General features: G+C 53.6%; 2 protein-coding genes across 3 annotated transcripts; one reads left to right on the forward strand and one right to left on the reverse strand.

The window, feature by feature from the left end:
• Nucleotides 1-3980: 3980 nt before the first annotated feature.
• On the reverse strand, nt 3981-24680 carry LOC122904251 (translation initiation factor IF-2-like). The gene is made up of 5 exons (XM_044244869.1): nt 24609-24680; nt 20862-21053; nt 13888-14094; nt 13091-13353; nt 3981-4329 (listed from the first exon to the last, which is right to left on the reverse strand). Exons 1-5 carry the CDS (start codon nt 24678-24680, stop codon nt 3981-3983), a joined length of 1083 nt encoding a protein of 360 aa, XP_044100804.1.
• On the forward strand, nt 13383-130490 carry GRM4 (glutamate metabotropic receptor 4). Of its 2 annotated transcripts, none has more exons than XM_044255109.1 (11): nt 13383-13420; nt 24385-25280; nt 67257-67473; nt 94238-94373; nt 96888-97042; nt 99166-99306; nt 112295-112495; nt 112698-112834; nt 115905-116840; nt 123291-123537; nt 129641-130490. In XM_044255109.1, the coding sequence occupies exons 2-11, from the start codon at nt 24762-24764 to the stop codon at nt 129688-129690; spliced, it is 2739 nt and encodes a 912-aa protein (XP_044111044.1). In that variant the 5' UTR covers nt 13383-13420; nt 24385-24761; the 3' UTR covers nt 129691-130490. The 2 variants fall into 2 exon arrangements, with proteins under 2 accessions (XP_044111044.1, XP_044111037.1); XM_044255102.1 differs by lacking the exon at nt 13383-13420 and adding an exon at nt 13994-14055.
• The last annotated feature ends 151581 nt before the right edge of the window (nt 130491-282071 follow it).

Consider the following 282071-nt stretch of genomic DNA (forward strand, 5'->3'; position numbering starts at 1 on the left):
CTTTTCTCCCAGTAAAGGTACCTTTTCCTCTTTTTCTGGGTGTTATTAAGATTTACCCCACTGATGGCCATTCCAGGTCAACATTTCTAAGTCTGTAATATGTCCCTTTAATATGCAGGTTATGTTGTGTACTTCTAGAAAGTTCCTTGTTTTGGGGGTGGAGGAGTTCTGCTTTTGTTTGATATGAGTTCTTTTCAGTTGTTTCATTTTCTTTGGGCACTCCCGTGCTTATATTTTCCTTGTGTATCTTCTGCCATGTCTTTCTTTCTGATACCCTACCTTTTTTTTTTTTTAACTTTGTTACTGATTTTTTTTTTTTTAAAGGTTCATCTGTTTATTTCAGAGGGGAAAGGGGTGGAGGGAGAGGGAGGATCCCAAGCAGACTCTGTGCTGAGCATGGGGGCCCCATGTGGGACTCGACCCCAGGACCCTGAGATCATGATCTGAGCCGAAATCAGAAGTCAGATGCTTAACTGACTGAGCCACCCAGGTGCCCCTAATTTGTTATTGATTTTATTTTTGTTTTCTTGGATCTTTTCATTCCTTCTTTGATATGAATGCCTCTTATTATATTCTCTGTTGAATTTAATTTCTCTTGAGTACCTTTCAATTTAATCGCTACTTCTGAGAAGACTTTAACTTTTTCATTTCTGCCTTTTTCAATTTCTTTCCTGATTTTTGTTAACTCTTATTTTGGCTTCTAATTTTTTGGCTCCTTTCTGCTGGATGCTCCCAAATTTCTGATTTAAAGTGTTTTCATCTCTGCAAGTGTTGTTTAAGAATGTAGTCCAGGTTGGAATATTGGGTCAGAGTTGTCCTCTGCCTGGTGGTGTTTTTCTGGAGAACTTTTCATCAGCTGAAAGATTTGTCTTAAAAAAAAAAAAAAACAAAACAAAAAACAAAAACCAGAACCATAGGAAGGGGCACCTGGCTGGCTTAGTTGGTGGAGTGTGTGACTCTTGATCTTGGGCTCGTGAGTTCGAGCCCCATGTTGGGTGTAGAGATTACTAAAATAAATAAAGAAAGAAACTTAAAAAAAATTATTGAATTGTAGTTGACAATGTTCCATCAACGTCAGGTGCACAAGAGTGATCTGACAATTCTCCACATTCCTCAGCGCTCACCGTGGTAAGTTAGCCGCCATCTGTCACCATCCAACGTTACTACAACATCACGGGCTAAATTCCCAATGCTGTACTTTTCATCTCCGTGACTGATCCGTTTTTTAACTAGAAGTTTCATCTGAGATGTTTTGATTCTCATTTCCTGTTTTTCTCTTTGAGTTGGACTGGTAGGGATGTGTCTGCTTTTTTTCTGTTCACGCTGAGGTATCTTCTCTTTTCTTTGACCAACAATTATTGGCATGAGCAGACCGGGTGAGAGGTTTGGGTGACCTACTTCATTGGTGGCTCAGTCAGTTAAGTGTCTGCATTTGGCTTAGTCATGATCTCAGGGTCCTGGGATGGAGCCAGAGGCGGGCTCTCTGCTCAGAGAGGAGTTTGCTTCTCCTCTGCCCCTCTCCCTGTTTGCTCTTTCTCTGAAATAAATAAATAAAATCTTAAAAAAAAAAAAAAAAGAACACTCTCTGCTGTTGGAAGAGTGAGGTGGCATTTTGAACAAAGAGATGACAACTTTTGGAGAGGGAGGATTGATGTGTTTCCATAAACTTACTCCCTTACTTGGTGCCCACAGCTCACTCCCTTCCCTCTGTCCACCAGCAAGCCTCCCAGGGCCACCTTCCCTTCCCCAGTCGCTTCTGTCACCCAGAACCAGTGCCTTTTCAACAGAGCCACTCCTGCACATTCAAAAAACACCTTCCTTCTTTTCTTTCTCTCTCTCTCTCTTTTTAAAAAGATTTTATTTTTAAGTAATCTCCACATCCAATGTGGGGCTTGGACTCACGACCCTGAGATCAAGAGTCGCACGCTCCTCCGCTCCTCTGACTGAGCCAGCCAGGCACCCGCCAAACACCTTCCTTTCAATTCTGCCAGAAGCCGGTGCTCTGATCCACTGGGCGTCAGACCTCTTCGCAGCATTTCCGCACCGGGGCAGGGCTTGCTCGCTCTCAGGATCATTTCATTTGTGTCCCCATCCAGGCTCTTGCTGCCCTCACTTCTTTTGCACAGACTCTCCACCTGACCTTCTCTACTCTGTGGGGTCCAGACCTTGTTCTGCTGCTTTCAGAGGTTTGTTTCTCTACGTAGCTGTAGACTGAAGTTCCTGGCACTCCGTTCCTGGTTATGCTGAAGGCAGGGGGGCAAGGGTGCCTTTATTACTTTCTTTCCTTCTGTGTGGTTTTGGGAGGATTTGGGTATTGGCTGCTGTCATTATCCTAAAGGGAACCTGACACCCAGCTCAGTGAACTGGCCTTGACCACTGGTAAGTTACAGATGAGTAACTCAGGACAGTTCCTGTTAGTTTACTTATGTTTAATTTGGCAGAGTTATCTTGTTTGCAACCAAAGAATCCTAGCTGTAACGTTGTTGTTTCTGGCCACCCTAGATGGACCTGGGTGGTAGGGAGAAATAGATGAGAGCTGGAGAGAGAGGTGGAGGAGTTTTGGAGTCCTGATTTTAAGCCATCCTGAGGTCCAGGGTGCATTTCTGGGAACCGGGCCGCTCCACAATTCTGTGTATTTATCAAAACATTTACTGAAGTAAAACACATTGTTGCAGGGTGAACACACCCCTGCCGTTAGCATCCAGATGAAGGACAGCACATACGAGTCATCCGGAAGCCCCTCATGTCCCTTTTGTCACTACCTCCCTCTGACTTCTCTCGCTATAGGTTATTTGTCCTGTTTTTATACTTAGTATGAATGAAATCACCAGAATGACACAGTATGTGTACTTGGGTCTGGCTTCTTTTTGCTCAATATTGTGACAGTGGGTTTCACCCACGCCACTGAGTAGATTTGGGATCTATTTTGGGGATTTATCCAGTGCCCTGGGAACCACTCCCTTTGTCCAACGAGCATAGCTGTGACCTTGAGTCCTTGAACTCCCCCACCCCCAGCCTGAAACACACACACACACACACACACACCTCTCATCTCACACACCCACAAGTCCCTTGTCATTTGTGCTTCCAAATTTGGAAACAACTCTTTTCCTGGAGTGCCCACCTGCCCCTGCTCTCCATCCTGTCCCCTCAGAATGCAGTCCTGGGGCCCTGGGAGGACATGGCTGCATTATTAGTACAAATATTATATGAATAACTGCGTGTTGGCGACAACTTCTTTCAGTTGTGTGGAGTGGGAGTCTGCACAGGCAAGGGAGTGTGGAGAGGGGAGTGGGGCTCCATCCCAGGTCTCTGTTAAGCTCTTCAGGATGGGGACCACCCCCATATGCCTCTTGGGACCATAGCAAAGATGACAGGGGCTACTCCATGACAGGACTTGCCAATGCTGTGACTGCGCTGCCTAACGCTGAAGTAGGGGGCAGGTCTGGAAGCCTCGGCCCTCCCGCAGGGGCTGATTTGATTGGTTTGGGAGGCTCCTGGACAGGGAGAGTTTAAAAGCTCCCCAGGTGACTCTAGTGGACAGTAAGCTTGCCAGCCACAGGCTTGGTGCATAATGGGAGCGCAGTCAATGCTGACTTTGGAGGGAGAGAGAGGCAACACTGGTTTGGAAGGCTGGGGTGTGCAACTTCCCGTGGCTGGCGCCCCCCCTTACTCCCCTTACCTGTCTCCTCATTGCATTCCTCCCCCCACCCCCTTACTCTGCCTTCGGCCCGCCCACCTAGGAACCCTGGACATCCTTCACCTGCTGCCTTCCGCCCCGGGTCAGCCCCGGGTCAGCCCCGGGTCAGCCCCGGGTCAGCCCTCTGGACTTGGTGGGGCATCAGAAAAGGCCCCCTCCCTCCCTGCCGTCAGAACAGGTGAGCTGGGCAGCACACGAATCCGAGGGGGCGGTGGCCCAGCTGGGAAGGAGCCTTGAAATAGACCCCTTGCCGCCCCCGCTGCCTCGTCCGGGAATCTGCTCAGGTGAAAAACAGGCCTTTCAATCCGGGCGTCTCCCCGGGCGTCGGAGGGAGGAGGCGCCGAGCCCTCCGCGCCGCGTGGGTCCGGGCCTGGGTCCAGCTCCCGATCCGCGCAGACCCTCCCCGGGCCGGGCCAGCGCTGCAGTGAGGACGCTTGGCCACCGGGCGGCGCTGCTGGTCCGCGCTAGGGCGCTCTCGCGGCTGCTGGAGCACCCGCCGGCTGGTGGGGCTCTTCACGCCGATCTGGAGCTCCCTGAGATGTGGTCTTCCTGAAATGCTGGGGGGCGGGGAGTGGGGCTGAATGGGCCCTTCCCGAGCTGGCTGGAACACAGGTCGGGGCTTTAGTCTCCTGCAAGAACGGACAGAGAGAGAGAAGCGGGGCCACCATCCCTGCTCTCCTGGTTCTTCTTTTGTCCCCCGTTCCCACCTGCTTCCTGATTCTGAACTTTAGGATGGGGGGATGTCAGGACCATCTCTAATCTGTGTGTCCCGCGCACCCGTCTACTCAGGTACCCGGGGTAACTCCCAGGCTGTAAATCCCTGGGCACAGGACCTGGGGTGGGGGGACAGATGATCCTTCTCTTTGGGGGGAGCAGACCACTGGATGGCAAGCTCGAGAATTCTCTAGAAGGGGTGTTATTTAAGTTGGGCCTTGAAGGTCGGGGAGGGGGTCTCTGGACGCAGAAGAGAAAGTGATCTATCCATGCAGGTGAGACAGAGGAAGGCCATCGTCTCACTTGGGCTGCAGGGTGCAGGGGAGGGAGGAAAGGGAGAGGACATGTGCCGGGAGCTCCACCGTCTCAGGCCAGTCATCAGATCAGCCCCTCCTTATCAGTGAGGAAACTGAGGCTGGAGTGGTCAAGGAACCTGCTGTGGCCCCACAGTGACACAGTGAGTGTCATGGCCAGGGGCTGATACAGGTGTATGAGGCTCAGATGGAGAAAGAACCTGGCCTTGGACCAGAGAGCTCATGAACCGGCCACACCAGGCTGGGGTCAGCCTGCCTCAGCTCACAGTCCTGCACCCCCTAATGCTGGCCTGCCAAAAACATAGGGGGTCTTTCTTGGCCCTGGCTTCTACTTTTGTGCCCCCGAGTTCCCCCTGCCTCTTCTTTTCCCCACTCATACTCTGTTCTTGGGAGTGGGCCTGCCATCAGCCATGACCTCTGCATTGTTGAGCGGGGTGTGTGGGGGGGAATCCTTTGCCCCTGGAGGGGTGAGTCGAGCTCTGCCAGCAGGGAAACACTTGGTGGGGCCAAGCCAGGGCCTCAGGGTGCCCACTCCTCCTGTGACCCCCAGGGGCTGGGGGCCAGAGACGCCTTGGGTCCAGAGGAGAGAAGCGCAGACCTGGGGCTCTGCAGAGTTGGGCCAGAGACAGAGGTCAGACTGAACGCAGTGAAGCTGGTGTGTCCCGCTGGCCCGGTGGCTCCCCCTTCCTGGGCCTCTGTCGCTCATCTGTATCCCAAAGGGGCGGTATAGGCCCCTGAGGTGGTGAAGGCTGGGGAGGCCCAGGTGTGGGGATGTCAGGGTGGGGCATGTGCATGGGCAGGGAGGGCTGGGGAGCCCCGTGGCCCAGCTCACTCCCAACCTCGCAGCTCTCCCACCTTGCTCCTGCTCATCCCTGAGTCTTCAGTGGTGGAGGGTCCCGTACCCCACTCCAGCTGGTTGGAGTTCTATTAATATTTCAGTTTGATGAATTAAAGATTCTTTCCACCCTCCCTCTGATGTCCCAGGAGGGAATTAAAAGCGCATCTGATCCAATCAAACGCCATTAAAATGCAGCCCACGAGGGGAGGAGCTGGTGGTTGTGGACTTTGCTTTTCCCAGCACTGCTTTGTCCTCTTTGTGGGGGGGGGGTCGTCTGCACGATGGGTTGGTCTTTGTGAGGGGGTACAAGAGGCGAGAGAAAACTGGATTGGAGGAGAAGGGCAAAGGGTATTTGCAGGAATGCGGAAGCCTTGGCGGGCAATCAGATCCCCAGTGTGGCTCAGGTTCCCAGGATAACTGAGGCTGTGGGTGAGGAGGGGCCCTGCAGCAGGAACCCCAGACCCATGACCTGATCACGACCGCCGCCTATAGGATGTTGGATGCGTTCCGGGTTGGCTCTGCCTCCCTGGCTCTTGCGGGCTGTGCTAAAGAAGACCTTGGCAATGAGGACAAGAGCCTTGGAGAGAGCATGAAGGTGGTTCTGAGAGGTCCTGGGGGTCATTTCCGGCTTCTCTCCCATCAGCTGTCTGGATCCCCCTTTAGAGGGAGCCAATGCTGGGGCTTCCTTCCAGCACTTCTGGGAGGTTCCTAAGGCTGGACTGTGTTGGGGGGGGCTCGGGGGGAGCGGGGTGTATGTGTGTGTGTGTGTGTTTGTGTGTGTGTGTGTGTGTGTGTGTGTGTGTTGCATGGCGGGGATTGACAAAAAGGCTCGGTGGCAATTTCCAGCCCAGCTGTCAATTGGTCAGCCAGGCTGGGTGGCCTTTGCCTACTCCCAAGGGCCTGGGGCCCATTTGGAGGACAGTCTAAGACTCTAATCACAGAGCCCCTTGTACTTGAAAAGCCTTTCTTCTCTTCTTTCCTTCCATCCCCAAATTGGCCGGAGCCCCAGTGGCGGCAGGATCCACATTTGACAGGCAGAACACTGAGACCCCAAGACAGGGAGTGGCATGGGACGTCATTAGAACGGTGGTGCGGGGCCTGTGTGCAGCTGGGCAGTCCACGATTGCATGATTGCAATAGGGGAGAATTGAGCAGGGGGGTGATACCCTGGTTCCAAGCACCGCAGGTGGGGCACGGGCAAGCAAAGACATTCCCTTTCCAGCTGGGGCCTGTCCCCCTCCACATGGCCAGTGGACCGCATCCCCTTCTGTGCCTGCCACCTGGCTGCTACCCCTGGGGCCCAGAGCCCTGCCACTCAGCCTATGGAGCAGGCTGGACACGAGGGCCTGGGAGGACGGGAGGGGTTTTTAAATGTTAATTGTATTTTGACATCCTGGCTTGTGACATCCATCCTAATGACATTTGGCTCGCAGCTGACAGCCCCCGGACATGTGGAGAGAGAGAGATGATAAGTAGTTTTAAATTGCAGTGTGGCAAAGAGGCTGGAGAATCCTGTCTTAAGGAAAAAAGAGAGAGGGAGAGGAACGGGAGAGGGGAGGAGGAGGAGGAGGTGAAAGTGGAATTCAGAGAGGAAAAAGAGGAAGCCTCATTCTCTTTATGGGGGGGGTGTTCAGCCATTCATTTGTTCAACAAGTGAACATGTATTGGGCACCTACTGCATACCCTATACCGTCTCAGAGTGGAGGATCAGAAGTTGGGCTGTGCGCCCCACTGCCCCTTTCTGGTTCCCAGCTCTTGTTAATTTCTTCTTCTCTGTCAAGGTCTAAGGGACATTCTTCTGTGACCTCTCTTCCCCGCCACCCTTGAGCTTTAGGCAGCGCAGATGCTTCTCCTGCTTTTCCTTTCTCCTCTTCCCTCCCTCTTCAGCCCAAAAGGTGGGGGAGATGGAGGTGGAGGAAGGGAAGGGGAAGCTTCATCTTTGAGGCCAGGCAGACGGAAGTAGCTAAAATTGACCTTGGACCATTTCTCTCCCTTCCTCTGCCCCACCCACAGCTCTTCCCCCTGCCTACCCATTTGGGGAACTTCCCCTCCTTCCCAGCTGCCTTCAGCTGGAAGGGACAGAGACCCCCAGCTCAGCGTTTAACCTTCTGTTCTCTACCCCCATTCTCGTGGGGTACCCCTGCAGCCTGAGTTAAGCTCTGTCTAGCAAGCTGGTGCTGAAAGTCCCTTAAATCCCCACATACCTCATCTGGCTTCTGTCTCTGGTCCCATGCACTTGGGTTTAGCAGAGCTGTGTTCAGAATCTGCTCTTTTTTTGCTCTGTCCAGTCCCTTCTTTGCCTTTGCAAGGGCAGGTGGGAGTGTGTAGTTGTGACCGTGCTGTGTAACCTGGAAAGTTCCCCAATGGGATGATTCCAGGGACACAGACCCTAATCAGAAACCGTTGGGTCTAGATCTTTTTGGAATTTAGAAAGAAAACATGGCACAAATATTAGATATCATATAACACCCCAGGAGGCCGTGGAGCAGTATCCCCAAAACAAATATGCTGGCTCCTCTTCCTGCAGGGAAACAGAATATCTCCCGCCGAGGGAGCCAGACAGTGGCAATGACTTGCTCCCACATCCGGTTTTGCAGCCAAATGAGTTTATGGGAGACTTAGGGACAGACTTGTGGTTTTCAGAGCCTTCTGGAGTTTGGAATTGTAGGAAGGGGATTGCAGGTTTAGCCAGCTCAAGACTCTGGAGCTCATCGGAGTGCTCCTGGAGGTTGGACCCACACTGGCCTAAGGGAAGAGAGGACCCCTTGGGTCCCTCTTCCGCTTACCCTCAGGGGTATCAGGAGGGGAGTCATTCACACCTTGTCCTGGCCTGTCCCACAACCTGGGCTGGGGGAATTTCAGAGGACCCATGCTCTTGAGATTCAGTATCTCTGTGGGTCAAAGCGGAGGGGCTGGTGTGATCCTGGGAAGCAGGGAAGAAATGACTGAGCCCAGGATGCTTAACCCCAGGGTCCCTGCCTCTGACCCCAGCTCTTCTCCACTCTTCCCTGTTTGCAGAGTGACTTATGTCCCTCTAGAGAGCCTGCAGTCACTGTTGTCCCTTGCAGTCGGCTCTTCATCCTGGGAATGTCCTGCCTAGGGGCAGTTATTGTTAAAACAACCTCCCCCCTTCAGAGGCATTTTTGTGTAATGGCCTGGTTTAGAGGAAACCAAAACTGAAGCCCTTCGGACAAGGAGGTTGAGTCAACTGGACACGGGGACCATCTATTAGGTGTCCTGGGCCTGCCAGGCTCTCCCCTGGCCTCTGCACCTTAAAGTTCACTTTGGTTTATTTCTTTTTCTTTTTTTTTTTTTTAAAGATTTTATTTATTTATTTGACAGACAGAGATCACAAGTAGGCAGAGAGGCAGGCAGAGATAGAGGAAGGGAAGCAGGCTCCCTGCTGAGCAGAGAGCCCGATGCAGGGCTTGATCCCAGGACCCTGAGATCATGACCTGAGGGGAAGGCAGAGGCTTTAACCCACTGAGCCACCCAGGCACCCCATTTTGGTTTATTTCAACAGATTCTAAACTTGAGGGTTTTCAAAGGCAATTGCCCTCTTCTACTAGGCTTCTTTCGAAATGGAAAAGTCAGAGGAGCAACTTGATGGGTTTCAGGTGTCAGCCCAGTGGGTGGGAAAGGGCAGAGAAGCTGTTTCTGGCACAGGGGAGGTCAGAATAAGAGCCAAAAGGAAGACTCTACTGCGGCATGAGGGAGTTGGGTCAGACTTCAGGAAGAACTTCCAGGTCACAAAGATAGGAAGCACACGTGTATTATTTTTTTAAAAAAGATTTTATTTATTTATTTGACACAGAGAGATCACAAGTAGGAAGAGAGGCAGGCAGAGAGAGGGGGGGGGGGGAAGCAGGCTTCCTGCCCAGCAGAGAGCCCGATGTGGGGCTCGATCCCAGGACCCTGAGATCATGACCTGAGCAGAAGACAGAGGTTTAACCCACTGAGCCACCCAGGTGCTCCACACAGGTGTATTATTATTTGTATTATTATTTTCTTTAGGACTATCTGCCTCTTTCTCTCCTTCCCGCCAAACCCCTAACCTGAGATGGTGTCTCTTTTTCTCTGGGTAACCTGTACACATGGGATTGGGGGATTAGAATGACACCATGCTTACTCTCCTGATGTGAATCAGGCCAGCCTTTTTAAAGGTTTCAGAATGAGACCCAACCCTGAACCCCAGTATTCTTAGGGAACCCTCAGCCTAGCGTCTCATCTCACTGATAAGGAAACCAAGGCTCAGAGAGGCTGGGCAACTTACCCCAGGTCACACAGGCTTAGCACCAAGGACCTAGCCTCTTGCTTCTAGCCCTGGGCTCTCTCTGCCCACCTCAGCGCCCCCCAATCCCCATCAGGGTACAGCTTGCTCAATGGGAATTCAGGCCCTTGAGCCACCTGGCCCCAGGCCAGGATCCTTGTTCCCTGGCCCCTTGAGGTCCCTTCCGATCCCTCTTCCCCTGCAGAGGTGGTTCTGTAGCTCTGTAGCTCCCTTGTTTCCACCTGATGCCGCCAGCTCCCCCAGGTCGGGGCACACTAACTGAAGTTCCTTGAGGTGTATGTGTGTCTGGTTCTGAGGGTCTCTGTGTGCATGTGCCTATCCGTGTGTGTCTGTGTGTTTGTGTGTTTCTGTGTCTGTCTGCATGACAAATCAGCCCAAGTTAGCAGGAGGGAGAAGGAGGGTGTCCCAGCCGGACCAAACTAGAGCTCACCGGAGAGAGTGGGCAGCTGAGCACTCCGGTGGAGAGGGGGTGGGGGGACACCTGGAGTGGCCCAGGATGGCAGCCCGGAAGAATGAGGCTTCAGGCTGGGCACCTTCAAACTGGACGAGTCCACAAACCCAGCCATCTGCCAGCCAACAGTGTTTCTTTTTTTAACCCCTGAAAAATATAGCCTGCCCAGCCTTCTGCGACACAGCTGGTGGGGGGCGGGGGGCCGGATAATTATGGCCAGAGTGAAAGCAACACCGAGGGGCAGGGGGTGGGAAGAATGGCTGCATTAGCTGGGCTTCTCCATAAACCATGGCCCATTTATTTACAGATTAATTGATTAATTAACTAATTTTTTAATTAACTCGATACAAGGATATTGAGGAGTATATCCTTTGTTAAAAATGGGGCTCCCACTTATTGGCACCTAGATACAGGACTGGGCTGTCCGCACACATTATTTCATTCATACCCAGGTGCTCGCCCTTATGGTAACCTTCCATGAATTAGACGAAGGACCCCGTTTTGGCCAGACACAGCCTCAAGGTAAGACGAGCCGCTCGCCAGCCCCCAGGCAGAATGAGTTAAAGCCTCCTGTCATTCTCTAGATGGGTGGCATCTTGCATCCCAGCCCTGCCCTCGGAAGTCAGCATCGTGGTCCTTGTCCTCCGGGTGGGAAACGGAGGAACCCTGGGCCGGAGGACCTGGGCAGCCTGTGCCTAGGGACCAGGCCTCTCTGGGAATGACTCCAGTGTCCCAAAAGCCCAGAGTAGGTGTGCTTCTGGCTTGGCAGACCCCTGGATGGCAGAGCTTTCGTGGCCTTAACTTCAGTCTCTATAAAATGCGCCAGGTTGAGGCGTGCGTGGCCGTGGGGTGCACGGCTCAAGGGTAGGACTGTGTCCAGTCATTTGTGGATTTCCAGGGCTGGGAATGTAGCAGGATCCCAGCCAGTGCTGGTTGCATTAAGAAAAGGCATGAATGAATGCATGCTCTAGATCCTTCTATCAGAGACTTCAGGCTGACTGGGTAAATGAGACGTGCATTTGGGACCATTACGTGTGTCGGCAAAGAGAACTCAGGCTTTGCCAACATTTATTCTTTCACCAAACATTCACTGAGCTCATACCATGGGCCAGGCAGGGTGCCGGGCACTGGAAGAACCTTGGTGAACAAGTTGCGGTTCTAGCCTGGCACTCTGGAATTCTGGAGGAGGGGGGTGTCTGAGGGGTTCTTCGGGAAGGGGCAGGGGTGTGGGATGAGGGGCATGGAGCCAGAGAGGGCAGGCTGGTAGGGGGAGGGTCATTCCTGCTATCCTCAGACTCCCCAGACTTTCCCTTGACCAAAAGGGTGTTGTCTGTGGAAATTAGGGGTTGGGCTGTAAGAGGGGCTGAGTCCCCCCAAGTGGAGGCACATTTGAGAGCGGGGTGCCCCCTGCAGATCAGCCAGGAGGACTGAGGTGCTGATGGGGAGGAGGTCACTGCTGGCCACTCTCCCCCAGCTCCCTGGCACTGTGCTGAGCACCCTCCCTGGGACAAGGACAGTCACACGTCACAGCTCTAATTGAAGCCGCTTCTGCAGTCTGGGACGAGATGCTCTTGCAATCCTAAGAGGGCTGCATGGCTCCCTCCTTCTCTTCTTCCCCTGCCTGCCTCTGAGGCAGGCCCTCTCCTGGGATTTTTCACAGCAACCCCCCACCCCCGCCCGCCTCGGATTGCTGGGGCTCCGGCTTCTCCCTGACTGAGGGATTCTTTCCTTGGCTTGTGTTAGCCTGTCGCCAGGCCACCTGTTACACTTTGCAAACCAGTGCTGGAGAGAGACCAGCGGGCTGCGGACCATGGGCTGGGGGAATCCCCTAGCTTAGTGGGGTTCTGGGGAGGAGGGGGCCTCAGCGGAAAGAAGCCCTCCTGACAGGCTGGGAGACTAGGGGTAAGTGGATTTGCCTCACTGGGCCTCAGTTTCCCCCCGCGTGATAGGTGCGTGATAGGCTCGAACCAGGAGCGGTGGGGCGTGCAAATGAACACGCCACATGGGGGCACACGCAATGTGCATGCGGATGTGTGAGGAGAGGCCCTGCGGGTGGGGGTTCTAGTGACGCACAGGGGTGGGGAGGAGCGCAACCCCTTTGCATCGCAGTGCTTTGCTGTACTTCCCAGGGTGTGTGTTTGAGACTGTGTTCCCTGACCCTCGACCTTTGGAGTTGGGAGGGCTCCCTACACGTCCTCGGGTCGCCAAGTTGATTCCCGCCTGAGGGGGGGGCGGGGCAAGGAAGGGGGCTTCCAGGAGAGGGCGCCGGTGGGGCGTGGTGGGAGGGGGACAGACTGCGGGCCGGGTGTGGCGGGGTGGAGGGGCGCTTTGGGAGCTCCGGCCTTCCGGCGGTGGAGGTGCAGGGTCGGGAGGGGGGCTCCCAGGTGCTCTCTCTTTAAAAGGCCAGCGGAAGCGCCGCGCGCTTGGCCCGCACTCGCCGCGCAAACTTGCCGGGGCTGGGTTCACGCCTTCCCGAGTGCGGCAGCGGCAGTGGGCGCCGGGGCTGAGCGGCTGCGGTCCCCTCGCCCCCTCGTGCTCCCGGGCGCTCCCGCCCCCTCCCGCAGCCTCCCCTCTCCGCGTCTTCCTCGCTCCCCCTGTCTCTCGCTCGCTCTCCAGCGCGCTCTCTCGCTCGCTCTCATTTTTTCCTGCTGCTGCTGCTGCTGCCGCGGCGCCGCCGGGCGCCCGGATCTCGGCCGGCTGCGCTCGCCGCTCGGCTCCCGCTCCACTCCCTTCCCCGCCCGGAGCCCCCGGCTGGACCCCGCTGCCCGGAGCCGCGTCGCACGCTCCCTTCGGCTCGGACGCCGGGCTCGGCGGGGCCGGAGCAGGGCTGGCTAGCTGGCTCGCTGTTGCCGGAGCAGCGGCAGAACGCCGCGCGCTTGGAGGCGGCTCCGGCCGGGCAGCAGCCAGCTCATCCCCGCTGCGTCCCGGACTCCGGGCGGCTCCGCGCCCGGCTCGGTCCGCAGCGTCAGCGCCGTCCGCCGCGGCCCGGGCTCGGGGCAGCGCTAGCAGCCAGCTTCCGCCGCCGCCGCCGCCGCCGCCGCCTCTCTGCGCCCCCGGGGCAGGCGGGAGCGCAACCGACCCCTCGCCGTGGCACAGACCTCGCCGGCGCGCGGTGAGTTGTAGCCCGCCGGGAACCCGCGGAGGGGACTGTGCCCTCCGGCCTCTGGGGCGCGGGCTGCGGCGGGGACATCGGGGCTCGGGGAGGTGGCCTCTGACTGGCTCCCGCGCTCAGGGTTGCCGGGAGGAGGGCTGGCGGATCCGAGCCCTCGGGGCTGGAGGGCGCGGAACCGAGGCTGGAAGGTCTCCCTTCGGGGCTGGGGCAGTGTCTCCGAATGCCCCCGAGGGAAGGAATGGGGCAGCGGCTTTTTTTCCCCCTTTTTTTCGGGCCTGGGGAAAAGTGTCTCTGTTTAGGAGGGTTACGTTAGGTTCTGCCGGATGGGGGGGGGTCGCGCCAGCTCTCAGGTGTGGATGGCGGCATTCGCGCGCCCCCTTTGCGCAGGGGTAGGGCAGGCGGGGGCACGCGGCGTTATTTGCACCCCTTCCCCGCCGTCTCCCGGCGGGAGGGCTGGCAGTGCCAGCCTCGCGCTCCTCGGCTCCTTTCCCTTGCACCGCGTCCCGCTCCTCCGGCCGCCCCAGCGCCACCTTCGCCACCGGCCGGCCCGGCAGCTGCTCGCTCGCGGCCGCGGCGGATTGGGACTGCGTTCTAGGGTCTGGGGTCTCCCCGCGGCTCCGGGACTTCAGGGTCAGGTACTCCTGGGATACTCGGCACCGACCCTCTCTGGGACCCTGGTAAACCCGAGTCTCTACGAAGACGCCGGGCGGGTAGCCAGGCCGTGTGTGTGTGTGTGTGTGTGTGTGTGCGCGCGCGCGCGTGCGTTTGTGTGTGTGTGTTTGTGTGTGTATGTGTCTATTGGGGGGTCCCCTCCGGGGTCGGGTTTCCCCGGCGCCCAGGAACTGGCTGCGCCCCCTCCCCGCGCGGGGGCGGGGCTGCGAGGTGGAGGCCCGGCCTGAGAGCGGCGCCCCCGCACCGGGGCTGTCTGAGGCTGTTTGTCTGAAATGGGGCAGCGGCAGCGGCGGCAGGGAGTCCTGAGGCCCAACGTACGAGCGCCCCCTGCCCCCAGGCCACGAGTGACACCCCCTCCTTCAGATTTAAGGTCCTTTTTGGAGGAGGCTCCCGGTTTCCGTACCCCTCTCGTCACCATACCTGCCCCTGGGTGTGGGGAGAGCTGCTTTTTGGGACTGAGCTGGGCTTGGCGAGTGGGGTGCCCGAATCCACGTGTTTGTTGGAGCGGTGGTTAGTCTGTCTGACCCTCTGTCGTCTGTTGAAAGCTCTTGGTGATGGGAGAGGGAGTACTCTGTGTGTGTGTGTGTGTTTGTGTATGTGTATGTGTGTTGCCCTCATAGTCTCCATTCTGGGGTGAGAGTGGGGGCCCAGGGCAGCCAGGGCGGCTAGCGGTCTCAGTCTTATACTGGGCATCCCCTTCCCACAGCCTGCTGCGCTTCACTCCCCCAGGGTGCATGCTGGCTCTGCCCCACTTTCCCCCCTGAGATCCACAGGGGATGTGGGGTTTCTGGCCTGGGGTCTGAGTGCTGAGCTCTGGCTGGGAGAACTTCCACCAAAAGGTGAGGACCCACGGGGAGCCTTTCCTGATGATCTTTCCTGAGGTGGCAGGGAGGATTCCCACAGAGGTGTCTGGGGGCTCCAGAGGTGGTCGCCTCCCCTGGGCAGGCTTTGGGGGACAGTGGTGAGGGCCTCTGAGGTGGACGTGTCTACAGTGGAGACTGGGGGTCAGAGCCCTTGTGCCTTCCCCAGGGCCCCGCAGAGGACCACTTGGAGGACCTCTTTAGGCTTTAGTCAGAGTCCTGTCCTTGGTGTGGGGTGGTGGGGTCTTTGGGGTTGGTACCCCTGAACCTCTGCTTAGCCTTGGATGGGCGTGCCTGCCCACTTCTTCTCCCCCGCTGTCTTCATCTTCCTCCAACTTCTGTCTGTAAGCCATAAACTTTCCCCCACCTGTCACCACTTTCAACCTCTCAGAGACAAAAATACCAGAAAGTTGTACCCCCTTGAGGTTCTAGTTACTGCAAGGGCTACCTTTCCCCGGGACACCTACATTTAAGAGAGGCCCAGAGAGGGAGATGGCAATGCTGACCTACTGGTTGTGCGTCTCAGGAGAGAGATGTATGGGATGGGGGGCAGAGGGGAACAGGCAGCTGGCACAGAGAACGGGTCCTGAGCAGGCAGAGGGGGAGAAGGGGAGGCGGGGAGGCGGGAGCATGTCAGGAGTTGAGCGGCTTCCTCGGCCTCAGTGGCCTAGCGTAGGCCGCTCCTGTCTTTCCTCATCCCTCCTCCCCCACCCTGCGTCGGGGCGGCTTCATTCTGTTGGAGGCGTGACGTCCCCAGGAGGAGCGCCTCGCAGAGCACAGCAGCAGACAGGCAGCCTGAGGTAGGTGAGAGCACCAGGAGAGCAAGTGAGCCAGAGAACGAGGGAGTGAGCATCTTGCTGGCGGGAAGAGTGGGGGGGGGGTGGCCCAGGCGAGAAAGCTCTGAGGGGGGTCCCCAGCCCAGCTTCCTCGATGCTCAGCCACACCGGAACCCACCCTGCTGCTGGGGGTCAGCTGGCAGGAAAAGACGGGACTAGGACCCACGGGTTTCTGTGCTTTATAATTACAGCCAATAGACACATCTTCTCCCCTAGAAAAGCGCTCAGAACTGGCAGCCCCTAATTACCACCCACCCCAAGACATCTGTCCACCCTGCTGTCCTCCTCTGCTCGGCCGAGAACCTAACTTTGCAGTGGGCAGGCCCCACTGGCAGCCTGGGCAGCTGGGCCCCGCTGGCTGCAGGCTGGAAGGTTATCTCTCTTCTGCAGAGTGGAAGCCTTTGCCGCCCTGGAGAAGGCGTGGGGGGAGCTGGCATGGGGACTCGGGCCCTTGCTCAATGGGGCTGCCAGGCGAGCTGGCAGCTGGCTAGGCTGACCTGAGACAGGAGACCCAGGGGCTTGCTTCCCTTGAGGGGCAGCCCGGCCTGGAGTCAAGGACACTAACCTTCTGTGGCTCCCACCCAGCCTGGTGCCGGCTCCTGGAAAGACCAAGGAGGGCTTGTTTTCATGTCAACTCTGCCCAAGTTAGCAGGGGACTATCAAAAATTAATTTAGAGATTTCACTGCCTTTGGCCCTTGTAGAGTGCAGGCTGCCTTTTCTCAGCTCCTGGGAACTCCTTCTTTCCTGGCTGTCTACCATCTCTGGCCTCTCTCTGGCCTCTCACTCTGCCTCTCTACCAGGGTGCCCCTGCTGCCTCCCGGCCCAACTCCAGGCTCACAGCTTTGCAAGCCAGACAAGCTTCCTTAAGACACCCTCCCCCCATACCCCTTTCCCTGGCCCCACACATAAGAAGGAGACAGATCAGCAGAACTTGCTGGGTTCAGCCCTGCCTGCCCCGCCTCCTAGCCCAAGGGCCTAAGAGAGCCTCTTCAGCCTCTCCGTTGTTTCTCTTGGCTCCTCGGAAAGATGAGCACCGCAAGGGTAGTAAAAATCACCCCTTAAATTAAAGCTGATGATTCCCGTCGAAATGTTTTATTATTAACCTCACCATTTGGCGATCTCGTGGCAGCAGCGAGGCGTAAATATATGTGTACACACGTATATTAAATAAATTGGGGAATGCAGCATGTAATGACATTATCTGGACCCCATTCAATTAAGGTAGATATTATCTGCTTTAATGGGGAAGTGCCGGCCCACAATGCCAGCCCATGCCGTTTTGGGCTGAGCCACGCTGACTAGCTGGTGTGGCGTTTCATGAAGCCTGCTTGTTTTGGACAAAGCTCTGGCTCTCCATTGGCTGTGATGCGGGGAGTCCCAGGAGAGCTGGGCCAGGTGCGGGTCCCAAGCTGGGTCCTGCCCTGTCCCCTACCCTTAGTCCTCCCCCCCCCATTCCCACCCCACAGGGGGACAGGAACTAGCCCTCACACCTGTTTCCTGATGGGGGCTGTGGCTTCTAGTAAAAACACTGTCATTGCTGTGGCTCACATATATATATATATTTTTAAGATTTTATTTATTTATTTGACAGAGAGAGATTACAAGCAGGCAGAGAGGCAAGCAGAGAGAAAGGGGAAGCAGGTTCCCTGTTGAGCAGAGAGCCCGATGTGGGGCTTGATCCCAGGACCCTGAGACCATGACCTGAGCCAAAGGCAGAGGCTTAACCCACTGAGCCACCCAGGTGCCCCTGTGGCTCACATCCTTACCAGGGATTTTAAAATTCTTTTTTTTAAAAGAATTTATTTATTTATTTACTACAGAGAGAGAGAGAGAGAGAGAGAGAGAGAGAGAGTGTGTGAGAGAGAGCAGGGTTAGAGGGAGAGGGAGAAGCAGACTCTGCTGGGCCGGGAGCCTGACCTGGGACTTGATCCCAGGACTCTGGGATCATGACCTGAGCCTAAGGCAGACGGTTAACTGACAAAGCCACCCAGGCGCCCCAGGTATTTTAGATCTTTGGAAACAAGACTGGGGACTTGACCTGGATTCTTAGGTTTTCAGTGAGTGATTACTTCTCAGGTGTCACTGTGCCTTCTCCCTGCCTGGCTTCAGTGTGGCCTAGGGATGGGAGTGTCACCCACAGCCAGAGTCATGTTTGTGGCTGTGCCAGACAGTGGAGTCTGGCCTTTGACATGCTGGGCTAGTCTGGGCCCTAGCCTTCCAAGGCAGTGCCGGATTTGTGGAAGCTCTGATTTGAGGAAGGGGGGACAGGAAGAAGGAGGAGAGAGGAAGAAACCACATTAGCCCGGAAGCCCACAATAGCACCAGCTGCAAACAAAGATACTTGGCCACTTGGATTGTGCCAGAACACTGGGGAGGGTGGCGGTAGGTGGGGGTGGGGCGAGTTGGGGCAGGAAGGAGAGGCCCTGGGGTCTGCATGGGAGTGGGGGCTGGTAGGTGGAGGAGATTTGGGCTCTGGCTTTTGGGGAGGGGGAGGATCAGTGTTGGGCCTTTCGTGGGCTGAACTTGCAGGGGTGGGGAGTGCCCAGAACTGATGAGATGGGCTTGCTTTGCCCTCCAGTGTCTGTGAGCTGCTGTGGCCTTAGCAGGTGGCGGCTCTTGGAGTTTGTCATGAATCCTTGCCTGTCACTGTGCTCCAAGCCCTCCAGTGGGCCCCCGTTTCTCCAGCCACAGAGGTCTTGTTAGATCTTGTACTTGATGCCCTCTCTGACCTCTCCTATTTCTCACCCTTCCCACAGCCCTCCAGGTGCACTGGCTTCCTTGCTGGTCCTAGAACAATGAATGCTTAGCACAGCTCAGGGACTTTGCACTTGTTTCCCTCTCCCTGGGACACTTCTCCCCAGGAAAGGCTCACACCTTTTCTGTGTTTTGTTGTTCCTTCTATGCCACCTCCTCAGAGAAGCCATCCCTATCTTTTTCTGAAAAAGCACCAGGGTCTTGACCTCTCTTCTTCCCCGCCTTAGGTTTCTTCCTAACCCCTTGATTCCCCAAAGCGCCGCACATCTTTGTGTGGTCGGTTTATTGCCTGTCCTGTGCCACCTCCCAGATTGACCCCACAGGGCAGGAGCTGGTGTCCACTGCTCCTAACTTCTAGTTTCCCAGTGCCCAGAGCAGAGCCGGCACACAGCGGGTGCTCACCACACATTCCAATGACCCAGGTCAATAACCAGATTGCCGTGGCAGATGAGATTGTATTCTCATCTGACCACACAGCGGGGTTGTAAGAATTTGGTGCCGGGTCCAAGACCTACTCTGCGGATGGGGAATGCTGCTGCAGATTCTGCTCTGGGATCCCCCTTGGCCGCCGGCTGACTCTGGGCACGGACCTGCCCATGTCTTGTGTTTATTGAGAATTTTCTGTGTTCTGAGCCTTGGGCTAGGCACAGGGGATACAGAGATGAGAGTGGTCCATGCAGGCCCTTAAAAATCTTCCAGGCTCATCCTTGCCAAATAGCAACAGAGAGAGAGAGAGACATGCATGTGTGAGGAGGAAACAGGAACTGGGATAATCCAGGCAGGCTTCTTGGAGGAGGAAGAGTCCAGTGGCTACCTGAAGGGTGAGAGTCACAGGGAGGAGGCTATAGGGAATCATGGAGTGGGGAAAGCACAGCGATGGATCTGAAGTTTTCTTTTTAGTTTCTGTGGGCATTAAGCTGAGGAATGATATCCTCATCTCTCCTCTCCTCTGGCCATTTCCTTCCGTCCATGTACATGGCAGTGTCCACCTCATGCCCAGCACAGAACCAGTCACTTTGGAATCGGGCCCTTGCTGTTCCGGGGAATGGGAAAGAGATGACTTGAGAAGCGAGATCTGGGATTTCTGCCCTTGGGAGGGTTCCTGATGCAGGCTGGAGAGCTGGAGCTGTTTGGAGCTGGGAAGAGAAGGGGGTATGGAGCCCAGACCCCCACTGTGGCTTCTTCCTGCTTTTCAGACCTGGCCTGGCTAGCCTGGGGAGTGCCTCAGGCCTGGAACTGGGCTGCTGTTCCTGTTACATTAATGCCCTGAGAGAGAGGGTGGGAAGAGCTTAGAATCCTTCATAACATCACATCATTCATTCACGTCCACAGTTCCTGGCACTGTGCCAGGCTGGGAAGCAGACAGCAGGTGGAATACGACAAGATCCCCCAACTTGGGCTGCTGGGGTTTGAGGGAACTAATGCCCGCCCCCATGGACTTGGAGTCACACGGGTGGAGATCAAACTATGGGCCTTTTTGATGGTGGAGCAAGGTAGGGTGCTGCTCCCTGGGTCTACCCCTGTCCATCTGGGAGGAGACTGTCCAGCAGAGCACACCAGTGTGGGGTCCCACAGGAGAGCAGGGGCCGCAGAGGTGGCATGCAGGCCCGTGTCTCAGGTCCCCGTGGGCTCCTGTGGGCACAGGAGACCTCCAGTTCTCTCTCGATATTCCCATTGGGGAGCGAAGCTGCCAGCCCCGCTTGGGGAAGTGTGAGATGTGGGCGATGAGGCATCCGAACAGCTCGGGAGATTCCAAACAGACTCCACTCATCCATCCGTGATGCCTAGCTTTTCTGAGCACCAGGGCTGGGCCACGAGAGAGGCAAAGGTGAAGAGGGAGGATTCAAGTGGAAAAGTTGAGGGGAGGGAGGAGGCCTGACTCAAGAGAGGCAGCGGCTGGGGTGGGGGGAGTTCTGGGAGGTGGGGCGGGTGGAAGAGCCCAGAACTTGAGAGGCTGAGAGCAGGAGCCAGCAGCTCTGCCAGCAGCCCCCAGCCCCAGCCCCCATCCCAGGGAGTGGAGAGCAGGGTCATTCCCTCTGACTCTGGCCTTGACTTTGGGCTTGGGGAGAATTCTCTTTCCTTAGCTTTGGGAGAATCAAAAGCAGCTTAGTGGAAAATAAGTCAGACCTTAGGAAATCACAGTGGCTCTCTGTGGATCGGGTTGTTGTTTTATGGTTGGTTTGTGGTTCCTCCTGGCCCGGGCCCTGGTTGTGGAGGGAAGGGTTTAGGTTAGATGTAAGGAAGCACAGGATCCAGCTCCTTAGGGCTTGGAAGGGGTCACTGAAGCTGGTTGGGGGAGTTCCTCCCTGCGGGCCTACAGATATCAGAGACGCCCTCAGATAGTGTGGTGCCTGGGCTGTGGGGGGAGGATAGATGACAGCCATCGCCTTCTCACACCCCCTTTCACTGAAGAGGATGTTCTGAGAAATGCTGTTGTATGTGGAGATGACCACGTGCTCCTCCCTCTTCTCCTTGTCCTGCCCTGCTTGTCTGGAGCCAAAGATCTGGCCCTGGGTAGAGGGGAGGGGAAATATCGGGGTTGAGGAGAGAGGTGGGGATGGAGCGGGAAAGGACAGAATGAGAGACCCCCTGGAGGTGGGTGGCAGGCACCTGTTTAGACCCCCTGCCTTCCCGGTGACTTCATCTGGGGAGGGATATGTCCCCCTCTGCCAACCCCCCCGAACGTCTGAGGTGTCTGAGGTTGGAGGGCTGTCTGAGAACTCCGTCCCCCTTCCCTAAGATGGAGCTGGCCCTGTGGCATCTGGAAGCACGGCCTCCGCTCTCCCTGCCCCACCCCCAGCCTCTGCTCTTGGTGGCTCCTTTCAGTCCCAGTATTTTTACTTTTCCCTTGTTCCTGCTACAGGATCAAAGGAAGGAGGGGAGGCTAAAAGAGGCGGTGGTTTGCCCAAGCTCTTTGGAGATGGTCAGCAAAGGCAGGCCTGGCAGGACTGAGGGATGGAGTGGGGCCCAGGGCTGCTGGGGTGGGGAAGCCTGTGAGTCGGCTCTGCAGTCTGGCGCTGGGCCTGGGGCCTTGGGGTCTTGATTCTAATTCTGCAAGTGTTTGCTTTTCTTCTTACTGAGGCCTCCTTACTCTGTGTAGCCTCTGCCTCTCTCCATTGTGTGTGTGTGTGTGTGTGTGTGTGTGTGTAGGGTACATGTGTCTTGTATAGTAGGTGTAGGATATGTGTGTGCATATGGGCATATGGTGTGTGTGGTGTGTATATGTGTCTGAATGGTGTGTGGTCTGTGTGTGGTCTGTGTGTATGGGCGTCTGTGTGTGTGTGTGTGTGTGTGTGTGTGTGTGTGTGGTGTGTACCCGTGCCTCCATGCGCAGGTTGCTTGGCCTGGGGAGGGGCTCAAGTTTCTAGGAGAAGCCAGTTTCGAGCCCTTGCGAAGAGTCTGGAAGCCCGGGAGGACGGACTGTCAGAAGCGGCTGTCAGTCTCCCAGCCTGCCTCTGCCCTGCTGTGGCCTCAGCACACGGCCTGTCGTGATGCCGACCATCCCACCAGTTTTAATCCAGGCCACCCAAGCCTGGACCTGCAGGGGACTCGAGGAGGCCTCTGGGCTGGCGCGGTGGGGCGTGGGGGCTGTGGGGGGGGGTCTGTGCGGTGCTGTGTGCCTGGGGCGGAGGTCACTGTGTGAGTGTGGGCTCATCTGTGCGGGAGGGATGACACCAGCCAGCTCCTGACAATGTAAACCAAGCACTTAGTCTGGGGCCCAGCACAGCACACAGCCTGCCTTGTCCTTGCTCCACGGGCCCTCCAGCCTTTGGACAGGACAGCACTGCATTGTGCAGGCTGACCCACCCATGGTACTCCTTTCCTCCCCTCTGATAGCTGAGAATGTCCCCCTGCAGGGGCAGTATGCCCCCCAGACTGCCTCCTCCTCCAGCCCTTCTGTCTCAGAGATTTGGGACCCAAAGCCTCTCCAGGGGATGGCAGGGCGGGTGCAGAACTGAGGGAGTTGTCTGAGGCCCCTCCTGTCTGAATTATGGGGCCCTGGCATCATTGGCGAGTCCCCCAGAGCCCCTCACTCCCTACAGCCCCTGGGGGAAGCGATCTGATAAGCTCATGCACAGGGAGGTGGGGTTGGAGATGATGGTTCCATCTAGGGGTCTCGCCCCCTCCCAGCATCTTAAAGGCTCTTACTCTCAGTCTTCTCCCTAGCCCTTCCGCCAGTGCTGGGTCACTGGTTCCCGGCTTCATGAGCTAACGTGGTATTAGGAAGCTTTCCTGCAGGCTGCCTCAGGTCTCTCCCCGAGTCTTGCCCCATCTTGACTTGCTCTGTGCCTTTGGGAGGGATATGGGAGGGTTCCGGACTTCTGGTTCCCCTGCAAAATGGGCTGCAGGGAAATTAGTAGCTGTGTTCTTGGCCTCTGAGAAGCTAACAGGTGAGGGAGCATTTTGATGAGGGGTCAGATGTGAGGTGAGGTTTGAGAAGGTGTTTGCCAGAGGAGCCCGGGAGTTGAGGCCTAGACTCGGGTGCTGTACCCTCTTCCCTCTCCTTTCCCCAGAACTGCAGTAGTCAGGGCCTCTGGGGGGCGGATTACAAGTTGGGCCCAGCAGCTCCGAGACCCCTGCTTGGCTGGATGCAGGGACCACATCTCTAGGAACCCCACCCCCCAATCTAAACGCAAACCTTTCTTTTAAATAGCTTGGGAAACTGAGGCATAGAATGTGCACATGACTTGCTGGTCTTCCTTTGACAAGCCCATTGGGATGGGAGCCTGGGAGTTAGCGCCCCAACCAGTCCCTGACTCAGCTTCTAGCTTTTCTCCTTGTGGCCTCCTAAGTTGAGGGGAGGGAGGTTGCTGGCTTTGAGCGGGAGGCTGGGGCAAGGGAAGGAACCCCAGGGGAAATTAGCCCAAATTAGCAGTGAGAATGAGGAAGAGCTGGTGTTCTCTCCTCTACCCTTGCAGATAAATATTTAATCATAACAACAATAATAATGACAATGATCCTAATAATGTACAGTAGCTTGGGCTGTAACCTGAGCCCCACTCTCAGAGGGAGGAAGTCAGGGAGAGAGGAGGAGCAGTGGAGAAATTGAGAGATAAATACTTTGAGAAAGATGGTGGGGAGGGAGGCTAAGCAAATGAAAAGGAGGCTTGTCTTCTTGGGCTTGGAGCCCCCTGGGGTTACCCTCCTCACCCTGGGGTGGCTGGGCAGCTGGGGTGGAAATGTGAAATTTGCATTACCTGATTGAGGAGGAGGATTCTGAACCCGGACAGCCCCAGCTGGTACCTGGTCTTCAGAGTGAGCAGATGCCAGCCTGGTTTCTTATGTGCAGGCTTTCTTTATCCCTGGGTCCCCAAGGAACCTAAGAATCTCTGGTCCCAGAGCTGGCAGCTGGGGAACTGGGTTCTGCATGATGTTTTGCTTCTCACTACCTGTGTGGCTTGGGCAAAATGCTCCCCTGCTCTGGGCCTCAGTTTCCTCATCTCTAAAATGGGGTCGGATACTGTGGAACTGGTTTCTTGCTACTCCGTCATGTGGTGAGAAGTGTTGAGGAAGGTGAGGAAGACCCCTCTTCCTCCCAAGTCAGTTCCAGGCTGATCCTGGGGCGTGTGCTATCTGATGCCCGGGTTTCTGATGGCAGTGGGTACAGACCTTGTGAAATCTTCAAACATGACCTAATTTCTGCCTCAGGCTCTCCCACTTGAACCAAAGTTGAGCAGCAGCTGGGAGAAAACCAAGTTCAGATTTGTGGAGCCTGTAGCCATAACCTCCGGCATCTCCTTCTCTCAGGCTCCTGATGAGAGATCAGAATAGCTAATGTCTTCTTTGGGCTTCTGTTTGATTCTCTCTCTCTCTTTTTCTCTCTCTCTCTTTCCCTTCTAGGGTTGGTAGGAGGAGAGCATTGGAGCTATTTTCTCCTTGATGCCAAGATATGTCAAACTAGGAGCATTCTCTTTTTACACTCATCCGTCAAGAACAGGCCTGCAGGACGTGGGGACCAAGACTAGAGCTTTGCTGCTCCCTGGCCACTCCTGGCTGCCTGGGGGCATGGCCCGTGTCGGCAACTGAGCACTGCCTGAGTGGCAAGGAGCACCAGCATGGGTTACCTGGTTGGCCGCCCTCAGCACCCCCGCTGCTAAAGCTGCCCCGGAGAGACTTGTGGGGGCTGCCCCACCCATGCTGCCCCAGGCTGTGGGCCCAGGGGCCTGCCAAGGCTAGGAGTGGGGCCTGCCGTTCATGGGTCTCTAGGGATTTCCGAGATGCCTGGGAAGACAGGCTGGGGCTGGTGGTGGGCCCGGCTGCCTCTTTGCCTGCTCCTTAGCCTTTATGGCCCCTGGGTGCCTTCCTCCCTGGGGAAGCCCAAGGGCCACCCCCACATGAATTCCATCCGCATAGATGGGGACATCACACTGGGAGGCCTGTTCCCGGTACATGGCCGGGGCTCGGAGGGCAAGGCCTGCGGGGAACTTAAGAAGGAGAAAGGCATCCACCGACTGGAGGCCATGCTCTTTGCCCTGGATCGCATCAACAATGACCCGGACCTGCTGCCCAACATCACGCTGGGCGCCCGCATTCTGGACACCTGCTCGAGGGACACCCATGCCCTCGAGCAGTCACTGACCTTTGTGCAGGCGCTCATCGAGAAGGATGGCACGGAGGTCCGCTGTGGCAGTGGCGGCCCACCCATCATCACCAAACCTGAACGTGTGGTGGGCGTCATTGGTGCTTCCGGGAGCTCGGTCTCCATCATGGTGGCCAACATCCTTCGCCTCTTCAAGGTTAGTGCCTGGCTGGTTGGCCCCAGAGCTGGTTTTCCACTGACAGCCCAAGTCCTCCACACCCAGGGTGCGGGACCTGGCTAATTTCTTTCTCCTTTTTCCTCCTGGACTCTGAGGAAAAGAGTTACTGATTTTTTTCCTCCTTTGGGAGCAGTATCTGAGAATCTGTGGTCAGAGCTTAGGTTCAGCCACATGAAGGTGTTGGGGAGGGACCCAGTTCTATGGTGCTGACCGTGGTGCTGAAACGCTGCCTGGGCCACCTTGATCAACTCAGCTCCTCTGTGGGGAATTCTGAACCAAGAGAGGAAAAGGAAGTGCTGGTGAACAACAGAAGGGAGGAGGAGATAGGTGGACAGACATATAAAAAGAGACAGACAGATGGATATGTGGAAAGACGGGTAGACAGAAAGGGAAACAGGGTCAAAGAGATAGATAGGCCGAATGGAAATACAAATGTTGGAGATTGCCAGAGACATAAAGCAAGACTTTTGTTTTGATGTTGTTTTCAAATAATTGCGATTCCCAAGAAAGATATGTTTTTCTTCTAGTAGTTGAGAAAGCCCAGTGTGGCCCTCCCACTCCATCCCAAGATTATAGTTATAAAATGTGTCTTGATTTCTTGGAGGGAGCATTGGGCTATGGCACCTGCAGAGGATGGACGAGGACAGGGAAAGGGCCTGGCAGGGACAGGCAGTCTCTGGTTCTCTTCTTGCTCCCCGCACGGAGCCAAGCTTCCCTTGCTCATTTCCTTCCTTCTGCCCTTCTTTCTTGCACACCTTTCTCCCTTTCCTTCTGGAATCCTTCCCTGCCCCCTTCCTGCTACCTCCCTTCCTCTCTTCCTGGGGCAAGAGCTGCTGATTTGCAATTCAATTGGAGCCAAGTGCTTCGCTAAGCTGCTAAAACAACCGAAAGCTACCGGGTAGAGAGAAAAACATTACAAGCATTTTACCAATAATTATGAGCCGCTCTTCTCTTGGAGCCTGCCTTGTTTGCTCTGTGTGTTTGTGTGTGCATGTGCTCGTGTGCGTGTGTGTGTTTAAGGGGTGGGAGGGGGATGAGGGGGAGAGAGAGAGAGAGAGAGAGGAGGAGAATATGCTGGAGGAGGAGGAAGGAATGCACTGAGGGAGCCGCTGCGTCCCTCCTTCACCCTGGTGTCTGGTTCTCAACCTCTGGAGATGTCCCCTTCCCTCCTCAGAGGCTCAGTGGGCTGTCTGAGGCCATTCTGAGTGGGAAGTATTACGGCTGGAACTCTCCCACCTGCAGCCTTTCTGGAGCCTGTTTGTCCAGTCCCATGATATGCAGTATTTGGTGGGCATTTCTAGGGGCCTTGGTAGAAGCAGAGATGAATGGTGTAGAAGGCTGCCATGTTGTGCAGGGGGGTGGAGGTGGATGGGAAAGAAAGGGGGCTAGAGTTGTCCTGTCACCGTGTGGGGTGGGGATTGGGACTTTGCAGGGGGGGGGCAGTCATGTGCCCTGTGGTCCTCACTTATGTGCCTTCTTCCTGGAGTGTAGGTTTTATGTGATGATCCAGATGGAAACACTATTTTAATTTTCAGGCAAATGGATGCAATATGAAGAATGCCAAATTAAGACAAAATAGAAAGCTTGAAGGAAACCTTGCCCTTGCCGTAGACAATTGGAACAACCCCTAGGGGGGCTGGGCTGCCAGAGGTCATTCCTCCTAGCCTGTTTGGGAATAGGTAGCCTGGTCCCGTTCTCCCACCTGCCCTGATTTGGACCGAGGAGTAGAGACCCAGAAGGGAGGAGGAAGCAGGGCTCAGCTGCCCTGGCCAGGGCCTGGCGGTGGCCTGGGCTAGCTGAGTCATTCATTGCTCCAGCCCGCCTGTCCCAGGTCTGAGAGGAGAGGCCACCTGGGGCCATCAGCAGAGGCGATGAGCCCCAGACTCCTTGTCAGCCTGTTTGGGTGGGGCCTAGACCCCAACCTTGGAGAAGGCCAAGACTCCAGGTAGGGCTGCTGCAGTTTCCTTAGTGGAGCTTTTTATGAAACCCTTTTGGTGACTCTGGGTGTTTCAGAAGACAGCCTGATGGGGTCCTCATGGCTGTGGTCTCAGTGAGTGCCCCCCTGCCATCATCTCCCAGGGGAGAGGCAGTGCCCACTTCATAGGGAGGTGGGGAGGCTCAGAGGAGTGGAGAGGTGTTGTGACACGGGGTAGAGGCTCCTAGCAGGGTATCTGTGAGTGTTAGGGCATGAAGCATGTTCTTGGAAACATGGATATTTTGGGATGAGGCATCCAGTGACACCACATGGGACTAGAGTTGTCCTGTCACCTGTGAGAAGTCACAGTGTGACCTCTGTGCTAGTACCTCTCTGGCTGGGGAAAGGTCTCTGGGGGGTGAGGGTGTCTCACCAGCCTAGGGGTCCCCAGACGTTCCTTTTTCTCTGTGCATGTGGTCACCTAGGAACATGGCCGAGTCCTTGGTTTCATCTGTGCCTATTTGGACTGCAGAGAATTGAGTGGGTTGGGACCGAGGGTCAAGAGTCTGCACGGAAAGCCAGATGGGCCTGGGACGTTGAGGCCTGGGGAGGAGAGAAGGGATGGGGGGCGGGGGGACATGCTGGAGAGGGAGGGGCCGGGCAGGGGAGTTGGGGAGAGAGAGCCAGAGGGAGGCAGTCATCTGTGGTACGTATTCCCTGGGTTCCTTTTAACAGCATTTAAGTTCCAGGCTGGCGACAAGACGGCTTTTCAATCATTAAACTGATAGAAATGAGAGGCTGGGTGAGAAACTTGAAAGCCATTTATAGAGGCAAAAATGTTGAACTTTGGTGGGAGGGGTTGGGAGCTGGGGCCCCTGGCTGGAGAGTGTGAGCCAGGGGTGCTCCAGCTGGGGTAGCTGCTGGGTCAGGTGTCTCCTTCAAAGGGGACCGCTGCAGCCCCAGCCCGGCTCTGCCACGGCCAGTGAGTGGGGCCTGCGGACAACTTCCCCCAGAGGCTCTGATTATGGCTCCCCTTCCTCCAAGAGGTCAGCTTCCTGGGCGCGGTTCTGAGAGGAGCTCTGGGCTTGGGGCCACTAGACGAAATTTCCTCCAGGGCGAAAGCTAACAGGGTGCTGTTGGGGTCAGGGTATGAGCAAGACACAAAACTAGCAGCACTGGGAGGGGCCAGCTCCCCACCATGCCAATGTGGGATCTGAGAGCCCTGATTAAGTGACAGGGCAGGGCTGGAAGTCTGGTCCCCAGCTCCCAGGTCTGACTCCTTCTGGAAGGCCTGTCCAGTAAACTGGATTGGAAGTGAGACCCAGGCATTCATGGGGACCAGAAGCCCTGACTCTGGGAAGTTGTGAGTCTGACTTGACAGCTTCTACCCCTTACTTCCTGTTCCTGTTCTCTTCCTTCATCCTTATTTTGGCTCTCTCTTCCCAGGATGGGGAATATTCATGGGTGGAAAGAATACCTTTTAGAAGAGATCCTAAAGGCCAAGGCTGTGATGGGTGCAATGCTATGTTGGGACAGCCCAGGTTCTGTCTGGGTTTAAATCTTCTCTCCACCAGAGTTCCCTCACTTCCGTTCACCCTATAGGTCATTTACACCATAGTGTGAATGAACCAATAAGATCTTTTCCTGAGAGCAGCCTTTGTTGGGGGGAGAAAGAGTATATCAAGTGCCTTGGAAGGAAGCAGTTTTCAAATTTCAGACTTGTAAGAGCTAGAACAATCCAGAAATCACTGCATTGAGTCCCTCATTCTCTTGCAACAGACAGAAAAGCTGAGACTTGAAGAAAGGGGGGTGTCTATCCAGCATGGTGGTTAAGAATCTGGATGCTGGGACCAGATAGTCTTTGCCACCTCGGCTTATGGTTTCTCCTGATTGTGCCTCTGTTTCCTCATGTGTAAAATGGGGATGGGAATGGTCTCGTAGGCCAGGGGAGAGAATTAAGAGTTAATGTCCACAGCGGGAACTAGCACCGTGCCTGGCACACAGTCAGCCCGCAGGAAATGTTACTGCACAGCTTGTCGCCGGGCCTGAGATCAGCATGAGACACTCCACTGATGTGGAAGAGGCTGGAGCGGGTGGGCAGTGACAGACGGTGACCTTTGAGACTGATCCTGGAGCGGCCCCACCATCTGCTGGGCCTCTCGTGTCCTCCTGCAGACCGAGCAGCCAACCTAACTTTTAGATACGGAGCTATGTCTTGCTGTCACACAGTGGGGCATGGGAGGAAGGGCAGTGGAGGGAGGGCAGGAGCAGGCAGGCAGGAGAAGGGGGCGGAGGGGACACCAGTGAGAGGGGGGGAAGGGGGAGGGTGGAGATGAGCAGGTGCCCCAGTTTCCTAGAGGAGTGGCCCGGCCAGGGGTGCTGGTGAGCCATGTTACCCCTTCCGTGCATCCCGCCCCCACCAGCCTGGTGATGCTCTTGACCCATGTGGAGCTGTGAGAGCTATAAAGGTTTGTGGCTTGCTTTTGGAAAAAGCAGCCTTTCTGGTGCTTGGCTCGTTCTGCTCCTCAGTGCCTGGCCCAGGACTCCGGGGGAAACTTTGTGGCTTAGATAACACGAGATATTCTGTTGAGGATGTGGCTTTGGGTCTTTGAAGTGTTTTCACTGCACAACCAGGAGGAACTTTCGAAAGAGTCCCTCCCACAGCTAGGCCCTCCCACAGCTAGCCCCTCTCCCTTGAAGACCCCTTCCTCCTTCCAGCTCCCAGGCCAAAAAACTTGGCGACAGTTTTGACCACCCTTTTTCTACTGTCAACAAACCTTACAGGCTTTTTTTTCAGAATGTGCCCTGGATGTGGCACCCCTCACCCTTTCCACCCCTGGGGCCTCTCCCCCAGACCATTGCAGGAAACTTCTCTTCTTCTTCCTGCTTCCAAACAGGCCTTTCCACAGCCAAACCTTTGCCCAGAGGTCACAGCGATCTTTCTAAAAGCTGGATTAATTCTACTCACCTTTATTTAAACCTTTCATTGCTTTTAGCTTAAAATGCAAACTTCCACACCTCTGCCTGTCTCAGAGGCTCTGTGCTACCTGGCACCCCAACCACATCTTTTGTCTCTCCTGGATGTACTCTACACACTCATACGGTTTTCCTTATCTTCCTTGATGACACTGTTTTCCCCACTGCAGGGCGTTTGCACCTGCTGTTCCGTCTATATGGAATCTCCCTTGACTTGATGAGGCTAGATCCTTTTCATCCAACCTAAGCTTAAATGGACTCCCTTCCAAGAAGCCTCCACCTCTCCCAATTATTCTATCTTGTTTGCCCATTTTCCCCTTTATGGCACTCATCACAGTTTGTACTTCTGTCTGTATTTCCTCGTTTTCCTCTTTGCTGTTGGCTTCCCACTTCTAGACTAGGAGTTAGCAAACTACAGCTCAAGAGCCAAATCTGGCCCACCACCCGTTTTTGTGTGACCCATAAGCTAAGAATAGCCTTGGTATTTGAAGTAGTTGAAGAAAAAAAATCAAAAGAATCATATGTCACGACACAGGAATATCACGTGGGATTCAAATTTCAATACCCATAAATAAAGTTTTGTAGGTATACACCAGGCCCATGTTTAGGTATTATCTAGGGCTACTCTTTTTTTTTCTTTAAAGATTTTATTTATTTTTAAAAATATTTAATTTATTTATTTGACAGACAGAGATCACAAGTAGACAGAGGAGTAGGCAGAGAGAGAGAAGGGGAAGTAGGCTCCCTGATGAGCAGAGAGTCTGTTGTGGGGCTTGATCCCAGGACCCTGGGATCATGACCTGAGCCAAAGGCAGAGGCTTTAACGAACTGAGCCATCCAGGTGCCCCTATTTATTTTATTTTTTAAAGATTTTATTTATTTATTTGACAGAGAGAGACACAGTGAGAGTGAGTGCACAAGCAGGGGGAGGGGGAGAGGGAGAAGCAGGCTCCTCGCTGAGCAGGGAGCCGGATGCGGGGATCGACCCCAGAAACCCGGGATCATGACCTGAGCTGAAGGCAGGCAGGTGCCCAACTGACTGAGCCACCCAGGCGCCCCAGAAATTTTACCTTTTTTTTTTTTTTTAAAGATTTTATTTATTTATTTGACAGAGAGAGATCACAAGTAGGCAGAGAGAGAGAGAGAGGAGGAAGCAGGCTCCCTGCTGAGCAGAGAGCCCGATGCAGGACTTGATCCCAGGACCCTGAGATCATGACCTGAGCCGAAGGCAGCGGCTTAACCCACTGAGCCACCCAGGCACCCCCAGAAATTTTACTTTTTAAGTGAACTCTACTTTTAAGTAACCTTAACGTGGGGCTGGAACTCACAGCCCCGAGATCGAGAGTCATGTGTTCTACCAACGTGGAGCTGACACCTGGGAACTGAGTCAGTGAGGCCGAGGACAGCAGCCGACACCGCTAGATTTTCAGCAGCACCCACAGCGCCCCTGGTTGGTGCCAAGCCCATAGCAGGCTTTCGGGAATCTCAGCCAAATGAAGTCATGGAGAGTGAGGCATCTCCTGTCCCCATGTCCCCCCCAAACTCTGGAACATCAGCAGGGTCGCCATGGTTTGCAGAGTCCTGTGTAAGTCCCTGGTTGTGGGGATGTGTGCAGCCTGGCCAGTCTTACCGTTGGGTCAAGCCGGTGCCCACCAGTGCCCACCTGCACCCCCAACTTTGGTGACCCCAGAGCCCCTTGGGTGTATTTCCACCTCCCTAACAGCTCCAGCTCCTCCCCCACCTACAGAATTCCTAAAGCTTTGTTCCCTGCTGGAGGGTATGTAACCCCGTGCCACTTGCGGCTGTTGTTAGAGATTTGTCCCAACAGAGCTTCCTCAATAAATATTTGGGGGTGAAGGAGGGACCCTCCCAAGGAGGGGTGTGAGTTGGAGTCATCACAACTTTTCCATAACCCATATCCTGTGCCAGGGCTCATCTTGATCCTCATAGTAACCCTGAGGTACAGCTGTTATCCCCGTTGTTCAGATGGAGAACTGAGAGGCTCAGAGAAGCTAAGCAACTTGCCCCAGGTCACACAGCTGGAATACGAATCCAGGCTGTTTGGCCCTGAATTGAGCCATGTTGCCAGCTTGCACTCCTATCTCTTGGCGTTCTGATAGACTTGGGTTTGAGACCTGGCCTGATACTCACTGTGCGGCCTTTCTGAGACTCCATTTACTCACGCCAGACTGGGATTCACTTGGCAGAGGTGCTGATGTGTACAAAGACAGGAGTAGGGGCTTAGGGGACGCTGGTGTTCTGATGGATGTTTGTGCCTGTGGGGTGCTGGGCCCCTGGAGGGCTGGGGAAGGAGTGGAGAGGTGTGGGCAGGGGTCTTGCTGAGCGTGACAGTCAGGGCCTGTTGTCCTCAGGTGGGGAGCACACAGCCCTTGCTTTTACCACCTCCCTCTTGCCCCCAAGCACTGGGTGTCCCTCTGTGGGGAGAGGCCGGGAAGGGAGACCTCAAGACGTAAGGGTCAGGCTGGAGTCTGCACAGAGAGTGGAGGCCGGTGCAGCGGGGGACACGTGGCACCGGGAAGAAGCTGCAGCCCCGTTATATCCCCCCAACCCCCAACTACTCCTCTGCCTGTTTTCTCTGTGCCCTCAGAGCTCTGTCCAAGCCACCTGGACGTTGTGGTGGTAGAGGGGTAGCCCCGGCGTACAGTCAGATACCGGAGAGACAGAGGTGGCCGAAGGCTGGTGGGTAGGGTTGCTGGGGGAGAGGCTGTGTGGCTTTAGTGGTTCTCAAGCCCCGCTGTTTATCACAGTTAGCAAATTTGATTCCTCAGCCCCCAGGGGGTTGATGAGACCTGAAGGCCCATCCTGTGTATGTGCACCTGCTCGGGGCTCGGCTGGCCATCAGATCAGGTGCTCTGAGCTGGCCGAGTATTCCCCCACTCACCTGGCTTCCCCAGGGGGCACCCCACTCACCCTGCAGTCCTCTCCAGCCTGCTGCCTCCCAGGTGCCCTCCACCCCCCACTCCGGGGCTTGCAGACTGGCTCTGAATACGGGAGGTTTGGGGGTGGAAGAGTCGGCTCTGGCGACTAGACTGGCAAAGAGGCACCTTATTGTGAAACTAAAAGGAGGGAATGGGGCCTCTGGGGTGACTTCCTAGAAATGCTCGAGGGAGGGAGGCTTGGTGGGCTCCTGGAGTCAAGGTAGGAGCTGACGGGGCCCCTGGGTGAGGTGTGGGGCTTTGCAGAGGGGCTGAGGTGGGACTGAACCTGGGGAGACTCAAGTTCACGACTGCTAGCATCTGGCTCTTTCTCCTGCCTGGACCTTGGCTTTTTCATCTGTAAAAATTAATTCACTCACTCTCATTCAAGAAAACTGAGAAAACTCTCAGTTTTCTCCATCTGGCCAGACACTGGAATCACCTGGGGAGTTTTAAAAAAAATCCTAGGACCTGCACCCCATCCCTGGAATTCAGACAATTGGTCTGAGATGGGGCTTCGGGTCCCCAGGTGATACCCACGCAGCCCAGGTGAAGAATTACCACTCCAAGCATCTTTATAAAGCTGGACACAAAATAGTGGGCTTCTGTGTTTGAGCGGGAAGGCAGGCAGTGAACAGGTAAAACATATAAATATCTCGTGGGGAGAGGCAGTTCCTTGCAGAACGAAGTCACTAGAGAGGTGAGGGAGAGGGGGGCTAATTTAGATGGGGTGGTTGAGGGTGGCTTTCCTGAAGAGGGGACGTTTGTGCATAAGCTCAAATAGAGTAAGGGGGAATTGCTCTGTGGATATCTGGAGGAAGAGTGTTCTAGGTAGAAGGAATAGCAAGTACAAAGGCCCTGGGGCAGGACTTTCCCTGGTTATTGTTCTAGGAACTCAAGAGAGAGGACCAAGACAGCCCTGGGAACAGGGAGAGGGTGACCAAGGGGATTCCAAAACCCACATCCTGATCCTTATTACTGCAAAACGTGTTGTGGGAGGGGGGTCAGCAGGAATCTGATGACCTTGGGCAATCACTGGGTCTCTTAGGACCTCAGTTTCCCTACCTGTAAAATAGGCAAGTGGTCGCTGCATGGTACTGTAGAGCCACAGAATCGATGGGGAAGGACCTATCAGGGTGGAGCCTGCTGACTTCCTCCCACCCATGTCCCCACTGTCCCTTTTCCATCCCACCCCCTACCCAGGCCTGAGGAAGGAGAGCTGGAGACAGGAGCAAGGCAGGGCCAGCCAGAAAGGGAGCCCCAGGAGGCAGTAGGGTGCAGTGGTGAAGGCATGGGCTCTGGGGCCAGATGGTCTGGTTTCAAACCCCTGCTCTGCCATTTATCACCTGGGGGCACCACTCTGTGCCTCAGTTTCCTTGTCTGCGAAGTGCCAGAAACCCACATCACGGGGCACTGGGAAGATGGCATGAATGCATGGCAAGTGCTTGGGGTAGCACGGAACGGGTAGACTGTAGGTGGCAGCTGCATGCCTGGTTGTGGCTGGCAGCCTGGAGCGCTCCCTGGCCTTGGAGGCAGCCACACCATAGGTAGGTCAGATCTTGGCCCCAGGTCACTCCACCTCTCTGGACCTGGCTCATCTCATCTGTGAAATGGGCAGAATTGCATGTAACTTCAGGGCCAGGATGTGGGGTAATGCAGTGAGGAGCTGGTGCTGTGGTGGGGGCTCAGTAGGGCTCAGGAGTGTTCGTCCTCATTTACTGACAGAGCTTCCAAGAGGGGGTTGGCGGCAGGGCATGGTCTGAGCCATGTAGGCTGGGGAGCTGGGCTCTGCCGAGGGGCGGATTGCTGGCTTCTGGCAGGGGTTTCAAAAAGGGGTTGCTGTTTCAAAAAGGGCAAACTGGTGAGTGTACCTGAGTGTCCGCAGTGAGACGGTCCTGGGGCTCTTCTGACCCTCACTGTGAGGTGGGGGGTGCTGGGGTGATCTTTGACTTCCCACTCCAGGGAGGGCTGTGGGTCCTCTTACCACTGAGGCCTCCCATTGGTCAGGGACATGCGTTCTGGGTCTGGTTCTGCTGCCAACTCACTGTGTGACCTTGGGTGGAATGAGGGCATTGAATCAGGCGGGCTGACTCCACTCCTCTCCTGCAGAAGGAGCGCTGAGCTTCCTCCCCTGTGGTTGGGTCACCACCAGATTGTCACGGCCCCCGTGGCCTTTCTGGTTGTCTCTCCAGGGTACTCCCTCCACCCTGCCTGTTCTCTGAGCCTGTGCTGTGCTTCCCAAAACCTGCCTCGGGGATTTTCCTGGGTGTGAGCTCCTCCTGGAATCCCCTTTCCATGTTTGATGGGCAGAGTCAGACTCCTTCAAACTCTGACTCAAATCTAAGACTTTCCTGAGCCTTCAAGGGCGAAGGTGATCCTGGGGCCCATGGGGTCCTTTGTGTGGCTCTTGTGGGTCTCCCTGAAGTCTGTGGGCTTGTCAAGGGCAGGATCGGGCTGGACCCTTCATGGTCTTCCCCTTCCCCCCAGTGCCAGGCCCTGTGTGTCAGCCTTGGGACCGGGCGTGGAACCAGTGAGGGAGCTGCACCTGAAGCAGGGGTGGGGCCCACGCTGTCTAAGGGGTTACACTCTTCGTACCTCCCCCTGCCGAACCCTGAATGAGCTGTGTGCTTTTTCGGTTTCCTCCCAATTTATTAAACTAGCACTTTTATGACCCAGACATGCTGGAAATGAGAAGAAGGCAAATTCTGCTTCATATTCCAATTGACCTTTACGCTTGCCACTTGGCTCAGGGGCCCCTGGCTGGGGTGAGGTGATGAGATGCAGGCTCCAGCCTCTGGGCTCTGGGGCTGCGGGGGAGCGTGGTCCCCTGGAGCTGTGCTGGGAGCAGGGAAGCGGGACCATCCCAGGTCCCCAGCCCCTGCCTCATTCTGTGGGATTCTGTGGCTTTCTCTGCTTCCCTCTCCTACTCTCCCCACATCGCTCTCCTTCCTGGCCCCTATGCCTTCTCTGGCTCTGCCTGGGCCTCTCTCTGTATCATGTGGGGGCCTCATCCATGGTTAAGGCCAAGAGGTAGGAGTGGCCCCCAAGCTCACCTGGCCCTGGACAGTGTGCCCTAGCCTCACGGCCATTCTGGCCGCCTGCCTGCCTCACCCCTTTTTTATGGCTATCAGGGTCTCAGGACTGAGCGCACCCTGGTGGGCACCCGACCCCTCCAGGCCCCCCTTCCTGACTCAGATTGTCTCCCCACCTCAACATAGCTCCAGAAATTTGCCCTTGATTGAAAATGGGGCCTGGCTGTGGGCAGCTGCTGCTCTGGGCTCTGCTCTCCTTGTCTGTAGGGTGACTGTGGGCCGGCTCTGTACATGGCCCCGGGGTGGTGGGAAGGTCGAGTAGTTGCAGGGATGTGATGCTGTTTCAAAAACGGCAAATTGTGGGACACTGGGTGGCTCAGTTGGTTAAGTGTCTGCCTTCAGCTCCGGTCCTGGGATCGAACCCTGCATCAGGCTCCCTGCTCGGTGGGGAGTCTGCTTCTCCCTCTCCCTCTCTCTCTTTGCCCCTCACCCCTGTTCGTTCTCTCTCTCTCTCTCTCTCTCTCTCAAATGAATAAAATCTTAAAAAAAAAAAAAAAAGAAAAGCCAAAAAACAAAAGAGGCAAATCTTGGCTTTGCCACTCCTGGCTTGGGACCTTGGGCAGGTCCCGTAACCTCTCTGAGCCCATTTCCAGATCTTTAAAATGGGGAGGACAGTTGTGAGCTTGAAATGAGATAAGGCAAAGTGACTAGCACAGTGTCTAGTGTGCAGTAGGCGCTCGGGAAACAGTGACTGTGGGGAAGTGTGCTCATGCATGAGAGGGAGGCTGGATTCTTCTCCCTGTCCCTCATCTTTCATTCCTGCCACTGCTCTCCCACCCCCCCCTCGCCCCGCCACTGTGTCCTCCCCAGGCTTTAGTTTTTCCTGGGGTCCACTGAGAGGTGTCCCTGGATGATGCAAGAGGCAGGATGTGAAGGTGCAGTGAAGGTGGGACCAGGCCCTCTGCCTGCTCTCCAGCCATCCCTAGGGGCCTAGGAGGAATTTAAAACTCCTTATGACTGAAATACACTGGAGGAGCCCGCTGAGCCCCACCCCCACGCTGGGCAGGAGCATCGAGGGGCCCTAATGGTCCTCTGGTGTCTCTGGCCAGGGCTGCGGGGTAGAGAGACAGCACTTACCTCATTCTCCAATATCTCTCCACCCCCCCCCCCAGGGGGCTGTGGTTTCTCCGATAGGCCCTGCAGCATTAACCTCGGTCAGGGTCAGAATGGTGGGTGTTTGTGTTCAATGTAGCTGCCTCCTGCCCTCTGATTTCAAGTCCTGAGAACTGTCAGGAGATCAGCTTGGGGCAACACCGCCGCCCCACTCCTCCCTCCGCACCAGAGCAGCACGGAGAGGGGAAGGCTGGACCTTTAGGAAGGAATTTGGGTGGAAGGCACTCCTCCCCCCACTTAGGGGAGACGCTTGAGGGTGAGGACTGGGCCCCGCCCCGCCCCCCCCCCCCCCGTGGGTGTGAGGGGCGTGGCTTCCAGGATCAGGCCTGTTCTGAGAGGAGGTGGGGGAAGTGAAGTGCACCGCAGGTTTCACAAAGGAGCCTTTTATCTCCCATGAGTGGCATCTCCCACGTGGGCCTGAGAGGAAAGAGGTTGCCTCTCTCACGAGGCTTCATGAATTGTATTACCCCCAAATTTCAAGCATATGGAGAATTATAGAGCCTAATAAATTTCCCTGTGTCTACCACCTGGCTTGGGCAAATGATGTTTTGCCCTAATAGCATCAACACTGCCCTGTCCTGCATGGATTATTTCTCATTTATTTATTTATTATTTTTTAAGATTTTATTTATTTGTCAGAGAGCGCAAGGAGGAGGAGCGGCCTGCAGAGGGAGAAGCAGGCTCCCCTCCGAGCAAGGAGCCTGATGCTGGGGCTCCGTCCTAGGAACCTGGGATCATGACCTGAGCCCAAGGTGGGCAGGTGCTTAGCCTACTGAACACCCCATGTGCCCCCTGTGTGGATTGTTTCTAAGTCTTTTAGTGACTGTGCACTTAAAGTAGTTTTGTTTTGCATATTTGACACCCTCTGAAAATGGGATCGTCTTGTATGTCCTGTGGCTTGCTGTGTTTGCGCGGTATCATGTTGCTCCTTAGTGGCCTGGTTCCTTCTCTTGGCCATGTAGTTCCATGCTGCAACAGTGCCCCGTGCATTTACTTGTTCATCTGCTGTGGTCATGTGGTAAGTTCCCTGATGATCTTCCTGGTTTCAGCCATGGTGCCGCACCACTGTCCTTGCCAGCGTGACTTTGTGCTCTTGGGAGAGTTTCTTGTGGGTCACACCCAGGAGCGGAATTGCAGACTCTCAGGGGAATGCGCCTCCTGAACTTTCCCAGAGGCTGCCAGGCGGGCCGCTGTCTACATTGTATGCAAGGGTGCTGGTTTCCAAACCTGCCTCCCCATTGGAACCTCCTGGGGCTTGTTAAAACACAAGTTTTCACTAGATGCCTGGGTCTACATTGCCTTGCTAAGGGGACTCTCAGGGTGGGAAGACCTATTTCACCAAGCTCCTGGGGGCTTTGTGGACCTGCATTTGGAGGTGTCTCGCTTGGGTCTCCCCCTTACTCGCTGTGCAACTTTGGGTGAGTTGCTGGAACTCTTTGAGCCTGGGTGGTCTCCTTTATAGAATGGGGTAATGATAAATGGTGGGGACTCAGTCAGGGTTTGCCCTTGTCTCTGCTGGGGTCAGCTTGATGCTTTTGAGGACTGTGATGTGCCTAGGGTTGCCACAGCCTGACTAGGCCCTTGTGTCCTCCAGGGAAGGGTCATACCTTCTTGATTCCGTCTGTGAAGTCAGGCTTGGATTCACTGTTTCACTCAACAAACATGCAGAGCAGGCTTTAAAAACCTGGCATATGGGTCAAGGCCTCTGACTTCAGGAGTCAGGTGATCAGTGATTTCATGACAGTGAGATGAGGGCTTTCAGGAGGTAAATGAGGTGCCCTTCACCAGCCTGGTAGGACATGTCAGGGAAGGCTTCCTGGAGGAGGACAGGATGGCCAGGATACAGTGAGCTGGGTGGGGGGTGTGCTGGCCAGCAGGGGAAGGCCTTCCAGGCAGAGGGACCCAGGAGCCCGAAGGCCTGGTGTGAGAGAGAGAGCCTGGTGCTTGTGTGGGGGTTGGCTGCCTCGCTTCGGGCACCACCGAGTCTTGGGGTGACACTGTAGAGCCCTGGGCCTGACACAGGTGCCGACCTCCTGGCCGTGGTTGCTCCTGACTGAGGCCTCAGGCTGCAGCTGGAAGGGGGTTTATGGGAAGGCTGAAGTGTGAGGAAATGTTAAGTGCCTTCTAAGTACTTTGATTATTTTAAATTGCTTAAGTGGTTTCTAAGATGGTCCTAAGTATCCTGGGGACACAGACACAAAATCAATTAGGAAAGTACAACAAGCCTCAGTAAAGGGAGAATAGCCCCCTCCCCTGCCTGCCCTCCCTCATGCCACCTAGGCCGGGCCAGTCAGCCTGGACCAGGACCCCTCCTCTCACCTCCAGCATCAGGCCAGGGAGCCCCCAGCCTCTGTGCTGGGCCCTCCTGGCCTTGAGTCCTGGCTTCTCAAGCATTTTGAGAAGTGGGGAGGGGCAGGAGGGGGAGGAAGGGGTGTGTGGAAGGGAAGAGGTGGGAAGCAGACAGAGGGTTTGTATGTGGAGGGGGTCTCCTTTAAAGATGCTTCTCTTTCTCCTGAATGTGCCCTTTATCCAGGGGCTCTGGAGCCTATAATATTAGAGTAATATTATTATTATTATTTTTAAAGATTTTATTTATTTATTTGACAGAGACACAGTGAGAGAGGGAATACAAGCAGGTGAGCAGCAGAGGACGAGGGAGAAGCAGGCTTCCTGCCAAGCAGGGAGCCAGATGCGGGGTTCGAGCCCAGGACCCTGGGATCATGACCTGAGCTGAAGGCAGACACTGGCCACCCAGCGCCCCTAGAGTATTGTTTTTGAAGCACATAATACATTCCCATGGGCATTTAAAGGTACCAAAGGACGAACCCCAGCCCCACCACGGAGGCAGCCACTGCTTCCTTCCAAAGAGGGCTTGGGTCTGGACTCAGGGCTGTTGTGTTGCACAGTGGGGGACACCATTTACAAGTGTATCAGGGGAATGCGTGTGCACCTACGTTCTCCCCCGTTTTCACACGACCGCAGCACCTGCTTGGTGAACTTGGGGATTGTTTAGCGGCGAGTAAGGAGCTTGTCCTCTGCACGGCCACACAGTCCTTCCTACTTCTGCTCTCGTGAGGGACACGAGGTAGTTCCCGGCCTTGCTTGTCTGGGAACAGAGCAGGCACCGCTGCCTTTGGGTGTATTGACCCCTTTGCACGTCTGTGTAGAGTGAATTCCTACAGAGCGCTGGGTCCAAGGGCCAGTATAGTTGTAATCTCTTGGCCTCCCGCCAGCCAGGGAAGAGGCCTGGACTCCCTTGTCTGGGCTGGGTCTCCACCACCAGGAAGAGGCCCTGAGGCTGATGCTGAACTTGGCCTCTGTAAGGCCTTGTGTAATAGATCATGGGGCGCAGGGATCCCAGTCCTTAGCTCAGGAACTGTCCAGAGGAGTGAGTGGGTCCCCCGTAACAGTGAATGTGTGTGTGCTTAGGGGGTGGGGAGAGGGCCTGCTCCAGGTCTCTGTGCAGGAGCAGGAGGCCCTGGGCCCCTGGGCCTCCATCCCACACATGCTCTGGGAAGGTGCTAAGAACTGGTTGGGGGTGGGGGTGACCATCTCTGGCCTGGCTCCACTCTCTGCCCACCCATTGCCCTACCCCCCATCATTCAGGTGCGGTGACTCCTAGCAAAACCGCTTTCGTGCCCATACTCTGCTGCATTTGGACTCCACGGCTGCCGTGTGTATCCCTGTAACAGGTGCAGCTTGGAGGGGTGGTGACTTCTTGGGTCCCGCAGTGGCTCAGGGCTGGAGATCGGCTCGGCTGGTCCTTTGCTTCGCTGGTTCCTCAAGGAGAGCTCCTAGCCCAGGCCCGCTGTTCTTCTCATCTCTCCATCTACACCTTGGTTTAGATGCTTCTCTCTGCTGGGAGGGCCCGCCTTCTGTTCTAACCAGCCTTGGGCCCTTGACAAAATCACTCAGACTCTCTGGGCTCCCATCTGCACAGTGCATCCAGACCCAGTTTCACTGAAGAACTTCCTGAGGGTGGCGAGGCAGGAGCTATCCCCCCTTCTTCCTGGAGGGCCTCAAAACTCTCCTTTCCAGGGAGCTTGAAACAGTTCTTGATTTCTATGTAAATTTTCCAGGTAATACTTCCTCTGAAGCATCAAGGAATCTGCTGTCTTCTTTCTCCCACCCCAAGGTACACAGTGAGATGCAAGGAAAGCCTTGTCACCTGGAGCACATTGTACATATTTATTATATTAATTTTGCATAATTCACCAAACTCTCTTTGAAAGAGATGTGGCTTCCCTTACTGAAAACCCTCTTTATTCTTCCCCATTCTTCATCTAGCTTCAAACCTCCTCCTCCCCTGGGACCCTTCCCGCCCACACCAGTCCTCACCTGGATGGGCTCCAACTCCCCTTAGTCCCTGCTGGCCCCTGGGGTTTCCTTCCCTGTAGGCTTCCTGCTGAGAGAGACCCTGAGGTTAGGGACTGTGTCACCAAATCCTTCTGTGGGTCCTCACAGAAGCTAGAGGGATGAGTCGAAAAATCTATTTTTTAAAGATTTTATCTTATGTGTTATATCTTATGTATTTGACACAGAGAGAGAAAGAGTGAGTACACAAGCGGGGGGAGCGACAGGCAGAGGGAGAAGCAGACTCCCCGTGGAGCAGAAAGCCTGATATGGGACTCCATTCCAGGACTCTGGGATTATGTATGACCTGAGCCCAAGGCAATTGCTTAACAGACCAAGCCACCCAGATGTCCCAAGTTGAAAAATATTTATTTTTTAAAGATTTTATTTATTTATTTGACAGAAAGAGAGCATAAGCAGGCAGAGAGGCAGGCAGAGTGAGAGGGAGAGGCAGGCTCCCCGCCGAGCAGAGAGCCTGATGTGGGGCTCCATCCCAGGATCCTGAGATCATGACCTGAGCTGAAGGAAGGGGCTTAACTCACTGAGCCATCCAGGTGCCCCTCGAGTTGAAAAATAATTTTAACAGAATGATGTCAATGTGAAAAAAGAAAATTTCTGTTCCTAAAAGAAATCAGACACAGAGCTGGCCGGAACTGTGACAGGTCCTTGCTTTGACAATGAAATTTTCCCTATTTCTTGATTGATCAGGCAAGCGGGTTTTGCTCCAGTTTGTACAGTGGTCTTTGGCAATGTTGAAGGATGAAGTGGCTTCTTCCTTAGCTTTGGTTGGGTTTCCAGTTTAATTAAAAATACATACGTCTTCTGGACCACTTGAGATTTAGCACACGACTATGACCCACGATTTTGGGAACTTTCAGGCACCTACTGTTGGCAGCTTCCAAGCATTTCTCAGAAACTGTGTGTAGGGCCTTGGGTCCCGGAGGAAAATGGGAACCAGGGAGACAGGAGTCACTTGCGACCACTGACAGTGTGCGATCTTTCACACTTCTGGGTCATTCCACATGACCGATGGGCCTACGAAGTGGTCAGGACAGCTGTCCTACCCAACACGAAAAAACTGAGGCCCCTGTGTTGGGGGGGGCCTAGCTAGTCAGAATCAGAGCTGGGCTTAGGACCGTGGTCCTGCATTCCCAGCCCCACGCTTGCCCCCTGCACACTCCTGAATGTCATGGGCAGGTCCTCTGAGGCCACCCGCTCTTAGTGCAGGAGCTGCACGGAGGCAGCTGGTGCTGAAAGAGGTTTGTGGGTTGACATTGTGTCAGTCTTCCCTCGTCCCCTTGGAGCACAGGACAGCCAGCCCCAGGTCCCTATGTGTGATTGTGACCCAATGGCCCCTGAGTCCTTCCTGTTGGTGCTGTTCTAAAAGCCAACACGTCCATTGCAGATTTGGAAGAAAACAGCAGAGCATAAAGGAGCAAATGAAAATTGCCCACTCATCCCCCCATCCAGAGTGACAAACTTGAAACGTTTGTGTGTTTCCTTCTAGCCTTTCTTGTGTATAATTTATGAAGTCACGACCATAACATCTCTGTGGTTCTGTTGTCGGCTCTTGTCCACCCGACTACAGCTGGGAACATTTCCCACTATCCTTAAGTAGTCTTTGAAACATGGTGTGTAATGGCTACGTAATGCCCCATCGGGGGATCCTATCATGTTTTATGTGCCACGTCTCATTGGTGGCTGGCGGGGCGTTGGGTTCCGGGCTGCTCCCCGGGCCATGTCTGTGCTTTTCCAGTGGGCTCTCTCTCCATGAGGCGATGGGACTGTGAAGGCTTGGGTGCTGGGTGGTGGGAAGCAGGAGGTGGGAGGGTCCTACCTAATTGGACCAGTTATCCTGGGAGAGACAGGTGCTCAAGGTGAGCTCCCTGAGAGGGCGGATGGGAAGGCGGACACGGCAGGTGGAGCGTGGGAGGAGAGCCAGGTGTCCTCAGTGTTGCCGTGGGCGTGGGACAGGGAGGCCCGGAGAAACATCCTCAGCTCAACTACAGGCATGGGGCTGAGAGGTTGTGGCTCCCACTTTATTTCTGCTCAGGATGAAAGGTCCCCAAAGCCCCAGAAATGAAGCTCAGTGCTTCCAATCCAGAGTGATGGTTGAGGAGCAGGTGGGCAGGGGGCCAGGTTGGCAGGGAGGGGAAATGACCTCACGGTTTGCGTGGACAGGTGGGACGCGTGACAGGCGATGCCTGAAGAAGGAGGTAGAGGCCTCTGAGGGCCCAGATTGGCTTTGCCTCCTCGGCCCATCCGGCCACCCTCCACCCCAGTCCTTCCTCAGGCCCCTGGGAATTCTGCTCCGGTTCCCCCGAATTGCTCCCTAAACCTCCCAAGGTCCGATCTGCTGGCTTCTGCTTCTGCTGTTCCCTTGGTCCCTAAGAATGCTCTGGCCACTTTGTCTTTCTTCTAAATTAAAAAAAAATGAAGTCTAACTTATATGTAAGAAAGTACCACCTGATGGGCTTTTATAAATGCATATACCTGCATGAACATCAAGGCAGAGAACATCTTCAGATGTTCCTAGAATGTTCCCTCGAGCCTCTCCTAGTCAATAGCCTTCCTTCCCCAAGGCTAATCACTAGCCCGACTTCTAACAGCATAAATTATTTGCATCTGGCTTTGAGCTTCGTAGAAACAGAATCACACAGTAAGTCTTTACTCACATTGTCTGGGAGATTCTTCCGTGTGGTTGGTGTTCTTCTTTGCTCCGTACTATCCCATGGTGTGAATGTTTGCCTCATTTTTAATTTTTTTTACCCATTCTGCTTCTGCTGGACGTCTGGGCTGAATCCAGTGATTGGCTATTATGAATAAAGCTACTCTGCTATTTGTATGCATGTGTTTTAGTGGACATAAGCACTCATTTCCCACACATGTATGAACGTGCACACACACAGAATTGCTACATGAATTATGAGCTTAAGAAGACACTGCCCAGAGGCCCCTGGGTGGCTCAATCAGTTAAGCATCTGCCCTCAACTCAGGTTATGATCCCAGGGTCCTGGGATCGAGTCCTGCATCGGACTTCCTGCTTAGTGGGGCACCAGCTTCTTCCTCTCCCTTTCCCTGCTCATGCTCTCTCTCTCTCATTCTTTCTCAAATAAATAAAATCTTAAAAAAAAAAAAAAAAAAAGAAGGCACCGCCATACATTTCCCTGAAAGGATTATGCCTTCTTGCCACTTTTTTTTTTTTTTTTTTTGCTTTGGAAATTCCACCTGTACTTCAAGGCCCATCTGAAATGCTGTAACCTTGATCTCCCATCACCTTGATGGATGGCAAAACTAGTCATTTGGATGTCAGCTCTACAAGTCAGGGCCATCTCTGTCTTCCTCAGCACTCTCCCTCCTGGTCGGGAATGTAGTAGGTGCTTACTAACACCAGCGGTTGAATTTATGTACCTGGCCCCGAGTCAGAGCTTCACAAAGGTTACCGAATGTAAGTGACCAGCTGGGAGCTCCTACAGGTGAGGACATGGGCTTGTCCAGGAAACGGCGGAGGCCTGTAGCAGCGCCTGTCCCCGAAGCCTGCGCTCATTCCACTGTTCTTGGCGGCATGTGTTTGCAATTTCTTGCTCTTTTTCAGCTCGCCCACTTTGATTTCACTCGGCCTCATATTCCAGTCCGGGGGTTGTTGAATTAAATCTCGTGGGTGACCTAGTTAGCTTGTGACCCAGCCAGCTCCTGAAGGAGTTGCCAGCTTCTTCGTCGGGTGTCTGTGCTCCAGAATCGGGGATTTTCAGGTTGGGGTATGGGTGGTAAGGCTGCGGAAACCCACTCTTAGGAAATGAAAGCCCTCAGCTAGCATGGCCCACATTTGTACCTCACTTTAGCTTTTCCAAGTCCCTCCATTGATTGTCACACTCCCTGGGCATCACAGCCTGGGCATCGTCATTTGCATTTTCCGAATGAGGAAGGCAGAGCCCAGGGAGGTGGTGTGATGTGCCCAGAGTTCTTCGTGGGGGGTGGAGAAGAGGTGGGGGTGCGCCTTGAACTCCTGCCTTCCAGCCACGGGCTACAAAGGGTTTCAGAGAGTGCTGGGGTTGGTAGAAGAGCAGAGTAAGGCTCAAACTCAGCCCGGCTTGTCCCAGGGCTGCTTTGGGAAGCTGGGAAGGCTCTTTTAGGTCACTGATTTACTAAATGGTTTTTCTGAGCGCTGAAGGTTTTGCCACGTGTCTCAGGGACAGCCCGTGGGTTAAGTTCGGCGCCCCTGCCGAGGGGGCACTGTCCGCGGTCCTGAAACAGGACTTGGCTGTGGGGAGGCAAGGTAGGGCAGCCCTGTTGGTCTTGGGGGTGCTTACAGCTTCCCAGGGGTTGCTATCCTGCCAGTTTTGGTGGGAGCTGGGCATGTGGCCGGGCAGACGGTGCGGGTGCCTTGATATTTTAATTGAAGCCTGGAGACAACGGTTGCTCTCTCTACTGCGCTAACAATGTATGAGATAAATAATTCAGCAGTGGCTGTGTTGTGCCTGCTGTCCTCACCCATGGGGGTGGCCACATTTGTGCTCATACACGCAGGCTGCCGGGTGAGCCAGGAGCTGCTATTATGGGCTGTGCCAGAGGCAGTGCATTGCCATTTTCACGGGGCCCTGGCCACCTCTCAGCCTTGGTGAATCGGTTTTCTCCCAGGCATCCCCCAAGGAGAGGTTAGTGGAATGTGGGGCCAGATGCTCCCATGTGCTGCAATTAAGTGGCACTTAAAGGTCCGTTTGTCCTCAGACCAGCCTGAAATGCCAGCAAACTGGAGGAAAGGCCCCTCTTAATGGGCACTCTCCCTGGACTGCCTTTGAACGGGTTCCATTTGATTCAGCAAATATTTATGGAGTTCCAAGTTTGTACAAGATACCGGAGCAGGTGGTAGGGATGGGAGAGATTGCCAGAGTGAATAAATCTGGGTCCTTCCTGGATGGGGAGGGGTGACATCCATGTGATTTGTCATAGCTCAAGTTGGGGTGTGGGAGGGCTGTGGTGGAGGGGCAGGTGAGATCCTATGAGGCCTCAGAGGAGGTGGAAGTTGCTTCTGACAGAGTGTGCATGGGGTGGGGGGACTGCCTGGAGGAGGTGGTTAGTGTCCTGCAGGTAGAGAGGGAGTCATAACAGTGTTCTGAAGGGCAGGGGGTAGCTGGAACTTCAGGTATGTCTGGTTGGATGCAGTAAGGTTTCTGGCATTGGGGTGTGGGAGTTGGGTGGTGGGTAAGTGGAGAGGGGGGCTGGGGTAGATTGGGGACTTAGGCCTATAGAACAGTACCCTGGTCAGATTTGGGGGTTAGAAATATTCCTTTGGATGTGGAGTGGAGGGTTGGTTGGAGGCTGAGGCCTGAGTCTGAGAGAGGGCTCGGGAGGCCAGTGGAAGAGTTCCGACTAGAGGTGATGGAGGCCTGAATGGGGGCCTTGGGCCTTCATTCTTTCATTCATTCACCAGTCATGCTAGGGGTTCAGTTAGGAATACCTCGGTGAAGGAAAACACATACATACAGTCCTTGCCCACATGGAGCTTACCTTCTAGAGGGGAAGAAAAATAGTAAACAAGATAAGCAATAATTCAGGTGCTGACAAGCACTGTGGGGGAACATTGCATAGGGTCAGGGGTTTTGAGAGAGATGAGGAGGGGAAAGGGTCTTTTACTTTATTTTATTTTATATTTTTGAAGATTTATTTGTTTGGCAGAGAGTGAGTCAGTGAGAGAGGGAACACAAGCAGCGGGGAGAAGCAGGCTTCCCGCTGAGTATGGAGCCTGACGTGGGACTCGATCCCAGGACCCTGGGATCATGACCTAAGCTGAAGGCACACTTAATGACTGAGACATCCAGACACCCTGGAAGGGCTCTTTTAAACAGGGTGCTCAGGGCAGGGTGTTTGAATATAGACCAGGGCAAGTAAGGAAGGGGGGAGGTGGCTGGATGGTGTTTGGGTGGAGGGCACAGCCAGTGCAAGGGCTCGGAGGCAGGAACACTTATTTATCTGAGGAACAACCAGCACGCTGTCCAGACAGGAGGGAAAGGGGTTGGCAGGGGTGGATCCCCAAGAACTTCTGGGTCCCAGGACAGAGTTAGGCTATCCCCTCCCGTTGTTGTGGGCGGCCTTTGGAGGATTTGAAGCCTAGAGTGATGGGATCAGATAAATGCTTTAAAAGGTGCTCACTGGCTGTCCTGTGTAGACTGGATTTGCTGCATTGTCAGGGGCAGCTGACAGGGAGGAGTTTCTTGGTAATGACTCTTCAACCTTCTCCATCCCTCTCTCTTCCATTTTTGCCTCCCCTCTTTCCTCTCCTCTCCTCCACCCAGGGGGGCAGTCAACCTCCAGTCCTCCACAGAAAGCCCCCCTCCCGAGAGGCTTCCCAGGGGCCTGAGGATTCTGAAGAACCCCGCCCTGTGCCCCGCCCAGCCCCCCTGGTCCCCGGGCACACCCCCCGCCCCCACCCACCCGGGCCTTGCCCCACCAACCTCTCTGAGCCCCAGCGTTCCCCACTCCCCCCAAAGTGAGCATCAGTGACAAATACCTCCCTCCCCTGGTTGATGTGAGGTTTAAATGGGAGAAAGTATGTGAAAGCTCTAAATGGCAGGCAATTACTCTTACAATTTTCAAAGCCAGAGGGAAACCGAAGAGAGTTGTGGTGGTGGTGGGGACCCTGAGAGTAATTATTTAGGGACCTGTGACTCTAAGAGGTGGCCCAGCAGAAGCAGAAGTGGATTTAAAGTCTGCGAGGAAGAGAAATTCTGGGAGGCAGTTGCCCCACAAGCCACCAGAGGAAGTCGGGGGGTATGGGGCCTCGTTCTTGGTCTGAGGTAACGTGCTATGACCTGTGTGCTTGGTGCCCTGAGCTGGGGAGACTGAGTCCTGTCCTCGCGGAAAGTCCTTCCTCATCCTTTGTGCTCTGCACCCCTTCACCGCCTTCCTACCAAGAGGTTGGGACCAGAAGGGTGTTTCCAGCTGGAACTGTAGGCATCAGAGTGTTCTCATTGTGTGTGTTTGGCGGGGAGGTGTTTGCTTATGCCCAACGCCATCCACACCCAGGCCCTTCTCTTCCCTGTAGGAAAGCTGGTGAGTCCTGCACCCGACCATAGGAAACTCCCTTTGTCCCATCTCCGGAGGGTAGTTGAGTTAACTGCCATTCATATTTTTGGCAGAGAGCTGGCAGTGAGACCTAAACTGGGAGTGTGCTAATTGAGGGGCTTCTTCTAGGGAAACCCCTGTGATTGGCATTCGGGAATCACGGCTCAGCCGTGGTCTTCCCGGAGGTGGCGGCGGCCTGGCTTATAGAGCTGTAAGCAGGAGACACCACCTCCCTGGGGCGGGAGAGAGGACCAAAAGAAAAGGCCTGTTTAATTTAATTCCATGTTTTATTGCTCGTTGGATAAATAACCTTCATTAAGATGGAGGGTGGGGGATGGACAGGGAGAAGTTTGATTAATTTCGAGCTGGTTTCTCGTTTGTTAATTTTCTCCCAGTTCAGCAGGATTATTAAAACAAATTACAGACACTGCTCTTTCCTCCCTAGGCTGGAGCGGGGCTTGGCTCACAGGGAGTGTTCCTGCCCCCTGCTTTCCACTATGGCTATTTGGGTGTGACTTAGGGCGAGGGAGGAAGCCTCCCACCTGCAGGGTCTCTGGGCAGGGCCCTATTTCTTGATGGGGTTACCCTGTCCCTATAGCCTCCTGGAAGATCTGGACAGCCAGGAAAAGGAGCATGGGGTGGGGGAGGCTTGCCAGCACATCTTCCTCCCAGCAGTGCTGGTGAACTGGGCAGCTGGTGTTTGGGGCAGGGGGCAGGCCTGCCAACCCCAGCCTCCACTCCTGGGTGTCCACAGGAGCAGGCCCAGAGGGAAAGCAGAGCAGGTGAGGACACAGTCTCTGGGCTGCCCCAAGCTGGTGTCCTCTGTCCTCCTCCACCAGTCCCTCTGTCCTCCTCCACCCTGAGAGCCCATGGCCACTGCCGGTCTGGCCCTTTCCGGGCCCATCATCTCTTGCCCACCTTGAACTCTGCTTCTGCGGGGCTGGATCTCCCACTGTCCCATCCTGCTACCTGCTGGGTGTGAATGGGGGATAGCATGTAGGCACTTTTCCTCCTCACTCGTGGGCAGTTAGGAATTACAGCTGCTTGATGGGCACCTGGGCCAGGCAGTGACTTTTGGGGGGTTATGAATGCTCTATTCTGTTCCCCAGATATACTGTGAATGATGATGTTACCTGTTTTGACTGTTCCAGAGTGGGGGGTGTGTGTGTTTGCACGCACACACATGAGTGAGCCTTTCTGAGATATCTGTGTGACACGTGCATGTGTGCTAGTCCTTCGATTTGGGTGGACTGACTCTGAGTCTGTGGGTCCTGGCAGGGCTGTGTTCTAGCATGTCTGTCTGTCTGTGTGTTTCCTTCTTGCTGTCCCCTGTCACCATCAGCTGATGCTCTGGAGCTGTCCGCCTGGCCGTGGCAGTCCCCCAGGGGGACCAGGGAGAAACCCGTCTCTCCTTGGTTCTTTGCAGCCCATGGGGCACAGGGTTCCCTTGGAGAGGGGGCATTTCCTGTGGGCTCCACATCTCCAGCCCTTCCTGGAGGGCCTTCCCACTGTCCTCCTTATCTCCAGGTGGGCGCCTGAGGGACAGGTCTGGTGAAGGACAGATGGCCCTTGCAGCCAGGGCCAGGGAGGGGTGAAACGCCATCTTGATCTCCAGTGCCTGGGGGCTTTGGCCCCTATGCTCTCGGGCTGTCGGGGCTGCCAGTCCTGTGAAGCAGAGTCAAAGGACTGAGCTAGACACTTACTCATAGAGACACATGATATATAAAGTTAGGGTGAGGTGGGCCATTGGTAAGGGGACAGGGTGTGGGGTGGGGCTGCTTGAGATGAGCTATTCAGCGACAGTGTCTCTGGCAGGTGTCCCTTGATCCGAGGTGAGGATGGAGTGGAAGAGAATGCTTTGCGTCTATGTGGGGAAGAGCCAGCTAGGCAGAGGGCTCTGCAAGTGCAAAGGCCCTGAGGCCAGAGACGCGCGGATGCTCAGGGGCCATTTCAGGAGGGAAGTGAGGGGTTGGTCAGAGCTTGAGGTCAGCAAGACAGCAGGACCCACAGAGAGCTTGGGATTTCCTTCTAAGCGCGGGGGGTTGGGGGGGGTGGGTGTTGGGCTGGGGAGGGTGTTGGGGCAGAGAGGGATGTGGCCTGACTCATGTTTTAAGTGGTGGTCCTGCCTGGGGGTGTCCCCTCTGTGTCCCCTGCATGTCCATGTGGGCCCACGTGTGAACCTAGACCCACAAATGGAGGAGAACAGGCCAGATGCCCAAGCAGGGCTGCAGATGGCGGTGTAAATACAGTAGAGTCGAAGAGCCCTGGGGGGGCCTTCCAGCTGGGGGCACAGGCTGGGTCTCTGTGGCTCCAGAGAGCCCCATAAAACACATGAAAGTGACAGAGAGGCAGATTTCAATTCAGAGTCCCCAAAAGCCTGGCAGGTATTGGAGCTGGGGTGGGCTTCCTTGTGAAGTGGTGAGCTGCCTGTCCTAGGAGGTGAGTAAGCCCAGGTCCTTGTCAAGGGCACTGTAGCAGGGCAGTTGCACTGTCCTCATCTAAGAGTCTAGGGTTAAAGGCTCTCTCTTCCAGGTAACATGGGTGGGTTCAAAAGAATTCACTTTGATCCCAGTGATGGGGATTCTGGCCCCTGTAGGAGGTGTTGGGAAATGCTTGGGGGACTTGAGCCGAGCTTTATGCTCTTCTGAATTTACCCTGTAGAGGCCTGCTGTCTGCTGGCATGAAGGGAGGGCCAGTGTTCCCAGCTACGAGGGTGCCCAGACCCTTCTCCAGGCTCTGCTACCCGAGGCTGCCCTCAGTGGGACCTGTGGAGGCCTGGGTTAATGCGCAGAACTTTGTCTACGCCGGTAGGGGCCTGAGTGGATGAGACAGGGTGGAAGGGGCCAAGATCCAGTCAGGGGTTCCCTCCAGAGAGTGGTGTCAGCTCAGATTACCAGTTGCTGGAAACTGGACACATTGGGCTGGGACAGGCAGAGCCTGTGGGCATCTCCAACCTGTCCCCTCATTGTCTGGACAGGACCCAGATGCGCTGGTGGTTCCTGCCATGGGCTCTGTCTGATGGGCCTGGGTTTTAATCAGTAGCTGAGCCATTGAGGGAGGACGACTTCTCTCCCTGTCCCCAAGTTTTGCCTACAAAATGCAGATAGTAACATCTCCATGGAAGGGTTTTGTTACAAGTAAATTAAATGAGGTAATGGTAGAAAACACTGTCTGGGGCCAGACCCCTGGAGGTGACCTCAGGATGTACCAGAGACAGAGGAGAGGGGAAGGGGCCGGTACAGGTGTCTTAAAGAGTGGGTTTGCTCAGCGGGGGGCCAGGGCCCATGCCACTGGGGACTGCTGGGATCGGGCGTAGAGCAGGTCCTTGGTACTGGGCAGGGACGGTGCTCTGCCCCACCATGTCCGAATATCTGGTCCATTGTGGGCAGGTGGAATGTGGTCGCTGAACTGGATGGAACATCTGGAGGTTTCTGGAGAAAGTAGAGAGAAGTAGAAGGGTCTGGGGACCGATCCACCGCCATGCATACCTGGCATCCTTCCGGAGATGCTGAGGCCTTCCAGGCTGGAGGCTGGATCTCTGGGCTGAGTCGGAGGAGGCAGCCACAGCCGTTAGGATGGTTCCAGAGGGGGATTCAATCTAATCCTTATTTCGGTGGTGGTGATGGGGGTGCAGTACAGCCCAGCTGCAAAGGGGTCAAGTCCCTGCGTGGCCAGATGCCAGATGCCTATATCTTTGGGCAAGTAGTTTGGCTTCCCTGGGCCTCGGTTCCCTCACCCGTGAAATGGGTGAATGCCGGTACTCTGCCTGGGGCAGGATTCTGAAGAGGAGTAAATAAATTAATGCTGCGAGCTGAGTCTGGCATACGGGAAGCACCGCTGTAGTTGTTACAACCCTTAGATGAGAATGCTGGAGCCCTGGATGGGGGAGGGTCTAGTTCCAGGCCACGCGGTGAGTCGGTGACAGCCTGGAATTCAGGTTCTTTCCATCGTGGCAAGCTCGCGGAGCTGTAGAGGGGGATGGCAGTGGAGGTGAGAGGCAGGGCTGGTCTTTTCCTGCTCTGGGCCTACTCTCTGACTGCCTCCTCACCCTGCCTGTCTTGGGGCAGCTGGAGAACCTCTAGGCGCCTATTTATCTTGAAGGAACGGGCTTGGCTCAGAGGAGAAGCCAGCATCTGGAGAACATGTTTGCCTGTCTTCTGACTCCAGGCCTTTCTTTTAGTTTTGGTGATCTTGGAGTTTAGCGAAGGGCTCACAAAATGGGAGTGTCACAAAGAGAGGTTTCGAAGCTGGAGGGCTTTTGGGAGGGCATACTTCTATCCATCTCCACAGATACTCCCTGGCCCTCTGCCCTCCTTTCTTACCTGGACTAGTGCAGGGGCACTCCTGCTGCTCTCCTCTGTCCCCATCTCCTTCCCACATCTGTTTTCTGTACAGATGCATGTCATGCTCTCTTCTTCCATCCTCTTTGTGTTCTTGCTTTTCCTTGAAACTGCCAAGGGCTCTTGGCCACAGGGCCTTTGCACTCACTATCTTTTCTGTCCAGGATGCTCCTCCCTTCCCTCTTCACCTGGGTATTGCTTATCCATCCGCCAGGTGTCAGTTTACTGTCTATCCTCAGGAAGCCTCCTTGGGTGCCCTGACCAGATCAGGCTCTTACTCCAGGTTCTCACAGGCCCCTTGTCTCTCTTTTTTTTTTTTTTTTTAAGAATTTATTTATTTGCCAGAGAGTGAGAGAAGGAGAGAGAGCACAAGTGGGGGGAGCAGCAGAGGGAGAGGGGGAAGCAGGCTCCCTGCCGAGCAGGGAGCCCGATGCGGGACTTGATCCCAGGATCCTGAGATCATGACCTGAGCCGAAGGCAGAGGCTTAACCCACTGAGCCACCCAGGTGCCCCAGCCCCTTGTCTCTTCTTCCCAGCATATCTCAGAGGCTGTGATTATGTCTGTGTTGGTGTGCGTATCTGGTTAGAGATCTTTTCTCCCACTGGACTCAGCCCCATGAGGACAGATATTTGCTTTTGCCCACCCTGGCGTGCCTGGTGCTTATCATGGTGCTGGACACATAGTGAGTACTCAGTAAACATATTTTGAATGAATGCATGATGGGGTGGGAAGTCCATATCCCTTCTACCTTTGCCAGGGGTCAGAAGCCCTTGTTTTGCAGGCTGATATGGGACTTCCCTCCCTGAGGAGGGACCCCTCGGGTGGGACACCACCAGGAGTATGCCACATGTGGGTCCCTTCCTGATGGTGCTGAAGAAAATTGGTGGTTCAGGGAGAGGGGCTGCTGGTGCCTGGACAGTGGTGGGGGCAGCTGGGGAGCAGAGAAGCCCTGGGAGGGTTGGTGACGCCCCCTACAGTCTGGGCGCTCAGCAGCCTTCTCACCCTGGGACCCCGCTGGATGCAGTGCTGAGTCAGAGGGGAGGCAGCAGAGAGCTGAGCTAGGCTGGCCAGCCACTGGCAGCCCACCCTGTGATCTTGGCTAAATTGTTGCCACTTGGACTCTCTACTCCTGGATTTCATCATTTGGACCAGGCCAATTTTGCAATTTTTTTTTTTTTTTGCAAATTCTTTCTCTAGAAGCAGATACATGTCACCAACAGAATCAGGTCGAGAAACTCATTTATGAGAATCAGGTAAAAGTGGACTGCTTCTTTAGTCATCTGCTCATTCGTCAAACATTCGTATTTACTTGCAGAATCTGCAGAATAAGGGCTTGGGTGCTAGGCACTATCCTTAGTCCTGGGGCTATTGCAGTGAGCAAGGTAGATAATAACTCCCGTCCCCGTGGGATTGACATTCTAGTGGGGAGGTAAATGATCAAGAGGACACATGAATGGAATGTATAGTATCAACAGGCAGTTACGAGGGCACAGCCAGTGCCAAGGTCCTGAGGCAGGTTCCCCCCTGGTGTGTTGGGAAGGACATCATGAGGCCCCTCAGTGGCTGGAACAGAGCAAGTGAGGGAAAGAGGGGTGGGGGCAGGAGGCTAAGGGGTGGCTCGCATAGGGCCTGGTGAACTCTGGCTGAGATGGGAGCCTCTTGAAGAGAGGAGGGACATGACCTAAATTGGGTTTTACATGGGCCCCAGCTGGGGAAGGGGCAGTGGGATGGGATGGGTGTATGGGAGGTGGGGGACCAGTGAGAGGATGGTGGGATAGTCCTGGCCAGAAATGCTGGAGCTGTGCCCCAGGGTGATAGTGGCAGCGTGGCTGAGCCGTGCTTGGATTCTGGTTTTATTTTCAATGTAGAGCTACCAATATTCACTGATAGGTCAGGTTTGGGTCGTGAGAGAAAGAGGAACAAGGACATGTCTGATCCCGTAGAGTGAGCAGCAGTTACCTGGCTAGGAAGGACTTTGGGAGGGTCTGGGTGTCCCAGTAGATGGCCAAGGGGAGCAGGCAGTGGGTGGGAGCCTGGAGTTTGGGGGTAGGTCGTCAGGCTATAGGTGGCCTGGGAGTGAGTGAGTCTGGAGATGACTGAGTCCTGGGGTTGCCAGCACTCCGGACCAGCCAAGGAGGCTGAGGAGGTGCTGTCTTAGAGGAAAGAGGGCACCAGGGCAGCAAGCAGGTGGCAGGGGATGGGCAGGCAAGTGGAGGGACTACAGGTCAGATGTTGCTGGGGGGTCAAGTGCCATGAGGACTGGTTGGAGGGATCAGACCAAGAGCCCCCAAACCACTGCTTGACACCCTGGCTGGGGTATCACCTGGCCTTGCCTGCTTTGTGGCAGGTCCCTTTTGCTCTGGTCTTGGCTCCCCTCCCCCACCCAGGGCTCAGGCGCCCTCCCCCTCTTCCCCTTCCCTGAGGGAGCCTCAGAGCTCCAGTGAGGCTTCCCCTCCCCCTCCAGCCTGGCTCAGGCCCAGGCTGTGATATAAATTACACGGAGTGACGGTGATGTGACTTTTATCGGCTCATGTGTTCAATAATGTTAATACATCCCATTATATCATATTATATTAATACAGAGCTGTATATTACACACGGCGCTGCACATTAACTGGCGGGAGCGCTGGGGCAGCCGCTCTGGTTAATTTCCTCTCCGCCCGGCCGCGCCCCCTCCTCTGGTGCTCAGCATGCAAGAGCCCAGCAGCAGGGGCGTAGGGCACAGGCATAGTTCCGGACCTCTCAGGGGCTCCCCATTTGCTGAGCTTGTCCCAGCCTTGCCTGCACTTCCAAGGGCTTACAGTTGTGGGCAGATGTCACTACCAGGTCGTGGAGGCCCCTCCCTCTGTCCTGACCTTGTAAGTCCAGCCGGCAGGGGTCATTAACCACGCCCTCTCTTGAACAGGTGTGGAAACTGAGGCTCAGAGAGGTGAAGGCGAAGCAGTGTGCAAGGGGATGTGCTGGGGAGAGACCTGGGGCACGGATTCTTTTGACTCCCCATCCTGGCTACCCCCTCCCCCACAGCGTAAGGATGGTGTGGACAAAGGGCAGCAGCCGGCCATGAAAGCAGAGGGCATGGGAGGTGTGGTGAAGGGCTGTGTGCGAGCACCAGGGGCTGGAGTCAAGATAGCCGTGGGTTCAGGTCCTGCTTTGCCACTTGCTCTAATTTTATATTCGTGTTTGTCTGGGCCTCCCTTTTCCCTTCTGAAAAACGAAGGTAATCAATAGCGTTCGCTTCATGGGGTTATCGTGTGAGGATTAAATGAGATAATTCCTGTGAAGTGCTCCGCACGGACTAGGTACTCATTAAGGCACAGCTACCACAAACACCTGAGCATCCTCTTACCTGCTGCCCCTCCCTCCATGTCCAGCGCCTGCTCAGCAATGCGCGTTGGCCCCCTGGGGTGCTGCGACCACTCTGGGCTGGTCCTGAGCCCTCACCCCTCAGGAACTCATGTGTGGCTAGGTCCCTGGCTTGTGGGCAGTGTTGTGGCACAGAGAAAGCCCAGCTTTGGCATCAGATGGGCCTGGGTGACTCCGGGTCTGCTCCCCAGCCCCCTGAGCCTCCTGTAAATGGGGCTGAGGCTTCCTGTCTTGGGGCTGTGGTGAGAATCAACAAAGGGAGAGTCCGTATCAGCTAACTGCACCCAATGTACTTGCAAGACGTGTCATCATGACTCCTAGCGTCTTGGACAGCTGCTCCCTTTCTAAGATTTAACATGTGTCCTCCCTTATGAGCCTCAAAGTAAGGCTTAACAGAGCCCAGACTCACACTGCTGTGGCCGTTTGACAGATGAGAAGATGGAGGCCTGCAGGGAAGGCGACTGGGGGTGGGCGGATGGTGTGGCAGCCTGTTTCCTCGCCTCTGATAACTTGGGCTTTGAGCCCTTCTTAGGAAAATGGGTGCAGGCGCTGAGGCCCCAGGGGCTCCACCAGACTCCTGGCCTTTCCTCTCTAGGCCTCTGGGCTCCTCCATTCCCTGGCCTCCTCCAATGTGTATTACTCTTGACAAGGTGAGGGAATTAGCATGTAAAACCTGCAAAAGTGAATGTAATTTATTGATCTACATTTTGCTTATGAAATAGGACAAGTGCTGATTTGAGGATCGTATTTGCTCTGGCCCTTGTGCCGCCCGCTCCTTGCCCCCCACCCCCACCTCCTCCAGCCCTTGCTCTTATCTGCGGTAATTCCTCCAAGCCTGCCTCTGAACGGCTCCTTTGTCAGCCCGCCCAGGCCCTCCACTCAGGGCCCTCTGTTCTTCACCAGCCTCAGTGCTTTATCGGGACCCCATTTTTTCCTGGGCTCCTGAGAAAGCATATGATGTTTAAAAGGGTGAGACAAGGGACTGAATAAAGCACTTTCTGGGGAAATGTTTGTTCAAAGGCCTGTTGCCTGCCTCTCTCTGGTTCTCTCCTGGAAAACATAATTCAGAACAGTCCTGGAAATTAATCCAAGTGTCTGCGTGCTCTCCCGATAAGAGGCCAGGTGGGCCCCAGGGATGGGGAGACAGAGGTGGGTGTGGGCCAGCCCCACGTGATTGCCTTCTAGGGTGCTGCTGGGAAATCGGGGGAGTCCAGAGGGGTGGGGACAGGGCTCAGCAGGCCCCAGGAGGTGAGGGACACCCTGGCTGAGTCCTGGGGAGGGAGGAAGGAGACCTCCGAGAATCATCTGTGTGTGCCAGGCACCATCTTGGTTGGGGGGCACTTACGCTGGCAAAGGTAACATTTGAGCAGTCATCTCTGGAAGGGAAGGATGTGAGGGAGCGAGCCTCATTGCGTCTGCTGGAAGATCATTAGGGCCGAGGGAACAGCCAGCACAGATGCCCCGAGGCAGGGCTCAGAAAGGAGATGGCTATAACTGGGGGCCCCCTCAACGTGAGCAACGCCAGAATGGGAGTGGCTGGAGATGAGGTCAGAGGTAATGTGTTGGAAATGCTTTGTTAAAAGGCCAAGTGCTATTGATAATTTTGACAGACTGCCCTGAGCTGAGCTATAAGGGCCGTTTTATTAGCACCTGGCAGGGGCTCCAGTAGGGAGGCTGCTATGTGAATTTTGCATGAAGAGGGGAGCTCTGTTATTTCTTCTGTCTCCTGCTCACCTTCAACACCCCAGTCCTTCTTGCTGCAAGGTGGTATGTGTTCTCACCAGGCTGTTTCCCCCATTATGATTCCAGGAGGGAAGAGGCCACTTGTGACTGTGGGGCCGTGTCACCCCATGTGGGGTGGGAGATGGTTAATGGTCCTGGCGAGGGGCCCAGTCCTGGCCAGGGGGATCCCCAGTTACTGTGGAGCTGCCCACACATGCCCGGCTCTGCCTGGGCCCTCAGGAAAGGAAGCCGGGGTCAGGAGCCCACTTTCTGGCAGCCTTGGGTGGAGTTGGTGATCCTAATTAAAAGCTTGGATCCGAAAGGCTTGATGATGGAATTTCTAATTAAATCAATTTCATCTCGTCTGGGAGACAGAGGTTTGCATATGATAACCATGAAATTAATAATTATGTTTAGAAATTAGTTGTTGCTCAAAGCAGAGCCATTTACACAACCCTCTGGGGCCCCTGGCCCCCACCCCTGCCTGATCCTTTGTGTTGGAGACAGATGGGCCACTTCAGCCCAGCCTGTGACAGCCAGGAGTGATTGGGGAGCTGAGTGCTCTGAGGAAGTAGGGCTGGCCCTTGGATTCTGTGTGTGCGCATGGCTGGGCATGTGTGTGTGTGTGTGCGTGCACATTTATGTGTGGGCCTACTTTTGCAAGGTGGAGGCTGGGCTACCTTGACAGTAACCTGCGCTCTGGAGGATGTCCCCCTGGGTTCAAATCCTGCCTCGGCCACTTGCTAGCCGTGTAACCTTGGACAAGTTCCTAACCTTTCTGCACCTCAGTTTTGGGAAAATGGGAATAATAAGAGGGTCTGGTTTATATAGTTATTGTGAGATCAAAGGGGCGAAGGCATTTGTAACCACTTAGGACAGTTGCTCGTATGTAGTAAGCACCCAATAAATGCTAGTTTTCTTTTCTTTCTTTCTTTCTTTCTTTCTTTTTTTAAAAAAATCTTATTTATTTGAGAGAGAGAGAGAGCATGAGTGGGGCAAGGGGCAGAGCCACAGGGAGAAGCAGTCTCTCTGCTGAGCAGGGAGCCCAATGCGGGGCTCGATCCCAGGACCCCAGGATCATGACCTGAGCTGAAGGCAGACGCTTAACCAACTGAGCCACCCAGGTGCTCTTGAATGCCATTTTGCTAGTTTTCATGGTGATGATGACTGTATGCTTGTGTGTGTGTGTGTGTGAGTGTGAGTGAATGTAATTAATTTCAGCCCAAATCAGTGTGTGCTGAATGTGAACCCAGCATCTCCAGGCTAGTGAGGTAGAGATAAGGAAGACTTGTTTCCGGGCGTCCTGTAGCCGGAGCATGAGGCTTCTGTTGCTCTGTTAGCATCGGTGAGGCTGTGCTGGGAACAAACCTCCTTCACGTCTCTGGGCTTCAAATACATTTAGTAGATACTCATCGCCTCACACCTCTGTGTGGCTCGGCCGAGGGCTCTGCTCTTTCCCTCTGCAGGGCCCCGGGCTGGTCTGGAATGTTGCTGGTCTTGGTGGCTGAGGGAATGTGTACCCTGTAGGGTCTTACGACTGCAGGGAAATGCTAAGGCTCCCTAGGAATGGCATTTTCTGTTCCGGCCTTGTTAGCCAGAACGTGTCACATGGCCACAGCCAACCACAAGGGTCCGGGAGTTGAAGTTCACCGCGGTGCCGGCAGTTCTAAGGACAACGTTAATGTGTGTGTATTTATTTATCCCTCCCACTAGAATGTCTGTTCCATGAAGGCAGGGATTTGTCTCTGCGTGTTCTCCCCTGGGGCCGCAGAGTGTGCGAGGGCTGTGTAAACCAGTATCGAGTGGGCAAATGAATAAATGAACGGATCCCTGGAGTTTCTGAGGAGTGTGGGTGGGCCGGGAGAGTGTGGGAGGGGAAGGCTGGTGGCCCCAGGGGCAGCCGGGGTGCAGGGACTGCAGGGCCTTGTGGACAAATTTTGCTGTCTTTTAAGATAGCCTTTGGCTCCTGGGAAAGTCTGATGTCCCCTTCTCATTCGCAGTGAGGAAATGTGGCAGGTCACAGTGTGAGAGGAAGGAGGTCTTCAGGCCTGGGGGTGGCAAAGCTAAGGGAAGCTGAGTGCCCCAGGTGCCGAGATGGAGACAGAGACTGGAGACCATGAGCATGGCCCCCAGCAGGGGCTGAGTGACTGACTGGACACCTGGGGCTGGGAGTCGGTGGCAGGTCTGTGTCTGCAGAGCAGGGTAATGAGATCTGATTAATGAGGGTGACATGAATTCCCAGAGGATCTGTGGGGAAGTGGCCGGTGGCCCCCAGTATGGAGGCCCTTAGTATGCGTGTGGGGAACGGCCCCCGGCTTGTGGGCTGAGAGGAAGCCCTGGGCCAGGCCTATCTAGGTCTATCCTAGTCCTCCCAAAGACCACCCAGACGCCAGGTCAGCCCCATGCCCAGGGTGCCCCTCCCCACTGCCCTGACTTCCCAGGCCTTGGAAGTCTGCTTCTCTGTTCTTTGGGGGGGGCATCTCCGTGGGGTATGTGTGTGTGAGGCTTTGTGGCTGTTCTGAGCAGTAGGGTCACTCTTCTACTTTTAAACCCTAGGGTCCTTGTCCGAGGTGGGCTTGGTCAGGGCTGAGGGTGAGGGGGCTATCCACACCCCTCCATGTGCTGGTCCACACCCCCATTTAAGTTTCCCCACACCCCTCAGGCATATCCCTAGTCTCTCACTGTGAAGGCCCTGCCCAGCTGCTTCGATGCTCCCCCTTGACCATTGTCCCCCTCTTTGCACCTCTTCAGCCTGTCCAAGCCCTCGTCCCACACTGCCAGCCTTTTCTGTCCCTACAGCTCCCCTGGAAAGTCAGTCCCCAGTGAATCTCTTGTTGCCCCAGACCTGGCATGTCAGCCTGGAGGCATGTCCGAGGACCCCCTTTTCTAGCCCCAACCACGCTAGTTCTCGTTGGTGACCCCGTAAGACTGTGGGCCCAGCTCTGAGAGAGACACACTCTTCCCCTGCCCCTCCCGAGGCCCTGTAGAGGGAGAAAGGGGTGGCCGGTGGCGTCTCCCGCTCCTCTGGGCACTGTGTGTCTGCCGCAGAAGCTCCATGGGAGATGGTGCTTGGCTCCGGTGGGTGAGGGGGGCTGGGGCTGGGGCTGGGGGACTGTGTCCCTCAGCCCTGACCGTGCAGGCCAGGCCTTTGCAAGCTGGCGTTCCCTCCTCTCACTGGCTCTCTGAACTCCAGTTCCTGCTCGTGCAGCTTTCATGTACCTAAAAGCCTGGCTGCCTTTCATCTGGGGGGAAGAGAGTGGATGCTGAAAGCTGGGCAGTCGAAGCCTTGAGCAGCTGGGATCAGAAGGGCGAGGAGCAGGAAGCCAGCTCAGGGTCTGCCTGGCCGGGTGCAGGGTCTCCCCGCTTCCCTGGTGAGTGGGGCCACAGCCAGCCAGGTGGGGGTCCCAAAGTCTGCGTGGGCCTTGGCTGGGGCTGGTGGCCGGAGGTGGTGGTGGGTCCGGCTTCAATCTGCGGCCTCCTGGCCTGGCTGGCAGGTGGAGCAGAAGGATCAGAGTCAGCTGGGAGGGTGGGCAGGGTCCCAGGCCCCATTCAGGGATGGTGAACAGAGAGGCAGAGTAGTTCAGTCTCTGCCTTGTTTCTGGTATCTCCTGGCTGTGATACTCAGAGGGCACTTTTCATCTCTTTGAGCCTCCGTTTTCTCATCTGCAAAATGGGCACAATGGTCCTAGCCTTGCCTCCCTCTCTCCTGTCAATAGCTAGTGTTTGCTGCGGGCCCACGTGTTTCAAACACTGCATGTACATGCTAGTGCAGTCTTCTCTTATTTATGTGGGAAGAAATTGAGGCCCAGAGTGGCTGCTTGCTTGCCTAAGGTGACAAGGCTGGGTCACTGCAGAACCCCAGGTAGGCTGGCTGCAGGGTGCGCTGGGAGCTTCTGTGCTGTGCAAAGCATTAGGGAAGAGAACAGAAGGGAAGGTGCTTTTCAACACTAGAGCTTATAGCAGGAGGGTTGGTGTTACTGTGGGGGTGGCCTTGGGGTGCCCATGGTGATGGTCACGGACACCCAGCTTTGTGTCTTGGGTTGCTGTGGACCTTGTGGAGGTCAAGGTAGAGATTTGATCCCTGGCTGTTCTAAACAGCCTTGAATGAAATACTGGCTTTTGGGGAACTGGGCCCTGTGTGGCTCTGGGGTGCTGGGCAAGGTGCCTCACTGCCAGCTTGCTTCTCCTCTGCTGGGTGGTGCGGGACATGGAGCAGCCCCTCTTGGCAGGGGGGCGGGGCACTTGATTCTGCTAGTCTGGGAGCCAGTGAGCCAGAGCCTGAGCTGGGGACATCCTGGGGCCCACCAGTGTTGCCATACTTAGTGGGAGATGTGGGGCTGCTGGCCAGGCCTGGGTCAGCCTGAGAACAGATTCAGGTTCTAAACACACATGTGTGCACCTGGACACACAGGCATGTAACATTTACACACGCACACATATATGCGTGGGTCTTTGCATGGGCTGTTCCCTCTGCCTGAAATGTCCTCCCTCAAATACCCACATGGCTCCCTCCTTCATTGGCTTGAGGTCTTGACTCAGATGTAGCCTGGTCAGAGAGACATCCCCTGGGCCCCTCTAATGGTCTCCTGCTCTGTTCTTGCTTTTTCTCCTGGACCCTTCTTCCCATCTAACAGCTCGGGATCACCTTTCCACGGCCTGCCTCTGTAGAGATTGGGAGCCCCACGAGGACAGAGTGTCCCCCTGTCCATCGCCAGCTCTCAGAACTACGCCTGGCAGGCTGTCGGTACTCCGTGACTTACCGGTAGGAGGAGTAAATGAATGAATGGGCCGGGCGCTCACGCGCTGAGAGCGTGTGCTCCCACACGTGCCGCACACACGCGCCGCGCACACACACAGATGCACTTGGCATTCATCTTCATTGCTGCTCAAGCCCGGAAGCAGCTTTTGTCTTTTCCCACGTGGCATGGACCTCCTTGTCACTCCAGAAGCCTGAAAGGGAGAGAGGGGGAGATAGAGGGAGAGAGAGGGAGAGCGTGAGAGCGCATGGTGGGGAGGGAGAGTGCGCACGGGGGTGGGGAGAGATTTCCTCACTTCCTCCCTCTCCCCTACTTCTGTCACTTGGGTGAAGTTCTGCTGGGTGCCAGCTCCAGACACTGTGTCTCACTCTGGGATGCCCCTTCTGGGGATGCAGTGGGTGTTTCTTTGCGTCCCCACAAGTGGCCTTGCCCAGCACAATTGGGGCACCTCAGAATGCCTGCTGACTTGGCAGAGAGGCCAGACTTCGTCATACCAGGATAACATGCCTTGTGCCCCTGGAGCAGCCCCACTTGGTGCTGTGGAAGGTCTGAGCAGACTCTCTGGAGCTCAGGGAGGGCTGCCTGGAGGAGGTGACATGGGCTCTGTGGGCAGAGGAAGCCAGGCAGCTGGACTGAGGAGAGTAGGCCAGCTGTGGTTGGTCAGGTGCCGCTGGAATCTGGGTTCTGGCTGATGCTGCGTGGGCATTGGCATGGGTGTGGCTGTCCCCTCCTCTGTCACGCGGCTGTCGTCAGAGGAGAGGACTTCTCTGAGGAGAATGTTAATCAAGCACCCCTCCGGCTCCAGCTGGGTTGCAAAGAGATTGCTGAGGAGACCTCAGAGGCCCGTGGGGTCGCTTGTCCCAGTCTCCCTGTCCAGGGCATCCCAGGGTGGGCCCTGTCTCCCCCTACCCCTGCAGGCCTGGGTGGGGCCAGGAGGGAGGAGGGCCTTGAAGGGCCTGCTGGGCCAGCATTCCAGAAGGAGGCGCCCCATCCCTGGGAGCACGCTGGGAGAGAGCCTGCGGAGGGGCTGAGAGGTTGGGGACAGAGGGCTAAGGGAGGTGTGGCAGGAGGGATTATAACTCACCTGTGAGCTAACCTTTCAAGGGCTTACTCACTGCCAGCAGTTCATGAAAATTCCCTCATACGAGCCTCACAACTGTATGAGACAGGGATTGTGATTATTCCCATTTTGCAGCTGAGAAAACTGAGGTCTAGAGAGGAGAAGTAACTTGCTGGAGACTTCCCAGCTGATGGGTGGCTGAGCCGGGGTTTGAACCTGAGCAGTTAAGCTTCCAAATCACTGCTCCAGAAACAACCATTCTGGGAAGCTCGGAGGGCCCGAAGCTGAGAAGGAGCCTGCGAGGGGCCCAGGAAGGTGGGGCTGGGAGGGGATGCCGGCTTTAGGAGGTTGTCTCCTCCCTCTCTGCCACCTCAGGGCTGGGTCCCTGCATCAGGGTCTCGGGAATTATTGGGGGTAGAGCAAGGGGCCCTCCTGGGCTCCTGAAAGCCAAGGCGGGGGCACCCCTGCAGACTGACCTGCTTACCCTGCAGGAACCCCATGCTTGGCCCTCCCACCCTTTGTGGGAATGGGGGTAGGCAGTGGGGCGGGGGCCTGGGTCCTAATATCTGGACATCTGTGTGTCCGTGTGCCGTCCCAGTCCATGTTGAGTGCCTGAACTGGAGGAGAGGTGGGCGGTGGCTTGGAGGGAAGAATGAAGGGTGATGAGTGAGAAGTCTCCTGCGCCCTGAGACTTCCCTGGGCTTCCTGTCCCTTCTGTTGGACGCAGTCCCTTTTGACTCCAGCACCGTATTGGGAGAAAACATCAGAAGTAGGAGACAAGCTTTTTCTAATTAGGAAAAGTGCGGGTCCCCAGGCATGAGATGAGTGCTCCTTGCTGAAGACCAGACACAGAGGGCAGCCGACAATCCCGACCTGCTGGGAAGGCAGGCTGGAAGGGCCGGTCCTGGCCCTGCCCTCTCTACCACCTGCTCTCTCTCCACCTCCAAATCCAGCCTTTTCTGTTCAGAGGCACGCCCCGGGGGTGCTGTCAATTTTGTTTTGTTTTATTGTTCAAGATGTGTTAAATCGGGACCTTTTAGGCGTATGCGAAACAAAGGGGGTGGTGAGCCCCCAAGTACGCGGGACTCAGACTGTCCGCTCCTGGCCATCTTCATTTCCTCTGTGCCCTCCTGCTGTGATGCATTTGAAGCGAACCCCAGACCTCATGATAGCACCACCCCACTCCGTGTTTCAGTACCGATCCAAAGCAGCAGGTCTCCACTGGGCATGGTTCTGCACCCTGCGGGGTCCTTGGCAATGTCTGGAGACATTTTTGGTTGTCGTGACTGGGGGAGGAGTGTGCTCTTGGCATCTAGTGGGTAGGGGAATGGGGTGCTGCTAAGTGTCCTTCAGTGCCCAGAACAGAATCAGACCCCCAAAGCGTTAATAGTGCCCAGGCAGAGAGATGTTGCTCTGAATGACAGACCCGTAAACACCAACCAACCCCTACAATCCTGATACCCCTTGGCAGACCCTGGAAATAGCGATTCTCCTGAAATTAACCCAAAGCTGTTCTAGAGCGCGCTGTGTTCATGCTCAGTGCTCTCCACGGCAGAGGGCTGGCTGGTTTTGGGGGGCCATTGACGCAGGTAGGAGGGGGGATGGAAGCAGGTGCTCGGGAAGACTATAGTGTGATTTATTTCCTGAGCAGGTGGTATGTTTGCCTGATTCTGCATGCAAGAACACACAAAGGGTGTCAGGGGACGCGTCTCCCTGTTCCTGCCTCCTAGCCACCTGGTTCCCTTTCCAGAGGCTGTTCCGTTTCAGAGCTGGGGGAAGCCCGTCCCGCCCCCTCCCACAATGGACTTTGTTCCTGCTATGGGTCTTGGAGAACTGTCTAGAGCCAGGCATGGAAACCTCCAGGATCTTTTTCGCGGCTGAATAGTATTCCTTGAGGGACTGTGCTTTCTTTTACTGGATTATTTCCAAAAGTTTGCTCTTACAGACAGCGCCACGGTGGTTATATGCCGACCACGAGAGTTACAATGAGAGAGTTTGGGGGTTCCCTGCAGTTGCTCAGCCAATCTGGACAAGCCATCATCTGTTTTCCCCCATCCTTCCCTTTCTCCTGAGTAAGTTCAGTGAGGGGAAGCAGTGAGGGGCCTACTGGGGCCCACCTTAGGAGGCATCATGGGGGGACCAAGCTCATGGGCATCCTTGGTGGAAGGTGGACCCTTGCTGTCCCTGGGAATGGGGCCAGGTGGGCAACCACTTGTTCAGGGTGCACCCCAAATCCTGTTGCCCCCTCAAACATTTCCCACCCTCAGTGGTCACAGGCTGGCCAGGAGGTTTTTGTCCTTCGGTTGGATGTTGGCCACAGGAAGAAGGACAGCTTAAGGGCTCTGCATCTCATTTTTGCATGGAGAGGGCACAGGGGACGTCTGTGGGGGCACAAAGGTGCTCCGTGGCTGGGAGAGCCAGGCCTGGGGGACAGAGGGCCTGGAGTCTGCCATGGAGGCCTGTCTGGACCTTGGGTCCCAGGCTCAGGACAGAGGGACTTCCCAGAGGCCCTGCCTGCTCTGTCCTCCTGTGATTTCATCCTCTGGGTGGCCAGGGCCATGGGATAATGGCGGGGACCTGGTCTCCTGAGCTGGGCAGGACGATGGAACGGTGGGGACAGGGTCTGCTAGGTGGTGACATGAGGGGCTCCCTGGGAGAGGGTGATGGGCCCGAATGACCTCTCAGTGCCCCTCTTGACACCCTCATCCCCACCCCAGCCCTGGGATAAATTAGGTTGTCCACCTAGGGATTTTCCCTTGCTGGGATCTTCTAGCTCTTTGTGTGAATGGAGGCACCCAGAGGCTCTGGGGTGTGTGTGTGTGTGTGTGTGTGTGTGTTTTGGGGACCACCAGCCACAGGATCCAGGTGAGGCTGGTTGGAATATTTTTCTGAAAGAGGAGGGCTTGAGGGCTGATGCGTCAGTCACTTCTCATCCTGATGCCAGTCTTACTCTGGGTGGGGAGGACATGGGGAGGCTGGGCGGTGGGGGGAGCTGAGAGGAGGTGGGAGGCCTTGGGACTCTGAGCTGCAGCCAGGGGAGGGCCACCTAGCCAGGTGCTTACACTCTCTGGGCCTCAGTTTCTTCCCCTGTCAGGTGGGCTAGGACCCACCCAGCCCACACCCCAGGGTCTCCCCTAGGATAAGAAGGGCTGGGGCAGTCCCGAGGCTGTGGGGATGGGAAGGAGATTGGTGCGCAGTGGTGTGGTGTTGGCTGAGCACGGTGCGGGTACCAGCCGCCCCCATCAGAGGCCCCTCTCGCCCCCAGATCCCCCAGATCAGCTACGCCTCCACAGCCCCCGACCTGAGTGACAACAGCCGCTACGACTTCTTCTCCCGCGTGGTGCCCTCGGACACGTACCAGGCCCAGGCCATGGTGGACATCGTCCGTGCCCTCAAGTGGAACTACGTGTCCACGCTGGCCTCGGAGGGCAGCTATGGCGAGAGCGGCGTGGAGGCCTTCATCCAGAAGTCCCGGGAGGATGGTGAGTCATGCTTGGGAATGGGGGATGGCAGGGCACAGTGGCCCAATGCTGCCTGAGAGGTCCTCTGCGTCCTGCCATGGGCTCTATCTGCCCTGGGCCATTCCCCTCATGGACCTCCGCCTGTCTCCTGGGCCCTGGGGAGCCATCTGCAGTCTTACCAGCTGGCTAGGGAACCCCTAGGGCTAGGGCATTGGATGAGGGATTATTGATTTTCCTGGCGTGGGATCCAGCGGAAAGGCTGCTGTTCTTAGGCAGAGGGAGGATGGGATGGGCAGAGGTGGCCTTGTTTAGGGAGGGTCTCAGGGACCCAGGAGATGGGGGCTCAGCCAGCAGGTTCTTGGAGCCAGGGTTGTATGAGGGGTGGAGCTGTGTGGCGGGAGTGAGAGACTGGGGCGGGCTGGGCTGTACTGGGGCGGGCTGGGCTGTGCTCGTTCCTTGTGGCATCGGGGAATCGGTGTCGGTGCATGGGATGCGAGAAGCTGGGACACAGGCTCTTGCCACAGACTACCTTTCCCCCTTAAGCTCCCTGCATTCCCTTAATTGTTCTCAAAATCTCCAGGGATAAAGCTTTTAGATAACAGCAAGCAAGAGGCTGGCAAAACGTGGGTTAAACCTTTGGGCATCCTGAAGCCTGGCCCCCTGAGAGGGTCAGTCCTGTGGCCTGTCTATGCTGAGGAGGGCAGCCTGCAGGGGACCCTGGCCGTGGGCGTCCAGTGCAGCCCACGGCCAGCCCAGTCAGGCCCTGGGTCTGGGGCTCTACCTGGGTCCGGTTGCACCTTGCCAAGCAGGCCAGTTCCTTGAGGGTGGAGTGTTGAGTGGGGGGAAGCAGATAGCCTCTTCCCCTCCTGACAGGCCCAACTCCTGGCAGAGGGGCCCAGGCCTCTCCCAAGGCTCAGTCTCTAAAGAGCTCACTGTGGCGCCCTCGACCTTGGAGGACGGCATCTGTATATTTATACCCGCAGAACCCCGGGACTTTAATTGCTTTTCCTAAGGACCACAGAGCATCCAGAGCCTGGCGTTGGTAACACCCTGTGGGCATAATCCTGCTATAAATCTCAGATAAGCCCCTTTAATTGTAGAGCTAGAGCAGCTCAGGGCCAGCACCCTGGTGGAGAGGACGGAAGTGGGGCGGCGCTGACCAGTGGCTGGGCTCCAGGCTACTCCCCATGTCGGCAGCTGGCCAGGCAGAGGGGAGTGTGGGCTGGATGGGCCCCACTCCCGCCTCCAGGCAGGTGGGCCGCGCTGCAGCTTCCTGGGGTCCCCTGGCGGTGTCAGACCCCCAGGGACGCAGCCACCTCCTGCTGGCTGCCCACGTGTCTTTTACTGCTTTGCTCTGACAGGACATGGGGACCTCTTTCTGGGCTGGCCCCACCCACCCTGCCCGGCTGGTACCCATCCTCCATGGCTGGCATCCTTTCCCAAACAAGTCCACTGCCTTTCGGTTGCAGGTGCAATCTTTACGGGATTTGTGGACAAAGGTGCTAAAGGGAGGGACAGAAATTCTAGAATTGTAGTGTTCAGTGGTATTCAGTCCCAGGCACAAGGGACCTAGAAGCCCCTCCCAGTGCTTATGTAGCTCTCCCTAGGTGCCTCGTACCGACTGAGCGCATGTTTGACACTTGTTGTCCTGGGTAACCCTCCCTACCCAGTGAGGTAGACTTCCCCGCTTTACAGGGGAAGAAGCTGAGGCACTGAAAGGCCAATAATAACCAGCCCCAGGTCATATAAGTAAAGAGGTAGAGAAGGGATTTGAACCCAGGCTGTCTGGCTTTAGGACTAGGAGTCATAACAGCCTTTATAGTCATCAGTCCATCTTCTGCCCCCATTTCCCACAGATGGGGGCATGACAGACAGACAGACAGACACACATAGCCTGAAGGGACACCTGCTGGTGTGTTAAGAGCAGGAGAGGTATGGGATTGAGGTGAGGTTTGGTCTTGCATTTTTAAAAATTTTTATTTGTTATAGAGAGGGCGGGGCACAAGTTGGGGGAGGAGCAGAGGCAGAGGAAGAGGGAGAAGAAGGCTCCCCACTGAGCAGGTTGCCTGACACGGGGCTCGATCCCAGGACCCTAGGATCATGACCTGAGCTGAAGGCAGATGCTTAGCCACCTGATCACCCAGGCATCCCTAGGTACTGATTTTGGCCAAAACCCAGACTATTGTTTGAATTTTCTACAAGCATCTAGAAGGTATTTGGTGGGCAGAAAATATATCGTCTACTCAAGACTTTCATAAAAAGGAATTCTAGAAAAAGAAAACTAGCTTTGCTGCCAGGGCCCGTGGCTCAGGGACACCCTTGGCCTGGCACCGGTGTCCCTCCCAGTGCCCCCTCCCTGCTGCGCCCCATCCCATTGCCCAGGGCCTAACCTCCCATGTCTTTAGAACCTCCTCCTGGCTCCCCTCCCAGCCCTAAGACCCTGTCTGGGCCTGCCCTCGTGTAAGGGTCACTAGGTCTCTCTACCCCACCTGCTAAATGAAATTTGATTTGGAGGAACGTCTTTACGTGGGTGAAAAGAAAAGGAGAGAGAAAGCAGTGCTCCAGCTGGCCAAATTGAAATCAGAATTGAGCGGCCTGTAGAAAGAGGCTGCTGTACCTTGTAGCCTAATCCCTGTGAAAGATTAAAGATGTCTTTGGCTGTATATGGTATTGATTCGTCCTCTGAAGTATAAATCATCTGTGAGTTGCCCAGAGGAGTGCCAGGCAGTGGAGTGGAGGGGAAGACGTGCTTGCCAGACTGAGGATGTACATCAGAGCCGAGGGGAGAGCTTGGCCAGCAAGTCCTGGGTGCCTGCCTGCTCGGTAGGCTTGGGGTCCTGCAGGGGAGCACCATTGCATCCATTTTATGGATGAAGAAACTGAGGCCAGAGACAGTAGGTGATTTCCCCAAGGGCATATAAGCAGGATATGGAGGACCTCTGTCCTCTGGGTGGGGAGCTCTTGCCTAGCACCCAGTATGGGTTGGGCCATTGGCACAGGGCTTAAAGGAAGCCCCGGCCCCGCATTTCCCAGTCCCCATCAGTGCCATGCTCTCCCACCCTAATCATTCAGTCATGTGGCTCATTCCCCAGGCCGTCCTGTGGTCCTTGACTGAGCCCTCCCTGTGCCAGGCACCCTCCCTGCGCTATTGTGAATCCTAGAGACAACGCTATAGGTCCGGTGTGTCTGTTCCCATTTCACAGAGGGGAACACTGAGGCTTCAGGGGGTGAGGTGGCTTGCCCATGTTCACACAGCGAGGTGTTGCGGCAGAACTTGGAGCCAGGCTCTGTCTCCCCACCACCCAAATCATAGAGGTGGCAGCGTGTGGTTAACAGCCGCTTCTGGAAGACAGATCTGGGCTCTGGCTCAGCGGCCTCTTGGCTATGAGAGCCTGGGACAGTCACTCCGTTGCTCAGGTTTGGTTTGCTCACCGGTGAAATGAGGATAAACCTGGTTGCTGCCAGAACAGAACGTGCTTCTGGCCAACGGCTGTGGGAGCTCAGGAATACACACCAGAGGGTTCTTATCAGGGATCGGGGTGCACGGGTTCCAGCTCTCCCCGTCCCCTTCGCCTGGCCACTCCTAGGAAGTCCCTGGGGAGAGCTGAAGATCAGGCTGGGTGCTAATGGAAGCTGTAGGTCACATTCAGGGACTAGGCTAGGGACAAAGCCTCAGGAGTCCAGGGCCAGCCTGGTTCTCACAGGACACTTGGTCCTGCGGCATCAGGGCTGTGAGGTGAGCTCCAAAGGCAGTGAGTGCAGGACCCGCGTGGGGGTGGGGGTGCACGTATGTGATTTTCTGGACACATGACCGGCAGGCCTGCCTGGGTAGTAGCGTCTGTGGACAGGCCTGTGTGCGCATGTGTGCTCGCGTGAGGCGTCTGGTGCCTTTCCCCGTCTTTGAGTGCCAGGACTCCCTCCTCCTTGCCAGGCAGCTGGGATTAGGCATGCAGAGCAGGCCCTGCCTGGGCTCGGGAGATAATGTGAGTGAGTCACCCCAGGAGGGAGGAACAGGCCTGAGGGGGTGGTACCCATGTGGCCCTGTCCTCAGTGCCTCCCTCCACCATCATGGGCCCCTCAGGGTTGGGGTCTGGGGTATATAAACTTCTACACCCCCACAGCCTTTCTCTGCCCCTGGGGCCCCACGTGAGCCTCAGTTTACTTCCCATAGTGCTCCATTTTATGGATAAGGAAAACAGGCTCAGGGAAGTTAAGGGATCTGCTGAAGGTCAAACAAAAGTGCTGAGTAGCAGCCCGGGCCTCCTGTGTGGGTGAGGGAAGAATGGACGATATTAGTAGGTAATACTGACGGAGTCCTTCCATGGACCAGCTCTTGTTTTATGTACCTCATACATGTTAACTCATTTAGCCTTCAAGACAGCCCCATTCTACGGATGGCAATACTGAGGATCAGAGAGGTGAGGCAACTCCCCTGAGGTCACACAGCTGGAAAAGAGCAAGAGTAGAATTTGAATCCAGTAGATGGTTCCTTTACCTCTGGTGCATGTGACAGGAAGGACACAGGCCAGCTCCTGGCAGGCGCCTCTCCAGGGGGTCACCTGGGGGTTTTGGTTCTGGTCCTCTTTGGTGAGTGATTCCATTACCCTGGGCATATCTTGGCCTGTGCTGCTAGGGTGGGAACAAGATGGCCTGCCCTGCGTGGTGACAGGGCAGGAAGGGGCGGGGGTGGATGGGTCAGGTCTGTTCCTTGGAGGACATCCTGTCCCTTGCACAGTGAGAAGTTCCAGAGCCTCATCTCCCCGCTGTGTCCCCGTGTCCCCTATTGATATTCCGGAGACACTGGTGAGTCAAGCTGTTGCTGGTCTGACCTCCAGCTCCAGCTCCCAGGGCGGAGCGTCAGACCTGCATTTAGATGGCTCCTGTCAGCAAGGGCGGCGACTAGCGGGGCTGTCTCAAGGCTGGGGTGCTTCCTCATCCCACTGCTGTGACATCTTTGGACTCATCTTCTCTGGGTGTAAAGGGGGCACTCACTTCCTGGAGGCTCCAAGGGGATGGGAGAAGAGCTTGGCCAGCTGGAAAGATTTGTGGCCCCGGGGCTGGAAGTGTTCGCACTGCTCGTGTAGCTGGGAAACCAGAAAGGACAGGTTTGCCCCAGCGTGCCCTCAGGATCCAGAGACCCCTTACAGGTGGACAGAATGCCTGCTTTCCTTCCCGCTGCCCTTGGCCTTTTCTCCTCCTTCTCCCCTCCATTTCTCTACCTGCCTCCTCACTGCTCCTCTAACACTCTGGGCATCAGCCTACCTTTGAGCCTTTGCACTGGCTGGTCCCTCGGCCTGGAATTGTCTTTCCCTGAATATCTATGTAGCCTACATGCTCAGTACATTCAAGTGTCTTCCCCGCTGTCCCTGCTGTCTTCAGAGGCCTTTGCGGGACCACAGTATTGAAGACAGCCCCTCCTCTGGCCTGTTACTCTCCTTTCCCTGTTGCTGGCTCTGTCTTTCTTGTAGCACTTGACAAGTAAATTCAGATTTGTTTATGGTGCATGAGGGCAGAGGGTTTTTTGCTCATTTTGCTCTCAGCTGCGTCACTAACACTGGCTCATAGTAGCTGCCTAGTAAACGTCTGGGGAATGGCTGACCGATAACAAAACCCAGCTCCTGGCTACTTACTTCTTTCACCCTTCTCCCAGGGGGCCTGAGGTTGTTCTCCCTGCCTGCAGAAGGGCAGACTGAGGCTGACAGAGCAGAAGCACCTGGGGTTAGGTCAGGTGGACCTGGGATCCTGGCTTCCTCCCGCACTGAGCTCCCTGGCTGGCCCTGGCCTTCTCCTGACTCTCTGAGGACAGAATTCTTTCCTGGAGGCGGAAGCAGGGATATGAGAGCTCAAGGCCGCTCTGCAGCTGCGTCAGGCTGAGATGCAGGGCTCCGCTTCCTCTCATTTCTTGCTGCAGTGCCCAGTGCCTGTCTTGGGGTTCTTCACCCTGAGGGGCTGCTGGCCCCGGAGGCCAGGAAGGGGAAGCGGCTCAGCCTTCCAGACCTGCTTGAGTGTCCCAGCCTGCCCGGGCTACACAGCCTCCGTGTAGGCAGCCCTGTGTGAGGAGAGGAGAGACACCAGGGGGCACCGCCGGCTCTCGGTGGGTGGGGGTCGGGGAGCGGTAAAAACCATCAGAACCCACGCCCTGCCCTGCATGCAGCGAGGGCTCTTGGAGTTTGCCTGAGTAAGTGAATGGAGGGATGTAATGATGCATCTGTTAAAGTAAGAGCTAGGCTATAGGGCTGCACGGGGCCTGGTGCAGTGAGACAGGCTTAGACAAGTGAAGAGGAAGGGAAGGGCATGCCAGCTGGGGGAACAGCAGGAACAAGAGGCTGGAGATAGGAGTGAGTCAGGCAGATAGGCCACTGCTGAGGGGCCTGGCCTGGTCCTAGTGGTCACAGAACAGGAACCAATGTGAGATGGAGCTGAGCAGAGTTTTTTCAAGCCAATCTTGTATTTAAAATTTTTTTTTGGCAGCTGGGGTCATGTCTGCTGAGCTGAGGGAGTGTTTTAGCACATACTGTCTCCATCTGCTGTGTCCCATTTGCTCAGGGCCCTGTGGGGGGGTCCTTTTGCCCTTTAGGCTCAGGCCAAGGCCCTGCCTCCCTACAGTCTTCCCTCATCTGCTCTCTCCCGGGCAGAGATGCTTACCTGGAGGGAGGCTGATGGTCCCCAGGGCTCACCACATGGGAAGCCTCAAGTTCCCCCACCCCAGTGCCTACTGAACTTTCCCTGGGCTTTTTCCATAAGGCTCTGGGCACCCCCCCCCCCCCGGGGCTGGGGAAGGACAGGGCTCGCTTTTTCTCTGTGCTTTTCACCCCCCGTTGCACACAGCGGGGCCTTAATAGATGTTTGTACAATGAACACGTGAGCCAACGGATGACCAGCCCTGTGTCCTTGGGTTCGTCACTGCCCTTCTGGGGCCTCCTTCTTACCTCTGTTAACAGGTGCAGGAGGGTCAGCTCAGCTCCAGCGTCTAGCTCTGCTCCCTACGGGTGGCGTCCCCACAGTCTATGGCCCTGGGCTCCAGGCATTTTTCTCTGTAAGGAAAGGCTTTCTGATAAGTGCTGGAAAAGAAGACAACGCTCAGGACCTAAAAGAATGGGTGTCAAACAGGGATGCTTCCAAGTTTGGTCTTTGAGTTCAGGGATGACTGGGGCCAATTGCAGAGGGACAGAGGCTGGAGCATGCAATCTTCTCGCTCCCAATCAGATGGAATGGGGTTGGCCCCAAGAGACCAGGGACCTGGAAGCAGGGAGGGGTCCTGCCACTGGCTTTAGCTTGGTGTGTATGAGCTTGTAGTATCTTCTCATGGGGAGACCTGTGGACTCTCTCCTCGCTGCTTCCTGGAGTCACAGCACTGGGACCGGCAGCCAGGGCCCAGGATGCCCTAACCACTGGCCATGCATCCTCCAAGGATGCAGAGGGTAAGTGGACCCTGTCTTGCAGCCGGTCACCATCATTATAGTTTAGCAACCAGGCCGCCCTGAACTTGAGACGCGTCCTGTCTTCCACCCCATTGGTCTGCCGCCCTTCACTCTACTGTAGGTAGAAATTAAGTGGACCTGGCGTGGGCACCCCCTGCCGAGCCACGAGGCCTACCACGCGCCAGCTGGGTCTCCTGGCCGGCGCTTGGAGATTGGCAAGATGCTGGCATCAATGTGACTGCTTGGTGATTGCCAGGTCAATCTTCATACTGACGTGAAGATGAACCCTGAGCTTGCCCGGCCCGCCTTGGGGACTTGGCCTGTCCACTCTGATTTCTCTGCCATTCTGGCCTTTGGCAGGGTGCTGACACCTCTTGATTCTGCGTATCCCCTGGGTTGGGTGTCAGTGGGTCACTTTTCCTACTCTCTCTGGTGTGCCTTTGATGTGCCCACCCTGGCCTATCACGGCGGGGGGCTACGCTCCGTTCTGGGTTTGCCTCCTAGCTAGACGGGAAAGAAGACATTAGCCACCTAGCCCTTGTTGCCCTGAATTTGCATGCCTGCCCTCTTGGACAGGAAGCAGCATTTGCTCTCGCCAGCTTCCTTTGTGGAACACGTTTGAAGATTTCTTTGAGGTTTTTAAAAAAAAAAACAAAAACAAACCCTTCCCTTTGTTGGTGGCAGCCCCATTGTGGCTTTGACCTTCCGGACCCTGTCCTCTGGACGCCACGGTAGGGCGGAGTGGTTGAGAGCCCAGAGGCTGGCTCTGCCCACCAGGAGTTGTACTGTGGTGAGCGGTCCCTTAAGGGTCTCTGGGCTTCAGTTTCCCCCTGGTGAAAGGGGGATATTGATAGTACCTGCCTTTTTGGTTGCCGGGAACGTGAAGTAAGTGAATCAGTGTAAGGCCTTCTGCATAGTCTGGGCCCTGCACAAAACACCAGGCTGCCAAAGGTGTCAGTTGTCGCCATGACTAATCAGAATGGGGGGGGTGGGGGGGCCAGTCTAGTGCTGCCTCTGTCTCTGGGTGGTTGTGTAACCCTGGGCTGTTCACTTTCCCTTGTGGAGTGTCAGCTTGATGACCCACATGAAGGTGATGGGTTGGGGACCTCTGAGGTCCTTCAGTGTGCATCGCTTCTTCGCTCACCTCTCTTGGCTTTTTTTTTTTTTTTTTGGAGATTTCGTTTATTTATTTGAGAGAGAGAGAGAGCCAGGTGAGGGGCAGAGAAGCATGGAGCCCAACATGGGGCTCGATCCCAGGAACCAGGGGATCACGATCTGAACTGAAGGCAGATGCCCAACTGACTGCGGCACCAAGGTGCACCTCCCTTGGCTTTCCTATCTGTCCTCGCCACGTGGAAGTCCAGGTATCATAGGCCTCCAGCTTCCGGTGTGTCTCTTGTTTCTGGGCCCTGACAGGGGCCCACAGAGGAGCCCTGTGCACACTAACCTGATCCATTCTGAGCTCTTTCCCTTTGTTAAAGAGTGAAGCTGTGAAGGCCAGCGACCTTCCCCTGCTCGGATTTGGGAGTTTACCTCCAGGGACCCTTTTCACCTGTTGGCTGACTGTTCGACTTCAGCCTGCTTTCCTATTTGAGGTGGGGTTCCCTGGATCCCCACTCTGAGCTCCTTGGAGATGTAGCTGAAGCATGCCCCGTGCTATTCTTTCCCAGCAGCTGGGGAAGGACCCTGGGGGCTCACTGCTTGCTTTCCTCACCGCCCTGAGACTTCTTGCTTCAGGACCATTTGGGGCTGCTGAGTGTCCTGGGTGAGGTCTCAGACTCACCCTCTACTCCTGTGTAACCTCAGGCAAGCCCCTATCCTTTCCTGAGCCTCCAGATCTTCATCAGTAAGACTGGGAAGGGGCTGGGTGCCTTCTTCAATGGGCTTGTGCACGTGAACACACTGAGGGACACTTGTAGCCATTTTTGCTTGTTATTCTGGGTCCTCCAGCCCTCTTCCTAGAGTCTTTGAGCCCGGACAAGCTCTGACTCCAGCACTGGCCCCTCAGCAGGACTGGCCTGGGTGAAGATGCCTAAATCACTTTTTTTTTTTTTAAAGATTTTGTTTATTTGTCAGAGAGCAAGAGAAAGCACAAGCAGGGGGAGCAGCAGGCAGAGGGAGAAGCAGGCTCCCTATTGAGCAAGGAACCCAATGAGGGACTTGATTCCAGGGCCCCAGGATCATGACCTGGACTGAAGGCAGATGCTTAACAGACTGAGCCACCCAGGTGTCCCTCTTCTTGTGTTTTAATATACATATTTCTTGGGGACATCTCATTAACTGTCCTCACAGAAGCTGCCAGGCCCTAGCCCCAGTGTCAGCCCCTACACAGCCACTCTGAGAAATGTCCCCCCCCCTTTTAAATAGAGATGAGTGTGGCTCAGACTGCAGGCTCACTTTGGCCCCCCACTGCTTGTCAGTGGCAGAGCTGGGATTGGTGCTTAGGTTTGTGTGACTCTGGAGCTCGAGAGAGAAAAGGTGGGGCCTTCTTTCAATGAAATATTTGTTTCCTTTCTCCCTGGCTTTCTCCAGGGAAACACTGGAGAAGAGCTGTGGGGAGAGACCTAGGAGGACTTCCCCCAACAAAAGCCAGGGGTTCTGCTCAGAGAAGGAGGGGGTGGAGGGGCTCCTTTGATGGGGAGTGTATGTGGGGGGGTGGGAGGGGGATGGGTCAGGAGTCACCAAGTCATGGTGGCTGTGTATGAGCCTGTGAGAGGTCCTGTCTAACAGGCCCCAGAGATAGGGAGGGACACATCCCTTTGCAGTCACTTATTCTGGGCTGGTTCCCCTCATGTTCCTGGGGTTTTCAAGGACTCAGAAAGTTGGATTCCAGGCCTCTAAATCACGTAGAGCCAACTCTGTGGGATGTTGCTGGTGAGGAGGAGAGTAGGGCATTTCTTCCCCTCTTCAGTTCCTTCATCCCTCACTTCTGAATGATAATTCATTCATTTACTGGATAAATATTTATTGAGCACCTATTGTGTGTGTGCCAGGACACTAGGCTTATGGCAGTGAACCAAACAGAAGAAGATCCCTGGCCTTGTAAGCTCCCATTTGGGGAGAGGGCCGGAGGAACTTACAGCAAACAAGTAAATGCATCATTATATAATACAGTTTCAGATAGGAGCTGATGGCATGCTATGGAGAAGAATAAAACACCATAGGTGGGCAGAGAGGACTAGGTAGGGGAGATAATCTCATATAAGGTCAGGGAAGGCCTTTCTGCAGAGATGACATTTGGGCAGAGCCCCAAATGCAGTAAGAGAGTGAGCTTTGTGATCTCCAGGAAGAGTGCCTCAGGCAGAGGAACCAGCAAGTGCAAAGGCCCTGAGGTAGGGAGACTGCTGGCATTTGGGGAAGAACCAAGAGGCAGGAGCAGAGTGAATGAGGTAGAGGGAAGTAGAAGAAGAGAGACAGATCATGTGGGGCCTTGTGGACCACTGAGAGGACCTTAGCTTTTGTTCTGAATGAGACGGGAACTATTGGAGGGTTGTGAGCTGGGAGGAATGTTAACAGACTTGGGTTTATTATAATCTCTCTGGCTGTTGTGTAGGGAATAGACTGGGGGAGGGGTGGGGCAGCTGAGGCAGGAATGCCAGTGAGGAGGCCAGTCCTCCTCCACTGGTGAGAAGTGCTGATGGATTAGACGGGGGTGGGGGTGATGAGAAGGGACAGATTTTGGGTGTATTTTGAAGCTCAAGCCTGAAGGACTCGCTCTTAGATTGTGTGTGGAACGGAGGTGGCCCATGTGCTCTTGCGTTTCAGCACCATGGACAGCAGAGAAAGCCCAGGTGGACTCTGGTCCCAACAAACTCCCGTTTCTTGGCCAGTCTGTGGCTGCTGAGCAAAGCCTCATCTATAAAATGCAGGTTCCTTTCCCTCGATTCTGTTATCAAATTTTTTTGCCAAGTATATTTCTGGGCGCTGCTGGGAATTCTCTTTGGGATAAGGCAGGTCTGAATGCAATTACAGTTGATCCTTGCACAGCACAGGGGCTAGGGGTGCCAACACTGCATGGTCGAAAAGCTGCATCTGAGTTTTGACTCCTTGAAAACTTAACTATCAGTAGCCTCCTGGTGACCAGAAGCGTTACTGGTAACCAACAGTGGATTAACACGTATTTGTCTATTATGTGTATATACCGTGCTATTCCAATAAAGCAAGCTGGAAAAGAGAAAATGTTATTCAGAAAAATCATAAGAAGAAGAAAATGTAAATACAGTACTGTGTCATATCGAGAAAAATCCACAGGCGAGTGGACCTGCACTTGTTCAGAGGGCCAACTGTGTATGGCTGGAAGAAGAGGTTTGGACACCTTTGTCTCCAAAAATTTCTGCATCTGCTAAACAGTGGTTTTGGGGAGGGAGTGCTTCCTTGAGGAGGGGGTGATGGAAGGGGAGTTAAAGAAAAGGTGGGCCTGTCTCAGAGGAGCTGGAGGGTGTTCTGGGTGGGAGAACTTCATGAGTGGTGTGTCTTTTGATGACATTTTCCTCCTGAGAGTGACGACAGGTAGGCTTCCTGGGAGTGCAGCAGGCCTATGTGGGTTGGGGGAGCTGGCTCCGTGGTAGAGAGTGCTGCCCCCCAGGACTGCCATAGACTTACTGTGTGTCTTTAGGCCACTGTTCCTCTTTGGCTCTCAGTTTATCCATCTGTAAAATGGGGATAATTGCAGTCCCTACTTTGCTGGTTATTGTAAGAATGACAAAATCAAGTAATTAGCCATTAGAAAGGCCAAGAAAGGGCCTGAGGGGGGCTGGCATTGAGGCCTGAGACCCCAGTGGTGAGCACTTGACCTCTTCCTGATTGGGGTTCTCCCCCCTCCTACTGTGAGTGTCCTCCCCTTTCTCCCCGGCTTGCATGGTACCTTCTATCCATGTCCCGTTTTGCTGTAGACAGAATGATCATATGGATATTCTATGCAAATTCTCATTTTTAATGAGCCAGAAGGAAAGCTAACGACCATTTTACAGATATCTTGGGACCCAAGGGAGGCCTTGGGATTGGGGAGGAAGCAAGACAAAGTGACAAGCAAGAGGAGAGGGGAGGGAGGGAGGAGAATGAAGATGGAGAGGGACAGTTCGGGCTGCCGAGGGGGCAACTTGTCAGTCACCCCAGAAAGTGGGAGAAAGATGGAAAGGTGGAGGAGGGGGGAAGATGGGCTGGAGACAGGGAAGGTGGAGGCAGCCAGGATGAGGCTCTGGCATTTCTGGGCCTTGGTTTCTTTATCTGTAAAATGGTCACCTAAGTTGTGGGCTGATTGGGAGGAATTAATGAGAGAAAGTATGAGCTCTGCATGAACACGAGAGGCTGTGGACTAATGGGGTACTGTGTGTATGTCTGTGTGAGAGAGAGAGAGAGAGAGAGATTGAGAATGAGAGAAAAGACAGGATGGGGTGGGGGAGGACAGAAGAGGAAAACAGAGGGACAGGAGTTGGAGATGAATCCAAGCAACTTTCTGGACAGTAGAACAACTTTTTAAAAAAATAGATTTTATTTATTTATTCGACAGAAAGAGAGAGAGAACAGCAGGGGGAGAAGCAGGCAGAGGGAGAGGGAGAAGCAGGCAGAGGGAAAGGGAGAAGCAGGCTTTCCACTGAGCAGAGAGGCTGATGGGGGGCTCCATCCCACGACCCTGGGATCATGACCTGAGTCGAAGGCAGGTGCTTCACCTACTGAGCCACCCAGGCACCTGTAGACCAACTCTTAATAAATTAATTAGTTCATTCCTCAGCATTTGTTGTCTGCTTCGCAAATGACTACCAGGTCCATTAGGGCAGGATTCTGAATTATTCTATTACTACCTGTACCCATAGTGTCTAGGTCAGTGCCTGGTGCTTATGACTTACGTTGCTGCTCATTCAGTGAATGCTCTGAGCCCCGCAGCGGCCATCCCCCCTAATTTTCATTCACTGTGTTAGGTTCAGTGATTGAGATGTTGGGATTGCTATGGGTGCCCAATGGAGAAGGAGCCTGGGGAGGCCCACGAAGGCTTCCTGGAGGAGTGGGCCATGTACTGAATCCTCAAGAATGGACAGGTGCTGACTTGAGGAAGGAGGGGTCTGGGAAGGGGAATTCGGCACAAAGACGGAGAGGAGAGTCTGAGCAAAGGCAGGAAGATAGGGGTACCAAGTGTATCCGAAACTGTAGGAGCTGTTGGAGATGTGGAGAGATGTGTGACGAGGTGGGACTGGGGTGAGGAATTTGGACTTTGCCTTGAGGGAGGGGAGAGCCGCTGAGGCAGGGGAGTAGTGGAACGGGACTGGAGTTTTGGTGGAAAGGCCAAGGGCCACGCTGGGCAGGCTGAGTTTTGTGCAGAGGTGTGGGGCTCTGGTCTGGTAAGATGGTGTTGACAGGAATTGGGGTGTGCAGTGGGTTGTGGCTGAGGGATGAGGCTGGACCTGCCCAGGAGTACCAAGCCAGCCTGGAGAGGGGCCCAGGCAGTGTGGGTGTGTGGACTGCCTTAGGCTGATCATGGTCCCTCTCTGGGTACTGGTTTCAATAAAAAAGGAGCACTCCCTCCCTCAACTCTGCTCTGTGGGGTGAGGGTTGGCTGAGCATCTGTCCCCCAGCTCCCCTGCTCCTGGATGCCCTCCTGAGACCCACTCAAGGCTGTTCCCTGGATCTAGACCTGGAGCCCCTGTCTGGGTCCCTGTCTTTCTGCTCCAAGCTATGGTCTTACAGTGTTGGGAGAGCCCGGGACAGTTTTTTGGGGTGAGGTGGACACTGCAGCTCAGGGCCCACATCGGGGATCTCAGCCCCAGACCTTTATCCATCAGCCTCTACTAACCTGAGTCCTGGGCCGCCCAGCACCTCAAGAAAGCCTCTCATGGCATGCTGGGTCAGGCTGGTGCCCGCTGGTGTCCTTACTGCTGTCCTTCCGCCGTCCTTTACCAAAGCCAGTTAATGAAGCACGTGCACATCTGCTGTCTGGGTCCTCCCTCCCAGGCGTGGCTCAGCGGCCCCATTTTCTGGCTGAGGAAGCTGAGGCCCGGTGGGGCGATGGGATTGCTGGGATAGGTCAATGCCAGAGCTGGACCCAGGCCCCCCCACGTTCGCTGCATGACCTCCTGTTCTGCCACGCCTCCTGCTGGCCTGGCCTGAAGTGGAGGGGGCGAGGATGGGTGTGGGAGAGGGTCCGGGAGGACTTCATTACCCAGTGCCTGTTTGTGGCAGGTGAGGGGGGGCGGTGCCGAGCCCGCCGCCGGCAGGGAGACATGCTTGGCCTGCCTGGGTAATTACATCTCAACATTTCATTTTGCTTGTCAGTTTCCACTTCCTGGGGATGTGGGCTCCTAAATATTTTATCCCGGCCTGCAGCCGTCCGTTCCTCCCCCGCCAAACCGCAGGCCCGGCAGCAGGCCCCTGGCTCCGGCCCCTCCCTGCCCAGCTGAGACTCCGTCCCTGCACTGGTGGTGGAGCTGGCCAGAGGTCATCTTCTTCACACCCCTGCCCCACGCAGGGGTCCCTGCCACCAGCCCCTCGCTGGCTTCTCTTCTCAAGGCGTCTGGTGTGAGGAGGCCAGGCACACAATATTGTGGGAAATGAGGCTCTGTTCAACCAATGCAGATTAGTGCCTACTATGTGCTTGGCACTCTGCTGGAAATGGGGAAGTTAGACAGGAGAGACGCAGTCTCCCCTTAAAGGGGCTTAGGGACTGATGGGGGAAACTGACAATAATATCACAGTAGCAAACACTTACTGAGTGCGTATGCACCTGGCAGTGTTCAGAGAACCTTAACCTGCACCCACATATTCTTCAACTGTAGTATAGGGAGATGAGACCCAGAGAGGTGAGTAACTAGTCCAAGGTCACCCAGCTAAGACATGGTGGAGGTGGGAGGCCTTCTGCCCTGAAGCAGGGCAGTTATGGAAGGGGCCCAGCCTAGGCAGAGGAGCCTAAGTGGGCGTGATGAGTTCTGGCTGGGGCAGAGATCTGGCATGTTTCCAGGGGCAAGAGGAGGAGGGAAGGGTATTTCTGGCAGAGGGACTGAGGGTGGGAACATCCTAGCTGACTTGGAGAAAGAGGTCCTGATGCGGTAGAGTGTGGAGTTTGAGGCCAAGGAAGCAGGGGCGTCCCTGGAGCTGGTGGTCTTGTTCTGTGATGGGCTGCTCCGCAGAGGACTCAGAGCTAACACCCCGTCATCCTGGGTCCGGCTGACCCCTGACTTTCTATGTGAGCCTTGGGCAGACTCTTCCCACTCTGAGTCAAATCTGAGAGGTAAGTAGGATTCCCTCAATCAAAGGATGCCAGTTCTGCCCACTGAGAGTCCGGGGAAAGGTGCGGGCTGGGGTGGGGGGGTGGGGGTGCTGGGTCGGGGCAGGGGGTCTCCTGGGGGGCGGGGAGTGCGTTGGGTAGGGGTAGGTAGGAAACAGTCTCTTGCCACCACCTGCCTCCAAACCTCTTTGCTTCCTTTTCTATTTTTTTTCCTGCCGTTCTCGCTTCAAAGGTGTTTTGCCTAAATGGGTTTGTGTTAAGATATTAGGTCGATCACTCAGCAAATTTCCCTCTGCTCAGAGCTGAGCGCCATGAATAATGCAGCTCCGAAGAAGGCTGCCACTGCCCAATGGCCTCCTGGGGAGGGGACAGCAGCGCTCAGTTCAGAGGCACTGCTGAGTCCCCCCAAACCTGCACCCTCCCCCTCCCCCAGATATCCCCTGGGGGTGGACCTTCCATCCTCACAACAGCCCTGTGCATCAGGGGCTGGGGGGTAACGCCATCCCGTGTTACAGACGCAGAAATGGCAGAAACGGACATTTGGAGAGGTTGGGCAAAGGAGCTTTTATCACGAAGCAAGTAAGTGGTTGAAGTGGGACATGGGCCCCGCTGTGCCCCAGCTCTCTGATGCTTGTGTCCCCTGCACCCCCAGAGCCGGCCCTGTTCTCCACAGGGGCACGGCTGGGTGGGAGTGGAGGCAGAGGGAGAGGGTTTCAGCAGGAAGACAGGACTTCCCTCGGCCGAGGGGTCACTGAAGCAGCTTGGTAAATGGTTGTTGGATGATGGGGGTGCTGGACCCCGTTGTCAGTCACTAACCCACCCCCCCATGGCACTCCCTAGCCAGGCCTCACTCTGAACCATAGCAAAGGGAAGGCATGATTCGTGCCCAGGTGTGGTCCAGCCGGCCTGGCAGCTTCGAGGAGGCGCGGACACAACAGCTTGCGTGCCGGTGTGCCCAGCTCTGTGGCTGTGTGACTCTGGGGGGCCGGGTGCCGTGAGTGGTCCTGTGAGGCCGTGCAGTTGCTGTGGGAGCTTGTGTGGCTGTACGGGATTGTGCAAGTGGGACTGTATGTGGCCAGGTGTGGGTCCTGGTGGCCGTGAGGCTGCACGTGGCTGTCATCAGGTTGTGTGAGATTGTGATATGGGATGTGAGAGTGTTTGTGTTGTTGCGTGCACACACGTGCACGCGCGCGTGCGTGTGTGTGTGTGTTGGGAGGGCGCGGCTGGGAGCAGTGGGAGGTGCTGAGACTCTTTAGGAAGGGAAATTGCGTGTTCTGCCCTTCTGCCCGGGAGAGTCCCTGGGCCTCCCTGCTTTGACCCTGGCTTCCGCCCAGCACCCTGTCTCTGGGGACAGTTCCTGGGTTAGCACAGTGACCTTGGTCCCTAGAACGTACCTCACCGGGGCACTGGGTCCTGGCCTGGGCCGAGCGAAGAGGTCTCTATCTTCCCGACTCCTGCCCTCCTGCGTGAGCAGCTCCTGCCCCCGCTGGCCTCACCTGTTCCGCAGAGGCTCCAGGAGGCAGACCCAGGCCTTCACAGACTCCACCACTCTTGACCCTCCCTCCAACTCCACCACACGCGGCTTCTTTAAGTCCTTTTCCATTTTGTGGTTGGAAAGTCTGATGCTCAGAGAGGTTAAGTGACTTGTCCAAAGTCACACAGTGAGTGAGCCGTGGAGCCAGCATGCTCTGGGTCAAGGCGGAGGGGTGGAGGGAGCTGAACGCGGGTGCGGTATTCATGTTTTGCACACACCTTCCGTGGAATTTGATAGGGAAGCATCTGCAGGTGGGAAACCAGGGGACTGTCTTCTCCTCATTGTCCCTTGGTACCTGGGTCTTCCTGGTCTTCCTGGGTCTTCCAGCCACCTCTCCCACAGTGGGCTTACTACCTCTGTGGGGCTGGAGTCAGCGGGGAGGGTGAATATTCTAGTTTCGGTTCTTCTCTGTTGGCCCTGGCAACTTTAGAGGACCTGCCAGTTTGCATGGCTGTTTGTTTGTTTGTTTGTTTGACACAGAGAGAGAGAGTGAGAGATCACAAGCAGGCAGGCAGAGAGTGAGGGGGAAGTAGGTTCTCCGCTGAGCAGAGAGCCCAATGCGGGGCTCAATCCCAGGACCCTGAGATCATGAACAGAGCTGAAGGCAGAGGCTCAACTCTTTGAGCATCCCAGGCACCCCTGCATGGCTGTTTTACACTTGTCTTCACTTCTTCTTCTTGGTTTTTCTAAAAATAAACTCTGTCCCCAATGTGGGACTTGAACTCACCACCCCAAGATCAAGAGTCGCGTGCTTTACCGACCAAGTCCGCACCGGGCGCCCCTTCCCTTGTTCTTTTGCACATGTATTTCCAAAGTGCTCAGAGCAAGGAATTTGCATCTAGGTGGAGAAGTAGAATCTCAAGGCAGGGTGGGACCGAGAGATGTCCGGGTGGTGTGGTGTCCACCCCACGCGTGTGCAGAGCTCACGAGTCCTGTAAGGGCAGGTATGGTGAGTGGATTAGCTTTGTAGCCCAGAGCCTGGCATGAAATTGGTGCCAGGTGCAAAGTGGGTGCCCATTGCATGTGTGTACAGAGGTCTGAGCCCTCAGCATGACCAAGCGATGGCTCTGAGGGGAGGTCACAGAAGGTTGCAGGACTCAGGGAGTTCCTGGAAGAGGTAGAAGGGTTTGAGCCTTTGCAGGTATCCCCCTTGGACTCCCACTGAGTCTCTGCCTCTAGCCCCGAGTTAGCAGCTCCAACCCCTTCCATCCTCACCAGGTGGGTACTCAGTGGCTCGTTCATGCAGCAAGGATGAATCAGGGCTCGTTGTTCGAGCAGGTGCGGCATGAGTGCTGGGCCCCCTGAGGGTCTGAGCAGAGATGCAGACACTAAGGAGATAACCAAGGCCCAGGGAGGGAAGGCAGCATCAGGCGGGTCCCTTCTGGCTGGGGGAGCAGCCTCTGCAAAGGCCCGTGGAGGGGGCAGACGTGGTCAGATGGCACGTTCTCATAGGGACCTGGGGAAGGCTGGATGTTGCAAATGTGGGAGGAGTCCCTGTTCCTGTCCCTTTCTCTCTCTCTCTCTCTCACACACACACTGAACCACGGAAGGTTGCAGGCAGGGAGCTGTGTGTCAGATGGAGGTTGGAGTGGAGACTGGATAGTGGGGAGTAGGTCTGGGAGCAGGAGCAGAAAGGGACAGTGGCCGTGAACCAGGCCCGAGCTGCTGCCTTTCCCCCACTCTCCCTACTCCCAGGCCTTGAGCTTCCTGTGGAGCCCCAGACCCAGCTGGAACCAGAGCTGGTTGGAGTCTGGGCCCGCTCTCACTCTGTCTCCCCCCAAGCCTTTCTTACCTGACAAAAGCCACGGGTCAGGGGCATTCTCTCAGAGCCTGGCCTTGTCTCCCCACCCCAAAGCCCCCTCCAGCCATAGCTCTGCTGCCTGAAAACAAAAGTGGTATTGGGTTAGTTCCTGCCCCTCTGAGCAGGTCCCTTTCCTGAGAACGGATTTGGGAAGAGGGCCTGGCTTTTGGATCAGGAAGGAAGGCAGGGAGGAAAGGAGGGCAGGGCCGCGCGTGTGCGTGCGTGCGTGTGTGCGTGTGTGTGTCCCCATATGGTCCAGGGGAACTCCCAGCCTTCCCCTCACCTCCCTCTCTGCTGGGAACCTGTGGGAGCCTGGGGGCCCCCCTTGGTTCATCTAACTCTCCTCAGCTTTCTCTCCGTGTTGCAATTTGCTGTCTTCACATTTTGCCATAATGTAGATTTTTCCACTTGATTTCCCAGGATTTATCTTTTGTTTCCCCCCTTTTTAAATTTAAAAGGACAAAAAAAAAAGAAAAAAGAAAAGAAAAAAAGAAGGCAAAGAGAAAAAGAAAGAGGAGAGGAGCCCTCTGTGCTAGGAGCCTGTATGTATGTGCTTGGCTGCCCGTGGCTGCTGGCCTGTGCTGTGATGGGGACAGGGCTTCCCGAGTGACCTGTGCACTTCTGCCACAGGGAAATTCCTCCTTCCTGGTCTGGAGCCCAGCACCCGGGTTGCAGAGTGCGCTCCTAGGGCCCTGGGTGCTGGAAAGAAACCTGGTGGATGTAGGAACTCCTGGGGAGCCATGGACCCGGCGCTCTATTCTGGCCGCTGTGCCCCCACCCCCACCCCGCCCCGCCTGTGTGCTGACTGCTTAGCTCCTTCCTCAGGGCCCGGCGAGGGTACATTTCCTGGTGCATGAGAGAATGAGGATAGGACTGGGAGACAGATGCCCAAGACTGGAGGGTGAGATCCCTGGGGAGGAACCAGAGAGCCCAGGTCCTTTGACTGTCCCCTGCGTGACAGTGGGCATGGCTGAAAGCCAGCTGCTCTGGTGGGAGGCCTTCTCTCCCTGCCTGTCCTGGCTGCCAGGGTGGGCACAGCCCATAAGTGGAGGTGCTGCGAAGGCCGGGGGTCTGGGGCTTGCTTGGAGGGGGGGTGGCAGGATGGTGGGGAGGGCTTATTTAGACAGGTGGAGTGGGGAGAGCCATCTGGTGGGGGACAGGGAGGTGTGGGGAGGAGGAAGAGGCTGAGTGCAGGTGCATATGTGCAAACCCGAGTCCAGGGGCTTAGGGAGACCCTTCAAGGGGAAGGGGTTGGCAGACCGACTCCCTTTGGGGGTCCCTTCATGCCTGTCGGTTTCCACATCCCCATCCTCAGACAGGCTCCCCCGATGATTCCGGCTCATGGAGGGAGCCAGGCACACACCCTCCCGGCCAGCAGAGGACAGAAAAACGAGGTCATTTCAGCCGTGGGCGTGCACTTGAGGGTGGGACTTAGAGGTCCAAAGTGTTTTCAATTCCTGGCTCTTGGGCAAGGCGGCTGCTCCTGGGGAAAAGCCTCTTAGGCTGCTCCTCAGAGCCCTGCGTCCAAAGCTGCCTCTGCCTCTCAAGCTGCAGGCCTGGCCTGAGCCTGCGTGTCCTCTAGGACACAAGGGGTGGAACAAGCGGCTACAGCCCCCTTCTCCCGCCCTCATGTCACCCTGCTGCTTTCCTCCTCTGTCCTGCCTCCAGTAGGTTGTCTGGGGGTAGGGGTCTGGCCTCCTCACAGTTTGATCTTAGCATCTGGAACTTTCCAGGCACCTAACGAGCTCAGTAAACCTCTGTTGACTCCATGAAGGGAAATTGCACGTAGGCAGGGTGTGTTGGTGGGTGTGGGGAAGCACAGAGAAGCAGGCAGTGGGCCCGGCACCTGAGGGGCCATTCCCTGCTACTGTATGCGCCTGCTGTCCAGGAGGCTGCCCCCTTGCCTTCCTCCTCTGGCGGATCGCTCTCTTTTCTGGCCTTGCCTTTCCCAACAGCGCATAATTTCCAAGGCATCTGATTGTGCCAGGAACTGAGCAGGGCACGTCTCAAATGAACGCATGCCCGAGTGAATGAATGTGCAAATGTACAGACCTGGCCTCGCCCTTGGGGTGTGCAGTTGGAGGCAGACACAGGAGCACCGGCTAGACCTGGAGAACACCGGGAAAGGTCATCAGACCGCAAATGGAAAGGGCTCAGAGACCACAAAATACAACAGGAAACCAGGATCAAGTTTTGCTAGTGGAGTCTATATGTCACATTCAAGTCAAGGCAGGGGCCTGAGGGGAAGATAGGATTTCAGGAGCCAGAAGGATGGCGGGCACCCCACTCCCTCCCACTCCAGCGCACTGTGGAGTACTCAGTGGAGGCCACTGGGCTGAGAGCGGCTGAAGGGCTCCATTTCACAGACGGAAAAGGAGACTGGGGTGTGTCCATGTGTGTTCTCCATCAGGCAGCACACATGAAGACTAGAACACCATCACTGCTGCTTCTGTCTGAAAGTTTTGTCTGGTTTGGGTTCTGGGGTCCATGTTTACTAAGCATTCACATTTTGCTGTATTTGCTTCTGATTATTATTTGAAGAAGTATAATGTGGATTGTCTGGAAGCCAAGCTCCATGCTGCCCTTCATGGAGGGCATGGAGCTCCTCCATGGAGCCCTTCTCGGTCTGGTCCTTTTGCTTCCTTCCCTTGAGGCAACCGCGACTGAAGGTGGTTCAGAGGATTCCTTTCTTGGACTTGCTTAGTCATTCAGCGTGCATTTATTGAGTACTGACTGTATGCCAGGCATTGTTCTAGGCACTGGGGAAGTTGCAGTGAGTGTGACAGAAGCTCCTGCTTTCGCATAGCTTTTGCTCCTAAAGATGTGTGTCTTCGTGTATGCTGAGTCTTATCACATGTGGTCTTTGATTTCCTTATAAATGGGCCAGATCACATGGCGATTTGCCTTTTCGATCAACGTCCAGTCCTCCAGATGTTATTGTGCCAATACATGAGAGCTGTTTTCTTTCCATTGTACAAACACCACAGTATATCCGTTCTTCTGCTGTACAATATTTAGATACTTCCCGCATGTTTGCTGTTTCAGACAGCGCTGCAGGGCCTGTCTGCGTGGGGCTCCTGGGTCCCAGTGTGCGTTCCTGTGGGAGGAATGCTGAACGGGATGTGCTGGCACACCCCACTTTGGTAGATGTTACCGTGTGGTCTCCAAAGTGTTCAGTGGCTGCTCCCCCCTGACTTGTCCAGCTTTCTGGGAGCAGTTGCAGGGCCTTAAGGGACGGACCGAGAAGGGTCTGTTTTGACCAATGGGAGGGGAAGGTGTGGAGAGAGGGCGGGGCTCTGGGTCTCCTCCGCTGGGGGTGGCCTGGATACCCACTGCAGGGCTGGGGGATGGAGAGGGAAGGGAGGTGGGGCCCAGGGAGGTGAAAGGACCGTCCCAGCATTCCGTGCTGGTTTAGTCAGGGTGGCTCTGCTGATGCAGTGACAAAAGCAGGCGGGAAGCCACAGAGGGCTGGCCAGGATTTGAAACCTCAGCAGGAGGTGGGCTCTGCACCCCGGCGGTTGCGTGCCCCTGGACAGAGTGCTGCTCCTCTCTGGCCTCCTTCTCCTCACTCTCTGCCCAGCTTAGGCCCAGAGGTCTCTGAGGTCCCTACGCCTCCATGTGCTCAGATGGGCTTGGCAAGGGGTTGTGGCTTCGTGCCCATGGCCCTGCGAGTGGACACAGTGACTGGTGGACAGCAGAGCTGTCGTACGTAGCTGGCAGCTGGGTGCTCACTGGGCAGGGCTGGGAGGCTGGAATGTGGAGTGAGGGGCTTGCTAAGGGGGGCTTTGGGGGAACCCTAGTCTCTTCCATGCCCCCGGCCTTCTTAAGATCCTGTGCCTGGAGTCTGGGAGAGGTAGAATGTTCGAGCTTCTGAGCAGAGATAGGGAGGGGGCTCGTTTCTTGTTGCTTGGGTTTAATTTAATTCTGTTAATTGTCTGTATGGACTCAGGGGTTCATATTTTATCCAAAGAGAGAGGCCAGGGGGCAGGCAAAAGGAGTAAGGGTGTGGAGAAGGGCGCTTGCCATGGTACAGAGATTTGAAGAAGGAATCCCAGGGGAGCGTTAGCGGGAACTGGGGTAGGCGGCATGGTGATGGTCAGGGATCTGCATTTGGGGGGACGGCAGACAAGAGGGCTGGGGCTTGGCGTGTGCTTGGGGTCTTTTGGGGGGGGGAAGGGCTGCAGGAAGTCGGGGTCTGCAGGGGCCCTGTGACCCAGGCCTTTTCTTTCTCTGCCTGAGAGAGGGTCTGGACACAGAGACTGCAGTCCCGCTTACAGGCTGTGTGACTTCTGTGAGCCTCAGCGCTCGTCTGTAAGATGGGGCTATTAGCAGCTGCCCCGGGGGGGGGGTGTGAGGACTCCCTGGGTCCCTCTGGGGCTCCTCCGGTCTTCTCCCGCTCCAGCGAGGGGCCAGGAGGGCAGCTGAAGGAGATGTTGTACCACTCAGGGCTGGGAGCTCGTGTCATGCTGGCAGAGCCCCTGGTGAGCCAGCTGCTTACTTCCAGTTCTGGGGTCCCTGGAGCAGCCAGGCTGACATCTGGGCCGCACAGGGACCCTAATAGAACTTTGGTTTCTCACCTCAGGGTGGTGACACCAGTGGGCACTTCCTCCAGAGCAGGCCCAGACGTGTCCCTGTATACGGGCTGCAGGTGTTCCTCTGACCTTGGCCCCCAACCCTTTCCCCGTGTGGCCTGAGCTGTGGGGGTGGTTGCGGGAGCCAGGTGGCCTGTGTTTAAACCTCCACCCTACCCCTTGGCTGTCTGTGTGACCTTGGGAAGCCCCTTAACCTCTCTGTGCCTCAGTTTCTTCATCTAGAAATTAGAGATGTGCTGATGACGCCCCAGTAGAACAAAGCCATGTAAAATTTGCAGAGTAAGTTTCAACACACATTAGACGCTTCCTGAATATTCGCTGGTATTTTCGATCTCTGCAGAAATCCCCAAACTCCTCTCCCGTTGCCTCCCTCTCTTGCAGTTGTAAGGGTGTCCTGCTCAGACCATACTCCTGTCTGAAGTACCTTGAGGCTCACTCACATTCTAGATGATGGTGCTGGGGTCATTTAGTTCTTCTTCCCCCAGAGGAACGAAGCGGGCAAGATCTGCCCTGGGCTGGGGGCGCTGGGGTGGCTTAGTCATTAAGCATCTGCCTTTGGCTCGGGTCATGATCCCAGGGTCCTGGGATCAAGCCCTGCATCGGGCTCCCTACTCAGTGGGAAGCCTGTTTCTCCCTCTCCCACTCCCCCTGCTTGTGTTCCCTCTCTTGGTGTGTCTTTTTCTCTCTCTCTCTCTGTCAAATAAATAATTAAAATCTTAAAAAAAAAAAAAAAAAAGATCTGCTCTGGGCTGTCAGGTGGGACCATCCCGCAGATCCTCCTGGGGGGGCATGGCCCAGAAAGAACACTTAATCTGCAAGTTTCTGCCCTTTTGAGGACACTTGACTCCCATTCCCTGCTTCCCTCCTTTCTACCCCTGCTTCCCTCCTGTCCTGGAGCCAGGTGGCTTGCCCTCACCCCCTGTCCAGCCGCCTCCCCTTGTCCATCTGTCTCTCCAGATGGGGGGAAATGTCACAATTGGCCCACTTTCTAACTGGAAAGGAACCATATGGAGGGTTTAGCCAGGAGCTGAATGTCTGCCCAGCCGCCATTAGAGCAAGGCCAGCGCTGTGGGAAGCGGATTGTTTCCCCTTGGCTTTCTCTGTGGGACCCCAGTCTGGAGAGGCCAGTCCTGCGAAGGATCCTCCCTCCTTCTCTCTCTTCCCTTGGTCTTCTCTAGGGCTTGGGACTTCTTTGGTGCCTTAGGAGAGAGCCAAGGAGCTTGGTCAACCTGCAAAAGGCAGAAAGTAAGGGAGGTGGGTTCTGGTCAGGGGCCGGGCCAGAGGGCCACGGATGCTTAGCCGGCTGTGGAGAACCAAGGGGTCTGCTTCCTGGGGACAGGGCTATGAGTGTGTGTGTGTGTGTCATGTCGCCCTAGGCGTCGCAGGTCCTGGCAGAGAACAACCTCCCTTCTAGGGGGTGTATCTTGTTTCTCCCCAGAATGACCTCCATCTGGCTGCATATGCCTCTGCCCTCAGACTCTGCTCAGGGTCACCGCCTTTGGGCAGCCTTCCTTGGTTGCCCCCTCCCTGCCCAAGGGTAGAGGCTCCTTCTTGAGTGAGGCTGGGTGTTAGCATTTCTCCTGGTGGGGCCGGGGGAAGGTGTGGACCCCCCCACTGACGCACATGGAGTCTGTATAGGGGCATCAGGTGACCCCAGCATGGGCGGAGGCCATCCGGAGGCCCAGGGGCAGCAGCCAGGTATCCAACCGAGGTAGATGGTTTTAGGCATTGCTTGGTTCCTATTTGGGGTGGAGCTGGGCGGAGACCCTTGCGAAGGCCCAGAGGAGATGGACAGTCTTAGATAAAGGATCGGCTTCATTAAGAGTAATCCCCCATGCTTTTCTATCAGCTGAGTCCTGACTGCCACCTGGGGCACTGGGGTTCTTAATACTGGGAGGCTCCCTGCTCTGTGTCACAGTAGGGACAGGGGACTGTGTGGTTTTGGTCAAGCTCCTTCTCCTCTCTAGTGTCCTCATCTATCCAAGGCTGTTGATAACAGCAACAGTGGCCCCCAAGTGCTTTCGGACCAGGAAGTCAGGTGGCATTTCAGCGCACGGATGACACCTGTCTCCCGCCAGCAGTGGACACATGCCTAAAGCTGGGAACTGGCTGGGTGAAGTCTGAGGTGCTCCCAGGGTTTCTGTGAGCCGCACAGTCTGGGTGTGAATCTGGCCCTCAAGGTACTGACTCTGTGTTCTGGATGCTTCTGCAGGCATGGGGGCTGGGCTTCTCATGGGGGAATGAGCTCAAGAGATAGGCCCCTGGCCCCGCCTCCAGGAGCCAGCCAGGTGGCAGTGGGCCAGAGGAGGAGAGACAGGAAGGTTTTCCAAGACCCCCTGATCCCTTCAGAGCTCCTTGGGTCACTTTGCTTGAAGCAGCTTGTTAGAATGGCTTTCCTGGGAGTTCTTGAACTGGGACAGGGAGGATAGGCATCAGGGCACCCTGTGGGAGCTGGGGAGCCTACGAACTGAAGAGCTAGGAAAGGAGAGCCTGGGATGCCCCAGAGGGATGGGCCTGAGATGGACAGGTGTAAGTCAGTGGCAGTGCTCAGAGCTCTTGTCCAGGGGCCTATTGATGACCACATGACCTGGGGATAAGAGCCCTGGGAAGTACGTGTGGTTGTGGGTGGATGGCGTACTGATAGCCCAGGGTGGGCAACTTGCTCTCTTCTCAGATTTACTCTTCGAAAAAAACCTTAGTTTCAATGAAAATAACCACCATTTACTAAGTACTCGCTGTGTGTCTGATATTCTTGTGTTTGTGAGCAGTAACTCACTTAGCTTTGTAACGATCCTGTGAAGTAAGTAGGATTGTCTTCACTTTATAGATGATGTACATAAGGCACAGAAAGGTTCAGTAACTGCCCTGAGGTCACACAGCAGTAAGTAGCAGAACTGAGATTTAAACCCAGGCTATCTAGCTCCTAAACACGATGCTATATCGCCTCTTGTTAGAGCCTCTGTTTTATATGTGGGAGGACTGAGGCACAGAGAACTGAAGTGACATGCCCAGGGTCATCCATCTGGTGAGAGGTGGAATCCAAAGTTGTCTGACCGCATAGCCTGTGCCTGGAGATCTGGACCTGGGATATAGGAGTCCGGCTGCAGGGCTGGGGGCAGCCTTTGGCTTTCGTCTCCTGGAGGGGAGCGCGTGTGGGAGGGCGTGGAGTGAAGTGGGGAGAGACTCCGGCCACTCTGGGGCTGAGTGACACCCTTCCCACAGGGGGCGTGTGCATCGCGCAGTCAGTGAAGATACCCCGGGAGCCCAAGCCTGGGGAGTTCGATAAGATCGTCCGGCGCCTCCTGGAGACCTCGAACGCCAGGGCGGTCATCATCTTTGCCAATGAGGATGACATCAGGTGAGAGTGGATTGCAGCTGGCTGGGGGTTGGGAGTTGGTCATGGGGAGAGTCAGTGGTCCTGCTGGAGACCTTCCTAGCGAGCCTGGCCCCACCGCAGGCTCCAGAGAGGTGGGGTGCAACATTCCTCAGGCTGGGGCACAGGCAGCTGCTGATGGGCCCCCCTTCCCCTGCCTCCCTGTTCCCTGCATCCATTCTGCCAACTGCTAAGGCCCTGGGTTTTTAGCCAAAGCACCTAGGTTCTAATCCTGCTCTCCTTCCTCCTCGCTGTGTGACCTGAGGCAAGTGTCTCAACCTCTCTGTGCTTCTTTTCTGCTTTAAAAAAAAGGGCGGAGGGAGCTAGAGATGCCGACCTGATAATGTTATTTGAGATCTGAACACAGGAAGCAGAGTCTGGCACACAGCAGGGGCCCGGGGCCTGCGGATCCCCTGTCCGCCCCTGCCTCCAGTCTTTGGCAAAGCTTAGAGTAGTGGAAAGAGGCCTGGGCTGTGGGTCTAGTCCTGGCCTGGGTACATGCTCACGGGGGGTGGCATCGTCCCCTCCCTGGGCTTCAGTCTCTGCCTCTGCACAGGAAATGGATGGACTTCTGGGTGCCAGGACCGTGCAGTGCCAATCCTGCCCTCTCCGCATGTCTGCTTCTGTCCCCCAGACAGAAGTTTGGGTGCACTGAAAAGCCCCATCTTAACCCACTTATCTTCCTCCTCCTTTTCTCCTGCTGCTACCTCTCAGGCTGATGTCAGGGCCAAGATGGGGGCAGGCCTCTGTGATTGCCCTGTTCAAGGGGGAGAGAAACACCAGCTCTGAGCTCCGGGAGCCTCAGTCTGGAGGGAGACACAGCCCTGCCCTCAGGGAGCCCCCATCTGAGGGGGGAGACACAGCCCTGCCTCACGGTACCCCAGTCTGAGGGGGGAGACAGGAGGCACAGCCTTGCCCTCAGGGAGCTCCAGTCTGAGTAGAGGAGACACAGCCCCTGCACTTGCAGAGTAAGACAGTAGAGTCCTCCCCAGACCTCCTCCCTCAGCTGGCTGGCCTGAGGTGTCCTAGCCTGCTGTGCCCACAGGCCTCCCCTGCCCTCCAGCCCAGCCAAAGCTGCCTGTCTGCCCCTGCCTCCATGTGCCTCCCTCCCTGTCGCTAACCAGTGTCCATCCGGGTCCCATTCTTTCCAGCACTTTCCCCACTTGGTAAAGACCCCATCCTGGGCCCGAGCTGCAGCAAAACAGATTTCCCGAGAGACATTGCCAGGTCCCTGCCCAGAGGTGCGCCCTGTTCCAGGCCTCCTGCTTAGCTCAGATGGACCCAAATGCTGGGAGGGGAGGATGAAGGCACTGGGCCCTGCATCCTAGACAAGAGGCACCTAGGGAAGGGACTGACTCCAGAGGGAACTGGCAGCAGGAAGTTGAGGGGGGAGCAGAGGCATTTCTGGAAATCCACATGCATTTTCAGAAGCAAACAGAAGTAAAAATAAACCCAGGTGACTTTGCAGGGAGGGAGGCCTGGGAGCTCTGGTCATGTCTGGCTGGCCAGATGCAAGTGGGTATTGATAGCGCTGTGGGCATGGCTTCTGGGAACAGCCCCACCCCCAGATTCTGGTGGGTGAGGGGCAGCTGCAATAGGTTTGGGGGTCCAGGACCGTGGAGAGTCAGGAGCTGTTGGAGGGGGGAAGGCGTGGGCTCTGGGGCCTGGAAACCTATTTCTCCCTGCCATCCCCAAGCTGTCCTGGGCTCAGCAGCCGCTCCTAAGCTCTGGTGGCCATGTCCCAGTTTCTAGTATCACAGCCTCTTGCTTGCTCTGTGATCCTGAGCAAGGTGCTCGCCTCCTCTGTGTTCCACTCTCCCCACCCCACTATGGGAGAGGCTGGGTTGGGGGAATTTTGCACAGTCCTGGTTTTCTTCTCCCTGAGTGTCTCCTTTGGCCACTGCCCTGTGCTGGGCTCTAGAGTCCCCGACCTGATGACAGCCGCTGTCACAGTAGGACAGTGGAGGGGGTGAGCACCTGCCTCGCGCCCTTTCATCCATCCAGGAGGGTATGGGAAGCAGTTCTTCAGAGGCCCTAGACTTTTGGCACAGAAAGAGGTGGGGCAGAGAGGGCTCTGCCGGCAGGGAGTGGCGAGTGCAGAGGGGGAACCCTGTGGGTAGGTGTGTGCGCTCGTGCACACATATAAATGTGAGAAGGAGATGAGATGTGGCTGTGGAATCAGGACTAGGGGCATGAACCTGAGGACACAGACAGGGCAGGTGTCGTCCCGGGGCCTGAGTCAGCTCAGGGGTGTGCATGCACCTAGGGAAACAGGGACGGTCTTTGCAAGGACAGCTGTGGCCCTGGGGGTAGGATCGAGTGGGGGTGGGAGCACCTTGGACCTAGAGGCAAGCATGGGGCAGGGGGACCATGGGCTATTCAGGGGACATGTGTGTGCCGGGGGGGGGGTCAGTCAAGAGCCCCTTCGAGCAGGGGTCCCTGGGGGGGACAGTTGCAGGGGCAGACACGGCTGGGCTGGGCTGGTGTGTGTTCCCACAGGCGTGTGCTGGAGGCGGCGCGGAAGGCCAACCAGACAGGCCACTTCTTCTGGATGGGCTCCGACAGCTGGGGCTCCAAGAGCGCCCCCGTGCTGCACCTGGAGGAGGTGGCCGAGGGCGCTGTCACTATCCTCCCCAAGAGGATGTCAGTGCGAGGTAGGCCCCGCGGCCCCGGACTGCACCCCGACCTCACTCTCGCCTGCCCCCACTGTTGGTGTGCTCCCCAGCTTTTCCTTATTACTGTCCCCCCACTCCATTCCTTACCCACTCCTCATCTTCCCACATTCTGTCTTTCCTCTTCCTTGGCCCACACCCTCTTTGTGCTCATGCTCGAGGCTGGATGGACTTTCTAGCTACATTCGACCCAGCAGGATTCAAACCCAGATTCAGGAGCTTTCTTCTCCCTTCTCAGATATTTTTGGGTGCGGGAGATGGGTGGTCCGTACGGGAAGCTTCTTTATCAAGGTCCTTCCATCATCCCCACACCCCACCATCCCTTCTCCCATCTGCAACAGAGAGCCAAGGCCTTCACTCTGCCTGGGGCATGTCCTCTGTCAGAAGGGCCTGGGAGCCACCAGCTGGAGACAAGAAGGTGCTGTGCTGTAGGGGCACATTCTCCCTGCAGGCCTTGCCCGGGTCTGGCCGGACCTCGGTGGCGGTGGTGTCAGCGTTGGGTCTGTCTTGTCCAGCATCCCTTCCTCTTGGGACAGAACCCACAGTCACCCGGGACAGGAATGGTCTGCTCTGGCTGAAACCTCACTGTGAGTGAGGCGTGAAGTTCCCATTAGTGGCCCAGTTTGGCAGGGACCTCACTGTCCTCACCACGGGGGAGGCAGGCTCCCAGGGCCTTCTCCCCTTCTCCTGCTTCGTTAAATAGAAGTCAGTATGGATGTTGCTGGGAAGGCCTGCAGACATCTGTCGCTATAGAACTTTCCAAGAGACCAAGGGCCGAGCATGGGGGGCACCTGCTGAAGGTCACAAGGCACTGTATTCTCTCTACCCTGAGGCAGAGGGCGCTGAAGTTCCCACATTACCCTTCTCAGCCTCGAGCCACAGTAGGCACTAAACAGTAGTGACTGTGGCTACTGGGAGACATCTGATTTAGTCTTTCCTGTGACCCCACAAGACACTTTTTTCCACATTTAGTAAATGAATGCATTAAGGCTCAGAGAATCAAAGCAACATAGAGTGGCTATTAAGCGGCAGAGCTGGGATTGAAACCCAGAACCTGTCTGACAAGTCCCTTTTCTCTCTGAGATATTGGAGAAAACTTTGAACCATGGTTCTCATCCAGGGGGTGATGTGACCCGCAAAGGACATCTGGCAAAGTCTGGAGACATTTTTGGTTGTCCCACCTAGGGAGTGAGGCTACTCTACGTCCTGCTCCCTACAATTCGTCATGATCTGGCCCTAAGTGTCAGTAGTGTCAAGGCTGGGAAAGCCCACCCTTGCCCAGTCCCTCACCAATGTCAGCATTCTCCTACAGCTCTGACAGTCGCTTGACTTGAACCCTGCCCTAGTGTGGACCCTACTGAACTTTCAGGCCTCCTGGCCCACCCCTGGCAACTCGGTCAACGATGCAACGGTACTGGGAACATCATCCGTGCAGGAGGGGCACTGAGGGGAGAGAGTACCGCTCTTCACTCACCAGCCCACCCGCTGTGGGGTGGGTTTTTTCCTGGGCTTAGTGCAGAGGCGGTGAGTTCCCTTTGGAACATCTGGAGGAGGAAGTCGTGTCTGCCAGTGATGGGGGTGTTCTGGACTCAAAGACAGAAGATCCAGGCCCTGGTCTTGCTGTATGACTTGGGTCATCCCCTGCCTTCTCTTGTCCTGTCTCCTCTTTCGAACCAGAGATCGTGGGTGCTCCCAGCTTAGGTCAGCCCTCCCACCTGCCTCTCTGCTCTAATCTCAGGACCCCCAGATGGTTGCTTCGCAAAAAGGTCCCCTGTTAGCATTTGGTTGGTTAGAAGGTGAAGTGAGAAGCACCCTCAACCACACTCCTCTTTTCCATAGACAGCGGTTGTAAGATTACACATGCTCCCCCTGGGACTTAGAACAGCTCTTTTCATTTTGAATGAAATGAAATGCACCACGTTTTGTTTTTTTCCGGCTGGGCCTTGGATCAGAGGCTCTGCTCTTCCATTCCTCCCTCCCTCTGCCTGGGCCATCTCTAAAGCTGGGGTGCAGTTGGTGGGGTGGAGGGATGGAAGCGGGAAGGGCTGGGGACAGGAGGGGAATGGGTGCGCAAGGCCCTGACTGACCTCCTGGTTCCCTGCCAGGCTTCGACCGCTACTTCTCCAGCCGCACGCTGGACAACAACCGGCGCAACATCTGGTTTGCCGAGTTCTGGGAGGACAACTTCCATTGCAAGCTGAGCCGCCACGCACTCAAGAAGGGCAGTCACGTCAAGAAGTGCACCAGTGAGCACGCGCGGGGCGGGGCCAGGATGGGCCCTGGGCTAGGGGCGTGGGCCTACCGCCTGAGCGGGGCGGGGAGGTGGGCTGGCGCCCGGGCGCGGCGCGGTGCTGGGGGCCCAAGGGGTGGGGTCTGAGGGGGCAGGGGCGGGGCCTTTCGGTCCGCAGGGCGGGGGTGGGAGGGCTTAGAATCTTAGAAACCCTGGTGCTCTCAGCAGTCTGTGAGTGCTGCTGGGGGGAAAGTGGTTCTTTCCGGCCTGTGGTCCCCTTGGGGTTCATCTGAAATGTCCCTAGTAAGAGTCCACAGAAATGACCCCGTGGGGGAGCCTTGATACTCGCTGGTCTGAGCATTTTGGAGAAATCATCTCTAACCCCTCCGGGTTTCCTGTCATTCAGCAAACACCAGTCTGACTCCCAGGGTGGGCCCTGCCCTGTACTAAGCACTGTGGATATGGCACTGAATGAGAGAGTCAAAAATCTCTTGGAATTTTCATTCTAATAGGAAAATGTTTAAGCAAGATAAATAAGTAAGCTATAGAGTATGTCAGAAAGCAAATGCACAGTAGAAACAACTAAAACAAACAGATGGCTTTCACGTAAAGGTAGCATTTGAGCCAAGTCCTTAAAAGGATAGGGAATGGGTCACAGGAGGATGGGACAATGGGTCCATTCTACAGATTGGAAAACAGAGGCTCAGGTAGGTAAAGGCACCTGGGTTCCCGTAGAGGGAAGGTGGTAGAGCCTGATTTGAACCTAGGTCTGAGCTCCAGGCCCTCAGTCTCCTGGGGCAGCCATCACAGTGTGTCCACATTTAGACACATTCAGATGTGGGTCCCTCTGTACTCTTAGTCTGAGCAGCTCTGCCACAGGACCTTGCTTCTGACTTTGAGGGAGCTCTGGGTACTTTCAACATGAGTGGTACCTGGTGAACTCCCTCCTGTATCCTCCTGGACTGATCGGTGTAGCTTGGGCGGAGGGCCAGATGAGCAAGCGACCACTGCAAGGGTGCAGGGACGCGCTGCATGGAATCTTAGGGAGCAGGGAGATCCCCAGGGCGGGGAGGAGGAAGGTGGATGACAGTTGGTGGGCGGGTGGGGAGGATGCTGCCCTCTGGTGGCCAGGGCCCTATGGGACTCAGGAATATTGGCCATTTAGGACCATGGGTATCCCTCCTCCCCTCCCCAGGGCCCAGCGGGCATGCTCATGTGTGGGTGTACTGTACGTGGTAGTGTATGTGTGCACACACGGGTGTATGGGACTATGTGTACATGGGTCAATACGTCTAAGGGAGAAGGGGTATGTGTGTGTTTGTCTGATGTGGGGGCTTATGTTTCTGGGCAAGATAATAACCGTAAATACCACTATTTGTTGTACATCTGCTGTGATTCAGACACTTTAAAGACATTATCTCATTTCCCTCTTACAAAAGCCGTAGGGGTTTTTGTGATCCCCATGTTTTAGAGCAGGATATGGAGAGTCAGAGAGACCAAGGTTCTTGCCAAAGGCTGCACAGCAAATGCCTTCATCAGGCAGTAATCACAGCAGGGTTTTAAGAAGTGCAAACATGACAGCCTTTGTGGGTAGGGTGATCATGCATCTTGGTGACTCCTTTTCTCCTGGCATAATTTTAGAAAATATCTCTTTTATTATTAGTTTTTAAGGTTTATTTATTTTAATTAATTGATTAAGGTTTTATTTCTTTACTTGACACTGAGAGAGGGAACACAAAACAGGGCAAGTGGGAAAGGGAGAAGCAGGCTCCCTGCTGAGCAAGGAGCCCAGTGTGGGGCTCGATCCCAGGACCCCAGGATCATGACTTGAGCCCAAGGTGGATGCTTAACGACTGAGCCACCCAATGCCCCAGATTTATTTACTTTATTTTATTTTATTTTTTCAGATTTATTTATTTTAGAGAGAAAGAGCATGAGTGGGAGGGACAGAGGGAGAGGGAGAGAGGATCTCAAGTGGATTCCGCATTGAGCATGGAGCCACCCAATGCCCCAGATTTATTTACTTTATTTTATTTTGTTTTTTCAGATTTATTTATTTTAGAGAGAAAGAGCATGAGTGGGAGGGACAGAGGGAGAGGGAGAGAGGATCTCAAGTGGATTCCGCATTGAGCATGGAGCCACCCAATGCCCCAGATTTATTTACTTTATTTTATTTTATTTTTTCAGATTCATTTATTTTAGAGAGAAAGAGCATGAGTGGGAGGGACAGAGGGAGAGGGAGAGAGGATCTCAAGTGGATTCCGCATTGAGCATGGAGCCTGATGCGAGATTCAGTCTCACAACCCTGAGATCATGACCTATGCCAAAACCAAGAATCGGACCCTTAACCAAATGCGCCACCCAGGTGTCCCTAAAAACATCCCTTTTATTCTTAAAAGGATCCCACTTTGGTGGGATGGAAAATTGTATGTTCACCCTGATTATAGGTCACGAGACCTGACTTAAAGATGGGGATAGGGGAGCCTGGAACTGGGGTCAGGATGTGTAGCCGGGGCCTCCTGTGTCCAGCCTGCCAAGGGCGAGGGGATTTCTGGAGTGACCTCTTGGCCTGGGAAGGGGAGGAGGAGGGAGGGCCTTTGTCAGCCCCTGTAGGCTGTACCCAGACTCCTAGTCCTCGGGTCAGGATCAGCAAAGATCTCCCATCTGGTTGGTGAGGCGGGGAGAGGGGCGCCTGTCTGCAGCCCTAAGGGAGGACGTTTGGGCTGTCCAAGCCCGTGGAGGAAGGAGGGTGAGAGCACAATTCAGAAGAGTGTAGAGCTTCACTGGGAGTCTATGACCAGCTCTATGCCCTCTCTGGCCTCTGTGTTCTTATCTGAGAAATGGGATTGGGTGAGCCAGCCCAGAGGGTGTCTTGGGTTGGAAATGAGAAGGTATGGAGGCACTTTGTAAACTGGAAAATGGTGGCTCTCAGGCCTGGCCATGCATTAGAATCACCTGGAAGCTTTGAAAATATAGTAGCCCTCTACCTTCAGATCCATTCAGTCAGAACCTCAGGAGTGGGGTCTGGGCTGTGGGTTTCGTGAAAGCTCCCTAGGTGATTTAGGGCTGGGAAGTCCCCAAGCCTGGTTCGCAGTGAATCTCCCAGGGAATTTTTTTAGAGCTACTGATGCCTGACCCCAGACGTCCTCAGTGAGTGGGTCCTGGGTGCAAGTTAGGCATTGGGATTTTTTTCCAAAGTGCCCCAGGCCATTCTCCTGTGCAACAAAGTGTGGGAGTCCCTGGGTCAAAGGGAGAGGCAGTGATAGGAGGGAAGATGGCATGCACCCCAGGCAGGGGGGAAGGCATGAGCAAATCAGCAGAAGCTGGAATGAGGAGGGGGTGGGTATGCATCACACGGAGGGGTAGAAGGACAGCGCCTTACAGCTGGCCTTGATACTTCTTTGTATCTGAAGCACCAGCTGAGGCTGGTTAGAGTCCTGGAGTGGCCCCCAAGTCAGGAGCGGCGAGCCCATCCGTCTCAGGGTAACTGGAACCTGGGACCTGGGAACCACCCTAGGTGAGGGCGAGGCAGCTCTGGCTTCCCATGGCCCTGCCTGGGTTTGAACCTAGATGCTCCCTTGGGAGAATGTCTTAGGCCGGGAGGGCTGGGGTGACCCCCATGGAGGGCTGGCTCTGCACTGGGTGCCTGGTGGGCGGCAGAGGAAGGACTTACCGCCGGAACTGGATCCAACTCTATCCTCCCTGCTGTGTGACCTTGGCTGAGTCATTTAACCTCTCTCTGAGTCTCCAAGAAGACAGGGAGGTTGCTGTCCATCTCAGTGGGTTGCCGCAAGGGTTGGAGACGAAGCAAAGGCATGAGGAGGCTGGCTAAAAGACCACATGCACGATCGGTGCTGGTAAAACTGTGGTTGATACGGAGAGAGAGTGGGAGCAATGGCACTCCCAGGTCTGTTGGTACCAGGGCCCTCTGTCAGCTGTAGGATCCCCGGTGAGAGAGGACTGCTCGTATAGCTTGTCACAGGGACAGCACCCAGTCTACGGAAGAGGCTCCTGAGGCCGTCCGAGAACATCACAGCCCTAAAGAATTGGCAGAACTGGCTTCATACCCCAGCAGCCTTGCCCTAGCGCCAGTACCTTGCCCAGTCTCCCCCGTTTCCTGCCCTCTGCCTCCTCCAGACCCCCTCGCTCTTGCCCCCAGCCAGCCCAGGCACGCTCTGTGGTCTCCTCCTATTCCTACTGTGTCTCCAGAGGCTGCCTTCCCACTCACTTCTTCCCGGATACCTGCCTGTTGACTGACCCTGGTGGCCTTACCTTGGCCCCCTCTGGTACCCTTGATGCCAGTGGATGCCGTGGTTGGCCTCTGCCTGTTTCCATCCCTCAGCTGCTCCTGGAGGGCGCTTGGCTGGGCAGAGAGCTGCCATGACTGCAGAGAGTCTCAGAAGAGTGGCAGAGGCTGGCAGCTGGAGATGGGGCTGGTGTGTCCCAAAGTGGTAAGAGAGAGAGGGTATCACATGTTCTTTCTCAAACGTACAGCTAGGAGGGTCCTGCAGACCTGTATGACCTCAGCAGGGCATGTTACCTCTCTAGGCCTCAGTTTTCTCATCTGTGAAATGGGAGTCCTGTTACCCAGGCCCATCCTCCCAGAGCCCCATCCCCAGCAGAGCTGCCATGCTCACCTTTTCCCAAAGAAGGAATCGGACATGATCTGTGGGAAGCACCTGCAGATTGCCCTGGGACTGCCCCACACCTGAGCCAGGGAGGGTCCACCGAGTTGGGGGGGGGGGATCTTTGCAGCCGTCAAGCCCAGGGGAGGGCTGCACCTCCCTTCCTCTCAGTCCCCCGGGTCCCCCCCTGGGAACACTTGGAGAGGATTTGCGAATGAAAGCCATAAACAAGGCAGATACAGCATCCATCTTTTTGACAACACTGCCAGCCAGGTGATGGCTGAGTGGAGGAAGGCCCGGTTTATGAGGAAACAGGAGAAATTTACTGCTTGCTGTTCTCAGGGGTTGGGAACTCCAGCAGGGAGGGTGACTGCATGGCAGCTGGGGACCTGTGGGGAGACCCCTGTCTCCCGGTCTGCTCCAGTAGCCACAACACCACCACCAGAAATAATCACAGCTAATAGTTATACAGAATTTGTCACTTGTCAAGCCCTGTTCTAGTGCTTGGCATTTAACCTTCACAGCAACCTATTTTGCAGATGGGGAAATTGAGGTCCAGAGGGGCTAAAGGCTTGCCCAAGGTCATAAGATCACAAGTAACAGAGCTGGGATTTGAAACTGGGCCATCTAGCTCCAGAAATGTCCTGTCTCAGAGCAGCTGATGTCCTAACCCCGGGGCCCTCCTGGCTATTCCAACCTGACTTTGAAGGTTCTGCTGATCTACACATTCCCAAAAGGACCCGAGAAAGCATCCTTCCCCGGGGAAAGCCAGGGGGAACCAACATTTGGAACTGCCCGTTATCTGTGGTGGGTGCCACCCGTTAGAGGAACTCACCTTTATTCAAACCATGAGCCACAGGGTGGCTGGAGGGATCCCGGGTCCGCCATCTCTGTGCTGCTTCTCCCTTGTTCTAGCAGCTTTCACTAAGAGGCTGATTATGTGCTCTGTGCTGGGCTCTGTGAGGGCGACCGACCTGCCTGGGCAGCTCCTGCTGCCGCTGGGAGACAGTTTATCTCTCTAGACAAGGAGGTGAGTGGTGGGCTAGATCTGGCGGTCAGTGCCTCGGGTCTCCAGGGAGGGCCCAACCATGAAACCAGAGAGAGCAGGAGCCCCTTGGAAGGAAATGGAAAGTTCTGGGAGACTAGGGAATTTGCACTTTTGAATCGGGAGGTCAGAGGTTTTCACTGAGAAGGTGATGCTGGAGCAAAGACCCGAAGCTAGTAAGACAACCAGGCATGTGGAGGCCTGGGGACGAGCATGCCAGGCAGAGGGCTCAGCCTATGCAAAGGTCTGGAGGTAGGCTCACACCTGGCAGGTCGGGGGAGCAGTGAGGAGGCCTGTGTGGTTGAAGCAGAGTGGGTAACAGGAAGGAGATGAGGTCGGAGAGGCAGGTCAGGCCAGCCAATGCTGGGGGGGCTTTGCAGGCAATTTGTAGGGATTTAGTCCTTTTTCAACAAATGAGACAGAGCCGTTGCAGGGTTTGAAAGAGGATTGATGTGATCCGATTTATGTTCTAAGAGGTTCACTCTGTCCGCTGCCTGGAGAGGAGGTAGGGTTGAGGGCAGAATGGGAGACCGGGTTCAGAGGCCGGTGCTCTGGTCCCGGTGGGAGGTGAGGGGTCTGGAGCAGGTGGTGGCCTTGGACGTGAGAAGGGGTCAGGTTCTTTGCCAGTTTTGCCAAGTGGCCATGGAGTTGGCCGAAGGATCTGAGTGAAGAGAAAGGGGACTGACGGTAAGTCAGGGATGGCTGCATGGTTCTTGACTATGCATGAGACATGTGGGAGAAGGCTGGGCCGGGGAGGAGAGTCAGGAGCTCGGTTCAGGCACGAGATGTCTTTCTGATATGGGAGGGGGAGCTGGTGTTAGCTGGGGGGCCTGGCTGGCTTTGGGATTTGGGGAGTTGCCAGCATATGGGTGGGGCTGGTTGGGAACCCCAAGGGAGGGAATCGATTTGGGGTCTCAGGACTGAGTCATGGACACTGAGAGGTCAAAGAAGTTGAGGAGAGGAGCCAGTAGGGAGGCAGGAGGGAAACCAGCACTCAGGCCCATCACCTGCTGTCAGGCTGGAGGGTAGGGGCAGGGGGAGCAAGTGAGATGGGAGGAAGAATGGGTGAGGGGATTTGGCAGCCTGGAGACTCCTTGGAGAGATGGGCACAAAACTCTGGAGTTGGTCAGGAAAACAAGGGAGAAATTGATGATGGATGAGTAGGGACAGTGATTTCGAGAAGTTCCATTGTACACAGAGAAAGAAAAAGCGGGATGCTAGTTGGGGGCAGAGGGCGTCAAGAGAGGGTTTTTGTTTATTTAAGTGGGGGAAATGAAGACATATTTCCCTGTTGAGGGAAAAGATGCTGAAAGGGGAAGGAGCATGGCTAGGGGACTGGCTGGGCTGGTCAGTGGCCATCCAGAAGTGATCTTTGCTAATTTCAGAGACACAAACTTCTCTGCTGCTATGAGCATTTGCAATCAGAATTCACAGTCATAGAGGGACTTCAGCTTCCCATGTCTGTATTTTCACCCGGGGGTCATGTTCTTGAGGGTCTCTAGGGGCCTGCAGGTGGTTCAAGGTTGAGTCGTGGGCTGTGCTAGCACAGAGCCAGAGGGAATCCCTGAGAGTCAGGAGCCCCTCCCCCTGCTGAGCCAGTCCCCTTCCCTCCTCCCAGCTCAGGCGGTGGTGGTGGGGGGGGAGTGGGGGGGGTGTCCCACCCCTCCCCTGGCCCCTCCCCCTCTGCCCCAACCAGTCATCCCTGGAGACACCTGAGCTGGCTCCGAGTTCCCTGGACACGAGTGGGTGGAGAGCTGAGGCTGGGTTTGGGGGCTTGGGAGTTTGGGGAAACATAGAGGGGGCCAGGAGTTAGAGCTGCCTCAGACTGGAAAGCAGGTGTCTTGATGGAAGGGAGGGCCCCGCAGAAACAACGAAAGAATGTGAACCTAGGAAAGAGAGAGCCAACCGTGTGATCTGGGGACATGATGGGCAGAACAGGGGAGTGTGGAGCCTAACCCCAGGAGCAAAACTCCCAGGACTCTCAGAAAAACCTCTGGGTTTCAGGGAGGTGACTGGGAGAATGGCTCAACCATGGGTGAGTCAGGAAAGAGGGAGAAGGGCCTGGAAGCACAGTGTGGCAGCTTTGTCCGCCCCCCCATCTGTATATGGGCGGGCAGGCTGACCTGGGCCCCTGTCTGAGTGGGGTGGGTACTCTGTGCTCATCTCATCTTGAAGTGGGGGGAGCCCGCATGAACCAGGCTGTATGCAGGTTGGAGGGGGAGGCCTGGGATGGGGGATCTTTCCCAGTGAAGGGGTACCTGCGAGGAGAGGAAACGGATTAATGTACTTAAGGTGTGATGTTATATGTGTTCTGCCTCTTCCTCCTTAATCCTCCCAGAGGCCCCCGCAAGGTCAGTATCGTTACCCTGAATTTATATCGGAGGAACCGACATTGTATTTGACCTGGGTCATCTAGCTAGTCCATGGCGGAGCCAGGAGCCAGGCCCAGCTGTGTTGGCTGGACTTCAGCTCCTGTGGGGGGAGGAGGGGATCTTTTATGCTACTCCCTGGAAGTTTGCCCGAGGGCTGAAAACTGGTGTGCACGTTTGCATATTTGTACATGAACGCAGGCTTCTGCGTGCAGCTGTGTGTGGTGTGTTCGCGCACCTGGGCTGGATTGCACCTGTGGGCCTCTACCTGTGAACAGAGACCGCTGGCACCCCCTGGTCCCCTCAGTGCTCACCAGCCCCATCTTTGTTAATAGAGTCAGTGCCCCTGGGAGCAGAACTTGGCTTAACATTGAGGGGGGGCCCTAGTGTTTGTTCCCTCTGATGGGCAACCACGAGGCATCCTCCACATCGTCTCCTAGAGGGCTCCAGTGGGATCGAGCCCCACTGATGCATCCGTTATCATCTACCAGAGGAAACACCTGTGGGCCTCTCAGCCCGATCATGGGTGAATCTGGAGGACAGGATGCTTGGATGCATGCCGAACTGGGCGAGCAGCCGTGTCTGTGTCACTTGTGTTTATATGTGTTTAGACATGAGTGTGAGTATGGCCGTGTGTCTCAGTGCCTGCCGGGTTGTGGGTAGCCACCTTGGACGTGTAGCTTTGGAAATGCGTGCACGTGTGCGTAATTGATTTTGTCTTCTTTTATGCGAGGAAGCCTCTTCAAGAACCGTGCGTGCGTGCGCTGGTGCGTGCCTGTGACCGCAAGGGCTCAGGAGGGTTGCGGTTGGGCGGGGTGAGTTGTGGCAAGGTGATGGGGGAGACAAGAGGAACTCTGATTATTTCAACCTTGAAAACTCATTTCAATTACAATTTACAACCTGCAGACAAAGGCTGCAGTCACCGTAGTAACCCGTAGCTGCGGGGTTTGGATGGAGAAAATCCTCTCCCGATGGTTTCTCCGGCTGGCTGTCACCCGTGGCAGAGCCAAACGCATCTCCGGCTCACGGTACCCCGGGACACAATTAGGACATCTTCAAACTGTTGCTGCTGTCATTGCCACCATGTGTCTGGGATTTATCTCCTCCAGTAGCGCTCAGAAATGTGCGTCCTGCTTCCTCCCAGAACTGCTTGGGCCTGGAGCTCCTGCCCACCCAGGAGGGGATTTTCTGACCCCCCCCCACCACCACCACTTTCTTTCCATGACCAGCGCCTGCTCTGGCTCTGCAGACAGGGATCCTGAACTTCTGATTAGGCCTGGGCCCCAGAGAAGAGGGAGGAGGCAGACCAGGGGCTGGTTGGAGGAAGAAGAAGGGGAGGGACGACCCGGGGTGGGATGGTGTGGGGTGGTAGAAATGGTTAAGGAGCCAGAGAGATCCAGGTTCAAATCCCAGCTCTGCCACTTCCCAGTCAGGCCCATCCCCGGTGTGCATGAGCACATGCTGGGTGACAGGGTTCCTGTGGGATTCTGGGTACATCACTTGACCACTCGCAAACCTCAGTTACCTCCTCTGTGAGGGGGCCAGTTCAGCTGACCTCCCCAAGCTCCAGGGAAGAGAAATTCCAGGCATATGAAGGCTCTTGGTCTGGGGTCATTTGCTGAGGAGTCCAGAGTGTGTGGAGAGAGCCGTGCGGGTTATGGGCACAGCTTCGAACATTCGGGATGGAGCATCTCGTCTTTGTTTAACTTGTATTTATGATTCCTGCTCTCCAAAGGGAAGGGCCCTTGGGGGTTGAGGGGTGTCTGTGGAGGGCATGCTCGAGGCCTGGTGTCCCCTTGTTAAATAAAGGTGCTTTGCAGGTCACCTCACGGTGCATTTTCTCATCCATAATTGGGGCCGGACTCAAGACAAAAGTCAAGGATGTGCAAAAAAAAAAAAAAAAAGTCAAGGATGTGAAAGTGTGTCGAGAAGTCTCTAGAAGTCCATGGCTAGCATTGTGACAGCTCTGGGGTAGGGATTCTGGAGGGGCAGCCCTGATGGGATGACAGGACCCCAGAGCCCCTCTCGTGAGAGCGTCCCCCTGCAGAGGTGGATTCTCCAGGGTAAGGCTCATCCTCACTCTGGCCTCGGGGCAGACGGCTTGTGAACCCCTCCCTTGGTCCTGGACTAGAGTGGCCCAGAATGGCTACTTCAGTGGGACCCACTGAGGGAGGACCCATGAAGGAGGAGAGAGGAGAGGCTGAGAGCAGCTCAGGTGGGGAGGTGTAATCAGATCCCATCAGCCAGGGTATCCCTTGGCTTTGGGAGGGAACTCTCTGCTTTCTGCAGTGGCCACAGCCTCCCCTCCGTCCTGGTTAATAATTCAGTCTCTGACCCATAGGAAATGAGGATGTGATGAGATTGCGGGGTTGTTGACTAGCGTTTTATGTTTTCCATTCTTCAGGCTGAGGGGAGCGGGACCTGGGGGCTGGGTGCGGTCCAGGGTGGGGCTACAGCCTTCAACCTGTTCCAGCCCCCTCTGTTCCCCTCCCTCTGGGGACAGGGTTGTCTCTGGGCTTCTCTCCTCCTTCTCAGAACCTTGTCATCAGGAGCTCAGACAAGAGGGCGGCTAGTTAAGCTGGAGGATTTGCCTTTCATGTTTATTCCCGTCTGTGCCTTGTCCTAGAAATTGTGTTGACTGATTCGCTAGGCTCTGCTGGCCCAGGAGCTCTGAGGCAGGGTTGGACTTACACCCGTCTGTGCCGGCAGGTGTCTGGCCAACCTCTGTAGCCCTTGGCAAGCACCACGCCTCTCTTTGGGTCTTGTGAATATTAACCCACTAATCCTCTTTAGGGACCCTAACCCAACCCTGTGAGACAAGTACCATCATCATCCTCATTTTGTAGTGGAGGGAGCTGGAGTCCGAGGTCCAAGGTCACACAGCCAGAATGGTTGGTGGAGCTGGGGTTCCAGCTCCCAGGTTCAAGTCCAGGCCCCCGCAAGTGTAGGGCAGGGACAATGGGTAGTGAGGGCCTTTGGTGACCAGGAGAGAGCCAGGGAGACGGCTCCCAAGCCTGCCTGGCCTCCAGCCCTGAGGCCACACTGTAAGAGCTGTGGATCATCTTGACTGAATGGTACCACCAGGACCAACAGGGTGTGTGTCCCCAACTGTCCCATCTGAGTGCTGGTGAGTCTTGATCTCTGACCCCGAGGCTGGGGTAACTGGGGTCAGGTTCTGCCCTTGGTCCCAGGGGCTTGGTGGCCGAGGCAGGCAGGCATATGAAATGTGCTCCCGGCTCTGTGGGAGCCCCGGGCAGGTGTCTGCCTCGGAGGTATCCAAGGGCAGAGATGGACGCAGTGACCTCTGGAGTTCCCAGGGCCTGGCGCTCGCCCAGCCCAGCCCCCACACAGTAGACATGGGAGGCTCTGGCAGTGGGCCAGGGGGCTAGGCTGGGGTGCAGCCCCTCATCCTGCAGCCCACTGGGGAATCACTTTTGCAAGGTGTGGCACTGGCCCCCTAACAGGGAGGCAGTGCGTGTACACGGTGGGGTGGGTGGTGGGGTTAATGTCTTTGTCCTGGTCTCCAGGGAGTGACAGGCTGTGATGGGGGCAGGGCCTACGGCCTCAGAAGGGGAAGCCCCAGAAGGGGAAGCCTGGCTTCCCTAGCATTCTTCCCATCCTTTCCCTGCCTCCACTTTGCATCCTCCTGTCCCTTCCTCCTCTCCCCTCCCTGTATTCCTTTCCCCACCCCCCACCCCCCTCTTAGAATCCCTTGGGTGTAGAGTGGCACATAGGCTGGGAGCCGGAGTACTGGGATTCAGGCTCAGCACTTCGTGGTTCTGGGACATCACTGGGCTTTTCTGTGCCTCAGTTTCATCTCTGATACGTGGATAATTACTCACCTCATGGCACCCTGGTGAAAATTCAATGGGTTTATATGTATAAAGGGCTTAAAAAGATGCTTAGCGTGGAGCAGGTGTTCACTAGATATTAGCAGCCCCTATTCTTCATGATGATTGTTACCTGGGCCCAGGCTTGGGTAATGCCTCCTCCTCCAGAAAGCCTTCCTGGCCTGCTCTGGCCCAGAGACGTCTGTTGGTTGTCTCAGAACCACCCCCACACACACCCCCCACCGCCACCTTTGACTACTTAGCACAATAATAATGTGGATCAGTCACCTACTCAGTGCCAAGTGTTCTCAGTTAAACCTCTGGGGGCAGGATTATGATCCCTTTCTATTGAGAGGACACTGAAGTCATAGGCAGCTGTGAAGCTTGGGCCCAGGGCCTGGGGGTGAGGATGGGAAGCCAGAGCCCCAAGGCCATGGCGCCCTAGGGAGCCACTGCTGTTTGCAGTGAGGTGAGGGAGGGGGGTTCCCCACTTGGCAGAACTCACTCACCTGCTTAATGGGGGAGGAGTGGGTGGGGATGACAGTAACTTCTGGTGTTTGGGGCGATTGGAAGCCATCGAGGACACCAGGTGGCTTGGGTCCTAAACTCTGAGGGATCTGCAGCCAGGCTCTCACCCTCCTGGGGCTCAGTTTCCCCTTCCATACCCTGTGGCGGGGGCAGTGTGCCCTGGCTGGCGTGGCTGCCCATCTGTGGGCTGCCAGAGTGTACTGCTGAGCCACACAGCTCTTGTCCTAGCGATTTCCCAGTGGCTCCCGCAATTGGTCTAGGTCAGGCAGGGGGAAGGCGGGGAAGTTCCACAGCCGTAGGGAGACCCCCTGACCCACAGCCTTCTGAGGGTGATCGTGACATGGGGGCCTGCCCTGGCTATTCTGGGGCCTCAGGGCACAGAGATGGCTGCACAGTGGTGAGGGCAGTGGACCCTCCCTGTCCCCTTGTGGGATCATCCCCCATAAGACCATCCCGGGGGAGATAGAGTTGGCACTGGGCCAGAAGCCAGAAGGCCTAGATGTGCAGAGATGGGCTGTGTCACCTCTCTTGGCTCTGGCGTCCAGCACGTGGTCAGTGAGGATGGTGGGCCTCACGTATGGCCCCCGCGCTGGGCGTTTCGTTGCAGACCGCGAACGCATTGGGCAGGACTCGGCGTATGAGCAGGAGGGGAAGGTACAGTTTGTGATTGACGCCGTGTATGCCATGGGCCACGCACTGCACGCCATGCACCGCGACCTGTGTCCTGGCCGTGTGGGGCTCTGCCCGCGCATGGACCCCGTGGACGGCACCCAGCTCCTCAAGTACATCCGCAACGTCAACTTCTCAGGTGTCGTGGGCTGTGCACCAGAAGGGGTCCCAGGGTGCCATGGGGGGAGGGCTGGGGCCTCTGGAGGGCGGGGGAACCCCCTAAAATGTTCCACGCAGGGACCTCCCCAGAGGTGTCTCTGCTCTGGGCTCCTGATCCTCCCTGCTTCTTGGTGAGAGCTCAGCAAATATACGGAGTGTGTAACAGTCACCGGCCCCTACAGGCATTGCGGGGAATCCCGTGACCTTCAATGAGAATGGAGATGCCCCTGGCCGCTATGACATCTACCAGTACCAGCTGCGCAATGGCTCAGCTGAGTACAAGGTCATCGGCTCTTGGACGGACCACCTGCACCTCAGAGTAAGTACGTGGGGGGAGGGCAGGGAGGGGCCCCAGGAGGGATGGACAGAGTCACATGTGCCACCCAACCCCTGGGAAGTAAGACCAAGGGGAGGTGGCCGCTGATGGCGAGGACCAGCCCTGACTCCCAGTTTGCTGCTACCAAGCCCAGGTTTCCTTCCAGGCCCCAGTCCAGGCCTCCAAGGGCCCTGAGTGCCACCCCTCCCAGAAATGGAGGGATAGGGCTGTGGGTTTTCTGCTGTATGCCCTTTTCCTTGGCCTGGGGCCTTCCTGCCTGCTGCCTGCTGGTGGAGGAAAATGCTGGATAATCTGGACAATTTACCCTGGACTGAAGGGCTCAGCAGGTGCAGGGAAGCAGGGAGTTGTGGGGGGGTTGGGAGTTTGGGGGTGGCGGGGGAGGGCTGCATTGGGACAAAGGAGGACAATGTCTTAAGGAAAAGGGCACCGTCAGGTGGGGTTTCTGGTTGGGGGTAGAGGGCTGTTTGAGAGCATTTCCTAAAGCTGTCAAACTGCATCTAGAAGGTCATCATTTTTCTGGGTATTATGGGCAGCTGGGGGCGGGGGTGACTTCTCCTGAATCCTCCTAGCTGCATTTTCCCGGCTCCTGATTGTCCCCGGGACATTGCAGCTCTCCCTCTCTGGCCTCAGTGTACCTAGCTGTGACTAGAGCATGTGTTTGGAGAGAAAGGGTCTGTGGTTCATTTCCTAAGAAAATGCCAGTGCACTTGGCCCCGACCTTGCAAGGTGAAGGGGTGAGCCGTGCTTGGGGCAGGCACAATGTGACAGCCAGATGGATTGACCAGAGGGGCCAGAAGGCCCAGGCCCATGTCTGGCCTCAGACTTCCTGTTGCTGATCCTGGGAGAGTTGCCTCATGTCCCTGCTGTATCCTCTTATAGGAATCTCTTCCAGTGACGAGCCCCCCAAGCTCCTCGGAATACTTTCTGCCCGTGATCCCATTTGGCTCTGACAATCTTCTGAGTTAGAGGCAGTATTTCTGCGAGCCCAGTCTGAGGGATGTTCCAAAGGCCACATGGCAGGGCAGGAGTAGAGCCCATTCCCACGGTGATGTTCCTTGGGTTGCTGAAGAGAGATAGACAGACAAAACAGGGCCGGTGGGAGCACTTGGCCAAGGGGATGATATCCCATATGTAGAAGTGTCTCTGTGGGGTCCAGTGAGGGGAGCAGTGGGGACCTGTGATTCAGTTCACCAGCAACATCGGCAGCTCAGCCTTACTGAGTGCCTGCTGTATACAGCAACTGTGGTAAGTGTGGGACCTTGCTATGTGGACAGCAGCCCCGTGAGGCAGGCACTGTTCTTATCCCATTCTACAGTTGTGGTAAGTGAAGGCAGGGCCTCGGTGTGGGGAGGGCAGCGGAAACCTCCCTGATGATACAAGGCCCCTCAGCCAGTGTGGAGTCGGGGCAGGGCTAAGGTCGAGGGGATGGGACTTCAACTGTCACATCCTCTCCGTTTTCTCCTGAGGGCTCAGTTTGGGCTGTGCTGCAGGGGTCACAGAGCAGGCCGGGCTGGGGTGGGGGCCTGAGGAAGAGACTTCACCCTGCCCGCCCCGTCTTCCTCCGGGTCTGAAACTGAGATGGCCTCTCACGGCTGGTGCCTGGGCCTCATTTCCTCTGTCATAGACTCCACAGAGAGTCCCAGGGTCCCCGGCATGCCAGCCCTGTGCTGGGGGCTAGACACGAGGCAGGGGACAGGCACAGAGCCCCACGCCTCGTGGGGCTGAGCTTCTGGGGAAATAGAATTTCTGTGATGACTTCCAAATGGAAGGTGCAATAAGTAGCAAAGGGCAGAGTGGCCTCTTTCTGGTGCCCTTGGATCAGGTGGGGAAACAAAGACTCAGAGAGGTTGAGGTGTTTGCTGCAGGGCTCACAGCCAGCTGGCAACACACCTGTGATCCCAGGATTTACCAGCATTTATGACTCTTTCTATGGGAGCCAGAGTTTTCTAGAACAGCCACCGTTGCCATTTGTTTCCCTACAGTCCCATAGCTCCAGTGGCCAGGGTTGTCCTGCTTCATTGTTCCTATAGGGATTGTGGCCCACAGGTTGTTCCTGTGCTCTTTGGCTCTAGGGGACCACATGGCCCTGTCATGCCCAGAGCCACAGGACAAGCTGCTGCCCTGAGCTTTTCCTCCCCACTCCTGGGAGCCCATCTTTGGCTGCCCCTCCCCTTTTCCTCAGCTCTGAAACCATCCCCTTGCCCAAGCAGCTGCTTATTCCTTCTCTGGGAGCGAGGACCCAGCACAGAGGAGCACCTGTCTGGCCAGGCCCCCTGCTCGCCTAGTGTGAACTCCTAGCAGCCGCTGTATTTGGAACAGATGCCTCGAACACGGCTCCCAAGTGTAGTCCAGCTCCCTTTGCTCAGGGCCTGGAGCTCCTCTGTGCCTCTCGCTGACTTTCCAGACTTTTTTGTAACACTGGATTTGGTAGGGATGCCAACACGCCCCGTGGCTCCTTTGTTTGCAGTGACTGTGTCTTCGGAGACATATAACGGGGACTAGCGCTAATTTAGAGCAAAATGTAAAGAAATTCTAACACCTGGGCACAGATTCTGTGTCCTCTGAGCAAACCTGTCATTGCTCTCTGCTGAGCACCGCTTCCTGTCCCACCCAGAGGAGACACTGTGGGCTGAGCCACGGGGACGGCACATCTCCCAGCAAGCACACAAGTCACCTGCAGGGTCTGGTTAAGACTCAGATCCTGACACAGTAGGTTTGGGGCAGGCCCAAAGGTAGCACTTCCAGCAAGCTCCTGGGTGATGCTGGGGTGGGTCTGGAATCAGGGCTCCCGAGTTCCCTCTGCTTCCCTGTGGGACTCCTGGTTCCCCCTGCCGCTCTCTGTACTCAGGGTTTCTGTACAGTCCTGGAGGGTTTGGGATTTGCTCAGGATGTCTCCTAGGTTAGCCAGGGCTGCATCACGCAGATGGGCTTATTTAAGTCCAGCTGCTGGGTCCAGCGGGTTGTTGCCGTGGCCGGGATGCCAGTTTGTGGGGTGGCCCCAGGCAACAGGTGGCATAACCTGAGGCCGGCTCCCCTGCGATGTCGTTGCCAGATAGAGCGGATGCACTGGCCGGGGAGCGGGCCGCAGCCGCCCCGTTCCATCTGCAGCCTGCCGTGCCAGCCGGGTGAGCGGAAGAAGACCGTGAAGGGGATGCCGTGCTGTTGGCACTGTGAGCCGTGCACGGGGTACCAGTACCAGGTGGACCGCTATACCTGTAAGACCTGCCCGTACGACATGCGGCCCACTGAGAACCGCACAGGCTGCCGGCCCATCCCCATCATCAAGCTGGAGTGGGACTCGCCCTGGGCTGTGCTACCCCTCTTCCTGGCCGTGGTGGGCATCGCTGCCACGCTCTTCGTAGTGGTCACCTTCGTGCGCTACAATGACACGCCCATCGTCAAGGCCTCGGGCCGCGAGCTGAGCTACGTGCTGCTGGCCGGCATCTTCCTGTGCTACGCCACCACCTTCCTCATGATCGCTGAGCCCGACCTGGGGACGTGCTCTCTGCGCCGCATCTTCCTGGGGCTGGGCATGAGCATCAGCTACGCGGCCCTGCTCACCAAGACCAACCGCATCTACCGCATCTTCGAGCAGGGCAAGCGGTCGGTGAGCGCGCCGCGCTTCATCAGCCCTGCCTCGCAGCTGGCCATCACCTTCAGCCTCATCTCCCTGCAGCTCCTCGGCATCTGCGTGTGGTTTGTGGTGGACCCGTCCCACTCGGTGGTGGACTTCCAGGACCAGCGGACGCTCGACCCCCGCTTTGCCAGGGGCGTGCTCAAGTGCGACATCTCGGACCTGTCGCTCATCTGCCTGCTGGGGTACAGCATGCTGCTCATGGTCACGTGCACCGTGTACGCCATCAAGACGCGCGGCGTGCCCGAGACCTTCAACGAGGCCAAGCCCATCGGCTTCACCATGTACACCACCTGTATCGTCTGGCTCGCTTTCATCCCCATCTTCTTTGGCACCTCGCAGTCAGCAGACAAGGTGAATGGTGGGGCTGGGGGTGGGGGAGGGTGAGGGCCCCGAGCTGCAGGCAGCCGTGGGGGCTCGCTGGCCTTGCCTTCTGCTCTGGAGAGGACTTCCTCCATGCCTCACTGCTTCCTCTGCCTCCATCTGTTCTCCGGCTTCTGGGTTGTCCCTCTTCTCTCCTACCCTTTCTCTTTTCTGGCTTCCCCTTCCCACCCGTCTCAACTCTCTCCTTCTTCTTTCCTTCCCTCCCTGCCTCTACCTCTAGTTGCCTCCCTCTCTCCTGTCAGCTTTCAATCTCTTCTAGACTCTTTCCTAGAGAAGAGACTCTCGCCCTGCTCAGCCCCATCTTCCCTGCATCCACTCCTCTCTTCCTTGTCCTCTGCCTGCCCCTCTTTCTGCCCTTGCAGGATCCCCCTGGGTCCCTGGGTGGGGGTTGGATCAACACTCACTCCTCTTCTCCTGGTCACCAAGCCTCTGAAGCCTGGGAGCCTGGGGTGTCAGCTGAGGGTCCTTCCCTCCACCAGTCAGAGCTGCAGACAGTGTGCCTCCTGCTGGCTCTGTCAGGCCATCCTGTGGGCCTGGACAGACCCCAGAGCCCCGTGCACTCTGACCACATCCCAGCCCCAGCGCTGCCTGGTGTCTGCAGGGTTTTATCTTGAAGGACTGAGGGTCACTGGAGCCAGAGGTTAGAGATGGGCAAGGGGTTATTGGGACCAAGGACCCCAGCTCCTGGTCCGAGTTCTATGTTTGGGATTTTGGGCACGGCAGCTGGCTTCTCCGCCTCAGTTTCTCCATCAGTATGTTGGGGCCATGATCCTTCTCTTGCAGTCATTAAGGGTTGTCACAATCACATGGCCTGATGGGTTTGAAAGCCGTTTACCCCTCTGTGGAGTGGCTGGTGCTGAGGAACCCAGGGGAGGGTGATGGGGACTAGGTCAGAGAGATGACGGGACAGATGGTGGAGGACTCAGAGGCTGTGGGAAGGATGTGGGCTTCTACCATCAGTGAGAAGGGAGCCGTGCTGGGGTTCTGAGTAGTGAGGGACATGATGTAGTGCGGGTTTAGAAGGATCCCTCTGGCTGCTGGGTGGAGCCCTGAGGAAGGTGGGCTGAGACGTGGATGGCCAATGCGGAGGGGACTGTAGCGAGCCCAGCAGGGGGCTGCTGGGGCCGGGGTTGATGGGAAGCAGGGGTTCTTGGATGTGCCTGCAGGTGAGGCGGCTGGATTTGGGACGGATAGCATGTGGGGCAAGAAGTGCAGAGGAGAGTCAAGGATGACTCTGGGTTTTGGCGTGAGGATTGGGAGGAAGGAACGTCTGCACTCTCAGGTGGGGAAGAGCACAGAGGAGCCTGTTTGGGGGCCAAGATCTGGCGGTCCTCTGGATGTGCTAAGTTTGGGGTGCCTGTTAAGAGGTCCACATACTGCTGCTGAATACACAGGGCTGGGGTTCAGGGCTGATGGCCGGGCTGGAGCTGGAGCTGGTGTTGTCACCAGCCCATGGCTGGCATTTGAAGCTGGAGCTTGCCCAGCTGTGAGCTACTCAGGATCCTTGGCTTTCAGTGAGGCTGCTGCCAAGGCCATGACGGATGGGGTGCTTGTCATGGGCCCGATACTCTACCTGATGGCCCCCATCCACAGTAGCAGGGTAAGGTGGATAGCACTATCCCTGTCTATAGATGAGACACAGAGGCACAGAGAGGCCAAGTGACTCATTTGAGATCACACAGCCCATAGGTAGCATGGTTGAACTTGACCCTGCTGTGCCTAACTCAGGAACCCCCCCTCTGCAAACCCAGTCCACACTGCCCCCCTGCAGCCCTGGGATACCTTCCTGCCCTGCAGCCTCCTTGGTAAGGGCCACCTCTGCTCCAAGAGTTCCTTGAGGGCAGGACCTCTGCCCTCCATGCTGAAACCCTTGACCTGACCCGGAGAGGCCTGTAGCCTGCCTTCTAAATGTGGCCAGTGGGCTGAGGGGCTCTGAGAAGCAGACACTGGGTTTGGCAGTGAGGGCCCTGAGATCAGGAACCAGGTTTGGCTCCATGTCACCCCACAAACCTGAGCCAAAGCAGCCACCAGGCCTAGCTTGCCCTGTGAGCCAGGTCTCCTGCCCCCACAGGCCTGCGGGAAGCCCTCCCTGCTGAGGACAGGTACAGTGGGAGCCCGGTGGCCCGCAGTGCCCAGGGGGCCCACAGAGCCAGCAGGGGAAGCCACCCCACATTGTAGGAAGCTGACAGCTTGAGAAATTTTGGCAACACCAGGAGTCTCCCCCTGCCTCCTCAGGGAGTAAAGGTGAACAGCTAGAAGGCAGACAACATGCTGGCTGAGCCCCTGATTCTGCTTTCCTTTAGTTTCCTCGGTGGGGGTCCTGCCCTCCCAGGGGGCGGTCAGACCCTCCCTCCTCCAGCTGCTGAGGCCCCCGCCTCCTGCTCAGCCCCCACATCTCTCCAGGCTACCCGGAGAGATGCCTCTAATTTCTTCCTTTTTAGGAGGCTCCCCTGAGTATAGATGTTGAAAAGGAGCCTCTGAAAGGATCTCTCCTGAGACCCAGAGAGGCGCAGAGGCCCTTACTTGCCTGGGGTCACACAGCAGGCTAGCCTTTCAGCCACAGGTGACCCTGCTCTGGTCCTGATCGTGGGGGACATGACCTTCCCCTCTGGGCTTCTGCATAAGGAGGGGGCCGGGATATGAGCTCTTCTCCCACCCCATGCTGGGACCCAACTTCCTAGAGGCACAGGCCACCAGGAGCTGAATCTCTGAATCTCCACTGGGCTCTGCCAGCCCTGCAAACAGGTAGAGAGAGAGAGGGGTGGGGCTGCGGCGGGGAGTTGTGTGGTTACAGAGGTGTGTGTGCCTTCTTGTGCATGGTTGGTGGTGGCTGGGTGGTGTGTGTATCTGTGTGCAGGTGGCTGCGTTCGTGTACACTGGGTGGGGATGGGCAGGTGTGTACATTGAGAGCTTCACGGCTGGGATGCATGTGGGTGTGCAGACAAGTTGCACGTGCCTGGCCATGTATGTGCAGATGTGTGTGTGTGCACTTGTAGGTGCGTATTCAGGTATGTGTGCAGATATGGATGAATGCGTCTGGGTGCCTGCATGCGAGTGTACCTAGGTGCACGAAGGGAGTGCGTGTGTGTGCGTGCACGTGCCCCCCGCATGAGTCTGAGTCACGTATGAGCGCACAGCTGTGAGTTCAGGGGTGTGTGTGTGTGAATGCAGAGATGCATGTGTCTATGGGCATGCGTGTCTGTGGGCATGTGGGCGTGCCCAGGCTTGTGTGCACACGTGTGTGCAGGGGCTCGGTGGCGCCCATTTCCCCAGCGTGCAAGTGGTGGCGCGGAGTGAAGCAGTCTGTGCTGCTGGGCAGAGTAGGTGGATGGCTTTCCCCATGCTAGCCCCAGTCGCCAGGGGTTACTGTGGCCGCCGTGCAGCACTACCCAGAGCCGTGCACAGCGTGCTTCCCCCACGGCATGGGGTTCCCATTTAGCTGCCCTTGGGTGGGACCTAGCCACAGAGGCTGACCAGGTGGTGGGGAGGTTCATTTCTCTGGTTTGTACAGATTCCGAGGATCTCTGTGGCCACTAGGATCAGCCTGGGCCAAATCGCGGAGCAGGTAGATCTCCTCGGCACCCCCAGGGGGGCCCCTTGGACCCTCCGCCCAGCAGGCCTCACAGGGAAATGGGAGACTCCTCATCTCCCTCTACAGCAGCTCCTTTCTGTGCCCTTTGCCCCACCCACGGTTACCTCTGTCCACGCCCATCAGACCTAGCTCTGACAATCTCTTCGCTCTGGGGAGCAGCCACTTGTGAGGCAAAGGCAGGATTTCTTGCAGAGGACAGAGTGTAGCTAGGGCCTGACCAGAAAGGGGGGCAGGAATCCAGGCACCCCCATCTGGAAGACAGGTTGCCTGGGAGACAAGATGAAATCAGATCCTGGAGGTCACCTCTCAGGCTACCGGCCTTGGAGGGCTGCATCCATACCTGGGCCTCATTCCTGGGAGTTGGGGGTGTCTGCTGGGTTCTAGAGGTTTTAGAGGGCTGCTCCTTCTTTGATAGAATCAGCATGCTACTACCTCCTGGTGACAATGTGCGCCTTCACACAGGGGCCTCTGGGACAACGTGTGAGCTGGTGGGAGGGTGGGAATTCCAGACCCCAGAGCATGGAGAGGGACTGGGGTGTGCAGCCTTACTTGTGCTTGCACAGGGCCGGCCGCCCCTCAGCCTGGGATGGCTAGACGAGCCCGCGAGGCCCCTGCTGGAAGGGCAGGGTCCCAGCAGGTAGGGGCATCTCGCTTAGGTTGGATTGGTTTATGCCCCATCTTGTATCTTTGCAAAAAGTCTCCTAGTCTGAAAAGCAAAACAGAACACCAAGAATTGTGCTGTTTTCCATGTTCAGGGCTGGCTATCTGGTTTTCAGGGCCTTATGCAGAAAGAAAGTAAAAGCCCCTTCCCTTGTTCAAAAATGATTCAGGATTTAAGATGGTGACAGCGGGGCATGGAACCACATGTGTGTCCCTTGGGCTCTTCTTCTGCCTGTGTTAGTGGAGGGGTCTAGCATCCCACAGTGGCTCAGGGCAGAGTGGAATCTCGCCCCCAACACAGGGCTCACTCTGTCCAGAGAGGGGGCCTCTATACCTGGTTCCACCTACTCCGAATGGGCCTGAATGCACGCCCCACCCCCCAATCAACAAAATGTGGGCAGAGGGCCCAAGATGGATATCTGACTTGGAAACACAACCCCGACACCCAAGAACCCCTAGTGTGAGAGGGGAGACTGCCCTCAGGGAGGCCTCGGTCTAATGAGGGAGACGTACCCTCACCCAGGGAGCTCCCAGTCCAATGGTGAGGATCCTGAAAACAAGCGTCATCTTGATTAGCCCAGACCTTCATCACTTTCCCCATGGTGTGGAACCTGTCTGGCCCCCTACCCCTGCCATCAGCCCCATCTCAGGGGGCAGGAGAAGTAGCCAATACCCTACTACTGGCCAGTCATGCTGGGAGGGAGTGCTGTTGCACAAGAGTGAGAATATGGCTTGCACGGGAGGACAGGAGATGACTGTGTCCAGAGGGGTGTGTGTTGCCTGGGGACCAGGCTCTCATTTCCCTGGGCTTGTGACAGTTTCTGAACAGTGACAAATAAAACCACTTCTCCACACTCCCAGCCTCCTTCCCCTCGGTGCTGTGCAAGTTCACAGAGCTTCACAGTCTGGGTTTGGCTCACCTCGGGGTTGGGAGAGGTAGCAGCTCTCATCCCATTGCACTGATGAGTAAACTGAGGGCTAGAGAGGGCTTGAGACTCAGGGTCACATCCCTCGTTCCTTTCAGACCCCAGGGCTTCTCCAGCCTCTCTCTCAAAGGACAGCTGGAAAGACAGCCTTCAGATCCAGGTCATGAATCATTTTTAGAGAAGGGCAGATGGGACAGAGTATGAGATGGGTGTCATAGGGGGTCAGATAGAGCTGGGGTTCAGGGAGAGCTTCCTAGAGGAGACGGCACATCAGCCAGGCCCCAAGGGAGGGGGCCCAGATCTAGAAATGGCAGATTTAGGGGGTAGAGCACTTCTTGCCTTCCCCATGCCCAGACCTGGGGGCTACAGCCCGGGTCTCCCCTGGCCGCACGGAGGTTGAGGGGGGCTGGCAGGACAGCAGAGGCCTGGAGGACTGGGAAGCGTGATGGAGGAGGCAGGGAGGGGACCCCAGGGGGCAGTGGGAATTGTCAGGCCCTGCCTGGAAGGCCCCGCTATTGAAGAATGGATTATCCGACACCCAGATTAATGGACTTTCATTTTGCTAAACATCTGTCACCGTTAGTGCTGGCGAGCGAGCGTGAAATGGGCTTTGACTGTGCTGCCATCGCCATATCTCACTGGGCGCTGTGGCTCCCGTGTCAGTGGCCGCTCTGCACAGGGCAGCAGGGCAGGTTGCCGTCACTGAATGGGGACCTGGTCGAGGGGCTGTGGCATGGCCCCTGGGAGTTACCCCAAAGCACCAACAGATGTTCATCTCACTCCCAGCCCTGTGTAGCGGGATGCTGCTGGGAGGGTCAGCTGTGGTTCCCTGAGGGCCCTTCGTTAGGGGTGCTCCCCTCACATGGCATGAAGCAGTGGGAGACATTTCCATGTACGTACGTACCATGGCGGGGCATTGTATATACGATCACCATTTACCAAAGCGTTTCATGCTCATGGCGGCCCATGGAGGATGAGTATTATAGCAGCATGCCCATGTGGGGAAACTGAGGCACAGGGTGGGACTTGTCCAAGGTCACAGAGCTAGAAATGGTGGAGTCAGGATTTGAATCCAGAGAGTCTGATCTAAAGTCCCAGCTCAACACCACGACTCCCTTCTGCCCAGTCAGTGGGACATGGGGCGGGACTCCCAGGGTCTGTCCCCCTTGTGTCTGTTCCTGGGGTCGGGACTCTGAGGCTGGGGCAGAGTTCTTTCTGACGCCGCCCCTGGCCCACCTCCAGCTGTACATCCAGACGACGACGCTGACGGTCTCGGTGAGTCTGAGCGCCTCGGTGTCCCTGGGGATGCTCTACATGCCCAAGGTCTACATCATCCTCTTCCACCCGGAGCAGAATGTGCCCAAGCGCAAGCGCAGCCTCAAAGCCGTTGTCACCGCTGCCACCATGTCCAACAAGTTCACGCAGAAGGGCAGCTTCCGGCCCAATGGTGAAGCCAAGTCTGAGCTCTGCGAGAACCTCGAGACCCCTGGTGAGTGTCCGGGTCCTCCCCTCTCCCTCAGGGCCCCACCCAGCCTTGCCTCCTTCCGGAGAAGGCCAGCCCCCATAACCGGGACCCTGGCCGTGTCCCTCCCTAAGCCCATTTTCTGGGGTTCCTGGGAGAGCCCTAAGGCCACAAGTGAGTGGGGATTCTGGGAGAACCTTGAGGCGCCAGGTTAGTGCCCCTCTGCCCTGCCCCATCTTGGTAACCAGGAGAGAACCTCAAGGTCCCACCCCACCTAGCCTTAGCTGCACACTTCCAGGGATCTGACTGCCAAGGGTGAGGCTGTGGGGGAACCTGGTTCATGCAGGGTGATGGGGGCTCTGGGATTTCTCTTCCCTGGGACCAAGATCTGGGCCTGTGCCCCTCTGGGAGAATGGGTTGTCTGGAGGGCTTCTGCTTTCTGGCCCTTTAGTGACCTGGGCACCGAGGCTCTGGTGCCCGCCTGGCCACGCTCTAACAGGGCCCTGAGAGATGGGACCCAGGAGGTGGGTCCCCAGGATGGGTAAGGGAAGAAGTAGGTTGGACGGAGGGCCTCCAGAGGCCTCAGTTCCCCAGAGGCTGGGTGTTCCCAAGGGATAGTCCAAGGAAACCTCTGCAGTAGAGGGTCATGCTTTGAGGGGGACCTCAGCATCTGAGGGGCAGGCCCAAGGTCTGGGCCTGGGCAGGAATGTGCATGAGGGAGTGAGGCCGCCATCTTTGCCAGCTTCTCTGGTCCCCCTCGCAGCCAGCCCTCTGTGAGAAGAGATGGAGGGGAGAGAGGGGCAGGGCATGTGAGGGATGGGGGTGCCTCAGGGGCACCAGTCATGGTGGCAACCACTCCTTGAACCCTGATTGTGTGACACACAGCCATGTGACCTTAAAAGGCAAGTTATTTATCATCTGTGTAATACAGATGAGGAAAGGGAGGCTCAGTAAGGTTAGGGATTCATGTGGGTCACATAGTCACCAGGTAGCTGGGCTGGACTTGACCTTCACGGTGATGTCCCTATTGCTTCCTTGGAGATGGAAGCCTCTGCCCTGGGGTGAGCCATGGGGTCTCCCACCTGTGGGGTGGGCCTCCATTCTAGCTGCTCCAGTGGTTGGCGGGGGTGAGACGAAGGGGTAGCCGTGGTCAGCCCTGCTCACTGAGACCTTGGCTCCCTCCCTGGATATCGCGCAAGTGTCCAAATAGTTTATGTGGCAGCTTCTGCCTCCCCTGCTCTCTGAAAGTCCTGGGGGGGGGCCTCCCACTGGTGGGGAAGGAGAAGAAGAGCCTCTTCCTCTGGGGAGACTCTCAGTCCTGGTGGGACCTGGGAGTTAATACTCAGCTGCTTCCCTCATCCTGGTGGAAAGGCCAGAAATGGACATTGTTGATGGCAGCAGGAGGATTATGGGCTAGACTACAGGAGTGTCTGGAGTGCAGGCTCTAAGAGGAAGCCCTGTGTCACTGACAAGGAGGTCAGGAGACCAGGATACCTAGCCTCCTTTGTGTGTTTTGGCTGGGGCAGCACCTCTCACAGGCTCCCTCACCTCGTGGCCCTGGGGAAGCATCTTCCCTCCCTTTCTCATCATGGCTTCCACGTGTTGAGAGATAGCCATCTGTGTAAAGAAGGGAAGTCTCTTCCTACATCCAGACAGGATTTTTCCCTCCCAAAGCCCTCTGTTCTGTTGAGTGATCTTCACAACAGTCCTGTGAGGCTGGGGTGGGGCTAGAGGTTTGATCCCCAGCTGAGGCCCAGAGAGGGTGAGTGACTCTCCTGAGGTCACACAGCAAGTCAGTGGCTCGCTGGCCCCAGTGTCTTTCCTTTGACCCCAACTTCACATGGTCTTCCTATCTCTGGGGCCCCCTTCTCTGTGCAGAACAGTATAGGTGGCTTTTGACATGCCCCCTTCTTTGACATGCTGAAGACCATGTGTTGCCCCCTTGCCCCCATCTTCTGCCAGATGACCTCTGGTTCCAATCCTCCCAGAGCTCCCCTTGGACCTACAGCCCTAGGACTCCCTTCAGGGGCCCCCTGGGGCCTCCGTTCTGAGATGGGAAGGGGCCTTGTCCTCCCAGGATGCCCTACCTCTGGCCTTTTGCGTCTAGATTTGCAGAAACCCCAAATGCAGCCCCTCACCAGACCCTTCTGTCCTGAGCAGGGGCCCCTCCTTGCTCCCCACCCCACACTCCTGCCTTCCGTTTTCCTCCTTCCCACGGAGACTTACCTGTCCCGGGTTCCACCCTCCAGGCCCTACTACCCTGGTGCAGGCAGGTGTGTTAAATGAGCTCTGCTCCAGGGCTCGTCTGAATGGGGCATGAGCCCTCCAGGGACCGTGGGCGTTTAACTGGAGATAACACCCTAACCCCAAAGTGTGACCCTCATGGTGCTGTCACTGGCCAGAGGGAACCAGAGGGCAGGGCCTTCCCAGACAGCTCTGATGGCTCCTTACTGACATGGCTTCTTCTGTCTCTGTTGAGGTTGGTCCCATGGGGACAGGGTAGAATTCCCACCCCTTCCCACCCCACCCCCCACCAGACAAGGAGGGGAATGGAGGCCCAGGGAAGGTAAACGCAGGGTTCCCAGCCCCCCTTCCTGCAAGGGAAGGACGAGAGCTGTTTGCTCCCTCTGCCCACCTGTGGGAGCCAGAGGCCAGGACCCTTTGTCACCACTGTCCCTTAGCTTGGCGATAGCAGGAGCTGTGGGGGTGCTGGGTGGGAGCCCGGTGATTAATTCTGGGGATGCCAGAGTGAGGCGGTATGAGCAGGGAGAGTGGGGAGATGTCACTCCTGTGCAGCAGGGCCATTTTTCACTCTGTCACTGGGAGGCCACGTATCTTTACACAAACAACAGAATAAATAATTCAGGGGCCTGATTCTGGGCAGATTGGGCACAGAGACACAGGGCAACAAATGGGGGCTGTCAGCTCTTGCTTGCCACCGCCCAGCTAATTATTATCTGAGGTGGCAGGGACTGAAAAGCAGCAAGGGTCTGTCACGGGCAAGGCATAGGTTTGGGGCCCTTGGCTCCGCTCTGTGTCCCTCCCTTCGGGTTAGGATGCCTCTCGAGCATCACTGTCCTCACCCTGTCCTCATTGCTCTAGTTATTTCAGCCCTGCCCCTTTGCCCGCCACTTTGCAGGGTTCCCTCCACCTTGTGGCTGAGAGCCACCCACTGTACAGATGAGAAAATTGAGGTGCTGAGAGGTTCAATTTGTCGGAAGGGCTGCTTGGCAGGTGCTGAGACCCCCTGTACTGGAGAGGGCAGGACCGGACCCGAAGCCTCCTGACTTGCAGCCACAGTGGGAGAGTCTCACAGTTAGCTCCCGGTGAGGGGGGGGGGGGCGGGCGGGCAGACTCACTGCTCCCATTTTCCAGATGGTGAGACCGAAGCTGCGCTGAAGGACTCTGGGGCCCCTGGCTTGTAGCTGAGGGCTGAATGCACTTCCAGGTTCTGGAACCCAAGGACTGAATTTTCTATTGGAAACAGCTCTGTTCTTAGAGGGACGGCAGGGCCCAACTGTCCCTTACCTCCCTGCCATTTTCCTCCTTCTACCTGCGTGGGTGCCTCTGGCTCCAGGTGCCTATTTCCCTATAGCTGGTGGAGGTTTGGCTGCCCCTGCTGCTGTTTTCCTTCACCTCTGAGCCACGGCTGCTGGCGGGTTTGCAGGTTTGGAGACTCAATTTTATCAGATCACCCAGGGGGTGATGGAGCCCCGGGGAACTGATTCAGCCGCTGCCTCTTTTTCTGATCCTGCTGGAGAGAGTGGGGTGGAGACATGGGGCTGGGGGAGGCCCGCAGGGAAAGAAGTCTGGGCCAAAGGGCCACTGAGTTCCTTTGTGTTACAGGTGGGGCCTAGGAGGGCGAGGGAGGAGCTGCCGGAGGTCACAGAGGGAGGGGGTCAGAGACTCCTGTCCCCAGAGTGCTGATCTGCACAGCGCCCCCCCCCCCCCGCCTTTCAGCACCTCTGCCTTTGTGTCTGGGCTCCTTTGCCCAAGTCTGTCCAGCCCAGGACCCTCCTGGATGCTGTTCCCTCAAAACTGCCCTGTCCATGGTTCTTCCCTCGTGGTCAGCCAGCACCCTGGAGGCACACGGGTCATTTTAGAAATGAAGGTGGCAAGTCTTGGCATGCTTTGTAAGCCTCCTTCTGAAGTCATGGGCCCTGTTTCCTTCCTGCCACCTGTCCGGGGGAGCCTGAGACTTGCAGCTTCCTGGCTGCGGCCCAGCCAAGTGATTGTCCATGTTCTGTTTACGTATTTCAGCTGACAGGCAGCTGAACTACTGTATAAGGCCACCCTCTCCACTCAGGAGCAAGTTCTTCCTTTAGCTCCCCTGTGTTCCACCCCTCATGTTGCCCCGCTGGTCCTACGAGGTACCCCTCTGCTTGCCCCACCCCCCACAAGTTCGCTTCTGGTCACACTTGATGGACCCTCTGGGAGTGGGACCCAGGAATCCTGCCTATGTCGGTGGGCTTCCGGCTATGCTGGTGTAGTGGGTGGGCAGGCCTGGGGACCTGGGTCTCTTCCAGTGGCTCCCAGAAGGTTGTGCTGAGGCTGATCCCTCTCAGTGACTGCTCTGCCCCCGGAAGGCATAAGAGGAGAAGTATGGGAGAAACAGTTTTAATCAAATGACATGCAAATCAAATGACACACAGCCCTTCCACTCCCACGTCATTAGCAGGAATGTCATCCAGCAGGGAGTGTGGGAAGTATGGTCTTAACTCAGCAGTTGTGGGCCCAGCGCATGGGGTAGAGGATCAGAGAGTCCAGCCACACTGCTCCCCCTCCGTGTCCTCCGTTCTGGGCTGGACGCCCTGGCTGAGTCTGGCAGGGACAGTCCTTTTCTGGGTGGAGAGGCCCCTGATGGAGTGTCAGGCCAGCTTTGCATACTAGGGCACCGTAACTGTCTCCTGTCCGGCTGCCTCCACGCACCAGCACTTAACTCCCACCCCAGGCAGCAATTCTGACCTTCATGACTCTCCACTGAGCTGTCCCCAACCATGCAGGGAGACCCTGGATCCTGACAGGACAAAACTAAGGGCCTGGCCAGGCTCCTCACCCAACTGGCCTCAGTGCCTCATTTGTCGCAGGAGGGTGGCCCTTATCTGGCTTTGTCACTAGGCTGCCATGAGGTTTGAACCCCAGCTGGGTGGAGGTAGGGGAGGCTCATGCTGGAAAGAGACTGTCACCCAGCTGGGTGGGTGGGTGGGGCCCACAAGGGGCTGAGACTAGGAAATGAGGGTACCCAGACACAGAGGCCAGGTCCTGGTGGTGGCTGGCCCTTGCTCAGGGTGCAGATAAGGGAGACTCAAGGCTGGGGTGAGACAGGAACACCCAGAAATGGGAAGGGTAGCCAGACTGAGGCCTGATGGGACCTGGAGGTCTTCCGTCTTCCTTGAGTGAGGGACTGGGGCCGAGTCAATCTGAGGGGCCTCCTGGTCAGCTAGTCAGTGTCTAGCCTCGCGGGGCCCGGCCACTGGTTCCATCATTCATTTTCTCTGTCCCAGCTCTCCACTCCCATCCCCTAGGCTGCCAGGCTCTGTCTAATGTCTGTTTTTCGCATGTGCTCTTCCAGAATGTGTGCTGTGGACCTGAAATCCTTCTGTCGATAATACTTTAAGGCTATATATAATTAATATCACAAATAAAAATGATTCTCCTCAAGTGTGGTGGAGTCGGGAGGTGGCGGGGGCTTTGTTGGGGGCAGGGCGTCGGGGGACCCTCCCAGAGCAGTGGGGTGGGGAGGGAGGGCCCGTCAAAGGAGGGATCCTAACTAAAACGACAGAGTGAGGAGGGCAGGGCCCTCCAGGGAAGCAGCCTAGCCTCAGCGAAGGTGTGGAGGTGGGAAGGATGTTCAGACAGGGGATGGGTTCAGGGAGTGGGGGAATTTGGTGGGGGTGTGGTGGGGGAATGAGGCACTAGTTGCGGGGGGGGGTGGTGGTGCAGAGTAGGGGAAGGGAAGTGGGGAAGCAATGGGATGGGTGGGGTGGGGCCACCATTCAGTTTGGGGGATGTCAACAGCTTGGTTCAGGGGTCTGGACCTGATGCTGTGGGCAGGGCAGTGACTGTGCAGAAGGGGGGTTTGAAAAAGCCTGCCCCTGATGTCTGGGTACCCCGGTCTCTCTCCTTCCAGCACTGGCCACCAAACAGACCTACGTCACCTACACCAACCATGCAATCTAGCTAGGCCACCAGAGCCGAACAAGAGGAGGAGGACCCGAGACCCTTGTGGCTGACGCGTCGGGCCAGGGCCACTCCCAGGGGCCCAGCTGATGTCTTGCCTGCCCGTGGATGCCCACGGACGCGGCTTGGTGCTGAGGACAGCAGAGCCCCCGGCAGTCACTGCCGGGCAGCCTGGGCAAGCCGGGCAGGTGACAGGAGGAGGACAAGAGGCCGGGCCGGCTGCAGGCCACCCCAAGAGCCTGCATCTTGGACCATGGCCCCTCCCGGCCCCCAAATGACAGGGGCTCAGGCTGCGTGGGCCCCAGAGCTGGTTTTCTCTCTCCCTTCGTCTCTGCTGTCGCACTGGTGACCGTCCCAGTCTGTTTCCATCCCTGTCTTTATTTTACCCCTGCCTTTTCTGCGTCTGCACCTGTCTGTGTGCTCTGCTTTTCCCTAGCTGCTTTCTTTCTGCCTCTCCCTCCTCTTCCTCCTGCATCCTCCGTCTCCAGGTCTTTCCAGTTTTTTTCTCTTGTGCTCCCTGGGGTCTCCCGTGCAGGTTTCTTTCCAGTCCTCAGCCCCCTCCTCACCTTCATTACATCCAGCCCTTGCTTTCTGTCACCCCCATTCACCAAATCTTACATGTCGCAAAATAGAAAAAGAAAAAAAAAAAAATCCAAAACGCAAAAAAAGCCAAAACAAAAACCAATCTCAAGTGTGTTGCCAAGTGCCGCATCCTCCCGGTGGCCTCTGTGTGTGTCCCCGTGGCCCGCAGCCTGCCCGCCTGCCCCCTGCCCGTCTGCCACGTGTCCTGCCCCCGCCTGCCCCCCGCCTGCCCCTCCTGCCGATGACACGGAGTTCAGTGCCTGGGTGTTTGGTGATGGTTATTGATGACAATGTGTAGCGCATGACTGTTTTTATACCGAGAACATTTCTAATAAAAATAAACACATGGTTTTGCACCCTGCCTCCACAGCTGCTGAGGGTCCTGCAGGAGGACCCCTGTCTCAACCTGCAGCGGGAGAGCCTGGAATTGGAAGCAAGGAGAAAATGGGCGATGATGGAGACCGAGGGCTCTAGGGTGGTTAGAAGCTGTCTCTGGGGCTGGCATGGAGTGGGAGCACAGGGCAGCCCTGGGCAGGGAGGGACCAGGACTTCACAGCAAATTCCAGAAATCAGCCCCTGGTGGTCCCCTAAGGAAGGAGCATGTTCTATTCCTGTCTCCTGCCCTGCAACACCTAAGGTGGTACCGTTTCTGCCTTGCCTCTCCCCTGCCTCACATTCCTCACACCGGGACTCCGAACCCCACCCTGTACCCCGAACCTCTCCTCCTCTTTCCAGCCTGGAACCTCTCTTGAGAAACTGGCTTCCAGGGCTCCCAGGCCCCACAGCCCTCCCCTCCTGCCTGTCCTGTCTCCAGGTTATAGTATGCTGTGTGTCTGTCGTGAAGACTATCTGCTTAGACCCAAGCTGGGGGTGGGACACAGAGCACCCACTTCGTGAAGATGTCAGCCACTGGCCAGCGGCATGTGTGCAAGTATGTGTTCTCAGCAGCTGGTTTCCTCTGTGGGTTGGGAGGTGGGGAGCGGGAAGCATTTGAGGGGCTGGGCCCTGCCAGGGGTAAATTACAGAGCTGGTGACACAATGAGGCCACAGGCAGCAGCTGAAGCCCAGGCTTCCTGGGCCGCCCCTTCCTGGGCCGCCCCCAGGACCCCAGGCCCTCTCCCTTCCTGGCCAGCTGACTGAAGTGCGGGGCTGGGAGGTCAAGGGTCTGGAGGGCCCTGGGTCGGGGAGAGCCAGGCTGGGACTGGGTGTGGGAGGTGTGGGTAGAGATGAGGCTGCTGCATAGAATTGTGCCACGGGTAGCACCCCATGGGGGAGCCCATCTTACTCCTGGGAGACGATGGGTGTCACCCACACCTCTGTTCAGGAAATCAGGTCCCCTGGAGGGTGTGTGAGACTGTGCATATGTGGAGAGCATCTACACTACGCTCGTAAGTGTTTGTAAGGGAAGGAGGGGGAAAAGAGAGTTTCTCACTCATTGTCTTGCTTTTGCAGGACAGTTCCTAAGACTGCACCCCAGAAGAGAGCACCCCAGTGCTCTAGTCTAATCAGACAAAACTAGGTTGTCAGACCAGGAGTGTTTGCCAGAAGCTCCGAGGCCATGTGTGTGAGCACGTGTGTGTGTATGTGTGTGTGCGCGCGCACGTGCGCGCGCGTGTGTGCACACATCCACGTGTGGTAGGAGTGGTTTGGATGGAGAAGGGGAGTGTGGCATCTCCAGCATGGGAACCTTGTCCCCTCTCTGGTCTGTTTCCCTCTCCAGGTGATTGTGCTGAGGCCCAAGGCTAGGTGGAGGGTTTGATGCTCAGCCCAGGACTTTCCCAGGCCCCTCCCTACATCTGTGGAGCCCCTCTTCTAGGTTCCAGTGGGGAGAATCACCTTCTTTCCAAGGGGCGTACTGCCCCCTCCGCTCCCCTCAGCCCCTAGAGTCAGGGGAGGCTCCTAGTGGCCCTTAGACCCATCAGATATTCCTGAGGCTTGGCGTGGTCCAGCCTGCCCCGGACTCTTAAGAAGGGCAGGTGGGGAGGAGGCACCCAGGCCCTGCCTTCACAGGGGTACCAGTCAGATGGTGACACAGCCCCACCTGTAGGGACTGCCCTTTCTGAGAGAAGAATCACAGCCTCTCCCTCAGGGAGCTTCCAGTCCGATGGGGGAGATACAGCCCCAGCATATTTCTATAGCCTAGAAATGCTGGATATCCCAAAGTAACATCCTTATGAGAATAGGGTGGGTTAAGTGGGGAAGCCTCGGTGGGGTGTGAATTCCAAGCAGCTACATTGCGGGAAAGGGAGGAGAGGTGTGTAGACTCTGTGGGTGTGAGGTAGAGGGGAGGGACCAGTTTCCCCAGGACTTCTGGGAGTCAGACCAACTGCAGCAGCGTGGGAGGGCGGGTGCCACCCCTTCGCCTGGGCTGGGATCCCACAGCCAGGTGAGACTGGGTAGGACCTGCGCATGAGTGGGGAAGACCCATGGCTGCTCCCCATTGCTCCCTATGCCATGCTATTAACTTACCAGGCTCATAGGGGACACCCCAGGGAGTGGAACGGATGAGTCTTACCTTCAAAATTTTACACTTCAATAAGATGGGGGGTGGGTTTGCAGTGTACCTGGTTCACTGGAGAGAGGGCTGGTGGCCCCCAGAGACCTTTGCTCTATAAGAGGGGTGATGGGGTCTCCCCAAGCTCCCAGGGAGAGGCCTAGAGGTACCAGGAGTGGTGGTCCCCAGGGTTGCCGTCTCCTCCTCTGTAAGGGGGGGTGTCGGTGAGAAGACATTTTTACCAGCTCCCCAGGTACGGGCTATGCAGTGCAGTGGGCCAGGGACATCAGTGGTTTTCAAGCTCTTCCAGCACCACAACTGTTCCTTTAAATCAGCATCAGCATCAGCATCCCTGGGAACTTGCTAGAAAAGCAAATTATGGGCCCCACCTCAGACTTGCTGAACCAGAAGCTCTGGGGGCAATGTCCGGGCGTCTGCTCTGTAGGCCTTCCAAGTCCCTGCAATGCAAGGCTAAGTTGGAGAACCACTGCCTAAAACTAATGGTGTGTGGAAAAGCCAACAGGTGTGGTTGCAATGTGTCAGGGGTGGAGAGCAGTGAGTGGGAGGAGGTGGTGTTCAGGCCTAGGGGTATTGGGACTGGGGTTTTGGGGTCGGGTGGCAGAGTTCCTGGGATGTCAGACCTTCAGTGCTAAAACCAAGAAAGTCCTGGAAAAACTAGACGGATTGGCCAGCCCGTCAGACCCCTTCTTAACCATGTCTATCCAACAGGTGTTAAGTACCTACTATGGGCCAGGCCCCAGGTGCACAGTAATGAATGAGACCAATGTGGTGTTGGACTTTGGGGTTTCTGTAGCCACTCAAGAGCTTTTGGGATTCAAAGCCAAGATTAGGTTGCTACCAGCCCTGGGCAGGAGGCCACAAAGCTATCCAGCCAGCAGGCCACACAGGTCACCTCTGTGAAACTCCCAGGTCCCTGGGGACTCGGCCTGAGAGGCAAGATACAAGCTTGGGTCTCTTCCAACTCTGCTGGGGAGTTCCAATGTCTCAACATCTGCTTTTCCATCCTGCCTTCTCAGGCCCCAGAGGCAGAGGCAAAGGGGACCAGAAAGTGACCTGTCAGCACTGTGCCAGGTGTCCCCTGGCCCCCACCCCCGTGCCATCTTGGCCTCCAGGTCCAGGGAGGGGCCCTTGGGAGCCCACAGAAAGATGCTGAGCCTCCAGAAAGCTGTGGCTCCTCTCTAGCCAGAGGACAGGCCTTGGGCCCTTGCTTTTAGATGCTCTCACTGAGGCCTGAGGCTTCCTCTTCGCAGCCTGGGGTTTCCATCTCCCCACTCAATGTCCAGGGGATTCTGGGACACTCTCCCTGGCATCTAGAGTTTCTCTCTGCCCCTACCACCTGCCCTGCGCTGCCCTGGTTGCCCAGCCGGGCTTGGCCCTGGCACTCTGAGCTTCCCAGGGCTCGGACCTCCCTGCAGACAGCCTGGCACTGAATGGCACATGGTGCCCAGATCTCACTTTGGTTGGCAAAAGCAGCAATTAGCATTTAATGAGGCTTCTTGCTTTATTTTTAGGTAACCTCCAAGGCCCTGCCTGTGTAATTCAGCCCGCCATTGCTCGGCAGATAATTAAAGCATGTCACCATAATTTGCCTTTTTTTTTTTTTTTATAAAGCCCGTAATTATGTTTTTATTGCGAGTGAGGAGGAAGAAAGAGGAGGGAAAGACAACAAAGAGGTGAAACTGGGGCAGGAAATGGGACTTGGCTCCCTTCACCAGGGTCCTCTACCCCATTGGCAGAACCAGAACCCCCATTCTGGGTGCAACAACCCCTCAGCCTCCTGGGCTTAAGGGTCCACCCAGGGTACTCCCTGCCCAAGACCCAAGCCTCCTTGTTGGCTTGCCTTGCTGGCACTTTTGCAATCCTTCTCTTCCAGGTTTGGTGGAGAGGGCCTTCAAGCTCATCCCCTTTCCTTATAAAACCAGCCCCACTTCCCTTTGGAGCATTGCAGTGGGGAGAAAGGGGGAGGCGCTAAAACCAGAGATAGCCATGAGTTGGTTTCCTGATGCACACAGGCACCTGGAGTGCTTTATGCTATGCTTCTGTTGTATGTTTGAAGATTTCCACAGGAAGTGAAATAAAACTCCCCTATCAGGAAGGGGAGCCTGGCATCTGGAATCGGCTTTCAGGGGTGTTTGTGACTTACTGCTCTTTCTCACTGTGAGGTGAAGGGCTATCTTTCTGCACCAGGAACTACACAGCAGTCAGTATTTTGATGCTGGTGAGTGGTGGCAGGCCATCTTTCTGGGGCCTCTGAAATCAGATTCTCTGAGCCTGCAGGCCATACTTGGAATGGGAAAGGCAGCTGCTCACATCAGGGAGACCATTGCCCCAAAGCATTTTCCCACCTGCCACCTATGCCGAAAATTCTACCGGTAAAGCCTCAGGCTCATGGGCCAAGGGGTGTTCATCCAAAACACATCAACTTGTTGGCAATCTTACTGGACAGGTATCAGACACCAGGTGGCCTGGGAGTATGGAACAGGGGACAGGTAAGTTGTGAAAGAACATGCAGATTACCCTAACTCAAGTAGCAAGTGGTCCCTCCACCATTTTCTGGACACCACACCACGTTTGTGTGGTTTGTTCATCGTCTTCAATCTCCCACAAGAGTGCCAGCCCCACTGGGGCAGGGATTTTTGAAACAGTTTGATCACAGCAGAACCCCCAGGGCCTAGAACAGTACCTGACACACAGCAGGCATATAATGAATATTTGTGGAATGAATGAATTGGGCAGGAAGAGCTGGGCTGGAGACCCAGGGGGAATCTTATTAGTTGTATCCCGGCCTCCACAATCCCCAGTGCTTGCCTCTATCTCTGAGTCTCTGCCCTGAGTCCAGTGGTCATTTCTTCATTGTACTGCCCAAGGTTTCCCCTAGAGGCCTGAGGTGAGCGAGGATGTAGCACGCTAGTGACTGGGTAGGGAGGTGGCCACCCCCACGACCTACTCAGGGTGACAGGCACCTTGGAGCTGGAATGGGGAGACCTGGACTCTGGGTAAGGCTCTGCTGCTGCTAACGCACACGGTGCCTTTGGGCAAGTTGCTTCCCCTCTCTGGGCCTCAGTTTCTTCATCCATAAAATGAGAGATTGAGCTCTGAGCCCTCCCAGCCTGGGTAGGGAGCCAGCATTCCAGCAGTACAGGAAGGGGAGGTGACTGCAAAGAAGAGCGTTTTTTTGGGGGCATGTTGCTATGGCAACTGTGCACACACCAAGGGGTGGGGGAGGGGCTTGCTATGCAAATCAGGCCCTTGCTTTGGCGTCCCCCGTCTTGGTTGTCTGTGAGTGATCTGAGGAGGCATTGTTAAGATTGCTGGGCAGGAGAAGAGGATGGAGAAGTGGTGGAGGTTGTTCGGGGAGCAGGTCGAGTGGGGGGAGGGGCGCTCCCAGCCCTGCACTCTACCACAGTGTGGTGTGCTTACCTGTGAACACAGCAGCAGAGGAAGAAACTGAAGCCCAGAGGGTCAAGAAGTTCATCCATATTTGAGAGGCCCTGGACAGCCCCTCCTCACTGACATCCTGGTCAACCTAGGACATTAGGGAGGCACGATTTTCAGAGGGTCCCGGTAAACCGCTCCCTGGTAAACACCATCCATTCTGCGGATGCACTTGGAAAAGCAGGCAGCAGAGCTGGGAGGGAACCATCCCGGCTTTGGTCTAGGCCAAGTCCTGACTCAGGCGCCTGAGACACTCGGCCCTCTGACCCTGGGTCTCTGCATCTGTGAAATATAGGTAATAGCATCTACTGAAGACTATCTCCAGCCTCCAAAAGGTCACACAGTAGGTCAGGAGAGGCCTCGCGCCTGCCCTGCTGCCTTGGCTGCCTTAGCCTCCAAGACCCCGCTCGCCCTCCTCTCCGGTTTAGGACTTTTCTTCCCCCCATTCCTCAAATGCTGGGGTTCCCTCCGGGGCTCCAGGCCCCTGTCCACGCATTCTTCTCTTCTCCTACCTCAAAACTCCCGTGATCTCTCCCACCTAACCTCACGGCCTCAGTGCTTACACAATATTCCGTAACTCCCCCGACATTTCCCAGCTTCCCTTGCAGGTGGGCTGGGGTCTCGTGACAGTTCTGACCAATGAGCTGTGAGGAGCGACCACGCCCATCCCTCCCGGGGCGCAGGTGTTCCTGGGCAGGCGTCTCTTGCGGTGGCGGCTGCGGACGTCGCCATTTGAGATGGTGGCATATAAGATGGAGGGTACCTGGGTCTCAGAATTACTGGTCGGAGCATTTCCTCTGCCGACCGGCTGTGAACTTCGTATGAAGAAGAAATAAGCTTTTTTGTTAAGATGCTGAGATTTCAGGATTTATTTGTTTGTAAGTTCTAGCTTTTCCTGTTCTGACTAATGTATCATCAGGCAACTGCCAAATTTATATCTCTCTCTCAGCCACCAAACCTCCTTCTGTGCTCCCTGCTCGTTACTCAGAATCATCCATGGTGGAAGCCGTAGCCTCTCCTAAATGTGTTCCCCTCCCACGTCCCCCATTTTGGTGATCCAGCAGCCTCCCGAGCCAAAAACCCCGCCCCTTGCCCTGCACCTCGCTTCGCACCTCAGGTCGGTGGCTCAGTCTCCACCATTCTCCCTGCAGCCTCTGGACTTCATGCCCTCACAACCTGTTGCCCTGGACGGTGGGCACAGCCCCCCGGAGCTCCCCCAGCTTCCAGCCTTCATCTCGGCTCCTTAAGCATGTTGCTCCCTGGAAACAAAGAGGGATAGAAATGCAGGTGGCCTGGCCAGTGGCAGGGGTTTGGTTCTGGGGCCATTCAGCTGGGCTCTCTGAGACTCCGTTCACTTCCCTCTCGAGTGAGAACAGTATCTGCCCTGCCTGCCTTAGAGGGTGGTTATGCCCAACTGGAGTGCTGTTTTTGTGCTGATTTTGGAGAAATCAGCTTGCTCCCTGCCTTCTGGCTCATGTCCTTCCTGGGAGAAATCTGCCATCATCCTGATCTTTGTCTTTTCGTATATAGAGTCACTTTCCTCTGGCTGCTTTGAAGGTTTTATCACTGGTTTTAAGTAATTTGATCATGACCTGGCTTGGTATGGGATTTCTTCATGTTTCTTGTGCTTGGGTTTTGAGGAGCTTCTGGGAACTGTGGGTTTTTATGGTTTTCATATTTGGGAAGTTGTTGGCCATTATTTCTTCAAAACTGTTTCTGTCCTGTCCTCCATCTTCTCTCCTTTGGGAACTTCTATACACATGTATTAGGTGTCAAGTTGTCCAATAATTCAGTGATGCCCTATTCTTTCATTTTGGGTCTTTTTTCTCTTTGTGTTTCATTTTGTATGTTATTACTTTGTCTTCAAGTTCACTAAGCATTTTTTCCTGCGGTATCCAGCTGCTGTTAGTTGTTTCTCGTGCATTTTCATCTCAGTATATAGCTTTCATCTCTAGAGGTCTGATTAGGTCTTTTTCATACCTTCAATGTCTCTAGTTAAATGGTCATGTTCCTCTGGCTTCCTGAACATGTGGAATACAGTTAAAATAACTGGATATCCTTGTCTACTGATGCCATGTCATTTATGGGTTGGTTTCAATTGATTGATTTTCTCATTATGGGCTGCATATTCTTTCTTCTTTGTGTACCTGATCATCCTTTTTAAGAAGATTTATTTATTTATTTTAGAGAGCAAGAGAGTGAACGTGGGGAGGGGCAGAGGGAGAAGGAGAGAGAGAATCCTCAAGCAGACTTCCTACTGAGTGTGGCACTCAGTCCCAGGACCCTGAGATTATGACCTGAGTGAAATCAAGAGTTGTCAGCTTGATCAACTGAGCCACTCAGGACTTCCATATCGGATGCCAGGTATTATGAATTTTATTTCATAGGGTGCTGGTTATTTTTGTATACATATAAATATTCTTGAGCTTGTCCGGAAAGGTGGTTAAGTGACTTGGAAATGGTTCAATTCTTTTAGGTCTTGCTTTCAACCTGTGTTAGGGAGGACCAGAGTGGCCGTTAGGGCTCTTTCTGCCCCACTATGAGGAAAACCTCTAGGCTTCCTGCTCTGGCTGGTGGGGTATGCATAATCCTGGGATCGTTCCCTCTAAGCAGCTTCAGTGTGGTTCTGGCTGGAGCCTCATTTCTCTGCAGCTGACCTCTGGAGGGAGGATTCTTTGGGATTCTCTCTATGTAGCCCTCTCCTCTCTGACTTGTGAACTGTACCCACCTCGGCCTGTCTCCCCAAACATAGGAAACTCCAGGCTCTGCCTGGGTCCTCTCTCCTCAGGCCAGAGCCTGGAAGCTCTCTCTGGACGTTTGGGGGACAATTGCTGGGCTCTCCTCATTTGTTCTCACTTCTCAGGGACCACTGTTATTTGTTGCTTGATGTCCAATGTTTGAGAAACAGGGTTTCATGTATTTCATGCATTTTATTGCTGTTCCAGACAGGAGGGTAAATCCGGGCCCTGCCACTTCATTTTGATTGGAAGTGGAAGTTTTCCCCCGTCTTCCTAAGAGGCAGACAGGCCTAGGCTGTTTCCTGCTCATTTTTGTCGGAGGTTCCTGGGTGATGTTGGCCTAATACAAGAATTCACTAATACAGTGGCCTAATACAGGAATTCAGTGCCTAATTCAGTCCCAGGCACTACTCTGAGTAAACATGCGTCAGATTATTTCATCTTTGCAACCACTGTGTGAGGAGAGCTCTCGTTTTGTTGCCACTTTACAGATGGAGACACTGAGGCTCAGAGAGGTTAAATAGCTTGCCCAGGGGCACACAGCCAGGAGGTGGTGGAGCTGGAATTGGAACCCAGGTGGCCCAGCTCTGGTGCTTGCCCTTAGCCTCCAATCTGTACTGCTTCTCTAAAAACCTGATGTTCTTTCTTCCTTCAGTTTTTTCTTGAGCACTTCCACATGCCCAGGTTCGCTGCTAGTTACCAGAGATGTGGAGCAACTAGCTGGAAGAAATAGTTATGAACCAAGGGGGAAATGGAGGGGAGGTCCATGCCCAGAGCTCAGGGGCTCTGAGTCCATTTCCTGAAGGAGTAGCCCCTGAGCCTGTCCCAGAAGGATGAGAGGTCTGTAAGCTGGAAACAGGAAAGACTGTTCCAAAGATGAGCAAAGGGATAGAGGTGATAAATAACATGATATTTGGGAGGAGGAGCCGAGTGGGTACATTGGGAAGATGGGGATGAGCACTGTAAGGGTGAGATGAATCTGGAGAAGTGGGGAAGGGTCAGGGGAGGAGGGCCTTGTAGGGTCTGGCAAGTGGCCTAGACTTTCTTCTGAAGAGGGAGTGACCTGCAGAACTGCAGAGTGGGACAGCCATTCTATGGATGATGGTTTAGAAGGGCGGGCCTGGCCTGGAGGCTGAGAGACCTGTGTGGAGGCCACTGCCTTGTGCCTGGTGAGGGATGAGCACCTGGAGAAAAGTGAGAAGCTGGAGCGGAAAGATTTGGTTGGATGCAGAGGGTAGGTGAGGGGAAACAGTAGTGGCTGAGGCTGGCTTGGATGACTGCATGATGGAACTGCTGGAAGGGAAGAGTGACAACTTGTGTTTCTTGGTTATATCACTATAAGAACCAGGCATGCATGCCACTTACCGCTTTCCCCTTCCCTCTGCCTCGGATGCAGATATGATGGCAGGAGCTGGACGAGCCATCTTGAACTCAGAGACTGGAACCAAGGTCAAGGAATGTCAGGGCCACATTATAGCCTAGGAGCCCCCCAGCTCTGGACTGTTTGTGTGGGAGAACCCAACTTCTACCTTCAAGCCATTATATTTTACAGTCTCTGTAAGAGCAGCTTAGCTTGCTCTTGAACTAATGCACCTATATTCTGCCGATTCTCCATCATGCTCTTTTGACTTTCCTACCCTTGTCTTAACCTTTCCCTATATTGGTCCTGGTACCAGGGGTGCCATTCCTTCTGCCACCTCCACCTGCACTTGCTCGGACAATGGGCACCATCAAGTTAAGATTCTACCCTGGTATTTCTTTATCTGGGACAAGTGTTTTCTTGACTACTTCTGTATCCAGGACCGCAAGCTTCTCAGGGGCTGGCCATGTCTTATTCCTCTTTGTGTGGCCAGTGCCCCCTTCTAGGGGAAACTATATCAATGCATGGTGGCAGAATGGTTCTGAGAACTGAGTGTGGAGAGCACATCATGGGGCTGTTAGGAAATTCAGTGAGCCCACTGTGATAGTCAAGTAGGCTAGGTTCTGCTGTGTAACAAACAACTGCAAATTCTCAGGGGCTTAAAACCACAAAGATTTTGTGCCTTGCTTGTAGGTCACAGGGAGAGGGTGCTGCTCCCATCATAGTTACTCAGGGAGCACAGATGCTGGAGGCTCACTCCTCATCTGCATACAGGCTTTCTTAGCAGGAAAGGAGCACGTGCAAAATTTGCATACCAGCTCTTAAATGCTTCCACCTGAAAGTGATGCAATCCTTTCTGCTCATAGGGCATTGGACAAAGAAGGTTCCAGAACCCTATATTACTCAAAGGGGATGAGGATTTATAATCCTGTGTACCCAGTAGGAGAAGAGAACTGGACACATTGGTTAGCAGTGGTGATGTCTGCCACAGTTGGTTATGTAGCAGGTCTGGTACAATATTGAGAACATAGTGCAGTGATCAACCAGGGCAATTTTGCTCCCTAGCCATTCATTGTTCAACACATATTTCACTGTATAGCGTGATGAAAGACAGGCAATATTCCTTGTCTCATGGAGCTCATGGTCAAGTGGGGGAAGAGGGGCAGACATTTCTCAAATCAAACTCATATATAAATAATTACAGTTTGTAGTAAGTCCTCTGAAAGCAAAGAACAGGGTCCCATGGAAGAGAATAATGGTGTGTGTGTGTGAGAGAGAGAGAGAGTGTGTGTGTGTGTGTGTGTGTGTGCGTGTGTCTGCCTTTATTAGAATGGAGAGTCAGGTAAGTCCTCTCTGAGGAGGCTGCCTTTGAGAGGAGACTCAAGAGAAAGGAAGTCAGGGGACAAGGGTGTGGGAAGAACTTTCTGGGCAAAGGGAACAGCATGTGCAAAGGCACTGAGGTGGGAAGTGTGTGTGATGAGGAGGCTGAGTCTGGTGCAGAGTGACTTGGGAGGATTATGAAGGAAGTGAGGCTAGAGAGGCCCAGGACCTGGTAGCATGCTGCCAGAAGGCTTCTGGAAAGATTTAACCAGGATGGGGCCTGACATGCACCTTCGATGACTTCTGAAATGTTTGTACATCCAGGGCTTAGGCCACAGCTTCCTTTGTTTCTCTAACTGACTCTCCCACCCCACCTCCCCACCAGTGGCTCTCATCAGGTCCTGTGGCTTTGACTCCCAGATTTGCATCTTTAGCTCTGTTCTTGCACCTGAACTCTACCCAAGTGGCCCCCTGCCTACTCCTCAGCTCTGCCAGTGTAAAGAAGGGAAAAGTTTTCCTCCACCCTCTTACAGTCCCTGGCTGGGTCTGAAAATTAAAACAAAGACATATTAACAAGAGAAAAGTATGCAGACTTATTTAATGTAAGTTTTCTATGATGCAGGAGTCTTCATAAAGAAATGAAGTCCTGGGTGCCTGGGTGGCTCAGTCGATTAAGTGGCTGCCTTCAGCTCAGGTCATGATCCCAGTGTCCTGGGATTGAGCCCTGCATCAGGCTCCCTGCTCAGCAGGGAGTCTGCTTCTCCCTCTTCCTCTTCTTCTGTGTTTGCCCTCCCTCCCTCTCTGTTTCTCAAATACATAAATGAAATCTTAAAAAAGGAAATGAAGACCCAAAGAGAAGTCAGACCTGAGTATTTTTATGCTAGGTTTGATGAAGAGTGGGTAGTCCTGTAGAGATAGGATGGGTTAGAGTGTGTGAGGGAAGTGTAGCAAACCATGGGAACGTAACATGCCTGTTTGTTGGGATTCTTCTCTCACTGCTTTGTCTTCACAGATAAGGAAGCTCCTTTCCTCCAGTTATAGGGAAGCTGCCTCTTACTTGAAGGTTTTATGACCTGTTCACGGGAGAAAGCTGTTTCCTCAAACCCATTCAGTTTAAAACCTCCAAGAGGCCAGGGTGCCATATTTTAGGATACTGTGTCCTGAACCCCCTTACCAGACACCTCCACCTTAGTGTGGGTGGATCCAGACTTTTGAACACCCATCAACCTGCTCCTCCCTCCTCTCCCCTCTCAATAAAAGACCCCACCATCCTCATGGATGGACAAACACTGGGAAGGAAGCCTTGGGCTCAACTTTGACCCCTAATCCCCATCCTTCATCCAGTATGTCAGCAGATCCTGTTGGCTGGCCTTTAGGATGTCTCCGAGTCTAGCTGCTTCTTGCTGGGTGCAAACCTCCATGATCCTTGGGATGGGTCATTTAGACTCCCTCATAAATGGCCCTCAGGGTCAATCTTGACCACTTACTTTGTTCCCCAAGCTGCGGCCAGAGGGGTGTTGGGAAAATAGAAGTTGGATTTTTTTCCCACTCCTGCTTAAAACCCTCCAGGTGTCCCCCCCTCAGACCTCTGGCCAAGCCTGGGAGACTCAGGAGGTGAGCCTCGATGCTTCTCCTGCCCCATCTTCTCCCTCCCTTCCTTCTTCTCTCCCTTCCTCCCTCACTTTCCTCTTTCCCTCCCCCTTTTCACTCTTCCCAGTGCTTCAGGTACTGGTCTTCCACCACGGAACTTTCTTCTTCCTAATTCTGGTGAGCTTCACTGAACTGAGCTGTCTTCACGGAGACATATTTCCGCATTGCCCCTCAACATCACACCCATCACTACTGGCCAGCCCATTTCATTTTTCCTCACGGACCTCATCCCTCCCAGGCATCACACGATACCCTGATTTTGTCTCTTTCCCAGGGGAGAACAAAAGCACTGAGTGGGCAGGGACTCTACTCTGTTTTCTGTGAAACTTCTAATGCCTGAAAGAGTGCCCAACACATGGAAAATGTTCTAGAAATACCTGTTGAATGAATGAATGTCGGGAATGACCTTGGAATTCAAGGGACTGCTGCGGGAACAGAGACCTTGTTTTGTTTTATCAGGAAGAGGCAGGGTTGCGTGGAGTTTGGGTTTTCGGAGGTGGAGAACTAATGGCTTTGGAACAGGCTTCATTTGCTTTCCCCTCATCCCAGGCTGGGCCCTGCGGTTACAAACAAACAAGAGCCCACCCCTATTTGTTCTCAGAGGAAACTATAAAGTCACCACAAATTGGAGTGTGGCTGTTGCAGTTTATGAGGTTAAGTGCGCTAAGCTGTGTAAATTGGGAGCATTTCTAGCCTGGCTTTGCCCTCAAAGCATTAGAGAACCATTTTCCCTAAATGCGTGTTTGGGGAACTCAGCTAAACTGTAGATTTCCCCAACGTAGTGTCATGTTGAAGTTGAATAATCCAACTATGGGAAATCTACGTGCAGTTACTATGACTGCCTTGTCTGGGCCGAGAAACCTGGCCTCATTCATTCATTCATTCATTCATCCGTTCGACAAGTCCATACTGAGCACCTCCTTTGGGCCAGGCACCGGACACCAGAGTGGACAAGGCCAACACAGACTCCAAGGACAGGGTGAACATTCCTGCTGTGGGAACTACTTGGGCTGGGGCTGGGAGGAAGATAGGATACTCTCTGTGGATCAGAAGGCTGTGGGTCAGGGAAGTGAAGAGACCTGGAGATCTGGGGAGGGGGGAGGTTGTAGGAATCAGGCCTCCACTTTATGGAATCAGGCAAGGGCCATGAGGGTAGGATTTAAGAGTTTTGTGAGCCCCAAGAGTCACTGCTACTGGTGGGCACATCACATCACCTCAGGACTCTTTTCATGGTCTCCCAAGCCTGCAGTAACATTCTCGGGGCTTCCAGGTACACACAGGTGCAGGGAGAGGGGAGGAAATAGAGAAGGTGGTTACCAGACAACAAGAGGTGACTGGAACAGCAAATGTTAGAGGGATGGATGCAGGCAAGAGTGACAAATGGATATACAGGACACCCAGAAATGCTTCATAAAATAGACAACTATCCTTTCAAAGGAATGAATGAAGGGAAAAGCTTTAGAGTGTCCAACATAAAGAGGGTGCTGGAATCCTGGGTGTTAGGGAGCTCCAAAGCTGCAGGGAGACCTCAGGTCATTTGCACATATAGCCCCATGAGCTAGATCAGAGTTTCTCAGTAGCAGCACTGTTGACATTTTGGGCTGGATTATTTTTTTGTTGGGGTAGGGACTGTCCTGTGTGTTGTAGAATGTTCAGCAACAAACAACCTTGGCCTCTACCCAAGAGATACCCATAGGGCAACCTCCAGTGGCGACCACCAGAAATGTCTCCTGAGGGACCAAAGTTGTCCAGGTCCAGAAATAAAGGCCTAGGGGAAAAAGGAAACAAACTGCAAGCACTCATTGAAGGGAGTTGTAATTGAGATGCTGTGAAAAACCAGGGCTTTCAAAGGCTGCACTTGGGTGAAAGGATAGAGGGGTGAAAAATCCATCCAGTGGCAAAGAGAAATGGCAAGAATAATTGTCTATTTCTGCATTGTCTATTTCTACGAAGGGTAGAAAGAAAAGACTTTACATTTGTAAACCTACACAGGGGTATAGGGTAAACATTTGCTTTATCTATGTGTTCCAAGAAACTCCCAAGTGGTGAAATTAACCCCAAGTATGTTGTTAGTACCTAGGACACCTAATAGAAGCAAACGCAAATTCTCCAGGGACAGACACACCCTCGACTCCTGCTGTACAGGATTCTGAGGGCTAGAGCTCAACCAAGCTTGAGTTTACAATACAAAATTACAAAGCACATGAGGAATCTCACGAGTGAGTCAATGAAGATAACAAATGGTAGAATTAGCCTTCAAAACTTAAGGTATTGGGATGATCAGATTCAGGATATATATTTTTTAAAGATTTTTATTTATTTATCTGACATACAGAGATCACAAGCAGACAGAGAGGCAGGCAGAGAGAGAAGGAGGGGAAGCAGTCTCCCCGCTGAGCAGCGAGCCCAATGCAGGGCTCCATCCCAGGACCCTGGGATCATGACCCGAGCTGAAGGCAGAGGCTTTAACCCACTGAGCCATCCAGGCACCCGCAGATTCAGGATATTAAAAAAAAAAAAAAAAAGAAGAAGAAGAAGAAGAAGAAGCTTGTTTAAAATGTTTAGAGAAATAAAGATGCTACCAGGAAAACCAGGCAAATATGACATTGAACAAAGACTCAGAAGTGAAAGTGGTAATGCTGAAATTTAAACCCAATGTTTGGTTAAACAACAGATTAGATACCATTGAAGAGATAGTTAGTGAACTGGGAAAACGATTTGAAGAAATTTTTGGCCATAATGCAGCACACAGAAAATATGAACAAATGGGAAAAAGACACAGGCTATAGAATGAGGAATTTAACAAATATTGTCTAGGAATTCCTTCAGAGACAGTTGAGAGAATTGGGGAAGGCAATATTTAACAAATACGTTGATTAGGGATTTTCCAGAAATGATTAAAACAAACAAACACTGGGAAGGAAGCATGAAGAATTCAAGCATAGTAAATAAGGAGAATCCCAGACCTAGAAACATCATAGTACAACCATAGAACTCCAAAGAGAAGACCTTAAAAGCAGCCAGATAGGAAAAGTCAAATCACAAATGGCCCAGGGTGGGACTGTGGGGTGTGAACACTTGGCCTTGGGTCCCTCAGAGATTACCTTGGGAAAGGGTAGCTCAGGAGAAATGCTGGACTGCTGTCATCATGAAGGGGTGGGGCCTCAGATCCTTATGGTTCTAATATTAAAAGAAATATAATCTCAGTATCCCCTTAGCCAGGGCCTGGTGGTTGCACAGCCCAGGATGTGGGTGTGTGTGTGGGGGCACACTCAGTCACCTCTGGCAGGGGCTTGGCCTGTAGGCTGCAGGAGAGGGGAGAGGGCCACCTTTGGAACACTGCCTGGACACAGCCCAGAGAGGACAGCAAACAGGAGGACTATGAGCTGGGGTTATCTGAAGTGGCTCTGGGAATTGACTGCCCTGCTTCCAGGCTTGTTTGGGGCCAGTGTCCTCAAGGGACTCTGGAGGACTGGGGTGGGGGGGGTGGAGGAGTGGGGCTGGGGTGGGGAGAGTGAAGGGGTGTGGGGTTGGGTGGTGTTCATCTTGCCAATCCACAAAGGCATAGTGGAGAAAGCATGAGAATGGTGGGAAAGGTGGGGGGTGTGTGTGCCGGAAACTGGGGGAGGTAGAGAGGCTCAGAAGATTGAGGGGAAACCCAGGGACTACCTCTATTTCTTTTACACACACACACACACACAAACACACACACCTCTTCTCTATTCTTGCTATGAATTTCTCACCAAACAAGCTTCATTAATCGTCTAATAACCAGATTAATTAAGAACATTGAAAGTAAACAGCAAGAAGGTAATTTGCTTCTGATTACTGTGTAATTGTAGGAGGATGAACTCATTTGCATATGCAAAGAAGGCTCCCTACGCAGCGAATGACAATAGAGAGAAGGTAGCTGTGTATCTGACCTACACCCTCCATCTCTCCCCACGGCTTCCTGCCTCCTCCAGCCCCTCCTAAGCCTTTCTAGGAAGCTGACTGAGAGACCAACCCTGCCAATCAGGACCCTACTCCCCAAGATCGCTGGCTCAGGCCGCTTCTGCAGCTCCTTTCCCTCTCAACTCAGATTTCCTTAACTTCAAAATGGGCTCGCACACCCGCACTCTGCAGTGTTTAAAACGACTACAACTAAGAGCAAGCGAGGGAGAGCGTTTTATAAATTGCAGAGCGCTAGGTCAAATCTTGCTGGGCATTATTTTTTACCTGACCCCGGGATGGGTTGAGTGCGTGTCTTCAAATATCCCTTAGAATCCTGCCTCATCCAGGAAGCCTTCCCGGATTGTGCCCTTCCCAGGAACTGGCTTTCCTCTGGGGCCTCAAATGGCTAGTTTCTCTAGAAGCTCTGGCCCACAACTCCCGCTAAATCCCCAGTACCCTGGGGGCTGGAGAGGAGTAAGGACCCCCAGAGTACCCTCTCCCCCATTGAGGCTAAACTCAGGCTTGGGGCTACCCCATGCTGCAGTGTCTCTGGTCTCTCAGAGCCTCAGACGCCAAATTGTCTTCTGACGGCGGCCCCTGTCTCTCCTGAACTCAATTTGCGTTTTCAAAGCAGCTAATAGACGCATTAAAAAATCCATTTTCACTCGGGATTGAATCTGACTGGAGCAAGATCAATGCGCAGAGGCCCCCCTCCTCCCTCCTTCTCTCCCCCACCCCGCCCCCGCATCGCCATGGAGACCGTGTTAGCCACCGCACCCCGCTCTGCTCCAGCCCGCCCCTCTGCTCCTCCACATCCAGCGCCCAGGCCCCACCCCCGCTGTCGTGGCTCGTCCACACTCGGCGCGGGTTAGCTCACCTGCACCCACCACACAACCTCTTCCGAAAGAGTGTGTGTGTTTCTGTGTGTGTGTGTCTGTGTGTCTGCAAGAGGCGGCTGGTTCATCAACTGAACCGCACCCCAAAACTTGATTTCAACATGCTACCAGCTGCGATAATTGCCTAGCCCTAGGAAACCGGCAGCCTTGCCTCTGAGAGTCTGCAACCACCTTGTGGAAGGTTCCCATTCCGCCTGCCCCCTCTGGCTCTGAGACCTTGGGCAGACCACTTACCCCTCTGGTGCTCATTCATTTCCTCCTCCATAAGAGCAATACTGAGTCCTTCCGTGCAAGGTTGGGGTGAGGGTGAGGATAAGGAGGAACGGTGCTTGTGATGGCAGACTGATAGACTTTCGACCCTGAGCTGCTTTGGGGAGACAGGCTGTGCCTGTTTACATGCACAAGGGGAGAAGGCCCACAGCAGCATTGGGGGTCCCCCAGACTGTGATCTCGAGCTCTTTCTGCTATAGTCTGTGGCCTGTTGCCCACCGGACAATGGTGTGCCCTTTCATATGCATGGACTGCTCAGTGATGAAAGGGGGGACCCACATCATACCATGGTGGATATTGGAAAATAGGTCAGCTAGCTTGGCTGTTTGGGTCTGAATCCTGTCTTCCTGTCTCTGGTGGTTTCCTTCTGTGTTTAGTCTTTGGGGATTAGGACACCTGTGTGGGCACAGAGATCCCCTCTTGTTACTAGTCCGTGGCCACACCCCAGCCTCTGGCCTCCCCAACCCTCAGCTCCTGTGTTCCCTCATTACTGCCCGCAAGCCCTCTTGCAGCATCTGATGCCTCTTGCCTCTGCTCTGGTCTCCAGAAAGACCCTTAGTGGACAAGTGGGACTGGGAGGCAGGATGATGGGGCTGGCCTGGGTTTTGGACCAAACAGATTCTAGAACTGGAGGGACCTGGGGTGTTCTGATCAGCGCTCCTGGTGACAGCGGCTCTTTACTAGCAAGCTCCATTGATTTTGCAGGGCTCCGTCTGGTATGGCAACAGCGTGGTTTCCCTTTGGGAAAAAAAGTGCCTTTGAAGATTTAGGAAGGTTTTCAGGTCTCAGGGTCTCCCCAGGAGGGCCAGAGCTCCCTCAGGCTTTCATCTCAGTGAGTGGGCCCTCCAGGCCTTGTCTCAACGGAAAGATCAGTGCCTTTACACACACACACACACACACACACACACCCCTCATCTCACCTGGGTGAGTCTCTGCTCTTCTCCTGGTTACCTGTTCTCCAGTGTACTTCTTCCCTCTTATGCCCATCATGGGAACAGGCTATCTGGGGCAGGGTGGGAGGGGGACACAAAGGTGTTGAGATGGACAGAGGGGCCTGGTTTCCACTGGAGGAGCAGGGAGTTGCTGGCCTGTGTGAAATAGATATTTAAACACTCAGTGATTCTAATGAATCTGAGGTCCTGGCTTTAAGGCCTGACTCCACTCTTGAGTCAGCTAGTTCACTTCTCTGTGTCCAATTTTCTACCAGTAAAGGGAGATGCAAGTAACGGCATTAATACTAATGATTGCTGCTGGGCTCAGCTGGTTACGTATTTTTCTTTGGCTCCCAAGGACATGATCCCAGGTTCTTAGCATTGAGTCCCACATCAGGGTCCCTGCTCAGCAGGGAGTCTACTTCTCTCCCCCTCCCCTAGCTCATGCACATTCTCTCTGTCTCTCAAATAAAATAAAATCATTAAAAAAATGATCAATGCCTTGAAGCGTCATTGCAAGGACCAAACAAGGTCCAGGAAACTCTTGTAAGCTGGGTAGGTCTTCCCTCCTGGCTCGAGGGAGGGCAGAACTGGGTATCCTTCTCTTGTATGTCTGCAGAACCCAGCCAGCACCAGGTGTTTAATGAATGTGGGTGGATTTCAAGAATCAGAGGCTCCAGGAAACCCAGGCCTGAATTCATGTGGGAGATGGAGAGGCCAAGATTTTCACCCAAAGGACAGGATGGTAGAGAGGGAAGTGGGGCAAGAGGACATTAAAATATCACAGCTTTCATACAAATAAAAAAAAATATATGAAGGACTTAGTAGAAACCAGTAAGATGTTACAACTGGTTCAAAGGAGAACCTAAGTCCATATATGGGACACCAGGAAATGAATTTACAAATAGTTGAGAAACTGGTCAATAACCATAAGTCAATAATCATTTGTGCCCCTACCAGACAAAAGTCATTTGCATCTCTATGGAAAAGAATCGCCTGCTTTACTATCATGTGTACAACTTTCAGAGATGTACACACTGCTCTAAGAAAATGAAAGGTAGAGGACCCTATAGGATCATAACCCCAGGCTGTACAATTTACCTTTTTTTTTTTTAAGCCATGAGAGATTCTTTTTTTTTTTCTTTAAGAGTTTATTTATTTATTTGTCAGAAAGAGAGAGAGACAAGCGAGAGCAAGCACAGGCAGACAGAGTGGCAGGCTGAGGCCAAGGGAGAAGCAGGCTCCCTGCCGAGCAAGGAGCCCGATGTGGGACTCGATCCCAGGATGCTGCGATCATGACCTGAGCTGAAGGCAGCCCCTTAACCAACTGAGCCACCCAGGCGTTCCTACAATTTACCATTTTTTATGGGCCGGAATGAGAGGTAGATGGAGGAAGGGCCCAAGGGTGGGGCCAAGGACTCATCAAAGATATACAGTTCATCCCCTTTCAGGTTTCTGGGGCTTTCCTGGGTCCTAGGGCTCTTTTGTGGAGAGAGCCTGAGCCCCTGGGAGCCCAAGCGTCCATCACTCTTTCTTTTTATTAGTTTTAAAATTGCAATAAAACAGACTTACAGTCAAGTGCACAAATCTGAAGTCTAGAGCTGAGGAGGGGAGGGGCAAAAAAAGTTTATAGTCTGATGAATTTTTATACATGTATACGCCCATATCACCATTATTCAAATGAAATCATAGAACATTTCCAGAACTTCAGAGGGGTCCCTTGTGCACCCTTCTAGCCAATAACAAACCTCTGGTATTCTGTTACCATAGGTTAATTTTGCTTGGTTTTGAACTTCAAATGAATGGAAATTGTACTGTATGTACTCTTCTGTGTCTGTGTTATTCCAGTCAGCATAATATCTATGAGACCCATTCCTGTCATCATAGACATCAGAAATTTGTCCCTTTTCTTTGCCATGTAGTATTCCATCGAATGATTATACACAACTGTTTATTCTTCCTCCCTCCTGAATGTGAACATTCTTGCATATGTCTTTTTGTAAACATAAGGTTTTTATTTTTCTCCAGTAAATGCCTTGGAATGGAACTGCTGGGTCTTAAGTTTGACCTGGGCTTGGGTTTAGGAGAGGGTGCTAAATAATTCTCCAAAGTGGCTGTACCAATTTCCATTCTTCCCTGTAGTGTTTGAGAAGTCCAGTTGCTCCACTTGCTCACCAATGCTTGGTGTGATCAGATTTTTTTTTCCCCTTCATCTTAGCCATTCTTGTGGGTGTACGGTGGTGTCTCGTTTTGGTTTTAATTTAAATTTGATTAAAATCAAAGTTAAATCAAAATTAAATTAGATAAATTAAAATTGATTAGTGTTGTTGAGAACTTTTTCATAGCTTACTGAATATTTGGACAGCTTCTTTGTGAAGTGCCTGGTAAAGTCTTTTGCCCATTTTCAACTGGGTTTTCTTTTTCTTTTTGATTTGTAGGAACTCTTTATATATTCTAGACATGAGTTGTCAGATGTATGTATGAATAGGTAGCTTCAGCTGTTCTGAGGCTTGCCTATTCACTTTCCTCATGGTTTTTTTTTTTAAGAGAGATTTATTGATTTAATTTTAGGAAGACAGGGAGAGGGTCAGAAAGAATGAGTAGGGCGAGGGACAGAAGGAGCGAATCTCAAGCAGAGTCCCTGATGAGCTTGGAGTCCGACAAGGGGCTAAATCTCAGGACCCATGAGTTCATGACCTGAGTGGAGACAGAGTTCATTGCTTAACAGACTGAGCCACCCAGGGGTCACCTAATGGCTGTCTTTTGATGAACAGATGTTTCAAATTTCAATGAAACCTATTGTTTCTTTTCTAGTTAGTGTTTTTTTGTTATGTATAAGATATCTTAGCCTGTCCAAAGTCATGCACATATTCTCATATATTTATCTGGAAGGTTTATTATTTTACTGTTAACATTTAGATCTATGATCCATTTAGAATTAATTTTTGTATATAGTATGATTTTCCCCCTGTATGATCCAACTGAGCCAATTGGTCCAGCACCACTTATGGAAAAGATAGTCCTTTCTCCACTGAACTGTGATGGTGTTGTTGGGGAGGAAAAAATGTCTTCATACTTTTGTAGGTTCTTGGCTGACATAATAATTAAACTGATATAAGACAGATTAACAAGAGACAAACAAATTGGGGCACCTGGGTGGATCAGTCAGTTAAGTGTCTGCCTTCAGCTCAGACATGATCTCGGGGTCCTGGGATCGAGCCCTGCATGGAGCTCCCTGCTCAGTGGGAAGTCTGCTTCTTCCTTTCCCTCTGTACTTCCTCCCTGCTCATGTTTTCTATCTCTCTCTCCCCCCCCCAAATAAGTAAATAAATAAAATCTTTAAAAAAATTAAATTTTGTACATATGGGAGGCCCATAAAAATATGAGCCCCAAGGATAAGTCGGGCAGTTGATGCTTATACACAGTTCTGAGCTAAGGAATGGAATAGGGCCCTGGGGCTTCAAAGGGGAAGAGGGTAATTCACAGGGCAATAAGAAAAGCAGATGTTTGGTAATTAGATGTTTACCCTGCCATAGAGGTAGGTCCTTCAGGTGAAAGTTATCTCTGGTAATAGCTCTCTATCTGAGTCAGGCTCCCTATCAAATTCTTTGAGGTAGTTGAGGGAAAAGTCAAAGTTTTTCTTGAGTCTGCTATGTCTTGATTGCTTTCATTTCAATACAATCTACATGCCAAAGTGGCATATTTTGGGGTCATGTATTCTGCTCCCTTTCAGTGCCCTTGTCATAAATCATTTGACCATGTATGTGTGGATCTATTTTTTGATTCTCTCTATTATTTTAGTCTATTTGTCTACCCTTAAACCAATAACACTGTCTTAATTGCCATAGCTTTATAGAAAGTTTTAAAATGTTTGTTTAAGCCATTCATCTTTGCTCTTCTTCGTGATTGTCTTGGTTATTTTAGGTCTTTTGCATCTTCATATACATTTTATAATAGGCTTGTTGATTTCCATAGAAATGGGCCTTTGACTGGACTTATGCTGAATCTACAGATAATTTTGGGGAGAATCAACACTACCCATATGGAATCACCCAGCTCATGAGCATGATGTAGTTCTCCATTTACAGATGTCTTCCTTAATTCCTCTTGGCATCCTGGATTCTTTTTAAAACCCCACTGTGTTCTGGCACTTGGCAAGAATTAACTTCCATCCCTGTGACCACTGTCATTCGAAGGGACTGCCTGGCTGCAGCCCTTCCAAGGGACACCCTAGGGATGGGGCCCTGAGAGAGGAAGAAGGGAGGGAAGGAGGCAGACAGGACCCTAGTCACAATCCTGGTCACTGAACACCGCTCTTCCAGAAAATCTGCTCCGCGAGGGATCTCTGAGCTCGGCCATGTCTCAGAGCAGCCATTTATGGTATCTTCCTCTCTGTGAGATGGAAATGGGAGTGTGGGCTCAGTATGGAATAGCAGTTGTGAGGAGTGAAGAATATACAGTGCGGGGCACTTAGTAGATGTTCAATTAATGATATTGGTTCTTGTTTGGTCCTCAAATGAAGACTTAGGCCACCAGTGTGGACATAGAACTGGGAAGGACCAGGCTCAGGCCCCCTCCCTCCAGTCCTTTTTTCCCTATTAAGGGCAAACTGAAAGTACCTTAGTTATCAAAGAGCTGGAAAAAGAGAGATGAAAACTATCGAGAAAGTTCAAACAGATAATGGAGGCCTGGCTCAGGTGGCTTGTTGACGTTCTCCTCTTGTTATCACTGGACTGTTCATTTTCTCAATGCATTTATGTTTTATTCTATCACCCAGGGTCAAGGCCCGGACCCCCACAGACCCCTCACCTTGGTCTTCTCTGGCTGTTGAGGGTCAGTTGCTCAAAGGCTGAGCTTCTAGCCCCTGGGCCCAGTTCAGTCTGCCAGCTGAGGTTCAGTGGGCAGGTCCCTGGCAGCTGACGTCCCCAAAACCACAGGAGAGCTGGTGCTGGCTGTCCTGGAGCTGGCCACCATTCACACCTGTGCAGACCTGAGGGCTTCGCTCTAATGCTGAAAGGACCTTATTAAACCGTTGGTAGCTCTTGCTTTGGTTCCTGATCACTGACTTTGCGCTGATAAAAAGTTTCTTCCCAGATTGTTCTTAAAGGGGGACAAACCCTTTTCTTACTGAATATTTTAAATACAATTGCATGGAAGAGAGTGATTTTAAAATACACTTTACCAAGCACTTTCCTTTTTGCTTAAAAAGCACTTGCATAGCACTTGTCACGGACTACATATTATCTCATTTAGCCATGCATAACTCTGTTGTTACCATCCCTGGTTTATAGGTGAGAGGTACATACAGGGTGATTAACCTACTCAAGTTGGACAGCTAGTGGGGGACAGAGCTGGGACTTGGGCCCAGGCAGCCTGATCCCATAACCCCATGGTTCATCTTTAGCCCTGGTGGCCTGCTTGGAATACATCTCTGGGCAGATAGCCTCAGAGTGGCATCATTTTAGAAGCACATGGGGCAGTGACCCTCGACCGGCCTATAGCCACAAGCTCCAAGCCCTCTATAGGGCCCTCATTAGCTAGTTGCTCCCAGGGGTTGGGAGTGAGGCATCTACTTGCAAGGTTTCCTCCTTCCTCCCACACCTGGATACTGATGAGGCTGCCTAAGGCCCTGTCTTGTTCCTGGCCCACAGTATCCAGGTTGGGGAGAGTCATTCCGGGCATTTAGGCATTATGGTGTTTGCAAATAAGGCATGTTCTGGAATCCTGGCATGAAGCAGCTTATGTGGGTACCTCTTGCCTAGGGAGGGCACCGGGGCTGGCAGCGGGCATCCAGGGCTGTGGTTTAGGGGATTCAAAGGGAGGAGTTCCTAGGGTAGCCTTCCTGACTTGCTTCTCTTGAATCTGTTCTAATATTATCCTTCTTAGTTGCTGCAAAGTGAGACAGAGAGTCCTCATTCTTGGTCTCAGTTTCAGCCTCCAGGATGCATACCAAGTACTAAGGAGCCTCTACCTCAGGACCTTTGCACCTGCTATCACTGCTGCCTGGACCACTCTCTTCCCAGATAACCACGTGCTTCACTCTTCCACTTCCTTCTAGTCTCTACTCACATGTCAGCATCTCAGTAAGGCACTCCTGACCACCCCATCTGAAATAGCACACACTCTCTAGGCCTCTTATCTTCCGGTGTCACTTTTTCTTTTTTTGTAAGTGCTATAAAAACATTCTGCATATCTGTTGCTTTTTTATTCATTGTCTGTCGATTCCCCACTGGGCTATAAGTTCTGTGAGGGCGGGGACTTTTGACCCTTGTTCATTACTTAGTACTCTCAGTGCCTTGAACTTGTCTGACACAGTTCAGGCTCAATAAACATTCACTGAATGATTGGTGAGTGCCTTGGGGCTGAAGATGTTGCTTTGTGTCTCTATGACCACCTCCCTTTGTCTGTATAAAGGGAGCTGGAGGCTGCTCTCCTATCTGATTCTTCCATTGTCAGTATAGGCCCCGCTATGCTGCAGTAACAGACAAACCTGTTGGGTCCGTTATCAAAGGAAGGAGACTGAGACAAAGTTATGCAAAGCCTTATTCTATGCCAAGCATTAGAAGTTAGGCTGACCGGCCAGGGAAATGAGGCTGAGACAAAGTGAAAGTTATGTAAAGCTTTATTCTATGCCAAGCATTAGAAGTCAGACTGACCGGCCAGGGCTGCCTCTGAAGAGAGTGATGCCCCTTGGTCTTACAGGCTAGTTTTTATAGGGCACAATCGCAGACATCTGCATTTGTTGACCATTTGTGGCTTTGGCTGACTGGATGTCTCCTACCTGTGTGTTTTAGTACCGGTTACCAATGGCCTTGTTTTAGGTATGTGTTTTAGTAATAGTTACCTGGAACTGGCCTTGTTTTAGGTGTGTGTTTTAGTAACAGTTACCTTGTTTTAGGTGTTGTGTTTTAGTAACAGTTACCTGGAACTGAGAGCAGTAACTTTTCTAGACAACAAAATGTCTACCTAGGCAACATGGAGTCACTATGGCTAAGTAGGCCCAGGCAGGCCCTAGGGGGTTAACATGTTTTAACGTGGAATCGACCCCAACAAAACCCAGAGCCTCAGTGCTAAGCTTGGACTCCTCTGGGTCTTCCCTCTGTCTTCTCTTTCATGATGCACCATGTGTCTTTCTCCTCTCCTCATGATAAGGAAACGTGCGTGAAGTAGTTACTTGCCATCAGTATCTCTAGATCAGTCATATCCATAGGCTATGAGTTCTTGGATTTGTCTCTGCCCCAATCTGGCATCAAGAAACTGAACTCCAACCACTTGTTCCACCCAAATCTTTACACCCTGCTTGTGACAGCTATGTCATCATCTTCTTCTTCTCCTTTTAAAGATTTTATTTATTTAATTGAGAGAGAGACAGAAAGAGAGAGAGAGCATGAGCTGGGGAAGAGGCAGAGGGAGTGGGAGAGGGAGAAGCAGTGTCCCCACTGAGCAGGGATCCTGTTGTGGGACTTGATCCCAGGACCCTGGGATCATGACTTGAGCCCAAGGCAGATGCTTAGGTGACTGAGCCACCCAGGCATCCTGGCTGTGTCCTCTTTTAAAGGAAACATAGAGAAAGGCCATTCTACCAGCAGGGTGCAAACCTGCAGTGATGGCTGAATAGCTACTATGAATTTAGGGCCTCAGGGGAAGGATGGCCGCCTGGAAGCTGGAAGACTTGCACTCACCAAATTGCTTATAGCTCATGGGACTTTGCTTTAAACCAAGAGCTGCAACACACAGAGATGGGTGTGGAGGTGGAGCAAGTCCATGCAGAACAGCCCACAGAGAAGGGACTCTCACTGCCCATGTGGGGTTTGGGTAGGGCTTCCGCGGGAGGGGTTTCCGGGGTAAGGTGCAGAGGCTGGAGCTGTGAGCCTGGTAGGAGTAGGGGAGGAGGAGGACAGGAATGGGGGGAAAGGCAGGGAGGACTGGGACTTCAGGTACCCTGACCGAACCTGCTTTCCCCCAACTTCCGGCCTCTACTTGTGCCATCCCCTCAGCCTGGAACGCCACTTCCATTCTCCCTCTGTAGAAAACTTTCCAGATCTCACCAAGATGGCGCCTCCCTGAGGAGCCTCTTCAGAGCCCTAGTCAGAGCCTCTCCTTTGTGCAGTGGGTCACCCGGACAACTGACTAGAAAGATCAACAAGAAAGCCTAGGGGCCAAGAGCCTGAAGGAAAGATCTGGACCAAGGGACTTAGGAGAGAGCAAAGGATTCCTTCCAGCCCCATATATCCTGAAGTAGGGGGCAGGGAGGGTGCAGGAGCCGTGAAGAGCAGTATTGGGAAGGAATCATCTGGATTTTACAAGGCCTTGTGGTGACAGGAAGGCTCAGAGAGAGGGAGATGGTGATAGCCAAGGAGGGTTTTGGGGGAGGGAGAGCATTAGAGCTGATGGGACTCCTGGGAGCAGGTGTTGGTGGGCAGCCAGGAAGCCATGGGATCTGAGGTCACGAGGGGAAGTCTTTGGAGGAGTCACCATTTTTTTTTTTTTTTTTTTTTTTAACCTGGGCCAGCCCAGAGGATGGTGGCTTCCAAGGAGGGTTTTGATCCAGGGGATTCTCTCCACCCGGGAGCAAACAGCACACATACCAGGCTGGTGAAGGATAAGACAGAGACTGCTGCATAGACGGTATTTTTGCACACGTCTAGGCTATTGCCACTGGGCTCCAAGAGAAGCAGGTAGGAGGATTTGGTGGCTTGAGGATGAGAGGGGGACAAGGGGACTTTTCCCCCCCAATATTTTATCATGATCAGTTTCATTTACATCTTTCAAGAAAGATTGAAAGAATGGAATAGAGAACACCCATCTATGCACCACCTAAATTCTACGGTTACCATTTTGCTAGATTGACCTTATCCCACAGGTCTCTATCCATCTTATTTTTTGAAACATTTCAAAGCAGTTTCACGGCACGTGGGTGGCTCAGTCATTAAGTGTCTGCCTTCAGCTCAGGTCATGATTGCAGGGTCCTGGGATTGAGCCCTGCATCTGGCTCCCTGCTCTGCGGGGAGTCTGCTTCTCTCTCTCCCTCTGTCCGCCTCCCCCACCACAACTGGTGCTCTCTCTCACTCGCTATCAAATAAATAAATAAAACTTAAAAAAAAAATTTCCAAGTAGTTGCAAGCATCAGTATATTCCATCCCTAAACCCTGCAGGGTGTGCATCATTAACTAGAGTCCAATATTTGTTTACGGGTTTTTTTTTTTTTAATGTTTCTGCGGGGATGTTTGGAGATATTTACATAAAATGAAAGGCACAGATCTAAAGTGGAGCATTTCTAGAGCTCTGAAAAATGGACACACCTGTGTAATCCAACTTCCATCAAGATAGAGAACATGCCATTGCCCCAGGAAGCTCCCTGATGCCCCTTCCCAGAGAAACTGCCAGAGACTCTTCCTTGTACCTCTTTTGTACGACTGTTGTTCACCAGCACCCATTCTCCCCTTGTGCACCGGCTGCCCAGAGAAGACTACATCTCCCAGTCTTTCTGGCAGCTGGGTGTGGTTATGTGATTAAGCTCTTATCTATGGAGCGTAAGTAGAAGCTTCATGCAGCTGCTTGAAGAAACCGTACTTAAGGGGCGCCTGGGTGGCTCAGTGGGTTAAGCCGCTGCCTTCAGCTCAGGTCATGATCTCAGGGTCCTGGGATCGAGTCCCGCATAGGGCTATCTGCTCAGCAGGGAGCCTGCTTCTCTCTCTCTCTCTGCCTGCCTCTCCATCTGCTTGTGATTTCTCTCTGTCAAATAAATAAATAAAATCTTTAAAAAAAAAAAAAAGAAACCGTACTTAAGAGATAGCTGATGTGTCCTTGGCCCCGGCCTCCTTCCTGTTGCCTGGGACACAGCTGTCATGGCCACCATGTTGGACCACGGAGAAGGGGATACACCTGAGTGGGGGGAAGCAGTGGGCTGGAGGGCACCTGGGCCCCTGAGCTCTTGAGGGAGGAGAAGTGCTCTGGGTTGCTTGTCTCCAGGTTTTTCAGGTGAGAGAGAAATAAACAGCCCCCTGGTTTCAGCCACTGTCAAACGACGGTCTCTTACTGTCAAGTTTCTTCTTCTTCTTCTTTTTTTTTAAGATTTTATTTATTTATTGGACAGAGTTCATAAGTAGGGAGAGAGGCAGGCAGAGAGAGAGAGGAGGAAGCAGGCTCCCTGCCGAGCAGAGAGTCTGATGTGGGGCTCGATCCCAGGGTCCTGGGATCATGACCTGACCTGAAGGCAGAGGCTTTAACCCACTGAGCCACCCAGGCGCCCTGTCAAGTTTATTCTTAATGACAAACTTTCGTGCTTTTAAAATGTGATATTATGGGCACGTATGACCTAGTCAAAAAAAGAAAAAAAAAAAACAAATCATAACACAAGAGTAAACATAAAACAAATAAGGAGAGTTGGCTGGAGAGACTGTTTTCTGCCCTTCCCGCCCCAGCAGAGCTGTGTTGACACGGCAGCTGGTGGCACTAGTGACAACGGCAGATTGGTGATGCATAGCAGAGACCCAAATTAACAGTGGCTTCAAACAAGATAGAAATGTATTTCTCCACATGTAAAAACTGGAGCCAGCCAATATCATAGATCTCTGAGCCAGCTCCCACTCTCCCAACATTCCACGTTAGTGGGGCAGCCGCGGTTTCTAACACAAAACCTTGCCATCGGGGCTCCCACTTGAGGCGACCACAGCACACTGTGCCTCGGGCCTGCCTGTACGCTGGGCAGGACCCCCTCCAGCCTGCTACAAAACCTTCCAAATGTTGGGGGGCTCCCAGCTCCAGGCATCTTGGTGCTGGGCCAGTTCTCAGCCTGTGCTCCTGGGCTGGTTCCCTGTTGCCCTCTGTTCCCAGAAAATCTCTCAGCCTCCAGGGCCCTCCTCCCGGGGCCTGGGGATTTGGCGGTGAGTTCTTCTTATCGGGGCCCCACAGCAGGTTATCAGCCAGCCTCCTGCCCTCTTGCTGAGGTCCCGGTGATGTTCACACACCAAATCTTAATCTCCTTAGGCCGACCTCACCCGCAGCTGTCAGATTCCATGCCTGTTGCTTTCTCAGCCTTCGGCTCCTGATTGCAGATGTCACCGCTCCACTCCCCCACTCTGCCAGCTGGCCATCCCAGAGGCTGTTTATCTGTATCCCTTGAAAGTCACTCTTGGATTCAGGACTTTGACTAGACTGGCAACAATAACGACTTTAGTAATAGTAGTAGTTACAGCTGTTGCTTCTTTTTTTTTTTGTAGAGAAAGAATGTACTTGCACAGGTGAGCACAGCGGGGAGTGGGGGCTGGGAGCAGAGGGGGATAGAATCTTTTTTTTTTTTAAATTTAAGATTTTATTTATTTATTTGAGAGAGAGGGCACAAGCACAAATGGGGGGAGGGGCAGAGGGAGAAGCAGACTCCTTGCTGAGCAGGGACCCCCCCCAACCTACCCCTCGACCCCCTGACTTGGGGCTCAATCCAAGGACCCTGAGATCATGACCTGAGCCAAAGACAGCTGCTTAACTGACTGAGCCATCCAGGCACCCTGAGAGAGAGAATCTTCAGCAGGCTCCACACCCAGCCTGGAGCCCGCCACGGAGCTTGATCCCATGACCCTGAGATCAAGACCTGAACTGAAATCAAGAGTCAGACATCCTTATAGCTACTGCTCTCTAAATGCCTAGTAGGTGACAGATGTCCTTGCATCTCCTGAGGCAAGAATTGTTTGCTTCCATTTTACAGATGAAGAAATCGAGGCTCGGAGGTGTTAACAGGCTCCTCCAAGGGTTGGATTCCCAGCCAAAGTGTCCTGTGGCTCTGTGGCTAGGTCCTTCCTTTCCTCAGTTGGGGAAAAGGCCTGGAGTCCAGTCCAGCTCAGTCACTCGCCAGCCATGTCACCACGGGCAAGGCCCTGTGCCTCAGGAACCTGGATTTCTGAATCTGTCAAGTGGGAAGAAGGATGCATGGGATGTAGAGACATGATCTGTATGACCTCTTGTCTGTGTCCTAGGCTCTCCAGGGCAGGGGCTCCTCGGGCTGGCCCTCCAGGACCTTACTCAGTGCTACCTTGTTTACCTGAGTGGCCAGTGATTCTGTTGACCGACACTGAGGGACCCAAGGGTGGGAAAGGGGGAGCCCCAGGGCTTCGTTAGGATGGGGTGAGGTTGAGGAGGTAAGAACAGGGAACGGTGTGGACATGAGGGTAGCAAGAGACAGAGATCTGAAGAAGCCAGGATGACAGTAAGTTGGGGACAAGGGAAGAGAGTCTTAGAGCAGAGCAGAGGGATCCGGGCAGTCTTGGGGAGGTGACCCCTGGTGAACAGGCAGAGATCTGGGGGGGGGTGGTGTTGGGCAGGACACTGGGGGTTGGCTCCTATGTGAGCCACTCTTTGAGAGACAGTCCTTGGTCCTGGAGGGCTGCAGGTAACCTCAGTCTCCTCCAGTCTGCACCCCTTAGGCCTGACCCACTCCCTCTGAGCTTGCGAATGTCACAGTTCTGAGCTCCCCCACAGAGGTCGTTCCCACCGCCCTGGGGCCCCGTGGCTCTCCTGCCCTGAGAGCCTGCAGCATGTGTGGGTGACAGGGGAATCCAGGGCAACGAATTACAGAGAAACCTGTCAGCCTTTGGAGGTGGGGGCAGGTGGCAATTTGGAGAGCAAACTCTAGGTTGTTTACCCACTGAAGCATTTCTGGGTAGGTATTTACTTTTCTGGGTTTCTGGAAGGGGGAGAAAATGAGCATGGGGCCTCCAGGGGCCTCAGCAAATAGCGCAGAGGCGTCTGTGTGTTAACTGATTCTGTCAGCCGGCTGGGCACCTTCCGGAGGCGATTGGCATCCACCCTGGGTCTGGGCAGCTTGGCAACACCTTGGAGGGCTCAGCACTGGCGAGCCAGAGGGAAACATGGAGGTTAGTGAGGCTGTCCCTCCACCCCACTCTCCAGAGAGGGGAGGTCACAGCCCAACCAGGGGGGAAGCATTTCTGGGGAGGGACTGGGGCTGGGTAGCTACTGTAGCCCAGCGATCTCGGGGCTGGGCTGAGCACTGTTGCCTGAGCCCTGGAGGTGTCCTCCCGCTGATCTGGTAGCATTGAGGTCCAGGATCCAAGCAGACCGGGGCTTGAGACCCACTTGGGGTCTCGTTTCTCTGGCTGCTGCGTAGGGAGGTGAGGGCTCTCTGGGAGGTTTCCAGGTATCGATGGAACTCTGCAGAATTTGAAGAGCTAAGTAGGAACACAGAGTGTCATCATTTTCCAGCCTCATTTCTTGGAGGCTGGCTGGTTCTCTTTTTAACAGAGAGGAGGTAGAGAGAGGCACCGTTCTGTGCCTTGGTGTTCTCACCTGTGGAATGGGTGTGATAGAAAAAGTACCCCCCTCAAAGTTTGTTTTGAGGGGAGTGAGTCCATCCCTTGAAAGCTCCCAGGGAGCGCTCAGCAGGGTGGAGTATTACTCTGTGAGTGTTTTTTGGGTATTGTCTTTGTGCCAAGGACACAGGGACAAGATTACACAACCCCTGGGGTGCCTGGCCAGCTTAGTCAGTGGAGTACGTGACTCTTGATCTCGGGGTTGTGAGTTTGAGCCTCACATTGGGGGTAGAGATTACTTAAAAATAAAATCTTAAAACAAAAAAAGGAGCCCCCTTCAGGCGCTCAGTTCTCAAGATGTGGTTCTAAGTCTCTCTGGGGAGGCCTCAAGGTCAAAATTATTTTCACAAAAAACACTCAGCTGCTATTCGCCATTGTCATTGTGTGCTATATTTGCAACTGATGGTACCTGACCGAGCTCTGGGGTGCTTAAAAATGCTCAGTAAATGTTTAGGCAGTGGCATCAAACTGTACTAAATAAACAGCGGCCATGGTTTTCTTTCCCTGCAGGAAGGGGAGGAAAACTTTTCTGTTTTTCTATTCTAGGTTGTTCTGCCTATCTAAAAAGTAAATCAACAGAAAACAGATGGACAGGAGAAAAACAAATTTAATTTCACATATGGGAGCTCATGAAATATGAGACTCAGGGGTGCCTGGGTGGCTCAGCGTCCGATTCTTGATTTTGGCTCAGGTTGTGATCTTGGGGTTGTGAGATCGAGCCCGGCATCAGGCTCCATGTCCAGCTGGGAGGATGCTTGAGATGCTCTCTCTCCATCTCCCTCTGGGTGCTCCCACCATGTTCTCTCTCTCTCTCAAAAAAAAAAAAAAAAAAAAAAAGACTCAGAGAAGTGACAAAAGCACAGGGAGGACTCCTTTCACACGGGAGATTTATTTGCTACTTTCAAGGGGACAAAGGAGGGTCAGAGTGTCCTTCTTGTCCTGGCTGTTTCCAGGACAAGAATTCCAAGTAATCAATATGTCAAAGTGGCATATTTGGGGTGGCCTGTTCTGAACCCCATCACCAGTTTCATGAAGAGTCCTTGATTTGCCAATAAAAATCATTAACCTTGTCAAATCTCTATCCTTGAGTACACATCCTTTCCATTTTCTGTGAGAGCCAGCGGGAAGTTTGTTTAAAGAATTTCTGCAGCATTTTGAAGCATGGTCATTGCCTCAAAGAATCCCACTTTTGGGATGATTTGAGTTGGAAGCTAGAGCAGCCATTTTCATTTTTACTTGGAAAAAAAGAAAAAGAAAAAGAAAAGAAACCTGTAGATAAACTCATTACTTTTCTTGGATATTTGACATACATTTTCTTGAAAATGAATGAAGTGAGCATGTCGCACCAAGGAAAACAACTGTCAGTATTTGTTGCCAAGGATAAAATCTGAGCTTTCAAGCAAAACTTGGAATTTTGGACCACTTTTGTCTGTAACCGGGAACTTGGCAGTTTGCTGGTACTTCAAGACCTTATTTCTAAATGGCTAACATATGGTTTATGAAATCTTACATGGGGAAAAGATGCATTCCAGGGGTAAGATAGACCAGTGGATTTTTAATGTAACCAGAATATAAAAAGTTGGTTGGTAAGATTTCAGATTCCAGACCTCAATCACCCTCAAGAATCTACAACACATGGGGGCCCCTGACTGGCTCAATTGGTAGAGCATGTGACTCTTGACCTTAGGGTCGTGAGTTCAAGCTCCATGTTGGGCACGGAGACTACTAAATTCAAAAAATTTAAAAAAATAAAAAAAAAAAAAGAACTTACAACATGTGAAGTTTTGGTGTAATATCAAAGAAGAATGTCCACAGTAATGGAAGAGGCTACTAGGAAGATCTCTTTCCCAGCTCCCTATCTGGGTGAGGCCAGATTTTCTTTTTCATCTTTCTTTCTTTCCTTTCTTCATTCCTTCCTTCCCTCCCTCCCTCCTTCCTGCCATCCAAGATTTTCTTATTTATTTGACACAGAGGGAGCATGAAAGCAGGGGAGCAGCAGGCAGAGGGAGAGGGAGAAACAGGCTCCCTGCTGAGCAAGGAGCCTGATGTGAGGTTCCATCCCAGGACCATAGGATCGTGATGTGACCTGAACTGAAGGCAGATGCTTAACCGAGTAAGCCACCCAGGCGCCCCCTAATTTTCTTTATCTAATTCAACCAAAACAGCATACTGCCGGAGATGGAATGTAGAAGTACATATAAGGATCAAGATGTCTTCTCTTAATGAGATTTGCGAAAATGTGAAAAATTCTGCTCTTCTCACTTTTGTTTCCCCGAAGAGTTATGTTTCACAAAAATATATGACTTATATTAACATGTACTGAGTTTATTATTTTTATCTTGAATTGAATTAATAAATGAATACTTATATTTTTCTCTGTTTTAATTTCAAATGTGGTCAAATATTGATAAGCCTACATAAGCAAAAGCTGTTTGGGGTTCTAAGTAATTTTTAAGAGGATAAGCGTTCCTGACACCAAAAGTCTTGAGAAGTAGTGGTCTAGTTCATGTGGGGTCGGGAACAAGCAAACAGTGATAGCCAGCCCGGTGAGGGCTGAATGGGGAGGCAGATGGACTGACCGCTGTAAGTAGAAGGCAAGTCAGGAGGGCTCCCAGGGGGAGGTTACCTTAAAACTCCACTAAGTGTGGCTGACAGGAGATTATGCTGGTTACTAGAAAAGAGGCTGTTGGGAGTGTTACTGATCCATCTATCATAGCTGCTAACTCAGGAAAGAAACAGGTGAGCCCAGGCGCCCTACTGGGGCCATCTGCTCTGGCCTGGGGAATCCTGAGGGGTCTGGAGAAATGGAAAGCAAGCTCCTGGCTGTGTTTGCCAATGCTGTTGCAGAACAAACTCGGATAAACTCATTTGTCGTAAATGAGGCCAGTAACTCAAGAGACAGGGCTTTGGAAAAGAGAAAGGGAGAGATTTATTTCGTGTGTAGACTGCGGGGCTAGGTAGCAAGTTCAAGCCTTAACAGCTGACCTCTCTGCCCATGAAATGGACACCTAGCATTTTACGGGAAAGGGTCAAGGAGTGATTTGGGAGAGAACAGGCAATGGTGCGCGATCCGTGTTCAGAGCACGATCCTGGGAGGGGAGGGGAGGTGTCCGGTGTGGTCTTCCAGGCCTTCTGTTGCTATAGGGACTTTTCCTGTCCTGGCTGTTGGGAAGTTTCAGTCATTACAAACCAACAATTTGAGCTGTTTTCCCCAGATCAAAATGCTCAGATTTATGGACTCCTCCCTCCTAGGACGCCTTGTGCACCACAGACACTCTGTGGAAAGATCTAGCTGCCCCCAGCACAGCCCGCTCCCTATGACCCTTGGCAGAGAAGCCCGTGGATGCTCTGTCCACTCCCACCCCCACGCCTCCAAGCCGGGGTCAGCACCCTCCAGCTTGCTGGCTCACCACATCTCCAGTACTTTTGCTAACTCTCCACACTCTGCTGTCTCATGTCTCAGGGACCACTCATGACCCCTGAATCTGTCGGGAATGTGTATAGCTGCCGCAGCAGCCAGCAAGGAAGTGTTGACTGACAGGCACCTTTTTATTTTTCTCGAACAGAACAAGAAATCTGGAGGGCTGGCCCAGCTGCCCCCAGAGGTCATGTGGCCACCACCAGCTGCAAGCGAGTTTGGGAAGGGTGGTTTTACTGGTTTTCTTCCCATTACTGGCACAGAGCTCCTGAAACTCTTGGAATTTCCTAAGCCATGAAGGCAGCAGTGCATCTTATGTTAATGAGGCAACTTGGGGACTGCACCTGAACCTGGGGGCTGATTGCCAGGACAGCCGACTGGAACTTTCAGTCTCACCCTCAGACTTCCAGAGAAGGAGGCCAGGAGGTTGAATCTCTAGGGAGACAGTGTCTCAGTTGAGTCAAATCGTAGGACACCCAGCTGCTGTCAACAGAGCACTTGGTGTGGGGGAAACCCGTTCCAACGGTTGGAACTGATGTCAGAATTGGGGTTAGGTTCAGAGTGGAAGGTGAGCAGGCAATCAGGCCTACTGGACACAAATATCTACTCTTGGAGAACTCTTCTTCCATGGGTCCCTGCCTGCCAATGTCTCTGAAATAGTTTTGAACCACTGACTTCTCTCCTGAGCTCCTGATCAGTTGCCTTGGCTCAGTTTCCACCCTACAGCCACAGAGCCTGACTCCATCCAACCATCTCTTCCTGGGTCAGTAGACCTGCAGTTCTCTTGGTTGGCCAAGTTGGAACTAGGACCTCCGACGCCAGGCTTCTGCCCGGGTAACATCCCCCCAGCATGGCCTGATCTCATCCTGACTCCCACAGTCCTGTCCTAGCTCCGTGTACCATCTGCATCTCTAGCCTCCTTCCCCACTCCCTGGGGCCAGCTCTGTCCAGGACACTCATCTGCCTGTTCCAGGTACTTCCTGCTGCTCTGGGCCCTCGTCCTCTGGCCCCGGCCTGCTCTTCTGGCCTCTTAACCCATTCGATACATATGCATTTCTGAACCTGGCGGGCACAGGTGCACATTTGTGCACATGCGTGTATACATGCACCCGCAGACCATGCTCTGTTCTAGCTTGGGCACACTGTCCACCATCCTCACTCTGGGAACACCTCTTACAACTTTCTGCCTTTGCATCTTTCCCTACACTGCGCTCAGGGCTGGGAATGCCCTTCCGGTTCAAGTCCTAGTTCAGGAGCAGAGACACTCACGTTGCCTTAATCAAAGGTTTGTTGAAGGATGCATGGGGCCTGGAGCCGAGGCCCATTCAGTGAGTGTCTCTAGTCCTCGCTGGGCACCCCTGCCTCTGCATGGTCCCCTCTCCTTGTGCCACCAGTGGCTGCCTGCTCCCCCATTTCTCATAGAACGTGGTATTGTGTGGTTCTGATCCCACAGGGCCCATCGTGGCCTCTCCTTGTACTTCCTCTGCCCCTCCAGCGCTGGTAACTGCCTTGTCTACTGCATTTTGGTCAAGATCCCGAGACAGACTCCAGCACAAGCCATGTAGGTCAAGGCAGCCTCTGTCACTGGAGATTAGCCGCCCCAGTCAGTTGTTTTGCTCTGGTCCACGTGCGGCTGGCATGAGGTCATGTGGTCCTCACGAGGCTGACCTACCCAAGGGGCTGGGGCGTAGCCATGGGGGCACGGCTGATGACCCTCAGCAGTCCTGTCTTTATGTCCCCCAAGTCCTTTGCTATGTCAAAGCCCTTCTCAAATATAATCTCCACCAGGAAGCCAAACTTTCTTGCAGTTTTTGGCTGCTGGGCACAGGGGCTGGCTTGGAAAAGAAGGCCCATGGCAGGAATGAAGAGAAGAGAGGTGGGCCAGCCCTTACCTTTAGAGGGCAAAGGAGCTTCCCCGGCTACAGTCAAGTCAGGGACAAGTGGGAAGACAAGGCATGGGGCAAGATGGAAGGAGCAAGTCGCCCCCTTTGAACAGGGCATCAGCCCCAGCTTGCCCCCTTACTTTGTTCTCATTACCTGCTGCCCTGAGGGCCACTAACTTTGTGAGCCTTGCTTATAGAGGATGCTGAGGCCCAGGGATAGGGAAGGCCAGAGACCTCAGCCAAGATCGCCCTGCTGTGCTGGGCCCAGGACCCCCAAGTCCCAGGGGAGTATGCCCCGCCACCTGCTTTCTGTCCACCCCCTCCCCCCCACTGCAGAGCTTGCTAGTGGCTGATTCTTCAGGAACACAGAGGCTCTCCCCTCTTCCCAGCTGACTTGGGACAGATTCCAGTAAATAACGTGCTGCCCATCAATCAGGGGTCACTCAGGCCAGGGTCGATCGATGGCCGCAGACAGCTGGGCAGGCGGGTAATGAAGTGCCAGCTCCTTGGCGGGGGCGCTGCTGGCCCTGGGATTTAATCCCCTTGCCTCTGGGACAAGCCTCCAGCTCTGGTGACAGGAGGGAAGACAGATGAGGCTCTGAGGGCAGTGAGGGGAGGGGGCTGGGGCGGGGGTGGAGTTGGAGCCCATAGGGAGGTGTGGGGGTTGGCGGGGGAATAGAAGGGGGGAGGGTTACACGGTGCTCTTTGCTACTGTGGGCAGCCTTTCCAGGCAGGCTTCACATAGGGACCTCCCAGGAGAATGCGCATGCCCACCCCACCCCACCCCACCCCTGCCGGCTCTGCAAAGCACATTCCACACCGTGTACTTACCCCTGCAGGCATAAGGCTGCCCATTCCTCTAAAGTAGGGTGCTCTGGGGGGCAGAGAAGGACATAAGCATTGTTGCACATTTCGTATGTGTCAGCTCTGTGCTGTCTCGTTTGGTCTTCACAGCAACCTGGCTTAATAAGTATTATTATGTCCATCCTATAGTTAAAGAAAGAGGCTCAGAGAGGAAGCCATGTTTAACAAGTAGAACTGCCTTATCATGGACCAGGCCAGGCAGATGGTGCTGCTTCAGAAGGTGCTGAGCTCTCCATCACTATGGGCATTCAAGCAGAGGCTGAAGGAGTAACTGTTGTGGGGCTATGGAGGAATTTCTGCAGAAGATGGGCTTTGTACGTACATAGCCCCGAGGTCTTTCCCTACCCTGAGCTTGTGTTAGTCTTTGGGAAACAGGGAATGAACTGGGTGTGGGGGGTAGGGCCCAGGGCTCCAGGTGGAGGGACTGCCGAGTGAGATGTGGCTTCAAAGCTACACTTCTGAATCATGTCTGTCTGGACCCCTTTGGGTCTTTGGGAGGCAGAGCCCACAAATGTCTGACTCAAGTTGATTTCCGGTATCATTTTTAACGATAAAGCAGTATTTAAAAATAGATAGAGGCTGGCAATTAGGTTATACAACTTTTAACCCATTTGAAATCACCAGAAAGTTTGCTTTGAGGGGACCTGGGGCTACAGACTGTCCCGCATCTGTGTTTAATTAAAGAGTATTGCAAGGAGGGATAATAGAGGAAATGAGACAGCCTCTCTTAACTTGCAATTATTTATCTGCACGAGTAAATTGTGTACAACACAAACCAAATGTGAAACAAGTTGGAAGCAAGGACAGAAAGAAGCGAGGACAGAAACCGTCATCCGTAAGGCATTGGTTTTATTTTACAGTCAACAAAACCACCTTGTTCTCATCTTATCTAATCTTGCTACAATTGTTCTCTCTTATTACAATAAGAATATGGCAACGTGTAGCAGATCCAGAGCACTTATACCAGCAAAATATGACTTTTATCTGTTTTTGCCCACTGTAATTCTACCTCGATTTTGTGGGAGAAAAGAGCCCTGCTGTTGAAAACGCTGGAATGTCACTGTAGGGAAGTGACCCAGGCTGACTCCCCCACCCCGCCCCCCCACCCACCGCACGTGCTCTTTCCAAGCAAGGTGGGGTGAGGGGTTGGCATTCAGATTTACAGCCCCTGACTCTCAGGATACATAGATGCCGGGCAGCAGGAACTTTCTGGCTGGTTCTTTCCTAGGAGGGAGGTCTGGAGGAGAGGTGGTGGTGGGTGGGGGGCTGGGGGCTAGTCATCTTCAGAAGTAGTTGTATGCAGGTGTCTGAAACAGGGACCACAGGCCACGGGTGAGCAGAAATACTGTGGGAGAAGAGGCCATAGGTAGGAGAAAAATACGCAAGGTTGCTGAGGTCTTCCGTTGGGAAGAGAAGGACTGATCTCCATCCCTAATCCTGCTCTGTTCTGTAATCTGACAGAGGCCCCGAGGCTGTGGCTACCTTGGGCCCTGAATTGTCTTCTCCTCCAGAATTCCTTTCTGGGGCCTGCCAGGCTTTAAGGCTATTTATGGGGTCACATAGATGTCTATTGGCTTCATTTCCATCATGTGTGTCTGCCCTATGGATTCTCTGACTTCGACACAGAAAGAGGTCATCTGGCCAGACCAGCAAGACTCAAGGCCCTCTCTTCAAACAGCCCCTAGACAGACATGGTCTTGACTGAGTGAAGGTTTGGGGATCAAACCATGAGATCATTGGAGATCATGCCAAGCTTATCTCTTATCACTCACTTCTCTCCCTTTCAGCAACACTGGTCTTTGGTCTTCTCCAACCCTCTCCAAGCATGCATCTACCTCAGGACCATTGCACTTACTATAGGTATTTTACCTGGAAGTTCTTTTCTGCAAAGCTTTGTACAGCAGGCTGCCTCTCAGTCTCAGGTCTCAGGAGTCTGAGGCTCCCCAGACAGCCTCCCCTGTCGACCTCAACCGGTGCTGCCTACCCTGCTCCATCTCCACCCATTCTGTCACTGGGGTTCTCTTTTCTTTGTAACAGAAGTCACATCTTGTTTACTTGTTCCGTGGAGTATTTTGTTTGTCCACGCTCAAATGTCAGCTCCGTGGGACAGAGACCTCATCTGCCTTGTTCACTGCTGTGTCCCTTGCACTGTGCCTGTCACACAGTAGGTACTCAACAAAAGCTTGTGTCATCAAGGAACTCAGAGCTTTGGAGCTGGGCATGCTTTTCAGAGATGATCTCCTGAGAAATGGGGAGACTTCATTTTTAAGCACAGAAGCTCAGAGCCTTGAATGGGGAAACGGAGAGGGGGTTTACAATGGGAAAGCAGAGGGGGAAGAGAGGCTGTGTAGACAGTGACGCCTTGGTATGAGGGAGAGGAAGCAGGAATTCTGGCGTGGGGGAAGACCTAAAACTTGCTCTGGGGGAAAGCCAGCAGGAAGGCCGAAGGTCCTGGGTGTCAGTGATGTGAAAGGAAGACACCAGAGCAAGAGCGCACAGAGTTGGGGCCCTATTCCTGGCCCCCATTAGACCTTGCTTTCCAGAGAAGTGAGGCCCAGAGGTGGCTACTTTTCCGCCAAGAGAACGGTGAAGGGAGAAATGCAGGGCGGGAGAAAATCAGAAAAAGAGCTTTTAAAATATCAAAATAGCATCCAATCACAGTATTATCCAGTGGCTAGCACAGACGCATGGTTTTGCCTTTCTCAGAACCCTGAGGGAACTCTGTTTTCCCCTGCAGGGGTCCCACCCCACAGAGGACGGGGCCCCTGGCTCTGTCTGGGGGATTTGGGAGAACTTTTTTTCTCCCTTAAATTTTTATTTTATTTATTTGAGAGAGACAGAGAGCGCATGAGTGCAAGCTGTGGGAGGGAGAGGGAAAGAATCTCAAACAGACTTTACTCTGAGCACAGAGTCCGACGTGGGGCCTGAACTCACGACCCTGAGATCATGAACTCAAACCAAGAGTCAGACACTTAACTGACTTAGTCACCCAGGTGCCCCTCGGAGGGTTTTTGATCAGTGGAGAGTGGGGAGTTTGCTTGTTGAAGGGAGAACAGCCCCTTAAGCAAAGGGTCTGCATGAGCAAAGGCTAGGGAGTGCAGGGAACTTTCGGGAAAGGTGTCTCAACTTGTGTGACAGGCCTGGAGGAGCCTGTGGGGTGGGGAAGGAGGGCCAGAATGGCAGGACCACAAGGGAGCGGATGCTCTGCCGGTGATGGAGGTTTAGGGAGCTCAGGTCTGGGCGCTCCCCTCCAACTCCCGTGGTCCGTCCGGCGGGGGTGGGGTGTGCGATGCCAGGCTGACAGGGGCTGACAGAAAGATGTTTGCTGTGTCCCCCTCACCTCCTGAAACCCAGCCATCCTTTCAGCCGGGCTCACCCTACTCACCTCCCCATTTCTGATCTCGTTTAGTAGAGCAATTAAATTTTAGAAGCCCATCAGCGTGGTCCGTCGAATGCCAGGTTCTTCCCAGATAGAATTATTTAATAGACTGGACGGTAACTCTGCAGGCTCCGGCCGGGGCTGCCGAACCACTGAGGCAGAAAATTAATAAACGTAGCGGCTGCCCCCGCTGCCCTCTCTTGGCAGGTCCTGGCCTGCCTCCGCTCACACTCTCCTGCCCGTGGAGGGGCTACCAGGGACATTTTCCCCCTGAGGCAGGGGGCATTGGAGTTTTCAAGAGGAAGGACAGGAAAGCCTCAGGGACTTAACAGACCATCTCGGGATATTGCGGCCAGCCTGGAAACCCCTTTCCACTGCTTATTTGCAGAGCAGTGTGGGATATGTTACTTAACCTCTCTGGCCTCAGTTCACTCATCTGTGTAGTGGGGTCACGTGAGGATCACAGAGGTGATATGTGTAAAACGTTCCACGTGATAACCAGTCTGTGGCAGGAACCCAATGGACAACAGTTCCTTCCCTCTCCCTCACAGATAACCACGGCTCCCGTTCCAATGTCGGCTGGAGGGAGGGAAGAGGAAGGACTGAGCAGGGAATAAGAGCCACTCGGCAATTCCTGACTTACAGGGCACAGGAGGGCTATAGGCTGATTGGAACTTGAATGTGTGGCTTCGGGAAAAGAGGTCCCCACGTCTGGCCTCGTGGGTAGGAATCTCATGCTCTGCATATTCTGGGACAAGTCACTTAGCCTCTTGGGCCGCAGTTTCCTCACCTCTAAAATGGGCTCAGGGAGTGTCATGAGGTCTGGTAAGGTATCAGGAGACCCTGCGGAGCCCCTGGTAGGGCAGCAGGTGTTCCGACAGTTCTGCTTGTCTCGCCCATGGTGTGCCAGGCAGGCCCTGGGGGAGAGGAGCAGCTGGGGAGAGGCAGAGGGGGCCCACGAGAGGGCGAGGCCCACTGCTGAGGCCATGAGGAACGACTATAAGCTCAGTTCTGGGGGACAAGGGCCTGATCCCCGGCTTGAATCCCAGGCTTGCATCTGGGGGGCAGTGGCTTGGGCTCTGGCTTCCTGCCCCTGCTATTCCATACCCAATGGCCCTCCTTGGTGGGTGGAGATTGAGTGGGAGGAAGGGGAGAGGGGGCTGAGATATGGGAGGAGGAGTCCTGACCTGGGATCCCATAGTCTTCTAACAGATACGGATTGATCACCTACTGTATGTAGGGACACTAAGTGATACCAGCAAAGAGCCTGTCCTCACCGAGCTGATGTTAAACCAAGGCTTGGATGCTGGTCATCAGGGTGGACAAAGGGAGGGACATTGAGTGTGCAGTAGCAGGAGAAGGGGTGCTGATTTTCATATGGGGCTGTTGGGGAGGGCCTCTCTGAGAAAATGACATCAGAGCAGAGCCCTGAACCAAGCAAGGGAGCATGTGGGTGTCTGGGGAACAGCATCAGGGCAGAGGGAACAGCCAGTGCCAAAGTCCCGAGGTGAGAGCAAGATTGGTCTGTTTGAACAGCAGAGGATGAGCAAGTGGAAGTGTCGTGCTTGAGGGGAGAGTGGGGAGGTGGGGGAATGAGGTCAGGGAGGTGTGAGGGCACAGACCTGTGTGCACTGTGTTTCACTGGGAAGAAATAGGGGGCAAGAGAGGGTACTAAGCAGGAAAGCGACTGGATAGGACAAAGTTTTAGCAGGTTTTCTGTGGCTTCTGAGGGGAAACTGAGTCTAGAGGGCAGGCAAAAATGCTAGGGCTCTGGAAGGAAGCCACTTTAGGTGTCCAGGTAGGAGGTGATGGGGTCCTGAACCAGGGTCGGGACAACAGAGCTAAGAAGAGGGCTGGGATTCTGGATATGTTTTGAGGGTAGAACCAACTAGAAGCAGAGACCCAGAGTTGAGTCCAGGTTGGCCTGTCTTCCTCAGGCTTCTGGCTAACTCAAGCCTCCCACCCAGCCCATTTCCTGTCCCTCAGTATCTTGACTGTCCTTGGATGACTGGCCCCTCTGCCCCTTCTAGGAAACTTCTGGGGCCTTGGGGAAGCCTATGGTCTGGGGAGAATTTCCACCCAGGTCTTTCCCTCCCATTCATTATCAACCCCAGGGAAATGAACACTGGCTGTATACCCTGGGGTCTGAAGTCTTGAGTGGGGCTGGGAGAAAGGTGCCACCTCCCCATGGGCAAGGGGAATCTCTGTGTGTGTGTGTGTGTGTGTGTGTGTGTATGTGTGTATGTATGTGTGTGTGTGCGTGTGTGTTCATGTGCGCTTGTGTTTTCCTGCCACAGTGGGAGATCCTGGGGTAGGGTAGGGGTGGTAGTTGTGAATGGCTCTTTAAGGCTGAGGAGGGGGTGGGTGACGGGCAGTCAGAATAGGGAGGTGCCACCTTGGGGGAAGGTGTCCCTGCACATCCTCAGCCTCCTTACCCCAAACTTCTGTCCTTCTGTCCTGCATCCACTGCCCAGGTTCAGGGTCCCAGGTGCTCTCCAGCCTGCTCAGTGCTCTCCTGAGCTCCCACACAAGCAGAGAGGAATCAGCCTTGTTTTCCATTTTCCTTTTAAAGGAATACAATGAAGAGCTTACGGATTGCCTGAAAAGAGGGCTCTACCTCGGGCTTCCCAGTTTCCCATGTAGCAGCTGCAGCAGCAAGGCCAGGCTGGGGGTGCAGGACTGTGCTGGCTTCTGGGGCCCACCTCCCCTACTAGCCCCCCCCCGGGGTGGGGGGTGGGGAGACACACGACCTGTATCTGCATTCAGCAGCCACCCTCCCTGCTCCCCGTGTCTCTGAGGTACCCCAATATGAAGACTGCTGGTGAGCGGTATGTTCTGAGGTTTACCTTACAATCTGCATCTTTAACTCGTGGTCCTTGGGGACCAGCACAGGTTCAAGGGCAGATGGAGCAGGGGAGTGGTGACAGGGTAGCCAGGGGGCATGCGTGGAGGGAGGTTCAAGGGCACCTCCTCACCCACTCCCTTCCCACAACTCACCCTTGGCTGCAGACTTGAGGAAGGAAACCTCAGGGAAGGACACCCAGCATAGACAAAGGCCCTGAGAGGGGAGAGAGCCTGCACTTCTCAAAGAAGTGAGAAAAGAAAGGCTCCTGTGTAGAAGGCAAGGCTGCTGGTGGGAAATGAGGCTGGCCTGGAGGAGATGAGGGCTGGAGACCCTTCCTGAGGAGGAGTCTGGCTTTTGTTGGAGCGCACTGGGAAGGCATCAAAATAGCTGGTCAGGGGAGTCTGGGTGGCTCAGTCTTTAAGCCTCTGCTTTCAGCAGATCCCAGATCATGATCCCAGGATTCTGGGATCCGCCATTCTCCCTCTGCTTGTGTTCTCTCTCTCACTGTGTGTCTGTCAAATTAATAAATTAAATCTTAAAAAAAAAAATCAAGCTTAAGAAAAATGATGTCAAATTGAGAAAAAAATTTAATTAAAGTACAGTAAGCTGGACTTTTTTTGGGGGGGTTGTATATGGTTCTATGAGTTTCTAACACATTATAGATTCCTGGGATCACCACCATACTCAGTACACTGAGCAATTCCATCAGCCCCCAGAACTCCCCTCTGCTATCATCCTAGCCTCTACCCCTAAACCCTGGAAACTGCTCATCTCTTCTCCATTGTTACAGTTTAGTCTTTTCCAGAATGTTATGGGGATGGACTCTTACTCATGCCTTTGGGATTGATCTCAGTCCCTTTTTGGTACGGAGTAGTATTTCATTGACTGGAAGCATCACAGAGTGTTTAGCTCTTTGCTTATTGATGGGTATTTGTTTCCAGTTTTCGATGATTAGGAATATAGCTGCTTTAAACATTCATTTACAGTGTGTATGTGTGTGTGAGCGCACACATACCTACGTTGTTGGTTTTTTTTTTTTTAAAGATTTTATTTATTTATTTGACACAGAGAGAAAGAGAGAGGAAACATGAGCAGGGAGAGTGGGGGAGGGAAAAGCAGGCTTACAGCCTGAGCAGGGATCCTGATGCCGGGCTCGATCCCGGGATCCTGGGATCATGACCTGAGTCCAAGGCAGACGCTTAACGACTGAGTCACCCAGGCAGGCACCCCTGCCTATAAGTTTTCATTTCTCTAAATACCCAAGAGTGGGACTCCTGGGTCCTATGATATGTGTATATTTAACTTTATGAGGAGCTGCTAGCCTGTTTTTCAGAGTGGTTCTGTAATTTGCATTCCCACCAGCAACGCAGAAGAATTCCAGTTGCTCCAGATCCTCACCTGCATCAAATATTTTTAATTCTAGTTGTTCTTCCGGTGTGCAGTAATATCTCACTGTGATTTTAGTTTGCTTTTCTCCAATGACTGATGCTGTTGAGCATCTTTTCATTGGCGTATTTGGCATTCATGTATCCTCTTTGATGAACTATTAAAGTCTTTCGCTCATTTTAAAACTTGTGGGTTTTTTGTTGTTGTTTACTGTTGAATTTTGAGAGTTTTTAATATATTCTAGATGCAAGTGATTTGTAAACATTTCCTTCCCACTCTGTCGCTTGCTTTTTTGTTCTTTTAATAGCATATTTAACAGAACAAAAATTTTTAATTTTGATAAGTCCACTTTATCCATTGTTTTCTTTATAGATTGTTCTCTTGATGTCATATCTAAGAACTCTGCCTAATTTTAGGTTGTGAAGATTTTCTCCTATGTTTCCTTCTAAAAGTCTCATAGTTTCACACTTAACATTTAGATTTATGATTCACTTGGAGTTAATTTTTATATAAATTGTGAGGTTTAGGTTGAGATATCTATATAGTTATATAGATATATATATCTATATATATGTCCAAGGGGAACAAGTGGAGATATATATCTATACAACACTATTAGTTGAAAATGCTACTCTTTCTCCATTGAATTGCCTTTGTACTTGTGTCAGAATCAACTGGCCACGGGCACCTGGGTGGCTCAGTGGGTTAAGCAACTGTCTTTAGCTCAGATCATGATCTCAGGGCCCTGGGATCGAGCCCTGATAGAGCCCCCCCCCGCCCTGCGCAGCGGGGAGCCTGCTTCCCCCTCTCTCTGTGCCTGCTGCTCTCCTACTTCTGATCACTCTCTCTGTGTCAAATAAATAAGATCTTTAAAAAAAAAAAAAGAATCAATTGGCCATATTCATGGGTCTATTTCTGAGCTCTTCATTCTGTTCCATTTCCCTAGTTGCTTATCCCTTGATAATCTCATCTTGCCTTTATTATTACAGTTTTATTAAATCTTAAAATTGGGTGGTGTGATTCATCTGACTTTTTTTTTCCAAAATTGTTTTGGCTATTTTAGTTTCATCATCTTTCCATAAAAATTTTGGAATCAGCTTACTTATGTCTACCAGAAAATCTTACTAGGGTTGTGCTAGAAGAGGATTGACATTAAACTACAGTCATCCGATTCATGAACATGGTATGTCATGCCATTTATTTGGGTCTTCTTTGTTTTCTTCTGTCAGCATTTGTAGTTTTCAGTGTCCAGATGCTGCAAGTGTCTTGTTATATTTATACCTGAGAATTTTGTTTTAGGGAAATATTGTAAATGATATTGTTTTCTAAGATTTTGATTTTCAAGTGTCCATTGTTAGTATATGGAAATATAGTTGATTTTTGTGTATTGACCTTATATTCTGCAACCTTGCTCAACTCATTTGTTAGTTCTAGGAACTTTTTGGGTTGATTCCATATTTTCTACAAAAACATTACAAAATGGAAGTCCTAGGGGCACCTGGTGGCACAATTCATTGAGCAAACCACTGTCTGCAAACGGGGACCATTTTATTTCCTCCTTTCCAATCTGTATACTTCTGTCTCTTTCTTCTTCATTGCATGGACTAGGACTTCCTGTGTTGATGTTGAATAAGAGTGATGGGAGTAGACACCCTTGCCTTGCTCTTGGTTTTGGAAAAAAAGCATTTTATTCTTCATTATTAGGTATGATATTAATTGTGAGTTTTTTGTACATGTCCCTTACCAGATTAAGAAAATTCTTTTCTATTCCTAATCTGCTGAGAGCCTTTTACTATGGATTGATGTTGAAGTTTGCAAATGATTTTTTTCTGCTTCAATTAATAGGATCATGTCATTTTTCTTCTTTCATCTATTAATATGATGGATTATATTGATTGATTTTCAAATACCAAACCAGCCTTGCATTCTTGGGATAAACCTCACTTAGTCATGATATATTATTCACTCTGTTTATTGCTGATTCTATTTGCAAAGATTTTGCTGAGGATTTTTAAAAATCTGTGTTCATAAGGGACAGTAAAGGATATTTTCCTTGACTACCTATATCTGGCTTTCATATCAAAGTAATGCTGGCCTCATGAAATAGGTTGGGAAGTGTTACCTTTTCTATATTCTGGAAGAGATAGGCGTTATTTCTTCTTTAAATGCTTAGTTAAATTTGCCAGCAAAGCTGTCTGGGCTGGGAGAGTTCTTTTTTTGTAATCATTGAATTGAATTTACAAATTCAATTTTTTAAAATGTATACTCTTTGGATAACCTGTCCTGTTTTCTTCTCCTTTCTTCTCCCCCTCCTCCCCTCCTCCTCCACTTCTCCTTCTCTTTCTTTTTCCTCTTCCTCTTCTCCCTCTTCCTCCTCTTCTTCTTCTTCCTCTTTTCCTCCCCATCCTCCTCCTTTTTCTTCTTTTTCTTCTCCTCTTCTCCCTCCCCTCTCCTCCTCCTTCTTCTGATCTGTTTCTTTTTGTGTGAGTTTTGGTGGTTGTGTCTTTCGAAGAGTCAGTCATTTCATCTACCCTGTTTGAATGTAATGTTGTAGAGCTGGTAATAGTATTCTCTCAATATCCTTCTAAGTCAGAGTCTGTGGTGACATATGTCTTTCATTACTAATATTGATAATTGTGTCCTCTCCTTTGTTCTTTGACAATTTGGCTGGTGGTTTATCAATTCTGTTGATCTTTTCAAATAATCAGCTTTTTGTTTTATTGATTTTTTTCTATTGCTTTTTCTGTTTTCAGTTTCATTGTTTCTGCCCTTAATTCCTTCCTTCTGCTTGCTTTGGATTTGTTTTGTCCTCCCCCTCCTCCAGCCCCATAAGCTCCAGTCTTAGAGTTTCCAGTCTTATAGTTTCTCAAAATTGAACGTGGGTTCCTAGGTTGTTTGACCTTTCTTCTAATGTAACCATTTTAAGCTATAAATTTCCCTTTAAGTCCTACTTTAGCGACATGTCACAAATTTTGACTTATAATTTTATTTTTGTTCAGCTCCAATGTTCTTGAAGCCTTTTTCTTTGACTTGTAGATTATTTATAAGTGTGTGGTTTTATTTCCGATGTTTGAAAATTTACCAGGTACCTTTTTGTTCCTGACTTTAATTTCATTATGGTTGGAGAAGATACTTTGTATGACTTCAACTTTTAAAATTTGTTGACATTTGTTTTATGACCCAGGATAGGGTCTATACTGGTGTATGTTCTATGTGCACTTGAAAAGAATGTGTACTTGGTTGTTGATCGGTGGGTCCTAAAAATGTTACTTAGATCCAGTTTGTTAATGGTGTTGTCCAGTTCTATATCCTTATTGATCTGTATACTTTTTCGATCAAATGCTGAGAGAATTGTTGAAATCTCCACCCATGATTGTAGGTTTTCTCTATTTTTTGTTCAGTTCTGTTGGTTTTTGCTTCATGTGTTTTGAAGCTTTGTTCTTAGTTATGTATACATTTAGGAGTGTTAAGTCTTCTTCGTGAGTTGACCATTTTATCAGTATCCCTCTTTATTCCTGTTAAATTTCCTTACTCTGAAATTCACTTTGCCTGTTATTAAAATAACTACTGTAGCTTTCTTTTGATTACTGTTTAAAAGGTACATATTTTCCCACCATTTTACTATTAACTGTCTACTATAAAAATTTTTTTATAGACAACATATTGTTGAGTCTTACTAGTTTTTTATTCATTTTGAAAATCTCTGATTTTTAACTGGAAATTTAGGTCATTTGCATTTAATGTAATTATTGATATGCTTAGATTAGAACTTCCTTTTTTTAAAAAAAAGATTTATTTATTCATTTATTTATTTATTTTAGAGAGAGAGAGAGCACGATGAGGAGGGGCAGAGGGAGAAGGAGAGAAAGTCTTAAGCAGACTATGCACCGAATGTGGAGCCCAATGAGGGGCATGATCCAAAGACCCTGAGATCACGACCTGAGCTGAAACCAGGAGTAGGCTGCTCAATGAACTGTGCCACGCTGGTACCCCCAGAACTTCCACTTTATAATTTGATTTCCATTTGTTCCCTATGTTATTAGTTCCTCTGTTTCCCCCTGTCTGCTTTCTGTTGAACTATTTTTCTGTATTCTATTTTAATTTATTTATTGAGGGTTTTTTGTTTGTTTTATTTTTTGGTTTGGGGTGTGTGTGTGTGTGTGTGTTTAAATTGTTATCTCCTTGTATACTTTTTTTTCTTTTACCTTAGGAAGGTTGAACAGCTTCTAAATTATTTTCCCAAGTTTTCACAAATCTCCTTGAGACAATACAAACTAAGTTTAATAAAGAATCTGTCAAGAATCTAATTTCTAAGACTTCTTAAAGAAACATAAGCTTCTGCGGTGCCTGGTTGGCTTAGTGGGTTAAAGCCTCTGCCGCTCAGGTCATGATCCCAGGGTCCTCAGATTGAGCCCCGCATTGGGCTCTCTCTCTGTGAAGCAGGGAGCCTGCTTTCTCCTCTCTCTGCCTGCCTCTCTGCCTACTTGTGATCTCTGTCAAATGAATAAATAAAAATTAAAAAAAAAAAAGAAAGAACCATAAGCTACCACTTGAAAACAAATGTGGTGGAAACACATATTATTATTTTACTACATACATGCCTTTGAGGACCTGGATCCATCTGGATTTCCCTGAACTAGGAGGAAGGTGCTCTGCTTAAAGGCTGTGCAAACTTTCTTCAGACTTCGGCATCCCATTTCATAGATGTTGGCTTCAGTAGATCCCAAAGATTTTCTTCAAGGACTTTTGCCCTTGGAATTAATGAGATCTAATGTCTGCTCTGTCCTTGGATTTCTGGGGACCCCACAGAAATTTCTTAATCCATTTCCTTTCGTCCAGAATCATAATAAATTGACTGTATTTTCTCTGGTCCAATGAAGATAACTCTTTTCTCCTCAAAGATATGAAGTTATGGATTTTTTCATTTTTATAGAAATATAGTAGAAACTAGTATATTCAGCATTTTCTCAACAGAAACACCATGAGGCAGCACTTCTTCAGTCTATCACCCTATAAGGTGATTGAATCGGAGCCAGAAGAGCTTTTAGAGATCATTTAGTGTGGCCCCTCGTTTCACAGAGAAGGAAACTGCAACAGAGAGAAGTAAAATGATTTGTCTAAATCCAATAGTAAGGTAAGAATGAGACTAGGACCTGTCTCCCTGTGTCCCTGGCACTCAGTCCAATGTGCTTTCCAGATTCTAGGCTAATGTTTCTGTGCTCCTAAGGTATTTTATGGTGGTGACTCTGAAACATCATGGTCTCAAAGTGCTGAATTAAAGATTATTGCTGCTTATATTGTTATATCCTTGCAAATAGTGATGCCAAGTTTGATGGATATTATCTGTGATAACTTGACTAATCAGAATTTTTGGTTAAATGGAACATCTCATTTTCCAGGCATTTCTGGCACACAGGGGACACTCAAGATAGTACTAACTAATTTATTTCCATCAACAGAATTTTCTTTTTTTTAAACAGAATTTTCTGTACTTACGTTTTTTTCGGAAAAAGAAAATTTTAATTTTAATTATTATATTAAAAATGGAAATATAATTGAGATGTAACATTAATTTCAGGTGTACAACATATTGATTCAATATTTGTGTATGTTGGGAAGTGGAAGTGATCACCATGGTAAATCTAGTTAACATCCATCACCATACATACTAATGATTTTTTTTTCATGTGGTGAGAATTTTTTAAATGTACTCCCTTAGTAAACCTTCAAATATACAATCCAGTATGATTAACTATAGTCACTATGTTGTACATTACATATAGTATTTTTTTTAAGTGGTGGATCTAGCGATTACAATACGTATACTTAACTTTTCTCACTACTCAGCAAATTTTGTTTGAACAATGTCACCCCCACACCCTAAATGTGGAGTTGCAGGGAGGTCAGTAAGGGTCAGGATCACCAGATCTAGCAAATAAAAATACAAGATGATCCTTGAAATACTATGAGAATTTCATAGAATTTTAAGAAAAGAACATGAAAAAATACAACTGAATTTCAAATAAGCAATGAAAATTGTTCCATGTATGTGTGTCCCATGTGATATTGGGATATACTTATACTTTAAAAAGAATTTTTTAAATCTGAAATCCAACTATTATTGGGCATCCTGCATTTTATCTGGTAACCCTAGTTAGGATGTTATTTCGAGGGAAAGTGCCCAGGATGAGGGGTGGTGGCGATGAGATGGGTGCAAGTAGACTGATCCATAAAGATTTAGGAGGTAAAGGAGGACTTGGTGATATACAGGACACAGGGCGGGGGGCAAGAGGAGTCAGGATGGCCCCATGGCAGTGTATGACTTGTGCCTCTTTGGATAGAGACTGGCACTCTTGCTGAGATGGGGAAACCAAGAGAAGGAGTGGGTTGAGCTGCCATGGGAAGTTGGGATGTACAGATTAGTGTGCTTTGAGACATGCAAGTGGAGGTGAGAAGCGTGTGCTTGGCTTTTAGGGTGTGCCTGGGCTGGACACACACAGATGCAGGTGTCTGTGGGATCCCCCAAGCAGAGAGCATACTGTGTGGGCAACGGAGGACCAGGGCCCTGCCTGGGCCATATAAGTGGCCCCGTCAAGGAGGAGGACCTGCAGAAGAGGCTGAGAAGACGCATCCCAAGAAGGAAGAGGGAAACCAGCAGGGAATGTGTCTCAAGGTGTAGGGAGTGGGTAGTGGTCTCAAACCACCTGGTAGGCAGAGCAAGCTGAGCCCTAGAAGCCAGAGAAAAGTGGGATTGAAGAATAGTTCATTTTTCCATTCTGATGGGAGAGACTTGAGTCTATTTAAACGTAAATGATGGGAGAGAGAGAGAGTAAGTGATCGTGGAGGAGCCACTCGTGGCCGGATTGTGGAGATTCTCCAGAAAAGGAGAGAAATTATACTGCACAGGTGGGTGGTGGCAAGTGTGACCTTGGCCGAGAGGAAGGACCCCTTCTCCATTGTGTAACCACAAAAACGGGCTTCATTTGGATTCCCTGGAAGCAGAGCCTTAGAAAAGACTTGGTACGAGTTAAACTCAAATTGAACTCAGAGACAGGTTTGTCTGTGAGACAATCCCAGGAAATAAAAATGAGGGAGTAGAAGGAGCGAGAGAAAGAAAAGGAAAAGCTAAGGTAGGACAGAGGTTACTGAGCTGCTCACCACCATGGGCAACAGGAGGTTGCTCCTTCTGGGACATGAGAAGCCCACAAGAACGCATTCCAGCCTTGTCCAGAGGATATTTACCTGTCTGCTCCCATCTTCCATGAACAAGGTTGCCCCTGGGTATTGGCCCCTTACCTCCATGGTCTGCTGTCTCTGCAGGCTGCGTGAGTCCTGCTCCTGCCCCTCCCCCAGAGAGAGTGGATGGGGTGGGGTGCCTGAGTATGGAGAGCTGTCTACACCCGGGATCCCAGGAGGGCCGATGGGATATGGAGCAGGGCACTCAAATCATTATTATAGGGATGGGTGGGCAGTCAACAAGCAGGGAGGTGAGGGGATCGCTAGGGCTTCCCCCAGCAGGAAGGAAGGAGGTGGTAGGAAAGCCAACGGGCAGGGGGTAGAAGGCCTGGAGGGACGAACTATTCATTGAAGGAGCAAGAGAAGTCAGAGTGGGTACAGATCCATGTGGGTGGGTTTCAAGGCCAAGTGGGACAGGGCGGGGCTTCCACTTCAGCCTGTACTGGCCCCCACGTTCCTCTGTGACTTCATCCATCTTCCATCCTCCCCCTCACTTACCCTGGTCTGGCCAGACTGGTTCCTAAACCGTCCCGGGATCTCACCAACATTCCTGCCTTTGCTCTCCCTGTCCCTTCTTTTTGGAACCCACACCCACACCCCCACCACCGCACTCCTTACACCAGCAGGGCTCCCTCCTCACTTCCTTCAGGAGTGTCCCCTTGCCAGAGAGGCCCTCCCGAGGACCTGATGGCCGACAGTACCACCCTCCCTCTCTGATCTGTTGTGGTCTGCTCAGCAGGCATCACCAGCGGACATTGTCACAGGTGTTCACACACCTGCACAATGTTTATGCTTGTCACCCCTTCTGCTCATCTTGCTCCCTGAGGCCAGGGTCTGGGACTGCTTGGATCCCGGCTGTGCAGCAGGTGTCCGCAATGAATTGGAAGACAGAGGCCCAGAGAGGAGAAGTGGCTTTGGCGCCGGAGGGGTCAGCATGCCCCTGCTGCACGGGGAGGCTTTGTGCTGTCTGGCGAGGACACCGGGAGAAAGACAAGTGGACGATCAGGATGGTCCACCACTCTGAGAGGCACTCAGAGCTGTGGGGAGGCTTTCTGGAGGAGGTGGCTCTTGAGTTCTGAAGGCGGCAGGTGTTAGCTGGATGAAGCAGGAGTGCGAGTGCTTGGCAGCAGAACGGTGCGTGCAGGGACATGCCCTTTCTGGGAATGGGAAGCAATGCTGCATGGGGGGTGCAGGGCGCAGGGAGGCTGGTGGGGCACAGGGAGGGCATGGGTTGGGGTGATTTCTAGATACATAGGCAGGGGCTAGATCAGGAATTGCATCATGCCCTGACCACAGGGGTTTGGAATTTATAGCTTAAGCTGCTGAGAGCCCCTAAGATGTTATAAGCAGGTAAGGGACATGATCAGCTTTGGAATTTAGAAAGATTTTGGTGGCTGCTTCCCAGAGGAGGGAGAAGACTGGAAGCTAGGAGACCAGTTAGGGAAAATGACAGTCAGTCTTCCAGACCGACAGGAATCTGAACCCAGGAGGGTGCCTTGAGGAGAGGCACCTGGGAGACTGCCAGGGCCGGGGAGGGGAGGCTACCAGGCATCCGTGTCTGAGGGCAGCCCATGCTGGGACCCGGGAGGGACATCCGTGTGCTCAGGGCTGTGGTCACAAGAACAGAAATCCCAGTGCAGGCAGCTGGGATGGAGAGCCGGACTGACTACATAATTTGTAGGGTCCGATGGGCGCCCTTGTTGGAAAATCAGGAATACTTCCAAGGCAGCAACAGCAGGACATCAGGCCAAGTGTGGGGTCAGTGGGACTGCTCAGGTCACAGGCTGTGAAGCCCGCCCAGGAAGCGATCAGCTTTGGCTCACAGAATCTGGCAGAAGGCTCGAAGTTAGGAGAGTCAGGAAGGCTCCGTGGCCTTCAGACAGCTGGTAAGAAGACCCTGAGGTGCTCACAGGACCCTCAGCTACCAGCACTGCAGTTTGTACTGGGGGAAAGGTAGGGGTCTTCAGAGCTGAGATAGGGGAGGGCCTGTCGGGTTAGGAAACCGGCTCTTAGAAGGTCTGCAAGGGAAGTTGAGGGGCACAGAGCCTTGCCTTCTGCTGCTCCTTTCTGACAAGACATTTTGCTCTTCTCCCCGTTCATGCTCTAACCCTTCTGTAAACGGCACAGCTTTGGCCCCTTGAGCCAAGACTGTGGGGTGGGGGGCGCTGCTGGAGGAGAGTGGCGGTTGTCCCCCACCACCAGACAATGCAGATGCCGCCCCTCCCACCATATGTCAGAGGCCAGTGTGCCACACTGTCCTCCCAGAGGCTCCAGATCCTTCCAAGTCTGCACATTTACCACTTCCCCCCATATAGGCTCTTCCCATGTCAGCTTTCTAGCCCCAGCCTTCTGCTTAAGAAGCTCATTCTTCACCATCCAAGTGCCAGAAAAGTCAGTTCAAAGGGGCTTAGTTTTCATTATTTTTATTTATTGAACACCAGTATTTCCAGGTGTATGCACAGGCATATACCTAAAGGGTTTACAAATTACACACTTTGATCTGCACAGCAACATTATCAGATAGGTCTTCTCCTTCTTCTCCCTGCAGGTTCCTCTCCTTCTTCTAAATTTGACAGATGGGGAAGGCCGAAGTTGATTGCTTAACAGGACGTCAGGAGGTTGAGCAGATAGAGGGTAGTGGCTCAGCCCATTATCTTAGACCTCATTCTTGCTCATTATTCCATTTGGCTATTCTCAGCGTGTCCACCATATTTCCCCTCATAGTCACAAAGTGGATGCCACATCACATACTCACACTTCAGCATCCAAAAGCAGGAAAGAAAGGATCCCCTTCTAGCACAGAGCTTTCTTTTCAGCAGGGAGAAAAAAGTTCCCAGAACCCCTCGGCAAACTTCTCTTTAATGACTTATTGGCTCAAACTGGGCTACATACCCACCTTTAAACCAATCACTGGCAAAAGGGGCAATGCCCTAGCTGTGATTGGCTTTGGCCTTGGGGGAGGAGCATTCATTCCTAACTTGAGCCCCCACCATGAAAGACAGGACGTAGCTGTTCGGTGGGTGTGACCTCTCAGCTTCTCAAAGGGTCAAACCTTTCTCTTCCCCACTTTCTGAGACCTTCAGGGGAACTCAGATAAGTGTTCAAGAGTCAAAAATGGTAGGCGCCTGGGTGGCTCAGTCTGGTAAGCAGCAGCCTTCGGTTTAGGTCGTGATCCCAGAGCCCTGGGATTGAGTCCCGCGAGGGGCTCTCTGCTCAGCGGGGAGTCTGTTTCTTCATCAACCCCCGACCCCGCCACCCAGACCCGCTCATGGTCTCTCTCTCAAATAAGTAAATAAAATCTTAAAAAACAAAACAACAACAACAAAAGAGTCAGAAATGGCTTTCGCACACACGAGGGACAATGGCTTGTCCGGAGGCAATTAAGCCCCGGTGGTTTGGCTGCTGCAGCACGTTTTTCAGTTAGGAAGGAGCAGGGCAAATGGTTGGGAAGACAGGCGGTGCGGAGATTGGGGCGGGCTCTGTCTGGGAGCACCAGGAATCCAGGACTTAGTTTTGGGCACCAGGAGTCAATGAGTGATTCGCAGTCAGGGAGGGTGAGGTGTGGTGAGTTTGAGCTCACTCCCTTTGCCTGGAGGGTGCCTTGGAGAAGGAGACTGGTCAGTGTGGGCTTCCCAGTCTGAGTGATAGTGGGGATTCCCAGTCTGAGTGATAGTGGGGACAGTAGGAGTGGAGAGGAGGGAGCACCTCCTCGGGTTCCCCCTCCTCCTGGTCTCTGGTATTGCTCTCTTCCCCCTCCCCACCAAGAGAAAGTGGTGTCTCCCCTTTCAGCCTTGCCTGCTATTCCCACTCTCTCACCTTCCCAGTCCCCTGCACACGTGTAGAAAGAGTAGCTTCTTCTCCCGTCTGCGGGACTCCCACCTGCTCCTCAGTCCCTCACAGTGTGGCTTCTGAGCCTGTCTTATCCTGACAGTTTTCTCAGGAAGCCCACCGAGGAGCTAAATTTATGAGTAAGCCCTTCAGGAAACAGAGATAATAAAATTTCATTTCAGCCTTGTATATGCAAGAGGCTGCTGGCTTCTTTTTTTTTTTTTTTTTTTTTAAGGTTTTATTTATTTATTGGAGGGAGAGAAAGAGAAAGGAGGGAGAACAACAGGTAGAGGCAGAGGGAAAAGCAGACTCCCCACTGAGCAGGGAGCCTGACGTGGGACTCGATCCCAGGACCCCGTGACCATGACCTTAGCTGAAGGCAGCCGCTTAACCAGCTAAGCCACCCAGGTGCCCTGGCTGCTGGCTTCCATGCTGCTGGCTGCAAGGAGCCTCTTGATAGGATGGGGTTGTCCCAGGGCGTGTGACTCCTAGAGGCGTCTAACACCACCTGACCTGGTCTGACCCTGCTGGTGGCTTTCTGTGACACTGCTGCCAACACTAGGAGCTGACACCTTTGGCCCATCCTCGACCCCTTCTCAGATCTCTCCTTGGGTTGCTTTTCCACTGTTCACCCCTCAAATATCAGGGTTCTTCAGAATTCACCCTAGGACCCCCTTCTCCTCTCCATTTACATCCTCCCACCCATCATCCCGGGGCCGGAATCCCCACCTCTGGGCCAACATCTCCCAGTCTTTCCCCTCCAGACTCTAGCGTGCACCTGCCTACTGGTGACACCTCCATCTGACACCCCCCCAAGGCCTCAAACCAATGGGCCAACTCAGAATCCTCAACTTCCTTCTCATTCTTACTCTTCCCCCCTTCTTCCCTATCTTGACCAGTGGCTTGCTTCATCTTCCCCCAGCCAGGCAAATGAGGAGTTTTGGAGTCAGTTTTAATCCCCCATCTACCTCCAGCAAATCAATGAGCCAAGTGGAGTCTTCAGAATTGTCTTCCAAATGCGCAGCCTGCGGCCACAGCCCTGTTTCAAGCTTTTAGCCATCTCTCTCTTTCTCTTTTTAAGATTTATTTATTTGTCAGAGAGAGAGAGAGTACAAGCAGAGGGAGAAGGAAGCTTTCCACTGAGCAAGGAGCCCAATAGGGGCCTGGATTCTAGGACCCTGGGATCATGACCCAAGCCTAAGGCAGATGTTTAACCGACTGAGCCACCCAGGTGCTCCGCTTTTAGCCATCTCTAAGCTAGAGCACTCCTGAAGACACCTATCTCGGGCTATCGGGTGCTGATGTAGTCCCTGCGTTGCAGTGCCCTGCACTGCAAAACTGGCCCCCCAGAGAGGGGTGCCTCTGTCTGATCATGAAGATCGGGAATCTCAAGGCCAACATTAGATCTGTTCATTTAAGAACACATCCCATATCCTGGAGCTGAGAGCTGGGGTTGGGAAGCCAGGAGGAGGATGCCCCTGTCTCCTGCAGCGGTCTTTGTAGGGCACTAGAGGCTGGACACTGGACACTGCAGAGTCACCCTGTGTCTTTTCTTCCTTGCCAACAGGAAACAGACAAAGCAAGAGAAAGATGACCCCACCTCCCTGTGCCTTCCAGCTCATGGGCAACTGCTTCCACCTGCCAGAACCTACTTCAGATTTTTAAAAATATATATTTTATTTATTTATTTGAGAGAGAGAGATCCCAAGTGGGAGACAGGAGCAGAAGGAGAGGGAGGTCCTCTCTCAATGTGGGACTCGATTCCAGGATCCTGGGATCATGACCTGAGCTGAAGGCAGACTCTTATTAATCAACTCAGCCACACAGGCACCCTCCCCCCCAATTCAGATTATTTAGGCATAACTTAATTCAGAAAATTCAGATTTTAGAACTTAGCTGCAAGGGAGTCTGGGAATGTGTCTAGCTTGCCAAGCCCTGCAGGCAGGTGTGCCAGATGGGAGTGGGAAGGGGTGCTGAGGGCCAGTCCCTTGCTCTGTTCAGGTCCTCCCTCTTTTTTGCATCCAAGGATCATTCTGAAATGTAGGTCAGATAATGTCACTTCGCTGTGCTTACTTCCCCCAAACCCCAATGCTCCTGGGAGAAAGTTCATCTCTTTAGCCTCGATCAGTGTCTGTCCTCAGGATATGACCTGCCACCATTCCTTAAGACTCAGCCCCATGTCCCCTCATAGGCCCTCACTTCCACCCACCCAAGGCACCTTGAATTCAGAAGGTGTGGCACCTTCTGAATTTTGTGTCCCTCCTCTGCCCCCTCCTCTTCGGGTCCTCACTCATAGGGAGAGTGTCCTTCATCTTGCGATCCACGGAACCTAGTGTGGGAACACGGAGACATCATAGCAATTGCTTGTAGGATACTTACCATGTGCCAGGTGGTAAGGGTTTTATATTTATTAACTCATTTGATGTTCCTTAGTAGCTCTCTGACGGCATGTGGCAGAGGCCACTCTCCATCCATCATTGTCCCCTCTCACTCCCTGGGCACATAGCTTGACCCATTTCCTGGCCTGCCTTGTAGCCCAGTGAGCCCCAGCCCCATGTAACCCTTTCTCAGCAAGGGCATCTGAGTAGAAGAGAGGTGTGCCACCACGCTGTCTTCCCGCTCCTTCCCCTCTGCCAGTGGGACACAGAGGAGAGACCCTGCTGAAACCAGGGGAGGACAACGGCAGGGTCCCTGGGCTGTGGGCAGCCACAGGAGGGAAAGAGCCTGACCCATCTGCTGGCGTGGGCTGCCTTCCCCAGGCTAAACTGTGAGTGGGAAATGGGCACCTATGACAACTGAGCTATTGCATTTTGGGTCGATTACCACAGTTTAGCCTACACTGACTAACTACCACATGATTATCTGCATTCTGAAAGTGGGGAATCTGAGGCACTGGGCCTTGGGTGACTTGCCCATGGTTACACAGCACTGGAGTGCCAGGATGAATCCAGGCAGCTTAGTCCTCATGCTCTGTTCCTTCAGTAGGCTCTTAGGAAGGTGGGGGCAGAAGGGGGCCATGGGGACCTGGAGGCTGCTCGCTGAGGGACTGGACCCGGAGCCTGGGAGAAGGCAGAGGTCAGAAGCAGAAGCAGAAGCAGAAGCAGAAGGGGGACTTAGCACTGGGGAACATGCATGTAGGGAGCAAGGGAAGGGGGCTGGTGGAGGGGAAGGACGTGCTTGGGGTATGGTCAGCAGCTCCCCCTTGACCCGGATGGGGCCGAGTGGAGCGAGATGGTCCTTGCGTGGGGAGATGGGAGGGGTCAATACAGATGTGAGTATCAGAGATGGAGCCCATGCCGTCAGGACTCCAGGGACCCTTGGCGATCCTCCCATCCACCTGCTGCTGAGGGGGAAAGAGGCTGGGGTGGGCAGGGGTTAAGTGGCTTGCTACAAATCCCAGGGTGCATGTGTGTTTTAACTCCAGAAGATGTCTTGCTTGACGCATGCTCAGCTCCAGACTCACATCTGGAGCCCGGGGAACCCAGGGCGCCCCCGCCAGCCCCCGGCTCGCTCGTCCTGGCGTCGCCATGCCTATTAACCAGTGCACTCACAGAGAAATACTGCTGGCGTGTTAAAGACGGCGCTAATTAATCAACCAGGCACTTCATTGAGAGTCAGTGGCGTAATTGTTGTTCACGGTGGATAAATACTAATTGAATATTAAGAACATATTTGTGCAGAAGGCGTCACTTCGGAAGCAAGCCGTGCCCTTTGTCAGCCAGATGTTTGGACTCGTTATGGAGGCTGAGTCATTAGCTGGGAGCGCCCTGGCATTCGGGCTCTCTGCTGTTCCAGTAGAAGGAAGTCAGCAGGCACAGAGAGGGACAGGCTCTCAGGCAGTAAAAGGCGGGGGCGGGGAGGGTGTCGCCACCGACAGACCTGGGAAATAATGGTTTTATTAAGCAGATGGCAAATATGTATTAAGCTTTAACTTAGGCAATTCTAGGTGTGATTTTAAGCACTGGAGAATACCTCCCTCTCTTTGAAATCCTTCAACTATCTAGTTTAATCCTAGCCAGGGAGACAGGCAGGGCGGGAACTGTAAACTCCATTTTACAGATGGGAAAATTGAGGCTGTGTGAGGCTTGCTCAGGATCACGAAGCCACAGGATGCCAGGCTCCTTGCCTCCGGCTGTGGTCTCATCCCAGGTGGCAGGTAGCTCAGGCCTGGCCCCCAGATCCCGGGTCAGCAGAGGGGCAATGACTGTCTCCCCTCGGTTCTTTGGAGACCCTGTGTCTCAGGACTGACTTGGTGCCCAAGAGTCAAAGCCTTCCCCAGCTTTCCAGCCCTCCTTACTGGCTCAGCCCTTCATGAAGTCACGTATTAAAGATTGGAGGCTCTGAAGCCGGAATTCTTGGAATCAGAGCTTAGTCCAACCTCTTACATGCTAAGAAATCTTGGGCAAATTACTTAAGTTCTCTGTGCCTCAGTTTCCAAATGACAAATGACAAAAAGCTTTCCTCCCCTTCCCCTCACCACACGGTGAGACACGGATATGTGCCGGGGATGCTGATTGTTAGGAAGAACATGTGCTGCCCTCTTAGCCAGATACTCTTGTGTAATGCACAACCTGCCCAACTGTTTGTGGCAGCCTTGCTTCCAGGGTTGTTATGAGAGTAAATAAGATATCATTTCTAATTTATGTTTGTAATCCTCCAATTTTCTGACCCTACCTCCTCAAGAACTGGGCAAGACTTTGCTGTTACCACACGCTGGTGAAAACCTCCTTTACAAGGGCTGATAAAAGGATGTTGACACATGGAGCAAGAACATGAAAGGAGACAGCTCTTATCACAGCACCAAAGGCAGCAGAAGGTCTGCAGAGCCTGGTGACAAAGTGCCCTGTCCTGTACCCTCAGAGGCCCTGAAGGAGGAGCCCTCCTTCTGACCAAAGTCCAGCCTCTGAGTCACTTGGTCTTGGGAAGAACTAGCTCACAACCTTGGGAAACTCTCAGTTTGGCTCCCCCAGAGGTAGACTCTGAGACCAGAATTCAAATCCAGATACACTCAAGATTAATCGAGAGGGGAACCTGGGACAAGCTGGGAGGTGGGAAGGCAGTCCCATGGGTGGTGAGGGCTCAAGCCCTTTAGGGTCCTCTGGGAGGGGTGCAGAGCAAGCCCACGGTTACTCCACCAGGGGCTTCCAATTCAGGGCTGCTGCATAGGAGGGCAACACTGACCTGTCATGGAGCTTGGGGATACTCCTGGCTTGACACTGAGCTGGCAGGCACTGTGTGTAAAGGACCTAGGGGATATGGGGGCACTGAGTCCCCTCAGAGGAAGCTGAGGCTCAGAAGGGGTTAGTGTCTTTCTCATCATCACAGAGCTACTGAGTGCAGAGTGGAGTGGCCCCAGAGCCTAAGCTCCCTGCCTTGCATGATCCACGCTGTTGGAAACCCACCAGGCCCAGAGGGGCCCACAGTTTCTTGCCTGATTGTTCCAAGCCTCCTCATTTCCTCCTCTGAGGACATTTGGACCCATTTCCCCAGGGCTCCCAGTCACAGTCCTGCTGTGACTTACACCCAGCTCAGGCCAGTGGCAGAAGTGGGGGCAGGAGATAGGCACTGGCCTCTGGCAGCCACCCAGGGCCTCTCTCCCACTGCAGTGCCCTCCTAAGACTGTTCTTATTAGTCAGGTTAAGCACCCCCCGCGCAGGGACTTTCAAGGACAGATTAGGCTCTCGAGACAGGATCCCAAGGGGCACCATCAGCCAGCCAGCGGGACCACCTTCGTAGGACAGAAACTGGTTTGAGGACAGTGGCAGAGCTCCTTGGTTCCCCTCCAAAGTTCTGATGGAGGGAGCAGTCCCTGTCCACTGGGAACTCCTGGTCTGTCTCCTCTACCTTCCTGGCAGGGTAGCAGGGTCTGAAGAAGCCCACAGTGACACACAGAAACACCAGACAGCAGCTTGGCACTTGGGGCGACTTGGGGCGGGTGAGGCTGTGGTGGATGTGGGCGCTCTGCTCCTGGAGCTGTCAGAGCCCAGCCCAGGCAGGGCCATGCTGAGGAGGGCGAGGCCAGGATGGCGAGAGCCAGGAGCCATCTGTGTCTCACACCAAAATCTCTGTCAGTTCTTGGACCTGGCTCTGTCATGCTTGGACCTGGCTCACAGCAAGATGGGGATCTAAATGAGGCAGGCATCTCCTCAGGGTCCCTGGGGCTTGGTGGTATCAGCAGAGTGATTTGGGGGTGACATCAAGGAAGAGCCCTCAGAGGGGCTCACGTCATGACCAGCACAGCCTGTGGTGTTGGGTCTCTGGTAACCAAGAAGAGAGGCCAGGACCGCCCAAGGCATTGGCCCCGACGCACACTGGGGGCCTCCCCGCCGCGGCGGTCTCCTCGTCACAGCTCCCCCTGACCCCCCACCCCCTGCTACACCAGAAGAGCTCTTCTGGGAAGCTGATGACATCAGAGGTGCCCCAGGAAGCCACCCGCCCCCAGGGAGACAGACAGACGGGACTATTTATATGGAGGAAATGCAGCCCTGTCACCCTCAGCTCCAAGATGCCTTCTGCTTCCCCTGCTTCCCCCGCTCTGCACCCAGGCTGCTGCCTATATTAGGAGCTTGGCAGATGGAAGGAGCCAGGACCCTCCCCCACGCCCTGGGCTCTCTGCACGTGCCAGAATGGCCCTGAGCCAGTGGCGGCCTGGCCCACCCTTCTGGGCTGACTGCCCCTGTCTCAGACCCTAGCGGGTAAGGACTCCATGTCCAGCTGATTCGGAGGGGGTAACAAACCAAAGGGAGCCATAGAAAGGCGGTATGGAGAGGTGGATGATGGCCAGAAGATGGGGAGTGAGGAGGGGGTCCAGGGAACAGATTGGAGAGACATGGGGGTGGTGGGGGACCAAGAAGCAAGGAGGAGAGGTAAGATCTGAGAAGGAGGTATAGAGCAGAAGAGAAGCCCGAGGTCTCAGGGGTACACATGCCCCCACACACCAGCATGGCCACTGTGTGCAAATTAGGAAAAGGCGCCCTCTGTGGGAGGACAGAGTTAGAAAAGGATGTAAGTCAAGCGTGTCTGCTGGTGAAGAGAAAGTCACCCCTTTTCCCAGAGGATGTGGCCCCATGCCAGGTCACCCAGCTTGGGGAGCAGGCTTCCCTATTGTAGTCCCATCATGGCCTGGACAGATTGTGCCTGGCAGCCTGCTCCTGAGTCCCCAGCAGGAGGAGGGGCAGAGGGGGTCAAGCCTGCCTTGAGGCCTGAGCTCAGAGCTGGGGGCTGCTTTGGGTGGACCGCGACATTCAGCTCCCTGGCAGCCAGATTCTGACCATCCAAGGGGCAATCCGTTGAACCATGTTGGCTACTAGACAAACAATTCTTACCATCCCCCCACGGAGGATTCCAGGCTAACCAAGGAGCCCACGCTCACGAGGAACCCACGGCAAGCTCCAGCCTGGTCTACCATGAGGTCAACAACCAGTCCCCCGCACCCCACTTCTGGTATCAGGAGCTGTTTTGCTCTCCCAGAAGCCCTAGAGGCAGGATGAGCGTCTGGCTCTGGCTCAGCATCTCAAGCCCCCCTGAGACCCCTCCTCTGTCCCCCATTTCTTCCTGTAACCAGCAAGAGGGGGGTCTCTGACTAGCCAGGTGATTGGGGGCACTGCTGCTTTGATTCCTGATTGTGTTCCATGGCTTTGGCCCTAGGAGGTGGGAGATTGAAGTGCAGTTTGCATTTTAATAAAGAAAGTTGTATTTTGGTCATTTGCATTTAAATAAAGTGCCACTTCCTCCCTCCCTGCCTCTCAGGGCTGATGGTGGCACCTTTGGGAGTGGGCTGCCTAGGCCTTCCCTGCCTGGCCCTATCCGTCAGCCTCAGTGGGGGTGACGAGAAAACAGGGATCCTCCTGCCATTATTCAAGGACTCTCCCTGTGGGGCTCTGGAGCCCAGGACCACGTGCCTGCGTACGCGTGTGCCAACCCAGGATGCACACGTGCAAACCCACGAGGGGACCCCTGCGAGAAGACATTCACAGACACCACGCACTTAGTACGTGCACTCACACCCAGCCACCAAAAGTGACAACCTGCCCTCTTGCCTTGGGCTGGCCCAGCTACTACCCCGTCCTGGGGAGACCAACCTCAAAAACTTACAGCTGTCTACCCACAGACCTACTGTTCTGATGATCCCTGGCTCCTAACTCTGGGCTCAGGAGAAGGACGATGTGAGTCAGAAGGGGCTGAGATGCCTGGCGGAGCAGGGATGGTGAAGTGGTGGGGATCACTACCTAGCATCACCCCAGTGTCCCTAGGAGCACCCCCCACTCCGGCTCTGCTGAGCACATCCTGGGGCTAAACGTTTCCTTCTTCCTTTGACCTGCTGGGTTGCTCCCCAGTGGCTGCAGATTTGCTTTTCCTGGCTAGAGCTGTCTCCTGAATCAGCTCCCCGGGCCGCCTCCCCCCCAGCCTTCCAGACTCTCCCAACTCCAAGTTTCTTCAAGACAGCATTCTCTCTCCTCTTCACGCCCTCCCCTCAGTCCCCGCCTCCCCATCTCTGCCAGCTGCGCTGAGGGAGGAGCACAGACGTTCACAGCACGAAGACTAGCCTTCACTCCCAGCACTGCACGGGGACAGCTGCGCCTATTCCTAGACGTGTGAGGATTAACAAGTTCCAGAGTTAAACGCTTGGCTCCAGGTCGGGGCTCAAGAAATGCAGAATATCAGACATCACTGCAGAGCCCTGAATTCACACGGTCCTCCTCTATAGGGTCCCAGCATAGCCTCCGAACCAACCCCCACCGCAGTCCAGCATAAGGGATGACAGCTTGGCCTGGAGGCTCTGTCCTGTCACCCCCTGGAGCCTCCAATTCCCCATCTGTGAAATGGCCACTATGATGTCTTCCTCACCTCCCTCCAAGCATAGTAGAAGGAGCTGATCAGCGAAAGTGTGCTTGTGCTGGGGAAGTTATGAGGCACAATAGGAAGGTGTGCCAGGGCTGCTTGGGGCCCAGGAGGGATAGGCCCCTTGCTGGGTGGAGGTCCCAGCCCAGAACAATGGGCATTTCTCTCCCCAGCAGCCAGGACCGTGGGCTATCCCAGGCCCCAGTGGCTGTGTACCTGCTATACCCAGGAGGGCCTAGATGCCATCTCTGTCCCCCCGGCCAACTCCAGGACACTGATGATATTGTCCTAATTACAGATGAGCAGACTGGAAAACCAGGGTCTTTCCATTGTCTCAGACGCCTGGCAGGCTGCACAGAAGGTTGGAATCTGGGCCGAGATGAGAAGCAGTACTGGTGACAAATCGTGTAGCTATTTGGATTAGAGCGGAAGGGCCTAGCCAAGGCCAAAGCCAGAGCCCTGAGGCAGGAATGTGCTGGGCTGTTTAAGGACAAGGAGGCTGCTGTGGTGTGCCCTCGGGGTTCTGGTAAGCCTAGTTGCCTCTAGCTCCGTTGATCTCGTTTGCCACTGTGGATGCTGTCCATGGTTCTTATTTTCTGTGTGTGCCGTAGTGGGCAGGAGGCTGGGAAGCAGGGCCTCGGGCAAGAGGTGCCCCAGGGAGCATAGAGACGCCAACCCAGGGCTCCCTGAGTGAGAAGGGCAAGGATGCTTGTCCCTGGGATACAGCCGTAGCATAAAATGGGGAAACTCAGACTACAGAGCAGTGAGGATGGAGCTTGGCCAGTGAGACCCAGTTGGCCCAGTCTCAGGAACTGCTGTCCTAATGGTTTGGACCAGATGCCTTCCTGGCCTGGCCATCTTCATAAATGCCTCCAGACTCATGAGTTAGGGTCTTAGAAGATTTCCCCTTCCAGGGCATGATCAGAATGCTACCCCACTCCCGCAGACAAGAATGCCCATGCAGGCACGACCCCCAGCCTAGCCTCGATGGACCTGTCTCACTATTTGCAGACATGGCTCATGGCCTAGCCCTGGCCAGTCCCCTTAGCATGCTCCTGGACATCTGCAGGGGTAGAGCTTGTGGAATGCCTTTGCCTTCCCGGCTGAAGAGTCAGATCTTTGGGCAAAAGCCTAGAACTAGGGAAGCCCCAGCCTTGATTAAAATGAGTTATAATTTGGGCGCCTGGGTGGCTCAGTGGGTTAAGCCGCTGCCTTCGGCTCAGGTCATGATCTCGGGGTCCTGGGATCGAGTCCCGCATCGGGCTCTCTGCTCCGCAGGGAGCCTGCTTCCTCATCTCTCTCTCTCTCTCTCTGCCTGCCTCTCTGCCTACTTGTGATCTCTCTCTCTGTCAAATAAATAAATAAAATCTTTAAAAAAAAATGAGTTATAATTTATCGAGCATCCACCATATGCCCAGTCATGTACCAATCACACTATTTTCTCTCCACAGAGGCCAAATGAAGCAGGTAAGACTGTATCCATCTTTCAGGTGAGGAAACTGAGGCTCTAGCAGGTTATGTGATGAACCCAACACTGAAGACCAGGCTCATCAAGGCCACTTTGACTCAGACCCTACCCTGAGCTATATTCATGCCTTCCCTTCCTCCCTCTCTCCACCCTCCTCCACACCTTCCTGCCTTCCATCCATATTTGTTGAGTTCTTGCTTTATGTTGTGCCCTCTCTTCACAGAGTTTACATTCTAGAACAATGGCCCCTCACTGCTGCTATGCTATAGAGCCTCTGGCATCCGAAGGAACCCAAGGACCCCTCAGAATAACATCTGTACATCCACACAATAAAAATTATAAGAGTCAAAGGAAACTGATTATATAAAATGCCATTATCAAAATATTGAGAAATTGGGATGGCATAATACATGGTTTCTTTATTAATGCACTAAATAATAAGATTGAGCAGTGGGTCTAATAAAACTACCATCACTTTGAAGTAGGGTTGAGCATAAATGATATTTCAAGACTGGGGCTGCAATTATGATAGGATTTGAAATTATCTGTGATTTCGGTGTGTGACAGAGCCCCAGGGTTCTGTGACAACTACTATGGCTTGTCGCTACCAGGCACAGTGAAGGAAGTGCTAAATTCCAACTAAAAATGAGTAAAATAAAGACGTAATTTTTTTTCCTTCCCATTCCCATTCACTGACCCCCTGAGTACCCAGGGATCAGTTGTTAATCCCTGGACTGGAAGCCTTTCCTAGGAGCAGGAAACAAAGGGAAACAAACAGCTACTAGCCAGGGGGTGAAAAGAAAGGGAAAACCAGCAAGGGGGAGGTCAGGGAGAGAGCCCCGGGGAACCCTGCTAAAGTGAGGGAGGGTTCTTGGGAGGCATCTGGGGGAAGAGAGGATGGGGAGGAGGCCACTGAGGTGGGGGGAGGGGCCCAAGTGGGTAGAGAGAGGGGGCCATGAGGTTGCAGAATTTTGAGCCAGGCTAAAAATCAGGAGTCATCCTAGGAATGGAAGGGCAGTGAGACCGTGGGGGCAGGAGGTCTGACCAGTGTGGTCACAGGAGCGCTCTGGCTGCATGGAGATCACCCACCGCATTTCTCCAGGCTCCTATTCAGGGTCATGGCAGTGGGGATGGGAGGAGCAGTTGGATTTGGGTGCAGGCTTTTCAGGCAGAGTTGGCAGGAGCTCTGATGAGGGTTGCAGGTCAGAGTGAGAAAAAGAGAGTTCCTGCCCTACTCCCTGACCCCCAGAGGGCTGGTGGGAGACCAAAGGTTCTGGGCACTTGGTCCCACTGTGCAAACTCTGGTCCCACCGCCTATCCTTACCCCTCAAGGTGTCCTGTGGAAGCAGAGGCAGGAGGCAGGGACAAGTGGGGAACCCCCACCAGGGGCCAGATTGCCAACTCAGCCCACGGGTGTTTCAGAACAAAAGCTCTCCCTCTCCCATCAATCAGTATTGCCTTTGACAAAAGTCTTTGAGGACACCTTCCTGCTTCCTCTGCATAGTGTTGGCTTTGCTAAATTACTTGCTTTGCCAACACCCTGGGATTTCCTCAAGAGATTACTTATCTGCTCTGTTGACACGGATGTCTTCTATTTATTCTCATTTCCCAGGCAGCTCAGGAACGTCCTCCAACACACCTCCCCCTCCTCCAGGGTCATTTCCAAAGACAGCTGCAAAACTAGGAGACTTTGTCCCAAGCTGGAAAACAAGCCACCCTTAGTAGATGCTCAGAACATGCTTGTTGACTGAATGAATGAGATAAATAATAAGGAGAGAAAGACACCTTGCAGTCCCAGAACATGAGATGCACCCAGAGACCCAAGTGAGATCAGGGAGTTGTCCTGGGTCCAGATGCTGAAGCTTGGCTGCCATGTTGGATTACCCATGCCCTGCCCTAGAGTCTGCTGGATGGCAGAGGAGCTGGTGGTATTAGTTCTTGTCTGTCTCTCTACACTCACACCCGTTCCTCTGTCCGTCTCTGCATCACAACCTGCCTCTCAGCCTGTCTCTGCCCCTCACCATGGCCATGCTTTGTGGCCATTTGGTTCTCATGAAACAGGGTGCCCTCCCAGCTCTCCCCCAACAGGGCTGTCTCGTGGGACTTCCAACTCCCTGCTCCTGGAGGGGTCATAGCCCAGGAAAAATGCCCTTTGGGATGCTTGGAGAGTCTGGAAAATTCCTAAAGCCTAGATCAGGGGTTGGCAAACCATGGCCTGTGGGCCCAGTCTGGCTCACCACCTGTTTTTGGATGGTCTGTGAGCTAAGAATGGTTTTCACATCTTTAAATATGTGAACAAGAATCAAAATAAGGATAATAGTTTGTGGTGTGAAAAGTATATGAAATTAAAATTTCACTGTCCATAAATAAAGCTTTATGGGCACGCAGCCATGCTCCTTCGTTTACGTATTGTTTACGGCGGCTTTTGCACCATGTGCTGAGTGGTTGTGACAGACCGTGTGTGGCCTGCGAACTTCAAATATGTATATCCCGCCTTCCCTGGAACAAGCCGACCCCTGGCCTATAGGCCAGGGGAAGAAGGGTGTGGTTCAAAGAGCATTGGACTGGTGGTCCCCGGGGGATCTGGACAAACCCCCTGTCCTCCCTGGGACTACTATCTATTGGTATCAATGGGTTCAACTGGTGGCCTCCCCCACTTCCAAATCTGAGACAAGACAGACCCTGCCAGCGTCTCCTTCCCTGTTCCCAGGTATTTATTACCCCTAAACACCTGCTCCCGGGGCAGTGCCCTCTGAGTGTGGCCAGGCCCGGGAGTGGGGGTGAGGGGGTTTCTGGAACAGGTGGAGAATGCCCAGGCTGGGGCATTGAAGCCCTTCCTCTCTCCTCCTACAGTGGCTTTATTAATTGTTTATATTGAAGTCTGTTAATTGGCAATAACCAGCGCGCTGAAGTGTCTTTTAATCACCCCCTCTAAGGGCCCGGAGGCTGTGAAGGATTGGTGGATTCAAAAAAGTGAGAAGGAATTAGCACCCCCCATCCTCTTCATTATCACAGTTAGATAAACTGCCAACACCTGTCACACAAATGGAGCGGGAAAGAAACCTGGCCACCCTTCCTGGCCCTGCCAGAAAATTCCATGGGTGAGGTGAGACACAGGCAGGACCACACTGGGCATCGGGCACCCACAGCCCCTCCTACCCAGGCATGCTCCTGCGCACACCCACACCCTCCCCCACACACAGGTGTACACAGACCCGCGGATGCCTCCTGTGCTGTCCCAGCACACCCATTCAGTCCATAGGCATTTCTTGAGCACCTACTGAATGCCAGGGGTTAGGCTCCCTGGGATACAATGGTTCTTGTCATCAGCAAACTGCAAACCCATAGGAATCAGACCAAACAGGAACATTAGGACAATGAGAGAAGCCTCTGTGGGGTGCTGTGGGAGGCCAGAGGGCCAAGGACTCTTTTCTTGGGGTACAGGGTCTCTAGATCATACAGCCTGGCCCAGGGGCATATGCGTGCCCGCTTTGTCTGCCCAGGCTCCTGGAGTTCCCGTCTCACCTCAGGCGAAGTTCTGTGGGACCCACATTCCTACAGTTCCTGGGTCTCTGTCACTGGGCTTAGGGGGAGGGCAGCAAGGGGAGCTTTGCAAACGGCTGGGGTCTGGAGCAGGGGGTGCTGCTGGGGTGGGAGGGGCCACGATGGGAAGCTCTGGCCAGCTGGCAAGAAGCCAGTGTGAGGCCCCACACACTGTCCCGAATAACATGCTGTGGCTCCCCGTTACCAGGGTCTCGGGCTTATGTTGAAGCCCCTGTGACATCTGAATGGGGTCTGCCGCCCTGCCGGGTCTCTCCTGTGGCCTCCCGTAACCCACCCCTCGCTCCAGCCCCATAAGCCCCGGGGGGCCTTATTTACAGATCGACCACTCTGTGCTGCTCCCATAGGCCCAGATGCCTCCCATCCCTCCTGCCGGGATCTGTATGGTTTCTTTTCATGGGGGATGAGGCAGAGGGGGCCTGCCCTGTAAAGCCTGGTGCCAGATAGAGAAGGAGCCGCTTCCATGAGGGACACAGGAGCGTCTGCACACAGGAGGAACGGGTCAGAGAGGGGACCATTCCCCATCTTTACTCAGGGGACAGTGGTATCTTGTTGACTGTGTCACCGCAGTGTCCGCAGAGAGGACGTGGCCCAAAGTTGCCAGGACTTGAGAAGGTGCCGTCTGCAGCCACCTGGGCCATCCCTCTGGGGTCTCCCTGGGGATGGGGCCTCTTTGAGAAGCAGAGATCTCTCGAGCAGATGGGGGGGCAGGTAACAAACAGAGGGCTTAACAGTTGAGGTGACCCTACTCGAATTGGGAAAATTGCCACAGGAACTGCACTCCCTCGGCGACTGTCTACACATCCAACTTCTCCTCCAGAGGACGGGGAGTGGGTTTTATTTATCGCCCTGTCCCTGACCAGGGTCTGGCACCACAGAGGGGCTGACAGGGACGGTTCTACAGCTCGTCCCTGATACTCTGGTGCCTGATCAGAGCGGTAGTCAACACAGACCCCAGGGCCTTGGGGCCTGGGCAGAACCTTCTCCAAAATGGCACTGCTCCCAGGAGGCCCCTGAGCTTCCTCCCTCGGTCCTCAAGGTGACCTCCTGTAGCCCAGCAACTTGGGGGCATGACTCATAACCAGGCTGGGGCAGGTACCTGGGAGCAAGGACAAGGGAGAAGTCAAGTTGTATCCCTCTGATGTGCCCCTCCCCTAGAGAGCAGCCTGGGCTGGCCAGCCAGGGGTGGCGGGGGGTGGTGGGGCAGCTCTGCACATCCAGGGCTCACGTGTACCAGGAAACTCTGATAAATGAGTGATCGGACCCCAGGGATGTCACTTCCTCTCTTTAAACTCTAATTCCCTCAACTGTCAAATCAGTATCCTAGGTCCGACCTTCAGTTTCCCTCCTGGAGAGCCCCAGGGGGCTCCCATTTTTACCGACTGGAAGCCCAGGATCTTCTGTGAGCCTACAAGACCCTGGGGGGGGGGGCTGGCTCAGCTGCTTTCCAGCCCTGCTTCCCATCTTCCTACACCAGGCACCCCACATCCCAGCTGCAGGGAATCTCTCCCTGTTTCCTGAGTGTGCGGCCCTTCCACATTCATCTGGGCTCCTTCCTCAGGTTCAAATGCTCTTCCCCATCTAGCAGCATGTGGCTCAACCATGAAGACTCTGCTCCTTGACTTTCTTCTCGCTCCGTGCGTCCACCTGATCTGTGGCGCTCCCCACCTGTCATCCTCCCCGTGACACAGAACTTTCAGAGAAGCCAAGCCATGTTGACTATATACCCCTGAGACCTACATGGAGTCATCCATGGTAACACTTTGCCAAGGGAGTGAGGGGGCACAAGTGCTTTCCGAGGTCTACTCCGGCTATGGGATCCCGATATGGGGGTGTATATGTGGGAGGAGATGAGACTCAGTAGTTGGGCAATGGGGAGGTGGTAGAAGCTATGTCCTTGAGGAATGACCCAGAATTCTGCGATAGCCCCAGTACCTGACTGCCCCACAGCTTTCATAATGGGCCCATTAAGAGAGTCATAGGACTAAAGCGTGAATTCAATAGGATTAGGTTTGACCAGGAGTAATAAAGACAAAGTATCAATACGTTAAATCATACAAAAGTACATTTCTCCTTCATGTAAAAGCCCAGGGTCAAGCAGTTCAGGGACGACATAGCAGTTCTGCACTACAGTCCTCAGAGACCTCAGCTCTTTCTTATTGCTTCACTATCTATGGTCTCCCCTCCAGGGTCACCTCATGGTCCATAAGGACTGCCACAGCTCTCACCATCTCATCTTCATTCCACCAGCAGAAAAGAAGAAGAGATGAAGAAGAAAGGGCCAAGTGTGCAAGCCAACTGTCTTGAAGCAAAATTCTGGAAGCTCTACATATGTCCCATTGGCCAGAGCTTAGATAATTACTCCTAGACACTCCAGACAGCCAAATGGAAGACAAGGGAACAGATATTTGGAAATCAGTAGCAGCATTTTCCTCAGGGCTCGACTCCTGCATTCAGTGTGTTCTCCCTTTTCCACTGTTCCTGGTTGAGTACCCAGGGGGATGTGGGCTGGGAGTTTGTCCCTGTCCAACTTCTCTGTGGACGTAACCCTACAGGGAGACAGTGCTGGTCCACCTGCTATAGCATCCTCTGGCCCAGGGCAGGGTGAAGTGGGGGAGAGGACAGCCTGAGCTAGTAAGGCATGCTGGGTCCAGGGGACAACCAGCCAGAAAACAGCCTTCTAGGCCTTGCTGGCTATCTCCCCATAGCCTTGTTCTCCAGATGCAACTTCTGATGAGGGCAGGACTACCACTGGTCTTTCTTTTCAGCGGTCAGTATTTCCAAAGTACTGCAAGTACTGAGAAGCAGGCCAGGCGTTGGGTGCACAGAGGAGCCCAAGGAACCTGTAGGTAAGTTAGAGAAAGTGTACATGTGCCTGTCACTGCAGAGAACAAAGAGGACTCAGTGGCATTCTGCCCCTGGCCCCCGAGGCCCTGGGCTAGGGAATCCCCCTCTTAACCTGCCTTCTCCTCTCCCATATCTCACCTTCTCCTCTCATGGCCTGGCTGATATCAAAGTGAAGCTTGTCTTTAGCTGCTCCTTGTCCCCACCAGGTCCTTCCTGACAGGTCACATTTCTGCCTCCTTTATTCTTCACACTAAGTGCTCCGCAGAGGACAGCCTTGAGGAAAGTCTCTGCTATGGAATGTTTTCCTCTCTGCCCTGGGTTTCTGGACCTTGTCTGATAGCTTAGCTTGATTGATTGATTGATTGATTGATTCATTCATTCATTCAACAAATGTGTTTGAGGACATGGGAACTCCTGTGCTGGGCTAAGGGCCTTGCCTCCAGGCCTCAGCTCCACTCACAGAATCCCAGTTTTTATTTGGGGATCCCCCACCTCTTTTTTAGTCTGTGTGGGTTGGGTGGCTCCCACTCCCAGATCAGGCGGCCACATGACCCCAGTCTCACCAAACCCATCAATGCCAGGGGTTTGAAGAGGTGTTCCCTTTCTGTGGGAGTAGAAGGCAAAGCTGGGGGGGCCAGGGGTCTTCCCTGCCTGCCCATGAGTGAAGCCAGCTCCCAGGAGTAAAGACAATCCTGATGACATTGCCTGAGCACCTGGATCCAGCTGTACCTGAAGCTCCAGACTTTACCTTGACTTGAAAAAATAAGTCCACCTCCCTCCAATGCAAACTGAGCTAATTTGTATACAGTTTCTCTGACTTACAGCTTGATTATTACAAGGGTTTACAATGTCACCTCTCCATGCGTATTTGGATTTAAATAGAAAGAGCTTTGGAGGTGGAGACATATTTAAGCCCTAAAGGAATAAGCCAAGGAAAGGAATATATTAGAATATTTAGAATAAGCTAGCCTCTCCAGTGAGCCCAGGCAGCTGGCTCCATCCTCTATCCGATTTACTGATGAGCCCCAGATCCACTCTATCTCTGCCCAGACCTCTTTCCAGGCTCCAGAGCTACACTCTCCCCCTAGCTTCCCACCAGACATGCCCGCCTAGACAGCCCAGTACACACCCCACCTGCTACATGATCCAAATCTAATACCTGTGCCTCCTCCCTGCCTGCCTCCACTGTAGCCCTTCACCAACCTCAGCCCCAGTCCCAACGCCTGCCGGTCCAGTGCCCCGACCTGAACCCCCGTGTTCTGGCTTCCTTCCCTGCCCAATGCCTCCTGTTCACGGTGCTAGTGCCCTCTTATTCTCTCCCCCAACAACCAAGTCTGCCCTCTCCCCACGAATTCCTAGCAGGACCTCCTTCTAAACACAGGTGTGTTTGGGACAGACTCTTTTCAGTCTCTAGTCTTCAAGTGGGGTGCTATGGCCTGGCAGGACTGTTCCAAATGGCCCAGAAAGGAGAGGTCAGGGAACACAGGGAAGAGCCTTGTTCCTGGCGCCTTGGAGAGTCTATGGTGGAGGGAGAAGTCCAGTGCCATCTTGGAGATCCCCTGAAGGGTGGAACCGTCCAGAACGTCCCACTCTGCCCAGTGCAGGCTAGATTTGGCTGAACCTTGTTGGGCCACACTTACCTCTCTACCCTTGAGGCCAGGGGTGGGGATGAACGATACTCTCATGACAGGAGGGGAAAATGTGGGGCCTGGAGGACCCTACTGGGGACAGTCCCTGCCTTCCCAAGAGGCCTCCTTGGCAAAAGTGGAGGAGGTTTTTGGTCAGGAACAGAGGTGCAGGGAGGAGGCAAAGCTCCAGGGCAAATACACCTATCCCTCATTCAGTGACTTTAATTAATTTCTAAAAGCCCAGCCCCTGGCTGGAAAGCCATAAAAATGAAAAAGTGTTTTCATTAATTTTAATGAAAAAATTACAGTGTGTTCCATCCCATACCAAGACACCCAATTTCTCACAGATAGAAAAACATAGTAATTGTACAAGGGAAACATGTTTATGGAAGGACTAAACCACCACCTGAAATTAAACACTGTGGTCGGTAACTAAAATATAACATGACCAAGCTTTCTCTTTCCTGCAGGGGAAGGGCAGGGTCGTGCCATAGGTGGAAAAGGCGTGGCAGGGGTGGGGCGTACCCCCTGCCCCCATCTACCTCCGTACCCCCCACCAAGGAACCCACTTTCAGGTGGTGCCTTTCTGGGCTCGAGGTTATCTTGCGCTGAAAAGTAGCTAGAGAAAGCGGACTTCGGGCCAAAGTCAAGGCTTACCAGAGTGCACACGCAAACAGATGGACATGGCGTGGGCTGCCGCTAGACGGGGTGGAAGCTTCCTACTGCTTCTGCCTCGTTCCGTGCGCAGTAACAAAGCAAACCGGTTTGGTCCGTGCAGATGCGGTGCCCCGCTCTGATGTATTTATTATTCCACAGGATGACCTCTGCCTAGAGACGGCGGAGATGAGCAAACAGGTGGCTAGAGTGTCTTTTTTGAAAACGGCATGCAGAACTCTTACTTTTTGGTTGATTTCATTATTGGGTTTGGGGGTGAAATGGTTTTATCACAGAAAAAAGGGGAGAAGTTATTTGAAAAGTTGTGTGCCTTTTTTAAGAGTCACGAGGGCAAAAAGTCTCCAAGTGCAGAGCCTGAGACAAAGGCCTGTATCTTCCCAAAATGCCGCTCTCAGGTTCCCAGCCTTGTCCGGAAGGGACACTTACCCTGCTGTCCACCCTCCTCCCCCTGGGTGCCCTCAGAGGGGGGGATGTAAGAGGAGAAGCCAGCCCTCCTGGGAATTCAGAAGAAACAGCTAGGGCTGAAAGCACATGGGTTTTCTCCTGCCCACCCCCCCTCCCCCGGTACCATGCCTTCATCCCCTCCAAACAGGGGACCCAGAGGAGGAAAAACCTCATGAACAGGGTTAGAGTCTGAGCTTATAAAATTCAATCCAAAACATGGGCCTGTGATTTTATAATCATGAGGGGAGGGGCAAACCTGATTCCTCTCCCTGTTCTCCCACTGTGGAGGCTGCTGTTTGTGGGGTCCAGCATCCATTTCCCCCACTTTATGACAATAAAGCCCCATATCTCCTTTAGAAGACCGCCGCTCTCTACCCTTGGTCGTGCTGCTTGGGCTCCTTTCAGCCCTGGGGCGGGTGGTGGCGGGTTCTGGATGTCTGCAACCAATCAGTGAACCTCCCCAGCCACAGAAATTGGCCCATAAATGGGTACATGACCCAGTTTAAGCCAAGGAAGAGAGACAAAGATGCTGGGGAACTCCAGAAAAGGAGACTCTCCGTTTTCCCAAGAGTTGCCAGCCAAGTTGCACTTGCTGCCAGCAGACTAGAAGGCAGTGGGCAGAATGCTGATGGCCATTCTGTGGGGGCCAGAGAGGGTAATGTTAGGTTAAGATCTATAACATGGAAGGCACAGGGGAGTGGCAGGAATAAGATCTTTAGTGATATCACTGGGCTGCTGGATCCAGCCTCACCTGAAGCAGCTAACTTCGTATTTTTTCAAAATTGTATGAGCCCTTCTACTTTTTTAGCCAGTATTTTCTGCTACTTGCTACTAAAACATCCCCTCCTAATATTCCCAGTTTCTGCATCAGAGAGTACAGAGAGTCCCTCCAATGTGGGACGGAAAGGAGAAGCCCTGACACAGAGTTAATCATGGGGTTACTGAAGATGGAGCTCTGCTGGGCACACCCCACATATGGCTGGAGGCACCAGTGGCATCTGATTTGTGATGGATGGTTCAGGCTGCCAACTGCTTGGTGATTCAGTCTCTGTGGAGCCTGAGGCAAGAACCCATTTCCTTAAAGGAGAAAGATCTAGAGACTCCACCGGGACTTTCTCCCTGGAGAAGTGTTTGCCTGTAGCACTGAACCCTGCCCCAGACACTGAGCACGGCTGGGCAGGCACTGAGGTCAGAGGGGCTTACGCCACAGTCCGGGCCCCTGCAGAGCCTCCGTGGGCTTGGGACACGACCCAAAGCTTGACGCTTAGAAAAGATGTCAGCAATGTTGACCTCAAGGCCGCTTCCAAAATCCAAAGAAGTCCACCAAGCGTGGTGCCTCCATTTCAGAGGCAGGAGGTTAAAGTTCAGCCAATTCTCCTTCACCTTGGAAAGAATATCCCAATATGCCTCAGACCACGGGCTACAGGAGCCTCACTGAGCTGGCGGACCCTGGATTATGTCCCCATCTCTGTCATGTACATCTCACCAAGACGTCTAGGGCACCTGTGACGTCCTTCTTGTTGGATGCTGTCACGGTGTTGCTAACACTTCAGAGCACAGATGATGGGCAAGGGGAAGCCCTGTGGGCTGGGGAGGGTGTTCAGGGAGGAGCTGGAGCAAGCGACCTGCCTTTGATGTGCTCTGTTGGTTGGACGGAGGGCGTCCCATTTTCCAGATCAGCCACTGAACACCAAGTACTAGGGCTGAATTAATTTGCTCTGCCAGGGAGACCCCATTTGGAACAGCAGCTGCCCACGGAGTCACCACCTGCATAAGGTTACAGCAAGACACAGCGGTTTGCTGAGATCTGGCTGCTTTCTGCCTTGGCCGGGCGGTGGGACAGAGTGACAGTGTGATCAGGACCATCACAGCTCTGTGTTTTGGTGTCTGAGGGTAGCACTCAGCTCTGCCGTGTCCTCGGGTCATGGTGCTGCTTTGGTTCGCTGTGTCTGTAGGTAACAGGGGTGTGAGGGCTTCCTCCAGGCCCCTCCTCTTGTAATAGAACTTAGTTTTCTGTTCGGGAAGCTGGTGTGGGTTTTCTGTCACCCATGAAGAGCTCCATTTCCCCTGAGACATCACCCATGGAGGGGGTTGAGGCCCCACTGAGCTAGCGTGGGGTGACTTCAGGGGGGAGCACAGTGACCCCCGAACTCCAAAGTCAGCTCTGAGCTGGGGCCACGTGGCATTCCCGTCCCCAGGAGTGAGTTAGCCAGGTCCTCGCCTAATCACCCCCTCACCTCTGTTCTCAGCAACCAGGGAAAGGGCAGCAGTGTCCTTTGAAGGAAGCTGGCTGGAAGATTCGTCACATCCTCTGCGTGCTGTTGCAACAAGGTCCTTGCTCAGAAGCACTGCCCACCCCTGCATCTGAGAGGTCCTGGGTCGGAACCAGTCCTGGACTGGGAATTCTATCCCCATCACAGGTCCCTGAGGGAGCTTGTTACTCAGCAAACGGAGAGATGAGGAAGGCCTCAGTGGGCTCCATGCTCATCCTGTCCCAAAGGACCCTCGAGCAAGTACCCATGCCCAGTGATCTCTGCCTCCCACATGACCCCTGCCTCTCAGGGACGAATGTGCCTTCTATCTTCACATGATGATTTTTCTGGGCAGGGCCCCCAAAGCTCCTTGCTTCCACCCGCTCTAATATTAGAAACCCTGTTGCAAGGAATTCCTCAACTATGGAGAGCAGGTAGGTGAGCCCATTGTAAAGACTTGGAAATTGACGGTTGATACGGAATTTGATCAGTACTGGCCACGTTTCATGCGTGGCCCCGTGGCCCTTGCTGTGGTGCTGAGTCCTCCACTGGGCTTGTGTCAAGGTGACACAGGGCCAAGCGGCTCCCAGCCCTGCTGTGCCTGGCAGGGACACCGGGCAAGCCCTGTCGTGTCCCATGTAGGGTTCCTCTTGCGAGGGAATTGGGGTCGAAGACATCCCATGGCTTTGATGAATGGATCAGAATTGCACTGCTATCTGGGATTCTTCCTAGCGAGGCTTCCTCCTTCCCCTCTGCCCTCCCCAGTGGTCAGGCTGCTCTGCGATCTGGTGGCCCGGCCACCCCCTTCCGCCTCTGTCCCCGGTTCCCGTCACAGACGTTTCTGGGTCCCCTTTTGATGTCTGCTTTCCTGGAGGACTCGAATTCACTCATTTCATAGGTTAGGTTGGATAAGAGGTTCGTGGGTGTTTGTTATATTATTCTTTGTACCTTTTGTCTGAAATATGTTACTGATTTTGGTTAAAAAAAGAAAGATTATGATCCCCTTTGGCTGGCAGGGAAGGAGGAAGGGAGCACCCTGGCATGGATGGGGATTGACAGCTCTAGTCAGCATTCTTGTCTTGTTTTCCTCCATTCCTCTCATTATGCCAAGGATTTTTCTAGGCCTTTTTTCCCAATTAGCGAGGATCATCATTTGGCCCAGGTTCGCATTGGTGACTTCAGCAAAATGTCAGAACTGGTGCCAACTGCCCTGGAGAACACCCCCGAATGCAGAATTTCTGGTGACTACACCCATCTCCATCAATGTAGCTGAATCCACGTTCCCATCCCTCCTGGCTCGGTGGAGGCACCCTCAAAATTCCTTCCCACGTGTATCCCTCATACCTTAGAAGTACTAGCTAGGGTCTTCCTACAGATCAGTCCTCTGATTCTGCATTGTACCATTTGGACATGGCACCCAACTCCCCAAGATTCTGGGAGAAACTGAAGGTGGGTCACAAGGGAAGTCAGGGGTGGAACAGTGAGCCACCTAGAGGCTTAGTGTCCTCACAATCTTCCCAGGTATCTCCATTCCAACGGAATATGAATGTTTACTGACCAATGCCCGCCCTTCCACTGAGGGGCGCTGGTGAGGTTGGGAATTCATTCCGTAACTTCCCAATCAGTCTGTAAGTTCAGTCTTCAGCAATTTCAACTCCCTGGCTATGTGCAATAAAAGATTCCTTCAACATGGTCATCTGATGGCTCTAAATTGTATTCTGTGCCTTGGGGCAAACGTTTTGATTTGCACCTGTCATTCGCTGGCTTTAAATTATCCAGTGTTAGGGACAAGCATGAAGCCTATGGGCCCAGCACCTGTCATCCTTCATCCACTGGCTGTGGCAGCTGCCACCTTGTTCACTTTCAGCTGGGATGCGGTCCTGGGTGACTGGAGGGTAGAACATGGTCCCTTCGGTTAACCTCTCTTCTGTCCAATCACAGGAACCCGAACCTTCCTGATGTGGGCCTTGTGGAGTTACGAAAACCAATTCCAAGTCGCTCACACATCCCGAAGGGTTTTCATGAATCTCACTCCTGGTACTGATTTCTGAATTGGGATTATTTGGTTGAAGGTTGATTCTGAGGATGTGAAACAGGAGTGGGTGATTTATTGGAGAGGTGGCAAAGCAGGTCACAGAGGGAGAGGGAAAGCTAGACCACGGGCCTCGGGGTGGAGGGGAGCAGGGGCAGCTCAGGGGACCCGAGGAACATAGTCTTTCTCGAGTACTGCCCCAAACGGCCTCAGCTCTTACCACCTTCCACCCCCATGTGTCTCCAGGAGAGATGCAGATTCTCGAGAGAGGTGCTGATGGGGCTAGACTGTGTCATGGACCTAAATCAATGGTGAGGGACACAGTGATGGGACTGGCCACCTCCCAGAGGCCACACAGAGCCAGAGAAACCGTGCCCCCCTCCCCTGACCAGTGAAAAGATGCTGAGCAGATAAAAACCAGCATGGGTGGATTCCATACACAGTCCCTTTCAGTTCTGAGCCTTTTGGTATTCTCTTCCCTCTTCCTGGAGGGCTTGGCTCCCCTGCAGGCCTTGGCAGAGATGTCACGACCCCTGGGGAGTTTCTGTGAGGTTCTACACCCAGGATAAGTGCCCCTCCTAAGTGATGCTATAGCATTTGTCTCCCTGCGTTGTCGTTGTCTGTTTACTTGTCTTTTTCCCTCACTGGATTGGGAGCTCAAGGATAAGAGGACTTGTGTTTGCCTTGGTTACAAGACATAAGCCTCAAATCCAAAGAATTCATGGTCCATAGTAGGACCTCAGTAGCTGTTTGTTACATGAGTAGAGGTTGAAGAGCTGTGACGTCAGGGAAGCCCCTTCCCTCTGGGCTTCGATTTCTTATTCATAAAACACAGAATAATAGTATGTCCTGTTCCAGAAGAGTTTGACGCCAAGAGATAGAAATCCACTCAAGCTAGCTCAGCAAAGGGGGACAGGGTACTGGGAGAAATCAGGGGTGTCTCACAGAACCTGAGGGCTTCCCCAGGGGCTGGGCAATGTTCGGCACCAGCACAGAGATGGGTTTTATTCTGCTCCCTCCCTGGGCTGTGTGGTCTCACGCTGCTCACTGTTCCAAGTTCCTGCTTCTTGTCTCTGTTCATGGACGGCGGGCTTTCTTCAGCCCACATGTCTTAGGCCTTCCCAGCTCTGGCTTCATGGGCTGGGCTCCTGGGAGGCAGACTCCGAAATGGAGAAAGCAGGTTTGATGATAGCTCTTGGATGGCTCACTGGCTCTGTGGACCACAACCTCTTATTGCTGGCGAAACCCTGGCCAGGTCACTGAACCGCTCCATCCTCAGCGTCCCCGACAGTCAAATGGGGAGAACTCTAATGTCTCCACCATTAGGCGAGTTTGTAGCACCAGGTATATGGGAAACGCTCAACAAATGTTAGCCAGTATTATTACCCTGATGATCAACAATTCTGATGGTGGTGTCAGGGGCGAGGCCTCTGTTGTGCCCCCATCCTGTGGGGTTCTGCCTTGGAAAGTACAGCTCACTAAGCGACAAGCTTTGTGATGATGGGATGAGTGCCCTAGAGACAGGTGGGTCAGAATTTGGTTTTAGTTTGAAATGTTTGGAGCCAGAGGGCGGGGCATTTGGGTGTGGTCATGTCCCATCTGGTGGGGAGTGGCCAAGGTGGCCTTTAACTTGGGGGACGGGGCAGCTCAGTGGGTCAGGGGGAAGGGGGCACTGGTATGTGACAGTCTGGCTGGGCCCCCTTGGGCCAGCTGGCACTCACTGCAATGAGTGAAATTTGGCTCTGGGGCCCAATGCCTCATTTCTCTTTTTTACTGTTGGGGAATCAGAACAAATCGATTGTGAGAAACTTTAATAAACTGATACAATGTGGTGAACAAAAAAGGCGAAAGAAGGGGACATACGTGTTGGTTCTAGTCACAGGGCCAGTGGTTAATCTCAGCTTCCTAACCTTGTGGTTAGGAATGCTTAAACAATGAAGCAGAGTGTGTGTGGGCTAAAGGACCCCGCCTCTCCTGGCTGGCTTTCTTCGCGGAGCCAATGGCCCGGGGAACCCCGATGCCCTCGGGGTCCTGGGATGCTGTGTGGGCCAGGCCCCAGATGGGTTCAGGGCATCCGCGTACCACCCCCATGCCTACAGACCTGCGCATACCCCCACAACACGCACACGCGCATGTGCACATGGACCTGTGTGCCCCACATACGTATCGCGCATGTGCGTACCTACTCACACACGTGCCTGAACATGTGCTTGCTGAGACGGCGAGGCAGCCCTCCCACCCCAGTACTGCACATTCTCACACACAGCTTCACCGCACCCCTGCCCACACTGGCCTGAGAAGTTGGCCTGACCCCTAGCCTCTGTTTCCCCGTCAGTAACATGGGTATTGGAACAGGTAACTGCGGCTTGAGCCCTTCTCACCAGGTCTCTGGTGCAGACACCTGGCAGAGAGACTAAGGGCCCAGCTCTGGAGTCCCACTGCCTGAATCTGTATGACCTGGGGCCAGTTCCTGAACCCCTCTGTGCCTCAGTTTCCCCATCTATAACCTAGGGCATCGCAGCTGGGCTTGTTGTGAGGGTCCAATGAGTATATAAAGCACGGACAACTATGCCTGGCCTGCAGTGAGCACACACAAGGGTTAGCAGTCTTGGCGGCAGCAGGGGGTTGCTGGGGAGAAGTGGGGGGATCCCCTAAGTCAGGCACATATTGTTATCCATGACAAGGCCCTCTTCGGACCACTTTCATCAGGATATCTAGCAGATATCAGATATATCTTCTAGAAGTCTCCAGGTGACCCTACTGTGCAGTAGGTCTGAGAACCGCCCTGTCAGACAATTACTGGGAGGGCACCAGGTCTGGGGTGACAGGCATAGCCCAGAAGGACGCCACCTGGGAGTCTTAGCCGAGAATGACCATGTACTGGAGGAAGGGGTAGAAAAGGGGCAGAACAAGGTTAGGTGGTAGGTGGTGGTGTGGCTGAGGTGGGAGTGGGCCTGGGGCTTAAGGGGCATGCGGCACCCCCTCAGCTATTCACCTGCCACCCCGCCCTCCTGGCTAGGACGCTAGCTCCTCCCAGCTGCCTCTGCTCTTCCTCTCCTGTCTCCTGGGGCGCCTGCGCTCCAGCTGGCGCCCGCCTTGTTAATAAAGGCAGATTGCTGCTCCGCTCGTCCCCAGCACTCCTGACGGGGCCATTAATATTCCAGGGAAGATTAACTCCCCCTCTGCTCCCTCCCCTGCAGCCGCTGGGCCCTGCCTGACAGATGAGGGCCTCTGGCTCAGGCAGTGATGGCACCTGGAACCCAGGCAGGGGGCTGCTGGGGATGACTTCTGCAGCTCAGGTGCTTTCCTGCCTCTGGGGGCCCTTCCACGTTTCCCCTGTGAAAATGGAAGAGCATGAAGGAGAGAGCTGGGGGGCTCAGCGAGGCTGTGTTCAGTCCTGGGGCTCTGGAAGGCATCTAAATTGGTCTTTTCTTTTTGGCTCAGAGAATGCTCATGACCTTCCTGTGGTCCTGTGGCGAGAGTAGAAGCCAGGACTCCTGATTTCAGGTGCAGTCACCTTTGCATGCCAGACCCTAGGGCCTGGGCAGGCAGACAGCACCCCCTTCTCCCCCTCCCCAGAGGCCTCCCTGTGTGGGGGGCAGAGAGGTACAATATGAATGGTATCCTCTGGGAGCTACCGGCAAGGTAGGGGCCTCTGTGAGCCCTGCCCGCCTCACTGTGAGACCTCCACCTGGGCCTGCTGCACTCAGGGAGTGGGGTGTGTGTGTGGACCGTGGGCAGGATGGGATCAGATGTGCTGTCCTGGGGGCCCTGGACCCGGGCTCCTCCCTCGGGTGACCCCTGGTAACTTCTTCCCTGCTTGGCAGTGGCCAGGGGTGGGTTGGAAGGAGGCAGGAGCTTTGAAGGAGAGTGGGAGGTGGCAGAAAAGGGAATCCAGTTGCTGAAGATTCTAATTTAAGGACACGCCCCTCCCTCCACTCCCGTCTCTTCTCTGCCAGCCTCCCGCCCCCAGCCGTGTACACACACCACCTCCGTGCTGCTCCTACCACACAGCACGTGCCACTAAACACCCCCTGGGCATGTACACACCACACACAACACACAACACACACACCCACACAAACCTCACACACACTCAAGGGCGCATGGAACTCATCCATTCCTGGGCTTTCAAATAGCACAGAAACACCACTGACACCCCAGTTTGGGTCTGGTCCAGTCTGTCTCCGAGCTTCAGACTCCTATCTCTGCAATATTAGGGCATCCCAGGAAACACCTCCTGGTATTTTTGTCCCGGCCAGTCCCCTCTTCTGGAACCTGGGTCAACCCAAATCACATCAGAGGGGATGCTGCATGCATTTAGAGATGGGGCATTCACCGCCTTACCACTGGGAGAGTCCTTGGAATCCAACCTCCGTGTTGTACGGAACCCATAGCTCCCACCCGCACCACCTGTTCGGAGTGTGTGTGTGGAAGTCATCTTGACCTGGAGCCTTCAGATGACTTGGGCCCCAGCCGTCGTCCCCTGACTGCACTCTCAGGGGGACCCCATGCTAGAAATGCCTGGAGAGCCCAGAAAACCCGTGAGACAGAAATCGTGTGTGAAGCCACTGTTTGGAATGATTGGCAATAGAGAAATCAAATCTGAGATGAGTTTGGATGAAACTTAAGGCAGAAGAGTCTGAACGTCAGGGACGCCCCACTGGGGCACTTTGGGTCGTCTTGTGGGACCAGTGTCAGGGTAGGCTAGAGCCTTCTTCTGAAGGGAGCCAACAGTCCCTCATCCAAGGCACAATGGATCTGGGCAAAGGAAAGGAGGACATGGGACTGATTGGGTCTTAGACCAAAGGGTGTTAGTTGGTCCCACTGTGGACAACAGAAAATTCTCAAATGGCAGTACATTTCTCTCTTACAAAAAAAAATGCCCAGAGGTAGGCAGTTGTGACATTGTGATTTATAATAGGAAATATTTTGGGGCACCTGGGTGGCTCAGTGGGTTAAAGCCTCTGCCTTCGGCTCAGGTCATGATCCCAGGGTCCTTGGATGGAGCCCACATCAGGCTCTCTGCTCAGCAGGGAGCCTGCTTCCTCCTCTCTCTCTGCCTGCCTCTTTGCCTACTTGTGCTGTCAAATAAATAAATAAAATCTTTATTAAAAAAAATATATTTTGTCTTTGTCCTCTGTGCCTGGCACAGAGCTTCTGATGGTTTCTTTTGTTATGTTAATGAGGCAGCTTTTGGGACACCCCCCCCCAGGATGAGGGCAGGTTGCCAGGAGAACCCACCCTGTGATGGAAGGGTTGGAACTTTCAACCCCAACCCCTGACCTCTGGGGAGGAGATTCCGTGAGCTGCATTAGCAGTTTAATAAAACCCAAAGAGGGGGTCCTGTGAACGTCTGCTTTAATCGCTGGAAGGACAGGTGGCCGCCTGGACTTGGGATTGGCATCCGAAGTGGGAGGAGCCTTGGGACGGAGCCTTAACCTGTGGAATCTGATGGTATCTCCAGGTAGACCAGGTCAGAATGGAGTTGTGTAGGAAACCCCAGTGGTGTGTTGGAGGACTGCTTGGTGATGTGGGGGAAACCACACCCACCCACCCTGTGTTGAAATTGGATGCAGAACCCTTAGCAGTCGAGGCTGATGTGGCACGCTTATGTCGGGCGGTCAGGCTCCAGCGCCACCGCTTTGCAAACTAAGGGATGCCCTTCACATTTCTGTTTGCCATAAAATACAATGGAAAGGGTGCCAAACCGGAGCTGGGCCATGTAGGGTTGCCAGACTTTTCACTCCATCGTGTGCGGCTTCCATTCCCAAGGTCACCCTGCCTCATGATCCAGAATCACTGCTGGAGCTCCGGATAGGACATCTGCATTCCAGCTGTCAGGAAGGAGGGACGATGAAGGCCACACCTCCTCCCTGTTTAGACACTGCTTGGAAATGACACTTACTTATACCCCATTAGCCAGATTTAATCATATGACCATATCCAATGGTAATTGGGTGGGTGTATGTCTAGCTCAATCAGGAGCCTTCAGGGAGGCAGGGAATCAGGGAATAGTTTTTCCCATGCTTGGGACAAGATGTTTGAGGAAGGAGAGCAGCCCTTTCCGGACATCTGGGGAAGCAGGCATGTTGGTGGCAAGGAGCCTGAGGAGTCCACTCTTGAGGACCCCTGAATCCACACTCTGGGTCTCCCAGAAACAGAATCCTCTCTTCTGGAAATCTTCCAGGCCTCCAGTGGACACTGTCCACAGGGACCTCACCCCCAGTGTGTCCAAGATAGACCACCTCACTCCCTTTCCCCTCCTCCTACTCCAAGCCCACTGCCCCCAGGCGTCAGTCTTCCCCTGTGTGTTCAGCCCAAGTCAGACACCTGGAGACAGTTGGACTCCATCTCACAGCTTCCAATCCAGTCACCAGGTAGCCCCTCCACCCTGTCAACCTCCCCTCCTTCTGCCTCCACTGGGTTCCTGTACCCTTGCCAGGATCACCACGGCCACATCAGGACTGTCCCTCCTCTGCCTGCCTGTTCTAAGCTCATTCTCTCTGACAGACTCATTTTCATACACATGCAGGTGGCTCAGTATGCAAAGTCTTATTACCTGGTCCTCCCGGGGCGATCCAGCTCCTCTGTCCACACAGGCTGTCACTGTCCTGGGCGCTTGGGCCCTCACATGGGACGCCAGTCTCCGTCTGCCATCCCAGGAGTGTTCGTTTCCCCACTTACCACAATGTGAGCTCCTTGTCATCTGTTAGGGCTCAGCTTAAATGTCACTTCCTCACAGTTGAGGCTTCGGAAAACAGTGTGGCCGATTTTTAAGAAGTTAAGTTCATCACAGGACCTAGCAATTCCACTCCTAGGAAGCTACCCAGGAGAAACAAAAAACACCCATCCAAGCAAAGGCTTGCTGTGAAATGTTTGGAGCAACTTTGTTCATGAAAGCCCCAAATCGGAAGCAACCCAGTTGTCCATCACCTGGTGAACGGATGGACAAAATGTGGTCTACTCATATTGCCAGGAAAAGGTGTGAACTACTGCCACGTGCTAGAACGTGGACCTTCGAGACTGGCTTAGTTGGAGAAAGCCAGACGAACGACATCACATATCATAGGATTCCGTCTACATGAAATTTCCATGGAAGGTCAATCTACAGGAACGAAAAGGAGATTAGTGTTTGCCAGGAATGATATTAGCTGTAGATGCATTTAAAGAATCTTACTGGCTGATGAAAATAATCTAAAACTGGATCATAATGATAGAGGCCTGGCACAGTCAATTTACCAAATATTGAATTGTCCCTTTGAAAGGAGTGGATTTTAGGATATATAAAATATAACTCATTAAAGCTACAAAATAAAAAAATATAAATCTTTAAAGATTTTATTTGACAGAGAGAGAGACAGGGAGAGAGGGAACACAAGCAGGGGGAGTGGGAGAGGGAGAAGTAGGCTTCCCGTGGAGAAGGGAGCCCGATGCGGGGCTTGATCCCAGGATCCTGGGATCATGACCTGAGCCAAAGGCAGATGCTTAACTACTGAGTCACCCAGGCACTCCAGAAAAGATATCTTTAAGGAGTCATTCCCTCAGAGCAGGACACCGGGTCCCTGCTAAATGCAACAGTCCTGGCCTCATCTCCCTCCTTGCCTTGCTTTCCCATGACATCTCTTATGCTGGGGCGGGGGTGGGGGGGAATCTGTAGATTGCTTTCAGGCAGACCTTCTCCTCTAGGAGGGCCCCTTCATGGGGAAGGGCCTGGGTCTATTTTCTTTCAAGCAATTTTATTGATATAATTTACACACCATATATTCCTCCAGTTCAAGTATACCGTTCAGTAGTATAATGAATTAGTATATTCACAGGTAAGGACAGCCATCATTGACTCCATTGACTTAGAACATTTTCCTCACCTCAAAAAGAAGGCCATACCCCTTAGCCATCAATCACCCTCACCCCCAATAATTCCTCCACCTAAGCAACCACTGAGCCCTAAGAAGCTGCTAATCTTTGTCTTCAGAGATTTGCCGATTCTGGACAGTTCTCATAAATGGAAGGACATAATATACCATCTTTAGTGGCTGAGTTTCTTTGCTTATTAGCATAACATTTTTAAGGTTCATCCGTGTTGGAACAGTATAGAAGAGCCCTTCATTCCTTTTATGGCTGAAGAATATGCCATTGTACGGATAGATCACATTTTGTTTATCCATTCATTCATCAGTTAGACAGCTGGGTTGTTCGCACCTTTTGGTCATTTGTGAATAATGTTACATTAATATTTTTGTATACACTTTTGTGTGGACATAGGTTTTCATTTCTCTTGGGTATATAACTAGGGGTGGAATGGCCAGATCATATGGTAACCCTTATGCCAGTCTACTCTCCCACGTGGCTGAAACATTTTACATGCCCAACAACAGAAGAGTTTGAGCGTTCAGATCTCCCCATTTTCTCCCCCAAATTTGTTATCTGACTCTTTGATCATGGCCATCCTAGTGTCAAGTGATATTTAATGTGTTTTTTTCTTTTGAGACTTGAGTGGGAGTGCACATGTGTGCGTGTGCGAGGAGGGAGGGGCAGAGGGAGAGAGAGAAACTCAAGCAGATGCCTCGCTGAGCACAGAGCTTGATGTGGGGCTCGAGCTCAGGACCCTGAGATTATGAACCTGAGATCACTACTTGAGCAGAAATCAAAAGTCAGGCACTTAACTGTGCCACCCACGTGCCCCTCTCATGGCTTTGATTTGCATTCCCTTATGATTAAGGGTGTCAAGCCGCTTTTCCTGTATTTATTGGAGATTTGTAGATCTCTTTCAAGGGAATATCTATTCAGATCTTTTGCCCATTTAGAAGTCAGGTTATTTGTCTTTTTACTATTGAGTCATAAGAGTTCTTTATTCTAGACACAAGTCCCTTATCAGATACCCGATTTGCAAATATTTTCTATCCTTTTGGTTGTCTTTTCACTTCCTTGATAGTATCCTCTGAAGCACACAAGGTTTTAATTTTCATCCAATTTACCTTTTCCTTTTGTCGCTTGTGCTTCCAGTGGCGTATTTAAGAATGCATCGCCAAATCTGAGGGTATAAAGATTTATCCCTGTTTTCTTTCAAGAATTTTATAATTTGAGGGTTTGTTTTTTTAAGATTTTTTTTGAGAGAGGGAACATAAGCAGGGAGGAGGGGCAGAGAGAGAAGCAAACTCTCTGCTAAGCAGGGAGCTTGACTTGGGGCTTGATCCCAGGACTCCAGGATCATGATCTGAGCCAAAGGCAGATGTTGAACCAAATGAGCCACCCAGGCACCCCTATAATTTTAGTTCTTATAGATAAGTCTTTGAGCCTTTCTGAGTTAGTTTTACATATGGTGTAAGGTTAAGCGTCCAACTTTATTCTTGGGGGTGTAGCCATCCAGTTTGCCCAGAATTATTTAAAAGACTCTTCTTTTCCTTTTGGATGGTCTGGGCACCCTTGTTGAAAAACCAGTTGACCATGAACACATGATTTTATTTCTGGGCTCTCTGTTCCATTCCATGGATCACATTCTATATCTGTCCTTAAGCTGGTACCACACTGTTGTGAATTCTTTTTTTTAATTGAGGAGTGATTGACATGCAATATCCCACTGGCTTCAGGTGAAAATCGTAGTGATTCGATACCGTTCTGCATTATAAAATGATCTCCACGGTAAGTCTAGTTACTCCTGTATCACAACACAGTTGTGAATTCTGTTGCTTTTTGTCACCACTGCATTGCCTGGAACACTGCCTGTTCACATTATGTGCTGGATATTCAAAGCCCAGCCACGAAATGCCACCAGGAGCACACCCGTAATCAAAAAAGTTGGGTTTAGCTTACTGCAAGCGAAGGAGAACCCACCCCACAGGAACTCCAGAGAATCTCAAAAAGAGAGTCCTCTTAGAGGGTTCAGGCTGGTGCTGAGTGATTTGGGGAGAGGTTGAGAAAGCAGAGGCAGGCTGGGGGTGGGTGTTGCCAAGAAGTGGGGTGCGATTCAGTGGTAAGGATCTTCATTTATATCTAAAAGGTGGGAGGATTCTGTAGGGCTAGAGCCGTCACCGATGGGGAAGCACCGTCCCTCAAAATGGCTCACTCACACCCAGTGGCCTGGTCTGTGGCCTCTTCTGAACAGGGACATCATTCCTCTGGGAACTCCTTGGTCTGATTGTCAGCAGAGCTGTTTTCTATTTTCTGGAAGCCTACAAACTGTCCCCTCTGCAGAAGAACTAGACCTTCACCAGCCAACCAAGGCAGACCCCATGTCTCCCATGACATTGACTCTCAAGCTGACTTGAGGGGCCCACACAAGGACAAGGGGCCAGCAGGGAAGGTATGAGGTGTGCACCGACCAGAGTCTAGACTACTAACTCACCATGTGGCTTGGCCACAGTAATTTTCCTTCCCTGGGGCTCAATTTCCTCATCTATAAGGTAGGGAGATGGGCTGGACAGCGCCTGGACCTCCTTCTAGTTCCTCATCTGTGATGTAGCCATCTTCTTTTTTTTTTTTTTTAAACAGGTCCGTGACTGGCACAGCCCAATCTTTTTTTTTTTTAATATTTTGACAGAGAGAAATCACAACTAGGCAGAGAGGCAGGCAGAGAGAGAGGAGGAAGCAGGCTCCAAGCAGAGCAGAGAGTCCAATGTGAGACTCTATCCCCCCCCACCCCCCGACCCTGGGATCATGACCTGAGCCGAAGGCAGAGGCTTTAACCCACTGAGCTACCCAGGCACCCCTGTAGCCATCTTCTTATGCTATTTCAGAGAGAGGGAAATCTTCGCTGATACATGTTCCTATTTCACCCCTCCCCCATCCCCACCACACACACAGACACACACACACACACACACACACACATTCCCTCTCTCACCCTCTCTTCCTCCACCCTCCCCCCCCCAGCTGAGTCATCTGGCCTCAAGTTCCTATTCAGTCTTTTAGCTCAGCAGCAACCAAACAGTTGGATTTTATATCTGGCAAAATTTTCTAAAAACGTCTTTAGGATCCACATAGGGTTGCCAACATTTTATGCTGTCAAATAGGACATTAAAAATCACAAGTACTACCACCTGTTGCATTGTGTTGTAAAAGAAAGGATAATAGATAAAAGAAAGGATAATACTCTCAAACAGCCTTCATGCCCCTCATTTCTTGGACAATGGAGGAAAGCCCTCTTGGAATGGGCTGTTCTCACCTGAGTTTGGGCCCAGCTGCCTCTTTGCCAGGCTTTGACTCATTAAAATGCAGATACCGTGAAGGAGTCAGCCTTGATTGTCCATAAGGGGGTGATGGGCTCTTGGAGGGGGTGGTGCCAGGCAGATGTGGGGGGCGGGAAGAGCTCAGATCTGGGCTCTGAACACCAGGGCTGAGGCAGCTGCATGACCTAGAGGGAAGGACCCACGTGCCCAGACGCAGCTCATTGCCTCCCTTGTTGTGAGATTGGAGACAGGTGTGGGAGAAGGTGTTGAGAACTTGTGAAGCTCTAATCAAATGAAGGCTGAACTAGCCGATCCATTGTCCCTCTGGCCTTAACACCTCCCCAGCTGGCCTCTTCTATGTCCAGTCATTTCCACGTCCAATGTTCACCCAAAGCCTGTGAGAAATACTGGGGTGTGTGTGTGTGTGTGTGTGTGTGTGTGTGTGTGTGATTCCAGGAACATCCATGTTTTTGTGGAAGGGAGTAGGAAGTGGAAAGTAAGTGGTCTACCCCCAGAACAATGCTCTGGGGTTGTTTTTTTTAACTCTTCCGCATCACCAAATAACACATGGCATCTGTTGGGTCCCACTGGACCTGGAAGAGCTGCATTTAAAGATGGGACCCCTCCCACACCCCAGAGCATTCTCCCAGGGCCTAGAGGTGGGCTCTGCTACTGTGCCTTTAAGAGGGGCTCCGGTGTGGCCAGAGGGAGCCAATCAGCAGATGGGGGAGGAGCTACTTGGGCCACAGGCAAGGCCTGCCTATAAAGTGTCTGTAGGAAAGGCACCCCCCCACACCCCACAGTGACAGCCTCCTGAGGCCTGAGCAAACTTGTTTAAAGGGACAGTGTCCCAGAGGGATCACTCACAGGTGTAACAATCCAGCGCTCCTGAACTGACCCATGCATCCTCAGAGCGGCTGCTGCCCCCACCCCCCACCCTCAAGATGATAATTTGCTGGGAAAGACGAGTGATTTATCTGTCTAATTGGGCTTTTATTTGCATTTTAAATCACGCTCTTTTGCTAAACTAATGGACCCCCTATTTATAGATGACTCCAACACAAAGTGACTACTAATTACTACAATTAATATCACGTTAAGGGCTTGCCAGCCAACTTCACAGCAACTTGTATCGCCTACTCATTTTCAATTAAGGCACATTGACAGGGAGAATACGTGGTTATTAAGAGCGGGCCCTGGGGTGTAATTACTGCTCACAAGGTCATTAAGCAGGTCCCCCGCAGGGTGGGCACCTTGGAGCCTGGGGGCTGGGGGCCCAGATCTGTGTCCTACCCTGGGGCCCTAAAGCCTCAGTGCCCGCAGGCTGCCAGGGCAGATGGGGGCCTGGCTCTGAGCTGCCTGGAGGTGGAGCAGATGATGCCAGAAGGCTTGGGGCAGGGATGGCAGAGCCAAGCAGAGAGGCTGAGAGGGACGAGCCACCCTTTCTTGAAGACAGCAGTTTGTGGCAGCCAACGGAAAGCTGATGGAACCGCAGCTTTCCCGGAGCAGCAAGTGTCTGAGGAGGCCTCCTCGGGGACAGGCAGGGGGTTGGCAGTCAGGAGGGTGGAGGGACCGAGGGGATGAGAGCCTGGGAAGGAGACAGCTGCCAAAGCACTGTGTGGGGGTGTGGCCTGTGAGCCTGGGGGTTAGAGAATGGGCTTGGGGGCTGGGAGGAAGCCCAGGCTCCAAATGCCGGAGAATATCCTTTCTGAGGAGAAGAACTGGAAGGTGAGGAAAATCCATGGATAAAGGAGAAGACCTGGAAGGGATGCGGGAGGGTGGGGGGTGGATGAGTGGGCAGCGGCAGAAGTTAAGGAAAATGAGCACCTCAGGAGGGTGCTCTAGGGGTTGACTGTCCCCTCTTTCTTCTCTGTTCTTCTCTACCCATCCATGGAGGCCAACCTGTCAGAGACAAGGTACGGGCTGGTGGAAAGGTTCAGGGGTCCAAACGTAGGCCAGGTAACCTTCGGCCTCAGGTCCGAGACACCGCTGTAGGTGATGAGAAGCCTGTGACAGTGGCAGGCTGGAGTGACTCCTGAGGGTCCGTCAAGGGCGTTCCCCTTCCGCCTTCTGATACTGTTAGGGTATGGAGTCGACCACCCCTTAATTAGACAGAGAACACTCTCAATAATGCAAGTCACACCCCGAGGTTTATTTGACAAGCTTAAGCTTGGGCCCAAGTATACCCGAAACAGCAGAGTAGGGACTTGGACCCTGAGGTGATATGCTTAAGCTTAAGGACGAGCACAGGGATTCTGGGCCTGCCCTGGCAATTTAAAAAATAACTGGAAGATCTGTGGTGGCTTAGAGAATGTTCACTGTAAGAGCTGGAGTTGTGTAACCTCTAATGATGAGCCCCAGAAGTGGGCTGTCAGGAACCGGGATTTAGTTAATTTCACTTTCAGAGACCCTGACAACAGGGTACCCCGAGTGCGTGTACAATTTAACCAGGAGCGGGCAAAAAGAGAAAAGTCCTGGGTGTCTGGAGTGACTTGGTGTTTTCAGCTAGATATGGACCGGCTCTCCGGGGCCAGCCCTTACCCAAGTGCACTGTTAACCATTAAACTGGTTATCTACGAGGCACAGAAAAAAATGGCTCCTGTGGGTCCAAATCAGATACTGGCTCCTCCCGCCCTCACCAAGAACCCAGGTACCGTAAAGCCCCAGTATAATAAGAATAATACTCCTGTAATCCCCCTGGCGCTTGCTATGCAGGCCACCAAGAACCCCCTATGGAAACTGATGCGCGCTGTGTATAAAACCCTTAACACCACCAGCCCTAACCTCACGGCTTCCTGCTGGCTATGTTATGATATAAAACCTCCATTTTATGAAGCCATAGGCCTCGATGCTACTTATACTGGTTCGGCTAGTACAAACCCCTCTCAGTGTCCTTGGGAGTACGATAAAATAGGCTTAACCCTACAACACATAAGTGGTAAAGGGACTTGCGTAGGAAAAGTGCCACAGGTTAAACAAGGTTTATGTGCTTCCATAAATGCCACCCCTAGTTGGGAAAATAACATAAGATGGCTAAACCCAGAAAGTAATGGATGGTGGGTATGTTCTAAGACTGGCCTCACCCCATTCCTCTCGACCTTGATCCTTAAAGCCACTAAAGAGTTCTGTGTCCTAGTGACTGTGAAGCCCCACATTACCTACCACCCTGAGGAAAGCATGTATTCCCATTGGGATCAAGGCCTGAGCCTAAGGAGTAAAAGAGAGCCTTTCACACTCACCATTGCTACCCTGTTCAGTTTGGGAGTAGCTGGGGCCTGAACTGGCATAACCTCCCTGGTCACTCACCAAGCAGGGATGTCAGCCCTGAGGGCGGCCACAGATGAAGATATAGAAAGAATAGAGACCATTAGTCATTTAGAAAAATCTCTCACCTCCCTATCCAAAGTCGTCCTCCAAAATAGAAGAGGACTTGATTTGTTATTTCTCCAATAAGAGGGACTATGTGCTGCACTGGAAGAGTGCTGTTTTTATGCTGACCATTAAGGAGTAGTAAAGAAATCCATGGCTAAGGTAAGAGAAGGATTAGCTAAGAGAAAAAGAGAAAGGGAGGCACAAGAGAACTGGTTTGAGGTTTGGTTTAAGTCTCCCTGGCTCTCCACCCTAGTTTCTACCTCAGTTGGGCCATTCATTCTGCTTGTGCTCATTTTAACTTTTGGCCCCTGCATTCTAAACAAACTTATTAATTTTGTAAAGGACCATGTTAATACCATCCAACTCCTGGTCTTAAGACAATATGAAAAGTGGCCCACTCCTGAGGGCCCCCCACAACTGCCCTACAAATGAGCAAGATTCCTCATTGTGAACAACTAAAAGGGGGGTTGTAAGAATGGATTGCGTCCCTAACCCGCAGACACTGCATACGTGACTTGAGATAAGAGGAACTAGCTAAAACCTGAAAAAAAAAACCAAAACAACAACAACAACAAAAACAACTTAATCATATACCACCAGGGCGGTTAGGCGGTGTCGCCACAGGGACCAGATGTTAAAGAAAAACAAATAGTTAACTTGCAGAGATCACAATCCTGCAAGACAGGAGTCTCCCTTGGTTTGCAAATGTCCTGGTGATTTACAACAAAGAGGCTATCTTTTCAATGGCCCAAATTCCAGAGACAAACAGGCTCCGTTCCTTGAGGGGCCTAAGGTCGCCCTCCCCACCATAAAACTGAAGGAGGCTGAGGCAGAAGGAAATGTAAATAAAGTTAGATTTCTTCTAAACCCAAATCTCACTTAACCTCCATGATGGCGCCAGGGTGACGTGGCGGGGCGGGGGGGGGGGCAAAAAGTTAAACAAAATTAAACTGTCAAAGTGTGGCACAAGATATGTATGTAACTATGAAAAAGTGTCTTGAAAATGCTATATAAAACCTTGGCTCCGAGAACTTGTGGTCCTTGTTGAAACCCGCTGCGCCGGGCAGATACTTGGACCCCAGCTAGCTGGAAATAAACCTCACTGTGTGACTTGAATTATCGAGAATGTTCTCTGTCTAATTGAGGGGTGGTCGACTCTGTACCCTAAAAATACTTCCTGTTTACGGCTCAGAAATTGCCATGGTGGAGGATTCAGACCACAGAAGTCTGCAAAGACTTCACAACGAGATGTTTTTTCCACTCAGAGACCCGGATGTTAATCGTGTACCTGTACACCACAGTCCTGGGGCAGCCTGTCAGGGCAGCCTGTGCTGGGGGGTGGCGGTATGGGGTCGTCTTAGCACTTGGCCCTGTGAGGACCTATTTAGAAACTGTCCCTGGTCCACTTCCCCCAGGGGATTTACTTGGAGACAAGTCGGGGAAACCAGCTTCGGGTAACAAAGCCCAGATACAAGGGTGGGTCAGGCCAGGTGGAGACATCCGATCAGTGGCGTGGTGGGATGCATACCGTCTCCCTGGTTACCAAGGAGTATGGGCCCCGCCCTTTGGGCGCCAATCCCAATCAAGGTGTTCAAATGGGCTGGTTCAAATGTCTACTAGGGTAAATTGTAACTCAATTGGTCACTTAGCATCACTGTGGAGTTTCCTGTGTTTGTTACAATTTCATTGGTCACCTGTGCGTGGCCAGGCCCGACCGTATGGCCTTTGCCCTTAAAAACTAGTCTGTGAAACAGAGAAGGGTCGCCCTCTCTTGTAAGAGGTGCGGCCCTGAACGTTAGGTTAGGTTAGGTTAGATTCTTGGTGCGAAATAAGGCTTTGCTTGACCTTCACTTTGTATCAGTCTCGCTCCTTTAATCACGGACCCATTACTGGGGCATAACAGCCCCATGTCCACGTAGCATATACAGTAGGACAAATATGTGTTTCCAGAACTGAGTTTGGCAGGGACCCAGTAAAAGGCCACTTCTAAGAAGCAAGCCACATGGATAGTATGATGGGCTCAGAACTGAGGGGGGATCTCTGTGATCAACCCTAGACCTGTTGTCTTGATTTGGGGAAACATGTAGTTCTGGGGAGATGCTCTCTCCCTGTCCCCAGCCTCAGGCCCTCACTCAACACGTTTTCTCACCAGACTGGCACCCCCACCCCCCACCTACTGCCCCCACCAGGAAGGGGTGCTGTGTCTTCACTGGCCAGCAGAGAGGTGAGGGGACGTACTGGGCCCTCCAGGGGAGAACCGGGGTAGGCACGGGTGGGTAGGAAGTTCCTGCTGCCCCTGCTCTTCTAGAAGGTTCTTCCCACCACCCTTCACTGACAAATCTTCCTCCCCAGGCGCTGTTCCCCTCTTTCTGTGCCACCTCCATTGCTTTGTTTCTTGACATCTTCCCCTTTCTAAATTGCTTCTAGAGGCTTCCATATTCCTCTTCTGCTCTCCACACAGTAAATGCTGCATCAGTTTGGTGGAGAAGGAGAAAGCAGGGAGAGAGGTTGGGAGGGTTTGCCTGCACAAAAATGAACAAAGAAGACAAAGAAGACAGACATTTCTTTCTCACCTTAACACGGGCAAACTGGGACTGGTTCTTGGTGGTGCCTTGGTCAACCGTCAGCACTTCCCTCCTTGCGATGTGGCCTCCATCTCATGGTCCCCTTGAGGTGCTTCCGGAAATCCATCGTGGCATGTCCATTCATCAGGCTGCACCTGGCTGCCCAGGGGAGCTGCAGGATTGTGCAAACACTTCATTCCCACCAAAACAGCAAGAGTGGTCTGTTGCATGGGACTACGGCACTGCCTGACAGTCAGGATGGTGAGGGTCCGTGAGGGTGGAAGGGTTCCTGATCCCGGACAGCGGCTGTCAGCTGCCACGCCCCACAGTCCTTTTGGAGATGCTCAGAAGTGCGTCAGAATGCAAGAGCCTGGAGAACCAGGGCCGACTGCTGCCTCCTTCTTCAGCCATCGAGATGAGACGCTCCCTGCTTCTAGATCAGGGACTCGGCCTTCTCACCAGGTCCTCTGTGGAGCTGGAGATCTTGCTTTTGCAACCCAGGTGTGCACAGCGGAAGCCCCAGGGAGAGCTGGCAGACCTGTCCCCAGGGCTTTCCTGAGGGTGAGCAGGGAGGAGATCCTTTGATGGACCAAAGGGGACTGGTAGAGTGACACGAAGCTATTCTTTCACTGCTCAGTCACTTGGTGGGATTCCCAGCTCAGGGGCTGAGCGGCCTTGCCATGAAACCCAAAGGGGAAGGGCCATGGAGGGAAACCCGGGAGGGTAGGGTAGCATACAGCCCTGCAGACCCTGGGGCTGTCTCCCCAGCTGTGTCCTATTTCCCCCTGCCCCACCTCCAACTCAGGCTCAGTCTCTCCCATCTTCCAGTGTAACTTCACCCAGGCTCCCGCAGGCTCCTACTGACCATTCCCCTCCCTGACTGCCACCTCCCCGGCAAATGAAACCTCCCCACCTTCTCCCACCACTCAGAGCTCAGAAGGTGGTCAAAAGGGGGAGGCAGTCGGACAGAGGAGGCAGTCCGGAGGGAGAGGCCCCAGGGCTGTGCCTCCATTCCTGGGCCTCGCACAGACAGGATTTTTCTTGGGCAAAGAGCATATCCAGTGGCTGTCCCTTGAACCCACCAAGCTGTCTCACTTGGGAGTGGCCGGGAACTTGGCGGGCTGGAGAGTGGGGGCAGAAAAGGGCCATTGCTGTCAACCAAGGAGGAGAGGGCGTGTAGCAGACACTAAATAAAGGCTAAGCATTTTCCTTGTCTTTGCCATCATAACGCACAGGGCCTTAGGTACAGGGGTCTGCTGAGGCCTGTCATCCCCCCAGCCTCCCAAAGACCCCGTGTCGTCGAGGGACTGCTCCTGCACCACTCCCAGGCCAGCTCTTGGCTTTGTGTCCTACCCCACGCCCACAGCCCTCAGACTCTGTTTGGCATTCGTTTTGTCCCCCCCACCCTTTCGGCCAGAACATCAGCTCCAGAAAGTTGGGTGCTTGTCTGTCTTGTTCATAGATGTATTCCTGAGGCCTTGGCCACGTGGTTGTGGCCAGAAAATATTTGTTCAATGAATGAATGAGTGAATGAATGGGTAAGCGAATAACTGTTCTCATCGAAATTCTGCTGAAAACAGCCCCTCCCCTCATGGGGCCCCTCAAGCCTTCCGGCTTTGGCCCAGCTCCCTGTTTGCCTTCCTGGGCTCCTTTTCCGCCTCTGTCTATGCCTGGCTTACCTCGTCAAGCCCACTCCTCTGGGGTTCTTCTCCCCTGACTGCCGTTCTTGTGTGGCAAAGCCCCCTGGGTTGGTTTGAGAGGTAAGGGGATTTACGGAGGGTGTCCCATAGCTCACAGGTTCTAGGGACAGGCCACAAGGTGCTGCTGAGCTGGAAGCCGCGTTCGGCCACTCCTGGGGTCCGAGCTGGCTCTCTACACCCTTTACCCCGCTTGGCATCTGGGACACTGGGACTGGCCAGAAACCCTACTCAGCCCCCCAAAAGCTTGAAGGCTCCTCATTTTCTGGAAGATGGAACTTCCCAGATAGCCTCCCAGCAGCACATCTGGTGACAGAAGCCCAAATCACTGTTTCCAGGTGAGAATTCTCTGGATTCTTTGAACTAACAGGGAGTAATGATCCCACTCTCACCCTAGAGGAGAAGGTGTCTGGGACAGGTCCCTGCATGGGAGAGTGTGGTCTGCACCAGAGCCCACTCTGATAGAGGTGGGGCTTCGCCCTTTCCGTATCCCTTGGGAACAATCTGAAAGGCCCAAGGGTGCTGCTCCTCACGCTGCCCTGCAGAATCTTGCAATCTGAGTCTCTCTACAGGGGAGCTGGGGCCCTGGGGGTGCCAGGAGACAGAAGGCAGACCTGGGTCAAGAAGATGGGATGGGATGGGTGAGAGCAGGGGAGGGAGGTCTCTGGGAACTCTCCTTGGGTGCCCACCCAATGCCGGCTGCCTGCACTGGACAGTGGCCCAAAGGAAAGCAAAGACCCACTTGTACATCCCTGCCTAACTGCCCTCGTCCCCTAACTGGCCCTGGTTCCCCAGCCTGGCCTGTGCCACCGGGCAGCCAAGATCTTTCTCCAGCCCGCAGGGAGTCCCCTCTCTGCTCACTTCTCGCGGCATGGCCATGTGTACCCTGGGCCTGTTGCTCTGGCCATGTTCTTCCTCAACCCTCTGGCGCAATTCCTCCCTGTCCCTTAGCTGTGGCATTTTGCTTCTCCGCTCAGATTCCTTCCCCTCACTTGCTCCTTTCTATCTTTAGGCTTCAGCCAGGACAGTGCCACCTCCTGGAAGCTCTCCTGCCCGTTGCCCTGTCTAGATTAGGAGTCATGCCTCTTCTATGTGCTTTCCAGCCTGCTGCACTGTCCCCAGCCTACTCCTATAAGACCCCCACCCACATCCATGGTGGCAAAGGCCATCTCCATCTTGTTTTCTGCTGAATTGCCAGAAAATCCTGATCCACTCTTCAAGGGCCAGCAGGAAGGCTGGGGAAGCCAGGACTCTGCCCTCAACCTGAGGGCCTTTGGCAGGACATAGGAGGAGATAGGGAGGTAGCTATGCTGGGACACGGTTGACTGGGGATGTTGGCCTGCACCCCAAGTCCCTTCTTTCTCCCTGGCCACCCTCAGTGACTACACATAGGGATGTGGCATGGGAGATGGTTCTGACCGATGAGACGTAAGTCGAAGGGATAGGCCTCAAAGGGCCCTGTCTTCCCCATCAGGTCTTCTGTCCCTTTCCTCTAGGCCTGGTGCCGGGAGGACCATTAGCATTTTGTGGGCATGAGGGTGGAGGGGACACACTAAGGATGGCAGAATGATAAGGTCCCGAAGGCCTGGGCCCCCACCCCAGCTTGCCACTTCCATACTTAGTCTCCCAGCGGTTGTGGGCGCTCTGCCTGGGCCACTGGCCAATATACTGGCAGAGACCACTCCTGCCTTCCTCAGATGTCCTGGCTGCCCCTGCTGGGGATCTGAAGGCATCCCCTCTTTCCCTGCCACCGTGCCCTCACCCCTGGTCAGGAGACCCTGGCTCCAGGCATACTCTTGGTCCACGAGCCCAGTCAGGACGTTACCAGGCTTAAAGCTTTTATGATGCTGTGTTTTAAGCCTCGGTCTGAGCTGAGATCCCCGTAGTCCTCCTTGACCCTGGAGGAAGGGCTAATACATTGATCTTGAACTCCGGTTTGTCTGGCTCCCCTCTCTACCTTGGTTGTGGCTGCTAGAAACCCCAAGCCATGCAGGTCTATCCCCCGTTTCTGGAGGGAGGATTAGGAGACCCTAAGAAACACCCTGCTGTCCAGGGGTCATCTGGGTCTCGAGGCTGGCAGCTCAGAGAGGGGCAGCCAGGCCCACTTGTCTGGGATCCAAGCGCAGATGTGTGTGTTCGGCCCCTCTGTTGCAGACTTTGGGCCCAGAATGGTCTTGTTGGCACGGGCTGCTCAGCCCAAGGCCACATATGGGATCAGTCATCCTCAGCACCTCGCTCTCTAGCTCTCAACACTAGTGACCCCGCGAACACCTTGGAAAGGATCAAAGATGCTGACAGCCAAGGAGCCCTCCTGAGGGCAGAAGGACCACCTCCCTGGACAAGGATGGTGGCTGATGGAGCGGGGCTCCAACCTTTAACCCGCAGGATAATTGGGCAGAGAAAATGACATTTCTTTATTTGGTCTATAGCTTTAAAATAACCTGCCCCAGCGCTCAATCTGGTCTGAAGTTCTCCCATTCAATAAAGGAGTCTCTGAGGCACCCCCGCCCCCATGTGGCTTACTCCAGTCTACAGGGTGGGGCTCTTTGCTCACCACCCCCTCCGCGGCCACCCCCCCATATGCTAACTTTAGCTGTAATGCCAGGCCACTTCTCTGTCTGGGCTTTATTCCTGGATTTGCTCCCTTGTACCTGGAGGTAGTTTTTTTCTTTTTTTGGCATGGGAACTGATCAGTTCACCAAGGGTGTTGATGTCCCTCTAGTCCATTACGAACCCAAAGCCCCATCTCATCCTCAAACTACCCCCATCCCTGTTCTTGCATATATTCTCTTCCTGAAAAGTTGAGGCTGGTAGAATGCAGGTGCCCTGTACACTAAGCATCTCTGGCTATACATACCAAATTCAAGGCCAGGCCACCATCCAGAGGATGCCTGGCCCCATGGACTGTCCTGACACAGGGCCCTGCTTCTCTTTACTTCCAAGCTCCTCAACCACAGACAGTTCTTTAGGACTAAAGCACTTCCTGGCTCCGAGCCAGCCTTGCAGGAAGCAAGTCTCCCACTCTTCTTGGCTGCCCCTTGTGCTAGTAGGGGCACCTCAGAGCTTCCACGATCACTCATGTACTTTTCCCACAGCCAGGATCCCAAATGCCCCACACCCAGGTTTCTGCTTTGGTAGCTATTTGGGGCTAACCCTTAGCCCTCCATCCCCTTAACTTTATTTACTCTAACCTGCTAAGTTTATGTATTCCCCAGAAATCAGAGCAGCAGTGAGGTCAAAGCTCAGAAACCCTAATATCTGATCCTTACAAAAATGGCATTCCCAAAAGCCTTTGTAGCCAGATGTCCCAGCTTAGATTCCATTCCCTTTGCTAATGAACCAGCCTATCAGGCAAGATCAGTCCCAAAGGGGACTGCTTCCTTTGAAGTCCTTCAGTGTGGGGGTCCCTGCCTAGAAACCCCCTCTTCCTGTACTAGTGTTGCGTAGGCCCCTTACTTGGTCTTCTCTGACTGATGGGAGTCCGGGGGATGCCAGGGAGGCCCAGGGACTGGTACACGGATCTCACGCTGTCTCAGCTCCCACCATCTGGGGTGATGACCCTACTTTCAATGGGGTCTTCCTGTGCTGCTCCAAGGCTGATTCTGGCCCTCCCACATTCCCCCCTGACTCCCTACAGCCTGCAAATACACATATAATACCCAGAACAAACTGGATCACAGCTGACCTTCAAGAGACTCAAGAAAATCCCAAAAAGGTATGAAAGTGAAGTGGGGGCCACAAAGAAACAACCAGAGGATGAGGTCCTCCCGGCCATAGACACTTCTGCTCAGTCAGGGACAAAGGCTTCATGTCACTTCTGAGATTTCTTGAGGACCTTTTAGGTGATCTGTTACCCCACTGCTCTTGGTAGAGAAGCATTTAGAATGGACAGGATGCTACACCTGACCGGGAGGTGATTGGCCTGGTGGCTGGAGTGCCCTCCAAGGTCACTGCTGAAGGCAGGGAGAAGAGCCCGCAAAGGTAGAGTGGGTGGTTGCAGCTGTGAAGGAAACAGGACGTTGACCTGAGACCTTGAGGCTCAAGCAAGAGGGGGACCCGCAGGGATGGACCCAAGCCCGAGAAGCAGGACGGGGCTTCAGTGGCAAGAGCCCTGCTATGAACACGGGGGGCTGGGATAAGAAGTGGGAAGTGAGTGGGCTTGGGAGTTAGGGGTGACATGGGGGGAACCGATGTGGAAGATGGTGGGTCCACGTAGGGGAAATGCCCAATGGGCACTTTGCTCTGTGGGGACGGCAGCACAGGGAGGCTGCAGAGGCTCATCAGATCAGTGCCCGATGGGCAAGTGAGGAGAGTTCAAAGCCATGCCTCCCTCTGAGGCTCCTGGGCCCAGACACCAAGCCCTAGAGGTTCCCCCAAGGCTCAGCCTTGAATGTTCTTTGGGGTGCTCCAGGACACTTCCAGACCTTCTGTAAGGTCGTGAGGGGCCTGGCCAAAGCCAGACAAACCAAGAGGACATAGATGATGTCAAGGGCAATCTGCCCCCTGATCCTTGCACTTTGACTAGTTTTGACTAGCCCCAAATATCCCCAACTCAGACTGGTATCAACTTGGGTTTCCTCTTTCCAAACCCAGATATTTCCTCTCTTAAAAATAAGAGATTTGATCTCCCTCAAAAAGAGGGAGGGAGCCCCTTAGAAGAGAGAAAAAGGCATCATCAACCTATTCTAGAACCCACCTTTGGTGAAGTTCTCAAGTTCCTCTCTGAGCTTCCCTGTCCCACTGTCTGATATTTCCTGAACTGTGAGGTGGTGGGATCCCGTTGGGCCAAGGGGAAATCTCAAGATGCCTCCTATTCTTCTCATTGCATTGGCCATGCTGGGCCTCAGAGACAGCTGTGGCGGCGCAGTTAGCTAGAAAGGAGAACAGGGCTCGAACTGCCTATGTGAAAGCTCACAAGGGGTCCAGGTTAGAGTCGCTGTCTAGAACTCCTGCATCTGGGTGGAAGGTGGGGTAGCCCCCACCTGACTGCACCTAGCTCAAGGCTCTCCCGCTGTCCATCACCGGACCAGCTGTTGTTGCCCAAGGGCTGTGACGCCCCGGGCACAACACCACCCCTCCCACTCCACCAGACAGTCTGAAGACCATGCTTCCCCCTCTCCGACGCTCAGAGACTCCTCTGGACTGTCTGGCCCTCAAGAGCAAGCCCCATGCCTAGGCAAGGGGAATGGAAGTACACATTTTTGTCCTTCCTTTCCCAGCCTCCAGGGGTTCGGGCTCAAATGAAACTAGGCTTCTATTCCATTCCGCAAATCTCTCAGCACGCCTTCTGTCAGGGAGCAAACACCAGCTAGCCCAGGCTCAGAATGCATTCTCTACCCCAGCCAGGAGCTCCCGGGGGGTGGGGGGGGTCCTGGGATGAGCATCAGGGAGGTTTGATATGACTCCCACCCCAGAGTTTGTTCACGTGCTGTCATCCACCCATTCATCCATTCAACAAATACTCATTGAGTGTCCATCTGTGGCAGGCTCCCTCCTAGAAGTGAAGGTACAGCTGCCATCGAGAATGACCAGAACCCTGCCTACATGGAGCTTATCCTCCAGGGAGGAGAGAGAGAAACCAACAAGGAAACGGTGATGGACAAGATCAATCCAGATAATGTTAAGAAAACAGGACCCGCAGGGTGACAGGACAGTCTTGGGAGGAGGGCGGTGGGACAGGGGTGGGCCCTGGAGCGGAGAGGCATCCGAGAAGGTTTTCCTGAGAGGACATTAGCTGAGCTGGAAGGAGGAGGATGAGCCAGCAATGCACAGAAAGGAAAGTGTTTCACAAGAAAACAGGAGGTTTCTCTTTTGGGAACCTATCAGGGGTCAGAGGAAGGCGAGCTCTGTGCCCCCCGGGGGGAAAAGCCACTGGCCATCCAGGGCTCCCCAGAGGCCCCTCTGCCCCGTGTCTGTCAGACTTGTCTCTGATGGGAACCCTACTCCCAACACCCCACCAGGAGCCTCCCCTGCGACCCCACTTCTAGCTGGCTGTTATTGCGGAGGGAGAGCAAGAACATCGCGGACAAAAATCACATCGGAGTTCTCTCCCCTGCTCCCCACTCTGTCTGTCCTTCCCTAAGATGCAAGAACATCAGAGGGATGAATTATTGCCTCCATTTTTCAGTTCAGTTTGGCCTGTATTCATGGCTCACGTGGGCTGTGCCCCTCTTCCAGCCATCCCAGAGTCTGGCTACGGTTCCCAGCTCTGCCCTGGGAGGGACGACACTCCTTCCCCTCCCTGTGCCCCAAACCATATCTGCCTCCTCCACAGCCCACCCTCTTGAGCTGCCCCAGGCTGCTGCTGGACTGATGATGAGGCCTCAGGTCCCCTCTGCAAAGCAGTGGTTCCAAGTCTCAGCCTGCCTACTTGAAACAATGATCTGGTCCCTAAAACTGTGTCCCCTCAGCCCAGTGTCCAAGTCCACATCCTTCCTGAGCAGGTCTTCCCTGTTCGGCCCCCTCATCCCCACTACCTCCCTCCTACTGCACCCACCTGAGCCTTCCCTACATTCCCTTGCTCCCGAGAGTGTCCCAAGCACCAGGTTTAATTTTCCTTCATTGCCCTTGAACTCCTCTCTTCCATCCCCACGGAGATGTCACCAGTTGTTGGAGCTAACGGGCGCCATTGCTGTCTATGGCCGGTGCCCTCTACACACTCAAGACCTTTTCATACTGGACCATCAGCCACCAGTACCCAGAGAGCCTGGCTTCCCTGAAGCTCCCCGTTTATCCCCAGGGGGCTGGGGGTGGGGCTTTACAAAAAATGCAATGTCAGGGCTGCCTGCAATATTATCTTGCTAGACCTTGCTTTAGTCTTAGAGATTAACACCAAGTTAAGCCCAAAAGCGTTAAATAAAATATTGGGTGCAGACAATAAAATCCCTCGTTGTCAGAGGACTGTGGAGATGGTGGTGAGCTGGAGCGGAGGAGAAGGACCCAGGCAGGCCTCAGAGAGCAGGTTGGGGTGCTAGGAGAATTGAGGAGGGGGATGAGAAGTCAGAGGTGTTAGATATGAGCTCTTGCCCCAGGAAAAAAAGCCACATACTCTTCAGCAACAGTAGAGAATGAATCCCTGGGGCAGGAAGGAGGAGAGCCCTTGGAGGCCTGTTTCCAGCTGCTTCCTTGTCATGTCGCTGGAGGCACTGGGGACCCCAGAGAGAGTCCTGAGCAGCCAGCCTTCTCTTTGGTCTGTTCCAGGAGACACACTGGCTGAGGGCTGGGTGGTTCTGGAGATTTTGCTGGGGATGAGGAAGTAAGTGGGGGAAAAGGCCCTGGGGGTAGGGGGTGGGGGGCTTCAGGAATTGGGGCATGGGAGCATGCAGGAGAATGAGACAGGCAGAGCATGCCCACCTCCGTGCCCAGAAAAGAGGCCCTTTCAGCTGCCTGGCTGGTGCAGGGGGAGGGTCTGGAGGGAGGGGTGGGTGGGCAGGCACTGCGGCCACAGCCACCAGAGACAAGCCCTCCAGAGGTTGCGGAGGGGAAGCCCGCAGCAGCACAAGTCTGGCTGCAGAAGAGAGGTTCCCGTCACACTGCCGATCATTTGCTCAGATGTGGTCCAACGGTGGCCATCCATTCCCCCTATGCCCTTCTCTGCTCCCAAGACCCAGAATGCCCAACTTCCCAACCACTCCATGGCGACAGAGTATCCTGCCCCAGCATAACCTTCACACCTCTCCGTTTCTCCTTATACGTCGGGTATCTTCACCTGCCTCCCTCTGCCTCACCCTCTCCACCTCCCCAGCCCCCTCGTTAACTTGCCCAGGAGTCTGGAACCGTGGATCTCCAGGTCAAGCCACACATAGGAAGTGCTTGTTGCCACCCTCGCTGGCCCAGCTTATTCCAGGCTCATTCACCATCTCTCGGGCTCCTGCTCCCACTCTGTTAGCTGGATTCATTTCCCTCTAATTCTTCTTCAGCGCTGAAGCAGGACACAAGACAGAGGCAGGACCTCTGAGACCGAAAGCACGGGCTGGATGGAGAGGGCTGGGAATGGGATTCAAGTGGAATCAGGGTGGTCTTCTGACAAAAACAGGAGGACAGGACCATTGGTGTCACACTGCACTGGGATTCTGGCTGGTCTCTCCCCGGGGCCGGTCAGTAGTCATGAGGAAATGCTCAGGGATTGGAGGAACATGCTAAGGACATGAAAATCTGACCTCCGGGAGGCCCGGGAAGTGGCAGAAAAGCAAAGACAAACGTGTAACTGTGTCCGCACACCTATCACAACTGGAGCCCTCAGGTGGGGTAGTTTGGGCAGTCTCGGCACGCGTGAGTGAAAAAGATTTGGTGGAAGGCAGCTGGGCCCATGGCAGCGTGGTTTCGAGAACTAAATCTCATTTTACTAATTGTAACGGGATGTCCCCAAAGCTTTCTAGAACTTTCATCTTTTCCAGCGCCGCTTTTCTGGGTGATGAGTTCCGTGGTTATTCCCATCAGTCAGCTGCCATTTCACTCCTCGGAATGAAGCTCCCCTCTCCTCTCTGGGTTCCAGCTGCCCGCTGCCGGCTGCCTCATCGAGACGAGGCCAGGACGTGAGTCTCTTGGTGAAGATAAATGGCTGCTTCCTCAAATACAGAGTTTTCTCATCCATAAAGCTAGGAAATAGGCTGGGTTCCTTCTTCAAAGGGACTGACCCTGGAGTGGGAGGGGTCCTCAGAGTGGGGGGGCGGTGAGGGACCACGTGGTATTTCAAGGTCTGGCGAGAGAGGGCTGAGCCCAGCTGGGTCCCCACAGGTACTCAATTTCCGGGAAAGGATCTAGGATGAAATGTGGCTGTCAATAAAGTGGGGCGGGGGGGTGGGGAGTCAAAAGAAACTGTCTGAAGAGCAAGAACTCCACAGAAAGCCTCGGAGAATACTTGAAAACAGAAGAAAAAAAAAAAAGTGCCTTGCAGAACAAAACAAGTCTCGGGCCACGAGCAGGGGCCACGAGCAGGTGCCACGGAAGGGCCACTGCGAAGGCACTCTGTACAGAAAGCCCGCTGGGAGTGGGGGGCTGTGCTGGGGGCTGGTAGCCCCGGGGGCTCCTCGCGTACCCGCCCTGCTCCTCCCAAGGGGCCCCTCACAGACATCAAAAACAGGAACTAAAGGACCATTGGGGCACAGGAGGATTCCATCAGCGATAGAATGACAGCAGGGTACACAGAGCCGGGAAGATTCCAAAGGGGAAATGGCCTTTAGTATTTATGACATGGTTGGACATCGGGAAGGCCTTTTGCCATGACTGAGGAGGGCAGGGGAGAAGGGGGAGGTGGTGGACTCTTCACCCAGCGCACTAGATAGGAAGGGTCACGGCCTCGCTGATAGCTTTTGTGTCCCCCGGACAAGAGGAGGTCCAGCTCCAATGGCTTAGAAGCGACCAGCCTTGGAGCCCAAGGGAATTGCTTCATGTTAGACAGTCTCTCTTTAAACTTCATTGAAGTAGAATAAACACACAGAAAAAGGCCCAGGCCATAAATGTACAAGGCAATGCGTTTCACCGACTGAACGGGCCGTGGAGCTGGCCTCGGGATCAGTGGGTAGAATAGTTAGCAGCCTCTGGGGAACAATTGGTACCCCTTTCTAGGGACTGCTCTTCCCAGGAGTTGTTGCTTTCCTGAAACCTAATGCCGCAGAAGACTTTTGCCGGTTTGTCGAACTTTACAGAAAAGATTGCAAACAGCACCCAGTCTTTTATGTCTGACCTCTTTTGCTCAACAGGTGTATGTTTTTGAGGTGTATCTATGCTGTTGCATGGAATTGTGATGTAGTCCCCTGTAGGAATATACCACAATTTATTTATCCATTGTACAGTTGATGGACATTCAGACTTTTTAAACTGACTTTTTTTTTCTGATTACAAAGATAATCCCGTAGTCAGAGAGTCATTTTAAAACGTGTCCCCATTTTTCAATCTCATGGAGAATTCTAGGCCCTGGAGTCCCATTGTGGGGTGGTCTCAGCATCCAGGATTCACTTCCTTCCTTCATTGCTTGGACCCTGTCTCACCAAGATTCAGCCCTCTGGGCTCTTGCCCATTTGTCTCAGCCTCGCTGGAGACCTCCAACAGGGAACAGTCCCCTAACTCAGGCTTTCAACTTCAGATGATCAGGCCTCTAAGTGAAAGCTGCCATTCAGGATGGTCTGTGACCTCAGGACCTACCCTCCCTCTTCCTTGGCTGTGAAGTCACCAGGCGCCTTGTAACCACTAGCCAAGAACTCTGAAAATGCCCTCACAGCAGCTGTCTCATGAGGACAGAAGGGCTTGGAGCCCAGCGGCTTTCACCTGTCTCCCACCCCTCCCATGTGCTCACCAACCGCCCCTGCCTCTCTCCAGATGTTTCTCAGATCTTTCCTAGCCCCACCTGACTTGGCCCTCGGTCTTCTCACTCAATGCAGTAATCTTTGATGGCTCTGACAGCATCTCTGGCTCTGACGGCATCTCCCCCTCCAGCTGCTAGCTGGGCAGCCCCTTCCTTCCCCACTGGAGGCATACAGCAACCCCTCCATCCCTCCCCCGAAGCAGCCCTAGCTGAGCTCACTACTAGCCTTGCTGAGTCCACGGATATAGCCGGCATCTTCAAAATGTAACCTCGAGGCAGCGTCTGACATGGGTGACGGGCGTACTCTCTTTGGAGATGCTTCTCTTGATTTCTAGGATAGCGGTTTTTCCTAATCTCTCTCTCTCCACCACCCCCCACCCTCACCCCACCCTTCAGAGTCCTCTTTCCCTGGTTCTCTTCCTGTGCCCACCCCAGAAGTGTCAACTGGACCCAAAGTTCTGGGTTAATCTTCATTTTCGGCCTCCTCCTCTCAGCAACACCAACTATGGGGACCCCCCCCACTTCACCTCTCCCCATCCCTTGTCCCACCTTACCCCCCACCCCAGAGTTCAGGCTTCCTACCCAGCCATGTCATCCGAAGGTCCCAGAAGCCCCAGAAAGATACCTTGCGAACAAAAGCACAATCCGATGAGAAAACAAACCATCGAGTGTTTTCATAGCACAGACCCCACAATGAAAAGCCCAGCAAAATCTTGGCAGGTGGGTTGCAGAGCAAACAGTCTGTCTCTCCTGAGCTTCCATGGTGCCTAATCGCGCGGGCTGGGGGGCCCCCCGCACTACCCAAGAGGTGCATCAGAATTCCCCGAGGAGGGCTCGATTTGTGTGCTCATTGGAAGGAACATGGATTTCAGAAACCACACTGGAGAGGAGGGCCGTCTTAGCTAGAGAACCAGCAGGGACAAAAGGCACATCACCCCGGGGTAGCTTGAGTAAAGCTCAGTGATCTAACTGTCTATGATGACGGGATTTAGAACATGCTTCCATAGGACACAGAAGACCTTAGAGCTGGGGAAGCATAGGGGAGAACAGCTGTTTGCCGAGGGCAGCTGGCCCTGGGCTGTGGCCTCTCCCTACCCCCGACAGGGGACATAGCCTGTCCTCTCTCCAGCTTCATCCTCCTCCCCGTGGGTGCGGCCTGTGCCTTTCAACCTGCCTGCCTCCCACCCCTGGAGACATTGCTGCAATCCATTTAGACCAGCCTCCTGCTGCCCGGAGCAGAACAGAGTGGCCTCGGACTGCATTGGAGAGTGGCTCTGGAGAAGAATGTGAGTGGGGATGGGTCAGCTCCCCTGGGACATAAAATGAAGATGGAGGACCTTCTCTGACACTGCGATAGAGACCAGGAAGTAAAACTGGGGAGACTCCCTGACATCACTAGAGCCTCGTCCCCCCACCCCCACCTTCTTGGTCCTCCTTTTGTATTGCCTGGAACAGTTACCCGTCAAACCCGCCCTTTGATGGAGAGGATCTTTGTACTCACATCCACGTAGGAAGAAAAGTGGGAGAGCAAGGTAGAGGACAGCGGGATCCTGCCTCTAGGGTCTCGTCTTTGGGAAGTGCCACCCAAGGTAGAGAGCTGGTCAAGGCAGCTGCTGAAAAATGAAACAGGCAGGTCCCTGGGGACTGGGTGTTAAGGAGGAAGAAATCTGAGACAGAAGATGCGTCATCAGACACTTGTATAGAGAAGAGAAATGGATCACCAAAAGCAAAACTCAAAGGTGTTTCAGGATGGAGAACCGTTAGTATGAGGGCGGTCTGAGGATCTGCACTGGGACCTGTCTTATTTCCTGGGGAAATGGGACACACAAAGGAGAGTCCTGACGCCCAGCCCCAGGGGAGGGCTCCAGAGACCTCAGTGGGGATTGTGGGGGAGGGCAGGAGGGAGGAAATGGCCGACTTGAACTTCAGGTAGACAAATGTTAGAGCCTGTGGGGGAAGCCCAGCTTCCAGTAGGGCCTCGTGGTCAGGAGGAGGATCTGGGCACCCCTGAGCACGTGAAGCCAGTGATGGGGTGAGATCACCAGCAGAAAGCACAGTCGAAGCTCATCTGACCCAGACATAGCCAGCAACTTCCACACCTGACACCCACTTGAAGTTCCGTTCACTCTGCCTCAAGCAGGACAATACAAGGCCTCTTCTAGTCCAGAGAAGGGAGCCGGGAAGCTCAAGGGGTTCTAGAAAGAGGAGGGCTGTCTACAAATCCTGATGTAGGGTCTGTGCATATCAGCAGAGATCATGAACCAGCTCAAGAGATCATGCCCTGCTGGGAGTAAAACACCCCGGGAACTGTAAAGGACCCACTGAACGAAGCAGGTAGTTTCTCTCGGGAGTGTTTGCTAAGCTGAAAATACATTTAAAGAAGGGCTTGGGCACATGGAGAGCATGAGGGAGCACCATAAAATTTATGGGGGGAGCTCTGGGAGCCCCGACTGCAGGCCCAGCCCCAGAGGGGGCCACGTCCTGCCCCTTGCCACAAGTCAGCCTTCGGCACTCCCTGTCCCTGTGGCATGTGCACGCCTTGCCAGCTGTCATCCGTGAGCCCTTCCTCTGTGTGTGGTGAAGGAAAGGCAGGTGAAGAGGTTTGGTCTGTAAGAACCAGAGTGGTTTACAAGCAGCCATCAGCTCGATGGTCTCCCCAGAAATCAGAGCTCTGTTGGGACTGAGCCCAAAGTTTGCGAGTGGGGGCAGGGTGGGGACAGTTCGCCAGAAGCAGTGAGAGAAGCCCCTGACCCCAGGAGGCCCGACCACATCCCTGAGGCCTGGTCAGAACCTGGGGAGCTGGCTGGAGGCTATTCTGGGGAGTGTGAGGGCGAGGGGACCCCAAGGGTGCTCATGGGAGTCCAGTGCGGGGAAGAGGGTGGGTTGTGGGAGGTAACCTGCTTTACATGCCCCCTTCCCGCTCCCCAGCCCCAAGGAAACCCAGCTGGGTTTCATGGTGGGTGGAGGGGAGTCCCATCACCATCAACCCCAGAAGGGGATCTGTTTCCAGCACTTTGCCACTCTCTGCCTCGGGCCCTCTTCTGCCTCTCCTATTGTTCTCCCTTGGAATTATCTGCGGCTACTCACAGGTGCCCCTGGGAACCACAAGATAGAGTCTCCTCTCCACCCTTCTTTGGCGGGGGGGGGGGGGGGGGGGGGAGGGGGGGGGGCAACAGCATCCCTCCCCAGGTGGTTCCTGCTCCTCTCTGCTGTCAGTTCCAGAGACTGCCTTTGTTTTCCTTTTCCACAAGCAGCAGTTGCTGAGATGGGAGCCAGGAGCAGGAAGAGAGAGACCTGACAACCTGCGGGGTTGGGGCTGATGGGACACACCAGGCCTTGCTGTCATCCCAGAGACTTTGAAGGCAAAAGGAGGAAAAAGACCTCAGGAATTCAGCACCCCAACCCCCCCAACCCCCCCAACCCCCGCAATGACTTCTTTCTCCAGCTCTTCCGGAAAGACCATTCCAGACTCAGAGTGGCACTCCTCCAGGAGCAGAGCCTTCTTGGCCTTTAGGGGAAGCTGGAAGCCCTAGGTCAATCTGCCTCACAGCTTTATGTGGAATTTAAGAGAGCACAACTTGATTGTTCCATCCGTTGTTGGGGCGAGGCGGCGCGACTTAATACTAGGATGCTCAAGTCAAATCAGAAGGTCAGTAGGGTAGGGAATGGGACAGCATAAAAGCAGGTGATCCTAGAAGGTGGAGCTCATTGTGGAAGGTGGCATAATGGCTGTGGGTTGGGGGGCTCGGGTAGAAGGAAAGGCGACCTCCCTGAGGATGGGAGTGAACCCTGGTCTTTGGGGCATTACCATCCACCTCTCTCCAGGCCCTTTCTGCACCACTGCCCCCCCACCCCCACTGCCCCCAGACCTCTCCCTCTCCTGTGACTTCAAGATGGCCTGAAGGACAGAGGACAGGAAAAAGCCATTGGAAGGACATTGGCTGGCTAACTGGAACCCAGTGTGCCTGATGGTTATCTCAGGATACCCTCCCTCTTTCCTTTTTGGTCCCATTTGTGTCTGTACTCTATTGCCTTCCTCCAATCCAGTCCTGTGTCCTCTGTGTGCCTCCAACCCCCTTTTCCTTGGAGATATCTTTTGGCTCCTCCTCCTCCGTTTTTATCCTTGTCCCCGTCCCTCCCGGACTCTCCTCTCTCCTACCACTGTAATCTGGTCTTGCCATACCTCTCTGACGCTTCTTGTGTCTCTCTGCTGTTAACACGGCAGAGGAGGGCTGGAATCTGGAGCTGAAGTCACAGAAAAGGGGGTCAGAGCCTCAGGGTGGAGCCTCATGGTGTCCAAGGAAAAACGTGTATTTCTCCTTCTACGAGCTCCGGACCATTCTGAGAGACCCAAGGCGTAAGGAAGGCTGAGTGGGCTGCCAGGAGGAAAAAGCCAAACACGCCAGCTTCCTGCCGACACCCCCTCTGGAGCCTGCCCTTCCGTGACAGTGCTCCTCTTTCTAGCTCCTTTCTAGAGGAGAGAAGCTGCTCCTCTTCCTGTCCATCCCAGCCGGCACTGCCCTCCTGACTTCCTGCCTCATCTTTCTGACCATTCTAGCCCTTCCCTTGGTGATGCTTCCTCTTCTTCTTGGGAGCCCCATGGCCCCTTGCCAACGTGAGCCTCTTCTTCCCATCTTCATCTATCAATAATCCAATGGACTCCCAACATTGACCTCCCAGCCAGTGCTGGGAAGAGTGCCTGGCACATAGTAGGTGCTCAATAAATATTTGTTGAATGAATGAATTGAGAACTCTAGCCTCAAGCTCATGGGTTTTATCTTTGCCCCAATCCTGCTGCCACCCAGACAATCTTACCAACTCCCAAGTGGAAACAAACATCCTATTTCTGCAACCCATTCATCGCCATAGCCAAATCTTGAACCTGGAGTATCACCTACGAGGCTCCAGCCTGGCTCTCCACCATCCACTTCTCTCAAAATGCTTTCAGGGCTGCTCATCCCGTCTCTAGTTCCGGATCCCTTTCCTCTACTTCATGTTGCTTCTTTACTTCTCCCGTTACGCTGGGCTGGTGTTGCTGGCCTTGCCTGTTCCCAGCCTTGGAACAGTGTGACCCTTCTCTCTAATCTTAACTTGAGCTCTGCTAAGAGAAAAACACAGAACTGCCCACTTGTTCTATTTCAAAGGTATGAAGACCAGTTCAGCTGGCCCTCCTCTGCCACCAGCTAGCAATCAGTTTACTAACCCTTTCTCCCATTCCTAGAGTTTCTTGTTGCCTTTAGACATTGTCCTTAAACTGTCTCTATCCCTAGAGCCCACTCCCTGTGGTGACATACCCACTCTAAGTTCAAGGTAAAATCCAGGCCATAACTGTAAACTCCCTCCCTGGCCCTCTCACCCCCTACTATCTGTCCATACCATCTCCTAAACATGCTCCCCACTCTTTTTTTTAGGATAATTCCTCCACTCGGGACTTTGGATCCTGCAGACCATTCTGTGTACACCACGCTGGCTCTCCAGCCAAGCATCCCTCTCCTTAGCATCCTGTGAAATTACTTTTGTTCTTGCTTCTCTCCCCTCAGCCCAAGAGCGTCAACTCCTCCCAATGGATATAAACCTTCCCTCCACCAGGCCTCTTCCTTAGGCTAGCATCCTCTTCAAAAAATGCTGCTCACAAGAAAACTTCTGGAAAGATCTTCGCAGTCTGTAGACAGCTTGCGCATCCCTTTCCACCCAGTGCGGATTGGCCTCCACTCCCTGCAGTCTAATGAATCTGAGCTCCCAGGGGGTCTGGAATCCCTCTTCATTGCCATGTCCTACAATCTTTTTTCCCTTTTATCAATGAAGAAACACATGCTCATTTGCACCATACCACAGTGAGAGTGAAATAATGGGACTCCCCCCCAATAATCTATCCTGAAGCCCGTTTTCCAGAGGAAATGGTGTTAAAGGTAAAATATGTATGTATCCTTCCAGATAGCTTTCTGTGCACAATTGTATACACAGTTTGACGCACACAAATAGTTCTAAAAACTGAAATAGGATCGCCCTACACATATCGATCTTTACCTCGCTTTATTATTAATACATTATTTCAATAAATGTATCAACATATTTCCATATCAGTGCCCGCAAGCCCCATCGCATTTTTGGTGAGGCTACCTTGTATTCCATTGCACAGGACGGCTGTGAATGTAGCCACTCCCCAATTAATGACTTTTCAGTCTGTTTCCAAATTTGCTTAGCATCGGAAGGCTGCCACAAACATCCTTGTGTGCGGAACCTCACAAAGTTACTCGAGCATTTCTGTTGGACAGACTGCCAAAAGTGAAACCGCTTTTTCTTGTAAAAAAGGGTCCTCCCAAGAGGCTGTCCCAGCTTCCCTGCCCACCCAACACCGAAGGGTGCTTCTGTCCATGCCTGGGTGGGTGCCTGATAATATTCCCTAGGACATACGTAGCATGACCTCACCCCGCACTTCTACCCCTTGGATTTCCCCTGTCCCTCCACACTGGCCTGTCTTCCCCCCAACTCCTCCCTGAATGCTGTCTCCTGAATTTTCTTTGTTTATTTTTTGAGTGACCTCTTGTAACATCTTTATGCTAATTGGTCTCACACGGGTCTCTAACCAGTGCCTGCAGCCCCAGACCCCTCCTTTCCAAATGCCTCGAAGAGCTGGGAAGCCAAGCAATTCAAGTGAACTGCCCAATGAATGAGGGTTGCACAGGTGAGTGTGAGGAAAAGGAGAACTCATATAGCCCCTTTCATTCATGCATTCTACAAATATTTATTGAGAACCTGTTAAGTGCTAGGGCATTTCAAGAGAAGTCAGGTGGGGAGGGGGTAGAAATGGTGAGCTGAACCAGGCAAGGTCAGGCTTGGGGGTGGGGTGGGTTAGAAAGAGATGTGAATCAAATAATTGCGCAAATAAATGTAGGAGTTCAAACTGTGCTAAAGGCCACGAGGGAGTGATTTGTGGAACAGCTGCCAGGTCCAAGGGGCCTGGGAAGGTGCTCCCCAGGGAATGACATTAGAAGGGAGATCTGAATGATGGGCAGGCTTTGAGCAGATGAAGCAGGTCAGGGAGGAGCTCTTGGCATTAGAACCAAAGGCCTGGCCAGAGAGGAGTAAGGCACATTCCAGGGACCTCGAGGCACGAGGACAGAGTTTGATACATGGCTGAGGTCTTGGGAAAGGCTTGGGGCCGAGAGGCAGGCAGTGGGGTAAAGAAGATGAGTGTTTTGTGAGATTCTTGACCTTGCCTGAATTTCTAGCCATAGGAAAGAACAGAAGAACACTTGTTTCCCCCTGCTTTGCCCCTCCCAGGTCATGGGACTTCAGATTTGGGTGGGGGATGGGGGGGGAGAAGCAGGAAGCAGAGGTCTTTACCCTGCCTCCCTTTAACTGCCTTTGTTCTACCCCTATATATCCCTATATATCCTTTTGCAGATATAACCCTTCCCCTTGGCTGGATACTCAGAAGCTTTCTACGACTCATTATCAGAGAACCCAGGTTAGCATTTGATCCACAGCCAAGGGTGGGCGGGTGGGGGGTGAGGAGGTTGGCTTTTGACCAATGAGTCTACTCTTTTGTCCTGCCAAGCCCCACTCTGGCTTCTGTCCCTGCCTGGGCGGTTGCCTGATAACATTCCCTAGGACATATGTAGCATGACCTCACCCCGCACTTCTACCCCTTGGATTTCCCCTGTCCCTCCACACTGGCCTGTCTTTCTCGACTTTCTCGAGAGGCATGTTTTTCTCACTCCAGGGATCTGTGCCAGGCAATGATTTCTCATGACTAGTGGGGAGGGTGTTTCAATTTTTTCATTTTTTGCTCTTGGAATCTGGATGCCTCTCAATTAAGGGTAAAACGTGCTGATCCTTGTGAATAAAACAAAGCCACGTAACTGACCACTGGCCACTGGCCCCACCATCCATCTAATTTAAATCTCTCCAGATGATGGTCTGCCACCGGACTGCCCTGTCTGTCTCCTGAAGATGCCTCCACAGACACCATCCTAAATGGAAGAAGAGGTGACATAGGGTCTCGAACCCTGCACTTCAGCCTATCAGCCAAGAAGCACTCACTCTTTGCCCAGAGAGGCCACACTGACCTCCAGCCGGAGGGACTCCCTTTTGTCTCCCTAGGAGGGGGGCCCTGCTTCCATCCCCCAGGAGACTTACCCTCCCCCGCCCCACCTCCACTGAAGTTTGAAATCTGTTAGGTGGTGGTTCTTTTCACAGCACCTGCCCATCCTGTACTTGATGCTTCAACCCCCCCTCAGCTAACACAAGAAATGCCAAAGCCCAGCCTACTTCACTGGCCACCCCAGCCTCTTGTCTGCAGCCTACGGCCCATGGTGTGAGGACCTAAAAGTTCTCCAAGAAATAGGTGAGCCAGCTGCCAGCCCCTTTCCACAGCAGCCCTACAAACAGGAGCAAGCCCTCTGTGGCCTCACTTGAGTTCACGCTCGTGCCTGTCCAAACGGATGACCAATCACTAAGCCTCACCTCAGGAGTTGCCATGGCACCCGCCCAGGGCTGGGTTTGAACTTGTAGCAAAGAACGGGTAGGAGGGGGAGGGTTCTGGGTAAGTAGGAAGTGAGGGGGGGGGTTCTGGATAAGGTGAGACTGCCCCTTCTTTCTGGATTTTGGTTCTGAAAGTGTGGAATAAGAAAGACCTCCTTCCCATCAGGAGGAGAACGGTCATTTTCACTAACAACACCGGGAGATTCTGGAACAAAGAATGAATGAGGCCAAACCCTTTAGGAGAACAAAGCTTTCAGGAATTAAACACTCCGTTCATTCCTGGAGAAAAAGGCATGTGGGTGGCTTTGGACTCGTTCCACCCGGGCATCGGCGTGGCTCCCACCAGAGCTCTCCCAACCGCTGTTCGGGCCCTGAGCCAGGTGTTACAGCTTCCCAGCCCAGGGTACTTGCTGGCTCAGGGGGCTACAGTGCCCAGTGGAGGCAGTCCTCAGTGACTTCGCTTCTCCAGCACAAACTGGGGAACCGTGTTCTGCACGAAAGAAGCAACAGGCCCACGAGGGCAACACCTGCTGACAAGTGCAAGGCGTGGGCCACCTCCGGCAGCTTCTCGACTCCAGTCCTTAGACTCTTCCAGTACTTGATGGAGAGGAGACAATCAGAGGGCATACAACATTTCTCCCAGGCTTCTTCTCAGTTCCCAGTTGGTCTCGTGAGCTGCAAACTATTCACTCAGAGAAGAGAGGATGAGGATGAACTTGCTTCTCCCTGGACTCTCCCCGGAGCTGGTGGGGTCAGCACCCCTCTTGCCCAGTGGAAGCGAACTGGTTTGCCGTGCCTGGAGCGTCAACCCAGCCGCCGACTCTGTCCAAGAATGTAAATACAGGGCGTGCCTTGGTGGGCTCCCAGAAGCCCTGCTCCTTCCAAAGTTGAAAGCAATGACAATCTGCTGAAGAAGCGAAAACTCCCAAGGAAACTGCTGAGAAAAGGAGGCAAGGGACTTGGAAACCACCCACCCCCACCAACTCCCCCTACGGGGAAACCAGGCAAGAGCTCCGATCTCTGGGATGGTCTAAGATCTTCCTATCGCTGGCCCCCAACTTCTGCTCCTTATCAGAGGAGGGCTCTGACAGACTGGGGGTGGAGGTCTCACTCCCCAGAGCCTCCAGGCTGCCTTTGGGTCGTGCTGCTCTTCCCAGTCCTCAGTAGAGATCTAAGCAAGCAGTCCTCTGCCTGCTGCCCCGGGGAGGACAGGTGTGGCAGGCTGGTTGGGAAGGGCCGTTGCCTTCACTGCTTGTAGCTCTAGGCATTCAGGGACATCCCTCTTGTGGCTGTGGGCCACGGCCAGCTGTGCTTGAACAGCTGACTCCAGGGGCATCATGGCCCCCCGGGTGGGAGGCAGCTGTCATACTGCCTGCCTGCTGGGGACAGGGGTGGGGTGATGTGTCCCCCCACAGTGCAGTCCAGAACTAAGGTACAGAAGAAAGGAGGCAGCCTGTCTCAGTGCTTCTTCCTCCACATCTGGGCGTGGGTATTATGTTAGCACACCTTTCTTGGCATAGAGGCATCTCAGTGTCCTTTTTAAGCTGCCATCCCCTCCTCCCGTAACTTCTAATTAATATCTACTATGTGAATTATTTATTGGGAACAGATGTTGGTGTTTAAAGAGTGCTGAGTGGAGATCCTTTGCTAATCAATTTATTTTAACAGGTTTACCTGGTTACTACAAGCCCAGCTGGAGAGTTCTCGGTCACCGGAAGCCTGTGCTCTGACCTTTTGTTCATGAGTATTTCTAGCTCGACCAAGCCTGTTGCTGCCTGCTCCATTTCCCCCCACCCCAGATCCTGGCCAAGGGGTCTCCTTCTATTGGGATTCTGATTTGTTCTGGACAAAGTGTTATCCGTCCTTCACTCTCCAACCAGAAAAGACAAGCATCAGCCCTTGGTTTGGACCAAATGGAAACTCAGTGAGATCTGGGCATGCCTCCCCAGGCTTCAAGCCAAATTTTCCCAGGTCATGCCATTAAAGAAACAGCTGGGATGGAGAAGTTAGCCTGAAATTCCAAATGAGAAAGTGCTACAGGACTAAACCACCTGATCCATGCCTCTTCCCAGTGGCTCTCCGCACTGGGGCAGTCAGAGAAAGCTAAGGCAGACTCGCCCCTCTGGTCCTAAATTCACAGTAAACTCCTTGGCAGGCATGCTAAGTGCTAGGGGCAACTTAAAACGTTTGGGGTGGGGGGCTTGTAAACACCCCTGAAAGTCCTTCTCTCTGGGAGAATTTGTAGTCTGAGAAGGTGCCAAGCCTGCAACTCCATTTTTCTGCCCAATCAGGACAAAGATAGGAAAAGCAAGGTGTGCCTCCAGTGACGCTTCTTCCCTGCCCTCTGCCTGCCACCAGCTATGGGCCACTCAGGGTTCTAGAATTGCCCCCAGTGGGAGAAACTGAGGTGTTTTGGAAGTTTTCAGGGATTCCCATGCCCGCGTAGCCCCATTTTGTCCTCCAGCAGCAGCTCTCTGGGGGTTCTGGCGGTCTGCCACCGTAGAGAGATGATCTAAAGGTCAGGTACAGGGGCAAGGGCAGCTAAATCATGGCGGGTGAACTGCTTCTGCCCCACTACTCATCTTTTCGTGTCCCCAGCCCCGATCCCACCCAAAACCATGGGCCAGACTTCTCTGATGTTTCTGTAGCCCAAGGTTCTATAGCCTCAGTGATCTTCTCCTGCAAGTCCTCCTTTACTTGGGAGGCCTGGAGGAGGGGGCACACAAGAGAAGATTTGCTTTTGCTTCTGCCTGGACTCCCGGGGGAGTATCATGGTCCCAGAACCACTTTTGGGGTGAATTCCTCACTGTCTTGTATTTGTGGCCTAAGCTCATCTGTGGGCCCCACTGTAATTATTAGAGACATGTATCCAGGGAAGAAGGGAAACTTTACAATAACTGTGGATGTGGGTTGACTACCCCCAGGATACAGCCAGCAAAGGCTCTGTGCAGGGACAGGGGTCTTGGGAGAAGGGGACATACAAGGACCACACAAACAGAGGAGTAAATCAGTTCAGGCAGCCGATGCCTAGGTCTCATCTGACCCCATGCACAGGTAAGGAGCCATGACGGGCTTTACTGTGCCTCCCCAAAGGGGTAGTGGGGATCCAGAGTGGAGGAGAGAAAACAAGCTTCCCTGCTTGATTCTAGGCAAAGCTCTGGAGGGGACCAGGCTGGGGCTGCGGGCTCTAACTCTGGCTGAAGTCCAGAAGAAACCATGACTAGGACTTCAGACATGACAGAGAGTCTCCCTTGGCCTTGTCCCAATATATGACAGTTGCCCTTGCCCTTTGCAGAGATCCCTGCGAGATGAGCTCTTGCTCTCAGCCCCCAACACAGACCCTGACAGGACCCATTGTCCAGAATTCTCGGATAGTTCTCAAGGTTTATTGGAGGCCCAATCCTGCTGTTCTTATCTGTTCTTCTTGAGAGACAGCCCATCTTTGGGAGGGGATTTCTGTCTGGGCAAGGCAGGTAGCCACTGTCTCAGTGGGGAGCCTGGGTCCCCTCAGCGGGGACTACTCTTAGGTCCAGAAAGCCTCCTGTCTCCTCAGACTCCCCTGGAGTCCTCATGTCTCCTCAGTGAGCTTTGCAGAGCAGGGGAGGGAGTTGGCCTCAGAAGAGGGTTTGGAAAGCACACATAGTCACAGGACCTGTAGGTGTGACTTATGAGGACATCGGTGCCCATAGCCATGGTCTACCTCCAAGTATTTTCCATATCATAGCTTTTAAAAAGCCTCACACACAGAGCATTTCCCATGGTCCTGGGACGGCTAGCTGGCTCAGGTCCTTCTGGGGAGGTTCTTGTCGGGAGCTCAGCTTCCTGGGCTCCGGGGACCAAACACTCTGCCACAGTCAGTGAAAACAAGACAGAGCGTACAGTATAGCATCCAGGATAAGATGTGACCTGGCAGTCCAATTGTGGCCCACCCACCCTGTGGAAGAGAGCGATTCCACAGAGCTCCAATGGGGTAAACCTGGGGCTCAAGTCACCAACAAGGCTAATGAGTCTTCCTTTTCCTCCCAGCTCTGATTCTGCGCACTTGTTGGAACGGCCTGTCACCCACCTCAAAGATGCTTCCCTTTCAACTCTAACCTATTTGGGCCAGGCAGGCAGGCAGGGACTTCCTTGGCCCCTTTTCTTCTTTTCTTTTTTTTCTTTTTTTAAAGATTTTATTTGTCAGAGTGAGCACAGGCAGACAGAGTGGCAGGCAGAGGCAGACAGAGAAGCAAGCCCCCGCTGAGCAAGGAGCCCGATGTGGGACTCGATCCCAGGACACTGGGATCATGACCTGAGCTGAAGGCATCGGCTTAAGCAACTGAGCCACCCAGGCGTCCCAACCCCCTTTTCTTTAAGAAGTTAGCCCAGGCTGATCAGGCAGGCAAAACTAGGCAGTCTATATATATATATATATATATATATATATTTATTTATTTATTTATTTTAGGGGACAGGAAGGTATGTTGGAGGTAAGGGAGTATTTGCTGCTGTGGCCCATAGACAACCCGGTGTTCACCCAGGAATCCTTCATGTTTCAGCGAGAAGGGAACTTTCTGGTTGCTTTTATGTTCCTAGAAGGCACATCCAACATATAGAAATGTGAGGGAGTAGGGGCTGCTCAGACTCCATTCTCTAGTAGTTAAAGCTCAAATTGATCTATTCTTTCAGGTACCTGACATAATTTCGTGTAATTCTTCAGCTCCTCTCTGCCCTGCTGCTGATGGGAATCTTCAAAATGTGCCTGTGGTTTGGGGCTTCAAGATCCGGTATGTGCCCCAGTGATGCCAGCTATGTGCCAGTTCAAAACCCAGACTGCAGGGATCCAGACGGGAATGAGGCACTCCCTGCCTGGGAGTCTGCTTCAGGTTGGAAAATTAGAGGAGTATAAGGGCACAGGGCCCCAGTGAACCTGCACACACCCACATATGCCACACAGACAAAGTCTTGAACCACAGCTAACCTGACTCCTTCCCAGCCTGATGCCCTGTGATCCTCCCCAAACACCAGAGGATGGAAGCCTGATCCAAGGCCATTGCCAATGCCCTGGCCCCAGTGCATTTCTCCCTTCAGGACGCTGTCATGAGATAGTTTCTTATCACCACTGGTTTCTAGCTGGATAGAAGAATGGAAAGAGCTCCTTTCCAGAGGCCCACGATGTAAAAAAAAAAAAAAAAAACCCAAACTAAGGCGTGAATAGTCATGCCTGATGGATTCAAGGCCTGGAACCCAGAACCTTTGGAACTCAGAGTCAGATTCAAAAGATTTTCCTGGACCCTAGATCCGTGAAAGAAAGACATCTCTCTGAGTATCTTAGTGGCGAGCCAGTTATGGTCCCAAACTTTTCCTCTTTCTCCAACCCCACGGTGCTGACTGTACAGATTCTTTGGGAAATGTCTCCCAAAGGCAGCTGAGGACTGATTGCTAAAAGGCTGATGCTGAGTGACCTGGAGCATCCCACCCACTTCCCCTCCAGTCCCTATTTAATAACGCTGGCTGGCACCTGCCCACCCCTGGGGTTTGCCAGTCTTGTGAGCTGATTGAAATCCCATTAATTTTCCACACGTCCCAGCCCCAGGGCCTATGTGTAAAGGAGCGGTCACTGACTTCTGCTCTGTAAGAGCTGGCTCCAGCCTACTCCATGTGTCACACGTGCTTTGTGCCTCTCTCTAGACCCTCCACGCCAGCATTTCTTCAAAGTGCCCACCGTTGCCCCTAAAGAGGCAGCCCCAGCAAGCTCACTTCACAGGAATCAAGTTGCAGGCCGAGTTATCCAGGCTTTCAAGTGCAACTTTAAAAGGGATAGATTTGGCAGATCTTTGCCCCAAAGTATCCGGCCAGTATTACGACCTGGGAGTGGGGCGCAGCTGCTTGCCTTCCATTTGGGGTCCAAATGCTGCACCCCCGGGGGCGGGGAGCGGCCTCCCTCCCAACATACTGCATCCAGCTTGCCGGCCCTGCAATGCCTCCCCTACCACAGCCACCCCCGCAACCCCCATCTTTTGTTCCAGCCTCTTTTCCTTTCTCCTGTCTGTGACCAAGAACAGAGGCTCCTGGCAGCAGGTGGGCTGAAGATGCATAATCCCTCAGCGCCACAGCGGCCAGCGCAACTCCTCTCCCTCTGGAGCCACGGAATCCCGCGAACTTCGGTTCGTGAGGGCATCTCTCCGGGCTCCCCAGCCTCCAGGACGGCACCCGCATCCCCGCTTCCTCCCGCGCCCCGGTGCTCGGACCCTTCTGATGGTCAAAGACCGTCCCGCCCCCCAGCGAGCGCAGGTCAGCTCTGCCGCGCGGGCGGCACCCACTCTGCGGTTGGGAAGCGCCGTTACCCAGCGGCTTCTGCTCGGGTGCGGCGGGCGGAGCTGGGAGAGGACTCGAGGCCCCGCCCTCACAGAAGCCCCGCCCCGTATAAGCCCCGCCCCCGCCCCAACTGCCGGCGCCGAGGAGCCGGGGGTGGGGTCGAGCCGCAGGGCCCCGCCCCGCGCCCCGCCCCACGCCGCGTTCCTTTGGAGCGTCACGCCGGAGGCTCAGTCCCTCGGAGATTCCCGGCAGTGGGTGTCTGTGGCCCTCCGCCCCTTGGGACTCAGATGTCCGATTCTCAGATGCCCGACGGCACCGTCTTTTGTTCCTACCTCCGTGCGGGGTGCGGGGGTGGCTGAGGACCAACTTAGAGGGTTTCCTAAGACATCCCTGATTTCAAATATCCTGTCCCGTTGTCAGACAGAGACCCCCTCCACGCACGTTGGAGAACGGCTCATTCGTACACTTCCAAAAGGGTCTCAGATTGAGCTGAATAGAAGTGATCGAGGGTTACTATGTTCAGATAGCTTGAGCCACCAGATTGTCTCTGGGGTCAGAAAGGTCTTTTTGCAGGGTGGCGGGCAGGGAGGAGGGGCGGATATAGACGTTGTCTTCCCAAGTCTTTGGGCTTGAGGAGGAATGGACAGTGCCGAGGCCAAAGACCTTGAGTGAGCAGGAGAGAGCAGAGCAGAGTGAACTGGGGGTAGGGTGGACTCACCTCACCCAATGAGAACCAAAGTCCTGCCCAGAAGTTTGGGGTGCCTTCGACTTCTACTTCCCCCAACCTTCCGTTCCTGCCCATCCACCCTGAAATTAAAGGATTTTAGCTTCCTCAAGAAAAATTTAGGCCTCAATTCCTCCCAAAGCACCCTCCTGCGGGAAGGAGTGGGCAGGCTACATCTCTCCCTATTCTAGACAGAGTCCTGGATAATCACCATCGTTCCTCCCCCACTCTGCCTTTCTTCCCCACAGAGGTTCCAAGTCTAGCGAGGAGATAAAGCAGTGGTGTGAAGAGAGAGGGGGTGAAAAGTCATTTCCTTTCCGTTTAACGGGCTCTAAGAGGAACCTGGAGGAAGTAGAATTAATAAGCGAAAGCTTGTGCCACCGGTCCCTGACATACTCCCACCTCACCACCCCCCAGTCATTGCTTTTAAATACCTGAATACCTGAAGACCATTTACAAAATGAATTGTGAATTGGCTATTTATTGAGGCAAACAAGAGGTGGCTCTGGAATTATACTGTTTTGTTAGTGTAAATCCATTAAAATAGAAAGTTTATATAATTATCCTCATTTTCACTGATGACCCTGGTCCTGCTACTTTGCAGTAACCTCCTCTGGGCCCTCCCACCCACTCCATCTATGACTTTTATTCTCACAGAAAGCCCTAGTAAATTACAAGCAGCCGTGCCCCAGAAGAGCAAGGAAGGAGGAGAAATCTGTTTTTAATTAGAGTTTGAGGGACTTACCTTTAAAATGCAGATGTGTGTTGTGACGGTCTGAAGGGGAGAGATAGAGAAGGACAAAAACATACGGAAGACAAGGTGGAGAAGCCTTCCCTGTGGCCCTGGACAAATAGGTTAGGGGGATCCACAGCAGAAGCCAGGACTGCTCTTCCCCACAGCAGAGAGGAGGTCTCAGACTAGAGAAAAGTGCAGCTTGTTTCTGGCGAAAGTGGTAGTGACAGCGGGTGCATCTAGAAGGGGTTCCCAGCTGTGCTTTCACCTCCTCTGGCTGTGTGTGTGTGTGTGTGTGTGTGTACCAAGCCTCCTTTGGGATCTTGGGTGGGGGGAGTGGGGAGGCCGGGAGGCTGAGGTTTGGGAGGAGAAGGATATTCACATTCTTGCAGATTCTTCTCTCAGAAGAGCCAATTTCAGATCATCTGCTGATGGTCTCGTGGCTCCGTTATGTCACATCCCAAATGAGAGTGTCTTAAAACCTTGATAATTCTAGCAAAGGAGCTGAAGCCTGGTAGGAGGGCTAACTAAGCATCAGTCCTGGATAACCAGGCTTGGGATGGTTGAGAGGAGAGGCCACAGAGTGTGGAGTCCTTCTGGCCACACCAGGAGGACTTCAGAGCTCAGGGAGTTTTGCAGGTGACGGTGATTCCCCTCTGAAGCCCTTTGCCAGCCTCCTGGAGGGTGGGGCTCAGGAAAGCCTCCATACAAGGGCAGCTTTTTTTTTTTTTTTTTTTTTTTAAGCACAGCCTTGGCATTAAAAGCAGCAGGCCAAATTCCTATGGTGCTACCAGAAGTAAATCAGAAACTATAAACTGGGGGCCAGGACACATGGACTCTTTCGAGGACTCTGTGTCTCATCATTTTTGAAGGTTTCTGTTTTGGTCAACTTTCTTTCTCTGTAGTTAAACCCTTAACACACAGCAAGGAAGTGAGGAGCAGGCAAACTGTTCTTCTCAACAGCTAGGCTTGAGAGGAGATGAACCAGATCGCTGTCAGAGAAACAAGAAAGTTGAACCCTTGGGGCTTGCTGTACAAAGTAGTGGGCTGGGGAGAGTCGGCGGAAATGGGATGGTCTGGGGCTTCCGTATAGAAAGTTCCCACGTATATCCCTGGGGGTAGGCCTCCTGACCCAGCAAGAGAAACCCGAGGACAGAGGATCTGCATGGACGTCTCGGTGCCAGGAGGGACAAGGGAAAGAATAAGAGGGTCTGGAAAGTGAGAAGCTGGATCACAGTAGAGCATGGTTTAATTAAACTCTCCTTTCTTTGATTTGTCCCTTGAACTCACACACAGTCTGGTCACCCCAGGTAGACTGTTTGCCCCTCAAGAGCTGGGGCTCTGTCTTACTTTCTCTTCCTTATAGCACTTAGCTCAGTGCCTGGCACACTAAGTCAAATTTTATTTAAAACAATTTGCCTTGATGGTATGTTTGCAAACTTATTCTCAGGAGTGAGATCTCTGTTTATTTTTTTTTTTTCCTGTAATTTTAAAGGGATTCTCTCAGACCCTCTGTAGGCTAAGGGGATTGATATCACAGTGCTTGAATTTTCCTTCCAGAATTCTCAGGAAATGGAGCTTGTTGACTTAGTGTGGGTTATTTCATTCTACTTAGAATTAACATCATCTAATATGTATATGCACAAGGAGTGGGCAAAGTGCTATACCAATGAGAGATGGTTTTTCCTATGTCTTTGATTAGAATAGATTATTCTCTGCTGAAATCAGAAGGCCTAAAGCAAGGCAGGTGGCTGAAAGGGGAGGAAGTCCAAAGAACAGAACCAGTTTTGCTAGATGTTTCCAATTCGGCCCTTAGCATGGCAACAGGAAACTGGCCTTCTGGTTTGGGGCTTATGATGGGACAAGGCTTTGCCAAGGTGGGCCCATCTCTCTCCTGGCCCACACCCCACCCAAGGCGTGCTGTCTGTCTCAAAGTGCACACCTGACTCAGCCAGCAAAGGAGCCATGGCTCAGATCGTTCTAGCGATATCTGTGCCTCAGGGTGTCCACGAAGAATGTTGCTTCCTCATTTAAGAAGCTCAAAGTTGAGTGCTTTGGGGATTTCAAAAAAGAGGGACCTGTGCTCATATCTTGGTAAATTGGAAAATGTCTCCCCGAAATGTCCCTGTCCCAGACCTGCCCCCCTTCTTTCTGCCATTGGAACCTCTGGCACCGAAGCCTTTCAAAGCCTTTTTCAAAATCCAGGAAACAAAATGAAAAGGTTATTGCTCTCTGTGTTCCCTAATGTTAAGCACACGCGTGCGCGCGCACACACACACACGGTGTGATTTTGTGGCTTGCACTTGAAACAGGAGTATATATTTATTTGAACAATCTTAACCCTCCCTGCAAAAAATTGCTTGGCATTCATCTGGCTGGTAACACGGAATATGGAGCACAGGTTTCCCTCTAGTCTTGTGACTTAGCCTGGAAACCACATTTTTCGGCAGTTAAACGTTTTATAAACAAATCCAAGCAGTGGTGTTTCAACATTTCTTGGTTTATTGGCAATGCTGAGTGCAGATTGTACCACAATTTCCTTTGTTGGGGACCCTCTCTGAGTTCTCGGGGGGCAGCTGAGCATGGACAAGCCCATTCCGATATGTCCACCCTCCGTCTCCTCCCCGCCTCCACACTGGGCTAGGTGACAGGTGGACAAAGTACGAAGACTTGTACAACCCCCTTATTTTACAGATGAGAAAACTGAGGCCCAGAGAGGGATGACCCTTACCTAGCCCTACAACCTCTACACCTTGTCCTTACGCCTTCATTTCTGATGCTTTCTAGCATGAATGACACAAACTTCGCCTCTCCCTGGCCCCGCGTCCTGTGTCACTCTTCAGAATATTTTTGAATAGGTGTCCTGTAATCTCTTACATTAGATATGTTAAAAACAGACGTCTTTTCCTCCCTGGAGCCTTTTCTCACTGCCCCGAACTATGAGTATCCTAAGGCCAGCCACCCCTGTCCTCCCCACCTCCTTCCTCCCATTCATAACAAACTTGGTGTGTTCGGCTCTATCTCTCACTGTCTTGTATCTGCAAAATGGGCTGCAACAGGGTCATGCCACAGACATAGATCGCGGAAAATGATAACTGACAACTGATTAAAAGGATTGTATTGAGCAAGATCCTTTTCTATTTGAGACAACTTTGCCACTGTTTGGTTTTCCCCTTAATTAGGATACCAAAAACTCAAGGAAAAATGTAATATCAAAAGCTCACAAACATCATTCAAATCTTCCCTAATCCATTGCCTTCATTTGAAGCGCCAGCATTTCATTCAAAACAGAACTGTTGTGCGTGAACTTGAGAGTACATTAATTTGTCATGCGAATCCGTCACTTGGTGAGCTGCGGCTTGGACACTCCCCGCACACGGGGTAATCTCTCCCTGGTTATAGGAGGGCAGCGCTCGCTAGGAGCTCAGGGCTTGACTTTACAAATGAGGAAGCTGACACCCAGCCAGGGGAAGGGACTGGCCTGGGGCCACTGACTAGTACTAAAACTGGGACTAGAATGGAAGCCTCATGACTCGCTGTCAGGACCCTACCCCACTTCCCACTCACCCCTACCCCCACCCGCCCCTCACAACAGTAGAACCAGGATGTTGACAGTGGAAAGGATCTTGGAGGTCTTCCTGAAACTTCTAAATATAAAAAGGGCCTGGGCTGTCCACCCTCTTAAGAGAGAGGCAACTACCCCGAAGTGTTTGTCATCACCTCCTGACAGCTATCTGAATTAGAGCCCCAGGTCCTGGGAAGTGAGACTCTCTTCTCCAGAATCCAGCTCCACAAGCCTATGACCTCCAGTTTTGGTGTCACCCCTCAGCAACCAGCTGTTGATGCTTCCTCAGCCAACAGGTGGTCACGAAAGCCCCCCTCCCCCAATCAGGTGCTGGGTCAGTTGCCAGAACTTTGAGATGTTGGCAGAGAAAGATAAAGCCCAGGAAACCGTTTCTAACACAGTTGCCCCGAGCAAAGAGTAAATGCCAGAAACGTCCTGGAAGAGGCTATAAAACGAGAATAAAACAGGATGGTAATTTATGATGGGCAGTAAAAAGATCTGGGGAAGCTGAGCAGCCAGTGAGCTTTCATTTCCTTCTGCTTCGTGGCTCATCTACTGGGCTGAGCAGGGTGCTGCCCACACAGGCAGCCCCCACATTCTGGAGAGCCAGGTCCCTATCCCATATCAAGGTAGGGAAGTCGGTGGCGGCTGTCTTCTGGGCCCCCCAGAGCCCTCGCTGCACCAGGTCTTCCCTGCAAGGGCATCTGCCCTTGCAGCCCCCAGAGCCCCAGAACCCCCAAAAGTAGACTCCATTTCCACTATAGGCCGCCTTACACAGGGTGAAGCAATTTTCCACCCATCATCTCATTTGGTCCTTACAGAAACTCTGTAAAGGGCCTTCTACAGAGCTATAAAGGCACTGGCTCAAGGTCACACAGCTAGTCAGTGGCAAATCCAAGACTTGGATGCAGGACTACCTATTTCAAGATCAAAGTCTTTCTCAAACCCAGCCCCATTACCACTGCAGGGAACAGAAGATAAGTGAATTCTCCTCCCCATTTCCAACCTCCTCCCCACCGAGGAAGCCCCAGGGGCTGGAGCCCAGGCCCAGGCCAGAGAGCCCCCACTTTAATGGGGCCTTTGAGCCCCAGGGTGGAGGGAGGCAGCCCCAGAGGGAGGCCAGCAAACCTTCCCATGTCAGGTGCACCAGGCCTCCCCCAACAACCCTTGATTGGGGTCATCCGCTGGTCACTGAGGTGGCGGAGCTCTTGGGCTGCCCCTGCTCCAAGGGGCTGAGTTGGCACTCCACAAGCACTTGCCAGGTACCCCCAAAGGGGCTAAGCCCACCCTTTCCCACTTATTGCCAGGTGCGATTTGTTCTTAGTGGTCCTTTAGGTGGGGACACCTCCTGCTCTGTCCGGGGGGGGTGGGGTGCCCCCTCCAGTCTGCAAAGTTGAAAGGCAAAGCAGCCAGCAACTGGCAAGACTAGCCTTGTCCCTTCCCTCTAAGGGGGCTTTGGAAGGTGCCTCAATTAAATGTGGGACGGAGGGAGGTTGCTGGAAGCAGAGAGAGAGCCCAACAGGCTCACCTTCCAGGGAGTCTTTTCTTGGGGTGAGTTGGGAACCCTTTTCCAGCTTGATAGAGGGGAAGGGCAAGAGTACAAAGGGCCAGAGGTGAGCACTCTGGGGCTGGAGTCTGGTGCCCGTTCTCCCACTAAGCTCAGATAAGACACCTTTCTGAAAGCCAGTCACCTCTGCTTGCCCATTTGGAAGTGCCAGTGGAAAGCTCCAATGAGAGTCTGGATACGACAGGACTTTATGAATCTCCAAGGTCCTTGAGCTGTGGCGTGCTGTAACTTGCTGGCTGAGCAAAGAGGTCACCATCGGGCATCACTCTTGAGGCCATTTCCGGTCAGTCTGCAGGCCTGTGGGTGCCACCATGTTCCCCCCACGTCAGGGCCCAGAACACTCTCATACACTTTCCCCTAAGGCAAACCTAAAATTATGGAAATCCAAGGTCACATCCATTTCGGGTCCCGGTGGAGAAGGGTTGCTGATCCAGAATAACCTCTCTCCAAAGATGACCCCACTCCCCACCAGCATCTTTTCTTTTGACTCCTCCATCTTCCCATGATCCTGTGGGGAAGAGCGGAGGCCATCTGCTCAGAGCCCTGTCTCCCCCCACTTCTCTACTTCAAGCTCAAACTATCCTGATCACTTACTCTCAGGAACTGGTGTCTACCCCACCCGACTGTGGGACTACCCGCTAGGGTCCCATCGCCTTGACTGAAGGCTGCTCAGTCAAGCAGCTGGCCTGGAGGTGCATCCCAGAGTTCTTAGAAGACTGTCTGGTTACCAGGCTCGGCAGCAGACCCCCTGAATCCCTCTCTGGTGGGATCATTTCCTAATCCATCTCAAGAACTCCAGATTCTTCTACCTGACTGGTCGCCCCTATTGAGCCCAGTGAACCCCTTGGATCAGTCGATACTTAAGAAGATGATTCTTTGTCAACCCCAGAGCACAGAATCTCAAAGGTGATTTTTCGGGGGTGTGGCTGTCACCACCAGGATCTTGAGCAATGACTTCCCCTTGCTCTCCAGCCATCCCAGACCCCTTCTGCTAAAACTCTTGGGCACCTAGCCCTCCCCTACTAGTCTCCCAAACTGCTTCTCTCCTCTCTCACTCTGTACCAACCCCTCCCCCTCAAAGCTTCCATCTCTTGAGAGGGTTGACAGGTATAAAGGAACCAAGTTTTAAGGGTCATTTACACAAGGAATCTGGGCACTGCGAGGACTTTCCAGAGGGTTAAAAAATGCAGTAAGCCCTCTTATGCTTTAACGGACCCTGAGAATGATCACCCACATGTCAGCTTCCTTCTCCTCCCACTTCAAAAACATGACCCAAGGACGCAGGACAGAGAATCACCCCCTCACCAAAACCCACTTAGCCATACCTCCGCAGAGGTGCCATGTCCTAAGAAACCTCCAAAAGGTTTCCCGTTGCTCTGGGTCTATTTTTCCAAACTTTTCCACCAAGGAAAAGGACAGAGAAATGAACACCCTGGAGCTCCCTGCCAGTCTGGTTAGTCGGCATTCTGAGAAGAGGCCCGTTCCCTTTATCCCCCTGAAGTTCTGCCAAGAAGACCATCGGGCTCATCCAGATCCCCCCCCCCATTCCGGCCAGCTGTGGGCACCAGGCCGATGCCCCTCTGGGAGAGAAGACTTTGGAGAGCTACCATGGCTTCTTCTCCACCCTTTGGGGCCGTCGATGTTCTGCTTAAAATCCAAGGGGTCCTGACATCTGCTTCCTCACCGGTCAGCTGCTGCCTGGCCAGGCTGCCCCAGGTTCAAGGCAGTTTCTCAGGGGTTTGCTGGGTGCTTGAGGTAGGCACAGAGCCCCCATGTGCTTGGCTCATGGGGCTCCCAGTCCCCATCCCTGTCTTCATGGAGCTTACAATCTGGTGAGGGACATAAGAAGTCCCTGAGAAATCACGTAGGATGACCCTGTGAGGCCCAGGGGCAAATCCCCCCTGCAGGGATCTTAGCTCAGCGGCCTGTGGCCTGTCGCTCTCAGCAAACCCTCCTCACCACACCTAGAATAGAGATGGACTCCAGTCTCTGCCGGATGGGAGTTGTGGTGGGTCCCTAATTCGTGAGGCCTGGATTAATGAGTCACTCTCTTTCCGTTGACAATGCAGGTGAGGCCCTTACTGGATAGAGCTGTTCCATAGATGAGGCTGTCTGGCTCTTTTCCTTCCAGAGCCTACTTAGCCCCCTGCCCCAGCTTCTCTCAACCTCCCTCTGTTTATGTTCAGCTTGACGTTTCTATTGACGTATTGATCTCTGCTAGCCCAAGAGCATTTCTGCTGAACATGCTCACTGCTCATTGTGGGGGCCAGAGGGCATAGCTGACTGCAACTTCTCCGAGCCAGGCTCCAGGGGTAGCCTTGATGGGGGGGTGCCAGGGACAGCAGCCTCGGGGCTGGGGTGAGGGGCGGAGCCTCTCTGGAGTTGGGTTGGAAAGACAAGAAACAGCTTTCTGGGAGGGACATGAGTGGGCCAAGCTGTGGCCGCCCTCAGGGGGAAGGAGAGGTCTCCTGGGATGCAGAGACACAGACCGACCTTGAAGTCTTTCTACCCCATTCCAGAACTGAGTGAACGAACTTGTGTCCGCATCTGCCTTGGGAGGCTTTTTTTCTCCTTGCTCTTTGTCCATACTCAAGAGGAGGCTTGAAGTCATATAGGAATGTACTTTAAAACCTGTTAAAAAAAAAAAAAGAATGCCCAAGGAACAAATGTAAGCTAGGATTCCTTCCTGCCGCCCCCCGAGGCTCTGTGAGGTATCGAGCCAAGCATGGTCTTGGGGGTGTCGTCGTCTCCCTGGCACCTGGCCAGTAAGTAGCCACAGGTTCACGAAGTGGGCCCTTCGGGTGTCTAGACAAGGCACACTTGTCTCACCTTCCTAGTTCACAAAGCGTCCATAGCCGTTCCCTTCTAACTGCCAGGCTTCCCTCCTGGCTTCCATCTGGCGAAATTTGGAGTCAGTCCTGGCAGAGTTCTCTTTTTTTTTTCTACACACCCAGACAGGCTTTTAACCAAAGGCGACGTTCAGACTGATGCGTGGGGGGGCACGCGCAGGGAACTACTTCCTTGTCTTTAACTGGTCCTTGTGCTCTTGAAACATTTCCTTGTTTCCTTTTTTTTTTCTACCCGCTCACAGGGCCCTTGTCCTCAACACCATCGTCTTTCCACTGGGAATCAGCTGGCCCCGAGTGGGATGGTGTGAGCCACTCCTTGGCGATAAAGAGTAATGTAAGACATTACATGGGTTCTGGCATTCTGGAACATTCACGCACACAGCCCAGCAAGATATTAGCAGATTGCTTGTCAGGAAATGGGTGTTCTCGTCTCAGTGGAGTGGGAAAAAGGCAGGGCCCAGGGCCCAGTTCCAGCTCTGCCTTCATGAGTGGGTGAGCAGTTAGTTACGTGCTGCCTCCGAGCTTCGGTTGCCTCCAGGTTCCATTCCAGAACTTTCCCTGAGTCTCCTCTTTGGCTCAGACATTCTTAGCTCTAAGAACACTGGGGATGCACTCATCATATTTTGAGTAAACTCCTTGAAGAATCATGGAGTCAGAATTCCCCACAGAGGCCCCACCTGTCCCCCAATGGCAGCGGGAAGAGATCTGAGTCTTATCTAGTCTGAATCTTCCCTCCTGTCTGAGACCTCTTCACCGTCACCTGTAGGCAGCCATGACGGAGAATCCAGGCCGAGGCTGCAGGCTTCTGACCACCCTCTGCTCCCTGCTCCCTAGTGGCCTCCCCGCTGGCCTTGTAGACTGTGCTCCCCAGACCTATCCGGAACCTCTCACACCCCACCCCTCTACACCCCACGTAGGCAAGACAAGCCCTTATTGGACATGAACAACGTCAGTACAGAGGGGACTAGGATTAGACTCCCACAGAGGACAGACCTGTAAACAAGAATTAGAGAATGTGTAGGATATCTCGGGGGCACGGAGTGATCCGTGGGCACACACAGGCCGGTGGTTTCCGGGAAGACCACGCAGGGAAGGTGATGCTTGAGCTGGGTGGAAGGGTGGGCCGTGGACTGGCTCGGGAAAAGGTGGGGTCTGTCTGGGGAGCCCAGCAGAGCACTCCTGCGGGGTGCAAGAGCATCAGAAGAGGCTGGAGAGAGAAAGAGAGGGCGTCCACTCTGGCCAGGTTGCTGGTCCGCACCTTGAACGGAGCCTAGAGTAGCCAACAGCAGTGATGAGGCTATGAACTTGTGCGGCGGGTGGTCAGAGAGACAAGAGCCTATCTTGGCGGGGGAGGGGGCAGGGCTCCACTGACACTTCATGGAGCTGCGCTCTGGCCCAAGGGTGGCCTAAATGGAGGGTCAGCCACAAAGGGGGAGAGAAGCAGAACACACATGACTTTTTTGCTGTTCAGATGGCTGTGCTGCTCTCCCACTGGGCCCTTCTTCCTTCCCCAGCGACCCCATCGTCGCCATGGAAACAGAGCTCCACTGGGGCTGCTGAGGACCAACACGGTGGGCTGGGGGTTTGGTGCGCTCAGAGTGGAAACCGCCCCTCACCCGGTGGTGGGACTGCAAGCCTGGCGGGGGGTGGGGTGGTGGAAATGCATGAGACAGAGCGAACCAACCTGGGGTTGGGGAGAGAAGGCTAAAGGCAAGGTTCCGGTGGAGGGGCAGAAAGGGTAAACACCCATAAGAGTGAGTAAAAAGCAGGGCTTCCTTCCCTGCTCTGTGTCTTCACTGTGACATCATGTTTGAGAACACTGATCACCCACCACAAAAGCGTGGAGGGGGCAGGAGGAAGGGGGAATCACTGTCCCTAAATCCCAGCCTGAGCCCATGAGTGATGCAAGTGGAGCTCAACCCCTGGAAGGGAACAAAGCTTCTTTGCCTCTGCAAGGGCAGTGTTTCCAAACCTTTCCCAGCGGTCCCCAAATCACCACTGACCGCTCCTCTCACCGATGTCCATGCTGACCTCCCTTGCCAGGTCCCTACCCCATCTGAGGTATCCGCAGCATCCATGTGCAGCAACTAGTCAGGATCTCCTCCAGGTTCTTCTAAGGAATGACTTCAGGCAGAAGAGGGAGGGGGTAGGTACTCTGTGACCCAATGTAGCCCGGAGCTACGGCTAGGGTGCAGGGTGGGGAGGACAGTTGTCTTGTACCATCCATGCCGCTCTGTGAAGGTGGCCTGTGGCCACGTGGGAACTTCCCCTCCCTCGGGAGGAGTGTGATGGGGTGATGGAGAGGGTTAGATTTGGGGGTATGGGATATGGTGATGTATGTGGGTTTATCTGTGGTTGCAAGGCACAGAGAAGGCCCTGGAGCCTGGCCCCCTGGCCTGGAGGTGGGATCAGCAGAAAAGCCCTCCTTCCTGCTCACAGGCCCCACTGTTTTGATATTGCCTTGGCCTCCTTAGCCAAGTATTTGAAGTGTTCTTTTCTCTGATGTCTGAGAAGCCGGCTGGGTTGCTCCATCAGGCACCCACTGAGCTGTAGTGCCCTCGGTTTAGTGAGACTCAGTGTCTCCTGGCTAGGCATAAGTACAAGACGCCGTGTCATCGGCACGTGGGAAGGGAGTTCTCAGCCATTCCTCGGACTTTCCGAGTCTCCGATCCCCACCTAAGTGCTCCCACCTTCTGCCCTGGCTACCTCCTGGCCAGGAGCAGGCCAGGGTCTCTGGGGACGCTCTTCCCATTCTCCTACTGGGGTCTTGCAAGCCATTCTTGGAGCTTCTCCCTGAATGCCAACTGGGATGAACGATCCACTCATGTGTCCCCAAATTTTTGTTCTGCCCTTGAGGTTGGTCAGGTTCGGATTTCCAAAGTTTTGGCTCTGAGGAGGGAATACTGCCTCCTGCTTCCATCCTTTCAAGCTTTTGTTCTCAAGATGTTCCTGGAGCTAACTGACCTTGCAGGAGAAGGCTGAATAAGGTGAGGGAGTTAATAGATCTACAGGAGGACATGGGGGCACTGTGTGGACTGGGAACTGGGGAAGAGTCTCTGTGGCCACGCCCAGCCTCCCAGCCCAAGGCAGCGGGTGTCTCCCCTCACTGACACCAGGTTCCTGCTCCCTCGTCCCCTTCCCTTGTGTCAGCTCTCCCTTCCCCCACCTCTACCACTTCCTTCCAGTGATTCTTTTCAGCTCCAGCTCCCACTGCTCAACCCCTCAGTCTCTGAGCACTTCCCAGGTCAACCTTCTGAAAAGCGGGATCCATCTGCCCTTTGTCCTCTCTCCACCTGGGCCTCATCTCAAGTTGGCTGGCCTCAGTGGGCTGCCCGTAGGTCAGCTGGGACCAGGCACGATACCCAGAACTCCGGCTCTGTTTCAGGAGCCAGACAGTTGTCTTTTGAAGGAACCAGGAGCCCAGTAAAGCAGCTGCACTGGGCAGGTCTGTTAAAATTCAGGAGGTGCCCTGAGTGCCTATCCCATGCCAGGCACTGTTCTAGGCCTTGGGTATAACTCCTGTTTACCCAGCCTAGCCTCTACCATTCTTTCGCCAGCACAGAGCCTTCCGGAGTCCAGCAGATTCTCCTCTAAGCAATAGGAGATGGGGGTGTGTGTAGAACACAGAATCACATGGGGGACCCAGCAGAGCCCCAAGAACTCTTCCTGCCCTGCTGTTTATCGCAGACAAGGAAACTGATGTGCAGAGAAGTGGGCATATCCCATGGTTCCTCGTTGCGGCGCTGGGCATGGCCTCTGTCTGCATTTCAGGGAAATGTCCATCATGTTTCTCCCTTGACTCAGGGGGATAAAGGGAAGCCCTGATCTCCTGATTCTGCAATTCTTCTGCTCTCGCACCTTTTCCCTTTCTCCCACTTCCCCAGACCGTGACCAGCCTCAGCCAATATCGGTGGGCTTGGGAGGAGCAGAGGGTGGGAGGGAACGGCGAACGCTCAAGAACTCACCAGCTGAGGGGCCCAGAGCCAGCCCTTGGCCCTCCGAAAAGCCAGACAGGCTGCTATCTCCCTGATGTTTCAGACTCTTCTTCTGTCCACTCTGGGGCCACTTCTGTCTCCACGTGCTGATAAGTGAGTTTGAACTCTGAGAGAGGCTTGTAAAAACAGGACAGTACTGTACTGACTAGCATGGCCCCTGAGGGAGAGCCCCAGGCTTCCTGGCCCTCGGGTCATGTGGTCACGTGGGCTCCAAGTGGACCCGCTTCCAGGGGAATCCAATCACCTCAGAAATTTCTAAGCCCCAAATCACAGGGCTGGCTTCAGCCCAACAAATTCCCTCGACATTGCTGCCTTTGGTCTTCCATTCCAAGTCTTCTTGCTTTTTGCGCTCCACTCCCTAAAGCTCCCCCCCTTCCTTACCCTGAGGCAGAAGTGTCCCTTGCCCCTCCTCTCTCCCCCCAAAATTACCTCCTGTTCTTGCTACCCTAGCCTAGCCACACCCATTCTTTGTCCCCATGATGGACCAACAGGGTGAGACCGGGAAAGAACAAGAAGATGGGTTGTCCTGAGTACCCATCCAGCCAGCGACAGGGAGGCCCAGTTCGGGGTTCCCAGGCTATACTAGAGATTGGCATCACCAGGAGACTCCTACTAGAAACTCATGTTCTTGGGCCACCCCCCAGGGAGCTTGGTCAATAAGTCTGGGAGGCGCCCATGTTGAGCTTGCCTGTCCAAGCAGGGAAGCCCCCTCTCATCCCACTGACAGTCCCCAAAGGGCACAAAAAAAAAAAAAAAAAAAAAAAGAAATAGAAAAGAAGCAGAGAGAAATTGCATTAGGGAACAGTTGCCTATAATTGTCACCAAACTTGCGCAAACCAAGAAATAACAAAGAAGTAAAAGCAGTGGATAATTAAGTACATAATTGTACACACCACTCGTTAATTAAGCTTTTACTCCTAGAACCTGACAGAATCTGCTTATAAGGTGATAGCGAGAGGGAAGGTGGCATATGGCAAGCCATCTGCAATGCAAACACTTTGTCGATGAAAACTTCCCTGCCCCACAAAAAGAATGAGATGCTAAATGTAGTTTTCCAGAGCAGAGCGATTTATCTTCATTCTGCGCAGAAAACAAGTTGACGGCGCTGAGTACGGATGAAAGCGCATGGCGCAGAGCCAGGGGCTCCGTCTGCCGGGGGTGATGACACCCCCACTCACGCCCCGCCCCCCCCCACGCCTCCGCTGGTGGGTGGCCCATGCTAGCAGCCTTCTGAGGACCCGTTTGCTTGCTTAACTGCGGGAGAGCAGTTCCTTAGGGACGCACACAGGAAGCACAGAAGAGAGATGGCATAGCCCCGGCACGATATAATCCGCTCCTCTCTGACCGGTACCTAGTCTGAGTGGGGAGAGAGCCGAAGACCCGTGTAAGGTCTTGAGAAAAGTGAATTAACGGGGTGCTGGTGGTCCCCTTGTTTGTCCGCGGTCAGCCCACTGCACGCCGTTCCTTCCACCTCCGGAGCTTCTGGTCTCCAAGGTCCAGAACCTCCTCAAGCCTACTTTCTCAACTGTAAAATGGAGATAAATTACCTACCTTGGTGAAATGATGCCGAAATGGTATTCAGCACTGGGAGGTTTACATGGAAATGGAATTATTGCTCTTAGGAATAAGCCCTTGAGCCGGTGAGCTCACCACCCCCTATTTCCGACCAGCCCTGCCCTGTGCCCAATGCTGCGCGGCAGGCAAGCCCAGAGTGAGGGGCCCAGCCCTGGGTCCCTGAGGTGGTGGTGCTGCAGTTCTCTTCATTCTAAGGGCCTTTCCAGTTCTGCTCCTCGTTTTCTAAGAATCTGATACAAGCAGCCTTACAGATGGTGGAAGGGGAGCTACCTGGAGATGGGACTCTAGGGGGTCAGTGGGTAGCTGGCCTTTTGGACATGGGCTTGTTGGAGACACAGCAGAGCCAGGAATGTGGACCCAGGCACAGCCCTGCCAGGCCCCCAGCATGTGTCCCCAGCCCTGGCTTTGCTCCCCTCCACCTAACTGCTCCTTGGACTGGGTCACCACCCCAGGGGAGAGAGGACTGCCTTGGCCCCATCCGTGGGGTCACATAGTACAAAGCATGGTGACCTATGTGTGTGGAAGCTCCCTGCTTCCCCCATGGACTCCCTAGTTCAGAATTGCCCTCTACCTGGACTCAGGCCAGGACCCTGGCTGTTCATTCCCAGACGCCAAAGTGGGGTATTCCCTCCCCCTCTGCTAGGGGAGGGGCATCTGCTGCACGCATCAGTGCCTTTTTCTCTCCACAGGCATTCCAAGAAATCTCTTGTTGGACTGTGGAGATGCAGCTGCCTTACTTTTAGGGCTCCCACCTCCCGCTCCCACCTGCCTCTTCTGCGGGGCCCACCTCGGTGGCTCAGTGTCCCTTACCTGAGACTGACCGGGCCCTTCCACTGGGGGTTAACTCTTGGGCACAGGCAACCCCTGGGAGGCCTCTGGTCCTGTCACATGAGAAGGCCTTTGTGCAGACGAGTCTTTTCCCCGGCATGTAGGGCATGGCCCATTGTCATAGGGGCTGCTGGTCCTCATGATTAAACTGAACAGAAGATAGTCTCTGTGTGTCTGCATCAGCCTTTCCTGCGGACCAGGCACCTGGTCACAGAGCAGCCCATTGCTTCCTCCCAACAACCCCAAAGGGTGGCTGTGCGAAGGGTGGGCAGCAAGGCTGGGGGGCGGGTGCTGGGAGCCCTAGGTTCCAACCAGGCTCTGCCACATGCATTGGCCAAGTCCCTCCCTTCTTTGAAAGCTGGCTTACCATTTTCAATTCCAGAAAAAGCAGAGAGAGGGCTCTTCATACTCAACGCTTCATGTCTGGATGGTTTTATTACTCTCCGTATTTTAGCAACAAAGGGATGGAGGCTGCAGGATCCCCAGCATCATCCCAGAGACGGATCTCTCAGCGAGAAGAAACCGCTAAGATGATGGAGTCCACTCCGTCCTCATTTCACAGATGAAGAGAATCGGCCCTTGGGGCGTGAGGGACTTGTGGATGGGTCACCCGGTAGTGGGAGACCTCCCTGCCTCGGGACCTCAGGACAGAACAGCAACGCCAGGAGCCAGGAGCAGATGGAGAAGAGGCTTTAGTAAGGAGCTGGCAGGAGTGGAAAAGCCACTTTCTTGCCATCCTTGGGAAGGTGGCTTCCCAGGACAGAAGGGTCTCCAGGGCAAGGCAAATGGCTGCTGTATTTCTAAGAACAGACCCCTTTTTATATTGCTAAGTGCCAGAGCTCCCTTGGGACGTACTTTGCCTGACCAGCTCGGATGTCAGAGAGAAAAAAGAGAAAAAAGGCAGAATTAATGGCTTGGTGTCAGATGGGAAGTAGGAAGTGGGGACCAGAGAGAAGAGCTAGGAGAGAGACTCCCATTCAGGCCCAGGCCCCTAAGAAGTGAGGAGAGCCAGCGGAAGGCCCCCAAGGCCCCCAAGGCCCCCAAGGCCCGTGTTCCACTTAAGCTGGCTACATTCTGCCAGCACAGTTTCCATCTCAGCGTCTGCCCACCTGTGGGGCGGCACTGAGTCAGCACAGATCCTGGGCCTCGAAGCATCCAGGACATTCGCAGGAGGACCTCCTAGGGAAGCCCGTCAGCTGCAGAGCCTTGGCATCTCTGGGCTGAAGGGGTGGAAGAGAGGGGCCCCTTTTTGTAGGCTTTAAAATGAGCAGAGGGCTTGGAGAGGTCAAAGAAAAGTGAGGTGGGCGAAGGTGGGGACAGCATTCCGGAACCTTCCTTCCTAATCCCACCTCACCCCTGCAGACAGTTTCAGATGCCTTCCACAGAGGAGGGGCTGCCTGACAAGGGCTCAAGGGCTGGGGTGACAGACAATAGTGGAGAATTGCCACCGGCCCGCCCAGCACTCCCACCATCCCCCCTCCCCCCGTCCTGCACATCGTTCCCCCCAGAAACTTCTCTCCAGCCAGCTGGTGAGTAGCCCTAGCACCCCCAGGAGGCTCAGACTGCCACAAGTGCAGCTGGGGTCACCACTCAGAGAGATGGCTCTGGCCCAGAAGCTCAGGGTAGACAGAACCTTCTCCCTGGGGGGCCAGCACCCAATGCTGGCAGATGGGCGTGACGTTGCTCTCTTCGGAGCCCCTGCCAGCTGCTCTCGGCCAGCTGCCCTTTACCCAGGATCCTCCTCATACACTGTCTCCCAAGGTCCCCCCAAGCCAGGCCTGATGGGGTGAGGAGCTCTAGCCCTGGCAGGGCCTCCCAGGAAGTCCCTCACTTTTGCTTGACCAGCAGATAGGGAAGGTCTGGGAAGGGGTCCCAGGGCCTTGCCCTCAGGACCTCAGTTGTGTACCATTCACCTGGTCAGCACTTCCTGGCTTCCTCCCATCCCTGCCCTACACCCTAGGGCTTCTCTCTCAAGCCTGCTCCCGAGAAAAAGAAACTGGCAACCCTACCGTTCCCCCTGGGCTCCCCAAAGCCTGCTGACTGATGCGGCTGTAGCCTGCCCTCCGGCATCCCAGTTCGCTGTCCCTCCCACTGTGACCCACACCCAGCTTGCTTCCTCTCCGCCCTTCCCCTGCTGTCGGGGTACGAGCCCCCTATTCCAGGCTGCTGTGCTGTCCTGTTACCCCTTTTCAAGGGGTTGAGGTTCCCATGCCCTCGGGAACTCTGTTTGAGGCCTCCCTCCTCCTCTTACAGCTGCTTATAGTGGAAAATCCAGACTGGTAAGAGGTTGGGGAGAAGGATGGGGCAGGGGCAGAGGGGGTGAATTTTAAGCAGCACAGCCATCAGGAAAAAACTTCTCGGGTAAAGTCGGGGATCACGTTCTCCAGGAGCAAACATGCTCACCTAACCCCCTGATGTGGGAGATTAATGGCCAATGGGACGGAGAGCTAATCTCCAAGATCTTCCTCAGGGATAATATGAACTGGTTGCCCTGGGTGTAGTCATCAAGTGGATGGGTCTGCAGCACAAGTGTTGGTATTCTTTCTTTGTTAGGAGGAACACGGTTTTAAAAGAAACACTCTCAATTTCCCTTCTTTGTATTCATGCACAAAGGGAACATGATTTGGTGCCCCTGGTAGATCCCTTAGGACAACGCGCACGGGGCTAACAGTCCCATCAACTGCTCTCTCATTGCTTTTTACCCAGTCTGGACTCTTGAGGGATCTTCAGAGAAAATGCCCAGAAAGGGACCTTGGAAAATTATCCCACCCATCTCCCTACCTCTGATTTGACTCTGGCTTGTCTCCCCAGCCATCCCAGAAAAAGAATAATCTTGTGCTCAAAGATTCTCCATAGTCCAGACTCATTTATTCCTAACCCTCCCTCCCAGATAGTCTTGGACTTGGAGGGCAGCTCTCCAGCCATCTGTCTGTCCGTTCATCTGTCCCTCCCACAGTGCAGAACTAGGAGGTGTCCAGCTTTCAACCTGTTAGCACCAAAGAGGGATAGGTCTGGAATTTCCCGAAGAGTCCCAACCAAACAAATCGCATTTTTAAAAGTGAGGGTGGTAATTCCAAGAAATCCATGAATAGGCTTGATCGTTTTTAAACCTTTGAGTGTTTTTGCTCTCAAATGCATGGTGGTTGTTGGAAGACGTCACCCTATTCTCGTGGGAATGGAAAGGTGCTGCCAGGTCAGGGTCCTGGACAGGGGCCAGCTGCTGTCCTGACAGCCCCCTTCCCATCACAAGGAACCAGGGCCAGGTCACCAGCTTTAGAAAAAAGGACCCTAAGTGGCTGGTGGCTCAGAAGAGACAGGCCTCAGACACTGGTTCATAGGTTGTAATCTCATGAGGGACCCAGTTCTAAAAACCAAAGAGCCAAATACTTGCCTCAAGAATGATAACCGTCCTGGGGACTGGAGTCTCCCGTTTGCCCATGAGCACATTCTTCCTGTAGATGAGTCGACGACCTGGGAAGTGAATCCTACCCCGCAGCTTGGGGCAGAAATCAGATTGGAGAGTAGGCCCCAGGGGGCTGCATTTGAGGGGTTCTCTCCTGAGAAGATGCTGGTCTCAAACAACACTGCTGCTGCCCAAGGTTCTCAGGGAGCAGGCAGAAGGAGGCCAGTGGCTCCAGTAGGATCGTTTGCCCCTACATGCTCATCATCCAAACTTAAATATTAAGCCAAAAGGTGACCTCGCTTTGGCAAAATGCCAACCAGCGGATACTCCGTCTTCCTTCCTCCTTTGCAACTCGGCTGTACAGAGCCCTGGGCCCTGCCGGGGGCTCATACCTCCCCAGCTTTAAGCGGGAGGCTGCGAATGGGAGAGTTCTCCACTCCGGCCCAGCAGTGGCCTGGCCACAACCAGTTTCTGAAACCAGAAGTTCCTTCCAAGAGCATTCAGCATCTCCCCAGCATCCAGGCCTGTCTATCTGCTGTGCAAACTACAAGAGCCGGGACCTCTGGGTGTGCTTCGACTCGGTGCCTATGCCTCCAGGTGACACTCTCTGGCTCTTGCCAAGCTTGAGCTCCCCAGTGTCCTTTAATAAATTTCATTTCTGCTCATGTCCACTAGCGTCCTTCTCTGTGACCTGCAAATAAGAACCTTGCCTCTTAGATGACCCTTCAGCACTGTCACCTCTCAGCTGTCCAGAGTCCCACAGCTGATGGGTGGCACGGCCTGGACACATTCAGAGCTCTCAGTGCTGCCCCGACCCCTGGTCCCCCACTGTCTGCCCTGGGGAGTAGCGGATGGGAGTGCCACGTTCAAGTAAAGGAGGGACTCATCCCTGCCAGGCTTGGTGGCCAGAATGGGCTTCTTGGAGACAGTGGGCCAGAAGGGTGAGTAAACTAAATGGGTGGGAGTAAAGGGGGGTGGTTTTCTGGGGAAGAGCCGTTGTACCAAGCCTGGCTTTTTGGGCAGTAGAATTAGGAATGGTCTCAGGATCAGGGACATTGTCCCTGTGCCAATGTGTCACAGGGACACCCCCAGCCTCTGGCTCTGAGATGACAGCAATAGAAAACAGAAAAATGAACACTTGGCAACAATTAATTGCTAAGATGCAAAGAAAAATTGTTTTGAGTATTAAAATTATAGATATAATGCTATTAGGAGCATGATTCAGAGTTTATGAAAACATTATTTATATTGATTTATTCCCAGAGCCATCAAGACTCCTTGAAAATAATTAAAGTTGACATTTCCATTGCTGAAGCTAAATGTTGGTATCATATGATGAATATTCCATGCTCGGGATGGGCTCTGCCCTAGAAAGCATTAAACACCCAACATCTGGAGATTGCCGCACCACTCCCACGCCCCACTGCCCAGCCACCCATGGACAGGCCTCTGAGGCTCTTTACCTCCAGCCCCTTGGCCTCGGCCCCCAGCCATCAGCCATCCCCAGGAACTCTCAGAGCTGAAAGGGACACCAAGGAATAGCACCCCAAGGCCTGGAGTGAGGAGGAGGCTCGTCCATAGCCGGGAACCAAGACGGAACAGCGGAACAGCGTCCAGACAGGAAGCCAGCTCAGCGGGGCCTTGGAGGAAGAAAGGAAGTTAGGAGAGAAGAGAGGGGAAGGGAGTAAGGAAGGCAGAGGGAAAGGATGAAGGGGAGGGAGGGAAGTTCTTCCTCTCTGCCTTGGAAAATCCCCCACACTTCTATGACCACAGAGCTGTGCAACACCCCTCCACCCCCGTCCTCCTTTGTTGATGGCTTTGTCAGAGTTCTTGATCTCCTCTCGGGAGCCGTCGCCCTGTCTCATCACCTCATCCTCCAGAGGCTGACATCTGTTTCCTCTGCCCTCGCTTTTCCACACAGGGTTTGGCCTCTCCTGCTCCCCTTTATAAAACCCGAGGCAGGGAGAGGTGCATTACGACGATGAACTTCAAACTGCAAGACGGGCACCTACCGGTGAGCAGTGAAATCAATTTCATGGGCTATGACCAGCATTACCCACCCCTCAAAAAGAATTAAATAGAATATATCCAAGTACATGGCACACAGTGATGGGGCAGTTTCTACCAAACCTTGCTGAAATGAGTTACCTGCACAGATGTCTGGGTCCTGTGTAATATTTATTTTTCAAAACACTTTGAAGTCCGTTTATTGCTCTAGAGTTTCATCCAGATTTTAGTTGTTTCTGTATCTTTCTGAAGATTGGGTAAAAGTGGGTATGTTCGATTCTATTATCGCTGTGATTTTCTATTTCCATTTTAGGATGTGTTCCTGAGGACCTGGATGGGCTGGGGAAGAGGGTTAAACCAGGTTACAGTACACAAACTCACACTCACACACATATGCGGGCACATGCGTGCACATACGCACACACCCCAGCAGAGACTCAGACCTTACGCTGTCTACAAGCTTTCTCTGTGAATTGCTGGCCCACATAGTCAACCCCTGCAGGAGAAACCAGTCAAAGGGACCATCGAGGCATCTGGTTTTGTGCTCATTAAAGGCTCACAACGCGTAAATCAGTCACAACAGGTTTTCTCTCGTTGGTCACTCCTGTAGGCAGCCTGTTTTGGGGCAGGGGCTCCATGTCACTGCTACAGAGAGCCAACAAACCCCTCTGCACTAGAGGGTCCCCTGAAGGGCTTTGGGCAGCCAGAACCATCAGTGTAGGGGGTCAGAGCCAAGATGGGACTGGCGCTTGTGGGGAGCGCCGGGATGTGGCCATGCCCAGGAACGCATCATCCCACAGCCCCACTGCCCCAAGTAATCTTATTTTTCTGGCCATGTTTTCTTCTTCCATAAGCTGAACCCTCCCACAAGGTCTGACAACTCTGTAAATGAACTCTTGGTACTAAATCCCTTTCTGCTTAACCTAGCTAAGGAGGAGACTGCGCTCTCCAGACTGGTTGGAATGGGGAGTTGTGAGCACAGGTAGAGCACCCTCCTGCTCGTGGACCCCAGCTAAGGCGGTGGGAAGAGCTCCAGGGCCCAGCAGAAGTGCCCTGGGCAGGGGGGACCCCAAGCTTCCGTAGCTGTGGTCTTTAGAAAGTCTCCAGGGAGACGACTGACCATTGGCAGCAGCCAGGAGGAAGTCCCTGCTGGAGGGATGAGCTGACCGGGCTGGGGCAGCCATGGGGACCCCCCTGGAGCACAGGGAGGACCAAAGAAGGGCTGGACTCGCCCAAAGGCAGGATGGGACAGGATCCTAGCTGCAGATGGCAGACTCCCCATGATTCTTGTTTCAGCAAAAAGAATTTATGAAGAGGGCATATAGACAGCTCACAAAGGCACTGGAGGATCTGAGGAGACAGACGAGCTGAACTTCCCAGAACAAATCCCAACACCAGATCCCCGAACAAGGCTGCCCAGAGTGCGTGGCTGGCTGCCTCTGGTGCCTCCAGAAAGTGCCAGATCAGGAAACTACCCTCAAATGACTGGCCCTACCTTCGACCCTCATAAAGTGGACACCTCATGCCCTTCCTCCCTGCCCTCAAAATGCAGCTGCCAATCAAAGTCTCATGTGAGGGCATCGCATGGCAAATTCTGGGCAATGAAGCTCGTAGCTCCCAGCCTCGCCATACAGAAGGGAGAGCATGGCAGCATGTGGGAACGGAGGGTGAGTGAGCCCACCCATCATGTGCACACACCTTTTTGCGCCCTCTTCATTCTTCACCAGTCCTAGGGGCTCAGGAGTGGGGAGCAAGGTTGCGGGATCTCCAGCTCCCGGCTATGCTTTGAGCAGTGGCTCCATGCAAGGCAGTTGGGTGATGAGGGCCGTGGGGACTGAATGTATGAGCCCAGTCTCTGGGTTATCATCCAGAAGCAGCTCTAAGGAGTTGAGGTAGAAAGCAACTTAACCATGGGATGCGAGGTGAGTTAGTCACTGGAAGGGCCAGGGAGCAGGTTTGGCAGCTCCTGTTCAAGGAATATTGGATCATCCCAAATCCCGGTGTAGGATTGGATCCCAAGCACCCCTTTGCTGTCACAGCAGACCCAGGCGCCCCATCGCACCCACTGTCGCTGAGGATACAACACTTAAACGTCTGCTACTATGGACCCTGGGGGTCGGGTGTGCCTGTGGCCACCCTTCCCACACTAGTTTGCTTTCTGCAGATGTAGATTCTGGTTGATAGGATGTGGGTCACAGGCTGGTGTCCCAGCTGCAAGGGAGTCTGGGAAAGCCAATGTTGGGTTTCCTTAGCAGGAGACAGGGACTTCTTAGTCCCCAACTTCTTAGGGTCTGGGTGGCCAAAAAGAGTGACAAACATCACCTCCAAACTGCCCAAGCCTAGGCCGGATGCGGGTTAAACCAAGAATCTTGGCTGCTAGGGGTTCTGCCCCAGCTTTCCCCACCCCCCACCTCCAGCCCTGTCAGAGACTCCGCTGCCCCTCCCAGCTGGGCTGCCTCCTCCTCCATCTTCCCAGCTCTCCCCTGCTCCCTGGTGCCAGACTGCTGCCTGGCACATGATGGGTGTTGGCTAAATGTTTTCTGAATTGAGCTGAGCCGTCTGCGTAGTTAATCCGCCTGGCTCCCGTCAACACAACGCGGCTGTTTGCCTGGTGATGAGGCCCAGCCTGTTTTCCATCCAGATACTCTGCAGGGAATGAGAAAATCTCGCCTTTGCAAGCTTCCTGTTAACCATGACCATGACCTTAAGGACTGGAGATGGTCCTGGGACATGGTTAAAGACAAGGGGCACCAGGGGAGCAGACAAGGGAGAAAGAGCAGCGTAACAGAGCTAGCACCTGCCATCTATCAGATCCACAGGAGGGGCCACGTGCTCTGGCTTGAATCAGACCGCCTGAGTTTGCACCCACCTCCCCCCGCCAGCTCAGCCCCAGGCAAGGTGCTTAGCTACCCTGTGCCTCAGTGTCCTCACCCATAAAATAGGGCTCACAGAGGGTGGGTGAGGCTTGCATTTGTTCAGCCTTTAGGACAGGGCTGGGCACCGAGAGGATGATAGCTTTTTCAGGGAAGACTTCTTTGTGGCCAGAAAGCCTCCTGCATGTCTGTGGGGGAGTTCCATCATTATGAGCGCCTCTCCTGAGTTGTCCAAGGTCACACAACTAGTGGCTGGCAGAACCGGGATTTAGACCCCGATCTGTCTGACCGTGGGGGCTTTTTACCCCAAGTCCAAGAGAAAGGCGATGAGCTCAGATTGGGCCCACTTCCCCTCAGACATCCGTACCAATGTGCCTAGGACGTGCCTGGCAACGGGCTAGGGGCTAGGGGCTAGTGGTCACAGGGGAATGGGCTGCTGCCCACAGGAGACCCCCACAATCAGCACTTTATAATCTGGGGTGATAAGTGATAGGGCAGAGGTGGTCCCGGGTCCTCCTGGAGCCCTGGCCACAGGAGGCACTTAGCCCAGCCTGGTCATGGAGGGCGCCATGACAAAATGCACCCATCTCAAGTGAGCAATTCAAAGAACGTTGACAAAAGTGCGTAAGTATGTAACCACCTCTCTAATCAAGATCTGGAATGTTTTCATCACCCCAGAAAGTCCTTCACGTCCCTTTGCAGTCCCTATTTCCCCACTGCCACCCCAGACAACCACGAGGGCTGAGCTTTAAAAAATGAGCAGAAAGGCACCCAGGTGGCTCAGTTGGTTAAGCGTCTGCCTTTGGCTCAGGTCATGATTCCAGGGTCCTCCCTTGGGCAGGGAGCCCCCTTCTCCCTCAGATCCTCCCCCTGCTCATGCTCTCTCTTTCCCCCTCCATCACAAAAATAATTAATTAAAAAGATGAGTAAAAGAAAAAGAGGTAAGTAGGACCCAGCTAAAAAAGGTAGATGGCAAAGGCACAGAGGAATATAACGTCGTTGTGATTGTAGGAAGAGATAAGTGGTTCCTTATTATCGGAGTTGAAGGAGCAAGACAGGAGAAGCAAGGGTTAAAGCCAGAGAGGTACAGGAGCCTAAAAGACACTGTTCCCTTGGAAGGAGCTAGGACTTCATTCCTTGGACCAAGGATCACAAACCCAAGTGTCAAACATGAGGCCTCCCCAAGGGAAGCAGGGTGTGCGGGGGAGAGGAGCAGAGACGGCCCAGTGCACCGAGTGGCAATAAGGGTTGCTGAGGACTGCGGCCAGTGGGAGGGCATGGACTCAGACAGGAGCCTCCCCTACCCAGCCCCTTGGGAATGTTGCCTGCAGAGATCTGGGCGCACTGGGGTCAATCTGGTTTTGCTTTTTCAAGGAGAGCCAGAAACCCAGATTTATGAATGAGATTTTCTGATTTTCAAAGATAAACAATTAACAGAAATTTCTCAGAAATGCAATATAGGCCATTGCCAAGGCTTCCCGACAAATTACGGCTGCAGGCTGTTCAGCCAGCGGGCCCCAGTCTGGGGCTCTGCCCTGGGTGGTGGAGGGGGTTCTAACTAGGAGAACAGCAGGTTCAGTTTTGTGTTTTATAAACAGGGCTCTGGCAACTTGAGAATAGCTGATTTAAAGGAAGATGCCTGGCGGCTGGGAAGATGCCGGAATGTTCCAGATGGGAGGCAATGAAGGCATGAACAGGAACAGTGGAGGCACAGACAGGGATAAGGAGATGGATCTGAATTTGGAGAAATTTTAAGAAGTACCACCAGCCCATCGTTCCTTCCCCTGCCCACAGGGTCTAGTACCCTCCATGAGCCGTGGCCTGGGGACCCCTACTCTGGCCCATGACTTCCAGGTGCCCCTCAGCTCATGGATGTGAGATACACTGGGCAGAGTGAAGCTCCTGAAGGCAGTGGCCCTGCTTCCTTCCCTGCTTCTCAGGAGCCCCCCATGCAGTGTACCCATGCCACACACACCCCCATGGGTACAAAGTGGGCCCACCCCTGCATTAACTCACTTCAGAGCAACCCCAGGAAATGTGTTCCGAGACCGGCACGCGGTTAGTCAAATGTGTATGTACTACACACCTCCCCTCAGCCCTACTTTGATCCAGCGCTGGGAACAGAGCAAGGAACACAACAGGGTCCCAGGCCAGCCCTTTCTGGGCCCACCAGGAACGTATCCTCTCGGCCAGGTGAGTGACTTGGTGGCCCTGCCCCCCAGATGGGTGGGGGAGAGGTGCCACTGAGCAGATGATTTGTCAAACACAGAGATGAAAGGCTGGTGGCCCGTGTGCCTGGGGGAGGCAAAGGAGAGGGAGGCGGAGCTCGAGATGACATGATCGGGGATGCAGAGAGCACCTCCCTGAGCAGGCGCCCTGCCCTGATGGAACCCAGCCATGGAGAAATCTGGGAGGGAGAATGTTCTAGACAGGAGCAGACCTTCAAAGGCCCAGGAGCAGAGCATGCTGGTGTGATTGAGGAACAAGGAGGGGGTAGTGGAGCATATCCTTAGGGCCCTGTGGCTCTGACTTGGAGGAGGGGTTCAGAGCACAGGAGTGGAATGGTCTGGCCTAGGTGTTTGGTTGCTTTTAATTTTTTATTTATTTGGGGGACCTGAGTGGCTCAGTGGGTTAAGCCTCTGCCTTTGGCTCAGCCGTGATGTCAGGATCCTGGGATTGAACCCTGTGTTGGGCTCTCTGCTCGGTGGAGAGGCTGCTTCCTCCTCTCTCTCTCTCTGCCTGCCTCTCTGCCTACTTGTGATCTCTCTATCTCTGTCAAATAAATTTAAAAACCTTTTAAAAATCTTATTTAGGGGCGCCTGGGTGGCTCAGTG

This window comes from Neovison vison, chromosome 1 (genome assembly GCF_020171115.1).
Source record: "Neovison vison isolate M4711 chromosome 1, ASM_NN_V1, whole genome shotgun sequence".
Lineage (NCBI taxonomy): Eukaryota > Metazoa > Chordata > Mammalia > Carnivora > Mustelidae > Neogale > Neogale vison.

Coding starts and splice junctions, on each gene's coding strand:
- GRM4 (XM_044255109.1), top strand. CDS start 24,762: ATGCCTGGGAAGACAGGCTGGGGCTGGTGGTGGGCCCGGCTGCCTCTT. Junction 67,474..94,237: donor CCAGAAGTCCCGGGAGGATG/GTGAGTCATGCT, acceptor CCCTTCCCACAG/GGGGCGTGTGCATCGCGCAG. Junction 112,496..112,697: donor CCGCAACGTCAACTTCTCAG/GTGTCGTGGGCT, acceptor CGGCCCCTACAG/GCATTGCGGGGAATCCCGTG.
- LOC122904251 (XM_044244869.1), bottom strand. CDS start 24,680: ATGGGTGGGGCAGCCCCCACAAGTCTCTCCGGGGCAGCTTTAGCAGCG. Junction 14,095..20,861: donor TGAGGGCGTCTCTGATATCT/GTAGGCCCGCAG, acceptor CGGGTTTACCAG/GGTCCCAGAGAGGGTCGGTG. Junction 4,330..13,090: donor GCGTCCGAGCCGAAGGGAGC/GTGCGACGCGGC, acceptor CCGTTCTTGCAG/GAGACTAAAGCCCCGACCTG.